The sequence below is a fragment of the Phyllobates terribilis genome, unplaced genomic scaffold, assembly GCF_046119375.1.
Source record: "Phyllobates terribilis strain yellow unplaced genomic scaffold, ASM4611937v1 Scaffold_11__3_contigs__length_659146591, whole genome shotgun sequence".
Taxonomy (NCBI): domain Eukaryota; kingdom Metazoa; phylum Chordata; class Amphibia; order Anura; family Dendrobatidae; genus Phyllobates; species Phyllobates terribilis.
Genome location: NW_027362771.1, coordinates 157,358,477 through 157,646,834, shown reverse-complemented (window position 1 = coordinate 157,646,834; position 288,358 = coordinate 157,358,477). Strand labels below are relative to the sequence as shown.

The 288,358-nt window shown below is 43.7% G+C and overlaps 1 protein-coding gene across 1 annotated transcript; it reads right to left on the bottom strand.

The window, feature by feature from the left end:
* Positions 1-119,674: 119,674 nt before the first annotated feature.
* On the bottom strand, positions 119,675-287,555 carry WIF1 (WNT inhibitory factor 1). The gene is made up of 10 exons (XM_073650692.1): positions 287,274-287,555; positions 286,973-287,112; positions 221,266-221,374; positions 183,170-183,310; positions 173,189-173,284; positions 158,765-158,860; positions 152,259-152,354; positions 138,938-139,033; positions 138,612-138,707; positions 119,675-120,075 (listed from the first exon to the last, which is right to left on the bottom strand). The coding sequence occupies exons 1-10, from the start codon at positions 287,413-287,415 to the stop codon at positions 119,954-119,956; spliced, it is 1,134 nt and encodes a 377-aa protein (XP_073506793.1). The 5' UTR covers positions 287,416-287,555; the 3' UTR covers positions 119,675-119,953.
* Positions 287,556-288,358: the final 803 nt, after the last annotated feature.

The following is a 288,358-nucleotide window of genomic DNA, read 5'->3' as shown; positions in this document are numbered from 1 at the left end:
ATGAACCTTGAACCATGTACCTATACCTGTACCATGAACTCCTTCCCGACAATGTATCTCCCTATCCCTGTGTGCTAGAATGGGTCGAGTCCTGGGGATCTCGGAAATATACGCTATGTATGGCTAGGACGTATTCCATAGTATAGTAGTAGTGTCAAGGTAAAATATATATTATAGAAAATCAATTAGTCTCTTTTAATAGATTACCTAATCAGTGTTAATCAATATAGAGATGATGGAATAATCTATGTGTATGTATGTATGCAAATGTGTACAGTATATGCACATGGATTATGTTAATAGTTAATGAATATATAACTAACAGCTTCTGTTCTAATTTGTAGACATGAACAACTAAATGATTTTCTGGAAATGACTTATGCATGTGCATGGCTGATAACAGAGAGATTCATGTCGAGTTGGCAAAGATGGCGCTGAGAGATGAACTCACCCCCTCCCATCGGAATTCCTAAGTCGTTACTCAGACGAAGAGATACATAGATGAACAAATTACAGTATGCCGAGTTATCAGAAAAGAGCAATAAATTTTACTAATCCTACCTAGAAGGAGAATACTATATAACTCCATGTCTACGTAATAAAGTATGCCATTTGCGTGGTTCAGTCTGAGTGAAGTTTTTAAACCAGATTTGGTTAATTAGCTTCTCTGCATGCACTCGGACATCTTTAATTTGGAGGAGAGCAGTTACCTGGTGTATCTTAAATTGGTGAAACCTCCACAAATGGTGCCGTGACTCGGATCACACTCGAGGGGAACTCTTTGTCTTGGGGTGCCCATCACCGGACCACCTACGGACGAGCCTGGACTGCTCAAAGCGAGAGCCTGATCAACTCTCATCACTGAATACGGTAAGTCTGCAGATTTAATTAGTACTTACTCGTATTTTGAGCGGTCTCTGGTGAGTTTGTGGTGTCTAGATTGGCCCTTAGGGACAGCCCGTGTGACTGGGCGGGTCCCCGCTGTGTGATTCCAAGAACTCTGGTGTGTAGTCGCTCCTCGCTAACTGCTGCTCAGTGGTGGTGTCCCGTCCTATTAGAACGATCTTTGTATGCAAATTTCTTTGTTTATAACGCGGGCACGCGGGGAGTGATGTTGTTGCAGATAAGTCGTGTATTAAGTCGTCATTAGGAAGCAGGCGCACGGGGCAGACCAATCCTCTATTAGGTCGTGTATTAAGTCGTGGGACACGCGGGGAGTGAAGTTACTAATAAGTCATGTATTAAGACGTCATTGGGACGCGGGCACGAGGGGTTAACCAATCCTCTATTAAGACATGGAATATGCGGGGAGTGAAGTTACTGATAAGTCGTGTATTAAGACGTCATTAGGACGCGGGCACGCGGGGTTAACCAATCCTCTATTAAGACGTGGAATACGCGGGGAGCCAACTGCATCGGTAAGTCGTATATTAAGACGTCACTAGGACGCGGGTGCGCGGGGTGTTCAGTGCTTCATTAAGTCGTAAAAGAATCAATTCAGTGCTTGGTAGGGAGTGTAGGGACCTGTTACAATTCTACTTGTGTATCAGCTGCCTGGTCTGATCATAAGTCTAAGGGGACGGAACGCCTGGAGCCAAAATCATGAAAAAACTAAAGACATTGTTTGTGTCGCAGGGGTCGCTCGATCAGGAGCAACAGGACCCCAAAGATATAGTTGCTAGAAGAGAAGGAAGGAAATATGTAGAGAAAACCAAAAAGTAATGTCATTGTGTGGGTTGTCCTCGGGGGGTAGATTACAGTACGAGATGTTGAATGATGCAATTTGTGAAAGCAGGGGAAAACTGGAAGATAATGGGTTGTTGCAAAGTGAAAACATGTGGAAAAAGGCTACATTGAGTTTATCAAAAGAAGGGAAAAAGTATGTGCAGAAACTTAAACAGTTAACTAAAATATGCAAGCTACCAGATAAGGGCCGGTTACAGCTGCTAGAATGGCAAAAGAAAAAGGGCAAGCTAGAAGATAAAGGATTGTTACAAACAGCCTTGACTTGGTATAGAACAGCAGAGAATTTGTCAAAAGAAGGGTGGGAGGAGGAAGAAAATACAGACAATAAGGGAAAGACGCCATGTTATGCCTATTACAAAGATACTGCTCTCCAGCCACAGCCCGATAATGGCGGATGGGAGGGATGGACCTGTACAAATTGCAAGCAGCAGAATCCTGATAATAGAGATACTTCTCTTGCAAGTGGGGCACCACGTCCCAGACCTCACACTGTTCCTGCCCTCCCCACCATGCCTCCGCCACCTCCCTGTAATGGCGGCGCAATGAATTGTTGGGGGTGTTCTAATTGTGGCCAGCAGAATCCATTGTCAGCAGATTATTGTGTTGCATGTTGCACACCCCGTCCAGGAGGCCCACCCCTTGCTACTACCCAAGCCACTCCTAGTGCCCCATCCTCATCTGTTATACCTATGTCCGCCCAAAGTTTCAACTCTTTCTGCAGCGGCCATGTTGCTACACCAATTGCATCACCTCCGTCCTCTGACCAGATGTCCCTTTCGGTGGCGGCCATCTTGGTACACCCTTCCTGTAGTGTGCTTCCTTCCAGTGGCGGCCATCTTGGTGCACCCGGAATACAGGCCACAATACACACTACACCCGGAACATCAACAGCAACATTTACTCCTATATCAGTGTGTCCGGTTGTCACTCCGAATGGTGCGTACTATGTCCCAAAAGACTATGTCCCTCTCTATCCTCATTTGCCCAGCGAAACTCAATTTAATAGTCTCGAGTTTCGGCAGGCCCTTAACCAAAGGAGAAATACTATTGAACCAGAGGAGCCGTGGGATGAAGAGACGGCAGCACCACCACCACCATCAGCGTCCACACCAGTAAGCGATCCAGAAGGTAAACCGGCTCATGTGACATTTCGTACACCAGTATCAGAATTCCCTCCGGAATAGGAGGATTCCTGTGCCACCCTTTCAGATGAAGAATACCCACAGGTGTGTAAACCATGGACAGAAAGAATGATTTGGAAGTCATCAACAATACTAACAGCAGGTCTGGAGGATCTGGTAACACAGCGGGTGGATGCAATAGTTAATGCAGCAAACCCTAGATTACAACATAGGGGAGGAGTGGCTAAGACTATTGTGCAAGCCAGAGGTAATGCTATTCAGGAAGACTGTAACAGAATTATACATTCTTGAGGACTGGTCGAGGAAACAGACCTGGTAGTCACCAGACCAGAAAGATTACCATGCAGGCTTATCATTTATGCAGTAGGTCTAGTGTATGATGAAGATCATCATGATCAGTGTGTGTCACAACTTAGAGCTACAATCAACAATATTCTGAACTATGTTGGAACAAGGAACCTTACTTCTATTGCTCTTCCTGCTATAAGTTCTGGAATGCATTGATCTCCTATGCAAGTCTGTGCCCAAGCAATATTCCAAGCTATACGGGAGTATAGAGGGCTAACTACGTTGGAGGAGATAAGTCTAATCAGCAATGACTATCATAAATCTCAAATTCTCACCTGAGCTGTGGAAAGTGCCACAGCTAGATCAGACTCAGAAGAAAACCCGAATGAACTATTTCCTGGACGAACAAGTCCACCTCCTGTTGCTGTGTTGACAGTATCTCCCTCAACATCTTCTCAGTCAGAATCTCCAGTGCCAGATTACCATAATAGATATGTGGCATTCACACCTTCGCAAGTTTATCGAGTGATTAGTCAACTACCTGACCCAGATAGACACCCTTATTCAGCCACTTGGAAAGATCTTCATGAAATCACTAGCATTAAAGCGGAAGATGCCTTCTGGCCAATAGTTCAAGTAGCTCTGAATGACAGCCAAGTGACAGACAAGGAGACTTACCAATCAGGAGGAGCTTTTTGTCAACAACTTCAGCAATGGGCCAAGGAGCAGCTCACAGACTCATCTACCAGTGTATCGGACTGTACTCAAGAATCAGGGGAGAATGTCAAAAATTTTTACAACAGAATCTATACTCTGTTCAAAGATCAAGGGTTCGATGAAGGTCAGAGGATCCAACAGAATCTGCTAGTCACTTCATTTGTTAGGGGACTCAGAGAGGAAATCTCAGCGAAGCTTACAGACTCCAGACCAGAATATGTGGACATGTCCTTGCGAAAGGTACTCCCCATTGCTAAGGCTATAGAGAAACAAATGTACAGAGGACCGAGTTTAAGACTAAGGGAACCAATCTGTTACCGTTGTAACCAACCGGGTCATTTCAGAACAGGATGTCCAGAGAAAAGAGGGAATCCTTTCTATGGCTCGATGCCACTCTCCTACAACCCGCAATTTAAAAGAAGAGATTCTCCCCGCTACCAAGGAAATCCACTGTACTCCCGCCAAGAGTATAGACAGCCATCACGGCAGCCACCACAGAGAGAGTATGAGACAATGCCAAGAGAACCTGTGCAGAATTACAGAGACCAGCCACCGCAACAGATGTACCAAAATAACAGAGACCCACTACGCCGGTTTGCGGGAGAAGACTAGAATTACCCGCATAGGACAGTGGAAAACCCGTGCTCACCTTGCCCTCAGTTTAAAATGTCCCCACTAAATCTGGACTGATTTCTACTGTCAAAATTTATGTAAAGGACAGAACTGTACCTTTTCTAGTAGACACGGGTTCAACCAGATCAGTAATACGATCAAGAGATTTACCCTATGAATCGCTTATATCTGATGACTTCCTTTCATGCGTGGGAGTGGATGGAAAACCACACTCATCCCGACTAACATTTCCATTGCCTATTGGGAAAGAACAGAAGCTGCTGGCCAGATTGCTCATTTCAGACACCTGCCCGCTTAATTTGTTGGGAGCAGATCTACTCCAGAAGTTAAATGTTCAGATATCATATGATGAGAATGGAATGCATCTAGATGTCTCTACTCCGTTATCATTAGAGGAACAAACAAAGGTACGTGCCCTCCCATTGTGTGTCATCCAATTTGCAACAACAACCGCCATACCACAGCATTATCTTGACTGGATACCATCTGAACTCTAGTCTCAGGATCCTGATGATATAGGCCGGCTGCCTGTCCCACCAGTCCAAGTTTTCCTGAAAGAAGGTGCACGGATTCCCAGACTCCCACAGCACCCACTGAAAGCAGCCCAAGAAGCGTCATTAGATGCCCAGATCCAAGAATTACTCAAGAAAGGAGTATTAATTCCCTGTGTTTCTCCTGCTAATACTCCGTTGTTTCCAGTTTCTGCAAGAGGAGAACCGGATAAATTCAGGATGGTGCAAGATCTAAGAGCTGTGAATGCAGTTACAATCCTGGAGACCCCAGTAGTGCCAAATCCACATACATTACTCAGTAAAATTCCCCCTGAGGCAACGCATTTTACAGTAATCGACTTGGCAAACTCCTTCTTCAGTGTGCCTCTGCATCCAGACTGTCAGTATCTTTTTGCTTTTACACACACAGGAGTACAGTACACCTGGACCGTTATGCCTCAAGGAGCTCAGAACTCCCCTCATCACTTCACACTGGCCTTAACTACCTGTCTCCAACCCTGGAAGAGTGAGAACCCTTAAGTCACATTGATACAATGTGTAGATGATCTACTCCTCTGTTGTCCCGACGACCAAACTTGCCACAGGTTCAGCTATTCTTTGCTCCAATTTCTGGCCACCATCGGATGCAAAGTTACTCTGCGAAAGCTACAATGGTGTTGTACCAAAGTTGTTTTTTTGGGTCAATGCATATCCCAAGGTACCAAGCATCTCACTGAAGAGCAAAAAGCTGCCATCTGTGACATCCAGTACCCGAGAACTAGTAACATAGTAACATAGTTTTTAAGGTTGAAGGAAGACTAAGTCCATCAAGTTCAACCCATAGCCTAACATGTTGATCCAGAGGAAGGCAAAAAAAAACCCATGTGGCAAACACTAAGCTCCACATTGGGGAAAAAAAATCCTTCCCGACTCCATACGACAATCAGACTAGTTCCCTGGATCAACGCCCTATCAAGGAATCTAGTATTTATAACCTGTAATATTATACTTTTCAAGAAAGGCATCCATGCCCTTCTTAAATTTTAACAGTGAATCACTCATTACATCATACGGCAGAGAGCTCCATAGTCTCACTGCTCTTACAGTAAAGAATCCCCGTCTGTGATTATGATTAAATCTTCTTTCCTCCAGATGTAGAAGATGCCCCCTTGTCCCCGTCACAGGGCTCAGAGTAAAAAGATCAGTAGAAAGGTCTTTGTACTGTCCCCTCATATACTTGTACATAGTAATAAGATCACCCCTAAGCCTTCTTTTTTCCACAGTAAATAACCCCAAGTGTAATAACCTGTCTTGGTATTGCAGACCCCCGAGTCCTCTAATAACCTTGGTCGCTCTTCTCTGCACCCGCTCTAGTTCAGCTATGTCTTTCTTATACACCGGAGACCAGAACTGTACACAGTATTCTAAATGTGGTCGCACTAGTGACTTGTATAGAGGTAAAATTATGTTCTCCTCATGAGCATCTATGCCTCTTTTTATGCATCCCATTATTTTATTTGCCTTTGCAGCAGCTGCCTGACACTGGCCACTAAACGTGAGCTTGTTGTCCACCAATACACCCAGGTCTTTTTCAGTTACAGTTTTGCCCAGTGTTTTACAATTAAGCATATAATTATACATTTTATTTCCTCTGCCCAAGTGCATTACCTTACATTTATCCCCATTAAAGCTCATTTGCCATTTATCAGCCCAAGCTTCTAGTTTACATAGATCCTCCTGTAATATAAAATTGTCCTCCTCTGTATTGATTACCCTGCAGAGTTTAGTGTCATCTGCAAATATTGAAATATTACTCTGTATGCTCCCTACAAGGTCATTAATAAATATGTTAAAAAGAAGGGGGCCCAATACTGACCTCTGTGGTACCCCACTGTTAACTGAGACCCAGTCTGAGTGTTTTCCATTAATAACCACCCTTTGTTTCCTATCACTGAGCCAATTCTTAACCCACATACATATATTTTCCCCTATCCCCATTGTTCTCATTTTATGTATCAACCTTTTGTGTGGAACCATATCAAAAGCTTTTGAAAAGTCCATATACACAACATCCACTGCATTTCTTTGGTCCAGTCCAGAACTTGCCTCCTCATAAAAACTGATCAGATTAGTTTGACAGGAACGGTCCCTCGTAAACCCATGTTGATATTGGGTCATGAGGTTATTCTTATTCAGATACTCTATTATAGCATCTCTTAGGAAACCCTCCAGGATTTTACCCACAGTAGAGGTTAAGCTTACCGGCCTATAATTTTCAAGTTCAGTTTTTGTCCCCTTTTTGAATATTGGCACCACATTTGCTATACGTCAGTTCTGTGGTACAGATCCTGTTATTATGGAATCTTTAAAGATTAAAAATAATGGTCTATCTATGACGTTACTTAATTCCTGCAGTACTCGCGGGTGTATCCCATCCGGGCCCGGGGATTTGTCAACTTTAGTGATTTTTAGACGCCGCAGTACTTCCGGCTGGGTTAAGCAAGTGACATTTAATGGAGAATTTTTGTTATCACTAATCATGTTTTCTGTCGTGCGATTTTCTTGTGTAAATATGGTTGAAAAAAAATAATTTAGCATATTGGCTTTTTCCTCATCCTCATCCATCATTTCACCCAGACTATTTTTAAGGGGGCCAACACTATCATTTTTTAGTTTTTTACTATTTATGTAGTTAAAGAATATTTTGGGGTTATTTTTACTTTCTCTGGCAATGATTCTCTCTGCCTCAATCTTTGCTGCCTTGATTTGTTTTTTACATAATTTATTTAATTTTCTATATTTATTTAATGCCTCATCACTACCTACTTGTTTTAGTTCTCTAAATGCTTTCTTTTTGTCACTTATTGCGCCCCTTACAGCTGTATTTAGCCATAGTGGTTTCCTCCTATTTCTAGCATGTTTATTCCCAAAGGGTATATATTGTGCACAGGTCCTATTCAGGATGTTAATAAATGTCTCCTATTTGCCTTGTGTAGCTTTATGTCTCAGGATATCGTCCCAGTTTATTGCACTAAGATCATCTCTCAACCGTTGGAAATTAGCCTTCCTGAAGTTGTAACCCCTCTACTACACATCTTATTAAAGGTTACATGAAAACGTATTATTTTGTGATCACTATTACCCAAGTGACCCCCAACTCATATATTTGATATGCGGTCTGGCTTATTGGTTAATATTAGGTCTAGCAGTGCCCCCCTTCTTGTTGGGTCCTGAACCAGTTGTGAAAGGTAATTGTCTCTCATAGTTGTCAAAAACCTATTACCTTTGCTTGAACTACATGTCTCTGTCCCCCAATGTATTTCAGGGTAGTTGAAGTCTCCCATAATAATGACTTCTCCTTGAGTCGCTGCTTCATCTATTTGCTTTACGAGGATATTCTCCACTACTTCCATTATTTTTGGAGACTTATAACAAACCCCTATCAATAATTTATTATTTTTTCCCCCTCCCCTTATCTCCACCCACAGGGACTCTACATTTTCATTAGATTCACATATATCCTCACGCAAGACAGGTTTAAGGATGATTTTACATATAAACACCCTCCCCCCCTCGCTTGTTTGTACGGTCATTTCTGAACAGACTATAGCCCTGTAAATTAACTGCCCAGTCATGGCTCTCGTCCAGCCACGTCTCAGATATCCCTACCATGTCATAATTATTTTCCAACAAAATTAATTCTAATTCCTCCATTTTGTTGGTGAGGCTTCTGGCATTAGTGTACATGCATTTTATGTATCTCTCTGTACCTCTATTCCTTCTTACTTTATTGACTGTTCTAACCCCACCCCCAATTTCTTTATTTGTGCCCAGGTCACTATCTGCACTATCTTCCCCACCTATAAAATGAATACCCTCCCCCCCAATCCCTAGTTTAAACACTCCTCCAACCTTCTAGCCATTTTCTCCCCCAGCACAGCTGCACCCTCCCCATTAAGGTGCAGCCGGTCCCTAGCGTAGAGTCTGTAGCCAACTGAGAAGTCGGCCCAGTTCTCCAGGAACCCAAATCCCTCCTTCCTACACCAGTTCTTGAGCCACTTATTTATCTCCCTAATCTCCCGTTGCCTCTCTGGCGGTACCGGTAGTATTTCAGAGAATACCACCTTGGAGGTCCTTGCTTTCAGCTTGCAGCCTAATTCCCTGAAATCATCTTTAAGGACCTTCCACCTACCTTTAACTTTGTCATTTGTGCCAATGTGCACCATGACCGCTGGGTCCTCACCAGCCCCTCCCAGTAATATGTCAACCCGATCAGTGATGTGCCGGACTCGAGCGCCAGGTAGGCAGCACACTGTTCGACGATCCCTGTCTTTGTGACAGATTGCCCTGTCTGTTCCCCTAATAATTGAGTCCCCCACTACCAGCACCTGCCTGGCCTGCCCTACTCTCCTATTCCCCTCTTTACTGGAGCTGACACTCCTCTGGCTTTCAGGGGACATGCCTTGCTGCAGCAGTGCTACCCCTGTACCGTCACTCCCCTCATCTGCCAACTTTGCAAACTTATTGGGGTGTGCCAGATCAGTACTAGCCTCCCTGGCACTCTTCCCTCTACCCCCCCCTTCTAACTGTCACCCAACTAGCGGCCTCACTGTCCTGCAGCTGCCGACTACCACCCTCCCCCACATCTACCCCAGTGAGCTGCTGCTCAGTGAGCAGCAGACTCCTTTCCATGTTGTCAATGGATCTCAGTGTTGCCAGCTGCTCATTTATATCCAGTATCTGGGCTTCCAAACGCACAACGTGCACACATCTCGCGCAGCAGTAAGCAACCCCGACCGGTTGTTCAAGGAATGCATACATGTGGCAAGATGTACACTGGATAGCATTTTCAATAATGGAGCTCATTTCCTAATGGGGATTGCAATAGACAGAATGTTAAGTAAAAAGAAAAGTAAAGAATTAATGAAATACAGACAGCAATTCAGTCAAAAGTCCTCCCTTCCAAACTCCCTGAATCCAAGTCACTGAAAAACAAGTCACACAGTTACTTTCGTTCGCACTTACGCTCCGGTCACACTCAGCTCGTTCACACTCGCAAATTAAGAGATTTAAAGACTTTTTTTTTTTCCCCTTTTTCCAGCAATGCACCCTTCACCTCAATGCACTTCCAAAGGACTGGATGCCCAACCAGCTGCCCCTTATAAACCCTTAATTATGACCCCTTCCCCTTAATTAACCCCTTGTGAGTAAAGCTACACCTCAGGATTTTAGTGCAATGTAGTTAACCCTTAAACACACAGGTAGTAAACTATGAAACTAAAACTGTAGTGAGAAAATAGGTTTTAAAAAGCCCAATAAAACTAAACAGGTAGAAAAGCACTCAGCAGGTCACAATGCAGCAACTCACCGCAATTCACACAGGTATTTTCTGCAGGATTCCCAAATACCTCTTCACTGAAAAACAAGTCACACACTTACTTTCGAACAAGTCACACACTTACTGTCAAACAACTCCAAGCTTTCCCGGGAATGGTCACATACTGCAGCCAGTGGATCCCTAATGCGTCAGCTCTCATGCAACCTCTATATGATCGGGTCCACTCTTCTGAGCTTGACCTGCATTTTGATCAAGAAGCTGAAGATGCAATGGACCAGTTGAAAGAACTCATCATTTCAGCCCCTGCACTGGGGATTCCCAACTATGAATTTCCATTCTTTCGATTTGTCTTTGAAGTGCGTGGCCATGCCTCAGGAGTTCTGGCACAGAAACATGGAGGCCACATGAGACCCATCAGATATTATTCCAGCAAATTGGATCCAGTGGCGCAAATGATGCGCCCCCTGGGCCGTAGGGTACCCGGTGCCGGGCCAGTAAATGCTGGGGGATGTCACAGTGGCGGTGACCCGGTCCATGACCCAGGGCGGTCAATAAAAAGGGGTTTTATTTACAGGGGAATTATGTACAAAGTTTGTGACGCCACCTGTGGTATGCGGATAAAGAGAGCCGCCGCTGCGGAGCAGGTCCTCTGGAGCTGATGTTACTGCAGCAGGGATGATGCGGCTCTCCACATGTAGAGCTTAGCTCCAGGGCAGTGTAGATGTTATGGGTTATGCTAGGCGTTATAGTGCAGGGGTTGATGGCGCAGCAATAATCACAGAGACAATGAAGTGCAGTCCTCAGGGTCTTTACTCACGGTTGTTGCAGTCCAAGTTACAGGTACCACAATAACTTCCCTCTTCGTGCTGCGCTTACTCAGGGAGGGGTTCAGTCCACCCTCAGATATCTCCGGAGTACTTATCAGGACCCCCTTCTGTGTCTTCTCTCTGGCTGTCTCCCTGCACCTCATACCAAGCGTCCCAATCCGGTACCTGCGGGCCGTGTCAGGCGACGTCTGTTCCGTCCCCTGGGTCCTCTATAGCTACCTTCTTGGTGAGACTGATATGGACTGTTGGCTGCAGAACTTTAAATATTGCAGCCTCCGGTTTCTAGTTGAGTCATAAAGTTCTCTGCTAGTTGAGGGACCGGTCCCCTTTGTGTGGCCTGACCCCTCCGGTAGATTCAGGCATACGGGTGGCTTCCAGCACTGCCCGTACCCCTGGGGTCCCTTCTTCCATTCCTGGAGCCCTTTCTGCTCCCTCTCTCTTCTCCTTCAGTCCTGGGCCTCTCCTCAGGCCCTCTGCCTGAGCAGAGCTCCTGCAGAGCCCTGCTCCACTCCTCTCACTGTAGACTGTTCTCTCTCTCTCTTCTGACTGACTCGCTTGTCTTTCTAAGATGGCTTCCCTTTTTATACCTTCCTCTCATGTGCTCCTCTAAGCTACTTCCTCCACCCACACCCACTACATAGTTCCTGTCCCCCAGCTAGAGACCTGGGACTGTGCTCTCCCTTAGGAGCAATCTCGCCCTACCCCCACTGCGGGTATGTGTTGGATGCAGGTGTTAGGGTCCTGAGCTGAACTCCTTCCTTACCTGAGAGTGAGATACCACACCTCTGGTTGAGATGCAGTACTTCTGTGGCGGTCGAACCCTCAGGGGCGCCACACAAACAGCTCCAACATGTCTCAAAGCAGTGCTGGCAGCTACAAAACTCTTCTGCAGAACAGCAGATGATGTACTTGGCCATCCTACAATTATATTAGCCCCTCATGAATTGAAAGCTATCCTTGCACAAACCCAGCACAACCATCTATCTATGCAATGTCGTGTCAGCGTCCAATGTGAGCTCCTTTTACCAGAAAATATAGCTCTTCGGCGATGTACTGTCTTGAACTAGTTCAGGAAATGATAAGCTTATGAATTTTGTTGTCGGACTTGCTAAAGAGTTAAAATTAACACATGCTTCAGTGTACTCTTCTATTCCAGACTCAGATCTTGAACCAGGTACTCACAGCATCCAGCCTGGAGATTTTGTCTGGATAAAGAATAACGTGCGAGGCACACTGGATGCCAGATTTGAAGGGCCCTACCAAGTGTTGCTTACATCACCTACGGCTGTGAAGGTCAAAGGCCGAACATCATGGGTCCACACATCCCATTGCAAGAAGGCAGTCTCAGACCCACAGAGAAGTATAGGCCACCATAGGAGAGAGCTGCAGCGGTGGTGGTGTCTGACTGCTGGATCCAGGTTTCGGTGAGAGCCAGAAGGTTGAGGGAATTAGAGAGGAAAAAGTAATGGATGTAAGAGAGTTTATTACATGCTGAGCGCGCATTCCAAAGGGCACAGTTGAATGAGACAGAAGATATGCAGGGAATATTAATGAGATTAGCAGAGTTTCTGAATGTAACAGGGAAAGAGTTAGTGTTATTATTACTGGAGGGTCCTAGATTAGGAGAAATATCACCTGCGACTAAGAGAGGGAAGATACAGAGACTGAGCAGATGGTTGAGTGATTTGTGAGAGCGTTTCCTGTGTTGTATGGTGGGAATGAATGGATATGTGTGGTATAACATTGTGAAGAGAGCATGACAGCTGTACATAGGAGAAGAGAGGAGAGAGGGGTTAATATGGATGAAGTGTGCCGAATTTGTGGGAGAACGGTGAATGTGGATGATTGTAGCAGCCAGAATATAAATGGCACAAATACAAATGGCGATAACTGTTTGCAAAACAGAAGACCTGGAAACAAGTTTGTTTAATTGTCTTGCATGTCTTACCTATCTCCTGCCCTGTCCAACTGCCATATCTAACTGCCGTGGCACTTTTATAAACTATGGCACTTCGATAAAGTATGTATAAATGCTATATGCATAAATGCCCCCGCATAAATGCTACCCCTTGACTATGTCTCCATATATAGGGACGTATCTGCTTAGATCTACACAGATTAAACTCGTTAATAGTGTTGAGCGATACCTTCCGATATCGGGAAATATCGGATCGGATTGGATCGGACCGATACCGAAAAAGTATCGGATATCGCCGATTCCGATACCGGAAACCAATGCAAGTCAATGGGACATAAATATCGGAATTAAAATAAACCCTTTCTTTCCTTGTAGGTTATTTCTACATGAAGGAAAACAACTAAGAATAATGTAGAATGTATTGGGGGAGGTGGGGGAGACAATAAAGGCATAGAGGTTTAGCCCAGTCAAATGGAATAGCAGGAATTAATATTTTTTTATTATGTTCTGAGTTACGGAAATATTAACTATGTTAAGTATTTTTATATTTTGTCAGATATTTATGTTTCACTACTTCCATGCTCTTCACCTTCTTTTTTACTTCTCCCACACTTTCTCCTTCATCATCCTCAGCATCTTTTTCATCCACTTCTTCTTCACCTTCTTCTTCTTCACCTTCTTCGTATTATTCTTTTTTTTACATTCTTCATATTCTACTTCTTCATCTTCTTCATATTCTTCTTCTTCATCATATTCTTATTTGTGACAGGCATTCCTGTAGTTGTTATCTATAAAAGGTTGGACATTACACCTTTCGTTCTGCCCGTCACAAAAGATTTACAACAGGATTTGTCCGCGTTCAGTTTGGCCTGCAGCAGCAGGTCTTTTCCAGGGGCACCACGAGGAGGAACGGACTCACCCCCATACACTGCTTAGTCATCTTCTGCTTATAATTTAGATATTATCTTTTGCTCTGATTTTTAGTCTTATGCTTAATGTTCTTCCGCTTTTTGTTCTGCAGCTTCTTGTATTTCTGCTTCTTGGTTTTCTGTCTCTTGTTTTTCTGTATCTTGGTGCTTGTCTTCTCTTCTTTGTCTTCTTGGTCAACTTCTTCAGGGTCATCTTCTTGGTCTTCTTCGGGGTGGTCTTCAGGGTCGTCGTCTTCGGGGGTCCTCGTCTTCGGGGTCCTCGTCTTCTTCGGGTTGGTCTTCTGGGTCCTCGTCTTCGGGGTCCTCGTCTTCTTCGGGGTGGTCTTCAGGGTCCTCGTCTTCTTCGGGGTGGTCTTCAGGGTCCTCGTCTTCTTCGGGGTGGTCTTCAGGGTCCTCGTCTTCAGGGTCATTGTCTTCGGGGTCCTCGTCTTCTTAGGGTTGGTCTTCAGGGTCCTCGTCTTCAGGGTCCTCGTCAGGGAGATCCAGAGTGATTACCAAGAACCATTTCAAAAAGCTTGAACTTGGAAATGTAGCAGAAGGTACAAGAAAGCTGAGGAACTACCGAGGACCAGCTGACGGTACTGGAACCCGGATGGATAGCAGAAGGTACAAGAGCCAATGGAACTACCGAGGACCAGCTGATGTTACTGGAACTCGGTTACTAAGCAGGAGGTACCTGTGCCAGAAAGCACTACCAAGGACCAGCAGACGTTGGTGGAACTTGGATACCGAGAAGGAGGCACCTAATCCAAAGGCACTGCCGAGAACCAGCTGACGGTACTGGAACCCGGATGGGTAGCAGAAGGTACAAGAGCCAATGGAACTACCGAGGACCAGCTGATGTTACTGGAACCCGGATGGGTAGCAGAAGGTACAAGAGCCAATGGAACTACCGAGGACCAGCTGATGTTACTGGAACTCGGTTACTAAGCAGGAGGTACCTGTGCCAGAAAGCACTACCAAGGACCAGCAGACGTTGGTGGAACTTGGATACCGAGAAGGAGGCACGTAATCCAAAGGCACTGCCGAGAACCAGCTGACGGTACTGGAACCCGGATGGGTAGCAGAAGGTACCCATGTAAAAAAAAAGTTCAAGGCCGCGAGCCGGCCGCAGTTACCAAAACCCACAGTCCTACAGAGGGTGCTTGTCCTATTGGCACTATGGAACCAGCCTTCATTGCCAGATCCCGCAGCCCACATAGGAGTCACCTAAACTGCAGGCACCATAGAGTCGGCTAACCCGACCGCAACACGACAGGACAACGCATTGGAGGCAAAGTGACGTTGACACTACCCGGAAACAGCTGGCGTGCTGGAACCAGGCTGGGCAGGAGGGAGTACCCGTGCCAAAGACACTGCCGAGAACCAGCTGACGGTACTGGAACCCGGATGGGTAGCAGAAGATACAAGAGCAAATGGAACTACCGAGGACCAGCTGATGTTACTGGAACCCGGATGGGTAGCAGAAGGTACAAGAGCCAATGGAACTACCGAGGACCAGCTGATGTTACTGGAACTCGGTTACTAAGCAGGAGGTACCTGTGCCAGAAAGCACTACCAAGGACCAGCAGACGTTGGTGGAACTTGGATACCGAGAAGGAGGCACCTAATCCAAAGGCACTGCCGAGAACCAGCTGACGGTACTGGAACCCGGATGGGTAGCAGAAGGTACCCATGTAAAAAAAAAGTTCAAGGCCGCGAGCCGGCCGCAGTTACCAAAACCCACAGTCCTACAGAGGGTGCTTGTCCTATTGGCACTATGGAACCAGCCTTCATTGCCAGATCCCGCAGCCCACATAGGAGTCACCTAAACTGCAGGCACCATAGAGTCGGCTAACCCGACCGCAACACGACAGGACAACGCATTGGAGGCAAAGTGACGTTGACACTACCCGGAAACAGCTGGCGTGCTGGAACCAGGCTGGGCAGGAGGGAGTACCCGTGCCAAAGACACTGCCGAGAACCAGCTGACGGTACTGGAACCCGGATGGGTAGCAGAAGATACAAGAGCAAATGGAACTACCGAGGACCAGCTGACGGTACTGGAACCCGGATGGGTAGCAGAAGGTACAAGAGCCAATGGAACTACCGAGGACCAGCTGATGTTACTGGAACTCGGTTACTAAGCAGGAGGTACCTGTGCCAGAAAGCACTACCAAGGACCAGCAGACGTTGGTGGAACTTGGATACCGAGAAGGAGGCACCTAATCCAAAGGCACTGCCGAGAACCAGCTGACGGTACTGGAACCCGGATGGGTAGCAGAAGGTACCCATGTAAAAAAAAAGTTCAAGGCCGCGAGCCGGCCGCAGTTACCAAAACCCACAGTCCTACAGAGGGTGCTTGTCCTATTGGCACTATGGAACCAGCCTTCATTGCCAGATCCCGCAGCCCACATAGGAGTCACCTAAACTGCAGGCACCATAGAGTCGGCTAACCCGACCGCAACACGACAGGACAACGCATTGGAGGCAAAGTGACGTTGACACTACCCGGAAACAGCTGGCGTGCTGGAACCAGGCTGGGCAGGAGGGAGTACCCGTGCCAAAGACACTGCCGAGAACCAGCTGACGGTACTGGAACCCGGATGGGTAGCAGAAGGTACAAGAGCCAATGGAACTGCCGAGAACCAGCTGGCGGTGCTGGAGCCCAGGGTAAATACTAAAAACAGAAGAGCCAGAGGTGTATTTGGAGGAGGTTTTAAATCCGTACTACAGTGGATGTGGACAAAGCAGGAGAATTTGCCGGACACACAGCTGGGGATCAGCTGACGTTACTGAATCCCAATAACACTGGAGCAAGCGTTGACTGTGCAGACGGCACTTCTGAGCAGCAACTAGCGGTATTGGAGCCCAGGGTAAATACTAAAAACGGAGGAGCCAGAGGTGTAATTGGAGCAAGTTTTAAATAAGTAGCACAGTGAATATGGACAGAGCAGGAGAAATTGCCGTGAACACAGCAGGGGAACAGCTGACGTTACCGAACCCCAATAACACCGCAGCAAGTGTTGACTGTGCAGACGGCACTTCCGAGCGCCAACTGGCGGTGCTGGAGCCCAGGGTAAATACTAAAAACGGAGGAGCCAGAGGTGTAATTGGAGCAAGTTTTAAATAAGTAGCACAGTGAATATGGACAGAGCAGGAGAAATTGCCGTGAACACAGCAGGGGAACAGCTGACGTTACTGAACCCCAATAACACGGCAGCAAGTGTTGACTGTGCAGACGGCACTTCCGAGCGCCAACTGGCGGTGCTGGAGCCCAGGGATAAGAATGAAAACAGAGGAGCCAGAGGTGTAATTCGAGCAACTTTAAAATGTGTAGTACAGTGGATGTGGACAAAGCAGGAGAAATTGCCGTCCGCACAGCAGGAGAACAGCTGACGTTACTGAACCCCAATAACACGGCAGCAAGTGTTGACTGTGCAGACAGCACTTCCGAGCGCCAACTGGCGGTGTTGGAGCCCAGGGTAAATACTAAAAACGGAGGAGCCAGAGGTGTAATTGGAGCAAGTTTTAAATAAGTAGCACAGTGAATATGGACAGAGCAGGAGAAATTGCCGTGAACACAGCAGGGGAACAGCTGACGTTACCGAACCCCAATAACACCGCAGCAAGTGTTGACTGTGCAGACGGCACTTCCGAGCGCCAACTGGCGGTGCTGGAGCCCAGGGATAAGAATGAAAACAGAGGAGCCAGAGGTGTAATTGGAGCAACTTTAAAATCTGTAGTAGTGAGAATGTGGACAGAGCAGGAGAAATTGCCGTCCGCACAGCAGGGGAACAGCTGACGTTACTGAACCCCAATAACATGGTAGCAAGTGTTGACTGTGCAGACAGCACTTCCGAGCGCCAACTGGCGGTGCTGGAGCCCAGGGATAAGAATGAAAACAGAGGAGCCAGAGGAGTAATTGGAGCAACTTTAAAATGTGTAGTACAGTGGATGTGGACAAATCAGGAGAAATTGCCGTCCGCACAGCAGGAGAACAGCTGACGTTACTGAACCCCAATAACACGGCAGCAAGTGTTGACTGTGCAGACGGCACTTCCGAGCGCCAACTGGCGGTGTTGGAGCTCAGGGATTACAGTTCAGGTGGTAGAAACATGAACAGAACAGGAGACCTGGATACTGTTGCCAACCAATTATTTATTCTGGAAGAGGACTGGCAAATTCATGAGAGATCCAGGCCTTGTTCATTTTGAGAAAAGTAAGCCGGTCAACGTTATCGGAGGATAGTCGCATGCGACGGTCTGTTAGTACACCACCTGCGGCACTAAAGACGCGTTCCGATAATACACTAGCAGCAGGGCAAGCTAGCACCTCCAGTGCATACTGACTAAGCTCTGGCCATGTATCCAGCTTACAGACCCAAAACTTGAAGGGAGAAGAGCCGTCTGGGAGTACACTAAGAGGGCAAGACATGTAGTCTGTCACCATCTGACGGAAACGTTGCCTCCTGCTGACTGGAGCTGTCTGTGATGGTGTAGACATTTGTGGCGGCGGGGACACAAAACTTTGCCACATTTCGGCCATACTGGTCTTGCCTTGTGCTGAGGCGCTGCTTCTGCTCCCTCTTTGTGCAGAGCTTCCTCCACTGCCTCGACGCACTGAGCTGCTTTGTAAAGCACTAGCAGCACTGCTCTCGGTTGGAATGGAGAACATGATGGAATGCACCAGTGCGTCTTGGTACTCCCGCATTTTACGCTCCCGGTTCAATGGTGTTATGAGGCTTTGTAAGTTGTCCCGGTAGCGAGGATCTAGGAGGGTGGACACCCAATAATCAGCCGTGTTGAGAATGTGGGCGATGCGGCAGTCGTTTCTGAGGCACTGCAGCATGAAATCAACCATGTGCTGCAGACTGCCAACTGGCCAAGAAACGCTGTCCCCTGCTTGAGGCGTGATCTCTGCCTGCTCTGCATCACCCCACCCTCGCTCTAGATACTGACTACTAGAGCATTGTGTACCTCCCTCCTCTGGACAGATGTCTTCCTCATCCATTGACTCCTCCTCATCCTCCTCACAAAGTGTCCCCTGCCTAGGCCTTTGTGAGGAACCACGTTGCGCAGACTGTAGAGAAGCAGATGGCATTTGTGACTCCTCATCCTCCACCTCTTCCAAAACCTCGTCCCTTAGTGCTTGCAGTGTTTTTTCAAGCAGGCAGATAAGGGGGATAGTCATGCTGACTAGTGCATCATCTGCACTCGCCATCCGCGTGGAATAATCGAAGGCACGCAAAACGTGGCAAATGTCCTTCATAGAGGCCCACTCAGTGGTGGTGAAGTGTGAACGGCGCGCACTGCGACTTGTTTGCGCCTGCTGCAGCTGGTACTCCATTACTGCTGCCTGCTGCTCACACAACCTCTCCAACATATGTAACGTTGAATTCCACCTGGTGGGTAGGTCACATATGATGCGATGTTCCGGAAGACATAATCGGCGCTGCAGAGCTGCAATGCGTGATCTTGCATTGCTGGAACGCCGCAAGTGAGCGCACTCTATGCGGACCTTGTGAAGCAGTGCATCAAGATCCAGATAGTCCCTCAAAAAACTCTGCACGACCAAGTTGAGCACATGTGCCAGACATGGGATGTGAGTGAGGTTGCCTAGGCCCAGAGCTGCCACCAGATTTCGGCCATTGTCACACACTACCATGCCTGGCTGGAGATTCGCTGGCACAAACCACACGTCACTCTGCTGCTTGATGGCATTCCAGAGCTCCTGCGCTGTGTGGCTTCGATTCCCCAAAGAAATTCATTTTAATACGGCCTGTTGACGTTTGGCCACGGCTGTGCTCATATCGGTCATCATAACAGGTAACCGTTCACGGGTCGATGTGGAGGTAGACCGTGACGGCTCCTGCAGCGCTGATTCAGAGGAACTGGAGTATGAGGAGGAGTCAATGTGTACAGACTGGATTCCTGCAATCCTTGGAGTTGGCAGAACACGTACAGCGCCACTCTCAAGATCTGTACCCGGCTCCACAACATTTACCCAATGGGCAGTGAGGGAAAGGTATCGTCCCTGTCCATGCTTACTGGTCCACGCATCAGTGGTCAGGTGGACCTTGCTACTGACGGCGTTTTGTAGCGCATGTTTAATTTTTCCCTCCACATGATGTTGCAGGGCAGGGACGGCTTGCCTGCTGAAATAAAAGCGGCTGGGCACGTTGTATTGTGGGACTGCCAATGCCATAAAGTTACGGAATGTGTCAGTCTCCACCAGCCTGAATGATAGCATTTCAAGGGCCAGTAGTTTAGCAATGCCAGCATTCAGAGCCTGTGCTCGGGGGTGGTTTGCCGAGTATGGGCGCCTTTTCTCCCATGCCTGTGCTAACGATGGCTGTAGACTGGCCTGGGAGTGTGAGGATGACTGGGAAAGTGGTGCTGTGGGTGGAATTACACTGTGTCTCTGTACAACAGTGCCAGAGATTCTTCCATGGCGATCCTGTGAGGAAGCCGAACCAGCTGTGTGTGAGCTGGAGGAAGAGGCTACAACACGAGCTGAAGAGGTGGTAGGTGGCGCTGTAGGTTGGCCTAGGTCTTCAGTGTGTTTGTGTAACTCCACCACGTGCTTGGTCCGCACATGTTTCCACATATTTGTGGTATTGAGGTTGCTGACACTTTTCCCTCTTTTCACCTTCTGATTACACAGCTTGCATTTGACAAAGCAAATGTCATCTGCAACTGTGTCAAAAAAGGACCAGGCACTGCAAGTCTTGGGAGCGCCCGCTTTGGATTTTGGAAGAGCCATGCTCCTAATGGGTGCCGAAGTGGAGGCTACAGGCAACCAAGTCTGCCCCCTCCCTCTCCCTCCTTTTTGGGCCGTTCGGGGAATCTCTTCCTCAGAGCTGCTCCCACCACCTTCCTGTCCCTCACGCCATGATGGGTCAAGGACCTCATCATCTACACCACCCTCTTCAAACAACTGCTTCTCCTGGGTAGTCTCGACAGCACAGTACGCACCAGAAAGTGGCACCTGAGTCTCATCATCAGATGCGTACTGAGGTGTGCTGCTGACCATAGGCACTGGCCCACCCGCCTCTTCAGATTCAGAGAGACAAAACGGTTGCGCATCACTGCATACTACCTCTTCTTCAAATTCTCGAATTCTGCTTGGCTGGCCCCCTCTTTCCAAGCCAAGAGATTCAGAGAACAGAAGTAGAGATGGCTCCTGTCCAGGGCTCTCTGACTGCCTGGGCAATTTGGCAGGTGGTGAAGAGACAGATGGGTGCTCTTCAGTGCTCAGGACCTGAGAGGATCTGGAACTAATTGAAGTCGATGCGTTAGCTGCCATCCATCCGACAACGGCTTCAATTTGGTCCTCGCGCAGCAGTGGGGTACGGCTAGCTCCTACAAAGCTGCGCATAAAGGACTGTTCCCTGGTAAAACTGGGGGATGCTGAGTCACTGGTGCCCGCAGCAGGCACAGAATCCCCACGTCCTCTCCCTGCAGGCACAGAATCCTCACGTCCTCTCCCTGCAGAAACTCCACGCCCACGCCCACGACCACGACCACATGCCTTACTCCCTGCCTTCTTCATCTTGGTAGACTGATAAAGATAGGCAGAAAAGTACTAAGGGCTTAGTGTGCTTATTCCTGAACAGCTGCTAACAGGTATAAGAAACACTAATTTTATAAAGTGTGGACTAGACTTTAATATGAGCTAATGTGGCCTACACAACTGTAAAGTGGAGTGTTTGGTGAACTTTATTTAGGTTTTTTTTGTCACAAAAAGACACTGGATGTGCCTAAAGATGTAATAACGATAGTATCACAAACTTTTTGTAGCTATTACAATGTAGGAAGGTAACCTACAATGCAATAGATGAGGCTGCAAAAAATAGGCTAATACTAATCTGGCTGGGGCTGCAGGGCCCAATGCTGTAGAAAGGCTCCTCTATCTACTCCTATATAGTGTGTTTGGAATCAATTTAGCTGAATATGGATGGAACCACCACACTAATAGGAGATATCAGGAAAAATTATGAATTGGCAATAAAGGACAATGTATGAGGCAGTGACACACACTGAGTGCACTACAACCAGACGGGGTTGAAGCACACACTACAGGGTGAGCTGCACTCACACACCAGACCTTGCAGACAGCGGTGAACAGTACAGATGCAGAGCACTGTGCACTAGTGCTGCAAGACGGAAAAAAATTCTCTATCTACTCCTATATAGTGTGTTTGGAACCAATTTAGCTGAATACAGATGGAACCACCACACTAATAGGAGATATCAGGAAAAATTATGAATTGGCAATAAAGGACAATGTATGAGGCAGTGACACACACTGAGTGCACTACAACCAGACGGGGTTGAAGCACACACTACAGGGTGAGCTGCACTCACACACCAGACCTTGCAGACAGCGGTGAACAGTACAGATGCAGAGCACTGTGCACTAGTGCTGCAAGACGGAAAAAAATTTCTCTATCTACTCCTATATAGTGTGTTTGGAACCAATTTAGCTGAATACAGATGGAACCACCACACTAATAGGAGATATCAGGAAAAATTATGAATTGGCAAAAAAGGACAATGTATGAGGCAGTGACACACACTGAGTGCACTACAACCAGACTTGGCTGAAGCACACACTACAGGGTGAGCTGCACTCACACACACAGACCTTGCAGATAGCGGTGAACAGCACAGGGAACTGTGCACTAGCACTGCAAGGCACAGTGATTTAGAAAGTAGCTTGGGTAAAGCAGTATAGAGCAAATAGGTAGCTAAAACTGTCCCTCAGAACAACAGCGTCCTATCCCTAACTGAATTCACAGCAGAGTGAGCTCAAAATGGCGGCGGTGGCTTTTATAGTGCATCATGACATCATTTCAGCAGCCAATCACAGCCATGCCATTAGTTAAGATGCCTACATGCCTAACAGGATGTGCCCACACTTCTTAGGATCCTCATTGGCTGAATAAAATGAAAATGTCTCATTGCATTATGGGAACTTCCGATTCCGGTATACGATATTGCAAAAGTATCGGAATTAAGTATCGGAATTCCGATACCGCGAATATCGGCCGATACCCGATATTTCAGTATCGGAATGCTCAACACTACTCGTTAACAATCAACCAACTAGCTTAAGACAACAGGAGACAATAAAACAGCAGAAAAAAAAACAGACTGGCAACTCAACACAGATCATAAACTGTTAAAGTAAGTGTGATGACCTTAAAGTATCATGGGTTAAACAACGTAGATGAATGAGATATATATACCAGTGATTAACTGCAGAGCATTGCAAGTAACATGGAGATACAATGCAGGTTTCAGAATAGATAACACGTAGTAGAGGAGTGAGATATACAGTACAGACCAAAAGTTTGGACACACCTTCTCATTTAAAGATTTTTCTGTAGTTTCATGACTTTGAAAATTGTACATTCACACTTAAGGCATCAAAACTATGAATTAACACATGTGGAATTATATAGCTAACAAAAAAGTGTGAAACAACTGAAAATATGTCTTATATTCTAGGTTCTTCAAAGTAGCCACCTTTTGCTTTGATGACTGCTTTGCACACTCTTGGCATTCTCTTGATGAGCTTCAAGAGGTAGTCACCGGAAATGGTTTTCACGTCACAGGTGTGCCCTGTCAGGTTTAATAAGTGGGATTTCTTGCCTTATAAATGGGGTTGGGAACATCAGTTGTGTTGTGCAGAAGTCAAGTGGATACACAGCTGATAGTCCTACTAAATAGACTGTTAGAATTTGTATTATGACAAGAAAAAAGCAGCTAAGTAAAGAAAAACGAGTGGCCATCATTACTTTAAGAAATGAGGTCAGTCAGTCTGAAAAATTGGGCAAACTTTGAAAGTGTCCCCAAGTGCAGTTGCAAAAAACCATCAAGTACTACAAAGAAACTGGCTCACATGAGGACCGCCCCAGGAAAGGAAGACCAAGAGTCACCTCTGCTTCTGAGAATAAGTTTATCCGAGTCACCAGCCTCAGAAACCACAGGTTAACAGCAGCTCAGATTAGAGACCAGGTCAATGCCACACAGAGTTCTAGCAGCAGACACATCTCTACAACAACTGCTAAGAAGAAACTTTGTGCAGCAAGCCTTCATTGTAAAATAGCTGGTAGGAAACCACTGCTAAGGACAGGCAACAAGCAGAAGAGACTTGATTGGGCTAAAGAACACAAGGAATGGACATTAGACCAGTGGAATTCTGTGCTTTAGTCTGATGAGTTCAAATTTGAGATCTTTGGTTCCAACAACCGAGTCTTAATGCGACGCAGAAAAGGTAAACGGATGGACTCTACATGCCTGGTTCCCACCGTGAAGCATGGAGGAGGAGGTGTGATGGTGTGGGGGTGCTTTGCAGGTGACACTGTTGGGGATTTATTCAAAATTGAAGGCATACTGGACCAGCATGGCTATCACAGCTTCTTGCAGCGGCATGCTATTCCATCCGGTTTGCGTTTAGTTGGACCATCATTTATTTTTCAACAGGACAATGACCCCAAACACACCTCCAGGCTGTGTAATGGCTATTTGACCAAGAAGGAGAGTGATGGGGTGCTACGCCAGATGACCTGGCCTCCACAGTCACCAGACCTGAACCCAATTGAGATGGTTTGGGGTGAGCTGCACCGCAGAGTGTAGGCAAAAGTGCCAACAAGTGCTCAGCATCCCTGGGAACTCCTTCAAGATTGTTGGAAGACCATTTCCGGTGACTACTTCTTGATGCCCATCAAGACAATGCCAAGTGTGTGTAAAGCAGTCATGAAAGCAAAAGGTGGCTACTTTGAAGAACCTAGAATATAAGACATATTTTCAGTTGTTTCACACTTTTTTGTTGAGTATATAATTCCACATGTGTTAATTCATAGTTTTGATGCCTTCAGTGTGAATGTACAATTTTCATAGTCATGGAAATACAGAAAAATCTTTAAATGAGAAGGTGTGTCCAAACTTTTGGTCTGTACTGTATATACCAGTGATTAGCTGCAGAGCATTGCAAGTAACATGCAGATACAATGCAGGTTTCAGAATAAGTATAAGTATATAAGTATAACACCCCTTTAAGCCGCCTCCGTGGGCAGGGTGTCCGGTTGTTCTCACCTCAATATGGCGCAGTGCCTCCAACCGAATCTTACTGGGAGCTCTAGGGGTATGCAGGCGGGTCTTCCTCTTCTGCCAGGTGTCGACTCGGGAAACTCCTTTCCTTGCTCCATGCACACTCACAAGAGATGAGAATAAAAGAACCCAACAAGTTTACTGTACTGGGGTTAAAAGGTGTAAAAGGCAAGGGGCATAACAAGGAACAGTGAACAAAGGATATCACACAAACACAGCAGATACGTGACCCTCTTAAAGGTAAAGGATGTGCTTTGCAGCCAGCCTAGGTGTTGTGATATTCAAACGAAACAACCACGATCCAAAGCCCAAATTTCATAATATAAAAATAATTTTATTAGATCCATGTATAAAAATTCAAATACAGATAATTGGTGCACAAGTGGTGCAAACGACATACAATATATAAAAATACATCACGATATGGGACATGCAAGACCCATTCTGTGAGACCCATATAAGGCTATGTAGCCGTATGTACTAGACACTGAGTATACAACAACAGGTGTACCCTGCGATCACTGATAAAGGGCTTAAAGTTTATGTGTCAAAGTTATGGCTGGTAATGCTGATACAAGGTATATGGTATTAGTCCTTAGATACCAAGGCACAAGAACACAGGATACCAGGGCTCACAGACAGGCCATGCATCCACCCCAACGCGCATTTTGGCGCTGCCTTTTTAGGGGGCGTGAATCATGCAGAGAGGTGTGTCTATTTAAATGATGTGTCATCCAATCACGATAAGTGGGAGAGGGCCAGTGATGACGCATGCAGCGTCACAGTTGCCGGGTCGACCCGTGACGTCGGTGTCATGCAATGGATCACGTGATGGTCACATGGGCCCATGTGACCACGCAGGTCCTAGCAGGGAGACGTCGAAAGTCACAGGACGCACATCAGGGCCATGGTGCGCATGCGTGCAGGTCCTATATGCCTCACAAATCACCAATGATTGAAATATGCTCCGTTTTTTAAAAATAGGCAATGTTAGCACTTACTGTTGGCATACTCATAAATCCAGTATAGCACATGATGATCATGAGTAACAATATAGAAAAATAGATAGGACAACAATAAATACATTATACATTATTATTATTATCTTCTCCCCTCACACACTGAGCGGCCGGACTATTAGCACTCATTCTGTGCCTCTGTACCCTGGATTCCAGGATCAGACTGTCACATGGATTGCACCCATCTGTCTGTCACCTGCTAGCTCCACCATTCTTCTTAACCTGCTCAGCCAATCAGTCCCTTCCTCTGCCGCTTCTCATCCCCTATGATGCAGCGAGGAGCAATGTCTGCTGGTAGGTGTAGTCCAGGGCAGTGCAGCAAGAGAATCATTAATATCTGCTGCTGTGGATGTCTGTATAATCCTAGCAGCAGCAGTAGTTTCTGTGCACATACAGTACAGACCAAAAGTTTGGACACACCTTCTCATTTAAAGATTTATTTTCATGACTTTGAAAATTGTACATTCACACTGAAGGCATCAAAACTATGAATTAACACATGTGGAATTATATACTTAGCAAAAAAGTGTGAAACTGAAAATATGTCTTATATTCTAGGTTCTTCAAAGTAGCCACCTTTTGCTTTGATGACTGCTTTGCACACTCTTGGCATTCTCTTGATGAGCTTCAAGAGGTAGTCACCGGAAATGGTTTTCACGTCACAGGTGTGCCCTGTCAGGTTTAATAAGTGGGATTTCTTGCCTTATAAATGGGGTTGGGAACATCAGTTGTGTTGTGCAGAAGTCAAGTGGATACACAGCTGATAGTCCTACTAAATAGACTGTTAGAATTTGTATTATGACAAGAAAAAAGCAGCTAAGTAAAGAAAAACGAGTGGCCATCATTACTTTAAGAAATGAGGTCAGTCAGTCTGAAAAATTGGGCAAACTTTGAAAGTGTCCCCAAGTGCAGTTGCAAAAAACCATCAAGTACTACAAAGAAACTGGCTCACATGAGGACCGCCCCAGGAAAGGAAGACCAAGAGTCACCTCTGCTTCTGAGAATAAGTTTATCCGAGTCACCAGCCTCAGAAACCGCAGGTTAACAGCAGCTCAGATTAGAGACCAGGTCAATGCCACACAGAGTTCTAGCAGCAGACACATCTCTACAACAACTGCTAAGAAGAAACTTTGTGCAGCAAGCCTTCATTGTAAAATAGCTGGTAGGAAACCACTGCTAAGGACAGGCAACAAGCAGAAGAGACTTGATTGGGCTAAAGAACACAAGGAATGGACATTAGACCAGTGGAATTCTGTGCTTTAGTCTGATGAGTTCAAATTTGAGATCTTTGGTTCCAACAACCGAGTCTTAATGCGACGCAGAAAAGGTGAACGGATGGACTCTACATGCCTGGTTCCCACCGTGAAGCATGGAGGAGGAGGTGTGATGGTGTGGGGGTGCTTTGCAGGTGACACTGTTGGGGATTTATTCAAAATTGAAGGCATACTGGACCAGCATGGCTATCACAGCTTCTTGCAGCGGCATGCTATTCCATCCGGTTTGCGTTTAGTTGGACCATCATTTATTTTTCAACAGGACAATGACCCCAAACACACCTCCAGGCTGTGTAATGGCTATTTGACCAAGAAGGAGAGTGATGGGGTGCTACGCCAGATGACCTGGCCTCCACAGTCACCAGACCTGAACCCAATTGAGATGGTTTGGGGTGAGCTGGACCGCAGAGTGTAGGCAAAAGTGCCAACAAGTGCTAAGCATCCCTGGGAACTCCTTCAAGATTGTTGGAAGACCATTTCCGGTGACTACTTCTTGATGCCCATCAAGACAATGCCAAGTGTGTGCAAAGCAGTCATGAAAGCAAAAGGTGGCTACTTTGAAGAACCTAGAATATAAGACATATTTTCAGTTGTTTCACACTTTTTTGTTGAGTATATAATTCCACATGTGTTAATTCATAGTTTTGATGCCTTCAGTGTGAATGTACAATTTTCATAGTCATGGAAATACAGAAAAATCTTTAAATGAGAAGGTGTGTCCAAACTTTTGGTCTGTACTGTATATACCAGTGATTAGCTGCAGAGCATTGCAAGTAACATGCAGATACAATGCAGGTTTCAGAATAAGTATAAGTATATAAGTATAACACCCCTTTAAGCCGCCTCCGTGGGCAGGGTGTCCGGTTGTTCTCACCTCAATATGGCGCAGTGCCTCCAACCGAATCTTACTGGGAGCTCTAGGGGTATGCAGGCGGGTCTTCCTCTTCTGCCAGGTGTCGACTCGGGAAACTCCTTTCCTTGCTCCATGCACACTCACAAGAGATGAGAATAAAAGAACCCAACAAGTTTACTGTACTGGGGTTAAAAGGTGTAAAAGGCAAGGGGCATAACAAGGAACAGTGAACAAAGGATATCACACAAACACAGCAGATACGTGACCCTCTTAAAGGTAAAGGATGTGCTTTGCAGCCAGCCTAGGTGTTGTGATATTCAAACGAAACAACCACGATCCAAAGCCCAAATTTCATAATATAAAAATAATTTTATTAGATCCATGTATAAAAATTCAAATACAGATAATTGGTGCACAAGTGGTGCAAACGACATACAATATATAAAAATACATCACGATATGGGACATGCAAGACCCATTCTGTGAGACCCATATAAGGCTATGTAGCCGTATGTACTAGACACTGAGTATACAACAACAGGTGTACCCTGCGATCACTGATAAAGGGCTTAAAGTTTATGTGTCAAAGTTATGGCTGGTAATGCTGATACAAGGTATATGGTATTAGTCCTTAGATACCAAGGCACAAGAACACAGGATACCAGGGCTCACAGACAGGCCATGCATCCACCCCAACGCGCATTTTGGCGCTGCCTTTTTAGGGGGCGTGAATCATGCAGAGAGGTGTGTCTATTTAAATGATGTGTCATCCAATCACGATAAGTGGGAGAGGGCCAGTGATGACGCATGCAGCGTCACAGTTGCCGGGTCGACCCGTGACGTCGGTGTCATGCAATGGATCACGTGATGGTCACATGGGCCCATGTGACCACGCAGGTCCTAGCAGGGAGACGTCGAAAGTCACAGGACGCACATCAGGGCCATGGTGCGCATGCGTGCAGGTCCTATATGCCTCACAAATCACCAATGATTGAAATATGCTCCGTTTTTTAAAAATAGGCAATGTTAGCACTTACTGTTGGCATACTCATAAATCCAGTATAGCACATGATGATCATGAGTAACAATATAGAAAAATAGATAGGACAACAATAAATACATTATACATTATTATTATTATCTTCTCCCCTCACACACTGAGCGGCCGGACTATTAGCACTCATTCTGTGCCTCTGTACCCTGGATTCCAGGATCAGACTGTCACATGGATTGCACCCATCTGTCTGTCACCTGCTAGCTCCACCATTCTTCTTAACCTGCTCAGCCAATCAGTCCCTTCCTCTGCCGCTTCTCATCCCCTATGATGCAGCGAGGAGCAATGTCTGCTGGTAGGTGTAGTCCAGGGCAGTGCAGCAAGAGAATCATTAATATCTGCTGCTGTGGATGTCTGTATAATCCTAGCAGCAGCAGTAGTTTCTGTGCACATACAGTACAGACCAAAAGTTTGGACACACCTTCTCATTTAAAGATTTATTTTCATGACTTTGAAAATTGTACATTCACACTGAAGGCATCAAAACTATGAATTAACACATGTGGAATTATATACTTAGCAAAAAAGTGTGAAACTGAAAATATGTCTTATATTCTAGGTTCTTCAAAGTAGCCACCTTTTGCTTTGATGACTGCTTTGCACACTCTTGGCATTCTCTTGATGAGCTTCAAGAGGTAGTCACCGGAAATGGTTTTCACGTCACAGGTGTGCCCTGTCAGGTTTAATAAGTGGGATTTCTTGCCTTATAAATGGGGTTGGGAACATCAGTTGTGTTGTGCAGAAGTCAAGTGGATACACAGCTGATAGTCCTACTAAATAGACTGTTAGAATTTGTATTATGACAAGAAAAAAGCAGCTAAGTAAAGAAAAACGAGTGGCCATCATTACTTTAAGAAATGAGGTCAGTCAGTCTGAAAAATTGGGCAAACTTTGAAAGTGTCCCCAAGTGCAGTTGCAAAAAACCATCAAGTACTACAAAGAAACTGGCTCACATGAGGACCGCCCCAGGAAAGGAAGACCAAGAGTCACCTCTGCTTCTGAGAATAAGTTTATCCGAGTCACCAGCCTCAGAAACCGCAGGTTAACAGCAGCTCAGATTAGAGACCAGGTCAATGCCACACAGAGTTCTAGCAGCAGGCACATCTCTACAACAACTGTTAAGAGGAAACTTCGTGCAGCAGGCCTTCATGGTAAAATAGCTGCTAGGAAACCACGGCTAAGGACAGGCAACAAGCAGAAGAGACTTGTTTGGGCTAAAGAACACAAGGAATGGACATTAGACCAGTGGAAATCTGTGCTTTGGTATGATGAGTCAAATTTGAGATCTTTGGTTCCAACCACAGTGTCTTTGTGTGACGCAGAAAAGGTGAATGGATGGACTCTACATGCCTGGTTCCCACCGTGAAGCATGGAGGAGGAGGTGTGATGGTGTGGGAGTGCTTTGCTGGTGACACTGTTGGGGATTTATTCAAAATTGAAGGCATACTGAACCAGCATGGCTACCACATCTTGCAGCGGCAGGCTATTCCATCCGGTTTGCGTTTAGTTCGACCATCATTTATTTTTCAACAGGACAATGACCCCAAACACACCTCCAGGCTGTGTAAGGGCTATTTGACCAAGTAGGAGAGTGATGGGGTGCTACGCCAGATGACCTGGCCTCCACAGTCACCAGAGCTGAACCCAATCGAGATGGTTTGGGGTGAGCTGGACCGCAGAGTGAATTCAAAAGGGCCAACAAGTGCTAAGCATCTCTGGGAACTCCTTCAAGATTGTTGGAAGACCATTTCCGGTGAACACCTCTTGAAGCTCATCAAGAGAATGCCAAGAGTGTGCAAAGCAGTCATCAAAGCAAAAGGTAGCTACTTTGAAGAACCTAGAATATAAGACATATTTTCAGTTGTTTCACACTTTTTTGTTAAGTATATAATTCCACATGTGTTAATTCATAGTTTTGATGCCTTCAGTGTGAATGTACAATTTTCATAGTCATGAAAATACAGAAAAATCTTTAAATGAGAAGGTGTGTCCAAACTTTTGGTCTGTACTGTAGGTCTCACTGCAGGTGTTACATAAGTGATATACCAGAGCTTTATTACGCTTACTTATATATTCTACTATATTCTGAAGTATGTTACAAAGATTGTAAGCACTGTCCCCATTGGGGCTCACAATCTGCATTCCCTATCACTATGTCTTTGGAGTGTGGGATGAAACTGGAGAACCCGGTGGAAATGCACACAAACATGGAGGGAACATACAAATTCCTTGGAGATGTTGTCCCAAGACCCTAGCGCTTTAAAATACTCTACAGATATATACTAAAAAAGAAAGGTCACTCCATTATTCAGTCAATAGAACCTTCTACAGATAATGAACAAGTGATGCTTATTGAACTAGCTAAGAATTTTTTGATGTCTGTAAAGACTGCGCGTAGACCTCCATCTGATTTGCTGCCAAGAAAGTCACTATCCCTTTTAATTAGAGCCCAGCAATGACATGTTTTCGTGACTCTCTTCAGCACAATTTTGGAAAGATTCTTTATCTGGTATCTTCCCATTGAATTTATGTCATTAGTAATACTCTGAGTTGGCAGCTGCAAGTGCAAGAGACCTATCATACATCTGTTATTATCATTGTGGAGCATGCATGAGAACAAAGTTGATATTTTTTCTACAAATGCCTATGATTAACAACCTCAATGATAAAAAATGGTTTTATGCTTGAATGTTGGTTTTTATCAAGGTTTCTATGGAGACAATTTTTTATGTGAAAGCAGCTATATAAATGAAAGATTTATTTCCAAGATTTCAAAATGATGAAATATAAGTAAGCCCTGTATGATATGCTGGAGAAGCTTCAACCTTTGTGGGATTAATAAATCCAAATTAAGAACATTTTTGTGTCGGGTCACATGCCGTCATCCCTCAGCATGTTTAAAAAGACCCCGCATTTACTTTTCAATGCACATACATGTAAATTGTCTTAAAGTTAAACATACTGAGCTGTTGAGCAACAATTCCAATCCAGCACATGAACATACAAGTGTACAAATATTGGTTTTGGAGACTTATTCTTTATCCTCCAAGTCAAAGTGGCTATAACTGAGCCATTTTCTCTCTTTATTTAATGTGTGGACATGCCAGAATATTTTACTTCTTCAAAGAACATTAATAATGTCTATTTTTATATAAAAATTCATTGGGAGTCTTGGATCTCCCTGAATCCATGCATACATATAGAAATGTTATATAGAAATGTTAATAATACAAACATAAAAATTGATGGCATACAGAGGTACAGCATCGACTCCTCTGAAATTCAGTGAGAGATACAGCACTGTGCAAAAGATTTAGGCAGGTGAGGAAAAATATTTTATTTTTATTACTTAACAAAACGAAAAGTGAATGCACAAATGAGAAATCTAAATTAAATTAATATTTGGTGTAATTACCCTTTGCCTTAAAAATGGCCTTAATTCACCAACCTAACTCTCCCTTGTTCCCTCTTTCTAAATTTTACTCAGAACTGTACCTAATAGCACTTGTCAACTGTAACTAGACAGATACTGGCTGGTGACTGGATCATGCAGCTTATTTAAAATGCCCATTTTATTATAATAATGGCTGGACCACACATGACAAGCACTTTCTACCTATTGTCTCCCCACTATTTCCTTATAGATTGTAAGCAGGACCCTCACTCCTCCTGTAACTATTGAACTATGTTGCTTTGTGATGTCTTTATTGTTTGTACATGTCTCTGCTTAATTGTAAAGTGCTGCAGAATTAGTTGGCGCTATATTAGTGAAATTATTATTATCATTACATAGCATCAATTCTTCTAGGTACACTTGCACGCAGTTGTGAAAGAACTTAGCAACGAGGTTGTTCCAAACATCTTGACGAAATAGTCACAGATCTTCTGAGAAGGCTTGCGCAAATCTTTCTGGATCTTCATGTATTTTTGGGGTTATTGCCCTGCTACAGAATAAATTGTGGAGGCAATCAGACACTAGCCTGATGGTATTTCATGATGGATAAGTATCTGCCTGTATTTCCCAGCCCAGAGGACACAATTAATGCTGACCAAATACTCAACTCCATTTGCTTAAATGCAGCCCCAAACATAAGGAACCTACACCATGCTTCACTGTTGCCCTCAGACACTTACCATTTTAATGGCACTGATTGGAACCTTCTGATTTTGAAGGGAAGTAAGCATAATGTGCCATTCAATTGTTGGGTTAAGTTTCCTTGGCCAGGCATCTATGATTTTCCAAGTTGCCCATTTCTTGGTGGTTCTTCAAAAGAGTTTGAACAGCACATATTGAAACCTTAGAAATCATTTCCTGGGAGAGACCTTTGAAATCATTTCCTGGGAGAGACCTTGCCTATGCAGTATAACAACATTGTGTCTTGCTGCTGTACTCAATCGTGTCATTGTGTATAATCTGTGATATGAGATTCTCTTGCACAACTTCACCTTTGTAATAGAGTTTGAGGCTGCGTGCCCACTATGAGTTTTTCAAGCGTTTTTGCCGCGGAATTTCCGCAGCGAAAACGCTTAAAAAACGCTTGGTAATACGTGCCCCATGGTCCCCAATGATAATCCGCATGTGCTGTGCACATGCTGCGGAAATTTCCGCTGCTGATTATCATTGCGAAAAAATCCGCAGCATGTCCATTAACTTTGCGGAAACGCCGCCATTGATTTGCATTGAATCACATAATATCCGCATGAGTACATGTACGCATGCAGATATTAAGCGATTCAATGCGCGGATGGTACCCGGGTCTGGAGAAGAGGAGACTCTCCTCCAGACCCGGGTACCATAGTACCTGTAAAAAAAGAATTAAAATAAAAAAAACATTATACTCACCTTCTGATGGCCCCGGTCTCCTGTACGGTGCGTCCGGTGTCTTCGGCGGCTCGCGGTGATGTAAAAGGACCTTCCATGACGTCATTTAGTCATGTGACAGGTCACACGACCGCCGACGTCAGCAGTCGCGTGACCTGTCACATGACAAATGACGTCATGGAAGGTCCTTTTACACCATCGCAAACCGCCGGGGAGCCAGGACGCATAGCTGAGGAGACCGGGGGCCATCGGAAGGTAAGTATAGTGGTTTTTTTTTTATTTTTTAACATTTTTATTCTTTTTTTAACTATTAACTTGGTCACACTTTATAAATCCATGCCGGTTGCATGGATTTATATACTGTGACCAAGTTGTCAAGCACTTTCCAAGTGATGCTAAAATTGCTTGGAAAAGCGCTTGATAACCCGCATGCAGAAATGCATGCAAAAACGCTTGACAAACGCTTCTACCTTGCAGGAAAAACGCATGTAAAATCTGCATGCATTTTTCCTGCCAGGGAGATTCAGAAAAAATCTGGAGCATTTCTGCTTCGTGGGCACTTAGCCTGACTGTTCCTCACCCAGATTTCGGCCTCATACAACACTGTTTGTTTCAGTTAATGACTGAAAATATTGATCATTGTCACCTGTTTGTTATTATTGGGTACTTATACACCTGACGGTAATCCTACAAAATCCAACTTTGTGCAAATATACCCTGAAGAATTAATGCTGTTATCAAGACAAAGAGTTGTCACATCAAATATTGATGTAATTTAGATTTCTCATTTCTTTATCAGTTTACATTTTATTAATTTATAAAAAATAAACTATTATCACTTCTATTTGTAAAATGATTGTTCTTTAATGAGTAAGAGATTTTTCCCATAAAGCTTAGCTTTAATAATAATAATAATAATAATAATAATAATAATAATAATAATAATAATAAAAAAGTACTCTATTGTAATGTCACGGGTGTATCAGGTTTGACAGACAGTCGTTCTGGATCCGGCTGTAGAAGGTCACTGCGCTTAGCTTTGCAGACGCCTTCTTTATCCTTTCATCTCTGTGGTGTAGTGGTATCCTTCTCTCACTAGGACCCAGCTGTGATCTCCACTTTCTGCTGCTAATTGACACACCATTGCTTGATAAATAAAAACCTTCAATGTCTCCAGAGAGTCACTGGTGATAGAACTATTTTCCTCTGCTCAGGACTGGATCTCTAGCAGGTGGCTAGTTTCGTCTTGGAGTTTCTTGGTGGATTGTTGTCATCTTCTCTCTGTTATCTTCTCAAAGCTAAGTGTATCCCCTTGTCTCTTTTACTTATTTGCCTTTAGTTGCACTGGTGGCTGACTAGTGCTCACCCCTTCCCCTCCCTACCAAGGGCCTAGCTCCAGGATCAGCTAGGGATTAGGTATCCTGCTCGGCGATAGGTGCGGAACCTATTTAGGGACGGTAGGGGAGTCAGGGTATTGTAAGATCTGCCCAGGGGGTCTCCAGCCCCCCTTCCCCTAGTTGTTGGGCTTCCCCCTTTTTCCCATTGTTGTACACTTGGTCCTCCCCTCACCTAGTGTGACATGTAATTGATCAGTTTTGAAGAATAATGAAAAAGTGGCACTCACCACAAGCTGCGGATGATGATCGTTTCATGCTACAACCAGCGCTTTTACGAGACGGCCGTCTTCCGTCTCTCCTCACTCTCACACCCCTTCCGCCAACTGCTCCTCCGGATATGTGTACTGGATTAAAGGACTGTTAAAATGCAGCTTATGGTCAGTACCACTTTTTCATTATTCTTCAAAGCTGTTTTGCTGATACCTTTTGTGAAGCACCACCGAAGACAGCTGCAGCTGACTGGTTTGTTCTATAGAAGAGGAAAGCTATTTTAGATGCAATATAGGACTGGTGCCAACGCAGCATTACTTTCACTATAATTCTATTGTAATTAAAGGGGTTGTCCACAACTTTTTCATTGATACCCTATCCATAGGATAGGGCATCAATGTATGATCGACCAGGGTCCCGCACGCGGCACCCCCGCCGATCAGCTGTTATCTGTGCCGACGGCGGAGGCCGACGGCCAGAAGTGCTCACCTGTGAGGCTCTGCCGTCAAGTGGTAGTGGCCGCTGCGGTGTACTGCAAATCCGCCCCCCATTCTATTGAATAGGAGGCGGATGTGCAGTACACCGCAACAGCCACTACCACTTGACAGCGGAGCCCAGCAGGTGAGCACTTCAGGCCGTGGCCGCTGCCGCCGGCACTGATGACAGCTGATCGGCGGGGGTGCCGCGTGCGGTACCCCGGCCGATCATACATTGATGCCTTATCCGTAGAATAGGGCATCAATGTAAAAGTAGTGGACAACTTCTTTAATGTCCTGAAACATTATCTTATATTCATCAGGATATCATTAATATGACACACTAAATAAAAAATTAGTCTTCTTAGTGTTATGGATCCGGATGGTGGAACCACTATGCTGTGGTACAAGGAGGGACCAGAGGGGCGTAACTAAGAGCCTACCTGGGCTGACCCTGGCTACACGGCGGCTTAGTTGACTCCTTGAACCAAGGAGGGACCGGGCAGGGGGTCCAGGTGCCATTCTGGAACAGACCTTGTGTGAGAGCAGGTGACTCCCATGGGACTGACGGCCGTAGCAGACAGACACGACAGTACGGTTGATAGACAGGCTGGTGGGCATGGCTGATAGGCTGGTGGGCACAGCTGATAGGCTGGCAGGCAGCACAGGTACCTGAGGGCTACAGAGAGTGTTTAGCACACCTTTAAGACATAGGGAGCGCGCGCCCTAAGCGCGGCACCCAGGGATCTGCACGCGGTGCTCGCACCCCGGCAGGCGCAGCTTGGGAGCTAGGTGGAGGAAAGGCAGACGCCGGACCGGGGCCGCGGCGGTAAGGTGATCGGTGTCTCTGCCTATGAGGAGGTAGAGACGCCGATGCTACAGTACCCCCCCTCCTTTACGCCCCTTCTTCAAGCCAGCAAGAAATTTTTCCAGAAGAAGAGGAGCATAAATATTCTCCCTGGGCTCCCATGACCTCTCCTCAGGACCAAACCCCTTCCAATCCACAAGAAAGAAAGCCTTTGCTCTTACCCTCTTGGTAGCCAGAATGTTCTTTACCTCAAAAACGTCCTCAGTGGAGACTGGAGCTGGAGTGGTACCTGGATCGTCAGAGAAGGAATTGAGGACAACAGGCTTGAGGAGAGACACATGAAAGGAATTGGGGATCCTTAACGAGGCAGGGAGTTTCAACTTGTATGTCACCGGATTGATTTGACTCAGAATCTCCAAAGGACCGATGAATCACGGACCCAACTTGTATGAATGTATCTTGAGATGAACATACTTAGAGGATAGCCAGACCTTGTCCCCCAAATGGAATAGAGCCGGGTCCAGATGTCTCTTCTCGGCGTGTCTCTTCATCCACTCAGAGGACTGCCGCAGCGCAGATTTAGTGTCTTCCCAAATCACAGCAAAGTCTTTGACGAGAGACTCCACAGCAGGATTGTCCACGGAAGTAGAAACAGGAAAGGGAATATTGGAATGCTGCCCGTACACCACAAAGAACGGAGATTTGGCTGAGGATTCACTCACATGATTATTGTAGGAAAATTCGGCCAAGGCTGAAGCTCCGCCCAGTCGCTATGGTGAGCGTTGACTAAGTGCCGAAGGAAACTAGTGAGGATCTGATTGATACGCTCAACCTGGCCATTGGACTGAGGATGATAAGCCGAAGAGAAATCCAATGTGACATTCAGCAGCTTGCACGTGGCCCTCCAGAAGTAAACTGAACTCCTCTATCCGAGACAATATGAAGAGGTAGGCCATGGAGACGGAAGATGTGAAGGATGAAGTCTTTAGCTAGCACTGGCGCAGAAGGAAGACTCGGCAAGGGAATGAAGTGGGCCATCTTGGAGAAGCTGTCAGCAACCACCAAAATGACAGTACAACCGGCCGATACAGAAAAATCCGTGATGAAATCAATCGCAATATGTTGCCACAGAGCGGAAGGCACGGGTAGAGGAAGAAGTCGACCTTTCGGATTTTGCCTTGGCGTCTTATTTTGGGCGCAGGAAGAGCAAGCAGAGACAAAATCTGCAACATCCTTGCGCAGGGTCGGCCACCAATAATGTCTGAAAATTAGCAGAAGTGTCTTCCTCTGACTGGCATGACCTGCCAATTTGGACAAATGACCCCAGAGTAAGACCCTCTTCCTATCCGGAGCCACCACTAAGGTCTTACCAGGAGGAAAATGAGACAGGTCAAACAAGGCAGCAGTCATTATTCTTCAGGGCTCGATGATGTATAGTGGCTGTTCTTCTTGATCGGTAGACAGGAATGATCGGGAGAGCGTGTCCGCCTTTATATTCTTGTCTGCTGGACGGAAGTAGAGAGTGAAATTGAACCGGGTAAAGAACTGAGACCACCTGGCCTGATGAGGATTAAGTCGTTAAGATCATGAGGTCGATAGGACAGTCATACAGTCTATGAGGAGGTAGTGTCTCAGCCTCCTTCTTGTCAAAGACGTCAGCGTATGACCAGTAGGGTGCCGGCAAGCCGGGTAAATTGGTTGGAGTGGTCAGAGGTTGAGCAGGACAGACAGGAACCAAGCAGGTCTTGTGACACTCCTGGCCCCAGCAGAGCACCTCTCCTGAACTCCAATTCAAAACCGGCTCATGTGTCTGAAGCCAGGGCAGTCCAAGCAGCAAGGAATGAGAGCGGCCGGACAGCACATAGAAGGAGATTTTCTCCAAGTGTAGCATTAATATCTGGAGAACTACTGGCTCGGTGACGAACAAGATGGACTCTGAAAGGGGCCTCCCATCCACCGAGGAAACCGCTAACAGATCTGAAAGACGTTGAATAGGGATTTGATACTGCTCCACAACGGCATGTTAGATGAGATTCCCTGCGGCACCGGAATCCAGATAAGCAGTAGTGAAAAAATGTATCTTACCACAGGTTGTTGATACAGACAGAGTCAGGGATGGAGAGAAAGAATTTTTGCCCAAGACGACCTCTCCAAGCGATCCTAGGTACTGGAGTTTCCCGGTCTCTCTGGACAAGAACGGACTAGATGCTCCGAACTGCCACTGTAAAAACATCTTCCCTCGGCGCGGCGGACATCCTGACAAGACTTGACCATCTCTACCTTGTCTACCTACATAGCTTCTGGGGTAGCCGCCAAGTCAGAGGCTTTTTGCGAGACTGGCCTTTGGAAGGTTGGTGCAAGGCGCAGAGATTTTTTATCACGGATCACCTCCTTAGAACGCTCCTGGAACCTGATGTCGATCCATGTGGCCAAAGACACTAGGTCGTCCAGAGAGTTGGGGATGTCACGAAGGGCTAGTTCATCCTTGATCCACCCAGAAAGGCCCTCCCAAAAGGTAGACACCAGGGCCTCGCTGTTCCAGGCAAGTTCTAACACGAGGGTGCGGAAACGCACAGCGTACTCGCTCATTGTGAGGTTCCCTTGGTGTAGACGAAGAAAGGAGGCAGTTGAGGATGCGCTGCTGGGCTCATCGAAAACCCTCCAGAAGGCCACAAGGAAAGCCTGGAGATTGGACACCAGAGGATCCCCTCTCTCCCATAGGGGATTGAGCCACGCCAATGCCTCTCGAGTGAGATGAGACTTAACGAATGCCACTATAGCCTGGTCAGAAGCAAACTAATGAGTCAGGAGTTCAAAGTGCAGCGTGCACTGGTTGATGAAGCCCTGACATAGAGCGGGATCACCGCCAAAGCGTGGTGGAGCCAATAGTCGGGGTCGCAAGCTAGGTGCCACACCGCCACTGGGTTGAGGTGCCGTCGGAGCGGATGCCACTTGGATTGAGGCGGACACAGCCGGGGTGGACAGTACATCCAAACGGGAGTTAACAGTCCGCAGATAGGACAGGATTGTACCCTGTTGAGATCTCTGGGGTGAGACCTCTTGGTACAGGTCTGAGAGCGAGGGAGCCTGGGAGCCACAGGATTCCATGGCCTGTGCAAACTGTTACGGATCCGGATGGTGGTACCGCTGTGCCCTGGTACAAGGAGGGACCAGAGTGGTGTAACTAAGAGCCTACCCGGGCTGACCTTGGCTACATGGCGGCTTAGTCGACTCCGTGAACCAAGGAGGGACCGGGCAGGGGGTCCAGGTGCCACTCTGGAACCGAACTTGTGTGAGAGCACGAGACTTCCACGGGACTGACGGCCGTAGCCGACAGACACGACAGACTGGCTGTCAGATGAGCACAGCAGACAGGCAGGCAGCGCTGGTAGACAGGCAGACTCGGCTGGCAAGCTGACAGGTGTGGCTGATAGACAGGCTGGCGGGCACAGCTAATAGACAGGCTGGCGGGCACGTCTGATAGACAGGCTAGCAGACAGCACAGGGACCTGAGGGTTGGAGACAGTGTTTAGCACACAAACAACAACTTTGCACAGGCTCCTCCATTTTGGGGGAGAGGCCTTAAATAGCAGAAGTCTTCCGGACTTTAATACATAGGGAGCGCGAGCCCTAAGCACAGTGCCCGGGAATCTGAGCGCGGTGCGTGCACCCTGGGCAGGCGCAGCATGGGAGCCAGGCGGAGGAGAGGCAGACGCCGGACCGGGGCCGCGTCGGTAAGGTGATTGGCACCTCTGCCGAGCAGAAGGCAGAGATGCCGACATTACACTTAGACCCAATTCCGAACATATTATTGTAACTCCTACTGTATTTCTATGCGTTTAATCGCCCACAACTCATCAGGAGACAAAAATCTTATATTATGGGTTCATAATTCAAAAACCCAGAGAATTATTGCAAGCAAAATTGCTGTTCTGTGTATATCATTAGCATACAATTTAAACTATGGATCTCTCTAAAACTACAAAACTTGTATTTAAGCCCCACTTTCTGTTAACTCATGCAGCATGCTGATGTTGCATACCACAGAACATTCATCCACCATCAGCTATTATCATTTAAGGGATTGATTCATTCAGACAATATAGGATTTGTTCAATACAAAATGTGAAGATATTGGGATTTACACAACATAACCCTTGAAAGCATTAGGTTATACAGAATGGTAATTTTGTGTGCACTAAGTAAGCCTCTGGGATTTTGTTTTATGAACCCACAATATAAGATTTTTATCTCCTGATGAGATGTAGGATATGGGGGCAATGAAAAGCAGAGATGCTGTGAAAGTTACAAAAATGTTTGCAGAATTGGATATAGAGAAGTCTCATTTTTTTTAGTGTGTGATTGTATACATTAGTCATATCATGATGAATATGAGATAATGTATCAGGACATGAATTACAACACTGCACTTAATGTAGTTTAGGTATGATATTGACAGCTTTCTTCTATTATTTTAAAGGCAAAGTTTTATGGGAAGAATCCCTTATTAAAGGGATATTCCCATCTTCAAGATGCTATCCCAATATGTACCTAATGTACCTAAGCTACTGTAATATCCTGCACATGGGGTAAGCAACATAGCGAATCAGAAGAACTATATTACATTTATAATTGGAGGTGTTTGCAAATATCATTATTATTACACCTACTACAAATTGGGATAGGATCTTGGAGATGGGAATACCCCTTTTAGTGAAATTATTTATATTGGGATTTTTCGCATTCATTCTTTTCAGCATTTTTTCCACACCTGATTAATATGCATAGTTCCATAATATGGCTATTTGTATGAGACCTCTGTAAAGTGCAACAACTGGGAGTTACTCATGAGTTAGTCACCAGTAGTAGGAATAGTATTTGTGGTAGACATTAGCAATATTCCCATGTGAGTAAACGCTGGGGCCAAAGTTATTTTAATTAATGAAAGCTTTTAACCATGCGTGTCTGTTCCCCTGTCGTTGGCAGGCGGAATAGAAGGGATTTCAACCTCTCAGTAAGACAGTCAGTCTATTAACATATCTTTACTTGTGCAATGAACTGTTATTCTTGAGTTCCTGATTTTACAGCATAAAACTCTACCAAAACAAACTTGATCATACGATAAATCTGAAGCCAACATAAACCAGTTTCTATATACTGAAACTGAAATAACTATTAATGCTAAATTCTGCCTCTCAATGTAGACAATTTAAAGAGCATTTACCCAATGTCTTCATCTTTATAGCCCACATTTGATTCACTGCCATTCGCAGTGTAAGTCATTTAACTGCCTACACTGATGCTTGAGAAACAAGTGAGCACATTTATTCCATACACGCTGGCAATAAATGCTCTCATTTTTCCATGTGCCAGCGTATGTTAACATTATTAATGTCTCTGTTGAGTTGATAGTTTCCTTTGATGCATTTTATTGTTTGCTTTTTGTTTGGTTATATATAATACTGATTTCAATAACGATATATGGGGAGGGATACATCTGTGCCAACTGCCCATGTTTTTCTTAAATTCATCCTAACTTGCCCTTCACTAGTGTCTCTGCACACTTGATGATACTTCTGTGTTATCTTTTTGGTTATCCGTGCAAATATAACAGATCTGCTGTAGAATTTATACGTGGCATATGAATAAGAAGGAATCAAGATATTTGCCTAAAACCACTAAATGCATGATCTAAAATTCTGTATGTAAGTTGTCTTTTCAAAGAGAAAGAGGATATGAACTCTAATGTCGCCTTTGCACTGACGAGGGGCAATACCCCGAACATGCAGAAAAAAATAAGATTTTTGTTGTGAAAAGTGATCTGGAAAATAACTGTCCAGTTCTTCAGTGTGGCATAAATATCTCTATTTGATTTCATTTCTATATTTTGTGCTTCGGTTCGACTTTATAAACTTACTTTATAATATCAATGATTGCTCTTTGAGATGATGGCCTTCAACGCTTTAATGAGAATTTTTTAATATATGTATATATATGCCTTTTTCAAGCAGTGTATACATGAACAGACCAAATATTTAGGGTATGTGCCCACGATGCAGAAATTTCCTGAGCGTTTTTGTCTCTCCTTGTCAGAAAAAACGGATGTGGTTTTTACATGCATTTTTTTACGTGTTTTTACATGCGTTTTTTGAAGCGTTTCTGAGCATCAATGAATGATTTTTGGAGCTAAATAAAGTTGGTAGGATATTGCTCAAGCCCTTGGATTACCATAGAACTGGGGTGAGTATATTGGTTCATTTAAATGATTAAAGAATTGGTCTGTTGTATTTAAAATAATGTGTTTACACTGTGTCTGTGTGTTTCTTTACTTTGTTTGGTCATGAAAAGGTCTGATTGACATCTTGACATCACCAAACAAAAGAGATGGGAGTCAGCTATTCCCATTCACCCAATCTTTATTAGCATTTCTTTTCACGTAATTTATGCGACTGCTGTGAGCTGTTTTTTTAGCCTGGGAATGTGCCAATAGGCAAACATTTTCCACTGCATATGATGACACTTCAATTGGTAAAAATCTGCAGCGGAGACTAGCGTGTCCGCTACAGAAATTGACATGCTGCGGGTGAGTTTGGGTACCTGGCCAGGGTCAGCTTCAGGAGCTGCTGCAGGTTTGACGCTGCGTGTTTATACAGCGTCAAATCCGCAGCGTGCAGATGTTACAGCATAGTGGATGGGATCTCTAGAAATCCCATGTCCTCTATGCATGCATCTGATGCTGCGAATCACCTGCGGACACTGACATGCGGTGCGTCTTTCAGGACCGCAGCATGTCGAATTCTGTTGTGGAGTCGCTAGTCTCCACAACAGAAATTTGACAACTAGAAAGTATAGAATGCGGTAAATCCGCATGGTTCAGTGAACACATGTGGATTTACCTGCATTCAATACAATGCAATGTTTTGGACCCAGCAAAAATTTGCGTCCAAAGAGCTGCTACGTCTGAATTATGGGCACAAAGCCTAAAATTAAAAAAAAATTGGCGTGGGCTCCCACATAATTTTTATAACCAGCAGAGGGAAAGCCAACCGCTGGGGGATGATATTATTAGCCGCGGAAGGGGCCATTAGCCAACAATGTTCCATGGCTATTAATATCATCCCATAGCTGTTTGTTTAGCCTTTACTGGCTAGATTACAGGGGGACACCAGAAAAAAATTTCCCTATAAAATCTAGCCAGCAAAGGCTAAACAGACATCTGCAGGCTGATTTTAATAGCCAGGGAAGGGGCCATGAATACTAGCCCCCTCCACAGCTATTAATATCACCTAATCTGGCGCTTAGCCTCGCTCTTCCACACTGCCCTGTAGCGGTGGCAGGGGGCAATGAGGTTGGGGTTCACGTCATGTATTGGCGGCTGACGTGAAGCCAAGGTTAGTAATGGAGACGCCTACAAGATGCCCCCATTACTAACCGCGTAGTAAAATGCTTGGAGCATTTTCAATAAAAGACACAGACAGAATAAAGTATTTTAATGAAATAAAACCCACATGGTTCTACAATTATTTTATTACACGCCTCCGTGAAGCCATCGATCTCCTGAAAAAAAAACTAAAAAAAACAAACAACAATATCCCTCACCTGTGCGTTGTCAACGGCGCAGTCCACGATCACGACTGTCCCACGACGATCCGGATCATTTCTACAGCTGTGAAGTTAGCCATCACTGATGTCACAGCTGTAGAATACAGCACTGTATACTGACAGGGCTCCGCGAGCCACCGAAGAGACAACATCGCAGAGGAGGACACCGGGGGCCGCCGGACAGATGTGTATGACTTTTTTAAAAAATTTTTACTTTTTTATTCTTTTTTAACTGCCGCTGGCACACGGGCTGGGAGGAGCAGGCTACTGCTTCTCCCATCTACGTTGCTCTCGCTGTTATCAGCCAGAGCAGTGGTCGGATGAGAAAAGTAGCAGCCTCCCATCCCGACCCGGGTACCAGCTGCGGCGCGATTACGGCGAGATTTTGCGCCTATTGATTTACATTGAAATGCAGCTAATCCGCATATATAGATATTATATATGCAGGTCTGCTGCAATTCAGTTCAAGTAAATGGGCGCGATTTTGCTGCGAAATCGCGCCTGAATTGGTTGTGCTGCGGTTTGTGCCGCAATGATAATCCGCAGCGGAAATTTCCTTATCATGTGCACAGCACATGCGGATTATCATTGGTATACATGGCAGACCTCTTACCAAATGATTTTAATGCGTTTCCACAGCAGAATAACCGCCGCGGAAGCGCATTAAAACCACATCGTGTGCACTCAGCCTTATAGGTACATTCATTTACAAAACAATTACATAAATAAAGTGCATAAGTGCTGTGCAAAAACAGTACAGTTGATACAATAAATATGTATCTATACAGTTGCAAAATTACTTCATAAGAAAGTGCAAATTGTATCTCAAACATGATTAGTGCATTCAAAGTACATTAAAAAGTTTAATTAATATTAGGTGACAAGTGTAATCGATTTAGTGGCAGGACTCACCCCATAAAAATAGCAATAGAAGCGCCACGTCTAGTGCCTCAAACTGCGCATATCAGAGTAATTAGCCAGGAAGTGTCCTGGCCGGGCAGGCGCTCTAGGTGCACATACGTCACCAGCGCCATCTTGGTTGTGGTCAGCGCTTCAGTTTCCATTGCGCAAGACACATTACGCGTCACGCAGAGCCCTGCAAAATGACCTCCAGCAGGCCACAAATGTTCGTGTGTCAGCACAAACGGTTAGAAACCGACTCCATGAGGGTAGTATGAGGGCCCAACGTCCACAGATGGGGGTTGTGCTCACAGCCCAACAACGTGCAGGACGCTTGGCATTTGCCACAGAACACCAGGATAGGCAAAGTCGCCACTGGCGCCATGTGCTCTTCACAGATGAAAGCAGGTTCACACTGAGCACATGTGACAGACGTGACAGAGTCTGGAGACGCCGTGGAGAGCGATCTGCTGCCTGCAACATCCTTCAGCATGACCGGTTTGGCAGTGGGTCAGTAATGGTGTGGGGTGGCATCTCCATGTGCTCGCCAGAGGTAGTCTGACTGCCATTAGGCACCGAGATGAGATCCTCAGACCCCTTGTGAGACCATATGCTGGTGCGGGTGGCCCTGGGTTCCTCCTAATGCAGGACAATGCCAGACCTCATGTGGCTGGAGTGTGTCAGCAGTTCCTGCAAGATGAAGGCATTGACGCTATGGACTGGCCCGCCCGTTCCCCAGACCTGAATCCGATTGAGCACATCTGGGACATCATGTCTCGCTCCATCCACCAACGTCACGTTGCACCACAGACTGTCCAGGAGTTGGCGGATGCTTTAGTCTAGGTCTGGGAGGAGATCCCACAGGAGACCATCCGCAACTTCATCAGAAGCATGCCCAGGCGTTGTAGGGAGGTCATACAGGCACGTGGAGGCCACGCACAATACTGAGCCTCATTTTGACTTGTTTTAAGGACATTACATCAAAGTTGGATCAGCCTGTAGTGTGTTTTTCCACTTTAATTTTGGGGGTGACTCCAAATCCAGGCCTCCATTGGTTAATACATTTGGTTTCCATTGATGATTTTTGTGTGATTTTGTTGTCAGCTCATTCACCTGTGTACACAGAACAAAGTATTCAATGAGAATATTTCATTCATTCAGATCTAGGATGTGTTATTTGAGTGTTCCCTTTATTTTTGAGCAGTTTCAGTGTCTTCTGTGTGATGTATAAAGCATTCTCAGTTTATTCTATGTGATGTATATACAGCAGAATCGATGTCTCCCATGTGATGTGTACAGCAGTCTCAGTGTCTTCTATGTGATGTATACACAGCAGTCTTGGTGTCTCCTATGTGATATGATAAGTGTATTCTATGTGATGTATATACAGGAGGATCTGTGTCTCCTATGTTATGTATACAGAAATCTCAGTGTTTTCTTTGTGATGCTTACAGTATTCTAAGTGTATTCTATGTGATGTATTTACAGTAGGATCTGTATCCTATGTGATGTATATAGCAGGGTCTCAGTGTATCCTATGTGATGATGTGATATATATAAAGCAGTTTCAGTGTCTCCAATATTATGTACAGTGGGTACGGAAAGTATTCAGACCCCTCTAAATTTTTCACTCTTTGTTTCATTGCAGCCATTTGGTAATTTCTAAAAAGTTCATTTTTTTCTCATTAATGTACACTCTGCACCCCATCTTGACTGAAAAAAAAACAGAAATGTAGAAATTTTTGCAAATTTATTAAAAAAGATGGGGTGCAGAGTATACTTTAATGAGAAAAAAAATGAACTTTTTCGAATTTACCAAATGGCTGAAATGAAACAGAGTGAAAAATTTAGAGGGGTCTGAATACTTTCCGTACCCACTGTATATGCTGCATTCCCAGTGTGTTCTATGTATTGTATATACAACAGGATTGGTGTCTCCTATGTGATGTATACAGGAGAGTCTCTCTGTACCTTATGTGATGCATACAGGAGAGTCTCAGTGATGATGTGATGTATATACAGCAGTCTCAGTGTGTCCTATCTGATGTATACAATTATGTCCAAAAGTGCTGGCACCCTTGAAACTGTTCCAAAATATGAAGTATTTCTCCCCGAAAATTATTGCAATTACACATGTTTTGTTATACACATTTTTATTTCTTTTGTGTGTATTAGAACAACACAAAAAAGGCAAATTGGACATAATTTCACACAAAACCACAAAAATGGGCAAGACAAAATTGTAAGCACCTTTCCAAAATTGTGGGTAAACAACTTTATTTCAATCATGTGATGCTCGTTCAAACTCACTTGTGGCAAGTAACAGGTATGGGCAATATGAAAATCACACCTGAACCCAGATAAAAAGGGGATAAGCTGATGCAATCTTTGCATTGTGTGTCTATGTGTGCCACACTAAGCATGGAGAACAGAACGAGAAGATGAGAACTGTCTGAGGAATTGAGAAACCAAAATTGTTGAAAAAGATCAACAATCTCAAGGTTACAAGTCCATCGCTAGAGATCTTGATGTTCCTTTGTCCACTGGGCACAACATAATCAAGAAGTTTACAACCCATGGCACTGTAGCTAATGTCCCTGGATGTGGACGACAGAGAAAAATTGATGAAAGGTTGCAACGCAAGATAGTTCGGATGGTGGATAAGCAACCCCAATCAAGTTCCAAAGAAATTCAAGCTGTCCTGCAGGCTCAGGGTGCATCAGTGTCAGCGCGAACTATTAGTCGACATTTGAATGAAATGAAACGCTAGGGCAGGAGACCCAGGAGGACCCCAATGCTGACATAGAGACATAAAAAAGCTAGACTGCAGTTTGGCAAAATGTACATTAGTAGGCCAAAATCCTTTTGGGAAAGCATCTTGTGGCAGATGAGACCAAGATAGAGCTTTTTGTTAAAGCATCTCATTCCACTGTTTACCAAAAACGGAATGAGGCCTTCAAAGAAAAGGACACAGTACCTACAGTCAAATATGGTGGAGCTTCAAAGATGTTTTGGGGTTGTTTTGTTCTGGGTGCCTTGAATGTGTGCAAGGCATCATGAAATCTGATGATTATCAAAGGATTTTGGGTCGCAATGTAGTGCCCACTGTCAGAAAGCTTGGTTTGCATCCTAGATCTTCCAGAAGGACAATGACCACAAACATACTTCAAGAAGAACCCAGAAATGGAGGGAAACAAAGCTCTGGAGAGTTTTGAAGTGGCCAGCAATGAGTCTGGATCTAAATTCCATTGAACACTAGTGGAGAGATCTTAAAATTGCTGTTGGGAGAAGGCACCCTTCAAATATGAGTCCTGGAGCAGTTTGCAAAAGAAGAGTGGTCCAAAATTCCAGTTGAGAGGTGTAAGAAAATTGTTGATGGGAATAGGAGGCGATTGATTGTAGTTATTTATTCCAAAAGGTCTGCAATTAAATATTAAGTTGAGGGTTCCAGCAATTTTGTCTGGCCCATTTTGGGGGTTTTGTGTGAAATTATGTCCAATTTTCCTTTTTTTTCAGTTTTTTTGTGTTGTTCCAATACACACAAAGGAAATAAACATGTGTATAACAAAACGTGTAATTTCAATAATTTTCTAGGAGAAATACTTCATCTTCTGGAACAATTTCAAGGATGCCAACACTTTCGGCCATGACTGTATACAGCAGTCTTGGGGTTTTCTATGTAATGTATACACAGCAGTTCCAGTGTCTCCTATGTGATGTATATACAGCAAGCCCACTGTATCCTTTGTGATGTATACATCAGCCTCAGTGTAGCATTTTATTCTACATTTTTTATATTAGTGATTACAATCTCATGACTTTTGTGTGCAGTGCAACACAATTTTTCTCCTTCCGATGTGGCCCTAAGACGACAAAAGGTTGGACACCCCTGCTCTATATAATGATCAGGATTGATAGTGCCTATCAATATGTGTAAGCTGTGTGGTAGATCGGCTCACTCGGCTGCTCACAGAGGTACACAGGAACGCTTCTTGTGTTAATCTTATGCTGGTTTATTAGAACACACCATAAACCAATGCAGGGTTCAACAAAATAAACATGACCTTTCTGGCATAATGGGATCCACCCACTCTGGGTAAAACAACAGAGTTTCCCATAAACACTTATCTGGAGCTCCCTAGCCTCCAGACATACAGACAGAAAAAAAACTCAGTGGCTGTATATTTAACCTGCGGAAAATCACCCTTGAGGTGGAGATTTGGTGACTAGCTGTCCCGCCCATCTCTTACAAAAATCCAACCCTGTCATGGCCAATTAACTCCTCAGCACATAACATGCTGGAGAGAAACTTCTGGGTTTCACATCCCGGAAGTTAGCAATCTTTGTGATGCATATCTCCCCTCACATACATTGCCATTGACTTTGTCACATATCCCCCCCTCTGCCCAAAGCCGAGGGTTTTGGCACCTCTAGTCACTAGACAGGGAAGTCTGGACAGGGCATCTGCATTGCCATGTAGTTTTCCTGACCTGTGCTCCACATGAAAACTAAAGTCCTGGAGCGCTAGAAATCACCTGGTCACCCAGGCAATCTTTCCCTTCCTTTCCCTCATCCATTGCAGGGGTGCATGATCAGATACCAGTCTGAACTTCCTGCCTAACGGGTAGTACCTCTGCGTGTCAATTGCCCATTTGATGGCCAAGCATTCTTTCTCTACAATGGCATAATTCTTTTCACAGGAGGAGAGTTTCCTACTCAGCTATAGAACTGGATGTTCGTCCCCAACTATTTCCTGAGACAACACAGCTCCAAGCCAACCTCGGAGGTGTCCGTCTGGACCACAAACTCCTTAGTGAAGTCAGGTGTGACCAAGACCAGCTGTTTGCATAGGGCGAGCTTCAACTCCTTGAATGCCATCTCCACTTCAGAAGACCTCTTGGCCATTGACATCTTCATGCCCTTAAGAAGATCAGTCAGTGAGTGGCCATGGCAAAATTTAGGATAAACCGATGATAGTATTCTACACTTCCCAGAAACGTCCTAACCTGTTTCTTGGGGACCAGTTGTGGCCAATTCTGGATTGCCTCTACTTTATTCACCTGCGGCTTGATTTCGCCCCTTCTGAAAATATAGCCCAAGTATTTAGCCTCTTCTTTCCCCATGTTGCCCTTCTTTAAGTTTATGGTAAACCCTGCCTTCCTCAGCGCATCTAATAATGCCTGGACCTTCTGTAGATGACTTCTCCAATCTGTGCTAAAGATCACAATATTGTGATAAGATAAGCTGCGGCGTACTTTTTGTGAGGGGCTAGAATCCGGTCCATGGCCCCCTGGATGGTAGCTTGGGCTCCTTGTAGCCAAAACAGCATCCTGGTATACTGTTAGCAACCATCAGGTGTCGAGAAGGCCGTCTTCTCCTTGGCACTTTGGAACAGGAGGATTTGCCAGTACCCTTTCATTAGGTTCAGGGTGGTGATGTATCTGGCTGATCCTAGCCTCTCAAAGAGTTCATCAACGCGTGGCATCGGATAGTCGTTAAATTTGGATACCTTCATTTAGATTCCTGCAATTGTTACAAAAGCGCCATTCTCCATCAGGCTTTGGCACCAGGACAATGGGGCTTGACCAGCTGTTCTTTGATTCCTCGATGACGCCCAGGCTCAAAATTCTCCTCACCTCCTTCGAAATCACCTCTCGGTAAGCTTTGGGAATTCAATACGGCTTTTGGTTCACCTGCACATGCTGTTCAGTCAGGATTTCATGCTCAACAACCTGTGTACATCCTGGCAACTCTGAAAACACTGAAGCAGTTCTCAGCACTGTTGCTTCAGGGTGGGTGACAGTGTCTCTGCCACCTTGACATCCTCTACCCTGACCCTGGCTTCAGGATTGGCTCCCAAGGCACGTAGCTTCCACTGGTTCCCTGTCTCGCCACGGTTTGAGCAGGTTGATGTGGTACACTTGGTATGGTTTCCTTCTTCCTGGTTGGTGCACCTTGTAGTTGACCATTTGTAGACCCTTGCCTGGGCCTCTTGTGCTTGAAGGAGGCTCTTCTTCACAAGCGGCATAACCCTTGTGATCCGGTGCTGCATTTGGGTCATATGCTCGATGATGCTCTGGTGGAATGTAACTTCTGCTTCCCACGTCTCCTTCGCAATATCCAGAAGTCCCCGAGGTGAGAACCCTGTAGAGGCCTGTGGGACTTCCCTAATAGAGAACAGCAGGTACAATCGTAGACAGTCCCAGTCTCGGCATCCTTCTCCATGACCGTCTTAAGCATGGATTTCAAGGTCTTATTGAACCTCTCCACCAGGCTGTCCATCTGCGGATGGTACACTGACGTCCTGAGTTGTGTAATCTGGAGAGCTTTACACAAATCCCTCATCACGTTGGACATGAAAGGAGTTCCTTGGTCAGTCAGGATCTCCTTTGGCAGGCCCGTCCGGGAGAAAATATGGACTAGATCTCAGGCTAATCTCCAGGTGGAGGAGTTTCTCAGTGGTACCGACTCCGGGTAGCGTATTTTATAGCCCATCACCACCAGGATATATTGGTGCCCCCTGGCGGACTTAACTAGGGGCCCGACAAAGTTCATAGCAATCCGGTCAAATTAAACCTCTATAATGGGCAACAACACTAGGGGACTGCGGAAGTGGGATACGGGAGCAGTTAGCTGGCAGGTAGGGCAGGACCAGCAGAAATGAACAATCTCTCGGTATCATCCAGGTCAGTAGAACCTCTAAAGGACCTGCTCTTGAGTTTTGTCTACTCCCAGATGCTCATCCAAGACATGAGATTGGGCTAGGTATAGTATCCTACGCCTTTAGGGAAACGCTACTAACAACTGCTCTATCACTTCCTCTCTCAGTTTAGTGACCTGATATAGCAGCTCCTCATTTAAAGCAAAATATGAAAACCTGGTGTCAGCTCCCGGCTCTTGAGCAACCCCATTTATCACAATCACATCGTCAAATGCACCTTTTAACGTAAGATCCTGCTTTTGAGCAGTGCCAAAATTCCCCCCAGAAATCCCCAACTCAGCCTCATTGGTCACTGTCTAGTACTCGTCACCAGCAAGGACATACAGGGGGAACTCATCCACCTCCAAATGCGATGGGAATTCATTACGGTTGAACCAGCTCCTGTCTGAGTCACTTGGCATCCCCAACTTTATCCATAAGTCCCAGAACAAGCTAAAGTTCCGCCCTACTGTCACCGGGTGTAGCAGGTCTTTAACCACTCCAACCTCATGGGACTCAGTGCCACAGTTCGTTTTTATAGTCACTCTGGAAACGGGGAAATCCTTGGCGTCCCCGTGAATACAGTGGACGCCTACGTGTTTTCCCGGGATCAACATGTGGGGGAGTGTGGCCCTTACCGGGGTCACCAAACTTCCCAAGTCCAAGAGTCCTGACACCAGTACCCCATTTATTGTCACAGGACATGCTTGTAGCCCCTCACCAGGCTGATAGTCCACACTGTAGGCTGGATAGGCATAATACGAACAGCGCCTCCCCATGCTGAAGTCCAACTGTTCATGTGTCCAGGACCGTGACATCTTCAACAGATCAAGTCTTTACCAACGACCTTTGGCAACCCCTCACTGACCTCTTGGGACCTCAGACTCCTGCCAATTGTGGCTCTATTACCCTTCTTTTGAGAGTCTGGTTTCTTCTTGGTGCCCCAGTATGGGGATGCAACATCGCCCAGATTCCTTAGGGACCCCTCGACCACCTGGTACCTTTCCACTAGGCCAACCAGGTCGTCCGCATTCGGGGGCCTCCCTGGGCAACCCAGGTCTGCACCAGCCTAGGAAGGGAGTGTATAAATATGTCTATAATAACTCACTCGATTATCTGGCTGGAGGACTCCAGCTGCAACCACTTCTGTGCCAGATGTAGTAGGTTGTACATTTGGGAGTGAGGGGGTTTGTCACCGCAATATGCCCAGTGGTGGACCCTTTGAGCTCTAACAGCCATAGTCACCCCTGAGTGTGCCAATATCTCAGTTTTTAATTTGGCCTACTCCTGTGCATCCTGCAAAGCAGGTCATAATAAGCTTTTTGGGGTTCACCAGTTAAATAGGGAGCCAGCACCTCCACCCACTGCTCCAGCGGCACCTTTTCCCACTCTGCTACCCTTTCGAGCACAGTCAAAAATGCCTCAACATCATCACCTGGGGTCATCTTTTGCATGGCTTGTCTTACCGCCTTTGGACATAGGAGTCATTACCTAGACTTGGGAGAGGGGCTGCTGGTCTACTACGAAAAGCCTCTGCGAGCAACTTAATCTGCGGCTGTTGTTCAAGCTGGTCTTGTTACTGCTGCTGTTGTTGTATCTGGTAGATCGGCTCACTCGGCTGCTCACAGAGGTAGACACAGGAACGCTTCTTGTGTTAATCTTATGCTGGTTTATTAGAACGCAGCATAAATCAATGCAGGGTTCAACAAAATAAACATGGCCTTTCTGGCATAACGGGAAAACAAAAGATAACGTATAGCACAGTCCGTATGCCAGCGTGGATCTGCCCACTCAGGGTACAACAACAGAGTGCACATAAACACTTGTCTAGAGCTCCCTTGCCTCCAGACACACAAACAGAAAAAAAATCAGTGACGGGATATTTAACTTGCCGAATCACACTCTTGAGGTGGAGATATGGCGAGTAGCCGTCACTCCCATCAACTCACAAAAAAATCAACCCTGTCATGCCATTCAAATAACACATCCTAGATCTGAATGACTTAAATATTCTCATTGAATACTTTGTTCTGTACAAAGTTGAAGGTGCTGACAGCAAAATCACACAAAAATCATCAATGGAAATCAAATTTATTAACCAATGGAGGCCTGGATTTGGAGTCACCCCCAAAATTAAAGTGGAAAAACACACTACAGGCTGATCCAAGTTTGATGTAATGTCCTTAAAACAAGTCAAAATGAGGTTCAATATTGTGTGTGGCCTCCACATGCCTGTATGACCTCCCTACAACGCCTGGGCATGTTCCTGATGAGGTTGCGGATGGTCTCCTGTGGGATCTCCTCCCAGACCTGGACTAAAGCATCCACCAACTCCTGAACAGTCTGTGACGTTGGTGGATGGAGCGAGACATAATGTCCCAGATGTGCTCAATGGGATTCAGGTCTGGGGAACGGGCAGGCCAGTCCATAGCTTCAATGCCTTCATCTTGCAGGACCTGCTGACACACTCCAGCCACATGAGGTATGGCATTGTCCTGCATTAGAAGGAACTCAGGGAACCGCACCAGCATATGGTCTCACAAGGGGTCTGAGGATCTCATCTCGGTAAATAATGGCAGTCGGGCTACCTCTGGCGAGCACATGGAGGGCTGTGCGGCCCTCCAAAGAAATGCCACCCCACACCATTACTGACCCACTGCCAAACCGGTCATGCTGAAGGATGTTGCTGGCAGCAGATCGCTCTCCACGGCGTCTCCAGACTCTGTCACGTCTGTCACATGAGCTCAGTGTGAATCTGCTTTCATCTGTGAAGAGCACAGGGCGCCAGTGGCGACTTTGCCAATCCTGGTGTTCTGTGGCAAACGTCAAGCATCCTGCACGGTGTTGGGCTGTAAGCACAACCACCATCTGTGGATGTCGGGTCCTCATACCACTCTCATGGAGTCGGTTTGTAACCGTTTGTGCAGACACATGCACATTTGTGGCCTGCAGGGCTCTGGCAGTGCTCCTCCTGTTCCTCCTTGCACAAAGGAGGAGGTAACGGTCCTGCTGCTGGGTTGTTGCCCTCCTATGGCTCCCTCCACATCTCCTGGTATCTGCTCCATGCTCTGGACACTGTGCTGACAGACACAGCTACCCTTCTTGCCACAGCTCGCACTGGTGTGCCATCCTGGATGAACTGCACTACCTGAGCAACTTCTGTGGCTTGTACTGTAGACACCGCCTCATGCTACTGTACCTCTAGGGGTGACAGCAATGGCAAAATGAAAAAGTGACCAAAATAACAGCCAAAAAGCATGAGAGCAGAGAAATGGTCTGTGGTCACCACCTGCAGAACCACTCCTTTATAGGGGTATCTTGCTAATTGCCTATCATTTCTACCAGTTGTCTGTTCCATTTGCACAACAGCAGGAGAAATTGATTCACAATCAGTGATGCTTCATAACTGGACAGGTAGATTTCACAGAAGTGTTATTGACTTGTAGTTACATTGTGTTGTTTAAGTGTTCCCTTTATTTTTTTGAGCAGCGTATATGTATTCATGATGGATTAATGCAGTTGTGTAATTTTAATATGTTATGTATAATTATTGCATCTTTGTGAGTGCCTCCATTGTCACCACATGCCCTATATTTTTTGCAATAAAGGCAATTTTTATTGATTCAGTGTCCCCTCATCTTTTCTTTGGTCTTTTATGACTCTATAGTGGCAGTGGCAGCAGCAGAAACTGCACAGTGGAGAATTAGGAAATGACGTGTCAATGAGATGTTTGGAAGTGTAGGGGCAGCAGCAGCACTGGCACCATTGGTTTTATAGTATAGATTCATAGTATTCATAGTTTTTAAGGTTGAAGGTAGACATAAGTCCATCGAATGCACTTATAGCCTAACATGTTGATCCAGAGGAAGGCAAAAACCCATTAGGCAGATGCTATTTGCCTGATATTTGGGGACAAATTTCTTTCTGACTCCATGACATGACATGATGAAAAGGGAGTAGATGCCCAGCTGAGTGGAGGCCTATAGCACTCGTGGCAGCAAAATAGTGTAGAAGACAAACAACAGATAGGTAGGCAGGCAGATGGTACAGCCTATTTCATTATTGGCATCTGCCGTAGGTGAATAAAAGTCTGCACTGATCCATGCCTGATACATTTTGACAAATGTTAGGTTTTCTGCATTTGCGATGGATAACCTAGTCCACTTGAGTGTGTCAAAGCCACTGACCAAGCTGAATACCCTCTCTGACATTACACTGTAGGCTGGACATTACAGTACACACATAGTAAACTGGGCCAATGGCCCAATCTGTTGACCTAGAAGTCCATGGAATTGGGGCTCAGTCTAGGTATGACTAAATCTATCTGTTCAGTCAGTGCGTCTGTTTGCTGAAGTGCATATAGTTGTCACAATTGCAGATAGGGGATTGCAGAGGGTTCTGCGTATCAGTCATGTGGGTGGCAGTCGTATGCACAGCGAGAACATCGCAGAGCAGGTAATACAACTTACCAATTTGGTGAAAGTGTGAGGGGTGCAGGGTGGTAGTTGTGGCGAGAGGCTGCTGCTGTGCTCCCACACCCTGACTCCCCACAAAGAGTAAATAGTGTCCAGTTTGTCTTGTAGCCTGTGTGTATGGAATAACACTCACGGTTTCCCTGGAGGTTCCCATCTGCTTCAGGATTCCAGACTCAGCTGTAGGCTGGTAATCAAGCACAGACTTCTGTTCATTTTTTTAACAGAACAACTTTACTCAACTCTTCTAGTTCAGTTTTGGCCACAGACACAGCACTTTGATACAACTGTCACAGTTTCATCCTCCTTATCTGTCCCCCTCTCTTCTGAGTCTTTGTCCACCAGGTATGAGCCACCCGGTACCGCAGCTTTCCTGCACGTGGTCCTGCTTTCTATAGGTGCATCCCCGCCGTTTCCCCTTCTTGGGAAGTAAGTAAGGCTGGATGCTCCATGCCTTCTCCAGGCCATAGGCCCCGGACATTTCGGGAAGCTTCCTTGCAGTTAGCAGCTTCTTTCTCCATCATGCTGCTCCTCTCTTTCTCTTCCTCTCGCTGCATGACTGCTGACCTTCAGCCCTAAGACCCTGAACTTCTCCGTTTTCTCAATTATCCCTCTTGTACAAGCTTAAACATCCCAACCACTTTAACTCTATTCCCCTATCTAACCGAAACAGGAAGTGCTCGTACTATTTATAAAGTTCTACTCCTCCTACTTAGGAAAGTCCCTGGACCTAGCAACTATGTTTTCGACCTATTCTTCACACTACAGTACCCCCTATACTGAACCCCAGTTCCTAGCTAACCTTATTTAATTCCTACACTTATACCCTATCCTTTCCCTATATTATCTTGTTACAGTATATGCAGCTCTAAACATTCCCTCTTTATGAGATCTATTTTGGTAATTTTGTGTCAGTTACTGCCAAAGGAAAATATAGTAGATACAACGTGAGCCCATCTAACAGCAGCACACTATACAGATTGTCCTGTCATTAAAGGACATGTATTCACTTATTAACTGAATGAGGCAAGGACTATGAATATTCATATTGGAGCATATTTATCAAGTTAAATTCTTTTGTAATTTCCACCAAATCTTCCAGGACTTGCCTTATATTTATAATGTGTTTTAGACACTTTTTACGACTTATCCAATGAAGTATCAATGAAAAGAAGTGTAGTTTATTGGGAAAGAAGTGGGGGTTAACATGCAACACACTTTTCCCCAAAAATGTGTCAAAATTGTGGCATACATTTCTGGCACAAAGTAAGCTAACTAATAGGTGGTGTTAACTTGAAGTAGACAGTCTTAAAATTAGACAGATTTATCAAAAAGCATAAGCTAGAATGATAAATTTTGCACATTTCAAGACTGTCTTGTATGAGTTTGCACTGTCTAAGAATAGGACAGCCTTTATAAATACAGTATACCCCATTGTGTCACAAAGGGATAAACAAATATACATATTCTCTTTAGTCATCTATTTGTCTGGCTAAATTATTTCAACAATGTGGAAAGAAATATTTTTTACATCCTTATGTTGTCTCAAGATGAGACAACATAGAGCCTCTAAATTAACCTGGCTATCTAGTCTGTCCTCTATAGATTCTCCCCATACAGTGTTGCTCACCATTATTGGTACCCCTTCATTTTTTTCATAGACTGTACAATATCTTCAGAAATAAATGGAAATGTACCAAAGTTATATCCTCAGGATTTTTTAATTAGTGGTCCAAAGTAACACAGCAATAAAACATTGTTTTTCAACTTCCATGTTGCAATTTCAAAGAAAAAAACAGAATAAGCAGCATGTGCAGCAATAAAGGCACCCCTAATTAATACTTGGTTGCACACCCTTTGACATTGCTGACAGCCTCCAAACGTTTCTTGTAGCCATCTATAAGCTTCTTGCACTTCTCAGCTGCAATTTTCTCCCCCTCTTCCTTTGCAGTTTCTTCAAGCTCTTGAATGTTTGCAGGGTTCTTTTTCCCAATGGCAGATTTCAGCTCACCCCAAATATTTTCAATGGGATTGAGGTCAGGACTCATTGCTGGCCATTTTAAAACAGTCTATTTTTTCATTTTCAACCATTCCTGTGTACTTTTGGATGTGTGCTTTGGGTCATTGTCTTGCTGGAGGACCCATGATGTTCGACGGGTAGGACATTTTATTCTAAAATATCTTGATAATTCTCTGATTTTATTATGCGCTTTGCAGAGGGACCCAGCAAGACTGGCGCCAAACCAGCAAAGGCGTAGCCACAGATGCACTTGGCGCAATCTGCCCATGTAAACGGAAGGGGGACTTTGGCAAAGCCCTTCCCAAGCCTACTGTCGCCAGACAGCTGGCGTCTGGTGATGCGGCTGGTGGTTAGTCAAGGACCAGGGTGAGTAACTTTGCAAGAACCCCAGGAAATGAAACCAGAAGAAAAAATAAGAAAATCCCTGTAAAGATAGCAAACCTAATTGTAGCACCACTTACCAGTACAACACATGGAACTGTAATATACAGCAAGGCACTGAGCAGGGAGCAGGATTATATAGCCCGCCTAATGATCAGGTTTTCAACATCTCCCAATCATCCCCAGACAGCCACTCCCTGCTAGCCTGCACAGTAGAATGAACACAATTCAACCATTGCTTAGAACCAAACAAAGCAACGTCTTGTGTTGCCTGGCATCCGGGGAAATCAGTGACAGACTCGCATCCTCACACATCCCACAACACCAGAACGTGACGCTCGAGAAGACTGGGACAGTCTCCGTGTATGCGTAGCAGCTACGTCTCCAGCATCAGGACAATGGTGGTGCCTGCGATCGGAATAGCACAGCACCGGACCTGCTCTATTCCCAGGTGGGAGCACAGAACCACGATTCCTAACATATTTCATGATTTCTGTGATATGGTCAAGGCCTCCAGTACCAGACGCAGCAAAGCAACCCAACAGCATTATGGATCCTCCACCATGCTTAACAGTTGGTAAAGTGTTTTTTTTCCCTATAAGCTTCATTGCACCGTCTGTAAACAAACTGTTGCTTTGCATTGCCAAAAAGCTCTATTATTGTTTCATCTGTCCACAGAACATTTTTCCAGAAGGATTGTGGTTTGTCAAGGTACTATTTGGCAAAGATCAGTCCTTTCTTTTTATGTCTTTCCTTTAGCAATGGTTTCTTCCTTGGCCTTCACCCATAAAGCTCTGCTTGGCTTAGTGTGTGGTGTATGGTACTTGTTGAAACCATGACCCCAGACTGTTCCAGGTTGGCCTTCAGGTTTTTGGATGCCTAATGTTTGACGTTGTGTTTTTTCCACCATTGGCACCAACTTTCGAAGACATCTCTTGTCAATTTTCCTCTTTCCCACACTTCAAGGGAGGTTCTTGATGGTTCAATGCTTGGAAAACTTCTAAATAACATTGCGCACTGTTGAAACTGACATACCAAGGTCTTTGGAGATGGCCTCATACGTTTTGGAAGTCTTGTGTTTGTTAATAATAGCAGACAGCTTCTTTGTCTTCACCATTGTGGCAAAGGAACAGGGCCTACCATGTGGCTTTTTAAAACACTGAAGTCATCAGTCACTGGCTAATTCATGTCACATTGGCACCAACAATTAATCACAGGTGAATCTCTTTTGTGATTTACCACAGGCGAGTCAAAATGTAATTGCATACTAAATTAATGTAAAGGGTGCCAATACCAGTGACACAGCAAGCTTTAGGTTTTTCTATTTTTCCCTCTCATTGTTTTTTTCCTTAAATTATTGTTTATCATTTTTTCTTTTGTATTTAATACGAGTGCTCTATACAAAAAAACTGTTTCGCTTGATTCATTTTTTTCAGGAGATATTGCACATTATATACTAAAATTTCATGGGTGACAATAACGATGAGCAGGACTGTAGGTGCTTCACCCCTTTCCTCTCAGTTTGTTTTTCATTTTCTTTACTTTGTTCTGGTACACTTAAACCTCCACTACACTATCACCCTATTTATTACTACCTCTTTTTCATTCCTTTCCATAACCTGCTTGGCGTTGTTCCATACTAACAAAACCCTCACCACCATATCATTGGTTTCTCATCTTCAGTTTCTTTCACCCTTTAATCCATCTACTTCTTGAAGTGAGCTATGCTTTAATTTGTATATTGATTGGATAAGCTATATGTGGAATTGACGGATCCTAAAAACAAGGGATGCAAGGCAGCAGGACACGAATGTGTTTGTATGAATGTTGATGTGCAGATGACTATGACAGATAAACGCGCTAAGATTCCAAAATGAGCTGGCTAAATTTTAGAAATACATACAATATTGTAGAGATCAAATACTAAAGAAATTGTACAATATACATCAATCAAATGTTAGTATCTGTATAGACTGTAACACAGATGCACTTTGCCTTTGGATATTAAGATTTCAAAGACTCAATAAGAACAATATAGTGAAAACTCATTACACAGTGAGTCAAGCTGGATAAAAGCTCCATGTCATCACTTCAGAAGCAGCAAGATAAGATGAAAGGAGCATGATGACAATAACATGGAAGCTAAAAAATCCTTTGCATTCCTAATTGGCCACATTCATTCTTACCATAAAGAACATGACTTTACAGAGTCATCTGATACTTTACCATCTCCTTCCAGAAATACAGATAATCGGTAATATTTAAGGTCCTTATAAAAGCACTAAGGATCAGTATCAGTTTTACTTCTCCAGTGCCAGTAGGTACAAAATTCTCCAAGATTCTGATCTGGCACTATACATTTAGCTGACCAAGCATGGAATCCAAAGTTTGTGATAAAGTGCTGTAATCTAAGTACTTTTATATCACTATATTGCACAATTACAATTATAGAGTGTTCTCCTGCGATAACACCTGCTGCATATAACTCTAACCTGTGGTCTGTATTAGATCACCTTAGACTCTTGTGATTATTGTTCTTGGTGCATAAGTAGGGCATCCAGCCCACACGTAGTACAAAAAAGTAACTTGGCACTCAATGTAGAATAAAGTTCCGTTTTTATCCATGCATTCATTAGTACGTTGAACGTTTTCGGTCCTAAGAATAGACCTTCATCAGAACTGGAAAAAGGGAAAGGATATCCTTCCTCTTGTGTTAGGGTCGTGACTGACCCGTTTTAGGTTTTAAATGCATACAAATTCTACATACATTTGTTTATTGCATCAAGACTTTTTGACTTTTTCAGGAATTTATTTTTAAACAAAATACAATAAATAAAACTATTTTACTAAATTGTAAAAATGCTCTTATTAAAATTATAACATTTGTGTTGTTGGGGTCAATTTCGACCCAGGTCTAATATAAGAGTAAAAAAACAATAATAAGTCCCAAAACTGAACTCATAAACACAATATAAACCAACAGCCCACAGCCAGCTCTACCTCCAACAACTTGAGTTAGGGACATGTCCAGGCATGTATGGCCAAATCAGCTTAGAGTTGGTACTTTGCAGAGTATACATCTCCAGTTTACACATGCAACAATGAGGAGAAGATTTGATGTAAGCCAAATTCTGGATTATATCTTAGATGATAATGAATCAGAGGACACACAGCAGCAAACTGATACAGATGAAAAGGTTTCTGAGGAGGAAGATGATGTGGAGTATCAACCGGAAGACACAGACAGTTCTGATCAGTCTGATGAGGAGGTGACTGGTGCTGAAGCTGCTCCCGCTGAAAGATTCAAATCCAAAAGTGGCAAGATCAATTGGAGCTCAGTACCTCCAGATGTACATGGCAGGGCAGATGCTGCAAATGTCATAAAAATGACCCCTGGGATCACAAGGTTTGCTGTGACAAGAGTAAGTGACATCAAGTCATGTTTTGATCTGTTTATGCCATTGTCAATAGAGATGAGCGTTGTTCTACTCGAACTGTTCGCCAATCTCAAATTCGAGCTGTTTTGGGCGGTGTTCGAGCCGGTCGGCGAACACGAACAATTTGAGAAAAATTCGGCTGTTCGAGGTTATGTTCGATAACTGTTCGTGCACCAAAATCATAACTGGATTTTTTCTCAGTAATGATGAAAATTAATGTTAATACGCAGTTTGAGTGTACAGCGGGGTGGGGGGAGGGGCAGGGGATGGATCTCTGCAGGAACAATGAAGATCTCCTTTTTTTTTTCTCTTTCCCGCATTTACAGTGGGGAGGTGCAATCTGTCAGCCTATCAGCAGCGCACACACGGAGCGAACTGCTTTTTTTCACACAAGCAAGGGCATGTGTGATTGGCAGTGTATGTCACATGTCCTTGCCCTATAAGACCAAGCCATTTTCCCCGTCGCCACCATTTTCTCACTGCTGCAGCTGCGTGTTAGACGGCACCGCTGTTGCTGTGTGCGCTATACCTTGTTAATTTCAAGCCAATTTTCGCACAAATATACAGATAGCTTGGGAGTAGGGAATAGTTGTGATTGCAGTCCTTTTAAGGACTAGGTTACAGCATTTCCTACGACTTTTATCAAGCAGGTCTGTGCTCTTAAATAGATAGATTGTGGGAGTAAAGACTAATTGTAATTGGAGTCCTTTTCAGGACTAGGTTACATCAGTTCCTATCAGTTTTTGCCAGGCAGGTCTGTGCCAGTGCTGTGCAAGTTTTTTTCACAGCATTTGGCTGAATCTAGCAAAGCTAATCCTTTTTGGCCTATTGCAGAGTGTGTTAGTCAGTGGAGTAGCCTATCTGTGTTGCAAGATATACCACCTGTGTATAGAATACCAATTTTTTTACTGCACCTAGTGAAGTAAAATCTTTTGGGCATAGCATCATTCTATTAGTCCATCTATACTGACCTCCATCAGGTTGCAAATTAAAAATAATTTTTTTCTGCATCTAGCTCTGAAAAAATATTTGGGCTTCTAGCAGTGTGTGGGACTTGGTCTATTAGTCCATCTATACTGACCTACATCAGGTTGCAAATTAAAAATAATTTTTTTCTTCATTTATCTCTGAAAAAATATTTGGGCTTCTAGCAGCGTGTGGGACTTGTTCTATTAGTCCATCTATACTGACCTCCATCAGGTTGCAAATTAAAAATAATTTTTTTCTGCATCTAGCTCTGAAAAAATATTTGGGCTTCTAGCAGTGTGTGGGACTTGGTCTATTAGTCCATCTATACTGACCTCCATCAGGTTGCAAATTAAAAATAATTTTTTTCTGCATCTAGCTCTGAAAAAATATTTGGGCTTCTAGCAGTGTGTGGGACTTGGTCTATTAGTCCATCTATACTGACCTCCATCAGGTTGCAAATTGAATAAAAAAAATTTCTGCATCTAGCTCTGAAAAAATATTTGGGCTTCTAGCGGTGTGTGGGACTTGGTCTATTAGTCCATCTATACTGACCTCCATCAGGTTGCAAATTAAAAATAATTTTTTTCTGCATCTAGCTCTGAAAAAATATTTGGGCTTCTAGCAGTGTGTGGGACTTGGTCTATTAGTCCATCTATACTGACCTCCATCAGGTTGCAAATTAAAAATAATTTTTTTCTTCATTTATCTCTGAAAAAATATTTGGGCTTCTAGCAGCGTGTGGGACTTGTTCTATTAGTCCATCTATACTGACCTCCATCAGGTTGCAAATTAAAAATAATTTTTTTCTGCATCTAGCTCTGAAAAAATATTTGGGCTTCTAGCAGTGTGTGGGACTTGGTCTATTAGTCCATCTATACTGACCTCCATCAGGTTGCAAATTAAAAATAATTTTTTTCTGCATCTAGCTCTGAAAAAATATTTGGGCTTCTAGCAGTGTGTGGGACTTGGTCTATTAGTCCATCTATACTGACCTCCATCAGGTTGCAAATTGAATAAAAAAAATTTCTGCATCTAGCTCTGAAAAAATATTTGGGCTTCTAGCGGTGTGTGGGACTTGGTCTATTAGTCCATCTATACTGACCTCCATCAGGTTGCAAATTTAAAATAATTTTTTTCTGCATCTAGCTCTGAAAAAATATTTGGGCTTCTAGCAGTGTGTGGGACTTGGTCTATTAGTCCATCTATACTGACCTCCATCAGGTTGCAAATTAAAAATAATTTTTTTCTTCATTTATCTCTGAAAAAATATTTGGGCTTCTAGCAGCGTGTGGGACTTGTTCTATTAGTCCATCTATACTGACCTCCATCAGGTTGCAAATTAAAAATAATTTTTTTCTGCATCTAGCTCTGAAAAAATATTTGGGCTTCTAGCAGTGTGTGGGACTTGGTCTATTAGTCCATCTATACTGACCTCCATCAGGTTGCAAATTAAAAATAATTTTTTTCTTCATTTATCTCTGAAAAAATATTTGGGCTTCTAGCAGCGTGTGGGACTTGTTCTATTAGTCCATCTATACTGACCTCCATCAGGTTGCAAATTAAAAATAATTTTTTTCTGCATCTAGCTCTGAAAAAATATTTGGGCTTCTAGCAGTGTGTGGGACTTGGTCTATTAGTCCATCTATACTGACCTCCATCAGGTTGCAAATTAAAAATAATTTTTTTCTTCATTTAGCTCTGAAAAAATATTTGGGCTTCTAGCAGTGTGTGGGACTTGTTCTATTAGTCCTTCTATACTGACCTCCAGCAGGTTGCAAATTGAACATAATTTTTTTCTGCATCTAGCTCTGAAAAAATATTTGGGCTTCTAGCGGTGTGTGGGACTTGGTCTATTAGTCCATCTATACTGACCTCCATCAGGTTGCAAATTAAAAATAATTTTTTTCTGCATCTAGCTCTGAAAAAATATTTGGGCTTCTAGCAGTGTGTGGGACTTGGTCTATTAGTCCATCTATACTGACCTCCATCAGGTTGCAAATTGAATAAAAAAATTTTCTGCATCTAGCTCTGAAAAAATATTTGGGCTTCTAGCGGTGTGTGGGACTTGGTCTATTAGTCCATCTATACTGACCTCCATCAGGTTGCAAATTAAAAATAATTTTTTTCTGCATCTAACCCAGCCAATAGTTTTGGCCTAATACCACAGTTTGGCCACTCAGCTCTGCTCGGTTACCATCCATTGTTTTTTTGTGCAAACAACTCCAGAGTTGTGAATTAGTTAACCACCAAAATGAGTGGAAAAAGGCCTGCTGCTGGTGGAAAGGGGAATAGGCGTGTTGGGAAGGGGAAAAAAGGTTGTGTCCGTGGGGTAGGTGCAGAAGAAAGACCATCTTCCAGCCAAACTAAAATGTCTACTTCTTTTAGCGGACAATGTGATAAGATCCCTTTCTTAACGGCCACGCCAATCGCTACAAATTCCAGATGAGGCACAAAAACAGCAGGTGCTTCAACGGATATCAAGTGCTCCTTTAAGTGGGCTCTCCTCCACATCAACTTCAACATCACAAATACTCCAGTCCTCAAAGGTGTCACCCAAATCGCACTTGCTTCCTCACAGCTCCCAAATCTCCAGCTGCCCGTCTGAGTATGAGGTAGAACAGATGGTTGAGTCTGCAGAGCTGTTTACTCATACTATAGCCTGGGAATCAGAGGTCGACTCCAGCGCTTCTGTGAATCCAGACGAGGAAATGATCTGCACTGATGCCCAGAATCTTTATGAGTCGGATCCAGGACCAGACGCAGAAGGTTCTGACCATAATGTAGACCCTCATTCCCAAACTGTAACTCCTGTTGGTGGAGACAATGAGGAAGACGATGATAAGACTCAAATACCTAATTGGAGCTACAACTTTAGTTTTTTGTCAGGGCAGGAACAGGTTGGCTCTGAGGACGACGGGTGTGATAACGCACAGGGTGATGATGATGAGGTCGGAGATCCCACTTACTGTCAACCCACAGTCAGCCAAGAGATGAGGTCAGCAGAGGAGGTGGAGGAAGATGCTAGTGACGACGAGGTCAGGTTGCGCCTTCCTGGACAGAGACGTAGTACTGGAAGCACGTCAACAACTGCATCCTCAAACACAACTCTGCCTCTCACCACAAGTCGTGGTGGCTCTTCAGGTCGCATGGGTGCTAAGCCTTGCATAGCCTGGGCATTTTTTCAGATCGATAAAGATGACCCAACTCGTGTTATCTGTAACATTTGTCAGCAAAAGCTAAGTAGAGGCCAAAAAATACATAGTTTGAGTACTTCATGCATGAACCGGCACATGGACATGAAGCATAAGTTGCAGTGGGAAGCTCAGTGTGCTACAATGCGGCCTAGCCGGCCGGGCCAACCACCGTCTGCCATATCTTGTGCATCCGCGGCCTCTTCATCCTCTGTGACTGGGGGGACAGCAGTCACACCTGTTTTGGGGCGCAGACCTGCCACCTCTTTACCCGCAACAGCCAGCGTGATTGGCAGGTCATCATTTTCTTTGGAGGTAGTAACACCAGCTGGTCTTGAGCGCTGTCCGACATCGATAGCACCATCTTTGGATCAAGGCAACCTAACATGTCCGCCTGCATCTTCCTCACAGACCGGCAGTTTGCCGGGGACACCCTTATCAACCCCGTCTAAGCACAATAGCCAGCCCTCGGTCCCTCAGATGTGGACAAGTAAAAGACCATTTCCTCCTAGCCATGAGAAAGCTAAGAGGTTGAATTTCACCATCTGCAAGCTCTTGGCTACAGAAATGCTGCCTTTCCGCCTGGTGGACACAGAGGATTTTCGAGACCTTATGTCCGTCGCAGTGCCCCAGTACCAGATGCCCAGTCGGCACTACTTCTCAAAGAAAGGTGTGCCTGCGCTCCACCAGCATGTCGCACACAACATCACCGCTTCTTTGAGAAACTCTGTGTGTGACAGGGTGCATTTCACCACAGACACTTGGACGAGTAGGCATGGACAGGGGCGTTACATGTCGCTGACTGGGCACTGGGTAACTATGGTGACAGCAGGACAAGGGGCTGCTGTCCAAGTCTTGACGTCCCCACGAGTTGTGCGTCAATCCTCTTTATGTCAAAGTTCCTCCACTGCTTCTGCCTCCTCAACCTCCTCTCGGTCTTCCACCTGCACCCAAAGCCTGTCTGGTCATGCCACAAGCTTTCTAACTGCGCAGAAGGGATCCTGCACACCTCCTTACTATGCTGGCAGTAGGGCTCAACGTCATCAGGCGGTTTTTACATTGAAATGTCTGGGAAATGTGAGTCACACAGCTGAGGAGTTGTGGTCAGCTCTGGAGAACCAATTTCATGAATGGTTGTCTCCACTGGACCTGAAACCAGGGAAGGCCGTGTGCGACAATGCTGCAAACCTGGGTGCGGCCCTTCGCCGGGGCAATGTCACACACGTGCCTTGTATGGCTCACGTGTTGAACCTGGTTGTCCAGCAATTTTTAGCCCACTACCCCAGACTAGATGGCCTTCTGCAGAGGGCACGGTCGCTGTGTGCTCACTTCCGCCGTTCGCATCCCGCAGCTCAGCGACTTACATCTCTACAGAAGTCGTTGGGCCTGCCACTTCACCGGCTAAAATGCGATGTGCCTACCCGGTGGAATTCAACTCTGCACATGTTGCAGCGACTGTGGCAGCACCGACAAGCCCTGGTGCAATACGTTCTGACGTATAGCCTGGGCCAACGAGATTCAGAGGTGGGGCAAATCACGCTGGAGGAGTGGTCTCAGATCAGGGACCTATGCACCCTTCTGCACAGTTTTGAAATGGCGACGAAGATGTTTAGTGCTGACGATGCCATTATCAGCATGACTATTCCGGTGATTTACATGCTGGAGCACATGTTAAACAGAATTCGGAGTCAGGTGGTGGCACAAGAGGAGGTGGAGGAAGTAGAGGAGGAGGAGTTGTATGCGGAAGGGCTAACATCTGCAAGGTCCAGACGGTCGGCAGCACCAAGGCGGCAGGCATGTGAGGGTGGGGGAGATGATTTTACCAGGGCGCATGGTAGCAGCCAAACTAGTGAGGAAGGTGCAGGAGCCCAGGAAGAAGTGGAGGACGAACTGATGGAAGACTCATCAGATGAGGGAGACCTTGATCACATTTCTGTTGTGCGAGGTTGGGGGGAGAGGACAGAGGAAGGAAGCATGATTGTTACCTCGCCACCAACACAACAGGGACTTGGTGCTCCTGGATGCGCAACACACATGAGTGCCTTCTTGCTGCACTACCTGCAACATGACCCTCGAATTGTGAGAATTAGAAATAATCCTGACTACTGGGTTGCCACACTGTTAGATCCCCGGTACAAAAGTAAATTTGCAGAAATTATTCCTGCCATAGAAAGGGATGCACGCATGCAGGAGTATCAGCAGAGACTGTTGCAGAATCTTACATGTGCTTTTCCACAAAATACCAGTGGTGCACGTAGTGAATCTCACAGTTCCAACTTGCCAACCGTGGGACCGTCAAGTGTTCAGCACTCAAACCGTAACAGAACCACAGTATCTGCTGGTAACATCAATTTTGCGGAATCATTTCACCACTTTTTTAGCCCATCCTTTGCAAGGCCACAGGAGACAAGAAGTCTGACACATAGTCAACGCCTAGAGACGATGGTACAGGAGTATCTCCAAGTAAACATTGAAGCCACGACTGTGTCACTGGACCCTTGCTCTTTTTGGGCTTCCAATCTGGATAAATGGCCGGAGCTAGCCACTTACGCCTTGGAGATCTTGTCATGCCCCGCAGCCAGCGTTCTGTCTGAACGTGTGTTCAGCGCTGCTGGTGGTGTGCTGACAGATAAGCGCACGCGGCTCTCCACTGATAATGTAGACAGACTCACGTTCATAAAGATGAACAAATCATGGATCCGAAACGACTTTTCTACCCCTGTGTCATCCTGGGGAGAGTAAAAGCTTGATGATTGGTTAAAATCACCCTACCAACCGTTTTAAGCTTTCAAATTACTAATCATGTTTATCTGTATCTTGACTGGAAAATAATTTGGGCTTTGTAGCAGTGTGCAGCACTGATCCTATTAGGCCATCTATAATAAGCTTCACCAGATTTAAAATTAAAAATAATTTTTAGCTGCATCTAGCCCGGAAAATAATTTTGGGGCTCCGAGATGCGCAAGACACATAAGTGCCTTCTTGCTGCACTACCTGCAGCATGACCCTCATATTGTCAGAATTTGAAGTAATCATGACTACTGGGTTGCCACACTCTTAGATCCCCCAAACTTTTCGATCAACCTTTTCATTTTAATAAAGACCAAAAAAATGGTCATTTTTGAAATTATAAGCATTAGCAGGTTGTTAGAAACTGAAATCAAACAGTTTTCAACTCAAAACTTTATTCTAGGTGATGTTACATTTTCACATAGGACCCCTTGTTCGAAAGGAGCTTCTGAACTCTCTCGTCCATTGAATTTGTCAGGTTTTGGATGGTTTCTGCTTCAATTGTTTTGCATGAGGACAGAATACCCTCCCAGAGCTGTTGCTTAGATGTGAACTGCCTCCCGCCATCATAGACACTCCTTTTAATGATGCTCCAAAGGTTCTGAATGGGGTAGAGGTCAGGGGAGCATGGGGGTCACACCATAAGTTTGTCCCCTTTTATGCCCATATCAGCCAGAGATGCAGATGTTTTATGTGCAGCATGAGATGGTGCATTATCATGCAGAAAAATGATCTTGCTGTGAAATACACGGTTCTTCTTCTTGAACCATGGCAGGAAGTGCTGTTTGAGAAAATCCACATACATTATGGAGTTCATCTTTAGCGCCTTCAGGGATCCTAAAGGGGCCGACAATCTCTCTCCCCATGATTCCAGCCCAAAACATTACTCCACCTCCTCCTTGTTGGCGCTGTAGCCGTGTTTGCGTGGGGTGTCCATCAACCAGCCATCCTCCACTCCATTCATCTGGACCATCGAGCGCTGCATGGCACTCATCCGTGAACAAAACAGTTTTGAAATCAGTCTTCATGTAATGTTTGGCCCACTGGAGCCATTTCTGCTTGTGTGAAGTGGATAGAGGAGGTCGACAGGATGGCGTATGCACAGCTGCAAACCTCTGAAGGACCCTGCATCTTGTTGTTCGGGGGACGTTGGAGGCACAAGCAGCTTCAAAAACTTGTCTGCTGCTATGACAAGGCTTTTTTGCCGCTGCTCTTTCAACCTGACGTAATTGCCTGTAGGAAAGAGTCCTCAATTTGCCCTTATCAGCACGCACACGTGTGTACTGTGAATCAGCTACATACTTCTTGATTGCCAAGACACTTCATCCTGATCATCGCACAATGTTGATTGTAGTCATGCCTTGACCTAAACACTCCACAATTTGTTGCTTCTCAGCAGCCGACACATCCTTTTTCTTTCCCATTTTGGCAGAAAATGTAGGCTGCTTAATAATGTGAGAGAGCCTTCTTAAGTAATCTTGCCTTTCATTGGACACACCTGCCAAACTAATTAGCACAGGTGTCTGAAATTGCTTACAGTGATATAAAGAGCCCTGACACACATCACCATCAATGAGTTTAACTGACAAACAAACAAATTCTTCCCTTATCACTCCTAAACACTTTTTGCATAATAATTTGGAACGCGGTGTACATGTGCTTTTCCACAAAACACCAGTGGTTCACGTAGTGAATCTTACAGTTCTAACTTGCCAACCGTGGTCTGTATGGAATTGTTCAATAAAGGGCCCAAAATTAAGATAACATAGATGGGAGAGGTCTCTATGAATAGGAATTCCTAAGTATTTGATACCCTGTGAGGGCCAGGCAAAGGGAAAGTTGGACTGGATGGAATCCTATATGGATTTAGGGAGGGAGACATCGAGGGCCTCAGACTTCGCTGCATTGATTTTAAAATTTTACCATGTAACAAAGTGATCTATTTCAGCCATAACAGCAGGGATGGATATATGTGATTGAGTGATATATACTAGGACATCATCAGCAAATAGAGAGCACTTGTACTCGGTGCCTCCCACCTCAATCCACCTAATATTGGGGTTATGGCGAATTGATGAGAGCAGGTGCTCCGTCACTAGGATGTATAAGAGAGGGGACAGAGGACATCCCTGCCTTGTCCCATTGGTGAATGTGAAAGGTGATGAAAATGTTCTGACGCACCCCCTGGGCCTTGGGACACCCGGAGCCGGACCCTTTTTGGTGGATGCTGGTGGTTGTAGTCTTCGTGGCGGCGATCCGGTTCCGTGGCTCAGGGCGGTCAAACCAGTGGCGGAACTATTTATGTGGTTTTGATGTTTAAATGTCCGACTACGCCACCCGTGGTGTTGTGGGTGCAGCAGAGCGTAGCATAACTCCCCACGGGAGGAGTATAGCCTCAGGGCAGTGTATGCGGAGGATGGGGGTGATGGTGCAGGGCAGCAGCAGTAACGACACGGAGTCAGTGATGCAGTTCAGGGCCTTTACTCACAGTTCTTATTATCCAGACCACGTCTGCAGGTAACGGCTGCCCACGTCGTACTGTGCTCACCAGGTGAGGGGCTCAGACAACTCCCAGATAACTTTGGAGCGCTTCACAGGACCCCCTTTGTGTGTCCTTTGTCTGGCCTTTCTTACCAACACTTCTGTCCGGCTGCCTCGGGCCTCCTCTTGGTAAACTTGGCGCCAGTTTCCCTGACCCTATGTGGTGCCTTCCTAGTGGGTGGAGCAAGGGGCTGCGCCACATAAAATGTCAGAGCCTCCGGTTTCTAGCTGAGGGTCATTTCCTGCCTCCACTAGTTCGGGGACCGGTCTCCCCCTTTGGCCTGACCCCTCCACGCAGGTGGATTCGGGCGTGCGGTGGCGACTCGCCCGTCCGCACCCCTGGGATCCCTTCATTCCTCGTTCCTGGAGCCTTCTCCGCTCCTCTTCCTTCCTTCTCCCTCTTGCAGGCCTGGGCCTCTGTTACTAGGCCCGCCTCCGGAGCAGAGCTCATGCAGAGCCCCTGCTCCCTGCCACTTCTGCTCAGACTTCTCTGCACTGAACTAAGATGGTGCCCACCTTTTATACTCCCTTCTCAATGCACCCAGGAACTGCTTCCTCCCTGCTCCTGCACTGCAGGGTTCCCCTTCCTCAGTGTTCCCTCCCCCCACTCCAGCCAGGGACAGGGACTGTCGTGCCCATCTCAGGGGCATATTGGTCGCCCTGCCCCACGGCAATGTGGTGTAATGCATGCAGGTGTCGGGTCCTGATCCACACTCCATCCTTATCTGAGAGTGAGATATCACACCTCTGGGTGAGGTGCAATACGTCTGTAGCAACCGAGCCCTCGGTGCTACAGTTCCATTTATCTTCAGCCTAGGTGACGTATTGTGATACAGGGCCGTGATTTTGGCTATAAAAGGGTCCCCTAGACCCCTACCCCAAGCTTTTTAAGAGAATCATATATGGCGTGCCAGGAGACTCTATGGAATGCTTTCTCAGCATCCAACGAGAGTATCTACTTACAAATTTTTAACTGCATCTAGCCCAGGAAATACTTTGTGCCTAGTAGCAGTGTCTGCTAGTCAGCGGATTATCCCGGCTGTTAAGCAAGCTACACCACCTGTAGTTTGGACACTTAATTTTTTCAAAGGAAATGCTTCGGGACCACGGGATACTCAGTGAAGAGCATCAGGAGGCACCCCAAGGCATAGGGGCTGGGACTGGCACTAGGATGCCTTGCGGTGGACAGCCGAGCTCGATCCTTATAAAAGCTTTTTAACTGCAGCAGCTTTAGTGGACGCTACTGGAGCTGGAATTACGCGGCTGCTGGCATGAGACTTGCCCTCCAATAGATCCTTGTAAATGGATTTAAAGTGTATTCATTCAAATTAGAGGGACAATTTAAATTAAAAAGCTTAGAGCTGCCTCCACCACAGGGGGGCTCTCTCGACCCACCAGCGGACAGGCACCAGTATTGGGAGAGGGGGGCTGGCCGTCAGGGTTCACCGCGGCTCTGGCACAAACCCGGCGACACGGAGGTGGCACGGGCAGGAGCGGACTGGCCGTCTCGGCTTCTCACTTTTTGGATTTTAGAAGGGCATGACATGCCTATATCTGTGTCTCCCCCTCCTTTTACTCCTCCACCTCTTTTCTTTTCGCATGACTATATGTACTTGTCACTTTTCCATGTGTTAGTTGTGTCTTCTGAGCAGTTTGTCAGCTTTTGGACACATTTGAAGGTGTTTTCTATGTGTTTCTATGTGTTTTTGTTTGCCTGCCATTGGTTTTAACGGTGTTCGAAGGTGTTCGACGAACAGTTCGACGAACAGTTCGGCGAACACACGGGTGTTCGACGAACCGAACCGAACTCGAACACTACGGGGGTGGCTCAACACTAATTGTCAATAAAAAAAGTCATTATTGCTATGACAAACCTTGAAGGAAAAAAAGTCCACGGCAACATGTGGAATGACCTTCATGATGATGTCCTGGATGCCTACATTGGTGTTCTTCTCCTTGCTGGAGTGTACAAATCCTGCAATGAGGCCACTGATAGTCTCTGGGACGCATCGACAGGCAGGAATATTTTCCGGGCAACAATGTCACTTCAAAATTTTCAAATGATATCAAGAGTCCTCAAATTTGACAACAGAGACACCAGAACAAAATCTGACAAACTTGCTCCCATCTGGGATGTTTGGGAGAAATGGGTGCAGCTCCTTCCACTGATGTTCAACCCAGGGCCAGAGGTGACAGTAGACGAACGTTTTCTCCCTTTCCGCGGAAAATGCCCCTTTCGGCAATACATGCCAAGTAAGCCAGGCAAATACGGCATAAAAATTTGGGCAGCCTGTGATGCAAAAACTAGCTATGCATGGAATCTACAGATTTACACAGGCAAGTCTGCAAGCGGCATCCCTGAAAAAAAAACAAGGAAAACGTGTAGTCCTCGATATGACTACTGGACTGCAGGGTCACAACATTACTTGTGATAATTTTTTTACCAGCTATGACCTTGGACAAGAACTTCTCAGGAGGAAAATCACCATGGTGGGCACAGTGAAAAAAAACAAACCTGAGCTGCCCGCTGAATTGTTGCAGATGAAGGACAGGGCTCCACTTTCCTCAAAGTTTGTTTTTACAGACACCACCACTGCTGTTTCATACTGCCCCAAAAAACGACGGAATGTGGTACTGATGTCCACACTTCACAAAGATGCAGCTGTGTCATCAGGAAGTGACAAAAAGCCCAGAATCATCCTGGACTACAACAAAAACAAAGGAGGAGTGGACAACCTGGACAAGCTGACTGCCACCTACACTTGCCAGCGAATGACTAGGAGATGGCCAATGGTTGTATTTTACAACATCCTTGATGTGTCAGCATGCAATTCATTTGTGTTGTGGACCCACATTCACCAAGGATGGAATTCAAAGAAAAAACACAAGCGGAGGATGTTTCTTGAGGAACTAGGAAGATCCCTTGTCAAGGCGCACATTGACCAAAGGGAACGAGTGCCCCGAGACCCAGCCGCTGCAGCCTTGGTCCGACAACTCCAGAGCTCAACAAGTGCTTCGTCCACACCCACAGCAACACAAAGAGCATCATCACCAGCATCCTCCTCAACCAGGCCTGCCTCAACATCAACCACAACAGCCACAACCCCAGTGAGACCACCTGATTCTAAAAGAAAGAGGTGTCAGGTCTGCCCTAGCAATAAGGACAGAAAGACAAACACATCGTGCTTCGGCTGCAAAAAATACCTCTGCAAAGAACACACAAAACGTGTCACTTTTTGCCACACATGCATCTAAATACTAATGCATCTAAAAACAAGTACTTGATTTCTGTTTATTTGCTTGATTGATTGTTGTTTGTTTGTTTGACCTAGAAAAGCTACTTTTTATTATTATTGCTATTAATGTTAATATAATTTTCATCTTTTATTTGTATTAAAGTTCTATAAAAAAAAAATCTGTTTTTTGCCTTTTTCATAAAGCAGTTAGATATGGGTCAAAATTGACCCGTAACACCATAGATGTTACTAGAGTTAATAATATAAAATATATATATGTATACTTTTTTTACATTTAAGAAATGTGTTCTAAAACCCTTCAGTAATAGTCAGGTAATATAACAAACTTTTTTAAGTTTATATTATTCTCTTGAGGTTCATTTGACAATATTTTTATATTGAAAATGAAGGGTATGCTCTCAAATGAAAGGCCCAGGGGGCCACAACAAAAATATTAAAATCAATCCTTCCATGGATGAGAAACCCTAACAAGGTAACTAAGAGGTAAGAAACAAATTGGATCATAAATAACTGTTTTTAGGGTATCCTAGGGGTGATTTAAAACACGGGTCAAAACCGACCCGTTAACATAAGAAAGAGTAACAGAAAGCTAACACAAGAGGAAAGATATACAGAACAAAAAGGGGTGAGAGATAGGGTTAACAATCAATATAGAAAAAACACTTCACCTAAGTCATAAGGCTAGATATAAAGTAATTATGGTAAACGTACTTCTAACAAATAGTCTCTATAGACATGTTAGGTAATAACAGCAAAAACATACAATTCAGTGTAAATACATATAGAAGGTATTGGCATACAAGCTAGCGCAACTGAGGTAGGAGAAGGATACAGGAGCTTTTCGGTTAGGAGGAATCCTGGTGATCGTTCCAAGTGGCACATAGAGAGAGTATATGATATCACAGAACCTGGGGAGGGGAGGTTAGAGATACAGCCAGAGAAGCAGTGACATGGATGAACTTAATATACCGGGAGAACAAGAGAAGGTTCACAAATGGTCCAATAAACAGAAGTACTAGTGACATCTTTCATTACCTGAATGCTGTCGTATAGGAAGCCCTAGGAAAATAGCGCCTGTGGGCATGACGTGCGTCGCTGTAGGGAGCGCTAAAAGCAGAGTGTGCCAGCGGAGAATAAAAGGACCTGTGAGACCGGAAGTAATAGGTCACGTGACCGCGGCGCGTCACGTACCACGTGATCACAAGGAGTACACGGTCTCGGGCAAAATGGGGCACGTCACGAGCACATGACCATGCCGCATCACATCATGTCTCCACATGTTTGCTGGGAATGGGTGGTCATAGAGTGTCCCGGCGGAGCGTGTCCTCCCAAAGGGCCATGATGGGGAGTGCTATAGGGCTGTGGAGAAGTACAAAAGGGGCGGGGCATAACTGGAGCTCTGTCCTCCCACAGGGGCCATAATAAAGAGTAGTGTTGAGCGAGTATGTTCTGTTCCGAGTATGCTCGGGCCGAGCTCCGAGTATTTATAGCTGCTCGGTGATATGGTTGAATCGCTCCAGTGTGCATGATTTGTGACTGTGTAAGAAATAGACATTCCTCATATGTAATAAAACTGTCAAACAGTTGCAAATCATGCACACGGAGCGATTCAACCTCATCACCGAGCAGCTGTAAATACTCGGCCCGAGCGTACTCGGCGAAAGGGTTAATAGAACATACTGGCTCAACACTAATAAAGAGTGCTAAGAGGCTGTGGAGAAGTATAAAAAGGGGGCGGCGCACAACCGGAGCTATATTAAAATAATGAGGAAGGTCCATTTGGTCCAAATGTGAACCGATGTTTTGTTGCTGCGCAATTAGGCCAAAAATACGCTTGTCTGCACCTGCCCTAATGTTGGCTTTTTATAACACTACTGTGTGCTATATTAAATATAGGATACTTGGAATCTTGAAAACACATTTGGAGTGTATAGTGAACTTCTACTGGATTTATATGGGGACTACCCCGGTCAAGTAAAACCTCCCATCTCTAAAAATTGCACTTCAATCCCCCCAAGTCTGCCAGTGTATAATGATGGCACACTACAAAGCCAGAAGTTTGTTGTATTCATTTGATTGTAATAATTGACAACCATATCACTTTTTTTGTATTTTTATTTCATAAGAAAACAAAGAATAGTATATAATCAAAAAACCCTACAATATATTTAAAATGTATCTTTCTAAAAAATATTTTTCTACGCAAATATCAGACACAGTATAGTGAGGTAGTCTACACACTGCAGCAAACTTTTGGGTTATGTGCAGATAGAGTTTGTTGTGGCTGTTTAAGACAATGAATTTTTGAAGTGGAAACTTTAAGAAACGTTCCTTCCTTAAGGAGTTTTTGTAGGTGATTTTTCTTTCCTACAGCAGTTTTGGAGAGTTTTCCCTTGAAGCATTTTCTTGCAGCCTTTTAATTAAACCATGCCTAGTTTGAAGCAGATTCCATCAAGAGTATCCAATTGTTTTTGATAATCTGAGTCTAAAGAAATGCTAAAACCTCAGAAAATATGAACAGCCAAGTGATTTTACAATAGAAATGAATAGGAAGAGTTTTTTAATGTGTTTTTAAGTGATTTTTCATGCTTTTTTTTTTACTGTAACCTCATTAAAAAACTAAAAAAAACAAAGTTTGCACATTGCCTAACAGCATACAGGTATATTAGTCTATAACAAAGGTCCCCAGACCTGTGATTTAGGAGCAGGCTTGGACTGGCCCACAGGAACAGGAGAATCCTCCGGTGGACCCCTCTGTGGCCCACCATCCTCTTATATGAGCAGTACTTGGCACAATATACTTTACTCATTACTTACAGACAAAGGCAGCATCTTATACATTTAACAATCTACCCAGTTCATTGTTGTATAAATTTGTGATTGAGGATAATGTCACTTTTGCATGTAGCTGAAAGGTGGGGCCCTGAAGTTGGTTACTGGTGGGCCCTTGACACCCCAGTCCAACGTAGTTTAGGAGTGACATGTGTGCTAAACCTTTCACAAATGTTGCGCCTCTGCAATAAATTTCGTGTTTCTTCGAAATGCCTAGACTAGGAATGGGCTTTGTACTACACAGTATTAGTCAATGTGGATCATTCAATCTAAATTACGGATATGAATTGATATATACATATTTGAAAGATTTCATTTTACAGTATTTCTGCACTACCACCTACCTAGATGAAATGTGTTTCATGAGATACAGCTGTTTATGAAAAAATGACAACAGGAATAGACTTTGATACATTGTGAACAAAATGTACTTATTCCATGCAGCCAGCCTAAATACGAAGCAAGTCAGGCACCTGTTGTAGATTGAGGTAAACTATTACAATTTACTACGCTGGAAAGCTTAGCAAAGCAATTTGGCAGAAATAAAAGAAATAAACATTTGGTCTTTGTAGTAATGATTCAGTTACTAATAAGAAAAGTGGGACCAGAAATCTTCCCAAATTTGAAACACATTGAAAAAGATAAAAAAATATTGAAACTTGTGTACATTCCTTGGCTGTTTATATGCACATGTTCAATGCTCAGAATTCCTTGCAGGTTATTGAAGTTGGACTTTTTTAAAGATTTTAGGGAGGACTAAAGGTTAATAAATAACTTTGCATATTTTGCTCACTATTTTAAGGTTTTAAGGTTTCTTAAATATTGTTTCATTATCCCTCAAAGATTTTCCCTTAGGGTTCGTGTAGACAACTGTATTTGCAGTCTGAGTGCAATCCGACAAAACATCTGATCACACTCAGACCAATGTTGTTCTATGAAGCTGTGCATATGTCAGATTTTCGGATCACACTAGGCCATGCAAGTCAATGAGTCCTTGGAAAAAATTGGACTGCGCTCGGATGACATTTGAGTGCAGTCTGATTTACAGATTTTTTTTTTATCTTCTGCACACCAAAGAAAATCAGATCACACTGTAATCAAACTGATCAGAGTGTGATTAGCATAATCAGCCAGATTCTCTCTGGTGAGAGAAAATACAGTGGTGTGACCCTAGCCTCATGAGAAGAAATAAGCAACGGAAATAAATATTTAAAGGGGTATTCCTATGTCCAAGATCCTATCCCACTATGTAGTAGGTGTAATATTAATAATATTAGCAAATACTTCAATGAAAAATGTAGTATAATTCTTCTGATTTGCTGATTTGCTAAGTGATTTACACGCATTACAGTATCTTATATAGTGACAGTTAGTTGTTAGTGGTCATAGCCACGGATACCTAAGCTATTGCAATGCCCTGCCCACGGGGTAAGCAACTACTTTTCTAATTGGAGGTATTTGCTAATATTATTATTGCACCAACTATATATTAGGATATGATCTTGGAAATCGGAATACCCATGTAATACTTTAACTTTTTTTTTTTAAATAAATTTGTACTCATCTAATGCTAATGTGATTGTCACAAGTGTGTCAGAAGAGACAGACAGTCGCCCTGCAGTTGGTTGCAGGAGATCTGTTCGTTTGGCATTACAGACACCTTCTTAGAAGCTGTCTCTCTATGACCCAGCAGCTACCTTCCTCTTGCTAATTAACACCCTGGCCTGGGTGCATAAATACCTGCTGTTTGCTAGAAGGAGGTGCCGGCAATACTCACATGACCCCTTGTGAAGGCTCGGAGCCAGTGCATTACTACTTCCTCTCTGGAGCTAAGAGGACGTGTGTTCATCTCTCTGTAGTCGACTAAAGCTAAACTATCTTCCCTTGTTTGTTCCCCCTTGTTATCTTTAGTTGTCAGTGGGGATTGACTAGGGCTCATCTCCTCCCTTCCCTAGCCAGGGCCAAACGTCAGGGAAAGACAGGGCGGGGTTCCTGTGCGGCGATTGGTGCGGAACCAATATAGGGACATTAGGGAAGACAGGGTGAAATAAGGTCAATCTAGGAGGTCTCCACTACCCCCTTTCCCTAGCATCTGGGCCCCCTTTTCCCTCTTCCCTTTGTGTTGCACTTAGTCTTTCCTACACCTTGCGTGACATTATCGTGCACATTTTGAAAAGAAAAAACAAAAAAAAACTTTTTTTGTGTGTGTGTTTTTTGGGCGTGGACTTTTTTTTCTTTTCTCCATTGGTATGGGTTCAGTTGCAGAGCTCGCAGAGCGGCTGTGCAGTCAGTCCTTGGAAGTGAATGACCTCCACTGTGAGGTTCAGCAACAGTATCAGTGGCTGCAGGTCGCTAATGTGGGGTTTTCTGCAGGTAGGCCTGTCCAGCCTGAACCCAAGGTTGCCTTCCCAAACAGGTTTTCAGGAGGTAGGGACAAGTTTTTTGTATTCAAGGAGGCCTGCAAATTGTATTTTAAACTTCATCCTTACTCCTCCGGAAATTAGGAGCAACGGGTTGGAATTGTGATCTCTCTACTGCAGGGAGATTCTCAATTGTGGGCATTTTCTTTACTGCAGGACTCAGTTTGTCTCCAGTCTGTGGATGGGGTTTTTCGGGGCTCTGGCCCTCATCTATGATGACCCTGACCGAGTCGCCTTAGCTGAGTCTAGGCTAAGTCTCCTTCAGCAGGGGAATCGGTCAGTGGAGACCTACAGTTCTGAATTCCGTAGATGGGCAACAAATTCTAAATGGAATGACTCGTCTCTTAGAAGCCAATTTTGTGAGGGTCTTTCTAAAAGGTTGAAAGATGCCTTAGCAGTATATGAAACCCCTCAGTCCCTGGAGGCTGCCATGTCGTTGACCATACGTCTTGATAGATGCCTTCCGGATAGACAGGTGAGACCACCTTTTCCGGGGCCTTCTTGTCGGGGTTATGTATCTCTGCCTGGGGAGCGGTCTGGCGGTGAATCAGTACGGAGGGAGGTGGAGGAACCTATGCAGTTAGGGGGGGGGGGGCCTTTACATCATACATTTCCGCGAAGATTCGCAAGACAAAAGGTGTATGTTTTTTTGTGAGAAAAAGGGACATTTTATTGGGACCTGTCCTTCAATTCCTAAACAAAAGGAGAATCGATTAACTCTTGGTAGTCTGGAGTTGGATAAGCAAGGGGTGCATTTGTTGCCAACCTGCAGTTCCCGGTTTGTCCTGACAGCAGAGGTGGTGCTAGAGAGCAAAACCGAGAAAATTTCTATGTTTTTTGACAGAGGAGCCGGAGTCAACATGATTGATGCTGAGTTTGTGAAAACTCATGGTCTTGCTTTAGCTAAACCTATTCCCATCTTCGCCATTGATTCAGCGCCACTTGCACAGAAAGCATTTACTCAGACTGTACATAATGTAAAACTGAGGGAGGGTTCGGTTCATTGTGAAATAATCCCTTGCTATGTTCTGGACAGTCTTCCCACCCCAATCGTTTTGGGTCTCCCCTGGCTGGTGAAACATAATCCGTTGATCAGGGGTGTACATAGAAACCATGGGGCCCATAGCAAAAGTCCTAATTGGGCCCCCCTTCCTTATTGTTGTAGTAGGAGGGGAGGAGTCACAGAATGGCATGCCTCATAAATGTAAAAACGGAGAGGGACATGTATTGCTGCACATACAGAACAATTTTGCTGCTATTGAAGCCCATCGAACACATTGCATGACACCCCCACGAGCAGTGAATTCCCCAACACGCACAATATGAACCTAGTGTCCCGAAAACAGTATGATGTCATCACAGTAAATATGTCCACACAGTATGAGACCCTCATATCACCTCATACAGTATAAACACTCCCACAATGGTCCCCACCACCACAGAGTATGATGGCTCCCTATAAGTACTGACTGATAAAAGAAAGGAAAATAATACTTTCCTAGACAGGTTCCCCTCTTGCTCTGCTCTGTGCAGCTTGCAGATGTCATGGGCGTGCTGATGGGAGCGTGGAATGAAGCGCTCCCTGCTGGCACATGTTAAATCCTGCTGTCAGAGATTAACAATTGGGATTTAACAGGTTAACACCCGTGACTGTTAACCCTAGAACGCATGACCATAAAAATCTACTTTTTCACATACCTGGGGCCTTTTAGGCCCGTGCGCAAATAACATGGAATAACTCAAACAAAAATGACAAACAACTATATACCTGAGGAATACCTAGAGTTTCAAAATTCTAACTAAAGTAATCTTGCAGAAAATAGAAAACAATTAACAGGGCGGGCCTGCGAGGCCCCAGGTATGCCTTCTAGGGTTAAGGCACATAATGGCTGATTACATCAGCTGTCATGTGCAGGTAGAGATGCGGGCTCAGCGTGCAAGAAGCATCAGAGGCAGGCGCACTACATATGACGTAAAAATACATAATTTCATGAAAGGGGTAAAGGGAAACTGACAGCTGGGCAGTGCGGTGGCTCAGTGGTTAGCTGCAGCGCTGGGGTCCTGGGTTCAAATCCCATCAAAGACAACATCTGCAAGGAGTTTGTATTTTCTCCCCGTGTTTGCGTGGGTTTCCTCTGTGTTCTTTGGTTTCCTCCTACACTTCAAAGACATACTGATGGGAATCTAGATAGTGAGCCCCAATGGGGACAGAGCCCATAATGTCTGTAAAGCGCTGTGGAATTAATGGCGCTTTATAAACGAGTAAAATAAATAAATAAGCTGATACCCATGATCCACAGGCTGGATATATCAGGCACTGACTGCAATATCTCAGCCAGGGATGTTGGACTCTAAAACGCTGCGGCATTTCAGAGAAAAACATACTTTAGAGACCGGGGAAAGATCCGCATGGGAGACTAGTCAGACACCCGTGTCCATTGTGGCTTTTCCTGCCTGCTACAAGTGTCTGGCAGGTCTCTGCCTATATGCGCACTCTGGGTTCTTTCACACGATAGTGTCTCCAGTACGTGGGGTGACTGTTTCCACCGATACCGGAGACACTGACACAAGCAAACCAATTCTAATGAATGGGTCTGTGCACATGTCAGTGTGTTTCCATGGACCATGTGTTTGTGTGCAAAACACGCTGACATGTCCGTTTTTTACCCGATGCACGGGCTGCAAAACATGCCACACTGATGACACACAGATGAGATCTGTATGACTTGTACCAGCACCCTTGTGCCGCATCAGAATCACATGTACAGGAGCCTGGGAATCAATGGTACAGTTAGTGCTGTTCCCAAGTGCCGGTTGCTGAAGGAATCACTCATCACTGTCCCCTGCTTGCGCTGCGATCAGCACCAACGGGGACAATGTTGAGAGTAGTATTCTCCTCCCGCTGTGTCCAACTGTAAAAATAAGAATAAAATAAAAAAAATCCTTATACTCACATGTCCGAAGATGAAATAAGTGTCCCGCGTTGTAACCCATCTGAACGCACACGCTGAGAAGCACAGAATGACTCACTGCAGCGGGTGGGCTCCTGCACTGTGCTGAGCTCATGGGCGGTGTCCTGTCACTCACCGAGCTCAGCACAGTACCAGAAATATCAAGACATGTGAAATCGGCCTTAGGCATAGCACGGCCAGTTACTGTTAGCAGCCGGTGAGAAGCCACCAGGGACCTGCCTGTACGACTAGTCTACAGTGCGGCTCCGTCCCTGGCTGCTAATAAAGTATATTTTTCTATGAAATTCCGCAGTGTTTCAGAGTCATACATTCATGGGTGGGACACTGCAGTCAGTACCGGATACATGGGGCCACAGTTTGGCAGTATGTATCAGGTTCACTTTAAATGTATTTATTTACCTATATTTTCATATGTGGCACTTCACATTGTAATGGAGCTGAAATGCTGCATATGACCATATGTGAATATATGTACAGTTGTGCTCAAAAGTTTACAAACCCCGGCAGAATTTTTCCTTTCTTGGCCTTGTTTCAGGGAATATGAATGATAACAAAAAAAACTTTTTCTCCACTCATGGTTATTGGTTGGGTGAAGTCATTTATTGTCAAACTACTGTGTTTTCTCTTTTTAAATCTTAATGACAACCAAAAACATCCAAATGACCCTCATCAAAAGTTCACATACCCTGGTGATTTTGGCCTGATAACATGAATAGAATTTGACATAAATGGGTTTGAATGGCTACTAAAGGTAACATCCTCACCTGTGACCTGTTTGCTTGTAATCAGTGTGTGTGCATAAAAGCTGAGTGAGTTTCTGGGATCCAGACAGATTATTGCATCTTTCATCCAGCTACTGACATTTCTGGATTGTGAGTCATGGGGAAAGCAAAAGAATTGTCAACGGATCAACGGGAAAAGGTAGTTGAACTGTATAACACAGGAAAGGGATACAAAAAAATATTCAAGGAATTGATAATGCCAGTCCGCAGCATTCAAACTGTGATTAACAAATGGAAAATCTGGAGCTCTGTAAAGACCAAACTACGGTCAGGTAGACCAACAAAAATTTCAGCCACAACTGCCAGGAAAATTGTTTGGGATGCAAAGGAAAACTCACAAATAACATCAGCTGAAATTCAGGACTCTCTGAAAACTAGCGGTGTGGCTGTTTCAAGATGCATAATAAGGAGGCACTTGAATAAAAATGGGCTACATGGTCGAGTCGCCAGAAGAAAGCCATTACTGCGCAAATGCCACAATGTATCTCACCTACAATAAGCCAAACAGCACAGAGACAAGCCTTAAAACTTCTGGAACAAGGTAATTTGGAGTGATGAGACCAAAATTGAACTTTTTGGTCACAACCATAAACGTTACATTTGGAGAGAGGTCAACAAGTCCTATGATGAAAGGAACACCATTCCTACAGTAAAGCACGGAGGTGGATCGCTGATGTTTTGGGGATGTGTGCGCTACAAAGGCACAGGAAACTTGGTAAAAGTTGAAGGAAAGATGAATGCAGCACGTTATCAGCAAATACTAGAGGCAAATTTGCACTCATCAGCCCAGTAGCTGCGCATGGGACGTACTTGGACGTTCCGACATGACAACGATCCAAAACACAAGGCTAAGTCGACCTGTCATTGGCTATAGCAGAACAAAGTGAAGGTTCTGGAGTGGCCATCTCAGTCTCCTGACCTTAATATTATTGAGCCACTCTGGGAAGTTCTCAAGCACGCCGTTCATGCTAGACAGCCCAAGAATTTACAGGAACTGGAGGCTTTTTGCCAAGAAGAATGGGCAGCTTTACCATCTGAGAAAATAAAGAACTTCATCCACAACTACCACAAAAGACTTCAAGCTGTCATTGATGTTAGAGGGGGCAATACAGGTATTAAGAACTGGGGTATGTGAACTTTTGATCAGGGTCATTTGGATGTTTTTGGTTGTCATTAAGATTTAAAAAGAGAAAACATAGTAGTTTGACAATAAATGGCTTCACCCAACCAATAACCATGAGTGGAGAAAAAGTTTTTTTTGTTATCATTCATGTTTTCTGAAAAAAGGCCAAGAAAGGAAAAATTCTGCCCGGGTATGTAAACTTTTGAGCACAACTGTATGTACTAAATACATGGGCATCACATACACATATGTACACAGATACATGGACATTCGCATACACATATGTACACAGATACATGGACATGACACACATAGTAACATATTAGACCTGCATACACATATATGCGCACACACACACAAACATATATACACATGTATACACATATAGTACAGACAAAAAGTTTGGACACACCTTCTCATTTAAAGATTTTTCTGTATTTTCATGACTATGAAAATTGTACATTCACACTGAAGGTATCAAAACTATGAATTAACACATGTGGAATTATATACTTAACAAAAAAGTGTGAAACAACTGAAAATATGTCTTATATTCTAGGTTCTTCAAAGTAGCCACCTTTTGCTTTAATGACTGCTTTGCACACTCTTGGCATTTTCTTGATGAGCTTCAAGTGGTAGTCACCGGAAATGGTCTTCCAACAATCTTGAAGGAGTTCCCAGAGATGCTTAGCACTTGTTGGCCCTTTTGCCTTCACTCTGCGGTCCAGCTCACCCCAAACCATCTCGATTGGGTTCAGGTCTGGTGACTGTGGAGGCCAGGTCATCTGGCGTAGCACCCCATCACTCTCCTTCTTGATCAAATAGCCCTTACACAGCCTGGAGGTGTGTTTGGGGTCATTGTCCTGTTGAAAAATAAATGATGGTCCAACTAAACGCAAACCGGATGGAATAGCATGCCGCTGCAAGATGCTGTGGTAGCCATGCTGGTTCAGTATGTCTTCAATTTTTAATAAATCCCCAACAGTGTCACCAGCAAAGCACCCCCACACCATCAAACCTCCTCCTCCATGCTTCACGGTGGGAACCAGGCATATAGAGTCCATCCGTTCACCTTTTCTGCATCGCACAAAGACACGGTGGTTGGAACCAAAGATCTCAAATTTGGACTCATCAGACCAAAGCACAGATTTCCACTGGTCTAATGTCCATTCCTTGTGTTCTTTAGCCCAAACAAGTCTCTTCTGCTTGTTACCTGTCCTTAGCAGTGGTTTCCTAGCAGCTATTTTACCATGAAGGCCTGCTGCACAAAGTCTCCTCTTAACAGTTGTTGTAGAGATGTGTCTGCTGCTAGAACTCTGTGTGGTATTGACCTGGTCTCTAATCTGAGCTGCTGTTAACCTGCGATTTCTGAGGCTGGTGACTTGGATAAACTTATCCTCAGAAGCAGAGGTGCCTCTTGGTCTTCATTTTCTGGGGCGGTCCTCATGTGAGCCAGTTTCTTTGTAGCGCTTGATGGTTTTCGCAACTGCACTTGGGGACACTTTCAAAGTTTTCCCAATTTTTCGCACTGACTGACCTTCATTTCTTAAAGTAATGATGGCCACTAGTTTTTCTTTACTTAGCTGCTTTTTTCTTGCCATAATACAAATTCTAACAGTATATTCAGTAGGACTATCAGCTGTGTATCCACCAGACTTCTGCACAACACAACTGATGGTCCCAACCCCATTTATAAGACAAGAAAGCCCACTTATTAAATCTGACAGAGCACACCTGTGAAGTGAAAACCATTTCCGGTGACTACCTCTTGAAGCTCATCAAGAGAATGCCAAGAGTTTGCAAAGCAGTCATCAAAGCAAAAGGTGGCTACTTTGAAGAACCTAGAAAATAAGACATATTTTCAGTTGTTTCACACTTTTTTGTTAAGTATATAATTCCACATGTGATAATTCATAGTCTTGATGCCTTCAGTGTGAATGTACAATTTTCATAGTCATGAAAATACAGAAAAATCTTTAAATGAGAAGGTGTGTCCAAACTTTTGGTCTGTACTGTATGCACACACACACACTGCTCAAAAAAATAAAGGGAACACTTAAACAACAGAATATAACTCCCAGTAAATCAAACTTCTGTGAAATCATACTGTCCACTTAGAAAGCAACACTGATTGACAATCAATTTCATATGCTGTTGTGCAAATGGAATAGACAATAGATGGAAATTATTGGCAATTATCAAGACACCCTCAATAAAGGAGTGGTTCTGCAGGTGGGGACCACAGACCACATCTCAGTACCAATGCTTTCTGGCTGATGTTTTGGTCACTTTTGAATGTTGGTTGTGCTTTCACACTCGTGGTAGCATGAGACGGACTCTACAACCCACAGAAGTTGCTCAGGTAGTGCAGCTCATCCAGGATGGCACATCAATGCGATCTGTGGCAAGAAGGTTTGATGTGTCTGTCAGCGTAGTGTCCAGAGCCCGGAAGCGCTCCCGGGAGACAGGCCAGTAGACGTGGAAGGGGCCGTAGGATGGCAACAACCCAGCAGCAGGACCGCTACCTCTGCCTTTGTGCAAAGAGGAACAGGAGGAGCACTGCCAGAGCCCTGCAAAATGACCTCCAGCTGGCCACAAATGTGCATGTGTCTGCACAAACGGTTAGAAATCGACTCCATGAGGGTGGTATGAGGGCCCGACGTCCACAGATGGGGGTTGTGCTCACAGCCCAACACCGTGCAGGATGCTTGGCATTTGCCACAGAACCAAGGATTGGCAAAGTCGCCACTGGCATCCTGTGCTCTTCACAGATGAAAGCAGGTTCACACTGAGCACATGTAACACACGTGACAGAGTCTGGAGACCCCGTGGAGAGCGATGTGCTGCCTGCAACATCCTTCAGCGTGACCGGTTTGGCAGTGGGTCAGTAATGGTGTGGGGTGGCATTTCTTTGGAGGGCTGCACAGCCCTCCATGTGCTCGCCAGAGGTAGCCTGACTGCCATTAGGTACCGAGGTGAGATCCTCAGACCCCTTGTGAGACCATATGCTGGTGCGGTTGGCCCTGGGTTCCTCCTAACGCATGACAATGCCAGACCTCATGTGGCTGGAGTTTGTCAGCAGTTCCTGCAAGATGAAGGCATTGAAGCTAAGGACGGCCCCGCCCGTTCCCCAGACCTGAATCCGATTGAGCACATCTGGGACATCATGTCTCGCTCCATACACCAACATCACGTTGAACCACAGACTGTCCAGGAGTTGGCGGATGCTTTAGTCCAGGTCTGGGAGGAGATCCCACAGGAGACCATCCGCAACCTCATCAGGAGCATGCCCAGGCGTTGTAGGGAGGTCATACAGCCACGTGGAGACCACACACAATACTGAGCCTCATTTTGACTTGTTTTAAGGACATTACATCAAAGTTGGATCAGGCTGTAGTGTGTTTTTCCACTTTAATTTTGGGTGTGACTCCAAATCCAGGCCTCCATTGGTTAATACATTTGATTTCCATTGATGATTTTTGTGTGATTTTGTTGTCAGCACATTCAACTTTGTACAGAACAAAGTTTTCAATGAGAATATTTCATTCATTCAGATCTAGGATGTGTTATTTGCGTGTTCTCTTTATTTTTTGAGCAGTGTATATACACTTGTATGCACACACATATATACACATGTATGCACACACACATATATACACATGTATGCACACGCACGTATGCACACACATATATACACTTGTATGCACACACACATGTACACGTATATGCAGTGTAATGCAGCGGCTTGCTGCATTGCTAGAATGTCCAGGGGGTGTGCTCTAGCTGACCATTTACCTCCCCCTCAGGTGACTGATCACGTGACAGCACGAAGTCAGACCTGACCGTAGATACAAGGGCAAGTAAGTCACACTGCTGTATTGACCGATTGGAGCAGGGGAGGTCTGACAAGGTTACGACTGACCGCTGGGAGCGGGGGAGGTCTGACAAGGTTACTACTCGGAAATGTGACTTGACGAAGTTAGTGACAATGACAGATGGTAGGTCCCTAAGGAATGGGATAATGTTGATGACTAATGTTTCAGGGGCTGAGCAGCGCAATTGTCAAGTACATGGTCTCTGTGTGAAATGTGGTTTATAATGTGATTGTGTATGCTATGTGTTCAACCCCACAAGTTTGAACAGAGGGGGGGATATGTAATGCAGTGGCTTGTTGCATTGCTAGAATGTCCAGGGGGTGTGCTCTAGCTGACCATTTACCTCCCCCTCAGGTGACTGATCACGTGACTGTGACATCATCACAGGTCCTGTGTGCACAAAACGATATATAAACCCTGCTACTTTTGAAACAGGGAGAGAAAGAGTGGCCTGGTGAGGCCTAGAGAGAGAGGCCTGGCGAAGCCTGGAAGGCAGCGGCTGGATCCCCGGTGTTTGAGATACCAGTAGAATTGGAGGGCGAGAGGCCTGGTCCCTGTGTGGGACTCGACTAGCCTGGAAGGCAGAGGCTGGATCCCCTGTGTTTGAGATACCAGTAGCCTTGGAAGGTACGTGGCCCGGAGGCCCCATCTGGGAAGCCTTAAAGCCACAGCTGTGGCAGAACCGAGCTGAATGAAGCAGCTACGACCCGGCAAAGGTAAAAACGCTGCTTGATGTGGACATTGATATTGTTACCTTGCTGAAGGCTGTATCTGGAGCCAAGTGGGCATGTCTGTCACTAGAAAGGCTCTGGGATATTATGTGTAACATGTTGGCGAGCAACTGAGATGGACTATGTTATGAGCGGTTTATGAGATGTAATAAACTGCTGGACTGTGAATTACCGAAAAACGTTGCATGTGTGCTTCAATTGACCCGGGGAAGCGAGTGCCCCCCAGCGTGATGAATAGCGCTACCTTACATGTGGTTGGAGAATGCGGGTAACTGCAGCCGGGTTGCTAGGGGTAGCGGCACAGGACGACGAGTGTGGATGCAAGCATCTTGCTGTGGCTCGGCGGGGTCACGAAGATTAAAGCATCTGGCTGTAACTCGGCGGGGTTACGAAAATTGTCGTCGCACTCAAACTTGGTTTGCTGTGGCTTGGTGGGGCCACAAAAATTTTCCAGGGAGAGCGGTGTGAAGTGTCTAGTGTGAACAGCGTACCGCGATGGCTATGAATGGAGCAGTATCCCCAGACAGAATGGAGAAGTGGTTAGATGACCGGCTGCAAACGCTCTTCAGCAAAATGGAGTTTTCTGAAGAAATGCAGGAGCAGATAAAGATGGTTGTGAAGGGAGCAGCAGATGAGACTGAAGCTGCTGAGCGGTTAAGGTACCTGTTAAAATTGCAGCAACAGGACCTGGTGCAGGAACGGCAGGAGCTGTTGGCACCGTATAGAATGGCGGCAGTGGACCATTCTCTGAGTTCTCCAGGGGCGCCAGTATTGTCCCAGAGTGCCCGGGGAGGTGGTAAGAGATGTTGTGAACTTGGTCCTAAGACTATCGCGTGTTTTTTTTTTAAAAACCCCTCTACAGGTGTGGATGTCCAAAAGGGGGCGGAGTCTCAAAAGAGCGTGGAGTATAGGAAACCAAAATTGGTTACTGGTTGTGGGTTGGTACCGCCTAAAAATGACAATTTGACCTTTGATAACGGAGTAGCTCCAGTAGAAGGGGTTGACGTCAAAGTGGGAGGTGACTTGTTGGTCCACAACACCATGGGGAGTGACACAGACCCAACAACTGATGGTGACACTACAAAAGTAGAAAGAGAGTTCAGTCAGGAGGAGCTAGACGAGGTGAGAAAGTCCCCCTCTCGTCGTCGACGGCGCAAGGGCCACAAAAAGTTGCTCCTGTAGCCTTTGCTGAAAGCGCAAATAAAGAAAATGTAATGCTGTGTGCTTTTATTCCGAGTGTGGATCCTCCTTTAGAAGCAGAAGAGGAGGTGAGATTGCCAGTAGCAAACTCCGGGACAGTACTGAGACAGAAGGATCAGGATCCGACAGCCCTGAAAGAGGAGGCGGCCAGTCATGACCAAGAGCTGGAGCCTATCAGGCAGCAGTATAAGAGTGACGTGCAGCAACTAAGGAAAAACCTGGAGAACGTGTCCTCAAACCGGCTGAGCCTGGAGTCTGAACGGCAGAAAATAAACCAGGTTGTGAGGAACTTACAGCGAGAACTGGAGGAAAGCAGCAAGGAAGTCAACAATTGGAAGGAAAAGTTCCAGAAAAATAAAGAGGAGGTTTTTCAGTTGGAGCTTCACAAAGCGGAGTTTGAAGATGAGCTGTGCGAGTTGACAGATCGGTTCTCTCTGGTACACTTAGAGCTGATGCAGGTGAAGCAAAAGGTGGATGAGGGACTACACCAGAGGGATAGGGAGCTGTCTGCCTTAAAAGAGGCGCTGCAGGATGAAGTTTCTGGACATGACCAAAACCTAGAACGACTGCGCGAACAGTTCAACCGGGAGCTGTGTGAGTCCAAGAAGGAGTATGGTGAACTTATGAGGGAGCTGCAGCAATTCCAGGACCAAGAAAAGCCTCTAATGCAGGAGAAGGAGCGGCTGGTGGACTCTCTGTACCAGCGAGACCGGGAGCTATCCGCCCTGAAAGAGGCAATAAAAGATGAAGTGTCTGGTCGCAACCGTGAGGCAGAAAAGAGGCATGGAAAGTTCAATAGGGAACTGCAACAAATCAAGAGAGACTATGAGCATCTCCTCAAGGTTAAGGAAAAACTAGAGGATGATAAAACTGATGCAGAGCACATGCGCCAAGTGATTGAGACTACTCTACAGGACACCCGTGCTGAGAATGATGATCTCCGCAGAAAGATCCCAGGTGTGGAAGCTCAGGTGAAGGAGCTGCAGACGTTCTTTGGTGGTCTCCAGAGGGCAGAGACGTGCCTTAAGGATAGAATCTGCAGGATAGAGGAGTCCATCGAAGAAGGGAGGTATGAAGCAAATGCTTCTTCAGATAATGCGAGCTTGGGTGATTCGGTGGATGTGAGAGCCGAGATCAAGGAGTCGCTACAGGCCCATTTGAAGCAAGAGAAGCTTGAAAGACTGGCTGTCGAGAGCCGAGGGGGCGCATTGGAGACAGAGAGCTCTGAGAAAATTCTGCTGATAAAGGAGCAGTTGAAGCCAGAAGAGCTTCAGAGATGGGCTGCTGAGAGGCGAATAGCTGAGCTAGAGAAAGAAATTGTCGAGCTCAAAGGTCGCCTGGCAAAGTACCAATCAGTGAACGAGGCCTCCTTGGAGAAGGGCAAACAAGTTGCACTCAGTCCTTTGAGCCATGAGAGGGTGGACCTGAGCAGAGCTGAGAGAGTGTTGAAAGAAAATAAGTATGAAATGGGAGTGGTTAAGACGAGAATTCTTGAGTTTATAGCTGTGAGTCAGCTCAGGGGAAGCATACAGGGTGAAGAAGCTGAAAGTCAGTTGTCCCTGAAACCTGAGCCAGATGATCATTTTGAGACCACTGGTGAGACAGAAACGTCTCGGTACAAGTGTCTCATAGATGTACCCGAAGATTTGAGAGAAGAATGCACCAGAGAGTCAGTGCATGAAGAGTTCAAGAAGGCCGTGGGAGCCTGTAAGGTGTACTCGACCTCAGAAGCTAAACAGCTGGTGGTCCTGTCCACAACCGAAGTCACAGTGAAGAGGGTGGCTATCCTAAGTGACATGCACTGGCGATGTATTCGCACGAAGAGGTTTGTCCGATTGAAGACGGAACAAGCCATTAGACAACTGGAGCTTATGAGAGAAGCTAAAAGTCTGTGGGAAGAAGTCATCCGGGTGCCTCATGCTCTGGTAAGAAAGCTCATTGGGAGAAATGGCCAAGCCATGCAAATGATGGTAAAGAAGTCTGGTGTGATGAAAGTAAACAGTCCACGTGATTATCAGGACTGGATACCAGATGAAGACGGCATGGTGTCATTCTCCGCTGTAGGAAAGGAAGAAAATCTTGCATATATACGCATGCTGATGGAGTACCGAGTGACCTACCTGCGAGAGGTAGAACAGTTGAATCTCGCCAGACTGCGAATGGAAAGAAAGCATCGTCTGAGCAGCAGAAGATGGCAGCCGTCTATAAATTGTGAGACCAGACAGAGAAAGGGCCCCTCAAATAATATGACAGCTACAGTAGAAGTTAGAGACCTTTCAAGATGCCCTGAGGATAGTGGGCGTGGGTTTAGAGGTAGTGAGACCTCCAGTAACTCAGGTCTGAGAGGCCCATACAAACGACCCACTAGAGTACGGGACAGCACGAAGTCAGACCTGACCGTAGATACAAGGGCAAGTAAGTCACACTGCTGTATTGACCGATTGGAGCAGGGGAGGTCTGACAAGGTTACGACTGACCGCTGGGAGCTGGGGAGGTCTGACAAGGTTACTACTCGGAAATGTGACTTGACGAAGTTAGTGACAATGACAGATGGTAGGTCCCTAAGGAATGGGATAATGTTGATGACTAATGTTTCAGGGGCTGAGCAGCGCAATTGTCAAGTACATGGTCTCTGTGTGAACTGTGGGTTATAATGTGATTGTGTATGCTATGTGTTCAACCCCACAAGTTTGAACAGAGGGGGGGATATGTAATGCAGCGGCTTGCTGCATTGCTAGAATGTCCAGGGGGTGTTCTCTAGCTGACCATTTACCTCCCCCTCAGGTGACTGATCACGTGACTGTGACATCATCACAGGTCCTGTGTGCACAAAACGATATATAAACCCTGCTAGTTTTGAAACAGGGAGAGAAAGAGTGGCCTGGTGAGGCCTAGAGAGAGAGGCCTGGTGAAGCCTGGAAGGCAGCGGCTGGATCCCCGGTGTTTGAGATACCAGTAGACTTGGAGGGCGAGAGGCCTGGTCCCTGTGTGGGACTCCACTAGTCTGAAAGGCAGAGGCTGGATCCCCTGTGTTTGAGATACCAGTAGCCTTGGAAGGTACGTGGCCCGGAGGCCCCATCTGGGAAGCCTTAAAGCCACAGCTGTGGCAGAACCGAGCTGACTGAAGCAGCTACGACCCGACAAAGGTAAAAACGCTGCTTGATGTGGACATTGATATTGTTACCTTGCTGAAGGCTGTATCTGGAGCCAAGTGGGCATGTCTGTCACTAGAAAGGCTCTGGGATATTATGTGTAACATGTCGGCGAGCCACTGAGATGGACTATGTTATGAGCGGTTTATGAGATGTAACAAACTGCTGGACTGTGAATTACCGAAAAACGTTGCATGTGTGCTTTAATTGACCCGGTGAAGCGAGTACCCTAGAGTGATGAATAGTGGTACCTTACAGCAGATACACATATATGCACACACACATATATACACACGTATGCACACACATATATACATGCGTATGCACACACATATATACACGCTTATGCACACACATATATATATACACGCGTATGCACACATGTATGCACACACGCATATATACACATGTATGCACACACACACATATATACTCATGCAGGGGCGGACACAGACTGCAGAGGGCCCCTGTGCAAGAAATCTTTCCGGCCCCCCCCCCCCCCCATACCACAACAAAGTTATGTAAACATATAGATTGTAATATTTATTACCAGGTTAGAACACAACTATGAAATCTAAACAATAAATGTAACTTCCACATTTAACAACTCAATATAACACAAAGCAGTAATGCATTTAGAAGTCATATTTGGATGTGCTTATCGTGGCCTATGACTTATCATGCAGTACAGACTGTCATTACTTTATATATTGGAGGAAATAATACTGTAGTGAAGAGAATTGGATTTTTTTTCAAAACTCTGATCGTTTGTGCTAGTATATACAGCGATGCCACAGCATTGCTGTATATAGTGAAAATCATGGTCTCCTTTGAAGCCCGGCTACAGACAGGGTTTCAAAAGAGCTCCTTAATGACAAATACGGAGGTCTTCAGCAGACCCCCTGCTATCATAGCAATCCATTGGTGACTCGCAATCACGTCACGGGTGTGCCGATGGGCGCTTAGAAGGACGCGCCCCCCTGCTGGTACTTGTTAAATGCGGCTGTCAGAGTTTGACATTGGCGTTTAACAGGTTAACAATCGTAGATGGAGCAGCAGGTCCTGGCTGTAACATGGAGCCATCACCTGCCAGGGATGGGGTATGCTCACTCTGTGAGCCCGCTCCACACACCAACGTCCGACTTGCGCCGTACATTCACAGCGCATGTTGTGAAGAGGTTAAGGGTTGTAACGTGGTGATTTCCGCCCCTGTACACATGTATGCACACACACATATATACACATGTATACACACACACATATATACACATGTATACACACACATATATACACATGTATGCACACACACATATATACACATGTATGCACACGCACATATATACACATGTATGCACACACACATATATACACATACACATGTATTCACACACATATATACACATGTATACACACACATATATACACATGTATGCACACGCACATATATACACATGTATGCACACACACATATATACACATACACATGTATACACACACATATATACACATGTATACACACACATATATACACATGTATGCACACACACATACATGCACTCACATTACACATGGACTTACCGTCTCTGCAGATGATTGCACATGATGCATTTCTCTCTGGTGCAGCCTCCCATCCACCAGACTGCAGAGCTCTGTTGCTTTAATTGCAGGGTTGAAGGCAGGAGGGGGAGAACGGAGAAGTAAGCTGCAGGGGATGCATCCAGGAGAGCAGGGGCCATGCTGTAAGCAGCAACTCTGTTGGAGCCCAGGGCTGGTGGGAGGAGCCTCCTCTCCTGCACGTCCAGAGCAATGAGTTATCCTCTGCACACTGGACACAGTGCAGCCAGAGGAGCAGAGGTAGATCTTTCACCGACTTCGGGCCACTGATTCCTCTGGAGGTCCTGACCGAGCCTGTTTGTTTTCAACTATATCTGCATCCCAAAGATGCAGATACTGTTGAAATTGTCATGGGGGGATGGAGGGGTCTGATACTGTTTAATGTCAGGCCCCCCTGTCTCAAGGACCCCATAGCAGCTGCGTGGGCTGTTGCTATTGACGGTACGCCCCTGCCGTTGGTGGATTGGCAAACCGGGGAGATTATTGAATGTGGAGATCTCTGCCATGAGAACTGTTTAGATATTTCCCTTGCTACTGTCTCTACGGAAATATTAACTGCTTTTCTTTCTGGTTTTGAGAAAGTTTTTTCTGAGAGTGAGTGTCAAGAATTGCCTCCTCATTTATGACTGTCCTATTAACCTGACCCCTGGAGCTAAACTACCGAAGTCCAGACTGTATAATCTTTCTGTCCCTGAGAGACAAGCCATGAAGGATTTAATTGCGGAAAGTCTGGAGAAGGGACACACCAGGCCCTCATCTTTGCCTGTGGTGGCAGGGTTCTTCTTTGTGAAGAAAAAAGATGGCGGCCTACATCCCTGTTTAGATTTCCGGGAATTAAATCAAATCACCATCCGAGATCCATACCCTCTTCTTCTGATTCCTGATTTGTTCAGCCAGATTGTAGGAGCTAAGGTATTCTCCAAGTTGGATTTAAGGGGAGCCTACAATCTGGTTAGAATCAGAAAAGGGTGACGAATGGAAAACAGCGTTCAATACCACTGAAGGGCATTTCGAGAGTCTGGTTATGCCTTTCGGTTTGACCAACTCACCTGCAGTATTCCAGCATTTCATAAATGATATTTTCCATCATTTAGTGGGGAGGTTCATGGTGGTCTATCTGGACGATATTTTGGTTTACTCACCTGATTTTGAGACACATCGGGGGCATGTTAAACAGGTGCTCCAGATATTAAGGGATAACAAATTCTATGCCAAACTGGAAAATGTGTTTTCACCGTTCATGAGGTGCAGTCTTTGGAGCACGTTCTAAGGTTTCGCATACCCATCCATCTGGTACTCTTCTTCCGCTACCTATCCCTAGTAGGCCATGGACACACTTGTCCATGGACTTTATTACTGACCTACCGATTTCTGCAGACAAAACGGTGGTCTTGGTGGTTGTAGATAGGTTCAGTAAAATGGTTCACTTCGTCGCATTACCTGCACTTCCAAATGCCAAGACACTTGCTCAGGTGTTCATAAATGAGATTGTGAAGCGTCACGGGGTTCCCTCCGATGTGGTGTCAGATCCCCAATTTGTTTCCAATTTCTGGAAGGCATTCTATTCTCGACTGGGGGAGCAGCTGTCCTTTTCCTCTGCCTTCCACCCTCAGTCGAATGGACAGACCGAGAGTGCCAATCAGAATTTGGAGACCTACCTCAGGTGTTTTGTCTCTGAAAATAAAGAGGATTGGGCATCCTACTTACCACTGGCAGAATTTGTCATTAATAATCAATGACAAGAATCCACTGGCAGGTCACCGTTCTTCGGTGCATATGGTTACCACCCACAGTTTGGTACCTTTAGTGGGGGAGATGCTTCGGGAGTTTCTGAGGAGGAATGGTTTGCTTTGTTGCTCTCCTCGGTATGGCGGGGTGTTCTGAGTAATTTAAAGATCATGGGAGACAGGTATAAACGTATGGCTGACAGAAAACGCTTGCCAGGTCCGCACCTGAATGTAAATGACTTTGTGTTGTTGTCTACCAAGAATATAAGATTGAAAGTTCCTTCTTGGAAGCTGGGACCTAGGTTTATTGGTCCCTATAAAATAACCACCGTCATTAACCCAGCAGCGTTCCGTCTTGAACTTCCTCAGGCCCTTAAGGTCCACAACGTGTTCCACAGGTCCTTGCTAAAGAAGTATGTGGAACCTCTTGAGCCCTTACCTCTACCCTCGCCCCCTGTAATGGGTAATGGTTGATGGTAATCTGGAGTTCCAGATTTCGAGGATTGTAGATTCTTGCCTCCAATGTCGTTCTCTACAATACTTGGTGCACTGGAAGGGTTATGGTCCAGAGGAGAGGATGTGGGTTTCAGCATCAGAGGTGAATGCTCTCAGGTTGGTTCATTCATTCCACACCTCTTATCCTGAGAAAGCCGGTCCTGAGTGTCCGGAGGCCACTCATAGAGGGGGAAGATACTGTCACGGGTGTGTCAGAAATGACAGACAGTCAACCTGCAGTTGGTTGCAGGAGATCTCTTCATTTGGCATTACAGACACCTTTTTAGAAGCTGTCTCTCTAAGGACCCAGCGGCGACCTTCCTCTTGCTAATTAACACCCCGGCCTGGGTGCATAAATACCTGCTGTTTGCTAGAGGGAGGTGCTGGCGATACTCATATGACCCCTTGTGAAGGCTTGAGCAAGAGCTGTACTTCTTCCTCTCTGGAGCTAAGAGGACGTGTGTTCATCTCTCTAAAGTCGACTAAAGCTAAACTATCTTCCCTTGTTTGTTCCCCCTTGTTGTCTTTAGTTGTCAGTGGGGATCGACTAGTTCTCATCCCCTCCCTTCCCTAGCCAGGGCCAAATGCCAGGGAAAGACAGGGCGAGGTTCTTGTGCGGCGATTGGTGCTGAACCAATATATGGACGCTAGGGGAGACAGGGTGATATAAGGTCAGCCTAGGAGGTTTTCACTACCCACTTTCCCTAGAGTCTGGGCCCCCTTTTCCCTCTTCCCTTCATGTTGCACTTAGTCTTTCCTACACCTTGCGTGACAGTGATTTGGAGTTCCCACAATCAGTTTTTCCTGAGTTTGTGATGCTATGTATTATGATGTAGTGTCTTACAGTTCCAACAAAGTTGATAAAATTTGTAGAAATCTCATGCCCACAGTAGTTTTTTCACTGCTTTTTCACATGCCTTTTTACCGCGTTTTTTAAACTGCGGTTCTTGTCTCTTTTTGGTATGTCATGTTTTAAATAAAGCTGCTTTGTTTTTGATACTTCCTGGAATTTGACTTTGACAAAACTTTATTGATACAGTCATTTGTGGATAACATGCGTTTTTTAATTGTGGATTTTTCGCATGTAATGCGATTCTATGGGCAAAATCCACGCAGAAAACTCAGCAATATCTGTAAGAGAAATTGACATGTTGCGGATTTCAAACACGCACCGCAGGTCAATTTACACTGATTAAAAAAGCACAGAGGGCATGAGATTTCTATAAATCCCATCCACTTTGCTGGAAATGTAATACGCTGCAGTTTTGATCAGTGGAGATGCAAATCTCAAATGCTCACCAAAAACTCATTGTGGGAACTTAATCATAGATATAGTGGAGAATTAATATTGTAATTATTAAGCTCCATGCACACAAAATCTTCTCCATTACATTTTTAATGTTATCCAAATGATGTTTCCGTATGTCTATAGTCCGTGAGCTGCCATATTCTCCATTTCAAGCCATATGGATGAGGCTGAATTTACCTATGGATATAGCGGTCCTATGCTTATAGACAGTCTTGGCTGGAAAGGTCCGCACTGAAAGGAATATGCTTTACTATATTTTGTAAGAGCAGACAAATATGTTAGTCATAAATGACTTAAAGTATGGAAATCACAACTTAACGATCTGTGCTTAGATATTATGCAATAATAGCAGCTCTTACCTTATCACTTGATTGTTCATGCAGCCAGGATGATAAAAGTTATCAAGGATATAATGAGGCTTCTCTGTAAATGTACATTCCCACTAGTCCTGTGTTTCATTGTCACTTAGGCTTGGCTACATGGCAGCATGTTTCGTGACACTGAAATCATAGTGGCACATTGCAACTTTGGATGCAATGATCTCCCATGGTGTTGCAATGTGACCTGCGACATAATGCCACACAGAGTCGCAAATGTTTTCAAATGTGTTGAGTTTTCTGTCGTTGGTTGCAAGTCGCAAGCAAAACACTTGCCATAGACTTCAATGCAAGTCGCATGGGACTTATCTACAACTTGGCAGTTTTATCTACAGCTAAATGACAATTCTAAAATAGCCGCACAATGTTTTTGCCGCACTACTTTTCAGAGAATTGCTGTTGTGAGACACGTCGCCGCAGAGCCCCAGCCTGAAGGGGGTTATTCATGGTTTTCACGAAAGTCTGCAGTCTTGCTATGTGACTGCAGACTTGTGAATCTTCATATTGTGCACAGCACACACTGTGAGCATTCTCCGGTGCTGGCGGTATGGCCAAGCGGTCATGTGACGGCAAGTAAATGATATGCATACTTCTGGCCACATTCCGGCCTCACTCAATTTACTTGCATTGAGCAAGGCTGCACATATATAGTCATAATGTTGTGGAGGTTTCACCAATTTAAGATACACCAGGTAACTTCTCTCCTCCAAATTAAAGATGTCCGAGTGCATGCAGAGAAGCTAATTAACCAAATCTGCTAATCTGGTTAAAAAACTTCACTCAGAGACTGAACCACGGAAATGGCATAATTTATTACGTAGACATGGGGTTAAATAGTATTCTCCTTCTAGGTGGGATTAGTAAAATTCCTTGCTTTTTCTGATAACTCGGCACACTGCAATTTGTTCATCCATGTATCTTTTGGCCTTAGTAACGCCTTAGGAATTCCGATGGGAGGGGGTGAGTTTGTCTCTCATCGCCATCTTTGCCAACTCGACATGAATCTCTCTGTAATCAGCCATGCACATGCATACGTCATTCTCAGGAAATCATTTCTACAATAAGAATAGAAACTGTTAGTTATATATTCATTAACTATTAACATAATTCATTTGCATATACACATTTGCATACATACATACACATAGATTATTCCATCATCCCTATATTAATTCACACTGATTAGGTAATCAATTAAAAGAAACTAATTGATTTTCTATAATATATATATTTTACCTTGACAATGTCACCGATAGTATGCATATTCACAGTCACATGACCGCTCCTTCTCGTCGCAGGCACCGGTGGGTCTTCTTGAAGATTCTCAAGTCTGCAATCAAATAGAGTGACTGCAGACTATTATGAAAAACCTGGACAACCCCTTTAACTTGTACCAGCAATTGCTAAATTGGTTTGTAGTTAAAAGGTCAAATGAATGATATAAGTGGGCAATGACCAAAACAGATTTTTACAGCTAAAGTGCCTTACCACTGAATGCATTGCAGATGTCTTTTTATCCACCTTGGCATGATGTTTTTCCTGAACACATAGTAATTTTGATAGACTGACAGATTTCCATCCCTTGCCATACTTTTGCCAACGACAATGAAAAATTATGTTTTTGGAATATTTCATTTTCTTATTCCATGAGTCCTTTAGTTTTTCTTTTTCAAGTCTGGCAGCTATATTCTTGATGGGTTTTCTTTCACTCACAAATTATTTCCATGATCCCACTTGAATTTTTTTTATGCCAATTTATGTTAGATTTGCTGGTGAACAGCTAGCTGAGAAAATACTACAGGCCAGAAAATGTCATATTCTTTCCATATTCCAATATATTCTTATAACATTTTACAGTACACACAGATACAGCATTTAGCCAGCCATACCATCATACAGGCCAATATTTACTTTTAATGGTACTGTAAAATAAAGATAAATGTTTAGCACACGGTTTGTAGAGCTTGTATGTAAAACTAGATTTTTCTATTTATGTGTAATAAATTCACCATAGTAGGAAAAAAGCTCAAAAATCTGAAAAAAATATTTGTGTTTTCTATATTGTTTCCATGGCTCTTGTGTTTGGCTCCTATCAAGCAGCTTTTACATCACATGCATCAAAGTCTCTGTAGCGTGGTTGGCAGTGGTAGTCGTGGGTAAGGTACTCATCTTCCACGCTCCACCATGCGACATGAAAATGGGGGTTCTGGCTAGGTGTGTGTACTGACTGATGTTACCTTGGTGATATACCTCTGCAGATCGCATAATGCCTTTGGACTTTGCAGGCCAGGACAAGATGGTATAGAGATGAAGGAAATCAAAGTACATAAATAAACTTTTTACTTAACAATCATTTAATGAGAAGTATGATGAAAAGTATGTATGGTACATTGGATAGCAGGCACAACACTTCATGATTGCATCTTCTGCATGATACAGAGGCAAGAACTTTCTAGTTACACGTGGCAATACATTACTTTCATTACATGTCACAACAGTCCAGCAAACTATTATGGTAAAGTCCATTTTAATCTGTGAGGACCACATGGGTAAAGGTGTAACGCTACTGTTCCTCACAGCCAGGGCTGTGGAGTCGGAGTCGTGGAGTCAGAGTCTGTGTCCATTTTGGTGGAGTTGGAATCGGAGTCGGTATAAAATGGACCGACTCCAACTCCTAAAATAAATAATAATTTGGGTATAGTAGTTCAATGCAGTTTGTGGGGAATATTTTTTCATAAGAATTTGGGAAAGTTCTGAAATGTTCTATGTTCTGTTCTATGTCTATCCTATTCCTGATCTAAGGGTCTAGACTTTTAGCTGAGATGAATCTGTGCTATAGTAAATTTATCTCTTAAACATGAGCCATGTATGAGGGAGTCGGAGTCATGGCGTCGGAGTTGGAGTTGGTGTCATGGAAATTGAGGAGTCGGAGGTTTGGCTTACCGACTCCACAGCCCTGCTCACAGCCACTCTCAGTTCCCACCTGGCTAAGGTGTGTTGGTATTACTCTTCACTAGTAGACATGGGAGAACCCAAATGGTAAAGTTCTGGGTCCGTACCGGACACCTAGTGTCCGTGCATGAGCCCCGAACAAGGACTTCTCATGGAAGTCCATGTTACTGTGCGGGTTCGGCAGCCCGAACAAAGCTTGTTGAAAGGCTATTCTCAGGTTGGGAAGGCCCATGGATATTTAGTCCTCCCCAGCCTAAAAATAGCAACCTACAGTCGCCCCAGAAATGGCGCATCCATTAGATGCGCCAATTCTTGTGCTTTGCCTGGCTCATCTCGCTTGCTCTGGTGTTTTAGCAAATGGGGTAATATTTTGGGGTTGATGTCAGCTGTGTAATGTCCGCTGAGCTCAAACCCAGAGGTTAGTAATGAGGCAGCATGTATCAGACACCCCCATTACTAACCCTGTAAGTAAAAAGAGAAAAAACACATAAAAAAATCTTTATTTGAAAAAAAAGTCCCCAACAATTTCCCTCTTTCCCCCATTTATTTAAAAAATAAATAAAATACACACCAGTCCGCCGTACTCCAAATGGAGGTCCCATGACGATCCCAGTCTTACTCATCCAGTACATGAGCTCCATGCCACACCCAGCTGCTGTGAATCAAGTTGTCGTAAGTAAGGTTATCTCAGTTCACAGGCACCGGTTTTCACGAGGGCAGCGTGAGTACCAGACTGATGGGCGGTCGCTCATCAATCCGGTACTCGCGCTGCCCTCGTGAGAACTGGCCGATGTAAACTGAGGGGAACTCAGTAAGGATATTTCAGTTCACAATTGCCGGTTCTCATGAGGGCAGTGCGAGTGTCAGACTGAGCGACTGCGAGTTCTTCACTCGGCGCTCCGGCACTCATCAGTCTGGCACTTGCACTGCCCTCGTGAGAATTGGTGCTGTGAAATGAGGTAACCTTAATGACATCACCTCAGTTCACAGCAGCCAGATTCTCGTGGAGCACAGCCGGAGACTCAGCAGTTACTGTTGCTCCAGTCTATGGAGCTGTGTTCTCTGAACGGAGCTCCATAAACTGGATGAAGAAGACTAGGATCGTCATGGTACCTCCATTTGGACTGCGGCGGACTGGTGTGTATTTTATTTATTCATTTTTTTTTTTTTAAATTGGGGAAAAAGAGAAATTGTTGGAGTTTTTTTTTCAATATTTTTTTCAAATAAAGATTTTTTTCCTGTGTGTGTTTTTTTCTCTTTTTACTTACTGGGTTAGTAATGGGGTTGTCTGATAGATGCTGCCCCACTATTAACCTCTGGGCTTGATGTCAGCAGACATTACACAGCTGACACCAACCCCAAAATATTACCCCACTTGCCAACGCACCAGGGCAAGCGGAAAGAGCCAAGGCTAATGGATGCGCCATTTCTGGGGCAGCTGAGGGCTGGTGTTATTAGTCTGGGAGGGGGCCAATATCCATGGCTCCTTCCCAGCCTATTAATATCAGCCTTTGCTGGTTATTAAAAATAGGGGGAACCCCATGTAATTTTTTTTGGGGTCCCCCTTTTTAATAACCAGTAGTAAAGGCTACACAGACAGCTGTGAGCTGATATTAATGGCCTGGGAAGCTCCATGGCTATTTCCCCCTTCCCAGAATAATAACACCAACCCCCAGCTGTCTGCTTTCCCTCAGCCGGTTATTAAAAATAAGGGGGACCCCACGCCATTTTTTTCTTTTATTTCTTTATTTATTAGCTAAATACATGTACAGTAAGCTACACATGCACTGCACTAATTATATCTCACTGACATCTTTCTTACTATGCACAGACACCGGCTGGTGAATACTCTCATCAGTGTCGCCTGCTCTCGCTGATATCAGCGAGACCAGGCATACGATGTTGATAGTAGTAGTCATCAGCCGACACCTGACAGGTGGTAACCTTTTCACCGCCAGTCACAGCTGCTGTCCTCTGTGTGACAGCATAGGAACTGCGATACCCAGGGGTCTGGTTACCGCCAATTTGAGCTGGTGTTTCCCACTCTGCCACCCAGATGACAGCATGGGAACCATTGGATGTTCGGGCCCCCCATTCACTTGAATGGGGTCCGGGTTCAGAATCAAATTTGGGTACTATTCTGGTACCCAAACAGAACTTATTTATAAAGTTCGACTGAACCCAACGGACCCGAATATCCACGGGTCCACCCATCCCTATTCACTAGAACTCTCAAAATCAATTTGATCAGGGCCACATGTTCCTTGCTGTGCCATTGCATCTTCAGCTCTCCGTAGGAGAACTTGTGTTCCAGTATGGCGACACTCTAGCTTTTTCTCTATTACACACAATATGGGGAGAGGGGAATGGGGGAGCAGACAGTATGGGGAGGGGGTAATGTGTGAGGAGACAGCATGTGAAAAGGTGAAATGTGTGAGAATACAGTATGGGGAGGGGAAAATGTGTGAGGAGACAGTATGAGAAATGAGGAAATATGTGAGGAGACAGTATGGGGAGAGAGGGGAATGTATGAGGAGACAGTATGGGGAGAGAGGGGAATGGATGAGGGAGAGAGGGGAATGGATGAGGAGACCGTATGGGGAGGGAGAAGTGTGTGAGGAGATAGAATGGGGATGGGGAGAATGTGGGAAGAGACAGTATGGGGAATGGTAAAGTGTGTGAGGACACAGTATGTGGAGGGGAAATGTGTGAGGAGACAGTATGAGGAATGGAGAATGTGGGAGGAGACAGTATGGGGAGATGTATGAGGAGACAGTATGTGGAGGTGTCAGGATTACAGTTGTCCTTCTACAGTTTGACCACTAGTGGCTGCTATTGTTTACCTTAATAATTGTGCTGCAATCCCACTCCTTACAACTGGAGGCTGCTGTTGTGTTCTGCAATTGTCCTTTACTAAGATGACAGAACCTGTGGGATCCATCTTGTTTATTGTTTGGGCCTACTTAAAGCCGCATGGATCTCTCACTCATTGCTTGAGCATTGTGTCTAGCTGTTAGCCTAGTTTCCAGTCTCCAAGCTCCTGAACATTCTTACCTAGATTGTTCTCACCTATCTATGGATTGTTTCCTACAACTTAATTTGCTAACTACAAGAACTTCTATTGCTTGCTGTCCCTGCTTGTGCTCCTTCGGCCACTGGTTTCCAGCAGTACTATGCCAGGAGGAGAGATGTGTGAGAGGAGACAATATGGGAGGGAATATGTGGGAGGAAACAGTATGAGGAGGGAGGATGTGTGAGGAGACAGTATGGAGAGGGGCATGTGTGAGGAGACAGTATGGGGAGAGGGGAATATGTGAGGAGACAGTATGGTGGGGGATGTGTGAGGAGATAGTATGGGGATTGTGGGAATGTTCGGAGAGACAGTATGGGAGGGGAGATGTGTGAGGAGACAGTATAGGGAGAGGGGTGAAATGTATGAGAAGACAGTATAAGGAGTGGTATATGCATGAGGAAACAATATGGGAAGGGTTAATGTGGAAGGAGACAGTATGAGGAGGGGGAATGTATGAAGAGACAGTATGGAGAAGGGGGAAATATGTTGGGCTACAGTATGGGGAGGGGGATATTTGTGAGGAGTCAGTATGGGGAGAGGAGGAAAATGTGTGAGGAGATAGTATGAAAAGAGGGGGACTGTGATGAGACAATATGGGGTAAAGGAGATGTGTGAGGAGTCAGCATGAGGAGAGGGGGAATGTATTAAGAGGGGGAGAATTGTATGAAGAGAAAGTATTGGAAGCAGAAAATGTATGAGGAGATAGTATGTGGAGGGGGAATGTGTGAGGAAACAGTATGGGGAGGGAGAAACGTGTGAGGGACAGTATGGGGAGGGGTAAATGTATGAGGAGACTTTATGGTGAGGGGGAGGAGGAAATGTGTGAGGAGACAGTATGGGGTGGGCTACAGGGAAATGTGTGGGGAAACAATATGTGGGATATGTGAGGAGGCAGTATGCGGGAGAAATGGGAAAAGTGTGGAGGAAAGTTTAGAGAGTGGGTATCGGGGGAGGCAGTATAGAAAGAGGGCAGAATGAGGGGACAGTGTGGGGAGTGAAATGTGTGATGGGACAGTATGGGGAGAAAAGTGAGAGGACAGTATTGAGGGAAATAGTGTAAGGAGACATTATGGTGGAGAAAAGTGTGAGTGGACACAGTATAGAGGCTGGGTAGAGTCAGGAGCAGCATTGAGTGAGTGTGATGGCACAGTATGGAAGAGACAGTATGCAGATAGTAAGGAAGGGGCACAGTATAAATACGGTTGTGTGAGGAAGGTGCAGTATAGGGAGGGGGCAGCATGGGCGGACCATGAGATTTCACAGTATGGAGGCGACAGTATGCATAGGGGGGAGTGTAAGTATGGGGGCACAATATTGAGACTGGGCAGTATAAGGAGGACACATTGAAAATGGGGGCCCAATATGTAAAGGAGAAGACAGTGTGGAGGGAGAACAGTGAGTGAGTGGCAATAATTCAAGGGCATACAATAGGGCAGATATTTTTTATTCCGTAGCATTATAATGACAAAGTTATTTTTAAGGGCACCCTGTTGGGATGTGCAACTGAAGACTGGACAAGAGGGAAGTCTGCAGAGATGAGCTGTGGATGTGAAAAGTCATCATGGCATCTGGAAAAGATGGAGAAGAAAAGAAAGAGAATAATTCCAAACAGAGAACATGTCACATATAAAGTACTTGGATGTAAATGTGTATTTGTTATACTGACTATGTATCATCAGTACCGTGGTTCCTGTATGATCCGCAGTCTGATGAAGGTAAAGGCTGGTAACAACTCCTAATATCTCCTTGCCATTGATAACAGCTTATTGGAACTTGTAGGTTCATGCGATACAATTGTGTATTCGGCTAACCAGACACTACAGTTGATTGTTGCACTAAGATTGATATGTATTCATTTACTGATGGTGGTTCTAGTAATGTATTCATGTACTGTTGGTGGTTCTGGAGATGTATTCCTATGCTGTTCTTGGTTCTGAACCTTTATACATGTAACAAGCCAAAACTAGGGATGAGTGAACCCGAACTGTACAGTTTGGCGGACTTTACCGGACACCCAGTGTCCCAGAAAATGGAGTTTTCACATGATATCCAATTTCTGTTCAGGTTCAGATGCCTAATAAAGTTTGTTCAAAGGCTGCAGCGCAGCCAATCAACAAGCTGTTAGGCTGTGGGCACTTCCGGAGCCATCAGAGCCATGCTAAGTATTGGCATGGCTGTGGTTGGCCGGCGCACCACATGACCCGGACTGTATGAATGCCGGACCATGAGTGCCGCCGCCATTCTGCTCTGATTAGTGTAAGGAGAGGACACAGCAGGAGTGAGGGACAGTGTTAGGTTCTGCACTCTGCTAACAAGCCCTGTGTGTGCTCTGCACGTGTCTCCGTGGAAGAACTGTGCCAAAATGCCGCTGTGTGTACTCTGCATTAACCACAAAATGTCCTCAAAATACTAGAGGCACTTCCAATCACAATTACACTCAGCTAAAGTGTAAAGACTGAATCCGGGCGTCCTCGGAAGAAGCTGACGGTGAAACGTGCATCGGGGTGAGGGGACGAGAACCCCAGGATTACTACCTCATCGTTTGGATTCCTCTATCAGTAGGTGTTTGTTTTTCTTATATATTTGATTTATGATACCAGTCAATACACTGGTCCAAAATTACGGTCACACAGGATATATTTTAGCTTGGTATGGCATGGTACACAAGACTTATTATACTCATAGGTCACTCCATTATACTACCTGCAACTTAAGGGATTAATTTTGTTGGAGTTACAGTGATTTTGTATAAGTTCACCTTTTAATATTATTACTGATCCTATATATAATATATGCTGGACCCTCTTTTGGGATTTGATATTATTGCATCAGCTATGTAAATTGAATATTTATATTCTGTATTGAGTAGAGATACAATATCATATTATTTGAATCCATTTTTTATTTATTTCTCTATAGGGTTTAGCGTCCCCTTATACGGTATTCTGCTTTTTTAATTATGTTATTTTTAATTATGTAGATAATACAAATTTATTGATTTTAATTGATGGATCGCTTCATGTGTGTACTCTGCACCCATATCTGTGGGAGTACTGTGCCAAAAAGCCGCTGCGGCGTGTATTCTGCAACTCCACCTGTGGAAGTACTGTTCCAAAAAGCCTCTGTGTACTTTGCAGCCGTGTCTATACGAGTAGTGTGCCTAAAAAATAAATCTACTCTGCAGCTGTCTCTTTGCCATTTGTAGGCCAAGCAAATAATTTTACTGTATGGCTGTGTATATAAGAGTAGTGTTGCAAAAAAAAAATAAATCTACTCTGCAGCTGTCTCTTTGCCATTTTTGGTCCCAAAAAGTTATTGTACTCTGCTGCCATCTCTTTGCCATTTATAGGCCAATAAAAATTATTTTACTGTACCGCTGTGTCTATACGAGTAGTGTGGCCAAAAAGTAATTCTACTCTGTTGTGTCTTTGCTATTTTTGATCCAAAAAAGCTATTGTACTCTGCAGCTATCTCTTTTTGCCATTTGTAGGCCAAACAAATAATTTTACGGTAGAGCTGTGTCTATACAAGTAGTGTGGCAAAAAAATAATTGTAGTCTGTTGTCGTGTCTTTGCCATTTTTGGTACAAACAAGTTATTATACTCTGCAGCCGTCTCTTTGCATTTTGAAGCCAAACAAATAATTTTACTGTACCACAGTGTCCATAGGAGTAGTGTTTCTGAAAACAATTTCTACTATGTAGTCATCTTTTTCCATTAGTGGGCCGAAAAAAATATTTAATTCTGATGGTGTGTCGATACGATTAGTGTGTCTAAAAAAAATGTTTTACTATGCAGCAATCTCATTCCCATTCGTGGGCCGAAAAAAATATTTTATTCTACCACAGGGTCTTTATGAGTAGTGTTTCTACAACAATTTTCTACTATGCAGCTGTCTCTTTCCCATTTGTGTGCCAGAAAGTCTCTGTTTGTACTGTACCAAAAAGCCACTAGGAGTACTGTGCCAAAAAGCCTCTGTTTGTACTGTACCAAAAAGCCTCTGGGAGTACTGTGCCAAAAAAAACTTTGTTTCTACTTTACCAAAAAGCTTCTGGGAGTACTGTGCAAAAAAGCCTCTGTTTTTACTGAACCAAAAAGCCTCTGGGAGTACTGTGCCAAAAAGCCTCAGTTTATACTGTACCAAAAAAAACCATGTGTTTGTACTGCACCAAAAAGCCTCTGGGAGTACTGTGTAAAAAAGCCTCTGTTTCTACTTTAACAAAAAGCCTCTGGAAGTACTGTGCCAAAAGGCCTCAGTTTATACTGTACCAAAAAAACATCTGTTTGTACTGTACCAAAAATCCTCTTGGATTACTGTGCCAAAAAGCCTGTGTTTGTACTGTACCAAAAAACATCTGTTTGTACTGTACCAAAAAGCCCCTGTGATTACTGCGCCAAAAAGCCTGTGTTTGTACTGTACCAAAAAGCCTCTCGGAGTATTGTGCCAAAAAGCCTCTGTTTGTTCTGTACACAAAAATATCTGTTTGCACTTTACCAAAATAGGGACCATATCAGATGGTGGTGCTGGATTTTGCGACGTGCTGAGTGAGGTTTTCCATATTTCTGCCATGCTAACCATCACTTCCGAGGTCATGCCAGTGCCCCAGCTGCATTGGCAACTTCATCCTCCTCTTCCTTATGCTTCCACTGAGCCACTGCTGTCAGGTGAGGACGCAGTCAATAGTGCATCTACCAGCGTGTGCTTGTATTCCCGCATTTTCTAATCTCGCTCTAGTAATGGAAGACTGGCACGTTGTGCTTGTAGCGTGGATCCAGCAAAGTGGCCACCCAGAAATCAGCACTTGAAACAATCGGGGCAACTTGGTGGTCGTTGCTCAGGCACAGCAGCATGTATTGCCTCATGTGTGCCAGGCTGACCAGAGGCAACGACAAGTTGTCCTCGGTGGGAGGTGTATCGTCTGGGTCCTCTGTTTTGTCTATATCCCTCCAACCATGCTCCAGTGATGCCTGTAAGCTGCTTTGAGTGACACCCTGCTGTGAACATAGTTGTTCCTCATCCTCCTCCTCCTCCTCCAAAACTGTCCTCTGGCTGGAAATTTGTGTACCTGGCCACTGTTGGTACAGGAACCCATCTTCCAAGACATGTGTGGAAGCCTGGCCTGTTAATGGTGTGAATGTTCCCTATTCCTCCTACTCTTCCTCCTGTGCCACCACCTCATCCATTATCGCCTGAAGCTTTTTTTTCTAGGAGTCATACAAGTGGGATAGTAATGCTTATGATGGCATCATCAGCGCTGGCCATGTTCGTGGAATACTCGAAGCAGTGCAACACGGGACACACATCCCGCAAGTTCGGGTTTCCATTGACTTGTATTGGGTTCGGGGTTAAGTTCGTATAACGAACCAAATTTTTAACTCTTGTTCGGCCGAACCCGATGAACCCAAATATCCAGAGGTCCGCTCATCCCTATCCATAACCTGTCGGATAATGTGATAAATGGCTGTGTTCATAAAGTATTGTGCTGTTTGACAAATTAAAGAGTCCTGCATCTGTATTTATGTTAGGAGCATTAAATATAATATTAAGCAGTATATCATGTCAAATCCTAACAGTGTGTAATATACTCACGGTTCGGATTCAGCTCTGCGTGCTTCTTCCAGCAGTTATCCGAAGACCATTCATGCGATTTTCATACTTACGGTTACGTGCTGACTAGCTTCTCTTCTTGCTTATCTCAAGGAAGCAGGAGATGTAGTTTTTCACTCAACATTGAGAGAATTAGGAAGAGTAACTATGCAAATCGCATATGAGAGGTCACGTGACGACTACTCAAGCCACTTATGCTGTGTGCAGGAGGGGTGCCAAACTGAATTTTTGCCCCGGCTGCTTGAAAACCTAGATGCACCAAGTGTGAACATGTGCAAGCTGCTATGACTACATAATATACAAATATATATATATATATTGGACTGCATTATTGCTATATAGAATATACTGTACCTATAAAAATGAAGGTACTTTTCATAAGTATATTATATATAGTAGTAATGCATTATAAATGTAATATATTCACTGTTTCCACACATCTTAGCGCTGCACAGACCCTTGCTGACTCTCTGATATAGTATTCTAGCTTCTCAAAAGTCCTGGATCTGCTTTGCCAGATTTTTCATTTCATAATATTTTCTATTAGAGAAAGGTCTGGACTATAAGCAGGGAAGTTCATTACCTGAATTCTTCTTCTGTGAAGCCATGCTGTTGTGATGGATGTAATATGTGCCTAAAATACCCACTGTTTGGATAGGAGAATATGTTGTTCTAAAACCTCTACATAGTGCGTTTCAAGATGTGTAAGCTACCTATGCCCTATACTATAGGTTGTAATGCATCCCTATACCATCAGAAATTCAGGATTTTGAATTTTGGGAGCTGATAATAAACAGGATTAGTGCCGAATTACCAATTAGGCATACTAGGCAGCGGTCTATGCGCAAAGTTAGATCTAGCTCACCGTAAAAGACATCTTGGAAGTGTTCTGAGCCCGGAAATGCCGCGTCAAGGCGTGGAACAATTGTAAAATGAAGATGATCCAGCTCAACGAACTGTGAATAGTCTTTTATTCCCACAAAGTGCATGGCAAAGGACATGTTCTCTGCCCTGCACTTTGTGGGAATAAAAGCCTATTTACAGTTCGTTGAGCTGGATCATCTTCATTTTACGACCGGTCTATGGGCCCCTCTTCTTTCAGGAGCCCCGTGCAGTGGATGAAAAATAATAATTTGGTATTTAAAAAAAATGTACAATATGCCTACTGGTCAGCTAACATTCGAGGCCAGTGGAGCAACGGAGGTTAAATGTAAACATTACCGAAAGCGGTAGTAAAATAATGTTTTGGCTGTTGACGGGTATATTCGAGAACTCAAGAAACTCAAGAGTAGTAAACGAAAGGCATCTGTGATCGGGTGTGGCAACTGTGTGATTGGGAGTGGAGGAGAAATAAGTGACTGTGAGAGGTCACCAACTCTAGATCATAATAGAACATTTATGTACCGAAGCTTTGGGAAAACAGACGAGCATGTGTAGGCCTACACCAGAGGATGACATTAGTTAATTACCTTATCTGGGTTATAATGAATTTTGATTAACTTATTTTTTTGTTCTGTTTCTTAAAATGTAATTAATGCATTAAAATTGTTAGTAAATTTAAAAACACATTATGAAATTATTTGCTGAAGGGGCCCCAACATTTTGACTGCCAGTGGGGACTCCACATGGTTTAATCCGGCACTGATGAGCTGGATGGTCCCTCTCCTCGTGAGACAACAGGACATGGTGTTCTTGGTCTCCATAAAGAATTCCATATTTTGACTCATCTGACCACAGAACAGTTTTCAATTTTGCCTCAGTCCATTTTAATCGAGCTTTGGTTCAAAGAAGACGTCAGTATTTCTGGATTGTGCTGATATATGGCTTCTTCTTTGCATGATAGAGCATTAAATTGCATTTGTATATGTGGCACCCCAGGTGTCTGGTTGCCACAGTGGTAGAAATACTATGTCTGAGAGCGAGCATGAGTTTTCCTGGTCAGGAGCATTATTGCATGCCACACCTCCTGCCCCAGTCCAGGGAGGGGAGGAACCTGCCCTTTATAAACTGGATCTGGGGCGGGGTTAGAGAAGTTAGTTCCAGAGGAAGGGACAGAGCAGCAGCAAGGAGCTCTGTAGGAGCCAGGAGCTGAAGACCAGGGACTGGAAGCTAGCAGAGCTCGTCCTGGCAGAAGACGCAGAGAACCGGACAACGGAGTCCGAGGCTGTGGGGATATCTACATCCAGCAGCAGAAACCACCTGGCAGGGGATTTCAGGTCCTCTGGCCATAGAAAGCCCGGAGGCTCAGTCACATGCAAGGGACCGGCACCGCCATCGAGGAGCGGAAGGAACCAAAGGCCCCGAGTCACCAGCCATACGGGTGAGCACCACACGGTACACTCAGGGACGTGGGCTACTACACGGCTACAGCAGGGTAGCCAAGAAGAGTGCAGTCAGACGGGAAGGCCTATACCTCCACCTGGCCAGGGGGACTCTTGTTCGCTCACAGACTGACCGAGCCTCTAATGTTAGCCATTACTCCCGGCAGGGCCTTCTTAATTACCAACAGTAAAGACCCTGAACTGCACTGCACGGACTTTGAGTAATTTCTGCTGTGCCTATGCACCACAACCCTCACCATCTATAGACGCTGCCCTGAGGCTATACTCCTCCCGTGGGGAGTTATACTACCCTCTGCTGCGCACACGACATCAGCCTCAGTGGTCTGCCACGCAGCGGCGATTCTCAGTGACCGCAATCCACGGGTGGCGTAGTCGGACATTTAAACATTACAAAACCAAAGAAACAGGTCTGCCACTGGTTTGACCACCCTGAGCCACGGGACCGGGTCGCCGCCACGGAGACTACAACCCCCAGCATTACACAGAGACCTGGCTCCGGGTATTCCCTTACACACACGGCCCAGGGAGCGCGTCATATATTGAACAGCTAACGGTTTTCACAGACAATGATTTCTGGAAGTATTCCTGAGCCCATGCAGTGATTTGTACAGCTGAATCTTGCTTGTTTTTAACCCTCTGTCACATACAATAGGCCTGACAGGCACATCTCTTTTACTTTCATTTCTCCTTCCTCACCAGATTGTGAGGAAATCCCCTCCCTCAAGGTAGTCTGCTGTCTCTAGCAGCTCTGTGAAACCTCATACCACAGTTGGATTGCAGAGCTTCAGGAGGACAGATATAACTGCGCTAATCTCTCAGGCTCATTGTATGTGAACACGTCACACTCAATAAGGTTGGTATTTTATGTTTTTATTCATCACAATTGTTTACTTAGCTTGTTTTATGAATGTATAGCACAAAGTGTGAGGATATTTCATAGAAATAAGGCAGATTAAAAAAGAAAGTGTGCTGCTCAGGCATATACAGTATTTCCCTAACACATATTCCTTCTCTTGCTTCAGATTATCTGCTGAAATGGAGAGAAAAATGTACAATTTATCAAAAAACCTTGAGGTTGAGGAAGTAACAAACATGCTGTTAGATGATGCAGACCCCACACTGAATGAGGATTTAGGAGAGGAAAGTGAGATTGATTCTCATGATGAGGTGGAAGTATGTGAAGTGGATTCTAAAACAGAGCAAGATGGTGACAGTGATGAGGATGAAGATGAAGAATCTTATTATATGGGAAAAGATAAAAAAAAACAATGGAGCAAGAAGCCACTCCAGAAAAAACGTAGGGAACCTCCAAACATTATTACTCACCTTCCTGCAGTTATAGGAACTGCAAGTAATGCAAAAACTGCAGTTGAATGCTGGAATAGTTTATTCACAGATGACATTCTGGACTCTATTGTCACATATACCAACCAATATATAGACATTATAAAGGACAAGTTCATCTGCAACAGAACCATCAAGGCCACAGATGAAATAGAACTGCGTGCTTTTTTTGGATTATTATACCTTGCAGGAGCTTATAGGGAAAATAGACAAAGTTTGGAGGAACTTTGGAGTAAAGATGGGGATGGAGTTGAAAAATTTGGCCTTGTTATGTCCATAAACAGATTCAAGCTTCTAATTCGTTGCCTTCGGTTTGACGACAGAACTACCCGAACCGAACGTAAAACACATGACCGACTTGCTTCAATTCGTGATATATTCCAAAAATTTGTTGAAAACTGTAAAAAAAGCTATTGCCCTGGGGAGAATCTCACTATTGACGAAATGCTCCCTGGTTTTCGTGGTAAATGCGCCTTTCGTCAATATATTCCATCAAAGCCTAACAAATATGGAATAAAAATGTATGCCCTTGTTGATGCCAGTAAGACCTACACTTACAACCTGGAAGTTTATGCAGGAAAACAACCAGAAGGTCCTTACTGTGTCAGCAACAAACCCAGTGATGTTGTAAAAAGACTGGCTGAGCCCTTATTTGAATCAGGTCGCAATATAACAGCTGACAATTGGTTTTCAAATTCAAAAGAATTGCCTACACAGTTTGTAAGTGTGAAAGGGAGACAACAGTACAGTAATGGAAAGGTTTTGGTTTCCTATGTACCACAAGCAAAAAAAATTGTACTTCTTCTATCAACACTTCATGATGATGATGCCATCGATCCTGGGACTGAGGCACAAAAAAAAACGGAGATAATTACATTTTATAATGCAACAAAAGCGGGTGTTGATACAGCTGATCAGATGTGCTCAACTTTCAACGTCAGCAGAAACACCAAACGCTGGCCAATGGTCATATTTTTTGCTATGTTGAATTTGGGTGGTAAGCGGAATCAGAAGCCTTTCTAATTATGAATGTCACAAATGTCATAATGCAATCTGCCTGACACATGCAAAAATGATGTGTAATTCTTGCTCTTTGCTCTGCAAGTGTAATTTTTCTGGGGAAACTTCAGAATCTAATTCTGATTGAATATGTTTTTAATAGTACTTAAGGTACCTTAAAATTAAGTTTGTTTCCATAAATTTTCTTTGTAGAGTTTTTTGACAGATTCGAACTGGGGACTATTTGGCGGGAGTTTTGAAATGTTTGTATTTCAGAGTTATTAGTTTTATGTTAAGTAAATGGGTTTTTTTTGCACCTGATTATGTGTAGTCTATTTTATTACATCCCTATGAAGGTCACTGATCACTTTTAGAGCACTGAAATTGCAAATATTAGATATTATAGGTATTTTTCTAGCCTGCGCCTGACAGTCACATTGTATGTGAACTCGTTAGAACCGATATTGTATGTGACGGAGAGTTAATATAGTGCAACCTGAGGGCCCGTAGATCACAAGCATCCAATATTGACTGTCAGTCTTGTCTTTTGTAGACATGAATTTCTCCAGAATCTCTGAATATTTTGATGCTATAATGTACTTTAGGTTGTGAGATATTAAATCTTTGCAATTTTACGTTGAACAGTTTTCTGAAATTGTTCCACAATTTTTAGACACAATTATTCACAGGCTGTTTTAACCTCTGACCATCTTTGCTTCTGAGAGACTCTGCCTCTCTTACACACTTTTATTATACACAGTCATGTGAATTAGACAAAAATTTACCATCCAGCTAGTTTTCATTTGTCCCACTTACGTTTCCAGCCTTTTGATAACACTTTCCCAAATTTTTTGAGATGTGTTGCTGACATAAATTTTTAAATTAGTTAATTTTTTTCAAATGAAATGAAAAATGTGTAACTTTCAACTTCAATATATGTTCTATTGTGAATAAAATATGGTTATAATAGATTTCCAAATTATTGCATTCTTGTTTTCTTTACATTTTATACAGTGTTCCAACTTTTTTGGAATTTAAATTGTATTTATTCACTGTAATTAATATAATTTTGGGATGCATGCAGATTTCATACAGATTCTCGTACAGCTTAGTGTGCACTGTATTTCCCAATAAAGCACATAACAATAAAGCACATAATGATTCTAATAGTGTCACAACTTATCATAATCAATTATAGTTTTGGAGGTTGTTCTTCAAGATGTTTGGAACAACTGTCTTGCCAAGTTCATTCCAAACTGTGTGCAAGGAATTGAAATTTGGAGCTGTTTTGAAGGTATAATGTGGTCACACAAAATTTTGATTTAATTTAGATTTACTTTGCATTTTGTTAATTAATAAGCATAAACTATTAATACTTTTATTTTTTAAAGCATTCATGCCCTGCAGCATTTTTCCCACACTTGCCTAAAACTTTTGCACTGTACTATATACTTTAACCCCTTCCCGACATATGACATACAGTTATGTCATATGCCGGATCCCTGACTTTGCTGTCGGCTCAAAAGCCAAGCCAGCATCTATCCCGGCAGATGATGGCTGTGTTATTCAGCCATCATCAGCCTGTAACAGCCCCAAGCTGAGCGCTTTTTTATGGGTTGCCATGCTGGCTGGTGGTCTGCTGAAGACCCCCGCCTAACTGTCATTACGGTACTGCTGTGAAACCCAGCTTGTAGCTGGCATTCATAGGAGACTGTGATTTTCACTACACATAATAATACTGTAGTAGTGCTATGTATAGCACAAGCGATCAGACAATCGCAGGTTCAAGTCTCCTAGGGGAACTAACAAATACAGTAGGTAGTGAAAATAAAATGTTAAAAATATGAAAAAAAATAAAAACAATCACAAGGTCAAATCACCTCCATTTTCCCCCATTAAAAATGAAATAAAAAAATTTAAAACATACACATACAGTATTTAGCATCGCTTTGCTCATATAAATTAATTGGCATAATGATAAAAAAAAATATAAATGCCAGAATTACGTTTTTTCAGCCGCCGCAACAGTGCAATAAAATGCAATAATAGGTGATCAAAACATCTTATCTACCCCAAAATAGTATGAAAAAAGTCAGCTCAATGCGCAAAACATAAGCCCTTATAGACCCTCAGAGATCAAAATTGAAAACGTTACAAGTCTTGAAAAATGGCGACGGAAGCAAAATTTTTTTTAAAATTTACACATTTCAGAATTGTTCTTATCCAATTGTATAAAAAAAAACTATGCATGTTTGGTATCTGCGTTATCATACTGACCTGGAAAATCATTGGCAAGTAATTTTTACCATACAGTGAACATGGTAAATAAAAAAATAAAAAAAACAACAACTGTGGAATTGCACTATTTTGCAATTTCGACAGACTTGGAATTTTTTTCCCGCTTTCCAGTGCGTCACATGATAAAATGAATGGTGTCATTCAAAGTACAATTCATCCCTTAATAAACAAGCCCTAATACACCTATGTGGACAGAAAAATAAAAAAGTTAGGACTTTTGGGAGAAGGGGACGGAATAACAAAAAAAAATGGAAATTGTTTGCGGCGGGAAGGAGTAAAATGGATTATCCAGGACTATTTTTTTTTACTATGGGCCTAAGAACTAACAGGCAGGTAGTTGCTAACTACCTGCCTGTTATGACCGGCACCAATCTCTGTTGGCACAGAGCAGTCATGCACCGCTCCTGCCAATTCATTGGCTTCTACTGACATCATTTTGGTAGAGCAGAGGCTTCTCTTCCATTTAACTCTATTGAAGGGGCATGATTGATGATGTCATGCTGATTGATTGCCAGCTCCCTGCTACCTACCTGCAGGGAGCCAGCGTCTGGCTTATATTCATCTTCACCCCTCTAGCCATCTTGATGTCAGACAGTGGAGCGAGATGGTTGCACTCATCACTCTTTACACTGTGACCACCTCCCCAGCACATTGATTGACAACTTGCTCTGCAGCATGTGTGTACAGCAGGCTGTCAATGGAAGTGCTGGGGAGTGATACGAGCAGCTCCAGCCGATGACGGAAATAAAAAAAACTTTTTTTTATTTCCTTGTAGCCGCTGCTCAAATAGGTTTTTGAGCTTAAAACCTATTGGGAACAGTTAATCACATAAAGCATTAACGACATAAAAGTATTGCATACAATTTATGTAACATTTTTATTTTGTTTAGAATATTGGAAGATTCATTTATTGATATGAATAATGTCTTTACATAATCTGCATTTCCTATACTAGTTCTTTATATGCCACATTCTAGAAACAGAAAACAATTTTGACCGCCCTTTAGAATGAATTATAAATACCTTAATTTAGCTTTAAATCATTTTCCTTAATATTTAGAGTATGGAAATGTGTGAGGATGAAAAGATGATATAGAGAGTTAAAAACCTACAAAAGTAATACAAATGGGTAAAACAAAATACTACTGCTTTATTACTCCTTAAAGGTAGGTTTTATTATTAGAATACTGAAGAGTGGACATATATTACATAGATGAAGAACCACTGGGACAATAGAACAAACAGAAACCTACTGGTTAACAGCCCATACAACAATCACTTGTCAATGTTATCTCAGTGGTTCAAAATGATGAAGCTAGTGAAGTTAAGACCAGTAAACTGCGATGAACATGATACCATCCAACACAAGGAAAGGTAATGGAAGCTGTGAGCTTTGTGCACTGTAAAAGTTTTCAGATGTGCTGGTATTCACCAGATATAATTAGACTCAGGAGGAACATGCCTGTCTTCAGTCCTTTTAGGTGAAGGTGTGTGCTGCCTGTTTTTGGTGCCGGTTGGCCGCATGGAATTCATAACATTGGCTCCATACCCTGAAAAATAGGAGTTCAGGAGAAGATAAATTAGAAAAAAAAAACTTCTGATATTATTCACATTTTATATTTTCTTATTGAGTTTGTGAAAATAATGTTATATACATAATAAAAGGACTATCTGATGATATACTGTAAATAAAGCTTCATAGTTATACAGTATATTAAAAGGTCTGAAAATTTCTAATACACAGTGCTTTTGTTTCAGTCTCTCACATTTTTCAATATCTCTGTTTGTTGTCAGTAAATAGGGACACTTATCATTTCCATTCAAAAAAACTTGATGCAACTAAAAGCTGGTCCTGATTAAGTCATTTTGAAAAAGCTGCGTTTCTTGTTTCATAGCTTTCACATAATAAACCCTGATATGACATAGTAGGACATGGCTAGGAAAGTGTTTTTCAGCCTTAAATTGTAATCTGACAGCAACATGATGTAGGGACAGAGACCCTGATTCCAGAGATGTATCACTTAGCTTACTGGGTACAGAAGTTATAATAGAATCACAGTTTTCTCTGCTGCAGATCTAGCAGAGGTCCCTATATATAACCCCAATCACACCACTGATTAGCAGCTCTCTGTGTACAATGAATGTAATATGACAGAAAGCTGCCAATCAGTGGTGGGGGCATGATTGGACTAGGACACCAGAAGCAGCTTGTCCTGTAATGATAATCTTCTGCTTATAAAACACTGATTTTATTGAAACAGCAAAACACCACTTAGTAAGTGACACTGCTATAATCAGGGTCTCAGCCCCTACATCATGCTGCTCTCTTACATAGCAAAAAACCTGCTGACAGATTCCCTTTAATGGGAATATGTCTCCAGGTGTATGCTTCTCAATCTGAGAGAAGCATAAAGTAGGGGCAGAGACTCTGATTCCACTGATGTATCACCTATGGTTTGGTTGCTGCAGTTTTAATAAAAACACTGTTTTATGTGCTGCAGCTCTACTAGTTTTTTCAATAACAAGTTCTGTCTAAACACACCAGTGCCACTAATTTCTGTCTAAACTGTACATAAGCAAAATACTGCCAATCAATGGTGCTCATGAATATCAAGGACTACATACCAGGAGTATATCATTGAGAAGACTAGTAAATCTGCAGCAGATAAAACAGCAAAAAGCCCAGTAAGTAACCCAGCATTGGAATAAGGTTATCTGTCCACAGTTTATGCTGCTTTAAATTGGGACAGCAAAAATCTGGTGACAGATTCTCTTTAACCAGTTCCAGATCACCCATAGATTTTAAATGTCCAGGTGGTCTGCAGCTTACTCTGCACTGACGTTTAAAAAGTCAATGTAGGTTAAGTAGTTTGCAGGAGACTGTGCAGTTGGGGGAATAGGCAGCCTGCTGTCAAATATGGCCAACTTGCCACAGAGAAGGCAGGGATAATTCATTATCAAATCTGCCTCTCTGATTGTTGTATACACAGAGCTGAACAAGCACTGTGTATACAAATTAGGAAGCACTGACTGTGCTTCCTTCTCTGGACCCAGTGATCATGTGATAGCTGCATGTAGGGAAAGAGCAGGAGCAGCTGAGTCCTAGGAAACCCAGTCAGTTCTGGTCTCAGCCAGAAAGTTAAATTTTCCCTGTAACTGGGCTAATATTCCATCCCTAATTACTAAGGAAATCAGCAATAAAACGATTGTACTAATATGTTAAAATGCCACACAAAGGTCTTTTAAGAAGTTTGTGAAATAAAATGAAAGATAAAAAACAAGAAAAAAAAGAAAAGTAAAACACAAACAAAAAAAAAAAGACACCCCCAGTCAGACTCACTGGATCTGGCCCTGGCTATAATAAAAAAAATTATGTTCAGTATATAAAAGTTATTTATAGGGAAAGGAGGCCACAATTTAAAATGTTTTTAGCAGTCCTTTGTAATCGTAAAAAAAATACATTCTCTTTCATTTTATTCTCACCCGAGAATAGAGCGAAAAAGAAAAAAGAAATAAAAAAGGCCATAAAAATTAGACCTATGTATCATGAAAAGAAAGAGGCAAAATTATTTAACTATCTGAAAGAGAATTTTTTTTTAGGGTCATTAAATGCGAAAGTATTCTAAAACCCAAAAATGTGTCTGTTCAGCAAAATGGCCTCAATTCTGAACTGGTAAATGACCTGTGGTGCAATAGTACAACCCCTGGCAAAAATTATGGACTCAACAGGCTCAGAGGATATTCATTCAGTTGTTTAATGTTGTTGATAAAAAACAGATCACAGACATGGCACAAAACTAAAGTCATTTCAAATGGCAACTTCAGGGCTTTAAGAAACACTAAAAGAAATCAAGATAAAAAATGTGGTACTCAGTAAGGGTAATTTTTTTCAAACCAATCAGAGGAAAAAGATTATGGAATCACTCAATTCTGAGGAAAAAAATATGGAATCATGAAAAACAAACACACAAAAGAACACTCCAATACATCACTAGTATTTTGTTGCACCACCTCTGGCTTTGATAACAGCTTGCAGTCTCTGAGGCATGGACTTAATGAGTGACAAACAGTACTCTTCATCAATCTGGCTCCAACTTTCTCTGATTGCTGTTGCCAGATCAGCTTTGCAGGTTGGAGCCTTGTCATGGACCATTTTCTTCAACTTCCACCAAAGATTTTCAATGGGATTGAGATCCGGACTATTTGCAGGCCATGACATTGACCTTATGTGTCTTCTTTCAAGGAATGTTTTCACAGTTTTTGCTCTATGGCAGGATGCATTATCATCTTGAAAAATGATGTCATCATCCCCAAACATCCTTTCAATTGATGGGATAAGAAATATGTCCAAAATATCAATGTAAACTTGGGCATTTATTGAAGATGTAATGACAGCCATCTCCCCAGTGCCTTTACCTGACATGCAGCCCCATATCATCAATGACTGTGGAAATGTGCATGTTCTCTTCATGCAGTCATCTTTATAAATCTCATTGGAACGGCACCAAACAAAAGTTCCAGCATCATCACCTTGCCCAATGCAGATTCGCGATTCATCACTGAATATGCCTTTCATCCAGTCATCCACAGTCCACGATTGTTTTTCCTTAGCCCATTGTAACCTTTTTTATTTCTGTTTAGGTGTTAATGATGGCTTTTGTTTAGCTTTTCTGTATGTAAATCCCATTTCCTTTAGGCGGTTTCTTATAGTTCGGTCACAGACATTGACTCCAGTTTCCTCCCATTCGTTCCTCATTTGTTTTGTTGTACATTTCCTGTTTTGGAGACATATTGCTTTAAGTTTCCGGTCTTGACGCTTTGATGTTTTCCTTGGTCTACCAGTATGTTTGCCTTTAACAACCTTCCCATGTTGTTTGCATTTGGTCCAGATTTTAGACACAGCTGACTGTGAACAACCAACATCTTTTGCAACATTGCGAGATGATTTACCTTCTTTTAAGAGTTTGATAATCCTCTCCTTTGTTTCAATTGACATCTCTCGTGTTGGAGCCATGATCCATGTCAGTCCACTTGGTGCAACAGCTCTCCAAGGTGTGATCACTCCTTTTTAGATGCAGGCTAACGAGCAGATCTAATTTGATGCAGGTGTTAGTTTTGGAAATGAAAATTTACAGGGTAATTCTATAATTTTTTCCTCAGAATTGAGTGATTCCATAATTTTTTCCCTCTGCTTGGTCTGAAAAAAATAACCCTTACTGAGTACCACATTTTTAATCTTGATTTCTTTTAGTGTTTCTTAAAGCCCTAAAGTTGCCATTTGAAATGACTTTAGTTTTGTGCCATGTCTGTGATCTGCTTTTTTTCAACAACATTAAACAACTGAATGAACATCCTCCGAGCCCGGTGATTCCATAATTTTTGCCAGGGGTTGTAGAAACTAGGCAGAAATCCTCAGAGGATCTGTTCCATACTACAGTACTATGACCCTCCGATAGCATGGCCAATGTCCGTAATAAAAACAATTCAATAAATGATATGTTTAGCAACCGGTCTTAATCAGGAATACTAGAAAGGTGTCTGAAATATTTTTTGCGCCTTATGGAGGATAAAATGTATTTATTTTGAGCACAATACAAAGGTTTATGGAATATGGAGATCTGGGCTACACTAAGGACGATTGATAAAAGGTGTTTCTATTCCCTGTTACTATCAGAAGGAAACTTATATTTTAGAATTTCTGATGTAAAATTAATCGGAAAATGTAGACACAGCACTGGCTTTTGGGCTGATGCCTTTGAACTAATACACAATCCTTTATTTAATGATTTTCTGGTTTATATGAACAGAAGAGTCTGCCAGCAATGGAACTCAAACTTTTTTTTCCCCCAGCAAAGTTCCATTTCTGGCACTTTTAAAGTAGCACCCTTGTTATGCTATTGCTCCGTCTATGTTATGACTCTTATGCGATGTCACTGTTTGCTCAGCATACTTACAGATTTGGTAAACAGTTCTGCACAGGGCATGAATACATAAGCACCGGCTTGTTTTAAGTCCTGTCACTCTCCATAATAGTACCTATCATTATCTGCCAGCATATCTGATTAAAAGCTTGCATTGGAAGGAAGCCAAAACTTCCCAGCCAGTCTAAACTTCTGTGGTGGTCTGGCCCCTCTTATGGAGGTAAAAAGAACCCTAACTCTATGTTATTTTTCCTAACACTGGGAAATGGCAATTCACAGTCTGGGGTGTTTATGACAGATCTACGTGGTAGAAGAAGGCTTTTACATAGTTCACCCTCGCTAAGCATGTGGTTGTTTAATTGTCTGTATTATGGAATAAGTCATTTAACTACAGGGACCTGTCATGACTTGATGACTTTGTTTTGCTGAAATCAAAATAAAAACATGACCTGAATACAGTCTGAGGCTACATTCACAAGGCTTTATTTGCGGTATGTGTGAGGTCTGTCTGTTTGGTGCCAAAATGGGATTGGATCACTTTAGATGGAAGCAGGAAAATCTTTCTCAAAGAGGTGGTTTTCTTGCTCCCCTCTTAAGTTTTTGGATCTGACTCTATATTGGAACACGACACAAAGGGGGAAATTTCCAAAGGTTGGCATTTCATACGTTAGTCTTAAACAGGAACACACTCAAGTAAGATGCGTCAAATTTGGTAAAAGATTAGCGCTTAATAAATTTGGAATATCCTAAGCTGTGCAAATACCACTAACTGCACTCTTCCATCAGGCTTGGACTGGCCCACAGGAGAACAGGAGAATCCTCCGGTGGACCCCTGTAATAGAGTGGGCCATCACCCTCTTATATGAGCAGGACTTGGCACTATATACTTGACTAACGATGTACAAAGGCAGCATCTTACTCATTTAACAATCTACCCAGTTCATTGTTATATACATTTGTGATTGAGGATAATGTCACATTTGCATGAAGCTGAAAAGTGGGGTCACTGTTGGCCCTATTGTTGGCTTCACTCCGGCTCACCAAGCCCCATAGAAAATTGTTTGGAGAAGAATAAAAAGTTGCACAGCAAAACAAATGTACTCTGAAATACCCAACTTTTTTATGCAAAAAGCAACAGATGGTTAACTTTTGGTTAACATTGCTGGTGTATAATGTAAAATCAAGCATCTTTGCAAGATATGGTGATTATTATTTGCTGTTTTCATACATTTTGAAACATTTAGATGATATTGCTATCTGGAGACTCTTAAAAAGGAGGCCACTTTCTCCTGTTAGTGCAGTTTTCTTCACCTCACAAACTGCACTAGCTAGCACTTCTGTCCATAATATGGCTGCTGGTTGAGGAGCATGTGACCAGACCTGTCCATCAGCCTCCTCCAATAGAAATAACAGCTTTCCCATGTGAGGTGCTTTACAATTGTAAGAGACTGCGGGACAGGTCTGGTCACATGCTGTCAGTTTGTGAGGAAGGGGCTATAACAAGAGAAAGTGGAGAACTCCTTTAACAAGTTGCTGTTGATAAATACCATATTTTTCGGACTACAAGACGCACTTTTTTGCTCCAAAATTTTGGAGGAAAGTAGGGGGCGTGTCTTAGTCCGAATATGATATATATACATATATACACTGTGTTCCAAATTATTATGCAAATAATATTTTCTCAGATTTTCCCAAATTACCTATATGAATTGCAGTCATTGTAATTTTCCAGTCAAATAACTATTAGAGTACAATTGAAAGGTTTTTGTACAAACTGCCTATGATAACAGTATATTTTTAAAAAAAATAAAAAACTCAAACTGCACTCAAACTGCATGTTCCAAATTATTATGCACAGCAGAGTTTTCAACCTTTTCATTTTAATAAAGAACAAAAAATGGTCATTTTTGAAATTATAAGCATTAGCAGGCTATTACAAACTGAAATCAAACAGTTTTCAACTCAAAACTTTATTCTAGGTGATGTAACATTTGCACATAGGACCCCTTGTTCGAAAAGAGCTTCTGAACTCTCTCATTCATTGAATTTGTCAGGTTTTGGATGGTTTCTGCTTCAATTGTTTTACATGAGGACAGAATACCCTCCCAGAGCTGTTGCTTAGATGTGAACTGCCTCCCGCCATCATAGACACTCCTTTTGATGATGCTCCAGAGGTTCTCAATAGGGTTGAGGTCAGGGGAGCATGGGGGCCACACCATAGGTTTGTCCCCTTTTATGCCCACAGCAGCCAGAGATGCAGATGTGTTATGTGCAGCATGAGACGGGGCATTATCATGCATGAAAATGATCTTGCTGCAGAATGCACGGTTCTTCTTCTTGAACCATGGCAGGAAGTACCCCTAGGTGTCCCCCCAGAACATGTGAATGGGCCATATCTAGCACCCGCCGTCTGTATGGCCCCGGCACTAACAGCTGTTCCACTATCTCACCGCCCCTCAGCTTGGCCACCTGATATAGCAACTCGCCCTGCACTGCAAAGTGGGGAATCTGGTGTCGGTCCCCGGCTTTTGGGCAACCCCATTACATACAGTAACCTGTTCGAACGCCCCTTTTAAGGTCAGGTCTCGAACTTGAGCAGTCCAAAAGTTCTCTCCGGACATATCTAACGCAGGGAGGTCAGCCTCCTCGGTCACCGTCTCACCCTCGTCACTGACAAGGACGCACAGTGGGAACTCCTCCATCTGAGATTACGTCGGGGGTTCTTCTTCCCCATGCTACTTAGTCCAGTTCCCTTCCCCCACAAGTCCCAAAATAAGGAAAAATCATGGCCCAATATGATGGGGTGTATCAGGTCCTTCACTACCCCGACTTCATGGGACTGGGCACCACAGTCTGTCCCCACTGTCACTGTGGCCACAGGATAGTCCTTGGCGTCACCATGGATGCACCAAACGCCCACGGTTTTGGAAGGGATCAACTGGTGGGGAAGGGTTGCTCTGATCAAGTTCACCAGACTCCCAGAGTCCAACAGCCCAAGCACTTTTACTCCATTAATGGACACTGCACACGCCTGCGGCCCCTCGCCGGGTCGATAGTCCACGCTACAGGCTGGATAGGCATAATAGGAGACCCGTCTGCCTAGGCTGCAGTCCATGGGCTCAAGGGAGATTTGACACCTGGCGGCTACATGTCCAGGGTTGTGACACTGCCAACAAACTATATCTTTACTAACAGTTCTAACGTCACCTTCAGTGGGAGTAGGACGTCCCCCAGTGGTGGCTCTAGACCCCTTCCGTGCTGAACCCGCCCCCTTTTGGGTATCCCAGTAGGGAGAAGTGACTGCATCCGGTTTCCCAAGGGATCTCTCAACTACCTGGTACCTCTCTACCAGGCCGATGAAGTCATCTGCGTTCTGGGGATCACCCTGGGCAACCCAGGTCTGTACTGGCTTGGGAAGGGAATGCATGAATCTGTCAATCACCACCCGCTCAACCATCTGGGCCGGAGTGGAGGACTCCGGTTGTAGCCACTTCTGAACAAGATGCAGAAGGTCAAACAACTGCAAGCGAGGGGGTTTGTCGCTAGCATACGCCCAGTGATGAACTCGTTGGGCTCTCACCGCCATATTTACTCCTAGACGTGCTAAGATCTCTGTCTTTAGTTTGGGATACTCCTTAGCATCTTGCAGCGCCAAGTCAAAATACGCCTTTTGGGGTTCACCCATTAAATATGGTGCCAGAACCTCTGCCCACTGTGCTGGTGGAAGTCTCTCCTGATCAGCCACCCTCTCAAAAACAGTCAGAAATGCTTCTACATCATCCCCAGGGGTCATCTTCTGCATGGCCCGCCTAAGGCTTAGTGCCCACGATGCAGAAATGAAACAGAAATTTTCCTGAGCATTTCTGCATCTCCTTGGCAGAAAAACGCATGCGGTTTTTACATGCGTATTTGCCATGCGTTTTTCCAATGCATTGTATAGGCAAATACGCATGCAGAAACGCACAAGAATTGGTCATGTCCGTATTTTTTGTGCGAGCAAAATATGCGCAGAAAAAATACGGACCATGTGCACAGAACTTGCAGGAAGTCATGGGATAAGGTATGCAATGCGGTTCTGGAGCGTTTACGCGCTGCAAATACGCACCAAAATACGCACCAAAAACGCATCGCGGGCACACAGCCTTACCGCCTTCCTGACGTGAGAATCATCAGTCGGCCCTGGGGGTGGGGCGGCCGCCCTGCTCTGGATGGCGTCCGCCAAAAGCTGTATCTGCTGTTGCGCCTCCTGCTGGTGCTGCTGCTGAGACTTTTGCTGCAACTGGATTTGCTGAAGCAACAGTTGGGTTGTCTCCTGGTGCTGCTGCATACTCTGCTGGGCCTGCTGCATACTCTGCTGGCTCTGTAGGTGCTGCTGCTGCATGCTCTGCTGGCTCTGGACCAGGTACTTAATGAGCTCCTCCATGCTGCTGGACTTCACTGGCTGGCTGGCAGCCTTCACCCAGGACATCCATCGGTCTTTGTGGCAGGTACACGTGTTCCTGGAATCCTGCACGCACTCTCACACCAACTGTGGCAAGACGACTCGCTCGGCTCTCCCGGAGGCAGACTCGGGACACACGTTCTCAGGTTACCTTTCTGCTGGTTTATTATCTGGCATAAACTCATGCAGGGTTCCGCAGGAAAAAATAAACAAGACCCCTCTGGGTTAAACAGGAAAACAAAACAAAGTATAGCTCAGTCCATAGGTGAGCGGGTTCCGCCCGCTCTCGGTAGCATAAACTGCACAGGTAAAGTCCAGGTAACAAGCTCTGCAGCTTCCACAACACTGTCTGGAGACTTCCCTCTCCAGACCACACTCCACAGGGAAAAAAAAAAGGACTGAGCTTTTACACATTGCTCAGCCACACCCTGAGGGGAGGTAGGGGAATGGCGTCCCGCCCTCTTTGCCATTCCCATAAAACCGCACACCCTTTAACAGAGTAAACCTATCAGCATATAACACGCTGGCAGAAAATAAAGTAGGTCTTAGTTCACACAGGAGAGCATCCTGAGTGACACATACCTCCCCTCATATATAAAACCAGTGACACTGTCACAATATATATATATATATATATATATATATATATATATATATATATATACACTGCTCAAAAAAATAAAGGGAACACTTAAACAACACAATGTAACTGCAAGTCAATAACACTTCTGTGAAATCTACCTGTCCAGTTATGAAGCAACACTGATTGTGAATCAATTTCTCCTGCTATTGTGCAAATGGAACAGACAACTGGTAGAAATGATAGGCAATTAGCAAGATACCCCCTATAAAGGAGTGATTCTGCAGGTGGTGACCACAGACCATTTCTCTGTTCTCATCTTTTTGGCTGTTGTTTTGGTCACTTTTTCATTTTGCCATTGCTGTCACCCCTAGAGGTACAGTAGCATGAGGCAGTGTCTACAGTACAACCCACAGAAGTTGCTCAGGTAGTGCAGTTCATCCAGGATGGCACATCAATGCGAGCTGTAGCAAGAAGGGTAGCTGTGTCTGTCAGCACAGTGTCCAGAGCATAGAGCAGATACCAGGGAGGGAGTTATAGGAGGGCAACAACCCAGCAGCAGGACCATTACCTCCTCTTTTTGTGCAAGGAGGAGCACTGCCAAAGCCCTGCAAAATGACCTCCAGCAGGCCACAAATATGCATGTGTCTGCACAAACGGTTAGAAACCGACTCCATGAGGGTGGTATGAGGGCCCGACGTCCACAGATGGGGGCTGTGCTCACAGCCCAACACCGTGCAGGACGCTTTGCATTTGCCACTGAACACCAGGATTGGCAAAGTCGCCACTTGCGCCCTGTGCTCTTCACAGATGAAAGCAGGTTCACACTGAGCACATGTGACAGACGTGACAGAGTCTGGAGACGCCGTGGAGAGCGATCTGCTGCCTGAAACATCCTTCAGCATGACCGGTTTGGCAGTGGGTCAGTAATGGTGTGGGGTGGCATTTCTTTGGAGGGCCACACTGCCCTCCATGTGCTCACCAGAGGTATCTTGACTGCCATTAGGTACCGAGATGAGATCCTCAGACCCCTTGTGAGACCATATGCTGGTGCGGTTGGCCCTGGGTTCCTCCTAATGCAGGACAATGCCAGAGCTCATGTGGCTGGAGTGTGTCAGCAGTTCCTGCAAGATGAAGGCATTGAAGCTATGGACTTGCCCGCTCGTTCCCCAGACCTGAATCCGATTGAGCACATCTGGGACATCATGTTTTGCTCCATCCACCAACATCACATTGCACCACAGACTGTCCAGGAGTTGGCGGATGCTTTAGTCCAGGTCTGGGAGGTGATCCCACAGGAGTCCATCCGCAACCTCATCAGGAGCATGCCCAGGCATTGTAGGGAGGTCAAACAGGCACGTGGAGGCCACACAAAATACTGAGCCTCATTTTGACTTGTTTTAAGGACATTCCATCAAAGTTGGATCGGCCTGTAGTGTGTTTTTCCACTTGAATTTTGGGGGTGACTCCAAATCCAGGCCTCCGTTGGTTAATAAATTTGATTTCCATTGATGATTTTTCTGTGAATTTGTTGTCAGCACAATCAACTTTGTACAGAGCAAAGTATTCAATGAGAATATTTCATTCATTCAGATCTAGGATGTGTTATTTGAGTGTTCCCTTTATTTTTTGGAGCAGTGTATATATATATATATATATATATATATATAGTGTGTGGATGTTGGGGGTTGTAGGGGGAGCGGCAGCGAAGTGGGACACAGGAGGCAGCAGCTTCCGTCTGCAGCCTATACTGTGCCCGCTGCTAAAGAAAATGAATATTCACTGCTTTCCACGCCCTTGGCCGTGGAGAGTAGTGAATATCCATGCTCTTTAATAGCGGGTACACGTGACCGCTGAGCCCAGCAGGAGCCGCGCTGCGGGTACAGTGTGCGCGCTATTAAGGAGAGTGAATAATCACTGCTCCCCACGTCCATAGTCCCGGCGTAGGGAGCAGTGACTATTCCGGAACAGCATCTCACTGTGTGAGGGCGCATGGCAGTGACGTCATGTGTGGCTCACACTGTGAGATCAGTGCTGGCAGCAGAATGGGACGCAGCGCTGGAGCAGAGGGGAGGAAGGTGAGTAGAATAGTTTATTTTTTTGTGTGCAGCATGATGGGGATGGAGGTGCCATGTATACCAGGATGGGGGGGGGTGCCAAGCATACCAGGATCAGGCATGCCAAGCATACCAGAAAGAGTGATGAGGGTTGCCATGCATACCAGGAAGAGGAATGAGAGGTGCCATGCATACCAGGAAGAGGGATGAGGGGTGCCATGCATATAAGGAAGAGGGGTGAGGGGTGCCATGCATACCATGAAGAGGGATGAGGGGGGCCATGCATACCAGGATGGGGGGTCAAGCATACCAGGATGAGGGATAAGATGTGCCATGCATACCAGGATGAGGGGGGCCATGCATACGAGGATAAGGGGGGCCATGTATGCCAGGATGAGGGATGAGGGGTACCATGCATACCAGGATGAGGAGTGCCATGCATACCAGGAAAAGGGATGAGAGGTGCCATGCATACCAGGAAGAGAGATGAGGGGTACCATGCATACCAGGATGAGGGATGAGGGGTGCCATGCATACCAGGAAGAGGGATGAGGGGGGCCATGCATACCAGGATGGGGGGCCAAGCATACCAGGATGAGGGATAAGATGTGCCATGCATACCAGGATGAGGGGGGCATGCATACCAGGATAAGGGGGTCCATGCATGCCAGGATGAGTGATGAGGGGTGCCATGCATACCAGGATGAGGAGTGCCATGCATACCAGGATGAGGGATGAGGGGGACCATGCATACCAGGAATGAGGGGTGCCATGCATACTAGGATGCGAATTAGGAGTGCCATGCATACCAGGATGAGGGGGGCCAAGCATACCAGGAAGAGGGATGAGGGGGGCCATGCATATCAGGATGAGGGGTGCCATCCATACTAGGATGAGGGGTGCCATACATACCAGGATGAGGGGTGCCATGCATACCAGGATAAGGGGTGCCATGCATACCAGAATGGGGATCAGGGGTGCCATGCATACCAGGATGGGGATCAGGGGTGCCATGCATACCAGGATGGGGATCAGGGGGTGCCATGCATACCAGGATGGAGGGGTGCCATGCATACCAGGACGGGGATGAGGGGTGCCATGCATATCAGGATAGGGAAGAGGGGTGCCATGCATACCAGGATGGGGGATTGGGGTGGCATGCATACCAGGATGGGGGATTGGGGTGCCATGCATATCAGGATGAGGGGTGCCATCCATACTAGGATGAGGGGTGCCATGCATACCAGGATGAGGGGGTCATGCATACCAGGATGAGGGGTGCCATGCATACCAGGATAAGGGGTGCCATGCATACCAGAATGGGGATCAGGGGTGCCATGCATACCAGGACTGGGATCAGGGGTGCCATGCATACCAGGATGGGGATCAGGGGGTGCCATGCATACCAGGATGGAGGGGTGCCATGCATACCAGGATGGGGATGAGGGGTGCCATGCATATCAGGATGGGGAAGAGGGGAGCCATGCATTCCAGGATGGGGGATTGGGGTGCCATGCATACCAGGATGGGGGATTGGGGTGCCATGCATACCAGGATGGGGATGGGGGCCACATATAACAGAAAGGAGGGGGCCATATGTACCAGGATGGGGAATATTAACAGAATTGGGGGACATTACCCCTATAACAGTCTCAGCAGCAGATCCCCTGCCCCTTAATCATCATCATCATGACCACATTTTTTGCTTAAATTTTTTTTCTATTTTCCTCCTCTAAAACCTAGGTGCGTCTTATGGTCCAGGGCGTCTTATAGTACGAAAAATATGGTACAGGTTATTCTTGTAGTGCTTCTATTTAATACATTAATCATACAAAACGTTGCAGTTGTGCACAAGCTGTGAGTTTTAGGGCTCATTCAGATGTTAGTTTTCCATGTACAATTTCTATCCATACCTATTACAGTCTATGGGCTGTTCACATGTCTGTGATTTTTAGCGGACCAAGTTCTCCAAACCAAAAAACTGAGAAATTGTTTGATTTTGATAAGAGTCATGGATCAAACTTGCCAAAGCAAGTCTATGGGTCTGTGCAAAAAATCGGCAGCACTCGAATGCCATCCATGTGCTGTCCATTTCTTACTGGCCTATTTGATAGCATTAACTTGAAAAACCTCCATCAGGTTTTATTTTTGTGACTCGCCCCCTGGGCCTGTGCTGTGCTGCAGGGGATACCCGGAGCCGGATCGCTGGGATGCTGGGGGTTGTAGTCTCCGTGTGGCGGTGACCCGGTCCGTGCCCAGGGTGGTCAAACCAGTGGCAGTCTAAATGTTGTAATAAGTGTCCGACTACGCCACCCGTGGATTGCGGTCAGTGGGGACCGCCGCTGCGCTGCAGACTGCTGAGGCTGATGTTGTTTGCGCAGCTGAGTATGGGATGACTCCCCACGGGAGAAGTATTACCTCAGGGCAGCTAATGTGGAAAATGATGGGAGTGATGGTGTGAGTGTCCCAATACTGATGGTGCTGGTGCGGCGATGAAACACAGAGACTTGTAATTGCAGTTTCCAAAGCTTTATTCACGGTTGTTATTCTGGTCACTTGTGCACATGAGGGACCGCCTGAGCCGTGCTACGTTCACCAGGCAAGGGACTCGGTCAACTCCCAGGCAATTCCAGAGTGTGGTTCAGAGCTCCCCTCTCTTCCTTTCTACTGGCCGTCCCCACCAGTGACCCACCTTTGTCCAGCTTCCTCGGGCCTTCTGTTGGCGAAACCTCTCTCCGGTTTCCCTGACCCTATACGGTATGCCTTTCTGGTGGATGTAGTGAGGGGTCGCACCAAGATGTGGTCACAACCTCCGGTTTTGGCTGAGGATTAGTCGCCTCCACCAATTCGGGTTCCGGTACCCTGCTCTGCCAACCCTTCACCCTGTATCTCCTGGGCATATGGGGTTCCTTCTGCCTTCGTGTCTCTGGGCCTTTCTCTGTGTTCTTTGCTTCCTTTCTCCTCTGTTCCAGTTCCTTTCTTACTTTCCTCTCCGTTCCTCCTCCTCTCTCTTTCTGCTGTTCCTGGCCTCCACTCCAGGCCTGGCTCTGGAGCTGGGCCCAGACTGAGCCACAGCTCCCTGTCAGCCCTCTCTGGCTGAGCTCCTCTCCTCTTCTCCTCCTGCCTGAACTGAACTGGACTGGACTGAACACTGTTCTAAGATGGTGCCCACCTTTTATACCTCCTTCTAACACCCGAGCCCAGGTGACTAGCAACCAATGGGCTCCTACCTATGCCCAGAAACCCACCCCTATCTGGTCCTACACCACTGGGTTTTCCACCCCCCTCCCCACTCCAGCCAGGAACAGAAGCTGTCGTGCCTGCACTCTGTCTAGTGGGAGCACCTTTGGTCTGTTCCTCGGAAATGGGGTGTGTGTGGTGCATGCAGCTTACTGAGTCCTGGTCCACACTCCATCCTTACCCGGGAGTGGAATATCACACCTCTGGACTGAGGTGCAATACCCCTGTAGCAGCCGAGCCCTCGGGGTGCTACATTTGCATAGGAGAAAAACTGATGAAACTCTAAGGCCACGGCCCCACTATCAGTATTTGATCAGTATTTTTTCTCAGGAGTGGGAGCCAAAACCAGGAGTGGGTGATAAATGCAGAATTGGTGACTTGTTTCTATCATACCTTTTCTCTGATTGTTCCTCACCTGGTTTTGGCTCCCACACCTGAGAAAAAATACTGACTGAATACTGACCAAATACTGACCAAATAGTGATAATGAGGCCTTGGCTAACAGTAAAAACTGACATACTGACCAAACACTAATGAAAATTGATTCGTTTTTTTTGCATTCGAGAAAAATCACAGATGTCTGAATAATGCCTTAGGGCAAGGTAAGACAGCGCAGCTGTGATATGGTGTCAAAAAACATATATACCGCCGACTGCATGTGATTTTGACATAAACAGGCATTGTTTTGAAAGTGCTTTTTTCACTGCATGATCCAAATTTATTAGGTAATTTTACATAACGTGAAACACATGTGGTAATGTTCCTTCTAAACAACTTATTGTCGGAAAACTCACTATCAACCCATGTTCTTATGCAAAAAACACATCCAGTCAAGCACTTAAGAACAGATCCTAAGGGAACATGGTTCAGGACTAGGGATGAGCGAGTATACTCATTACTATTCGGTACTCGCCGAATAGTACGGTACTCGGGCTACTCGTTACTCCCCATGTTTGCTTGTGATTACTCGCTAGGAGTAACGAGTACAATGTAAGCCAATGGGAAATGCGAGTAAGCCGAGTAAGTGTCTGCTAGAGCCTATAAAGCGGTCTGGGGGCTGAGGAAAAGGCTGAAATGGGTGCATGATTGTTTAAAAGCCGGCGGTAAAAAGCCGCCGATTTTAAACAATCACTCAGCCCCATACTTGCTTCCCCGCAGCCTCCCATCCCGATCCTCCGCTCTCCCCGCCGCCTCCCATCCCGATCCTAAGTTAGGACCGGGCAGGGAGCGAAGCACCAGGAAGCGGGGAGCGCAGCACCAGTGAGCGGGGAGTGAAGGACCCGGGCGGGGAAGGCGGCAGTGAAAAGACTTCACCGCCGGCTTTCCTGTTCGGTGCGGCGCTCCCCGCTCCCTGATGTATGTCCCCGCTCCCTGGTGCTTCGCTCCCTGCCCGGTCCTAACTTAGGATAGGGATGGGAGGCGGCGGTGGAGCAGGGAGTGTACATCAGGGAGCGGGGAGCGCAGCACCGAACGGGAAAGCCGGCGGTGAAGACTTTTCACTGCCTGCTTTCCCGCTGGTTATTTCAAATGAACAGCTGAGGTATCAGCTGATGCTGATCAGCTGTTCATTTGAAGAAGCCGCGGTGCCCTCAGAGGGTTCATGTGAGTTCATGCTTGACTGCATGAACTCACATCAACTTTCCCACGGCCGCACAACTCAGCTACATCTCTGGTAGAGAATCTCTACTAGAGATGTAGCTGAGCTAAAGAAGAAGACTCCATTGAACTACGTCGGACGGAAGATAATTTTTTTAATAAATATGGAGTCTCTAATTTTTTTTTTTGTTTTATTTCTAATAAAAAATTTATTTCTCTGTGTTGTGTTTTTTTAAAATATTTCACTTAGAAATTCATGGCGGTCATGTCTAATATTGGCGTGACCCCATGAATTTCAGGCTTAGGGCCAGCTGATAATACAAATGAGTTGGGTACAGCGCCAGAAGATGGCGCTTCTATGAACGCGCCATTTTCTGGGGTGGCTGCGGACTGCGATTCGCTGCGGGGGGGGGCAGAAAGCTTGGGCAGAAAGCTTGGGCCTCCCTGCGCTGTGGATTCCAGCCCCCAGCTACTTAGTTGTACCTGGCTGGACACAAAAATAGGGCGAAGTCCCACGTCAAATTTTTTTAAATTATTTCATGAAATTCATGAAATAATTAAAAAAAGGACTTCCCTATTTTTGTTTCCAGCCAGGTACAAATAGGCATCTGGGGGTTGGGGGCAGCCCGTTCCTGCCTGCTGTACCTGGCTGGACACAAAAATATGGCGAAGGCCATGTCAAATTTTTGGTGAAAAATTCATTAAAAATTTAAAAAAAAAGCACATTTAGGGACTGCATCTTTATTAACCCCTCCACTTGAGGGGTTAATAAAGATGCAGTCCCTAAATTGCTAATTTTTTTACAATTTTTAAATTAATTTTTCCCAAAAATTTTGACGTGGGCTTCGCCATATTTTTGTATGCCTGCCAGGTACAGCATCCAGGAACGGGCTGCCCCCAACCCACAGCTGCCTATTTGTACCTGGCCGGACACAACAATATAGGGAAGCCCTTTTTTTTTATTATTTCATGAATTTCATGAAAAAAAATACGTGGGGCTTCGCCCTGTTTTCGTGTCCAGCCGGGTACAACTAGGCAGCTGTGGGCTGGAATCCGCAGCGCAGGGAGGCCCAAGCTTTCTGGGCCCCCCTGTTGTGAATTGCAGTCCGCAGCCACCCCAGAAAATGGCACGTTCATAGAAGAGCCATCTTCTTGCGCTGTATCCAGCTCATCCAGGGCCCTGGTGCGGTGGCTCACTGGGTAAAAAAGGGGTTAGGACCAGCTTTGTATTATCCGCTGGCCCTAAGCCCGAAATTCATGGGGTCACGCCAATATTAGACATGACCGCCATGAATTTCTAGTAAAGTATTTAAAAAAAACACAACACATAGAAAAAAATATTTTATTAGAAATAAAACAAAAAAACACTTAGAGACTCCATCTTTATTAAAAAAAATTATCTTCTGTCCAACGTAGTCCAATGGAGTCTTCTTCTTTAGCTCAACTACATCTCTGGTAAAGATTCTCTACCAGAGATGCAGCTGAGTTGTGCGGCCGTGGGAAAGTTGATGTGAGTTCATGCAGTCAAGCATGAACTCACATGAACCCTCTGAGGGCTCCACGGCTACTTCAAATGAACAGCTGATCAGCATCAGCTGATACCTCAGCTGTTCATTTGAAGTAACCAGCGGGAAAGCTGACAGTGAAAAGACTTCACCGCCGGCTTTCCCGTTTGGTGCTGCGCTCCCCGCTCCCTGATGTACGCTCCCCGCTCCCCCGCCACCTCCCAACCCGATCCTAACTTAGGACCGGGCGGGGAGCGAAGCACCAGGGAGCGGGGAGCGCAGCACCGAACGGGAAAGCCGGCGGTGAAGTCTTTTCACTGCCGGCTTCCTCGCCTGGGTCCTTCGCTCCCCGGTGTTGCGCTCCCCACCCGGTCCTAACTTAGGATCGGGATAGGAGGCGGCGGGGGAGCGGAAGATCGGGATGGGAGGCTGCGGGGAAGCGAGTATGGGGCTGATTGATTGTTTAAAAGCTGGCGGATTTCTACCGCCGGCTTTTAAACAATCATGCACCCATTTAAGCCTTTTCCTCAGCCCCCAGACCGCTTTATAGGCTCCAGCAGACAATTACTCGGCTTACTCGCTTTTCCCATTGACTTACATTGGACTCGCTACTCGTAACCCGAGTATTGGGACCTACTCTTTACGAGTATAGCGAGTCCGATTATTTCACTACTCGCTCATCCCTATTCAGGACTAGCAATAACCATCAGTCCAGGGAATAAATAGAATACGGAGCTCTTACTTACTTTTGTTACAGTATCTACCATTCCAGCCTTCCTTGCATTGGCATTTGTTGGGTTCAACGCAGGTTCCATGTGAACCACATGAGGGTTCACAAACAGCTGCATAAAAACAAAGCAAGGTAAATGCCAGCTATTCTATCCTCCATAGTATGGCTGTCTAATCTAACAGAATTACTTCCATGGACTGTTATTAAATGAAAACATATATGAAAATATTCAGTAAATGTATAACAAGTGAATATAATTAAACAATTTGCATTATTATACAACCAGTTATGTTTTAGTTATTATATTGTGAATAAACTCCATGATTAAAATGTATGACTTACGTTTTGAGCACAGATCTCCTTGGTAGCCCTTGGAACATTTGCACTTGTTCTTGCCACTACATTTTCCTCCATTTCGGCATGGCTGTTGGCATTTACCTTAAAAAAAAACACAAATCATTCATAAAACTTGGTTTATATTTAAAGGGAATCTGTCAACCCCTGGGACTTTTCAGACCTCTAATATGGGCATACAGGTGATAGAAAAGTAAATCTATACATACCTGTATGGCCCATATTAGAGGTCTGGTTGCTTTGAAATATCTTTTTATAAAATCCGTTTTCCTAGGTTTGGCGACCGGGGGATGCCAAGAAATGCCGGCCTACCTACTTAATTCAAATCTCCTCCTCCTCTGCACGTCACAGGGCGCTGAGATGTGCACTCTAGATCTGTGCTCTAGATCTGCGCAACCCGCGCATGCACAATGCGCCTATAACTTAAGGCTTTTTATTTTTCTCCTTGCCCTATCTTACTGTTGTGCTCTAGTGCGCAGGCGCCGGGGAGTCGCTGTGACTTCCGCTCCAGTAACCTCCGACGTGCGCAACAATAAGGTTTGGTCCCCACTTCCTCTCGGATAGTTGCTAGCTATCAGGATGTGGGGACCAAACCTTATTTTTGTGCACGCCGGAGGTCACTGGAGCGGAAGTCACAGTGACTCCCCGGCTCCTGCGCACTAGAACCCCGCAGTGTAAAATAGGGCGAGGAGAAAAAAAAAAGCCTTAGGTTATAGGAGCATTGTGCATGCGCTGGACGTGCAGATCTAGAGTGCACATCACAGGGCTCTGTGACGTGCAGGGGAGGAGGGGGGGGGGGGGGATTTAAATCAAGTAGGTAGGCCAGCATTTCTTGGCATCTCTCAGTCGCCAAGCCTAGGACAACAGATTTTATAAAAAGATATATCAAAGCAAGCAGACCTCTAATATGGGACATACAGCTAAGTATAGATTTATATTTCTATCACCTGTATGCCCATAAAATTCCACTATCAGAGATTGACAATGCTACCTAAATGGTTAAACAGCAGCGATCAGCATAGTCTCTGGTCGCTGCTGTTATAGACACATGCTGGCATCTGCCACATATGGAGCAGGCTCAGCTCTTGAGCTGCCTCCATACATGAAGATCACAGTGTGGACGTACTGGTAAATCTACATGCTCTAAGTGGTTAAAGGGGTTTTCCCACAAACAAAAGTTCACTTTAATCAATAGATTTTGGAATAATAATAATTTCCACAATTGAATGTGTTTAAATAAAATGTTCCTGTGCTGAGATAATCTTATAAATCTGCCCCTGTGTAATAGCTGTGTCTGATCGTGCAGAAACATGATCTGATCACATCAATCACACTCCTGGATGGGGGAAAGCAAAAGAGTATACAGACATCATAGCACGGGATCACAGTTGATTCTTCTTGTGGGGTAAAACAGCTCCCTACTAGAGATGAGCGTTGTTCTACTCGAACTGTTCGCCAATCTCAAATTCGAGCTGTTTTGAGTGGTGTTCGAGCCGGTCGGCGAACACGAACAATTTGAGAAAAATTCGGCTGTTCGAGGTTATGTTCGATAACTGTTCGTGCACCAAAATCATAACTGGATTTTTTCTCAGTAATGATGAAAATTAATGTTAATACGCAGTTTGAGTGTACAGCGGGGTGGGGGGAGGGGCAGGGGATGGATCTCTGCAGGAACAATGAAGATCTCCATTTTTTTTTCTCTTTCCCGCATTTGCAGTGGGGAGGTGCAATCTGTCAGCCTATCAGCAGCGCCCACACGGAGCGAAGTGCTTTTTTTCACACAAGCAAGGGCATGTGTGATTGGCAGTGTATGTCACATGTCCTTGCCCTATAAGACCAAGCCATTTTCCCCGTCGCCACCATTTTCTCACTGCTGCAGCTGCGTGTTAGACGGCACCGCTGTTGCTGTGTGCGCTATACCTTGTTAATTTCAAGCCAATTTTCGCACAAATATACAGATAGCTTGGGAGTAGGGAATAGTTGTGATTGCAGTCCTTTTAAGGACTAGGTTACAGCATTTCCTACGACTTTTATCAGGCAGGTCTGTGCTCTTAAATAGATAGATTGTGGGAGTAAAGACTAATTGTAATTGGAGTCCTTTTCAGGACTAGGTTACATCAGTTCCTATCAGTTTTTGCCAGGCAGGTCTGTGCCAGTGCTGTGCAAGTTTTTTTTCACAGCATTTGGCTGAATCTAGCAAAGCTAATCCTTTTTGGCCTATTGCAGAGTGTGTTAGTCAGTGGAGTAGCCTATCTGTGTTGCAAGATATACCACCTGTGTATAGAATACCAATTTTTTTACTGCACCTAGTGAAGTAAAATCTTTTGGGCATAGCATCATTCTATTAGTCCATCTATACTGACCTCCATCAGGTTGCAAACTGAATATAATTTTTTTCTGCATCTAGCTCTGAAAAAATATTTGGGCTTCTAGCAGTGTGTGGGACTTGGTCTATTAGTCCATCTATACTGACCTCCATCAGGTTGCAAATTAAAAATAATTTTTTTCTTCATTTAGCTCTGAAAAAATATTTGGGCTTCTAGCAGTGTGTGGGACTTGTTCTATTAGTCCTTCTATACTGACCTCCAGCAGGTTGCAAATTGAATATAATTTTTTTCTGCATCTAGCTCTGAAAAAATATTTGGGCTTCTAGCAGTGTGTGGGACTTGGTCTATTAGTCCATCTATACTGACCTCCATCAGGTTGCAAATTAAAAATAATTTTTTTCTTCATTTATCTCTGAAAAAATATTTGGGCTTCTAGCAGCGTGTGGGACTTGTTCTATTAGTCCATCTATACTGACCTCCATCAGGTTGCAAATTAAAAATAATTTTTTTCTGCATCTAGCTCTGAAAAAATATTTGGGCTTCTAGCAGTGTGTGGGACTTGGTCTATTAGTCCATCTATACTGACCTCCATCAGGTTGCAAATTAAAAATAATTTTTTTCTGCATCTAGCTCTGAAAAAATATTTGGGCTTCTAGCAGTGTGTGGGACTTGGTCTATTAGTCCATCTATACTGACCTCCATCAGGTTGCAAATTGAATAAAAAAATTTTCTGCATCTAGCTCTGAAAAAATATTTGGGCTTCTAGCGGTGTGTGGGACTTGGTCTATTAGTCCATCTATACTGACCTCCATCAGGTTGCAAATTAAAAATAATTTTTTTCTGCATCTAGCTCTGAAAAAATATTTGGGCTTCTAGCAGTGTGTGGGACTTGGTCTATTATTCTATCTATACTGACCTCCATCAGGTTGCAAATTAAAAATAATTTTTTTCTTCATTTAGCTCTGAAAAAATATTTGGGCTTCTAGCAGTGTGTGGGACTTGTTCTATTAGTCCTTCTATACTGACCTCCAGCAGGTTGCAAATTGAATATAATTTTTTTCTGCATCTAGCTCTGAAAAAATATTTGGGCTTCTAGCGGTGTGTGGGACTTGGTCTATTAGTCCATCTATACTGACCTCCATCAGGTTGCAAATTAAAAATAATTTTTTTCTGCATCTAGCTCTGAAAAAATATTTGGGCTTCTAGCGGTGTGTGGGACTTGGTCTATTAGTCCATCTATACTGACCTCCATCAGGTTGCAAATTAAAAATAATTTTTTTCTGCATCTAGCTCTGAAAAAATATTTGGGCTTCTAGCAGTGTGTGGGACTTGGTCTATTAGTCCATCTATACTGACCTCCATCAGGTTGCAAACTGAATAAAAAAAATTTCTGCATCTAGCTCTGAAAAAATATTTGGGCTTCTAGCGGTGTGTGGGACTTGGTCTATTAGTCCATCTATACTGACCTCCATCAGGTTGCAAATTCAAAATAATTTTTTTCTGCATCTAACCCAGCCAATAGTTTTGGCCTAATACCACAGTTTGGCCACTCAGCTCTGCTCGGTTACCATCCATTGTTTTTTTGTGCAAACAACTCCAGAGTTGTGAATTAGTTAACCACCAAAATGAGTGGAAAAAGGCCTGCTGCTGGTGGAAAGGGGAATAGGCGTGTTGGGAAGGGGAAAAAAGGTTGTGTCCGTGGGGTAGGTGCAGAAGAAAGACCATCTTCCAGCCAAACTAAAATGTCTACTTCTTTTAGCGGACAATGTGATAAGATCCCTTTCTTACGGCCACGCCAATCGCTACAAATTCCAGATGAGGCACAAAAACAGCAGGTGCTTCAACGGATATCAAGTGCTCCTTTAAGTGGGCTCTCCTCCACATCAACTTCAACATCACAAATACTCCAGTCCTCAAAGGTGTCACCCAAATCGCACTTGCTTCCTCACAGCTCCCAAATCTCCAGCTGCCCGTCTGAGTATGAGGTAGAACAGATGGTTGAGTCTGCAGAGCTGTTTACTCATACTATAGCCTGGGAATCAGAGGTCGACTCCAGCGCTTCTGTGAATCCAGACGAGGAAATGATCTGCACTGATGCCCAGAATCTTTATGAGTCGGATCCAGGACCAGACGCAGAAGGTTCTGACCATAATGTAGACCCTCATTCCTAAACTGTAACTCCTGTTGGTGGAGACAATGAGGAAGACGATGATAAGACTCAAATACCTGATTGGAGCGACAACTTTAGTTTTTTGTCAGGGCAGGAACAGGTTGGCTCTGAGGACGACGGGTGTGATAACGCACAGGGTGATGATGATGAGGTCGGAGATCCCACTTACTGTCAACCCACAGTCAGCCAAGAGATGAGGTCAGCAGAGGAGGTGGAGGAAGATGCTAGTGACGACGAGGTCAGGTTGCGCCTTCCTGGACAGAGACGTAGTACTGGAAGCACGTCAACAACTGCATCCTCAAACACAACTCTGCCTCTCACCACAAGTCGTGGTGGCTCTTCAGGTCGCATGGGTGCTAAGCCTTGCATAGCCTGGGCATTTTTTCAGATCGATAAAGATGACCCAACTCGTGTTATCTGTAACATTTGTCAGCAAAAGCTAAGTAGAGGCCAAAAAATACATAGTTTGAGTACTTCATGCATGAACCGGCACATGGACATGAAGCATAAGTTGCAGTGGGAAGCTCAGTGTGCTACAATGCGGTCTAGCCGGCCGGGCCAACCACCGTCTGCCATATCTTGTGCATCCGCGGCCTCTTCATCCTCTGTGACTGGGGGGACAGCAGTCACACCTGTTTTGGGGCGCAGACCTGCCACCTCTTTACCCGCAACAGCCAGCGTGATTGGCAGGTCATCATTTTCTTTGGAGGTGGTAACACCAGCTGGTCTTGAGCGCTGTCCGACATCGATAGCACCACCTTTGGATCAAGGCAACCTAACATGTCCGCCTGCATCTTCCTCACAGACCGGCAGTTTGCCGGGGACACCCTTATCAACCCTGTCTAAGCACAATAGCCAGCCCTCGGTCCCTCAGATGTGGACAAGTAAAAGACCATTTCCTCCTAGCCATGAGAAAGCTAAGAGGTTGAATTTCACCATCTGCAAGCTCTTGGCTACAGAAATGCTGCCTTTCCGCCTGGTGGACACAGAGGATTTTCGAGACCTTATGTCCGTCGCAGTGCCCCAGTACCAGATGCCCAGTCGGCACTACTTCTCAAAGAAAGGTGTGCCTGCGCTCCACCAGCATGTCGCACACAACATCACCGCTTCTTTGAGAAACTCTGTGTGTGACAGGGTGCATTTCACCACAGACACTTGGACGAGTAGGCATGGACAGGGGCGTTACATGTCGCTGACTGGGCACTGGGTAACTATGGTGACAGCAGGACAAGGGGCTGCTGTCCAAGTCTTGCCGTCCCCACGAGTTGTGCGTCAATCCTCTTTATGTCATTTTTCCTCCACTGCTTCTGCCTCCTCAACCTCCTCTCGGTCTTCCACCTGCACCCAAAGCCTGTCTGGTCATGCCACAAGCTTTCTAACTGCGCAGAAGGGATCCTGCACACCTCCTTACTATGCTGGCAGTAGGGCTCAACGTCATCAGGCGGTTTTTACATTGAAATGTCTGGGAAATGTGAGTCACACAGCTGAGGAGTTGTGGTCAGCTCTGGAGAACCAATTTCATGAATGGTTGTCTCCACTGGACCTGAAACCAGGGAAGGCCGTGTGCGACAATGCTGCAAACCTGGGTGCGGCCCTTCGCCGGGGCAATGTCACACACGTGCCTTGTATGGCTCACGTGTTGAACCTGGTTGTCCAGCAATTTTTAGCCCACTATCCCAGACTAGATGGCCTTCTGCAGAGGACACGGTCGCTGTGTGCTCACTTCCGCCGTTCGCATCCCGCAGCTCAGCGACTTACATCTCTACAGAAGTCGTTGGGCCTGCCACTTCACCGGCTAAAATGCGATGTGCCTACCCGGTGGAATTCAACTCTGCACATGTTGCAGCGACTGTGGCAGCACCGACAAGCCCTGGTGCAATACGTTCTGACGTATAGCCTGGGCCAACGAGATTCAGAGGTGGGGCAAATCACGCTGGAGGAGTGGTCTCAGATCAGGGACCTATGCACCCTTCTGCACAGTTTTGAAATGGCGACGAAGATGTTTAGTGCTGACGATGCCATTATCAGCATGACTATTCCGGTGATTTACATGCTGGAGCACATGTTAAACAGAATTCGGAGTCAGGTGGTGGCACAAGAGGAGGTGGAGGAAGTAGAGGAGGAGGAGTTGTATGCGGAAGGGCTAACATCTGCAAGGTCCAGACGGTCGGCAGCACCAGGGCGGCAGGCATGTGAGGGTGGGGGAGATGATTTTACCAGGGCGCATGGTAGCAGCCAAACTAGTGAGGAAGGTGCAGGAGCCCAGGAAGAAGTGGAGGACGAACTGATGGAAGACTCATCAGATGAGGGAGACCTTGATCACATTTCTGTTGTGCGAGGTTGGGGGGAGAGGACAGAGGAAGGAAGCATGATTGTTACCTCGCCACCAACACAACAGGGACTTGGTGCTCCTGGATGCGCAACACACATGAGTGCCTTCTTGCTGCACTACCTGCAACATGACCCTCGAATTGTGAGAATTAGAAATAATCCTGACTACTGGGTTGCCACACTGTTAGATCCCCGGTACAAAAGTAAATTTGCAGAAATTATTCCTGCCATAGAAAGGGATGCACGCATGCAGGAGTATCAGCAGAGACTGTTGCAGAATCTTACATGTGCTTTTCCACAAAATACCAGTGGTGCACGTAGTGAATCTCACAGTTCCAACTTGCCAACCGTGGGACCGTCAAGTGTTCAGCACTCAAACCGTAACAGAACCACAGTATCTGCTGGTAACATCAATTTTGCGGAATCATTTCACCACTTTTTTAGCCCATCCTTTGCAAGGCCACAGGAGACAAGAAGTCTGACACATAGTCAACGCCTAGAGACGATGGTACAGGAGTATCTCCAAGTAAACATTGAAGCCACGACTGTGTCACTGGACCCTTGCTCTTTTTGGGCTTCCAATCTGGATAAATGGCCGGAGCTAGCCACTTACGCCTTGGAGATCTTGTCATGCCCCGCAGCCAGCGTTCTGTCTGAACGTGTGTTCAGCGCTGCTGGTGGTGTGCTGACAGATAAGCGCACGCGGCTCTCCACTGATAATGTAGACAGACTCACGTTCATAAAGATGAACAAATCATGGATCCAAAACGACTTTTCTACCCCTGTGTCATCCTGGGGAGAGTAAAAGCTTGATGATTGGTTAAAATCACCCTACCAACCGTTTTAAGCTTTCAAATTACTAATCATGTTTATCTGTATCTTGACTGGAAAATAATTTGGGCTTTGTAGCAGTGTGCAGCACTGATCCTATTAGGCCATCTATAATAAGCTTCACCAGATTTAAAATTAAAAATAATTTTTAGCTGCATCTAGCCCGGAAAATAATTTTGGGGCTCCGAGATGCGCAAGACACATAAGTGCCTTCTTGCTGCACTACCTGCAGCATGACCCTCATATTGTCAGAATTCGAAGTAATCATGACTACTGGGTTGCCACACTCTTAGATCCCCCAAACTTTTCGATCAACCTTTTCATTTTAATAAAGACCAAAAAAATGGTCATTTTTGAAATTATAAGCATTAGCAGGTTGTTAGAAACTGAAATCAAACAGTTTTCAACTCAAAACTTTATTCTAGGTGATGTTACATTTTCACATAGGACCCCTTGTTCGAAAGGAGCTTCTGAACTCTCTCGTCCATTGAATTTGTCAGGTTTTGGATGGTTTCTGCTTCAATTGTTTTGCATGAGGACAGAATACCCTCCCAGAGCTGTTGCTTAGATGTGAACTGCCTCCCGCCATCATAGACACTCCTTTTAATGATGCTCCAAAGGTTCTGAATGGGGTAGAGGTCAGGGGAGCATGGGGGTCACACCATAAGTTTGTCCCCTTTTATGCCCATATCAGCCAGAGATGCAGATGTTTTATGTGCAGCATGAGATGGTGCATTATCATGCAGAAAAATGATCTTGCTGTGAAATACACGGTTCTTCTTCTTGAACCATGGCAGGAAGTGCTGTTTGAGAAAATCCACATACATTATGGAGTTCATCTTTAGCGCCTTCAGGGATCCTAAAGGGGCCGACAATCTCTCTCCCCATGATTCCAGCCCAAAACATTACTCCACCTCCTCCTTGTTGGCGCTGTAGCCGTGTTTGCGTGGGGTGTCCATCAACCAGCCATCCTCCACTCCATTCATCTGGACCATCGAGCGCTGCACGGCACTCATCCGTGAACAAAACAGTTTTGAAATCAGTCTTCATGTAATGTTTGGCCCACTGGAGCCGTTTCTGCTTGTGTGAAGTGGATAGAGGAGGTCGACAGGATGGCGTATGCACAGCTGCAAACCTCTGAAGGACCCTGCATCTTGTTGTTCGGGGGACGTTGGAGGCACAAGCAGCTTCAAAAACTTGTCTGCTGCTATGACAAGGCTTTTTTGCCGCTGCTCTTTCAACCTGACGTAATTGCCTGTAGGAAAGAGTCCTCAATTTGCCCTTATCAGCACGCACACGTGTGTACTGTGAATCAGCTACATACTTCTTGATTGCCAAGACACTTCATCCTGATCATCGCACAATGTTGATTGTAGTCATGCCTTGACCTAAACACTCCACAATTTGTTGCTTCTCAGCAGCCGACACATCCTTTTTCTTTCCCATTTTGGCAGAAAATGTAGGCTGCTTAATAATGTGAGAGAGCCTTCTTAAGTAGTCTTGCCTTTCATTGGACACACCTGCCAAACTAATTAGCACAGGTGTCTGCAATTGCTTACAGTGATATAAAGAGCCCTGACACAAATCACCATCAATGAGTTTAACTGACAAACAAACAAATTCTTCCCTTATCACTCCTAAACACTTTTTGCATAATAATTTGGAACGCGGTGTACATGTGCTTTTCCACAAAACACCAGTGGTTCACGTAGTGAATCTTACAGTTCTAACTTGCCAACCGTGGTCTGTATGGAATTGTTCAATAAAGGGCCCAAAATTAAGATAACATAGATGGGAGAGGTCTCTATGAATAGGAATTCCTAAGTATTTGATACCCTGTGAGGGCCAGGCAAAGGGAAAGTTGGACTGGATGGAATCCTATATGGATTTAGGGAGGGAGACATCGAGGGCCTCAGACTTCGCTGCATTGATTTTAAAATTTTACCATGTAACAAAGTGATCTATTTCAGCCATAACAGCAGGGATGGATATATGTGATTGAGTGATATATACTAGGACATCATCAGCAAATAGAGAGCACTTGTACTCGGTGCCTCCCACCTCAATCCACCTAATATTGGGGTTATGGCGAATTGATGAGAGCAGGTGCTCCGTCACTAGGATGTATAAGAGAGGGGACAGAGGACATCCCTGCCTTGTCCCATTGGTGATTGTGAAAGGTGATGAAAATGTTCTGACGCACCCCCTGGGCCTTGGGACACCCGGAGCCGGACCCTTTTTGGTGGATGCTGGTGGTTGTAGTCTTCGTGGCGGCGATCCGGTTCCGTGGCTCAGGGCGGTCAAACCAGTGGCGGAACTATTTATGTGGTTTTGATGTTTAAATGTCCGACTACGCCACCCGTGGATTGCGGTCAGAGTGAACCGCCGCTACAGGGCAGACCGCTAAGGCTGGTGTTGTGGGTGCAGCAGAGCGTAGCATAACTCCCCACGGGAGGAGTATAGCCTCAGGGCAGTGTATGCGGAGGATGGGGGTGATGGTGCAGGGCAGCAGCAGTAACGACACGGAGTCAGTGATGCAGTTCAGGGCCTTTACTCACAGTTCTTATTATCCAGACCACGTCTGCAGGTAACGGCTGCCCACGTCGTACTGTGCTCACCAGGTGAGGGGCTCAGACAACTCCCAGATAACTTTGGAGCGCTTCACAGGACCCCCTTTGTGTGTCCTTTGTCTGGCCTTTCTTACCAACACTTCTGTCCGGCTGCCTCGGGCCTCCTCTTGGTAAACTTGGCGCCAGTTTCCCTGACCCTATGTGGTGCCTTCCTAGCGGGTGGAGCAAGGGGCTGCACCACATAAAATGTCAGAGCCTCCGGTTTCTAGCTGAGGGTCGTTTCCTGCCTCCACTAGTTCGGGGACCGGTCTCCCCCTTTGGCCTGACCCCTCCACGCAGGTGGATTCGGGCGTGCGGTGGCGACTCGCCCGTCCGCACCCCTGGGATCCCTTCATTCCTCGTTCCTGGAGCCTTCTCCGCTCCTCTTCCTTCCTTCTCCCTCTTGCAGGCCTGGGCCTCTGTTACTAGGCCCGCCTCCGGAGCAGAGCTCATGCAGAGCCCCTGCTCCCTGCCACTTCTGCTCAGACTTCTCTGCACTGAACTAAGATGGTGCCCACCTTTTATACTCCCTTCTCAATGCACCCAGGAACTGCTTCCTCCCTGCTCCTGCACTGCAGGGTTCCCCTTCCTCAGTGTTCCCTCCCCCCACTCCAGCCAGGGACAGGGACTGTCGTGCCCATCTCAGGGGCATATTGGTCGCCCTGCCCCACAGCAATGTGGTGTAATGCATGCAGGTGTCGGGTCCTGATCCACACTCCATCCTTATCTGAGAGTGAGATATCACACCTCTGGGTGAGGTGCAATACGTCTGTAACAACCGAGCCCTCGGTGCTACAGTTCCATTTATCTTCAGCCTAGGTGACGTATTGTGATACAGGGCCGTGATTTTGGCTATAAAAGGGTCCCCTAGACCCCTACCCCAAGCTTTTTAAGAGAATCATATATGGCGTGCCAGGAGACTCTATGGAATGCTTTCTCAGCATCCAACGAGAGTATCTACTTACAAATTTTTAACTGCATCTAGCCCAGGAAATACTTTGTGCCTAGTAGCAGTGTCTGCTAGTCAGCGGATTATCCCGGCTGTTAAGCAAGCTACACCACCTGTAGTTTGGACACTTAATTTTTTCAAAGGAAATGCTTCGGGACCACGGGATACTTAGTGAAGAGCATCAGGAGGCACCCCAAGGCATAGGGGCTGGGACTGGCACTAGGATGCCTTGCGGTGGACAGCCGAGCTCGATCCTTATAAAAGCTTTTTAACTGCAGCAGCTTTAGTGGACGCTACTGGAGCTGGAATTACGCGGCTGCTGGCATGAGACTTGCCCTCCAATAGATCCTTGTAAATGGATTTAAAGTGTATTCATTCAAATTAGAGGGACAATTTAAATTAAAAAGCTTAGAGCTGCCTCCACCACAGGGGGGCTCTCTCGACCCACCAGCGGACAGGCACCAGTATTGGGAGAGGGGGGCTGGCCGTCAGGGTTCACCGCGGCTCTGGCACAAACCCGGCGACACGGAGGTGGCACGGGCAGGAGCGGACTGGCCGTCTCGGCTTCTCACTTTTTGGATTTTAGAAGGGCATGACATGCCTATATCTGTGTCTCCCCCTCCTTTTACTCCTCCACCTCTTTTCTTTTCGCATGACTATATGTACTTGTCACTTTTCCATGTGTTAGTTGTGTCTTCTGAGCAGTTTGTCAGCTTTTGGACACCTTTGAAGGTGTTTTCTATGTGTTTCTATGTGTTTTTGTTTGCCTGCCATTGGTTTTAACGGTGTTCGAAGGTGTTCGACGAACAGTTCGACGAACAGTTCGGCGAACACACGGGTGTTCGACGAACCGAACCGAACTCGAACACTACGGGGGTGGCTCAACACTACTCCCTACCTGGTTTCAAACAATATTTTACCTCGAGGAAAGAATCATTTGTGATCCCCTGTTGTAATATCTGTATACCCCCCGCCCACTGCCCAGGAGATGTGGTATGATCAGACCATGTTCCTGTACGGTCAGACACAGCCATTACACAGTACACAGCAGGGGAACATTTATAAGATTATCTTAGCACAGGAACATTTTATTTAAACACATCCAATTGTGGAAGTTATTATTATTCCAATATCTATTGATTAAAATGAACTTTTGTTCGTGGGAAAACCCCTTTAAAAACATGTATGCACAACTCCATCAGGTGATCAAGTTCCCGGTTTTTGATTTTAATCTCTCTTTTTTTTAACTTACTACGCTCAGAAAGAGCCATCTTCTCTCCTATTTCCCTTAAGGGAATTCCATTATCTGTACATTGTAAGAATAGTGCATTTTTTTTTTTATACTCCAGTGCTTATGTGACAATACAGTGATACACTGACATGTACACACTTGGTGTGACTAGTTTATTCGATATTTATCCGTAAAACGATGAAGAAGTGGCTGGAAGCTAAAACACACATGAAAAAGCTTTAACTTGGTACCGTACGCACCAGGCTGCGAGGCTGAGATGTGAAATGGGCGGGTTACACCTTGATCCACCATTAAAGTCAAATATGCAGGAAGGGTCCAAGGCACCTCAGCTACATTTTGTAATACTTTATTGTGGAGCAAAAATGCACTTAACAGCTGTTGTGTGATTTTGTGCTTTACAATAAAGCATTGAATGAGGTAGGTGGTGGCGCCTTGGACCTTTTTTGCATATTTCACTTTAATATTTCTATGTATTTGTTTATAAAACTTTCTGTAATTGTTGTTCAATATGGCAAATTAATTTGAGAAGTGTCTACCCTTCTAAATGCTAAATACTGTATTACTATACAAAGATGTTACTACAGCGGAGGCTAAATGTAAGCTTATTGGCGTAGAAGCTGATAGGAAAATGTGAATACATTTGTGCTTCAAACATCACCCAGTTACAGTGGCATGTGTGAAAGGCTTTGATGCCAAACCTCTGAAAATTCTTTCATCTTGACATAAATAAAAGCAGCTTGAAAGCTGCAGTGGGGGTTACAATTTATTACATTTTAACCTAACACAGACAAAGGAGACATGAATTGCAGAATTTCGGCATAGTGGGTTCTGGTCACATACTTGTCTCACACTGATCTCCTTCGTAACCTGATGGGCAGATACACTTCCCCGGATAGAAGCACGTTCCTCCATTCAGGCAACTTGTAGTACAGTTTGCTGTGTACAGAAATGAAGAAAAATACATGAATGGTATCTTAAATGTACTGTATCTTCTTATTATCCTGATATGAAAGATAATTTGCATGTGGTATCCTACCTACCCTGCTGCAGTGATTATATGCCAACTAGCTATTGAACCACCCGTTCTACGCCCAGGTGGCGAGCATTTTTATTGGTATATGGTCTTACATGTTGGTATGTGCTCCCCCCTCCTGGTATTTGTGCTGCCCCCACCATCCTATCCCGGTATGCGTGGCACCCCTCAGCCCCAATCCCGGTATGCGTGGCACCCCTCATCCCCAATCCCGGTATGCGTGGCTCCCCTCATCCCCAATCCTGGTATGCGTGGCACCCCTCATCACTATTCTGGTATGCGTGGCACCCCTCATCCCCAATTCCGGTATGCGTGGCACCCCTCATCCCCAATCCTGGTATGCGTGGCACCCCTCATCCCTATTCTGGTATGCGTGGCACCCCTCATCCCCAATCCTGGTATGCGTGGCACCCCTCATCCCCAATCCCGGTATGCGTGGCACCCCTCATCCCTATTCTGGTATGCGTGGCACCCCTCATCCCTATTCTGGTATGCGTGGCACCTTTCATCCCAAATCCTGGTATGCGTGGCACCTTTCATCCCCAATCCTGGTATGCGTGGCTCCCCTCATCCCCAATGCCATTATGCGTGGCTCCTCTCATCCCCAATGCCATTATGCGTGGCACCCCTCATCCCCAATCCTGGTATGCGTGTCACCCCTCATCCCCAATCCTGGTATGCGTGTCACCCCTCATCCCCAATCCTGGTATGCGTGTCACCCCTCATCCCCAATCCCGGTATGCATGGCACCCCTCATCCCCAATCCCGGTATGCGTGGCACCCCTCATCCCCAATCCCGGTATGCGTGGCACCCCTCATCCCCAATCCCGGTATGCGTGGCACCCCTCATCCCTATTCTGGTATGCGTGGCACCCCTCATCCCTATTCTGGTATGCGTGGCACCCCTCATCCCCAATCCTGGTATGCGTGGCACTCCTCATCCCCAATCCCGGTATGCGTGGCACCCCTCATCCCTATTCTGGTATGTGTTGCACCCCTCATCCCTATTCTGGTATGCGTGGCACCTTTCATCCCAAATCCTGGTATGCGTGGCACCTTTCATCCCCAATCCTGGTATGCGTGGCTCCCCTCATCCCCAATGCCATTATGCGTAGCTCCCCTCATCCCCAATGCCATTATGCGTGGCACCCCTCATCCCCAATCCTGGTATGCGTGTCACCCCTCATCCCCAATCCTGGTATGCGTGTCAGCCCTCATCCTCAATCCTGGTATGCGTGTCACCCCTCATCCCCAATTCTGGTATGCGTGTCACCCCTCATCCCCAATCCCGGTATGCATGGCACCTCTCATCCCCATATGCGTGGCACCCCTCATCCCCAATCCCGGTATGCGTGGCACCCCTCATCCCCAATCCCGGTATGCGTGGCACCCCTCATCCCTATGCTGGTATGCGTGGCACCCCTCATCCCAATCCTGGTATGCGTGGCACCCCTCATCCCTTTTCTGGTATGCGTGGCACCCCTCATCCCTATTCTGGTATGCGTGGCACCTCTCATCCCTATTCTGGTATGCGTGACACCTTTCATCCCCAATCCTGGTATGCATGGCACCCCTCATCCCTAGTCTGGTATGCGTGGCACCTTTCATCCCCAATCCTGGTATGCGTGGCACCCCTCATCCCCAATCCCGGTATGCGTGGCTCCCCTCATCCACAATGCCATTATGCGTGGCTCCCCTCATCCCCAATGCCATTATGCGTGGCACCCCTCATCCCCAATCCTGGTATGCGTGTCACCCCTCATCCCCAATCCTGGTATGCGTGTCACCCCTCATCCCCAATCCCGGTATGCGTGGCTCCCCTCATCCCCAATCCTATTATGCGTGGCACCCCTCATCCCCATCCCGGTATGCGTGGCACCCCTCATCCCCAATCCCGGTATGCGTGGCACCCCTCATCCCCAATCCCGGTATGCGTGGCACCCCTCATCCCCAATCCTGGTATGCGTGTCACCCCTCATCCCCAATCCCGGTATGCGTGTCACCCCTCATCCCCAATCCCGGTATGCGTGTCACCCCTCATCCCCAATCCCGGTATGCGTGGCACCCCTCATCCCTATTCTGGTATGCATGGCTCCCCTCATCCCTATTCTGGTATGCGTGGCATCCCTAATCCCGGTATGCGTGGCACCCCTCACCCCCCCACTATACACACATCCCCCAAAAAATAAACAGTTATACTCACCTTTCTTCTCTGTACTCCAGCGCTGCAGCATCCTGTTCTGCTGGAGGCTGGGGGAGGAGTGCGGCGACAGAGCACCGCGCTGTCTGGCGCCAGAGCACCGCGCTGTCCGGCGCCATTTTGCTGAAGACACATTGTAAATGTGTCTTAAGTAAAATGGCGCCGGATAGCGCTATGCGCACGCGCCGATCCGATGTCTCACTCCGCCCCGGTCTCCACTGAAGAGAGGCGCCGCGACAACGCTCTTCCCAGTCAGGTAAGTATGTAAGTATGGCGCCGGAGATCGCAGTGTGCGTTCAGTGCCTACGCATACCGCGCCATCTCCGACGCCATACACCTCCTCTTACCTGTAACGGCTGGATGCGGTCTTCTGTCTGGAGCCAGACTGCGCGTCACGCATGCGCAGTCTATCGAGGCTTCGGACAGAGACCCGCATCCCCGGTTATATTATAGATATTAATAACATCAAAATAATATGCAAATTGCCTCTTCAGAGGAAAAGAGGACTTGTGCTCTATAGCGCCACCTATTGGAAGCAGCAATCCTACAAGTCACAATCAACCCTTTAACGAGTCATGCAATATGACTTAGGATAAAAGCCAAATCAGAATCTCAATTTACAGACACGGTGTTTCGGGCTGTTGGCCCTCATCAGTGCAAAGTATGAGAACTGATTTGGCTAGGTGAGAGGCTCTGGACTGAGGTCTAAGGGGTAGCGTTTCTCCTTATGGAGAGTGACACACCAGCTCTGGCACGTCAAGGTAAGGAGGCTTATTCACCATGCAGTGCTCCTCTGGGAATATCCTAAGTCATATTGCACGACTCGTTAAAGTGTTGATTGTGACTTGTAGGATTGCTGCTTCCAACAGGTGGCGCTATAGAGTTCAAGTGCTCTTTTTCTCTGAAGAGGCAATTTGCATATAAAATTTTCCCTCTGAAGAGGCAATTATCAAAATAATATAATTTGTCTGCTGTTTATAAGATTGTATTCTATCTTCCTGATCTTGAATGCTAAACTACACGCTAAGTATATGCTACCCTTAGAAGCTTAAAGTATACGACAAAGAGCAAACCATGGGCCCAATTCATCATTGCATTTTCAAGATTTTTATGCATGAATAACTCTCGATTAGTGACTCTTTTATTTGCGACAAAATGATCAAAGGATTTGGCCCTTTTTTCAAGTTGTCTTTTGTTGTTTTATTAGTTTTCTGATCCTTACGTCAGTGCGGCTTTTCTAGATTTTTTAGACTGATTCATTAAAGGGATATTCCCATCTACAAGATCCTATCCCAATATGTAGTAGGTGTAATAATAATAATATTAGCAAATACCTCCAATTAGAAATGTAGTATAGTATTTTTGATTCGCTGTCTCTTTCCTCATGTGAAGGCATTGCAGGACCTCAGGTATCCATGGTTACGTCCACTAATAAAGTGACTGTTAGTTAGCTAGCTGCTAGTGGTCGTAACGATGGATACCTAAGGTCCTGCAATGCCTGCACATGAGGTAAGTGGAATAGTGAATCAAAAATACTATACTATATTTCTAATTGTAGGTATTTGCTAATACACTGCTCAAAAAAATAAAGGGAACACTCAAATAACACATCCTAGATCTGAATGAATGAAATATTCTCATTGAATACTTTGTTCTGTACAAAGTTGAATGTGCTGACAACAAAATCACACAAAAATCATCAATGGAAATCAGATGTATTAACCAATGGAGGCCTGGATTTGGAGTCACCCCCAAAATTAAAGTGGAAAAACACACTACAGGCTGATCCAACTTTGATGTAATGTCCTTAAAACAAGTCAAAATGAGGCTCAGTATTGTTTGTGGCCTCCATGTGCCTGTATGACCCCCCTACAATGCCTGGGCATGCTCCTGATGAGTTGGCGGATGGTCTCCTGTGGGATCTCCTCCCAGACCTGGACTAAAGCATCCGCCAACTCCTGGACAGTCTGTGGTGCAACGTGACGTTGGTGGATGGAGGGAGACATGATGTACCAGATGTGCTCAATCGGATTCACGTCTGTGGAACGGACGGGCCAGTCCATAGCTTCAATGCCTTCATCTTGCAGGAACTGCTGACACACTCCAGCCACATGAGGTCTCGCATTGTCCTGCATTAGGATGAACCCAGGGCCAACCGCACCAGCATATGGTCTCACAAGGGGTCTGAGGATTTCATCTCGGTAGCTACTGGCAGTCAGGCTACCTCTGGCGAGCACATGGAGGGCTGTGCGGCCCTCCAAAGAAATGCCACCCACACCATTACTGACCCACTGCCAAACCGGTCATGCTGAAGGATGTTGCAGGCAGCAGATCACTCTCCATGGCATCTCCAGACTCTGTCACGTCTGTCACATGTGCTCAGTGTGAACCTGCTTTCATCTGTGAAGAGCACAGGGCGCCAGTGGCGACTTTGCCAATCCTGGTGTTCTGTGGCAAATGCCAAGCGTCCTGCACGATGTTGGGCTGTGAGCACAACTCCCATCTGTGGACGTCGAGCCCTCATACCACCCTCATGGAGTCAGTTTCTAACCGTTTGTGCAAACACATGCACATTTGTGGCCTGCTGGAGGTAATTTTGCAGGGCTCTGGCAGTGCTCCTCCTGTTCCTCCTTGCAAAAAGCGGAGGTAGTGGTCCTGCTGCTGGGTTGCTGCCCTCCTACGGCCCCTTCCACATCTCCTGGTGTACTGGCCTGTCTCCTGGTAGCGCCTCCAGCCTCTTGACACTACACTGACAGACACCACAAACCTTGCCACAGCTCGCATTGATGTGCCATCCTGGATGAGCTGCACTACCTGAGCAACTTCTGTGGGTTGTAGAGTCTGTCTCATGCTACCATGAGTGTGAAAGCACAACTAACATTCAAAAGTGACCAAAACATCAGCCAGAAAGCATTGGTACTGAGATGTGGTCTGTGGTCCCCACCTGCAGAACCACTCCTTTATTGAGGGTGTCTTGATAATTGCCAATAATTTCCATCTATTGTCTATTCCATTTGCACAACAGCATGTGAAATTGATTGTCAATCAGTGTTGCTTCCTAAATGGACAGTTTGATTTCACAGAAGTTTGATTTATTTGGAGTTATATTCTGTTGTTTAAGTGTTCCCTTTATTTTTTTGAGCAGTGTATTATTACTATTACACCTACTACATATTGGGATAGGATCTTGGAGATGGGAATACCCCTTTAAGTTTAACTTTTTTAAAAAGTTGCAAAATTTGGCCCAAATCTACTCCATAGTCCCTCTGTTAGTTTTATGTATAGCTGTTGTTTTCATGAAAGTTTTACATTTCCTAAGAATTTAGGAGAAGTAGGAGATAGACGTTCTGGTAGACAGTGCTGCTGTGATAAAGGAGTAATTCCACGTGTGGTAATACTTCAGGTAGCTTTTATTAACGCTTTTCAGGTTCGTACTGAACCCTTTCTCAAAACTTAACTACATAATGTAGTTATGTTCTTAAATTATGATATATAGTTCAGTTTTGAGAAAGGGTTCGGTATGAACCTGAAACGCGTTAATAACACGTGGAAATATTCCTCTTTCACAGCAGCACGATCTACCAGAACATCTATCTCCTGAATGTACATGCAGAAGAAGATCCTCTTTTATCTGCGGACATAACTGCAGGAGCTGAATAATATACCGGCATTTATTGGAGTTGTGACATACACAACCGAATCAAGTGAGCAACCACCTCACCCCCTGAATTCACTTTTAAAATACATCATTACCCTATGTGCTCTTGTCTCCTTTTTTCTTTTAATTTTGAAGAATTTGATGCAAAGAACAGCAATGAATACCACAAGACATTAAAGAAAATTTACTTAAAAATACCCCCGCAAATAATGAATCAGGCCCTATGGGTTTAGTCGTCTCTTTCTTACCTTACACAATATCCTATGCTACACACATCTTCAGTACAATGTATGCTTATTATTCACTACATAATACTATGCTCGAATTATTGGAAGAGATGACATCTTGTGAATAGCGATGAGCATAAATAAGACATATAAATATATTTGAAATGAAAGATAATTATATGAAAAATATATTTTATACATAATGTTTCTGTATGGTGTGCAATGTACCTTTATCACAGTTGGTGCCATAGTATCCTGGAGGACAGATGCACAATCCTGGAGTTACACAAAGCCCACCATTTAAACAACGTGGCAGGCAAAGTGCTGCAATAGAAAATGAAATAACAGATGCACTGCATTTTAACATTGACACCACATATAAGGCACCCCGTAAATTAAGGTATTTTGTACATTAAATATGATTTTGTTATAAGATCATTGTGTTAGTATATTTACTCAAAAAAATAAAAACACAACATTTGTTTTTGCTCCTATTTTTCATGAGTTGAACTCAAAGATGTAAGACTTTTTCTATGTACACAAAAGCCCTTTTTCTCTCAAATATTATTCACAAATTTGTCTCAATCTGTGTTAGTGAGCATTTCTCCGTTGCTGAGATAATCATCCACCTGACAGGTGTGGCATAGCAAGATGTTGATTAGACGGCACGATTATTGCACAGGTGTGCCTTAGGGTGGCCACAATAAAAGGCCACTGTAAAATGTGAGGTTTTACAGTATTGGGAGATCCGGGGGGGGGGGGGGGGGGGTAAAGCAGTCAGTATCTGGTGTGACCACCATTTGCCTCACGAAGTGCAACACATCTCCTTCGCATAGAGTTGATCAGGTTGTGGATTGTGGCCTGAGGAATGTTGGCAGGGCTGCCACCAGGAACTTCAGGGCCCCATACTGGCAATTTTCGGGCCCACTTGAGACTCCGCCCAGGCTCCACTCCAGATCCGCCTCCACCCATTGAACCTTCTACAGTCCCACTGCTCACTCGTGGAAAAACTCCACTTCTGCACCACGTCCCACTAATCACACATTAACAGTTCCTATCGAACACCATATCACATATATAGCCAGCAGCTTTTGTTTTGGCCAAAAGATTTTTCAAGCCGCCACCACGACAAGGTAGGACAGGGCTCTACTGTACTCTAACCTATTAAACATTTATTAAAATATCCAATACTCTCTTTAGGTATATTTTTATTTATTTTTCTTTAAGGTAATGTGTCACATACATTTCTTAAAATGACAAATAATACCACATACAAGGGACAAATACCGCCACACAATGACCAGACCACATATTACCACCACATAGTGACCAAATACCATATACAAGGGACAAATACCGCCACACCATGACCACACCACATATTACCATCTCATAGTATCCGAATAATAGCACATAGAAGGAACAAATACCACCACACCATGAGATGATCACATATTACCACCATATAGTGACCGAATAATACCACATACAAGGAACAAATACTGCCACACTGTTACCTGACCACATATTACCACCACATAGTGACCGAATAATACCACATACAAGGAACAAATACTGCCACACCATGACCAGACCACATAATACCACCGCATAATGACTGAATATTACCACATACAGGGGACAAATACTGCCACACCATGACCAGACCACATACTTTAATAAAAAAAACTACAATACCAATATTACCATAAGTGCCATTATACACAGGAGCTCTGTATATAGTATCAGTGTACAGGTAATACAGGGATAAACTGTGACATTATACACTGGAGTTCTGTATACAGTGTCAGTGTACAGGTAATACAGTGATCACCGGTGACATTATACACAGGAGCTCTGTATATAGTGTCAGTATACAGATAATACAGTGATAACCAATGATATTATAAACAGGAGCTCTGTATATAGTATCAGTGTACAGGTAATACAGGGATCAACAGTGACATTAAACACAGGAGCTCTGTATATAGTGTATAGTGTACAGGTAATACAGTGATCACCAGTGACATTATACACAGGAGCTCTGTATATAGTGTCTGTGTACAGGTAATACAGTGATCACCAGTGAAATTATACACAGTAGCTCGGTATATAGTGTCAGTGTACAGGTAATACAGTGATCACGGGTGACATTATACACAGGAGCTCTGTACATAATGTCTGTGTACAGGTAATACAGGGATAACCAGTGACATTATACAAAGGAGCTCGGTATAAAGTGTATAGTGTACATGTAATACAGTGATCACCAGTGACATTATACACAGAAGCTCTGTATATAGAGTACAGGTAATACAGTGATCACCAGTGACATTAGACACAGGAGATCTGAATATAGTGTCAGTGTACAGGTAATACAGTGATCATCAGTGATATTACACACAGGAGCTCTGTATATAGTGTCAGTGTACAGGTAATACAGGGATCACTGGTGACATTACGCACAGGAGCTCTGTATATAGTGTAAGTGTACAGGTAACACACTCACTCACCAGTGTAGTCTCCAGTTGAAGTCCTTCAACTTCTTTCTTCTTCATCCAGTGCAGACCGCCATCACTTCTTCCAGCCAGGTCTCCTCTCTGCAGAAAATAACACACAGTTATCTAGAGCACCGCTTCCAAAGCACTTTCCCCACCTTTTCCCCAACTTCTACACTATGCAGCTGAATACAGATGTGCACCCACCATTAATATATAATTAGTTATTATGCAACCCACCATTCCAAATTTAGATTGATAATCCACCACTGTGTCTCCCACTAACTATAAACAGACATTTTCCCCACCCAATAAATACATAAATTAATTAGCATCTGTACTCTTTCCCCCATTTCAATACCGGTTACACTCCTGCATCCTCAACATTCCCCACTCTGTACCTCCGACTCCCCCGATTCATTATATTTACATGCCCCCCTCCGCCCCAATTCATTATCTCATGTCCTCTTTCTCCCACCTCCACCCTCTATTCATTATCAACTGCTCTCCCCCACCCTCAATTCATCATTATTTGCTCTCCCCCACCCTCAATTTATAAATATTTGCTCTCCCCCACCCTCAATACAGAATAATTTACTTTCTCCCACTCTCAATTTACCTTTATTTGCTACCCTCCACCACCAATTCATCATCATTTTCTCTCACCCACCCTCAATACAGCATAATTTGATCTCTCCCACCCTCAATCTTTCAATATTTGCTTCTCCCCACCCCCAATTCATCATTTGCTCTCCCCCACCCACCACCCTCAACTCATCAACATTTGCTCAACTCCACATTCAATTCATCATCGTTTACTGTCCCCCATCCCCGCCTCAATACATCACCATTTACTCCCCCACACTCAAGTCATCATCATTTGCTGTTCCCCACCTTCAATTCATAATTTGCTCTCCCCACCTGTAATGACCGGAGGTCCGAGAGAGATCCAGTGAGTCACAAACTGAGACAGAGACAGAAATAAACAACACTTTCTTTACTAAAACAGGGATTAGACTAAAATTCAGTATTGAATGAATCAGTCTCAGGTTCTGCCTGGGACACTGTCTCTACTAAATACACACAATCAGCAAAAGCTGAAATCAATGTGCCAATCTCAAGGTTTCCAGCTTATGTGAATTATTCTAGTGATCTGGAACAATTTTACCTAAACACAGTGTCAGACTAGTGAGGGCGGTATATGGGGACCCCCTGAGATGGCACACTGAATACAATCCTACCACTATGAACAATAATAATGCATGAAACTATATCAATTGCTCTTATACCCTTATTATCAGGATACCCGGGTATCTTAAAGTTATGGTACCGTTAACCTCAGATGCAGTCTATCACAGGCCTGTGAATTGCGGTGGCTGCAGCTAGTCCCGAAAAACTTTGGCACCAAAACAAAAACAAAGTTCACAAAAACAGCAAAAATTCCTTGTCTCGTCGGCCGATGCCGAGCCCACACGCCGGGGACTTTAGTCCTGTAGCCTCAGATTAAGGTCTGGGAAGATCTCTTCACAAAGTCTTGTCAATATCCTCTCAGTGGAAATGGCACCAGAAACCTTCTTTCCTCCCGAAGTCTCTCACTCTTATCCAGTACACCAACCACATGCTTCATCACAGAAATGGATTCCTGAGTCCCTTCGTTTATCACTCGACACGTGACTCCTTCAGCACAAAGTCTCTAATCCACTCAGAATAGACTTCCACAAAACTCCACAGAGCCACACAGCTTTCCCAGCTCAGCACTTGTTCTTAAACAGAGAAAGGAGTAAACAAACTCCACAGGGAAGAGTGTAAAGACAGTGTCTTATTGCAGCTCCTTCTCACAGACTTCCTGTCTAGACTCTCACACATGAGACGCTCTTAGAACACACATAGTTTCTTGCACTGCCCCTCTTCTGAGCTCAGCCAGGCAAAAGTCACAGGGTCCTAGTGCTCTCCTGCTGTTACCACATTTCACACTCTCACATTCCACCCCACTAGCGGTTGGCGTCCTCGACACACCTCCCCACTCAAAATCGTCTCATGCATAGCGTTGTGGAAGTATACCCACCGTAGCTCGAGTAGTTCTCCTGAGACCCACCCCAACAGGCTCGGCTCCTGAGGGAGCAGAAGTCTCTTCAATGGGAGCCAATGAGGCTGCTCCCTCCTGAGGTGTGGCGCCCTGTGCCACATTATACGGATCAGGTAACTGACCTGATTCCCCGTTCTCTGAAGGACATACCACATTCTCAATACTCTCTCCACACGGGGACAGATCGATCGCAGGGGGCAAGTAAGCAGGGGCGGAGGCAGACCCACCATCAAATTCAAGAGCATTAGGGATGCCCCCCCCTCGGTACACGGCTTGTGGATCCGGGGAAACGGGGACGGCATCTTTAAACCAGCACCGTTGTAGCATGTTACGATGAAGATTACGGGATGGTCCCCCTGTCCCCACCGGTTCGACCTCGTAGACTGGAATCTCAGAGCTCAGCCATTTTTCCACCAGTTATGGAGTCGCCTCCCACCGTTCACTCAGCTTTCCGAACTGTCGTTTTATTCTCACCAACACTCTATCCCCCAGGGAGAAAGGCTCGGTTTGCACGGGGCATGTGTCCCTATGGGTCACCTGACTGAGTCGATCACCCACCACTTGATACACCATCCTCAATCGCCGCCGGTGTTCCCGAACCCATTCTGATGCGGTCCGAGGGGGATAGGAGGAGGGATCTGGCATGCTCAAATCCTCAATGTCCTGCCCTGGCCTCCCGAACATCAACATGTGTGGTGAGTAGCCAGTAGTGCTGTGCACTCTATTATTGTAGGCCCACATCAATTCGGGAAGATACTCAGGCTAGCGTACCTGTTGTTTACCCTCCAATGTCCTCAACATCTGCAACAGAGTCCGATTAAAGCGCTCACAAGCTCCGTTACCTTGGGGATGGTAAGGTGTCGTTCTCGACTGTGCAACACCATACAGCTGGTACAGCTCCTTCATCAATGCCCCCTGAAAACATGTCCCTTGATCCGAGTGTATTCTTTGAGGACACCTAAACACCTGAATGAAATATCGACACACAGCTTCAGCCGCCGACTCCGCCGTCTGATCTCTTGTCGGCACTGCTACAGCATACTTGATGAAGTGGCCTGTCATTACCAAGCAATAGGAATACCCAGACGTTGAGTATCCTATCAGGACATTGTCAATCATGAGCAGCTCTAAGGGAGCGGAAGTCTTAATAGATTGCGTGGGCGCCCGCTGCTCAGGGCTCTTGCTGAGCCCACAGACCCGACACTGCCGACACGCCTCTGTCACCATCTCCCCCAATTCAGGACAATAGAGGACTCGCTGTAGCCACTGGAGTGTCTTTTCACTCCCAAAGTGGGCCCCCTTCTCATGCGCCTCGCGAGCGACCACCGGACCCATCCCCATAGGAATTACTAGCTGGTACCGGTGCTGCAGCTCAGATGGCAGGTACACCTTACGGTACAAGAGGCCCTGTTCCAAGCACAACTTATCCCAATGTCGCAGTAGTTTCACTCCTTCCACGGACAGCTGGGCCTTTTCCTCTGCATGCGGCCAGACCCCTTTTTGTACCCAACTGCGCACTAGTGCAATGTCAGAGCAATCGTTCTGATCCTTCGCCCAATCCGAGGGTGTTTTTCCCAGAACACACGGCATCCTTGACACCACCCTACTTGAATGTACCACACTTCGGAAGATAGGTACCTGCCCCAAGTCAGGGGTTTCAGTGTCCTCAAGCTGGTCATCAACATTTTCCCCCGAGGACCCAAGGGGCACCCTTGAGAGTGCATCCGCATTTCCGTTTTCCCGCCCAGATCGAAACTTAATTCGATAGTTAAACTTAGCAAGGCGAGCGACCCACCGCTGCTCCAAAGCTCCCAGCTTTGCATTTTCTAGGTGAGCCAGAGGGTTATTATCAGTCATGACCAACACCTCAGCTCCCGTTAAATACTCGGCAAAGTGTTCCGTCATCGCCCACACCAGGGCCAGTAGCTCTAGGCGAAACGAACTGTAGTTAGCTGGGTTGCGTTCAGTGTCTCTTAAAGACCTGCTGCCATAGGCGATTACTCGCTCCTGACCATCCTGCACTTGTGCTAGTACCGCCCCCAGCCCATGCAGACTGCCATCGGTATATAACAGGAAAGAAGAATCGAACCGGGCATACACTAACAACGGAGCACTCGCTAGGGCGGCCTTCACCTCCTCAAATGCCTTTCGCTGCTGGGGTCCTCATGGGATGGGGCGATTTTGGGGACCTTGTGCCATCCCTCTTAAGAGCTCATTCAGGGGACTCACTACTTGTGAAAACTTAGGTACAAATCGCCGATAGTACCCCGCTAAACTTAAGAAGGCCCGAACCTCTCGCAGGGTACGGGGGGGTGGCCACTCCTGCACAACCATGACCTTACTGGTCACGGGCATAACCCCGTCTGGAGTCACCTGACCTAGATACTCAATCTGACTCTGTAACAGTTGGCACTTCTTTGGTTTTATTTTTAGGCCATAACAACTGAGCCGCCGGAGGACTTGACGTAACTTCTCAAGATGGTCTTCAAATGAGGCCCGAACACCACAATGTCATCTAGGTATATCAGGACTGATTCAAAATTCAGATCGCCTAAGCAATGTTCCATCAGGCGCTGAAAAGTTCCCGGGGCGTTAGTGAGCCCGAAGGGCATCCGGTTGAATTCAAAGAGCCCCATTGCTAGGACAAACGCAGTCTTGGCTCGATCTTTTTCGGCCATTGGTACCTGCCAATAGCCACTTGCTAAATCCAACGTCGAGAAATATTTGGCCCGACCCAATGCCGACAGAGACTCTTCTATGCGAGGTAATGGATATGCGTCCCTCACCGTGTGAGCATTCAATTTGCGATAGTCCACACAAAACCGAAGGGTCCCATCCTTCTTCCGCACCAAGACCACAGGGGCCGCCCAGGGGCTCTGGCTTTCTCGGATCACTAGGTTATCAAGCATACTGGCCACCATGCGCTTCACCTCTTGATAGAGCGTTGGGGGGATTTGACGATAACGTTCCCTAATAGGAGGAGTATCCCCTGTGGGAATCTCATGCTCAATCGTCCGAGAATAACCGAAATCCTCCGCATGTCGCAAAAAGGTCTCTTGATGTTCCCACAAGACCTTCTCCAGCTGCTCCAATTGCACGGGGGTCAGTTTCTCCCGATCCACTCCCATCTGGTCCATGATCACACGACCATTCCATTCTTCGGTAGGAGATTCGGTCTGGCCTACTTCGACCGCGAATGTCCAAGAAGACTGTTCATCTGGGCGAAGTTCAAACACTGTCTTATCAGGCACCTTCCCTGCTGGAACTAACAATTCAGCCAGAATGGTCCCAGCAGGAATTGTAACAGCCTCATCTAAAACATTGATACATCTGACTAGCACCCGTCCATTCTTCACAATCGCCAGAGACCGGGCCACATGCGCCTTGGCGAACGAGGACTTCTCTGGGGCTGGCTCAATGAGTACTTCAAGCCCATTTAGTCTCTGCGCAGCCCCCACCGGTAGCATTAAGAGTTCTTCATGCCTGGCGCTAGCGAAATCGTGGTCCGCGATGGCACTCGGACCAGGCCCACCCGACCCCAGGGACCACACTCTTCAGGAGATCGCAACTCAGCACTAGACAGTGTAACATTCTCTGGGTGGGTCGATGGTGGGTAGCACGCATCCAGTATCGGGGTCCCTCACTGGTATACATCTGATGATTTAAATCTCGCAGAACGTTCATTCCGAGCATCACCTCCATCCCTCTTCTGGGAGGGTGGTCCACCAGCACTATCCCTTTCTGACCCATCTCTTGACCAAACATTTTCAGTTGCATCCACACGATCCCCTTCACCGTCAGTTGGCTATTGTTAGCGGCTGTAAGCCTTATCACTCGGCCGTCCTCGGGAACCACAAGTTGACTGAAGTGCCTTTCGTACACCTCTAAGGGCATTATGGTACATTCGGATCCTGTGTCGACCAAGCATCTCATCTTTCACCCTTCAAACTCTGCTTCCAGCACTGGACTGCATGCGAACAAATCTTGTTCTTCCCATCGAGGGCTTTGTGGGGGGTGGGCCGCTGCTGCTCGCCCTCTCATGGCAGCGGCTGGGAGTTTAACGCCGGCGAAGGAGGCTCCGGGGCTGCAGACATCCGGCAGTACGGGGAGATGTGTCCCTGACGCCCACACCTCCAGCAGGTGACTGCTCCTCGTGGATGAGAACTTGGATCATTTGAGGGGGGCGACCTGGCAGACTGTGGAACCACCATTCCAGAGGACGGGGCGTGTGGCCCTTCCGTAGGAGTAGGGACCGGCCCAGCTCTGAGTTTAGACACCTCCAGCTTTAGCTCCTTCAGTTCGGCACGCAGAGCCTGTACAACGTTTACCAGTCCGCCCCCTCCTGAAACTGGCGCCAGACCTCCTTCCCGCTGTGCACTGTCCACTGCCCCCTCGCCCACCAGAGTAGACTCCTCCTCCCTTTCCACCGCGGCCCGATAAATCAGCCAGAAGGATAATTCCGGGGTAGCTCGGGACATCTCCATCAGTTTGTCTCGAAGGAGTCTATTGGCTAACCCCGTTATGAATTGATCCCGAAGTAAGCGGTCTACCTCTCGGAATGCCCCCATGGCCCCTGGGTCTAGTCGCTGCACCTCATTCAACGTTTCCTGTAAAGTGTTCGAGTACTGCATCAAAGTCTCACATTCCCTTTGGGGCCAATTGAAAAACAAGGAAAGAAGCTGGGCCACACGAGCCCGGCCTCCTGAACCCCCTTCTAACAGCTCCAAGATTTTCTCTAATGTGCTCCTCTCTGACTCTGGACGTACCATCACCATCCGCCTAGCGTCGCCCTCTAGTGCATTTAATGCCAACTCTGCCCATAATGCAGGCGCCAGATTACACATCCGCAGCACACTCCGAACCCTCTCAGCCCAATCCTGCAACGGCATGTTACGCCCGTCGTATTTCGGCATGTGCTGGAGTAAAGCTCCTACCGGCACATATCCTCCCACAGTCGTCGCGGCTGCCAGGGGTTCCGCTACCAGCGGGGGGGCTGCTGGTGCAGCAGAGTAATTTCTTCCCTCGCCTCCGTCCATGACAAGCACTGGATCCTGCCGACTACGCCAAAAATGTAATGACCGGAGGTCCGAGAGAGATCCAGTGAGTCACAAACTGAGACAGAGACAGAAATAAACAACACTTTCCTTACTAAAACAGGGATTAGACTAAAATTCAGTATTGAATGAATCAGTCTCAGGTTCTGCCTGGGACACTGTCTCTACTAAATACACGCAATCAGCAAAAGCTGAAATCAATGTGCCAATCTCAAGGTTTCCAGCTTATGTGAATTATTCTAGTGATCTGGAACAATTTTACCAAAACACAGTGTCAGACTAGTGAGGGCGGTATATGGGGACCCCCTGAGATGGCACACTGAATACAATCCTACCACTATGAACAATAATAATGCATGAAACTATATCAATTGCTCTTATACCCTTATTCTCAGGATACCCGGGTATCTTAAAGTTATGGTACCGTTAAACTCAGATACAGTCTATCACAGGCCTGTGAATCGCGGTGGCTGCAGCTAGTCCCGAAAAACTTTGGCGCCAAAACAAAAACAAAGTTCACAAAAACAGCAAAAATTCCTTGTCTTGTTGGCCGATGCCGAGCCCACACGCCGGGGACTTTAGTCCTGTAGCCTCAGATTAAGGTCTGGGAAGATCTCTTCACAAAGTCTTGTCAATATCCTCTCAGTGGAAATGGCACCAGAAACCTTCTTTCCTCCCGAAGTCTCTCACTCTTATCCAGTACACCAACCACGTGCTCCGTCACAGAAATGGATTCCTGAGTCCCCTCGTTTATCACTCGACACATGACTCCTTCAGCACAAAGTCTCTAATCCACTCAGAATAGACTTCCACAAAACTCCACAGAGCCACACAGCTTTCCCAGCTCAGCACTTGTTCTTAAACAGAGAAAGGGGTAAACAAACTCCACAGGGAAGAGTGTAAAGACAGCGTCTTGTTGCAGCTCCTTCTCACAGACTTCCTGTGTAGACTCTCACACATGAGACGCTCTTAGAACACACAGTTTCTTGCACTGCCCCTCCTCTGAGCTCAGCCAGGCAAAAGTCACAGGGTCCTAGTGCTCTCCTGCTGTTACCACATTTCACACTCTCACACCACCCACCACCTTCAATACATCATTTGCTGTCCCCCATATCCCACCTTCAATACATTATTTGCTCTCCCCACCCCCCACCTTCAATACATCATTTGCTGTCCCCCATATTCCACCTTCAATACATCATTTGCTATCCCCGTCCCACACCCTAAAATCATCATTTGCTGTACCCCACCCTCAATCCGTCATTTGCTCTAGCCAATCCCCATCATTTGTTGTCCCCCGTCCCCCAATTCATCATTATTTTTGCTCCTCCACCTCAATACATAATCATTTTCTGTCCCCCGACCCCCACCATCAATACATCATCATTTGTTCCCTCCACACCCATTTAATTCATTTTATTAAAAAAAAAAAGTTTTTCAAACTTACCCCCCGCAGCTCCACTTTTGGACTGGCATCCTGGCGTGCATACATGCCATCGCCTACGCGATTACAACATTGCGTAGGAGCAGTCACCAGTGCGTCACAGAATTGGTGGAAGGATCTCCTCTGGAGCTGTGCGGCCGCTCTGTTTTGATGGCCGTGGAGCTTCAGGAAAGCTCCCAGCCTAGAGATGTGCGCTGCCGGTGGCAATGCGCCGGCGCATAATGCATTATTATACTCTGGGAGCTGGTGAGCAGAAGAAAAAGAGGGGAACCCCCTCTTTGCTTCTGCTCATCGGACCCCATACACCATTAAGGTCATTACCGCCTTGATGGTGGCCCTGAATGTTCATCCACTCCTCTACAATGGCTGTGCGAAGTTGCTGTACATTGGCAGGAACTTGAACAGCTGTCGTATATGTCGATTCAGAGCATCCATAATATGCTCAATAGGTGACAAATCTGGTTAGCATGCTGGCAATGCAAGAACTTCACACAGCCATCTAAGAGGAGTGGACTAACATTCCACAGGCCACAATCGACAACCTCATCAACTCTATAGAGTTACTTTTAGCTAAAGGTGCTTTCACACTGCATTAAGGCGCTTGTTCAGTGGCTTTGTCGGGGCTTACGTTCGAACACCCCCGCAAAAGGGATTCAGACGTATGTGCTGACGGGGCCATAGACTATAATGGTGCCGACTGAGCGAATATGTGCTCTGCTGTGCATCATTTTTGGGTGTTCTAGTTTGTTACTAGTTTGGGTGTTCTAGTTCTAGTTTGTTACTATCCTGATATGTTGCTTTGTGTGTCCCTTGTATCCCTTATCTCAGAGTTCCCCAACTCCAGTCCTCAAGGCCCACGAACAGGTCATGTTTTCCGGATTTCCTTAGCATTACACAGGTGATAACTACATCACCTGGACAGGCAATAATTCCATCACCTGAACAATACTAAAGAAATCCTGAAAACATGACCTGTTGGTGGGCCTTGAGGACAGGAGTTGGGGAACTCTGATTTATCTCATTGTGTTTAATTTTTTACATTGGCTCAAATTTCTGTTTAATTGACTGCATCACAATTCTGTCTCTGACTTTGACCTACTGGTAATGTTGTGGCTTGATGAACCTTTTCTTAACCATAAGACTCCACCGGCCAACAGCCACTCTGTAGATCTAACCCAGGAGGCCGTATGTAAGTCCATATCCATGATTAGGAGTTAAAAGAGTGAAGGCTAGGGTTCCCCTGGAACTTGCTAAACAGAGTGGCTTTTGCAAAGCCTGCCTGTAGAATCCTTATATAGAGGCTACACTACACCTATGTGTCCAACAGACTACAAACAATCACTGTGTATAGTCGGATCTTGCAGTCACATGTTACAATTTTCAATGTTCCCACTCTGGATAAACTACATACAGAAGGAAAGAAGTCAGATGGAAAAGTGTAACAGATGACAGTAGGGTCAGACTGTACACATCTGTATGCCACGTTTGAGTATAAAGAGCATGGTTGATCAAGTCTGAACCAAGGTTGATGCCACAAAACTGCTAGCAAGTGCCTAGTTCATTTATAAGTAAGGAACATACAGCACTGACCTATGACATTTATGTCATGGCCACAATAAAACACAGGACTGACATTTAAATTTCCACTGCGTTGTAATAAGGCTATTTGCACACGGTGCGTTTTTTATGTGTCTTTGATGCGGTAAATCCGTGTGGAATTGGCCCCAAAAACGCATTGCAAACCTTATCCCAGCATTTTCTAAGAGAATTTGCAAGATCTGTGCACATGATCAGGAATTTTCCTTACAGAATTTCATGTGTGTTTAAATAAGCAGCATGTCCATTTTTTGTGCATTTTTGCCTGCGTTTTTCCTTTAGGCTATGTGCCCACGTTGCATTTATGAAGCAGAAAATTTCTGCTTCATTTCTGCAAGTCCTCTCCCGGAAAAACGCATGCGGAATTCCGCACGCGTTTATCGCGCATTTTTCGTGCGTTTATCACGCGTTTTCCACATGCGGAATTGCCTTGCGTTTTTTATGCATTGGACAAAGGCAATTCTGCTTGCGGAAACGCAAAATTAATTGACATGCTGCGGATTTTTGAACGCAGCATGGGCATAGAACTTGCGGATTCTCATTGGGGACCATGGGGTGCGGGTTACCAAGCGTTTTACAAGCGTTTCCGCTGCGGAAATTCCGCATCAAAAACGCTTGAAAAACGCTACGTGGGCACACAGCCTTACAATGCATTGGAAAAAACACATCAAAAACGCATCAAAAACACTGTGGAATTTTCGCAGCGTTTTTTCCTACCAAGAGGTGCAGAACCTTGCAGAAACGCTGCAGAAATTTCTGATTGTGCGCACATACCTTAGAGTCCCTGATCTTCAATCTGTTATGACTTATTTTTGTTTGTGCCAATCTTTAAAGAGTTAAGTAGTGCCATCTGGGCATAACTGCTGAGCCATTTTTTAATCTAATCCAGTTTATTTCCTCATGAGGAATTTGAATCAGAGCTTGCCATTATTTCTGTAATCTATCCTGTAATCCCTTCTGTAATCTATCCTGTAGTATTGTGGAAGGTACATTATTATGTATGGAGTCATCAGACATAGTTTTATCACATGCCATTGTCCCTGTCCGACTCTGTCAGCTGAACTGCCATATGCATGGGCACGGAGCTGTAAAGTTATTTTTACAAATGTTGGCAGCATTATAAAAGACGGCTTCAGGCTGCAGGCACTCCGTGTGCATATTTGTCTGCAAACACCAAATACAAAACAGGAGTGAGCACTGAAGAGCACACAGACATAGATATCAGAGGCAAGAATGCTGGAAGAACAGAACACACTACACAGGCAATCATAATAAACTGTAACATATTCTAATCCCAGCTATGGAAACAACACTGCTGGCAGAAAGCTCAAAACAATATCACATCTAATATTTAATTGCAGATATGATTATGTGATTATTATTAAGAGCATTCAATGACCCAGTCGCCTTCATCAAGTGAATTAATGCTCTGAGCCAGTAAGGAGCCCTGTAATTTACAGGAATAAACATGGTCTTCCATACAACCCAGGATTATAGAGATATTCTGCTAGAACACATACGTACATATGGCATCCAACAGAACATGGCTCGCTTATTCTCTGTATTTATAATGAATCTGACTTGATTTTTGGTACTATGGTTAATTTACACCAGCCTTCGATGGAGTTTTTTTTTTTTTCTTTTTTTTTTTTTTGTTTGTAACTGCTTGTTTACCACGATAAATGGTATGTTGCGTTAGGTTATGAAAAAAAAATGAATCTTGACTTAATTGAGATAAATTAATGAAAAGATGTTCAAAGGACCCCCTTGTTTACAGCATCTTGTTTTTTCACGTGTCCAATTCTAGTATAAACCTATAACGCAACAGCAGGCCTTCAGAACAGCGGAACGTCATCCACAGCTATTATAAGAACTGTGGGATGAAGCTACATAAATCAATGCTATTTTCTTCCTGCAGTATATGGTTTAGATTACATATGTTCCCTTTTATATTCTGATCAGTGAAAGTCTTACCTTTTTCACAGTGCGGCCCGTAAAACCCATCTGGACACTCGCAAACATGTCTCTCATTACAAAAGCCTCCATTTCTACATCCTCCAGGACATTTTGCTTGGTAAACAAAAAACAGAAATATATTACAATTTAAAGGGAATTTGCCACCAGATTTTGCCACATAATTTGAGCGCAGCATAATGTGGAGGTAGAGATTCTGATTCCAGCGATTTGTCACTTACTGGGCTGCTTGTTGTAGTTTTGATAAAATCAATATTTTATCAGCAGGAGATTATCACAGGAGGACTAGTAAACCAGCTGCCAGGTAGTCTTCCATGTTCATGAGCTGTGTATAACTCCAGCCCCAACACTGAATGGCAGCTTTCTACCTATGCATAATGTACACAGTTGCCAATCATTGGTCTGGCCGGGGTTATACAGAGCACAGCATTCACAGAACAGATAGATCTGCAGCAGATAAAACAGTGATTTTATTAGAACTGCAGAAAGCAGCCCAGTAAATGATACATTACTGGAATCAGTGTCTCTGCCCTTACATTATGCTGCTCTCAGATAGTGTAGCAAAAACCACATTCCCTATAAAAAGTGACAAGGAATTAAAACAATGGTTAGTGCTGTTAGACTTCTGTTAATTTAGGAAAATGAGTTAATTTCTATTAAGCCTCTATCACACATTTTTTCTGTGCATTTCACAATTATTTTAACCCCTTACCGACATCCGCTGTACATGTACAGTGCAAGTCAGTAGCGGATGTATGGAGCAGGCTCACGGGGTTACAGCCAGGACCTGCCTCTAATAACCGCGGGTGGATTGGAGCTCCGTCTGTGACTGTAAACCTGTGCAATCTCTGACAGAGACATTAACAGCCCAGGGTGTGCTATGTGCCTGTCATTACAGAGCTGTGTTGAAACTTAGCCTGTGGCCGGGCTTCAAAAGGAGACTGTGGTTTTTACTATATTCAGCAATACTGTGGTTTTCTGTATAAGGTACAAGCGATGAGATGATCGCAAGTACAAGTCCCCTAAAGGGACTAATAAATACAGTAAAAAGTAACAAAAAAAAGTTTAAAAACATGAAAAAAAAGAAAAGAAAAACATAAAAGTTGAAATCACCCCACTTTTCCCACATTAAAGGGGTTACCACTACTAGAACAAGCCCTTCTCAATCTGAATGTTTTCCCCTGGTAAAATAAAAACACTTATACTCACCTCTGGTGCCAGCGCCGTTCCAGCGGTGTCGGCATTCACATTCCCGGAGCTCACATGAGGTTGTTACATCACATGAGCCCTGCGCCCAATCATTGCCCCCGCCTTCAGACGTATATGTCATCAACAGGAAGTGAGAGCTGCGGCTGGCCGCTCACTTCCTCTTGATTATAGATCCAAAGGCAGGAACTGTGACGCCAGCGCTGATTGGGCGCAGGGCTCACATGACGTCACAACCGCACATGAGCCCTGGGAATTCGAGTGCTGACACTGCTGGAACGACGCCAGCACGGGAGGTAAGGATAAGTACTTTTATTTTAATTGGGGGCAACCATTCAGCTTGAGAAGGGGTTGTCCTAATAGTGGACAACCCCTTTAAAAATAAAGATAATAAAACAAAAAAATGTGATACATCCAAAAACATCCAATCTATCAAACTATAAAAATAATTAACCCAATCGGTAAACAAAGTAAACAGAAAAAAATTCAAAACGACAAAATTGATATATATTACATCATAAAAAATTCTGTAACAAGCAGACAAAATGTAATACCTATCCCAAAATGGTATCAGAAAAAAACATTGTATGGCCCTGCAAAAAATAAGCCCTCACACAGCTCCATCTACCCCAAAAATTAAAACAATATGGATCTTGGAAAATGGCGATACAAACCAAAAAAAATATTTTTTTTCTCAAAAGTTCAGATTTATTTTTAACACTAAAATAATAAAAAAAACTGGGCAAGATTGCTATTGACGCAATCGTATTGATGAGGAGAATCATATTTGCCAGTCATTTTTACCACACATTGTATGACGTAAAAACAATTCCTAAAAAAGACGTCAGAATTCTGTTTTTTCACAATTTTACAGCACTTGGAATTTTTTTCCAATTTGGTGTCATTCTAAAGTACAACTCATCCTCCAAAAAATAAGCTCCCATACATCTATAAGAGGGGTTCCCAACCTGTAGCTTGAGAGCCACATGTATCTCGTGGGCCCGTGATGTGTGGCTGGTGGCTATCTGTCAGCTTGGTCCATTAGCACCAGGTGTAGCAAAGTGCTATTAAGAGTAGAGCTCTAGATGGTGACTTAAATGTAGCCTCTCACAGAAGAGCAGATCTGAATGGAGGTAAGATAGGAAACCCTGGAGCTTGCCATACTGCCTTGGTGTCATTTCAGTGGAAAAGCTTTGGCTGTCATTATACCAATTAGGCCACGGCCCCATTATCATTATTTGGTCAGTATTCGGTCAGTATTTTTTCTCAGGAGTGGGAGCCTAAATCAGAGGAACAATCAGAGAAAAGGTATAATAGAAACAAGTCACCAATTCTGCATTTATCACCCACTCCTGGTTTTGGCTCCCACTCCTGAGAAAAATACTAACTGAATACTGACCAAATACTGATAGTGGGGCCGTGGCCTAATAGGGGGCTCTGAGTGCCACTACTGTGAATTGGGCAGGAGCTGGATGTAGCTCGCGACCCTCTCTCAGAGAGGAATGTGGCTTGTGACCCTCTCTCAGAGCTGAATTTGGCTAGCGACCCTTTCTCAGAGCTGAATGTGGGTCGTGACCCTCTCTCAGAGCTGAATGTGGCTCGCGACTCTTTCTCAGAGCGGGATGTGGCTCGTGATCCTCTCTCAGAGCTGAATGTGGCTCGCAACCCTCTCTCAGAGCTGGATGTGGCTCGTGACCCTCTCTCAGAGCTGAATGTGGCTTGCGACCCTCTCTCAGATCTGAATGTGGCTCGCGGCCCTTTTTCAGAGCTGGATGTGGCTCGTGACCCTCTCTCAGAACTGAATGTGGCTCGTGACCCTCTCTCAGAGCTGAATGTGGCTCACAACTGTGGCGCCCCTGCGGGTCCAGCCGCCACAGAGGTACTGCATCTCAGCCAGAGATGTGGTACCCGAATCTCGGGTAAGGAGAGAGCACTACACGGGACCCACGCACCCACATCCAACACCACATCACTCCAGTAGGTAAGGGCGAGATTGCTCCTGAGGGAGAGCACAGTCCCTATCCCTGTCTGAAGGAGGGAACTAGGTAGAGGAGGTGGGTGGAGGAAGTAGTTTAAGGGAGCACACAAGGAAGGACTGAAGGTAGAGGGGACCACGTAGAGTGACAGTTAGTGCCGTGGGTCACATGACAGACAGTATAAAAACACAGGTAGAAACATCTAGAAGCGCCCAGTGAGTGAGGACCGTTGAGGAGTAGGGTCCAGACAGAGTGAGGGCCCAGTCAGAGGGGCCCAGTAGGAGAGAGAACGAGAGGAGCGAGGGAGTCAGAAAAGGGCTCCAGAGACAGAGAAGGGATCCTAGGGGCACAGGAAGTGCGGAGTCCACCCATGCGCCCGAACTCACGCCGACCGTAGTTGGGAGAAGGGATCAGGTCGCCGTAGGGGACCGGCCCCAGACTAGTGGAGGACTGCAAGACTCAGCCAGCAAACCGGAGGCTGCAGTATCTCTAAGTGCCGTAGCCAAAACCACACACATTCGCTGAAAAGGTGGCCATATAGAACCAAGGGGACAGAGAGGACGTCGCCCGACAAGGCCCGCGGCCACTGGCTCGGGACACTGTGTGTGAGGCGCAGGGCAGGAGGGCGAGAGCCTGCGCAGAGAGAGACGACCCGGGAAAGGTACACAAGAAGGGGGTCCTGACCAAGTGTCACGGGTGTGTTGCCACGAAGATCGTCACGAGTACACAGCCTGACTTCTCGCAGCTGACTTGTTGGTGCTTTGTGTTTCTCGGCAGTGAGGGAGTTAATTCTCTCTCTCTCTCTGGGCTAGATGAGGTCCAGCCTCGCCCAGCTGCAATCAATACTTCTGTAGTGAGATTCCTTCATATACCTGCTGGTCTGTTTGGGAGGTGTCGGTGAAAGCATTTCATTCAGACTGACAGAGCGGATCGTGGTGTTTGGAGTTGCTGAGATAAGTGTATTTGGAAGTGTTTTTTCCCTTTCCTCGCTTTATCATTTATCTCCTTTCCCGTTGGTTTTCCCTCTGTTGTAGTTGAGAAGTTGTTTGTATGCAAGGTGGTTTTGGTTTTTCCCTTGTACTGTCTCGTTCGTCTAAATACTGTGTTTGGGCATATTATTTCTTGTTCCCTTTGGTTGTGATCGGGGTCCTTCTCAGGACTAGATTACTGAGGTGCAGGGATCTTCAGGAGGTAGGGGTTACGCTGGTGGCCTGGACCTCTGTACCTTTAACAGTACCTCCAGGTTGAGGGATTAGTCAGGGCCCCAGCTTAGGGTCAGCTTAGGCCCCCTACCTCCAGTATACAGAGACAGCGTGACACCAAGTGCACCCAAGTTATCTGAGAGTTGGCTGGATCCCTTCACCGGAGGACACAGGACTCGGTGGGCTGTTATAACCTGCTAGCACTTATAACCTGGAACATCATAAGAACTGTGAGTAAAAACTTGAAGACTGCACCCCGCTGTATCCTTGACTTAATTGCTGCGTCACCTGCCTTTCACTACACCAACAACAAAGCTACCTCTTTAACTGCCCTGGGGCCTAGTTCTACCTGTGGAGAGCTGAACTATCTCTGCTTCATCACCAACAGCCCCAGTGGATCTGAACAGCAGCGGCGGTCACCTATAGCCGCATACCACGGGTGGTGTCACGAAACTTTATCCCCAAAACTTTATTCCCCTCCGTTATTGACCGCCCGGGGCCACGGACCGGGTCACGCCACCGTCACTATCCCAAAAGAACCGACCGGCCCGGCGCCGAGTACTCCACGGCCCCAGGGGGCGCGTCACAACCCTCTTTCATAGCTGAATGTGGCTCTCAAGGTCAGAAAGGTTGGGGACCTGTGGTCTATATGGACAGAAAAATAAAAAAATTATGGTTATTCAAAGAAGGCGAGAAAAAAAAAAAAAATTGGCCACAGCAGGAAGGGGTTAAAAATGGCATGTTTGAAACATTTTTATTGCGCTTTTTGCTGGCATTTTTAATTTAATGCTATTAAGCACATGCCTTTATGCTGATATATTTTTTTAAAATTACAGTCAAGAAAAGCCTATGGAGAGAAAAGCCATTGATAGAAAATGTTACATTTTCACAAAAAACACAATTGAGTATGCATAGGAGGACCAGCAATGTCTATCAAGAATACAAGAAGAATAAACGCAGATGAGGGAGGCAATCCATAATGGTTAGGCATTTGCTGCCTCCTGCAGTGTATTACTGGTTATAACTTTGTGCTGATTGCATGCAGCTCTGACTAATGACTCAAAGACAGTTCAAACCATCAGTTAGGTAAAGCAGCTAAATAGAGAAAAATATCCCAAAAACATCAAACTGATGTGTAGGATTGATCATCAAGTAGACGCAATGTTTAGTTTAAGTTACTGTGCTAAAGTAACTGCCAAGACCTACTAAATGTAAAGGTCCACATGTTTATTCTATAAAGGATGATGAACGTTGGATTATAGTGATCATTAAACACACGGAGAGCTGCATATCTGAGTGCTACTTGGCTAATCAAAAAATACTTCTATTATAAGGACTTGAAGGAAGAAAAGAATACATCATCAATTTCAAGTACAGAAAAACGAAAAGTATTCTACATCAATCTAAATCCCTTATTCAAAGATTTCATTTGTTTTCCATAAAAAGAGGAAACAAAATAAATGTGTGAAGGCACAGAAATATACTCAGTTAAGGCCATGTTCACACGTTCAGTATTTGTTCAGTATTTTACCTCAATATTTGTAAGCCAAAACCAGGAGTGGGTGATAAATACAGAAGTGGTGACGGGTTTCTATTATACTTTTCTTCTGTTCCACTCCTGGTTTTGTCTTACAAATACTGAGGAAAAATACTGAACAAATACTGAACGTCTAACACTACCATACAGATTACTTGCAAAAACATGAGCAGATCCCTGAAAAGTAGAAAAACCTGTCATTCAGGAAATTTTTAAAGTTTCCCTTCTTTCCTCTGATGATATTTGCTCCTATTGTTGGCAAAACATCTAAATCTATGCATTTAAAGGCAGTCTGACATCAGGGTGCACCCCCAAACGACTTACATGGTCAAGTAGCTCTTGTTAAGATAAGTCAAGTTGTGTACAACCCTTTTAATGCCATGAGTCCACATAGCGTTTTTGCAGCATTTTTACGGCTGCAAAAACGCTTGTAAAACCGTCTGCCATGCAAAGCAATGTGAATTCGGATGTGCTGTGCACATGATGCGCTAATTAGCGCACCAAATTCCCATTGCGTTGCAAAACGCAGCATGACCATTTCTACCGCGATTACGCTGCAAATTCGAGGCCATTGAAACGCAGCAAACCCGCAGGTATACAGTATGTGGATTTGCTGCATTTCAATTAAAATCAATGGCCACGAATTTGCGGCGTAATCGCGGTGCGTGTGGTACCCGGGATGAAGAGGAGACTACAACTCCTCTTCACCAGCTACCACGCTGTGAAAAAAAGAAATAAAAAAAGTTAAAAATAAAAAAAAACTGTATACTCACCTCTCTGGTCTTCTTCCGGCCACGTCCTCTCTCCTCGGCATCCCGCGGTGTACTTGCAGGACCTGCGGTGACATCATTTAGTCAGCTGATGGTCACGCGACCGCTGACGTCAGCAGTCAGGTGCTGGTCGCGTGACCATCAGCTGACTAAATGACGTCACCGCAGGTCCTGCCAATACACCGCGGGAAGTCGAGGAGAGTGGACGCCGCCGGGAGCAGACCGGAGAGTTGAGTATACAGGGTTTTTTTATTTTGAACTTTTTAATTCTTTTTTTTTTTACTATCGATGCAGCATTTGAAGCATCTAAGTTGGTCACACAATATAAATCCATGCCGGTTGCATGGATTTATATTGTGTGACCAACTTGTCAAGCACTTTTCCAAGTGATGCTCAAAATCGCTTGGAAAAGTGCTTGAAAAAACGCATGCGAAAACGCTTCTCTCTGGCAGAAAAGACGCATGTAAGTCTGAATGTGTTTTTTTCTGCCAGAGAGAAGCAAAAACGCTCTGCATCAAATCTGCTATGTGGGCACATAGCCTAATATAGCTCTGAATAATAGAAGAGTCTCCTAAACTTAGCCACTCATTAGGAAGTAATTTTAATACATGTTAAAGAGAATCTGTTATCAGGGTCCATCCACCCCCCAAACGGCTTACATGGTCAGGTAGCTCTTGTAAACATAAGTCAATCCATACTTTTCTTTATAGAGTCCTAGACTTCATAATCAATAGATCCACGTTTTTATTTTTATTAATACACAAATGATACCAAAAGTGCTCTGGGCGTGATAGAGCACTTTCCCATCCTTTGCCATCCTAGTTCTAGCTCAAGTCACCGCCTTGCGCCTCCCAGTGCTGCTTGACCACAAGATTTCCTTTGCCGGTGCTTTACATCACACAGCTACCAGCAGTACGAGATGCCAGCCTGCCAGGGAAGTACTTGGGTTTGGAAGGCAGAAGCCTGGCAAGGGCTCTGTCACGCCCAGAGCACCTGGAACCTAATTTGCATATTTATAACAATGTGGATTTTGCGATTATAGCGTTGTGGACTTTATAAAGAAAAGTATGGATTGGTTTAAATTTACAAGGACTACTTGACAAGCTAAGTGGTTTGGGGAGATGGATTGCACCTTGATAACAGATTCCCTTTAACATGGATTACTATTACTTCCTAATGAGTGGCTACAGTTTAGGGGTCTCTTCTATTATTCAGACCTATATTAAAGGGGAAGTACACTACTTGACATCTTTTACAAGAGCTACTAGATCATGTAAGCCGTTTGGGGGTGCACTCCAATATAGTATAGTAATAGTATAGCTATATTAAAGGGCTCATACACAAGAAAACGTTGAATAACGAGTCCATCCATAAAATGTAATATTATTTATTAAGAATATTAAAAAATGACATACAACAAAATATACACACATAAAGACAAAGTCAAAGACAAGATACAAAAATGTACTAACCACTAATATATACTTTGGTTGGGAAGAGTTAAATGTATAATGGGATTCTCTAAAGTGCAAGTACTGCTGGTGTACTTACTCCATATGGGTGACAGAAGGGTAAGAGTGATTAGGGACTGTGGTCCTGTTCTTTGGGTTCATCAGGAGCTTAATGTTTATTAACTGATCTATAATGAACTGCCTTATTGTTAGGTTGGTATAGTATTTATTTGTATTAACACACAGAGAATCTAGACTCATGATGTAGATACATCTGACAGGTATACAGACCCTGTATGACTTGAGCACTTGCACTTTAAGGAATCCCATTATACATTTAACTCTTCCCAACCCAAATGTATATTAGTGGTTAGCACATTTTTGATATCCTGTATCTTGCCTTTGACTTTGTCTGTATGCATGTATATTGTGTTGTATGCCAATGTTTAATATTCTTAATAAATAATATTACATTTTAAGGATCGACTGGTTACCCCATGTTTTCTTGTGCATGAATTTCAGTATAGGAGTGTCCACAGCATACTTATGCAGGCTCTTTTTTGTACTTGGTATAGGGCCTTAAATGTTACTCTTTGACTATGAAATCTGTTTTGTGGATATTGTTTCAAGCTATATTAAAGGGGTTGTACACTACTTTTATATTGATGAAATATCTTTAGGCTAGGCCATCAATATCTGATCAGCTGTACCTGGAGTCTGTGGCGACCGGACATGATCAGTTGTACACAGCACAGCTTCATAAACCTTATAGTGGTCGCAGTGGTATACTGCAGATCCTCTCCTATTTGAATAGTTGTGGATGTGCAGCACCCAGCTGTGGCCACAATATAGTTGATGGAGTTGAATGAGAGTCAACTTTTTAGGTATATGGGTGCGCAAAAAAAAATCGGATTCCATACGGATCAAATGTATAGCATCTGATTTTAACAGATAAATTGCAATTTTTAACACAGGAAACTGTATTTGGGTTTTGTACATTTTATCAACTGCTGATGTATAAAATAGGATGCCATTTGGATGCCATAAAGATGTAAAAAACTGAAATATGGATTGCAAATAGATGACAATACAGATGAAAAATCACCGGGGTTTTTTTCTGTCGGAAAATCAGAGAATTTGTTTATAAGCTTGTGTGAACTGGGTTTGTCCTCTTTCAGACAATGTTCTTCCCTGGCTACAGTCTGTTAAAAAAAAATAACAAACTGCATTGTACTCATCTTCCCCAGGTCCACTGGCGAGTCTCCACTGCCACTCATTGTGTTTGGAACTGGCTGCAGTGTTGATGTCATGTCAACAGCACAGGAGACAATCAGTGAGCCCAACGGCTCCGAAGGGTGCATTCTGTCTACATGGGCATAGCCACCGAGCTCACTGATTGGGCTGTTGACATAGCGCCGGTGGACTCGGGGAAGGTGAGTATAACTCGCTTTGTTATTTTTTAACAAATTGCAGCTGGGGCAGAACATTGTCTGAAAGAGACCCCTTTGAAAAAAGAAATGAATAATGCCTGCACATGCAGTAATTACAAGACATCAGAACTTGAAAATCACTGGCAATCCATTACATGCCATGCATTATTTTTTTTTGCCTTTTTTCCTACTTTTGGTGTGTTTTGTGTGTCATTGTGTCACGCTTTAGGGATGGTGTTTTTTCTTTTTCATGCCTGCATACAAAAACCCTTGTCAGAAATGCAGACATGCAAAAGAAAAGGCATAAAACTGTAGATGAAGAGAGACTTGTCTGGAGCCGGACAACCCTTTTAGGCTGATATTTCAATATGGTTTGCTTTTAGGTAAATCACATAGATTTCCCACTCACCTTGCTGACATGTTTTGAAAAAGATGGCATTTTGCGGTGTTTGTAGAATCACATTTCCTTCTGAATTCATAACAATTATATTGACTTCAAATGCTGCCACTCCATCTTGATTGCCAAGGCAAGGAAATCCAACCTGAACAACTGAAGAACAATAACATGAATGTCCAAAATCACTATGTGCTAAATAAAAAACAAGTTATTCTAATGGGCTCTGATCAGTAGAATATGACAGCGGTGTACCATCAAGCATCGACATATGAGAGTGATAATACCTGGTACCTAAAGGGGGGGGCCCATGAGAAACAATTATTACACCACCCACAAGATAGATGATAAATGTATTACTGCTGGGGCTCCCACGCAGACCATGAGATTCTGTTCTTGGCTACCTTAGTTCCATAGATATTGACTTAAGTACTAGCGTACATGTTTGACCAATTCTCCATTCAAGATTGGAACATGGGTCATTATTTCTCCTGATGGGTGCTATCAATGTTTAAGTTCCAATTCTAAAACTGTTATACATAGGGCTCGTTCAGACAAGCATATTAAATGTCTGTGTGCTGTCAGTATGCAAAACAGGTACCATACGGACAGCAAATGGACCAATGAAAGACAATGTGGTAGTTCACATGAACGTTTTTACACACAGACCGATGGTCTGTCTGCATGTAAAACACTGCAGCATTCACTACTTAGATCCGTTTTTCATAACTACGGTAAGTAACCAATAAGTAAATTAGATCTCAAAAACAGAACACAGATGAGTACCGATCTATGTGTCATGCGTTTTTCATGGATCCGTATCAAATAACATCCTGTTTTTACAAACTGGAAGTTCAGACCTTTTAGGCTACAGAGCGCTGATGAGCTGTTCTAAGCTCTGCCATCAGCAATGTCTTGTACTATGGATGTTGAGAGGATCACTGTTCTTGGGCAGGAGAGGCCTGAGCTTTGTGGTAATAGACTTCCCTCCTACAGTGACAGAATCACGAAGAAAGTTGTGTTGAAGGAGATATGCAAATATGCTCATCCCTCATTTATGTATGTAGCCCCCATGTTTAATGCCCACATCATTAATGCAGCTGTATGTGCCCTAAATAGATGTTTATGATGTTTAATGCTAACATCATTAAAGCCACCATATGTGCATAAATTGATGTTTATGATGTGTTATGCCCACCATCATTCTTGCCATTGTTGCCCTAAATATATATATATATTTTTACAGTACAGACCAAAAGTTTGGACACACCTTCTCATTTAAAGATTTTTCTGTATTTTCATGACTATGAAAATTGTACATTCACACTGAAGGCATCAAAACTATGAATTAACACATGTGGAATTAAATACTTAACAAAAAAGTGTGAAACAACTGAAAATATGTCTTATATTCTAGGTTCTTCAAAGTAGCCACCTTTTGCTTGGATGACTGCTTTGCACACTCTTGGCATTCTCTTGATGAGCTTCAAGAGGTAGTCACCGGAAATGGTCTTCACTTCACAGGTGTGCCCTGTAAGGTTTAATAAGTGGGATTTCTTGCCTTATAAATGGGGTTGGGACCATCAGTTGTGTTGTGCAGAAGTCTGGTGGATACACAGCTGATAGTCCTACTGAATAGACTGTTAGAATTTGTATTATGGCAAGAAAAAAGCAGCTAAGTAAAGAAAAACGAGTGGCCATCATTACTTTAAGAAATGAAGGTCTGTCAGTGCGAAAAATTGGGCAAACTTTGAAAGTGTCCCCAAGTGCAGTTGCAAAAACCATCAAGCGCTACAAAGAAACTGACTCACTTGAGGACCGCCCCAGGAAAAGAAGACCAAGAGTCACCTCTGCTTCTGAGGATAAGTTTATCCGAGTCACCAGCCTCAGAAATCGCAGGATAACAGCAGCTCAGATTAGAGACCAGGTCAATGCCACACAGAGTTCTAGCAGCAGACACATCTCTACAACAACTGTTAAGAGGAGACTTTGTGCAGCAGGCCTTCATGGTAAAATAGCTGCTAGGAAACCACTGCTAAGGACAGGAAACAAGCAGAAGAGACTTGTTTGGGCTAAAGAACACAAGGAATGGACATTAGACCAGTGGAAATCTGTGCTTTGGTCTGATGAGTCCAAATTTGACATCTTTGGTTCCAACCACCGTGTCTTTGTGCGACGCAGAAAAGGTGAACGGATGGACTCTACATGCCTGGTTCCCAACGTGAAGCATGGAGGAGGAGGTGTGATGGTGTGGGGGGGCTTTGCTGGTGACACTGTTGGGGATTTATTCAAAATTGAAGGCATACTGAACCAGCATGGCTACCACAGCATCTTGCAGTGGCATGCTATTCCATCCGGTTTGCGTTTAGTTGGACCATCATTTATTTTTCAACAGGACAATGACCCCAAACACACCTCCAGGCTGTGTAAGGGCTATTTAACCAAGAAGGAGAGTGATGGGGGCTACGCTAGATGACCTGGCCTCCACAGTCACCAGACCTGAACCCAATCGAGATAGTTTGGGGTGAGCTGGACCGCAGAGTGAAGGCAAAAGGGCCAACAAGTGCTAAGCATCTCTGGGAACTCCTTCAAGATTGTTGGAAGACCATTTCCGGTGACTACCTCTTGAAGCTCATCAAGAGGATGCCAAGAGTGTGCAAAGCAGTCATCAAAGCAAAAGGTGGCTACTTTGAAGAACCTAGAATATAAGACATATTTTCAGCTATTTCACACTTTTTTGTTAAGTATATAATTCCACTTGTGTTAATTCATAGTTTTGATGCCTTCAGTGTGAATGTACAATCTTCATAGTCATGAAAATACAGAAAAATCTTTAAATGAGAAGGTGTGTCCAAACTTTTGGTCTGTACTGTACATAAATATTTTTTCTATATTTATAAGATGATAATGTTACTAAGAGGTGGTGGAGCTGCCATGAGCAATATAGGAGGGAAATGCAGTAGAGGCTTAAGAATGGGTTCACAGCACTGTGCAAATGGCCCTCTATGTACCTGCAACAATTTAATTTTCTGTCAGCAGTCATATATTTGTGTGTTTAAGTAGAAATTCTTTTGATTGCATAATATATCAAATGTAAGCTAGTCATTCATCTATGTTTTTAATACTCATGATTGGACGCCATGTGCTTACAATCCAGAGCAGGCATCCAATATGTCTTGCCCGACTACCATTTCTGAGTACATTGGCAATGCAGGAGTAGAAAGAAGTAGTGAAGCTACCGCTATGGCTGAACAGATTTATGAACATATTGGGGAGAATTCATGGCTAAGTAAAGAAATATCCAGCTCACCGTTTGGTTTATATTTAGTTTATTCAGAGCCCGGAAACGCTATGTCAAAGCGTGAAGGTAATCCATTGAAGAGGAAAAGGATCCAGCACACAAACAGTGAACAATCTTTTATTCAAAAAAGTGCATGGGAGAGGATTAAAACAAGATTTTCATGGTGATGGTTACACGAAAGAAGAAGGCAACAACGCGTTTCGGATGACCTGGCACCCTTATTCATGATGCTGACATTGGTAACTTTTTAAATATGTAATTTACTGTTTGTGAGCTAGATCCTTTTCCTCTTCAAAGAATTCATGGATACCACAAGTGCTAGAACAGGAACCACTAATAACACCACAGTATGTCAACAACTGTGCAGACCACAGCTACAATGTCAACCACAGATCGGGCTACAGCTCTGTGCTCAGCAAGTGATCCTAAGAGAAGATAAAAGTAAGGACACTCTGCTGCAGCCCTGATAGACAGTCAGGTTCAGCAATAACTCAGGAGATGATGATATGGTTGCTCGCAGTCTGGGTCATTGTCTTTAGCATGTTCCTGAAAATGTATATACTCACATGCAGTCAGGCACTTTAACAGGAATAGATTCTGGATCACCACCGAATGATCCAACAGAATGTTTCACAGCAATTAAAAGATGGTGATTAATTGGTCACACCAGTATTCAACCTCCAATTCCTCAGCCTCCTCTATTTCCAGCTATGCCTATGTCTATTATGCCCCCCCTCTTCCCAGGCTGAGGCAGTCCTTCATATGACAGTAGTTAATCCCTTTTTCACAGAGCCAGGATTGGCCTACTTACTCCACACTTCAAAATCAATCATGCCAACCACCCCATGGCCATTAATATTTGGCTACAGTACAGGCAAACATCAAGGGCAGCATACATTGGAGCGTTAGTCCTTAGTAAGTAGGTGTCCAGGTCCTCCATCCACTCATGATGGTTTTTATAAATTGTAAAATTAAATTATAAAACATTTAATTTTCATATTATTTTTAAATGCTTTGTCTATATTGGAAAGTTGTCAATAATTTCAGGAATTGTTGCTTTTTGTGGTTGAAATTCCAATATTGTTTCTAACATTATTCTGAGATTTGTGACAATTGTTTCATAATTAAAAAAGTTATGATTTAGTATAAAAATATATTTCGATAAATTTCAAAATCTGGTTCTCATTTTTTGGGAAGTTTAAAAAAATTCTTTAAAGGTAACCTGTCACATGAAAAAAACACTATTAACCTGCAGATGTAGGGTTAATCTGCAGGTTAAAAACTTTCTAAACCTGCCTGATTCCCGTATTTAGAGCCTCACTGCCAGTAGGTCATAAACTTTATTCCTGCGATGCCGGCAGGAGTTCAGTCACTGATCTGTATATAGAGAGCGGCGGCTGTAACGGCACTGACTGATAGACTGCCCTAATCTTGAGCGAGCTGTCAGTCAGTGCTGGGGACGCAGTTACAGCCATCACTCTCTATACACAGAGCGGTGAATGAACCCACGCCGGTGCCACCCCTATGACTGAATCCCAAACGCTGCCAAGGGGGGAATAAAGTTAATTTTCTCCTGGCAGCAGGGCTCTAAGTGCAGACGCCGGGCAGCATAATAACGCTATTAACTTGCAGATTAACCTCATAGCTGCAGGTTGATAGCATTTTTCATGTGAAAGATTCCCTTTGAACCTATTTTATGTTTCTTTGTCTTTTTCATAATTTTCTGCACATTCATTATCTTCTTTTATATTGTTATAAAAGCTTTGTACTAAGTTATAAAGTTAAAACTCTCTGTATAAAAATTAATATGAGCACTACTACCATATGATGACACAGCAGCAGGGTAAGGTGAATCTCTAAACACCCTAAATAAAATCACAAAGAAAAGGTCTAGTGTATAGTAGCATATACCTACTGTGCTAATGTGGAAATAACATAAAAAAATGATAAAATATTGGCACATAGCCCTAATAGTTAAGCATATGAAGACTCTGACTGTGTACGGAATGATGGGGTATAACATGCTGTAAATTCTGTAAAGAGAAGTCATCATTAAGCTCTATTTGTACGGCAATGGCGTGTGGATACTTTCCACATCAACCAGTCAGTTCAACTATCATTTCCCAGGTTTGTAATCCTTAATTGGAGGACTTCCTGATCCTGATATGAGCCCAATGTGTTTAGAGCCAGTGGTGATTCTTTGGAGTCCACAGATTTCAAAGATAACACTATTAGGTGAAGTCACTTGAGACCACAGATGTCTGGATAGACCAATCTACCAAACCACGCGTTTCAAAAAGTAATGATTTCCTTCTTCAGGGATTATGACAGCTACCCCCTATAGATATGATAATTTATAGATTGTTGGGTGTCTGACTGCTGAGACCACAAGTGATCATTAAATTATCCCACATTCTACAATAGAGGAAAATGTGAAATAACTTGGTGATTAAATAATATTTAAAAAAAATGTAATTCTAAAATATTGAACGTAAGTAAATCTTAGCCACAAAATTTGAGGGGGAGATGCATTTCTGCAAACATTGTTTAGACTTGCAAGTTTTATTGACATTTAAAATACAGCAGATGAAATAAGTATTGAATACGTTACCAATTTTCTAAATGAATGTATTTCTATTAGGTGCTATTGGCATGAAGTTCTCACCAGATGTCGGAAACAACCCATCCAAACCACACAGGAAAAGAAATCAAATCATAGATTTCCATAAATTAAGTTATGTGTAGTAATGAGAAATGACACAGGGAAAAAGTACTGAACACATGAAGAACAAGAGGTGCAAAAAGCCATGGAAAGTCATGACACCAGCTGAAATCTATCAGTAATTAGAAAGCATTCCTGAAAAATAATATCAGCTGGTTCCACTGTTGGACTATAATAAGAGGTCTCATTACCAAGGTGCCACACAAGAAACATCTCATGATAGGTAAAACCAGTGAGCTGTCTCAAAACCTTCGCAACCTTATTGTTGCAAAACATTCTGATGGCATTGGTTACAAGAGAATTTCTAAACTACTGAAAGCTCCAGTGAGCACTGTTGGGGACATAATCTGGAAGTGAAAAAAACATCACATCAACATAAACCGGGTACGACCAAGTGCTCCCCACAAGATTTCAGACAGAGGAGTGAAAAGAATTATCAAAAGAGTTGTCCAAGAGCCAAGGCCAACCTATGGAGAGCTACAGAAAGACCTGGAATTAGCAGGTACAATTGTTTCAAAGAAAACTATAAGTAATGCATTCAACCTCCATGGCCTGTATGCATGCTCACCACGAAAGACTCCATTGCTGAATAAAAAGAATGTTCAAGCGTGTTTAAAGTTTGCTCAACAACATTTAGACAAGCCTGTGAAATACTGGGAGAATATAGTCTGGTCATATGAGACCAAAATTGAACTCTTTGGATGATCTAATACACACCATGTTTGGAGGCCGAAAGCACTGCATATTACCCCAAAAACACCATACCATGACAGAAGTTTGGAAGTGGGAACATCGTGTTGTGGGGCTGTTTTTCAGCATACGGCACTGGCAAACATCATGTGATTGAAGGAAGGATAAATGAACAAATGTACAGAGAAATTCTTGACAAAAATCTTCTGCCATCTACCAGGGTGATGAAGATGAAACGAGGGTGGACATTTCAGTAAGACAATGATCCCAAACACTCAGCCAATGAAACGCTCGATTGTTTTCAGAGAAAGAAAATAAAGTTGCTAGAATGACCCAGCCAATCACCTGATCAAAGTCCAATAGAAAATTTATAGAAGGAACTAAAGCTCAGAGTTAATAGAATGAGTCCACAAAACCTTCAGGATTTAAAGAATGTTTGTGTGGAAGAATGGGACAAAATCACACCTGAGCAATGCATGCGACTAGTTTCTCCATACAGGAGGAGTCTCGAAGCAAATTTCAGTAAGAGTGTTCAATACTTTGTCCCTGTGTCATCTCTCATTATTACACATAATTTAATTTATAGACATCTATGGTTTGATTTCTTTGCCTGTGTCTATTGGATTGGTTGTTACTGACATCTGGTGAGAATTTCATGTTAATAGGAGCTTTAGAAATATATTTACTTACATAATTGGTGATGTGTTCAATTCTTATTTCACTCGCTGTACATTTTAAAATAAATGTAACAAATCTGGTAAGTCAGTATCTGAAATCAATGACATTTATGAAATATACACATAATATTTCATAGATGTCATTGAAACTTTGGAAACATATTTTAAATGTCTAAATAAAATAAACACAAACAGCAATAAATGAAATGGTTTAACAAAATGTTTATCCAAAATATACGTATAACAAAACATAACATCACTTTTAATGAAACATTAACAACATAAATTATCTATGGCCAGGGACTGCAACTTGCTTCATGAAGTAGTCCTTGGTTTTCAGTCCTGAAGATCCAGGCCTGGGTTATGGATCATTTTGCAGATTTCCAGATGTTATTGGCATATGCTCTAGAAGATCATCCACCGTTGCTGTGTCATACATTCGTTTAATTGTGGAGAATAACATACCAATTAATTATGGAGATCACATTTGCTTCATTTATCTTGTATAGAACTGAAAAACACCCAAAGACACATTCAACATACATTTGGTCTTGGCTAGACGCAGGGCCGGCTCCAGGTTTTTGTGGGCCCTGGGCGAAAGAGTCTCAGTGGGCCCCTTTAACACATACCATGATTCATGATGCACAGATACGGCGGAGAAATATATATATAGTACAATGCAAAGATTTCACTTCTTACATTACATGAGTGATATCTATTGTAAATTCCACAATAGCTCAGAAACCGGTGAATCGCTCCACACATAATAGTGGCCACCATATAAAGCTCCATACAGAATACTGGCCCCCATATAACGCTTCATACGGAATACTGGCCCCCATATAAGGCCCCATAAGGAATACTGGCCCCCATATAAGGCCCCATAAGGAATACTGGCCCCCATATAAGGCCCCATACGGAATACTGGCCCCCATATAAGGCTCCATGCGGAATACTGACCCCCATATAAGGCTCTATGCGGAATACTGACCCCCATATAAGGCTCCATGCGGAATACTGGCCCCCATATAAGGCCCCATAAGGAATACTGGCCCCCATACGGAATACTGGCCCCCATATAAGGCCCCATATGGAATACTGGCCCCCATATAAGGCTCCATACGGAATACTGGCCCCCATATAAGGCTCCATACGGAATACTGGCCTCCATATAAGGCTCCATACGGAATACTGGCCCCCATATAAGGTTCCATACAGAATACTGGCCCCCATATAACGCTCCATACTGAATACTGGTCCCCTTATAAAGCTCCATACAGGATACTGGCCCCCATATAACGCTCCATACAGGATACTGGTCCCCTTATAAAACTCCATACAGGATACTGGCCCCCATATAATGCTGCATGCAAGCTGTGCCCCCTTATAATGCTCCATGCAGGCTGTTACCCCCCACATAATGCCCCATACAGGCCCCCCCTTTATAATGCCCCATGCAGGCTGTTCCCCACCTTATAATGCCCCATGCAGGATGTCACCCCCCCCTCTTTATAATGCCCCATGCAGGATGCCCCCCCCCCTTTATAATGCCCCATAAAGGATGTACTCCCCCCTCTTTATAATGCCCCATGCAGGATGTACCCCCCCTCTCTTTATAATGCCCCATGCAGGATGCCCCCCCCCCTTCTCTTTATACTGCTCCATGCCTCCATACATTAAAAAAAAAAAAATCAAATACTCACCTTCCTTCTCCTCACCTGCTACCTGCTACCTGCTGCCTGCTGCCCGCTGCTCGGGTCCGGACTCCAGCGTTGTCGGCGTCTTCCCGCTCAGCGCTCCCTGTGACGGCTCAGGGGAGGGCGCGGTGTAAAGACGTCACCGCGCCCTTTGACCTGAGACGTCACAGGGAGCGGAGAGCAGGAAGACAGCTGATCTGCGGAGGCACGGGGAGAGGTAAGTATCCGGCTGCCGGGGCCCTGAGCAAGCGGCGGAGAAGGGCGGGCGCTGACACCGCTCTCCTCCGCCCATAGCCCAGCGGGGTGCGCGACCGCCAGTGGGCCCCTCTGTGTGCTCAGGGCCCCGGCATTTGCCCGGGTGCGCCGGGTGCTGACGCCGGCCCTGGCTAGACGATTGCTAAAAATGTGTCTGTGATCCTTGAAAGCGAGAAGTGGGTGCAGTAAATTGATAGAAAGTACAAAGGCCTCATCACCATTAATTACAAATGGGCTTGTGGCCCAGAAGAACCAGGTCGTGAATGAGGTTCTGGGATGTAAAGTTGGTTAGCGATAAGTCGCTGGCACCTTCTTGAAGCACAGAAGGTTTTAGAGTTAGCAGTGCTTCAATTGGCCCCAGTGTCTAAAATCATAAACTGGTAGTGAGTAGTGACTGTCTGCCAAAGTCAGCAGCACTACCGAAAAATACTGTTAATAATTGTAGTATCTAGACCCTGATTTTTGTGACTTCTTCACCCTTATGGGTTTCCCATCAAAAGCACCAAGGTAGATAGGAAAATGTGTAGCAGCATGGTACCCTTCAGCTAGCTCTAGCTGTTGCAGAACATGTTGATGAAGTTGCTCCTAGATAAGGTCACATGCTGCTCGGACAATCATAGATATTGTAGATTTGTCCAGCAAAAATTTTAAATTTAGGGATATAAAAGCTTTTCCTGTTGCAATGAACCTAAAGAAGAAAAAAAAAAAAATGTAAAATATATTCCAATAATAAAAAATAAAATAAATAAATATATACCGTAAGTAAAAAAAGGTGTTTTCCAACACATTGATATGAATGACCTATATTTATGAAAGGGCATCAATGTTCTGAAGGTCATAACTGTACTGGAAAAAAAACATTTAAAAGGATTACGAAAACAATAACGTGAGTAACAAATGTGCTTGTTGCCAGCACTATTCTGTTACTGCATTGCCAGGGTCAGACCGAAAGAAGATAAGGGGCATTATTTTTGAAGTTTGAACAAGTGAGAAGTATTCAACAAAAATTGATACCCCCCCCCCCCAAAAAAAAACAACAATATAAATAAAATAGCAAACAAAATATTAGAATTTTTGAAGATAAAACAAACATACAGTAGCAATTATAAACAGAAAAAAGGGTCCTTACCTCAGAGTGACGACAACCCATTAGTCGGGGTAAATACAGCACCACGTATTAGTCGTCTGAAAGGATAATAAAGGATGAAGGACCGGCAACTGATCAAATGAGTGCACAGACATGCAACAAAACTTATTGGACTTGTCCGAGTGTTGCCGTGGGTCACTGTAGAGGTACTGGAAATGGCCTAAACTTGCAACACAATGGGATGACCCTGTAATCTTCATTTCCTTCTTTGTTCCTATTGCCTTCTGCACCACTTTCCAGGGCTCCGAGATTCCATCAAACGCAAAAGGGCATGTTTGTTATGGCTCAATTGCACATTTGACACATTGCTTGATAGCAAAAAAAATAAAATTTACAAAAAAAAACACTTTCAAATATTTTATTGTAAAAGAAAATGGTGTTTGTGTGGTCAGGTGAAATTGTTTTAGGGTCAAAGTTGGAAATTTTAACTTTCATATGTAAAATTCATATGCCAATCTTCAGAAGAGACAGGCCTTCATTACCATGAGAATTGTTAATCTGTGGAACAGTCTACCTCAGAAGCTGGTCACAATGGTCACAAACTATTCATCTGTGGAACATCTATCTCAGAAACAGGTCACAATGGTATCCATTGATGGATTCAGAAAAGGCTTTGATACGTTTTTAGAAAAAAACAAAACATAAATACTTCTGTATATGTGAAACATCTTGTTCTGAATGTTGATCAAGTCGATCAACATTTGGAATCAGGAGGAAATAACCTGCTCTTTAGGGCAGACTGGATCATACACTATGGATGTACCCAGGGCCGGGATGAGGAGTAGGCAGGGTAGGCACCCACCTAGAGCGTTTCCTCCTGCTTCCCTGAGGGGGCTGCACTATGGGGAAAAGAAATGACATTGCTGAATGCCTATAGCCACCCGGCATCTTCCTTTGGCCGCAGGCATTCAGCACAGTGACGGCCGGGATGCAGGAACACAGGGTAGCGGTGTCAGTCACTGACACCGCTCACCCCTCTCCCTGCCTGCGCTCCAGCCGTCGCACCCTCCCCTGCACTCAATCGTATTCACATTTTTCAGACGTGAATACAATTGCTATGAGTTGCGCTACCAGCACAGGAGCAGAGGAGCAGTAATCAGCTCTCTGCTCCTCCGGGAACTCCAGTAGAATGTAGGCCACTTCCGGTCTGTGCCCTGTTGTAGACGGTGCACCCAGGGGATGTCGGATGGTACAATGCAGTGGCATCATTGCAACATCGAGCACCCTTTGCTGTACATGAAAGAAGAAGATAAGGAGCTGTGTTGGTCAGGAACCTGAATTAGGTGAGTATACGTTTTTTTAAATTTATTTTATATTAATTTGCCAATAAATGGGGGCATTTGGGGACATAGACAGGTGGGGCTGGCTGTGGGGACATATACATGTGGGGCTTGCTGCGGGGACATACGTGGGGCTGGCTGTGGGGAGATATACATATGAGGCTAGCTGTGGGGACATATATATGTGGGGCTGGTAGTGGGGACATATATATGTGGGTCTGGCTGTGGGGACACATATACTGTAAGTGAGGCTGGCTGTGGGGACATGTACGTGGGGGTGGCTGTGGGGAAATACGTGGGGCTGGCTGTTTGGATATACATAGTGCTGGCTGTGAAGACATATACGTGGGGCTGAAGAGCGGCTGGTTGTGGGGACATATGTAAGGCTGGCTGTAGGTCTGGCAGTGGGGACATAAAAGGGGTTGGATTTGGGGACCTAACAGGGGCTGGCTGTGGGGCTAGCTGTGGGGACATTACAAGAGGGGTTGGCTGTGGGGATATAACAAGAGGGGCCGTGGGGGACATCACATTATATGGGAGACTGGGGAACATTATATGGGGAGCTGTGGGTTTTGGGGACATCATACTATATATGATTTATGGAGGGCATCATATTGTATAGGGGGCTGTGGAGGGCAACATACTAAAGAGGTGGCTGTGGGGGACATCATAATGTATAGGGGATTTTGAGGGACATTATAATGAAGGCTGTGGAGACCTCATACTGTAAGGCTATGTGCACACGTTCAGTATTTGATTGCAGAAATTTCTGCATCTCTTGGCAGCAAAAATGCTGGGCAAAAACACACATTTTGCCATGATTTTGATGAGTTTTTGATGTTTTTTTTATGCATTTTTTGATATGTGTTTTTGTACAGCAATCAATGCTTTTTAGAGCTAAATAAAGATATTTGAAAAAAAGAAACATGGGACATCGCTTTAACCCTTGGATTACCGTCGGACCTGGAGTGAGCATATTGGTTAATTTAAATGATTAAAGAATGTGTCTCCTCATTATTATAGATAGGGTTAGGTGTCAGCGACACCTAATCCCATTAACCCTAATCCCATTACCACTAGAATGTATTGAATTCGGTAAATCCGCATGGTTCAGAGAACACATGCGGATTTACCTGCATTCAATAGAACGCAGAGTTTTGGACGCAGCAAAAATCTGCTGATTTTTATTTGCATTATGCAATTCATGCAGCTGGCACCAGTTCACACTTAGGAGGTGCTGGTCAGGTTTTTTTTTACTATTTATCTCTATAGGAGGTTGAATTGCCTTCTACCTGACACTGCACTCCTCCCCTTGACCAGCAGGTGATTTATAATCAGTTTTACCTGCCCATTTAAATTGTAGGTGTTTTAGCCCAGAAGTGACGTGTGTTGTCCAAAGATGTAGGCTTGTAGCCCAGAAGTGGCATGGTACGTAGAACAGGGACCCATCAGACGGGAGGTCACCTTGCCGCGGTTGATGGGCACACATGAATTGGTCAATTTATGCGCTAAGAACCTTCGCTTTTTGTAAGTACAGCTTTCTGAGCAATAATATAGTCTAAATTCAATGTTCACACTGACTTTGTGTATCTTGGCCATAGTGAAGTGCTGCTCTACTTTTTTATTTGTATTATACAATTCATGCAGCTGGCACCAGTTCACACTTAGGAGGTGCTGGTCAGGTTATTTTTACTATTTATTTGAAAAAAAGAAATGTGGGACATCGCTTTATCCCTTGGATTACTGTCGGACCTGGGATGAGTATATTGGTTAATTTAAATTATTAAAGAATGTGTCTGTTTTATTTCAAATAAAGTGTTCTATTCTCAGTGTGAATGTTTATTTTACTCTTTACGTAGTAATGAGGGTGTCTGGTTCACACTTCTTCATTACGAAAGCTAGGGTTAGGCGTCAGCGACATCTAATTCTATTAACCCTAATAGAACGCAGCGTTTTGGATGCAGCAAAAATCTGCTGCGTCCAAAGAGCTGCTATGTACGGATTGTGGGCACATACTCTTACATTTAAAAAATGGTGCGGGCTCCCGCATCATTTTCACAACCAGCAGCGGGAAAGCCAAACACTAAGGGCTGATAATTCTAGCCGAGGAAGGGGCCATTAGCCAAAAATGTTCCCTGGCTATTATTAACATCTCAAAACTGTTTGCTTAGCCTTTACAGGCTAGGTTACAGGGGGACCCCTGAAAAAAATTGACGTACAGTCCCCCTATAAAATCTAACCAGCAAAGGTTAGGCAGACAGCTGCGGGCTGATATTAATAGCTAGGGAAGAGACCATGGATCCTGGCCCCCTCTGAGGCTAATATTAGCTCTCAGACGCCCGAGAAATGGAGCATCCATAAGATACGCCAAATCTGGCACTTAGCCTCCGCTCCTCGCACTTGCCCTGGTGCGGTGGCAAGTGAGGTAATAGGGTTGGGGTTCATGTCAGCCTTGTATTGGCAGCTGACATGAAGCCCAGGTTAGTAATGGAGGGCAGCTATAAAACACCCCCATTATTAACCCCATAGTAAAGTTTTTAAAATAAAGACATGGTCAGAATAAAGTGTTTTATTTTAAATAAAATTCCACATGGTTTTAATCATTTATTTAAAAATAAAAAACACAATATACTCATCTAACGCCTAATTCGCTGAAGCCAATGTCCTCTGTAAAAAAACAAAAATAAAAAAAACATATCCCTCACTTGTCCGAAGTGATGACATATTCCAGAGTGTCCCATGAAGATCTGGGTCACTTCTAGAGCAGTCATATCAGCAATCACTGGTGTGACTGTACTAGAGGACAGCACTCTATACACTGACAGGAGAGTAATCACCCCTGTCAGTATATAGCGCTGAGCTGCCGGGAGTGAGTTCAATGGAGTTCAATCAGCTGATGATCAGCTGATAAGCTCCAGTGACCTCACTTACTGCACCAGTGCTGCATGAGAAAATTCTCACGCCGCGCTGGTGCCGTAAATGAGGTCACCGGAGCTCTCAGCTGATCATCAGCTGATTGAACTCCAGTGACCTCACTCCCAGCAGCTCAGCGCTATACACTGTCGGGAGGGATCCCGCTCCTGTCATTGTATAGCATGGCGCCGGATGATCAAATCACCGTAGTAGATTGGGATTAGGTGAGTATGAAGTGCTGTTTATTTTAATAGCAATTTATTTAAACTTTTTTTTTCTTTTTTACATGGAGCACAGGCACCGGCTGAGGAGACCACAACTCACACTGTGATATATTTATCTTTTGTCCTCAGCCCAATTCTTTCCACCTGTTGTTTACATTCCTGATTCTCCTATTATAACCAATAAAATTCATTTTAATTGAGTATACCGTTGTTGTGTAGTCTTCTGTAGGTATTTACATGTATTAAAGCTGTCAAAACAGTCGCAAATCATGCACACAGAGTGAATCAAACATAACATTCGAGCACGCCGAAGATACTCAGAAAACACCCGAGCATGCTCGTAAATTTCGAGTAACGAGCATGCTCGCTCATCACTAATTGTTACCCTTTTGCTCGTCACTGTAAGTGTTTACTTGTTGATATGATACTGACTATGTCTCATCAGTACTGTGGTTCCTGTATGGTCCGCAGTCTGATAAAGGCTGATAACAACAACTTCCAGCATCTCCTTACAATTGTTAAGGACATACTGGGAGTCGTAGGCTCATGAGATACAAATGTGTGTGGGCCTATTACAATTGATTTCTGTACTAAGTTTGGTGATGTATTCATGTAGTGACGGTGGTTTCAGTGACGTATACATATACTGGTGTTGTATTTATTTACTGACAGTGGTTCTGGTGATGTATTCATGTACTGATGGTGGATCTGGTGAGGTATTCATGTACTGATGGTGGTTCTGGTGACATATACATGTGCTGGTGTTGTATTTATTTACTGACGTTGGTTCTCGTGATGTATTCAAGTACTGATTGATGTTCTGGTGACTCATTAATGTACTGATGGTGGTTCTGGTAATGTATTCATGTACTGATGGTGGTTCTGGTGCTGTATTCATGTACTGATGATGGTTCTAGTGACCTATTTATTTACTTATTATAGTTCTGGTGCCGTATTTATGTACTATCAATGGCTCTCATGTTCTGTTTACATACTAATGATGATTTTGGCTTCAAATTCATGTACTGATGATGTTTCTGGTGAAGAATACAGCACCAGAACAATCATTACATATATACATCATGAGAGCCATCAGTAGTATATGAATACAGCACAAAGACAACCATCACTATATGAATACATCACCAGAATCACCATCAGAACAGGAATACGACACAAGAATCACCATCAGTTTATGATCCATGGCCCCAGAACCACCATCAGTACAGGAATATGGCACCAGAACCATCATCAGTTTTGCTGCAAACTGTATTTGCCGCATGAAGGACATAAAAATAATCATGAGTATATTTTTATCTATAATGGGGTCTGTTTAGTTTCCATTAGGGTATCTGCCAAATGCTTGACACCTTAATTTAAACCAATTGGCCACAATTATAGATAAGCTATATTAGTTTCCATGACTGTCCTTGAGCCTGACATTTACATATAGGAATATAGGATGTCAGGGATGAATATTACTATTTGTCCCAGATATTGTGTAAATGTTTCCCAAAGATTCTATATATAACTTTAAAAATGCACACTTTTTTTACCTTTGATGGTGTTATTTGGTGAAAAAAGTAACAATTCTAGTGGAAGTGGTCATCAGAGCTTGTTACCTGACCCATCATTGAGGAAGGGGGGGGCATTATGGCTCCTTTTACTTTAGTCTCCGACCCATTCCTTTACTTGGGGGATGAAGGTTCATTGGGTTGGAGAGGCACCATCGGCTTTGTCTGCCTAGGGCACCAAAATACCTGGTCCCGGCCCTTTAGGTACCTCAGTCCCTTTATCCTTTCCTACCCTTGGTTGAATTTTATGGACATGTGTCTATTGTAAACCGTCTTACAGTGACAAAATTATTCACTCCCGTTGGCATTTTTCATGTTTTTCTACCTCACAACCTGGAATTTGACTGTATTTTAAGAGTTTGCATCAGTTCATGTAAAGAACATGCCTACAACTGTGAACATTTGGTTTTCTTTTTATTGTGAAGCAAACAACTAACAGGACAAAATAACTGAAAACTTCAGTGTGCATAACTATTCACCCCCCTAAAGTCAGTACTTTGTAGAGCCTCCTTTTGCGGCAATTACAGCTGCAAGCCGCTTTGGATAAGGTTCTATGAGCTTTCCACATTGCCACTGGGATTTTTTCCCATTCCTCAAGGCAAAACTGGTCCAGCTACTTCAAATTAGATGGTTTCCTCTGGTGAACAGCAATCTTGAAGTCTGACCACAGATTCTCAATTGGATTACGGTCTTGGCTTTGACTAGGTCACAACCATCTTCCCCTCAGCTTAGACCATTTTTCCTGTCCCTGTTGCCGAAAAACACCCCAACAGCATGATACTGCTTCCATCATGTTTCACTGTGAGGATGATGTTCTTGGGGTGATGAGCTGGGTTGGTTTGGCGCCAGACATAGCGTTTACCTTGGTGGCCAGAAAGTTTAAGTTTTCATTTCATCTGACCACAGCACCTTCCTCCATACATTTAAGGATCTCCCACATGTATTTTGGCAAAATCACAATGAGCCTTACACTTTTTGTGTGTGAGTAAAGGTTTTTTTCTACCCACTCTTCCATGAAAGCCACTTTTATGGATTGTACGGTTTATTGTGGTAGTATGGACAGATATCCAATCTCTGCTTGGGAACTCTGCATTTTTTTCAAGGTTACCTTTGGTCTCTGATCTGCCTCTCTAATTAATGCCCTCTTTGCCCAGGCTAGTTTTGGAGGGCAACCCTCTCTTGGCAGGTTTGTTGTGGTGCCATGTTCTTTCCATTTTATTATAATGAATTTGATAGAGCTCCGGGGGGTTATCAGAGATTAAGATATTTTTTTATAACCCAACCCTGACTTGTACTTCTCAACAACTTTGTCCCTGACTTGTTTGGAGATCTCCTTGGTCTTCATGGGGTTGTCTGGTTAGTGGTGCATCTTGCTTAATGGAGTTGCAGCCTCTTTGGAGTTTCAGAAAAGGTGTGTATACACTGACAGACCATGTGACACTTAGGCCACGGCCCCATTATCAGTATTTGGTCTGTGGCGCCCCTGCGGGTTCAGTCACCACAGAAGTACTGCATCTCACCCAGAGGTGTGGTATCCGACTCTCACGTAAGGATGGAGTACTGCCCGGGACCCACCCACCTGCATCCAACACTACACCATTCCAGACCAGCAGGCGGGGCAAGATGCACTGGCTTATGCTGAGCCCTGACCCTGGTTGGAAGTGGGGGGAACCATGTAGTGGGTGTGGGTGGAGGAAGCAGTACAGGGGAGCACTTTGAGTAGGAGTACAAAAGGGAACCATCTTGGGAGTGTTCAGGACAGTCTGAGAGGAGAAGTAGTGGGAGCAGGAGCTCTGTAGGAGCGCTGCTCAGAGAAGAGGGCCTAGATTGAGAGGCCCGGAGGACAGGTTGGAAGAGGAAGGGAGCAGAGGGAAGGCTCCAGAAGTGAGTGGATCCCAGGGGCACGGCGAGTGCAGAAGCCACCCGTGCGCCCGAATCTACCAGAACATGGAGGGATCAGGCCGCAAAGGGGACCGGCCACTAACTAGTGGAGAACTACAAGGCTCAGCTAGAAACCGGAGGCTTCTGTACTTTCAGGGTGCAGCTGCTCACAACCGCAACTAAATCGCTAAAAAGGTAGCCACATAGGATTCAGGGGACTGCAGGTTGCCAGCTAAAATCCGAGGTTACCGGCTTGGGACACTGGTTGCGAGGCGCAGGGCAGGAGGGTGAGAGTCAGCGCAGGAAGACGACCGAGGAGGGCATACAGAATGGGGTCCCGTTACGTACTCCTGAAACACCTGGGAGTTTGCTGAAGCCCTGCCTTGGTGAACACAGGACGGTGTGGGAGGTTACCCTGGTACTGGGAACCTGGAGTCCAACAACTGTGAGCAAATCTGAAGACTGCACCACACTGTGTCCTAGAATTATTATCTGCGCCATCACCTGCACTACACTGCACAGCAACATCTACCTCATTAATCATCACTACTCTGCCCTGGAGCTTTGCTCTGCCATGTGGACAGCTGAACCAGCTCTGCTGCGTCACCATGAGCTCCGGAGGATCTACACTGCAGCGGCGGCTCCATATAGCCGCATACCACAGGTGGAGTCACAAACATTATATATAAAAACTTTATTCCCCTTTTATTGACAGCCCTGGGTCATGGACCGGGTCACCGCCACTGTGACACCCCCAGCATCGACCGGCCCGGCTACCGAGTACCCCACGGCCCAGGGGGGCGCGTCAGGTCAGTATTCGGTCAGTATTTTTTCTCAGGAGTCAGAGCCAAAACCAGGTGACTAACAATCAGAGAAAAGGTATAATAGAAACAAGTGCACCAATTCTGCGTTTATCACCCACTCCTGGTTTTGGCTCCCACTCCTGAGAAAAAATACTGACCGATTACTGACCAAATACTGATAGTGGGGCCGTGGCCTTAGATTGCACATAGGTGAACTTCCTTTCACTAAGTGTAAAGGGAAGTGCCCCCAATATATATATATATATATATATATACAGTGTATATATATATATATGTATATATATATATATATATATATATATATATATATATATATACAGTTGTGCTCAAAAGTTTACATACCCCGGCATAATTTCTCCTTTCTTGGCCTTGTTTCAGAGAATATGAATGCTAACTAAAAAACGTTTTCTCCACTCATGGTTATTGGTTGGGTGATTTCTATATAGGGACAGTTAGCAGTGTTAGGTGGGTGGGCTGATATATTGTGTGTATTTAGGTACTTTCGTATGGTGGATTCCATCTTTCTTACACCCCCCGCCCCAATGGCAAGCATGGTGGAGGAGTAGGTTTTCTCCTGTCAGACAACTACTCCTTCATCCATATCCCACTGCCACCCTCCATTATTCTCCCCTCTTTTGAGGTGCACTGTGTGCGCATCTACTCCCCTTCCAACCTCCAACTGGCCATCATTTACCGCCCCCAGTACCAGCCACCACCTTCTTTGACCACTTCACCACCTCGCTGCTTCATTTCCTTTCTGCTGACATCCCCACTATCATCATGGGTGACTTCAACATCCCCATCGACACTTCCCTCTCAACTTCTATCCCTCACTTCCTCCTTCAGCCTTGCTCAATGATCTTCTGCCCCTACTCACAAAGATGGCCACAGTCTGGAACTCATCTTCATCTGCCGCTGTTCCCTGTCTAACTTCTCTAACTCTCCTCTCCCCCTGTCTGACCACAACCTACTTACATTCTCTTCCCTCTCCTTTCCAGGTGCACAAGCCCCACTCCACAAACTTGCACACCCTCACAGAAATCTCAAACACCTTGACCTACACTCACTCTCTGAATCTCTTCTCCCTCTCACAGGCATAAGTTCATTACACGATGCAGATGCTGCTCTCAATTCGGTCGATCCCCCTCACACATACCACAGCTCGCCCACTCAACAGGCAACTCTGGCACACCAACCTGACTAAAGGACTGCGAAGGGCCTCCAGGGTTGCTGAGCGGAAATGGAAAAGGTACCACTCCAACGAGCATTTCATCGCATTCAAACAGTCCCTAACTTCTTTCAAGTCCACACTTACTGCAACAAAACAAACCTACTTCTCATCTCTCATATCCTCCCTGTCTCACAACCCTAAACAGTTATTCAACACTTTCATTTCTCTCCTCCATCCCCCAGCGCCTCCTCCCTCTCCTCTCATCTCAGCCGATGACTTTGCCTCATTCTTCAAGCAGAAGATTGACACCATCAGAAAAAGCATTTGCCTAAAGTCCCCACAGCCCCTCCTCATAACTACTCAATTGTCCTCCTCCAAATCCAGCTTCTCCACCATTACGTACAATCAAGTTTCCTCTTTATTCTCCAAATCACACCTCACCACCTGCGATCTTGACCAAATCCCTTACCACTTCATTCCTAACCTCACCACACTCTTCATCCCAAACCTAACACACCTTTTCAACCTGTCACTAACAACTGGTGTCTTCCCCTCATGCTTCAGACATGCCTTGATCACACCCATCCTCAAAAAGCCATCCCTTGACCCATCCTCTCTGTCTAGCTAGAGCCCCATATCACATCTCCCTTATGCCTCAAAACTACTGAAACAACACGTCCATTCTGAACTGTCCTCCCACCTCTCCTCCTGCTACCTCTTTGACCACTGACAATATGGCTTCAGACCGCACCACTCCACTGAAACTGCCCTGACTAAAGTCACCAATGACCTACTAACTGCCAATTCCAAGCCACACTACTCTGTCCTCCTCCTCATGGACCTGTCATCTGCCTTTGACACAGTGGACCATTCCCTCTTACTACAGACTCTCTCATCTCTTGGCATCAAAGACTTGGCCCTATCTTGAATCTCCTCATATTTAACAGACCGGACATTCAGTATCTCCCACTCACACACCACCTCCTCATCTCACCCCCTATCTGTCAGTGTCCCCCAAGGTTCAGTCCTAGGACCCCTGCTCTTCTCCATCTACACCTTCGGCCTTGGGACAGCTCATAGAGTCCCATGGCTTTCAGTATCACCTCTGTGCTGATGACACACAGATCTACCTCCCCGGACCCGATATCTCCTCCTTACTAACCAAAATCCCACAATGTCTGTCTGCTATATCATCCTTCTTTTCTGACAGCTTTCTAAAATTTAACATGGATAAAACTGAATTCATCATCTTTCCACCGTCTCACTCAACCCCCCCATCTGACCTATCTAACATAGCTAATGGCTGCTCACTCTCCCCAGTCCTGCAAGCTCGCTGCCTCTGGGTAACCCTGGACTCTAATCTCTCCTTCAAACCACATATCCAAGCCCTTTCCATTTCCTGCTGACTCCAACTCAAAAACATCTCCCGGATCCGCACATTCCTCAACCACGAATCTGCAAAAACACTAGTGCACGCTCTTATCATCTTCTGCCTCGTCTACTGCAACCTCCTGCTCTGTGGCCTCTGTTCTATCACTCTCGCACCCCTCCAATCTATTCTAAACTCTGTTGCCCGACTAATCCACCTGTCCCCCCGCTATTCCCCGGCCTCTCCTCTCTGTCAATCCCTTCACTGGCTCCCCATTCCCCAGAGACTCCAGTTCAAAACCCTAACCATCAGGGCCGTAACTACAACCGGGGCAGCCGGGGCCCCAACCACCCAAGGGGCCCCAAACTGATGGTAAAAAATTGTATTTTAATACTTTAATTTCTCATAAAATACCCAGCTCCTACATTCCTGTCAGACAATGTCACCCGGAGGACAGGAGAGACTATCATTTCAATAATTTCCAGGAGCTCTGCCAGCTGTCAATGAATGGAAACCTGCACTGGCCTGGAGAGTCTCATAGCACAAGATTTGTAACAATATGTTAGTCTGGAGATCACAGAGAGTTGGCAAGGCCGGCAAAGTGCACACTGACTGTAACAAACTCTCAGCATCATTGAGAGGAGACAGTCTCAGCAGACACAAATATCTCTGTGATAAAAGCAACTGGAAAAAATGAAAAGTGTTAAGGAATTTGCTGATTTCCTAATAGTCGAGCATTCTTCACTTTCATCAAGCTATCCAGACGTTTGCACAGCGTGCATCATGTATTTGACTGTTCCTGTGACTGTGTCTAAGGCTGAACGATCCTTCTCTAAGCTTAAACTCATAAAAAACTACTTGAGAAGTACTATGGCTCAAGAAAGACTCAGCAGCTTAGCTTTAATTTCAACTGAGAATGATCGAGATCAACTTTGACAAAGTGATGAATTCGCTTCTCTGAAAGTTAGGAAACAAATATTTAAGTAGCTGTTTAAAACTGAACAAATTGGTAATGTTTAAGTAGTGTTATGTTTAAGTGAACAAAGTTTAAATATATACTGTTTAAAACTACTTAATATTTAATAAACATATACAGTTATTTGAAAATTGTGCAATATTTGCAATTATTCACCTTATTAATTTTCCAAACATATTCACTGAATATTTAACTTCTAAAACTAGCATCATAAACAACAAAATCTATTAAAGGTCTTGCGGAACGTGGTGAAGCCTGTGTATACAACAATGCGTAGCAGGCTTCACCACGTTCCGCACAACCTCTAGTGATTGACATGTTGAGGGGCCCCACTATGAAGTTTTGCCCCGGGGCCCCCGAAGTTTATAGTTACGGCACTGCTAACCATGGCATACAAAGCCATCCACAGCCTGTCTCCTCCATATATCTGTGACCTAGTCTCCCGATACTTACCTACACGCAATCTCCGATCCTCACAAAATCTCTTTTTCTACTTCCCTCTTATCTCCTCTTCCCACAATCGTATAAAAGATTTCTCCCGTGCATCCCCCCTACTCTGTAACTCTCTACCCCAACACATCAAACTCTCGCCTGCGATGGAAGCCTTCAAAAGAAACCTGAAGACCTACCTCTGCCGACAAGCCTATAACCTGCATTAACCCTCGCTCCACCATACCGCTGCACGACCAGCTCTATCCTCACCTACTGTATCCTCACCCATCCCTTGTAGACTGTGAGCCCTCGTGGGCAGGGTCTTCTCTCCTCCTGTACTAGTCGCTGACTTGTATAGTTCAAAATTTATTGTAATTGTTTGTGCTATGTATATCCCTTTCACATGTAAAGCGCCATGGAATAAATGGCGCTATAATAATAAATAATATCGTTATTATTATTGTGTGCTATTACTGCATTTTGGATTAGTTAGTAGAATAATAACTGTAGACTTTTAGTGTGTAATAAATATTCTTTATTAGTTCATGGTTTTGTCTCAGTTAGTCACCGTTCTTACATATATAACATATAAGGAGCAGAAAGCATTAAGGTGTCAGTTAATTAGTTGTATATCAATTATTAATAGTCAAGTTTGACTATTAATAATTGATATTGGACCTAGAGGTGTAGTCTCGTCCCTTTAACATTGTGGTGGGATACACCCCTGTAACACTAAGCATGTGACTTATGAACACCAGAAACTTTTAGGGATTTCATAGCAGAAGGGGTGAATACATATGCACATGCCAATTTTTAGTTATTGGAGCGCATAAATTTAAATTATGCCTATATTTTTCTCACTTCACCAACTTAGACTATTTAATGCTGATGCATCACACACAAATCGGATTACAAAAATATTTAAATACAGGTTGTAATGTGACAAAATAGGTAAAAAGCCAAGGGGTGAATACTTTCACAAGCCACTGTATGTACCTATTGATATAAAACACAGACATGAAGATGCAGTACAAATCTGAAATACGGACATATAAAATACAGTACAGATCCAAAAACGTTTGTTTTTTGTTGGGTGAAAAACAGATGAATTTGCATAAAATCTTGTGAATTAGGCCTAGAACTGAAAATACATCACATCATATACTGTAGGTGTGCAGCAATTGGATCATATTTTCCTATTAACTAACCAATAATCAGTTACTAGTATAACAAAAAAGCAAGAAAAAGCTTCTACAAAAATACCTTTTGTGAATCCAGCCTGAAAGCTATATGTCCAAAAATGTGTCAATTAATCACACTTAACATAATTGCAAAAAATCCCCCTATTCTTGTACTGAATTTCCCGTAGCTCCCCGTGCTTTTCTTCGTGTCTAATTAAAATACAGAATGGTTGAAACCTCATCCTGTTTGTTAAAATATAAATAGCGCCGCTGTTATTTTCTGATTACAGAGTATTGGGCCCCAACATCAGCTTAAAAACATGACACTGTATATTGTAGATTGTGAGCACATTGCAGACATTTGCCATGCTGCCATCTTCAGACCCAAATGCTAATTGCATGTTATATTTACTGATACAATGAATCTACTGTAAACAAATAGCATTTGTAAATTACATAGATAAATGCTATTTACACAATGTAACAGATCTTCTAGCAACTAGTTATGTTTCATTTACAGCTAATATGGAAAATAATAGGTCATGCAAGTAAGCATCAATAACAAAACAATAATGCAATTAGAGTATGTGATATTGTATGACCGACCATTATTAAAGGGAATCTGTCAGTAAGTTCAACCTCTCCGAATCATATAGATGGGCATGAAGGTCATTGAAAGATAAATCCATAAACACCTTTATATTGTCTATCTGTTGCTGCATTTTAGAGAGATTAGTGTTTTAATCCTTATGCAAATGAAGCGTAAAGTGCTCTGAATGTGATAGAGAACTTCCCGAGCTCAGCCTCCCAAGGTCGTTTTCTCACGTAGCACCAGCCTCTTTAGCTTGATTGACAGCTCACTGTCTGATTTCCTTACCTGGCCTTTTACATCACACAGAAAGTGAGCCATCAATCAAGTTAATGAGGTTGGTGCTGAGCTGAGAAACAACCTCGTGAGACAGCGGCTTGGGAAGTGCTCTGTCACATCCAGAGCACTTAATGCCTCACTTGCATGTGTATTAAAACACTAATTTCTCTGGAATGCAGCACATCCAGAGCACTTAACTCCTCTTTTACAATGAACTAAAATGCTGCTTTCTCAGGAAAGCATTAACAGATAGAAGATATAAAAGGTGTCAATGGATTTACCTTTCAAACACCTGCATGTCCATATATGCGGTTAAGGAGTTGATCTTACTGACAGTTTCTTTTTAAAACACCATTGGTTGTTTGTTTTTTTTATTTCAATGCTGGAGTGGTGCCACTAATATAAGTTCCCTGACCCCAGTAATATACTTAACATCCTCTGTCTTCAGCTGTTCCCGGTGCCACTCCGGTCCCGTGGCGCCATCTTGTGACCACAGCTTCTGACTGACCGGAAGTCAGAGCTAATGTTCACAAGCTCTCAGTGAAAGTCTATGAGATCCTTGTTCTGGCTCTTATTGACTTACATTGAAAAGTGACTTCCAGTTCGCCAACCTGCAGAAGACTGATTAGAGTGGTGCTGAGAAGAGATGAAGAGGACGACTGGTGAGTATAATACTATGGGCAGGGAACTTACATTAGTGTCACCACTCCAGCAGTAAATTGAAAAAAAACTGCTGGAATGGTGCTTTTAAGACAACCTCAAAATTATTGGGGACATTTGAAAAATGTTTCCGTTTCAAAAGAACTTCACTTACTTCACTTTCTTACTTTAATGTAGCTGGTTATAAGGAACAAAGGTTGAGTAACATTGGGGGCGATTTAATCCTGTGTAAAACTGGGTAAACTTACACTAAACAGAGTTAAAGGGCACCAATTTTTTCTCAGTGACTAATGCTAAATAAAACTAGTGCATTTTTTAGACTAATTTAAAGCAAAAAAAACAAACTGGAGCACTCCTTTAATTTTTTACAAGCACACTTAGCCGCAAAAATTTGGATTTTTTACCTGGAGCTGGAAACCTTCTTACGTCTGATATTTTACAAGGTGTACTTAATATTCAGAGGTGCCAATAATATCTGCCACAACTGTAGCCCATAAAATGGGGTAGATTTACTAACTGAAATACGCAGAATTCTGTAAAAAATGGAGCTAGATTTGTCATGTACATGCCATGTGGCATATTACCAGTTTTACACAATTTGCATTGCCGTACAAGACTCTAGAAGAGTAAGACGTAAGAAGGTTTCCAGCTCCAGGTAAAAAATCCAAATTTTATTAGAAAACTTTTTTAAAAGAGTAATAACATGACAATAGTCACCAACCTCTCCCAGAATACAATTAAACGCAGACGCGTTTCGAACTGCTGTTCTTATTCATTGCACCTTGTAAAATATCTCCTGAAATAAAGGGGCCGCTTCATCAAGACTGAAGTAGCACATGCTCGCGCTATGGCAGTCTTGACAGTGTAGAAGAGGTGCCAAATTCACTAAGAGGCACACCCTAAAAGGGATGTATGCTTAATCACGCATATTGTTCTCTGACATTAACTCTTCCCGACATCCGCCATATATGTACGGTGCAAATTCGGATGTTCGATGGTATGGATGATGTTGCTACTCATGACTGCTTTTCCATGTTTCCATTAGTCAGTCTGGAGCACAGGCGACTCTTTGCGATGATAAGTTTTGTAAAAAAACTTGCAGCAGTAAATTGTACCGAACACAGATGTATATTACACTGTAGGCCTCGTCACAGTGAGACATTCATGACTGCTCATATAACATTTATAGAACTCAAACAATGGGAGATCTGCAGTATACATAATATAGGAGACAAAAAGATTGCTGTATATACATAACATAGGAGACACCGAGACTACTGTATATACATCACATAGAAAACACAGAGACTGCTGAATATATGTCACATAGGAGACATCAAGACTACTGTATATACATCACATAGGAGACATTGAGACTGCTGTATATACAACACATAGGAGACACAGACACTGCTGTGTATACTTCACATAGGAGACACCGAGACTGTTGTGTATACATCACATAGGAGACACCGGGGCTTGAGTATATGCATCACACAGGATACACTGAAGTATACACATGACAGGAGACATGAGGGATGCAGTATATACATCACAAAAGACATGGAACTGTGGCATATATATCACGGAGACATGGGGCTGTGGGATATACACCACAGGAGACATTGGGTTGCAGTATTGACATCACAGGAGACATCAGGTTGCAGTACAGACATCACAGGAGACACGAGGCTGCACTGGCATTGGCCAGCGTCAGAATGTAATCTTTCATTGCATGTGTAGTGAACTTGCGTGCCTAAGCTCGCAAAGCAAGAAGAAATTAAAGGGCCGGCAGCCATGAAAAAGCAGCAGTCAGCCCGAGTAATGCAGTCCCCGGGAAGTCATCATGGGTCGTAATAGGCCCGCTGGCCTGAGGTTCCCCACGCCTGATATACAGCAATACTGTATAGCTGTGTATAGTACAAGCGATAGGATGATTGCAGATTTAAGTCCCCTCAGGGGAATAACAAATACACTGAAAAAAACGTTTAAAAAATATGAAAAAAATTAAAAAACAAATAAAAATTTAAATTGGGCAGCACAATAACCAATGTAACTCAAAAGGGATCAGTTGGGCAGGACTTCCTGACTTTGGATGTATGGATACATCCTGGCTATTTTGCGAGCATGATCGCCGGCGGAGCTGTGCACGCGCGATCGCTGCCGGGTGTTCAGCGTACATATATCAATCGATATTGATCAGAGCATCTAGAAGGCGGTTAGAGTGAGGGGGCTTCTTCTCCCGTCCGAAAAGCGCCTGCATGTCGTCATCACAAGGTGCCGATCATTGCCAAGGTGACCCGACGTCATCAGGGCTAGCAAGCTTGCTAGATCATGCACAGTGCATGGTCTAATAAATTTGTGTCAGTGCAGCACTGACAGTTATAAACCACTGCAATGCTTGTGTTTTGCAATGCTTTATAACAGTGATCAGACTGGTAAAAGTGAAAGTTCCAAAGAGGGACTAAGTAAAAAAATTGTAAAAATATTTTATTTAAAAAAATCACAAAATTATATATATATATATATATATATATATATATATATATATATATATATATATATATATATACAGTACAGACCAAAAGTTTGGACACACCTTCTCATTTAAAGATTTTTCTGTATTTTCATGACTATGAAAATTGTACATTCACACTGAAGGCATCAAAACTATGAATTAACACATGTGGAATTATATACTTAACAAAAAAGTGTGAAACAACTGAAAATATGTCTTATATTTTAGGTTCTTCAAAGTAGCCACCTTTTGCTTTGATGACTGCTTTGCACACTCTTGGCATTCTCTTGATGAGCTTCAAGAGGTAGTCACCGGAAACAGTCTTCCAACAATCTTGAAGGAGTTCCCAGAGATGCTTAGCACTTGTTGGCCCTTTTGCCTTCACTCTGCGGTCCAGCTCACCCCAAACCATCTCGATTGGGTTCAGGTCTGGTGACTGTGGAGGCCAGGTCATCTGGCGTAGCACCCCATCACTCTCCTTCTTGGTCAAATAGCCCTTACACAGCCTGGAGGTGTGTTTGGGGTCATTGTCCTGTTGAAAAATAAATGATGGTCCAACTAAACGCAAACTGGATGGAATAGTATGCCGCTGCAAGATGCTATGGTAGCCATGCAGGTTCAGTATGCCTTCAATTTTGAATAAATCCCCAACAGTGTCACCAGCAAAGCACCCCCACACCATCACACCTCCTCCTCCATGCTTCACGGTGGGAACCAGGCATGTAGAGTCCATCCGTTCACCTTTTCTGTGTCGCACAAAGACACGGTGGTTGGAACCAAAGATCTCAAATTTGGACTCATCAGACCAAAGCACAGATTTCCACTGGTCTAATGTCCATTCCTTGTGTTCTTTAGCCCAAACAAGTCTCTTCTGCTTGTTTCCTGTCCTTAGCAGTGGTTTCCTAGCAGCTATTTTACCATGAAGGCCTGCTGCACAAAGTCTCCTCTTAACAGTTGTTGAAGAGATGTGTCTGCTGCTAGAACTCTGTGTGGCATTGACCTGGTCTCTAATCTGAGCTGCTGTTAACCTGCGATTTCTGAGGCTGGTGACTCGGATAAACTTATCCTCAGAAGCAGAGGTGACTCTTGGTCTTCCTTTCTTGGGGCAGTCCTCATGTGAGCCAGTTTCTTTGTAGCGCTTGATGGCTTTTGCAACTGCACTTGGGGACACTTTCAAAGTTTTCCCAATTTTTCGGACTGACTGACCTTCATTTCTTAAAGTAATGATGGCCACTACATAGCTGCTTTTTTCTTGCCATAATACAAATTCTAATAGTCTATTCAGTAGGACTATCAGCTGTGTATCCACCTGACTTCTGCACAACACAACTGATGGTCCCAACCCCATTTATAAGGCAAGAAATCCCACTTATTAAACCTGACAGGTCACACCTGTGAAGTGAAAACCATTTTCGGTGACTACCTCTTGAAGCTCATCAAGAGAATGCCAAGAGTTGGCAAAGCAGTCATCAAAGCAAAAGGTGGCTGCTTTGAAGAACCTAGAATATAAGACATATTTTCAGTTGTTTCACACTTTTTTGTTAAGTATATAATTCCACATGTGTTAATTCATAGTTTTGATGCCTTCAGTGTGAATGTATAATTTTCATAGTCAGGAAAATACGGAAAAATCTTTAAATGAGAAGGTGTGTCCAAACTTTTGGTCTGTACTGTATATATATATATATATATATATATATATATATATATATATATATATGTGTATTGCACCCATGAATAAATACTTTTATGGGAAAAAGTACACATATTTAAAATTGCTGTGTCCGCAACAACCCGAACTTTAAAATGTCCTACTAGTTAATCTCTTCAGTGAACACCGTAAAAAATAAAAAAAGAGGCAAAAAACTATGCTTTTTCATAATACCGCTGAACAAAAAGTGGAATAAAGTGCGATCAAAAAAACTAATGTAAATAAAAATGGTATTGCTGAAAATGTCATCTTGAATCGCAAAAAAAAAAGTTCCAATACAGCTCCATGAGTGGAAAAATATTAAAGTTATAGCTCTCAGAATAAAGCGATTATATTTATTCTATTAAATAGTTTTTATTGTGTAAAAGCGGCAAAACATAAAAAATGTATATAAATGTGGTATTGCTGTAATCGTACTGAGCCGAAGAATAAAGCTGCCTTATCAATTTTATCACACGCAGAACGGCATAAAAAAAAGAAAAAGCACAATTCCGGAATTGCTGTTTTTTGTTCATTCTGCCTCCCAAAAATCAGAACAGAAAGTGATTAAGTATGTCATGTGCCCAAAAATGATATCAATAAAAACATCAACTTGTCCTACAAAAAACAAGCCCTCACATGACTCTGTTGGCAGAAATATGGAAAAAATATAGCTCTCAAAATATGGTGATGCAAAAACTAGTTTTTGCAAAAAAAAAGAGTCTTTTAGTGTGTGACAATAATAAAACATAAAAAAACTATATAAATCTGGATTGCTGTAATCGCACCGACCAACAGAATAAAGTCGTCTAATCACTTATACTGCACGAGGAACGGCGTAAAAAATAAATAAAATCAATTCTTCACCTGCTGTTGATTTGTTCATTCTGCCTCTCAAAGATTGCAGTAAGGTTCAAAACATAATATGGCGGTAATATGGCTCTCAAACTTATTATTAATTTGATGCAGCTGATTCTAGCGGTATATATAGAAGCCCACACCCCATCAACACACCACTCCCTGATGAAGCAGGAGCGAAACGGCGTTTGAGTTGTGTGAAGGGGTCATCGTATGTTTCTATTATATTCTTCTCCTGTGACTTTTTTCTAATATAGGATCATGGTATATATTGGCTTTAATCATGTTATATATGTGCCCTAATCATGTTATACATTAGTTCTATTTTATGAAATTTATACTAATGATGTGTACTTTTAATTGATTTTTTTAAGTCAACTTAATTATGTTAAGAAACTTTTTTGTTGCACTTGCACCTTATATAGGACATTACCTGTCCCAGTATACTACATCATTGTCAGGTATACTTGTAAATTAAATTCTATTTATTCCAGTGGATTAACTACTCTACTTATTATCATTTTGTTCTGGGCTATATGACATTTTTTAGCTATATAATTTATAACTTTCTAATAGCAACAGTATTTATGAGAAGGTCCTTATATTAAAAATGCATTTTTTCAACGGCATATCCTTCCCCCTCTTGAGCTGTTTTTTATTCCATTTTTAATGTGTCTTTTTGTCTCGTGTTTATTTTATGTTTAATTGATTAATAATAAAATGTATATGATTCATGAAGTATTGTCTTTGTAGTTGCTATTTATACCTTTTATTGGTTTTGGAACATATTTATCCTGTGCTCTACGCTGAGCGTAAATCTCTGAAATACGTGATACAGAAGGAACTCCCGATGGAAAATTCCCTATAATGAGGTAGATGGAGTCACTGTGAACACCTGCTGGCCTATGATCTGGAAGTGTCCGTCTTTTTAGGCGTGTATAAAAGTGCCGTTGGCCACAGTTTTATGCACCTCTGAAAAGAAGGACACCACTGAAGAGAGGCCAGGCAGAGTCCAGAGTAACTCTGCTGCCTCATTATAGTGAATGGATTCCTTGGGGGTTTCATCTGAATCACGCCATTTGGAGATTTAGATGGAAATCCCGAAATCCCGATGTAAGTGCTCAGCATAGAGCACCAGATAAATGTGATCCCAAACATTATGTAAAATGCTCCCATTATAAGGAAACCCCAATGTAAGTGCTCAGCGTAGAGCACATGATAAACGTGATCCAAAATGTCATGCAAAATGTTCCCAACACAACTTTTAACTCAATCCAAAAAAAAGTAAGTCCCCACTCAGGTCCGTCATCTGTTAATGAAAATATAGGGGGCTTCCACGTTACTGGTAGTACAAAGGCTCTGGAAAAGCGCTATGGCTTCTCATCCCCTCAAAAGAAATCCAGCGAATTCTGCACTCCCAAATCCAAATGCCCTCCTCCTTTATAAGCCCCCAAGTGTGCCTAAACCACATTTAGTGTCCACATGCTTGTTATTTCTGTAGCGATTAGAGCCCGCCTAATTTACACGAGCTGGGCATAATGAGCTGGGCATAACGTACTGGGCACTACAATGTACAGGTACTACAATAGCAGATTTCCAATTTTCACTTAGCAACATCCCCTGCTGCTTGTCTCTGGAAAACACCCATGGAGTCACACCATCACTACACCTGTGGATAAATTCCCAAAGGGGTATAATTTCCAAAATTGGGTTACTTGAGGGGGGTATTCTGCTCTTCTAGAACTTAGGGGCTCTGTATATGGAGTCTGCAAACTATTCTAGGAAAATCTGTGCTCCAGGAGGCAAATAGCGCTCCGTACCTCCCGAGTCTCACCTTGTGGCTAAGCAGTACTATACAGCCACATATGGCATATGGGGTATTTTCATGTTCAGCAAGAATTTGTATGACAAATTTTGGTGCCATTTTTACCCATTTCCCCTTGTGAAAATGTAAAATCTGGGGCTAAAACAAAATTTTTGTGGTAAAATGTAATTATTATTTTTTCATTACCCAATGGTATAAAATTCAGTGACACACCCGTGGTGTCAATATGATCACTGCACCCCTAGATTAATTCAATGAAAGGTATAGTTTGTAAAATGGGGTCACTTTTTGGGGATTCAGCTGTTCTGGCACCTCAGGGGCTTTCCCAGTGGGTCATGGTACCCTCAAACCATAACAGTAAAATCTCCACTATATTATGGCGCTCTTTCCCTTCTGAGTTTTGCACTGTGCCTCAAAAGTAGGTCCCAATTACATGTAGGGTATTGATGTACTCATGAGAAGTTGCACAAAAAACTGAGAGGTCCATTTTTCCTAGAAAAATTAAAAATTTGGGGCTAAAACAACATTTTAGCAGTAAAAATGTAATTATTCTTTCTTTACCGCCCTATGGTATAAAAATAATGTGAGGCACATGTGGTGTCAACATGCTCACTGCACCACTAGATGAATTCATTGAACCTGGGGGTTCAAGGAGCTCACCACACATCTAGGTATATTCCTTGAGAAGTCTAGTTTCAAAAGTGGAATCATTTGTGTGTGTGTGTGGGGGGGGGGTTCTACTGTTTAGGCACATCAGGGGCTCTGCAAGCATGACATGGTCTGCGCTATCTATTCAAGCCAATTTTGCGCTCCAAAAGGCAAATGGTGCTCCTTCCGTTCCGAGTCCTGCTGTGCCCCCAAACAGTTGTTTTCCCCCACATATGGGGTATTGGCTTACTCAGGAGAAATTACACAACAAATTTTGGGGTCCACTTCCTCCTGTTACGCTTGTGAAAACAAAACATTTGGGACCAAAGTAAAATTTTTGTAAAAAAAAGAAAATGTAAATTTTTTTCCTTTCACATTGCATTAATTACAGTGAAGCACCTGAAGGGTTAACAAACTCCTTGAATGTGGTTTGCACTTTGAGGGGTGCTGTTTTTAGAATAATGTCACTTTTGGGTATTTTCTGTCATATAGGCCCCCGAAAGTCACTTCAAATGTGATGTGGTTAAAAAAAAATGGTTTTGTAAATTTTGTTGGAAAAATTAGAAATCACTGGTCAACTTTTAACCCTTCTAACTTCCTAACAAAAAATAAATTATTTTTCAAAAATTATGCTGATGTAAAGTAGATATGTGTGAAGTGTTATTTATTAACTATTTTGTGTGACATAACTCTATGACATAACTCTATGGGCATATAAATTAAAAGTTTGAAAATTGTGAAATGTTCAAAATTTCGCCAAATTTCCATTTTTTTCACAAATAAACGCAAGTCATATCAAACAAATTTTACCACTATCATGAAGTACAATACGTCACAAAGAATAAATTCTGAATCAGTGGGATCCGTTCAAGCGTTTCAGAGTTAGTACCACATAAAGTGACACTGGTCAGAATTGTAAAATTTGGCCTGGTCATGAAGGTGAAAACTGGCTTGGGGGTGTGAAGGGGCTAAAAAATATCGGATCCCACACAGGGCATCCTTGTGACATCTGATTTTTACGGAAACAGCAAATGTGTTTGTAAGGGGACTAAAGTTCAGTGAAGAGTAAGTTTATTCAAGCAATCTAATATAAATTTAATTCAAACAAAGTTGACATATCAGCCAACATTCGGACCTTCATCAGAACAATTCGAATTGCTGCATTTTTTTCCATGCAAAAAAACACAAGGGATGTATCAAAATACAAGCTCTAAAAGACTAAGAAAGGCTGCATCCTACCTGTACCTATGAATGTTGAGAATCCTAACATCAAAATTAAATGTGAGACATAAAATTGATTTATATTCATAATTGTATTTTTATCAGTCCAAAAACATCTAAGGGTATGTGAAAACAAAGTCTTTTTCAGGCTCATTCCACCTGGAACCCACCTGAATATCATTCAGACACCAAACTAAATGAACATATGCACAGCAATGTCAAAACTACTTGCTGTGCATATGTCTCATCTTTTGTAACAGCTTCAAGCTTTAAAAGTGACAAGTCTCTGGTGACTTTGGCTTCTAAGCTGCCACTATGTTAAATATGGAATCTAAAAAAAAACGTCGGTAAAGCCGACAAAAGACATAATACATCCAAAAAGAAATCAATAAAGATGCTTAAAGGAAAACGCTGTCAGCATTTTCCTGAAGTGTATTCTGCTTCAAAAATGAAGTGTGACATACTAGTGTATAAAAGATACCATACCTAAGGCTGCCTCCACACGCAGCAGTCATGCTGTGACTTTTAACTTCAGCAGCACCGTGCCCCTGCAATCTTTACACTGTTTCCTTGCACAATCACTTAATCTTGCAGAAAACAGCTGTGTTATCTTTTTGACCACAAAGCCGATCATAATGGCAGTTTTCCTTCAAGATTAAGTGACTGTACAGGGAAACAGTGAAAAAACGGCAGTGGCACAGGACTGCTGTGGTTAAAAGCCACAGCACGACTGCTGAATGTGAACGCAACCTAAAAAGTATTCAAGGTACAGTAGTGTTCAAAATAATAGCAGTGTGTTCAAAAACATGAGTTAAGCACAAAATCTTTATACTAGTTCTTATTTCCATGCATTGGGGACATTGCACCCCGTTTTCTAATTCAAAACATGAAGAGAAATGTATATAATTTTTAACTACTTTATAGAAAATAACAAAAAATGAACATTGACCAAAAAAATAGCAGTGTCTGCATTTGTCTGTACAAACTCACAATATGTACTCTATTTTTGAGGATTTAGCATTCCTGTGAATCACTAACCTAATATTTTGTTGTAAACCCACAGTTTTTTCGAACTGCTTCACATATACGTTGCATAGAGTCAACCAACTTCTGGCACCTGTCAACTGCTATTCCAGCCCAGGAAGTTTTGACTACATCCCACAATTTTTTGGCATTTGTTGGCTTTGCCTCAGAAATGACATTTTATATGTCACCTCACAACTGTTCTATCGCAGTGTTCCCCGACTCCAGTCCTCAAGGCTCACCAACAGGTAATTTTTTCAGGATTTCCTTAGTATTGCACAGGTGATGGAATCATTGCCTGTGCAGGTGATGTAATTATCACCTGTGCAATACTAAGGAAATCCTGAAAACATGACCTGTTGGTGGGCCTTGAGGACTGGAGTTGGGGAACCCTGTTCTATCGGATCAAGGTCCAGGGATAAGGCTGGCTACTCCATAATCTCAATCTTTGTTGGACTGGAACCAAGATTTTCCTCGTTTACTGGTGTGTTTAGGGTCGTTGTCTTGTTGAAACACGCATTTCAAGGGCATATCCTCTTCAGCGTAAGGCAACATGACCTCTTCAAGTATTTTAATATATGCAAACTGGTCCATGATCCCTGGTATGCAGTAAATAGGTTCGGCACCATAGTAAGAGAAACATGCCCATATCATGATGCTTGCACCACCATGCTTCACTGTCTTCAGAGTGTACTGTGGCTTGAATGCAGAGTTTGGGGGTCATCTGACGAACTGTCTGCGGCCCTTGGACCCAAAAATAACAATTTTACTTTCATCAGTCCTCAAAGTGTTTCTCCAGTTCTCTTTAGGCCAGTTGATGTGTTATTTGGCAAATTATATCCGCTTCAGTACATGTCTTTTTTTAACAGTGGGACTTTGCGGGGACTTGCTAAGACATTAGCTTCACACAGGCGTCTTCTAACTATCACAGTACTCACAGGTAACTTGAGACTGTCTTTGATCATCCTGGAGCTGATCATTGGCTGAGCCTTTGCCATTCTGGCTATTCTTCTATCCATTTGAATGATAGTCTTCCGTTTTCTTCCACGTCTCTCTGGTTTTGCTTTCCATTTTAAAGCATTGGAGATCATTTTAGCTGAACAGCCTATCATTGTCTGCACTTCTTTATAAGTTTTACCCTCTCCCATCAACTTTTTAATCAAAGTACGCTGTTCTTCTGAACAATGTCTCCAACGACTTATAGTTCTCAGGCTTTCAAGGAGAAATGCATGTACAGCATGTGCTGGCTTCACCCTAAAATAAGGGCCACCTGATTCACACCTATTTCTTCACAGATTGATTAACCTCACTAATTGAACTCCACACTGCTATTATTTTGAACACATCCCCTTTCAATTAATTATTCAAATACACAAACTCAAAAACATGCAGATCATGAATGCGGAGTCTGTTGGTTTTCTTATAATCTACTGCACCAACTGGTAAATTGTTTGACATGCGGTAATATAATTAATCTGGTTAGTCATATTGGACTGCTATTATTTTGAACAATACTGTATGAAGTTATCACTCCAGATGTTGGTCATCTAAAATATTCGCAAATACTAAATACTATTGTCAAAGCATGTCAGAGTAATCGTTTTACAATATGATGGCAACATATCAATGATACCTCATTTATTTACTTTCTGGCTGTGTTGCTTTTTTTCGATATTTGCTGTGTGTAAGGCTACAATGTGACATATACCCTTTTAAACTGACAACACACTGCCACTCAGAGAGGACTAGTTTGCTTTAATTCCTCCCAGCTAAAATATAGATCTATGATTAGAAGTCAGGTTAACTTTTTCATTGCTGAATTCAACAAATGAAAGAGCGCACGTCAAGGCGGCAGCATAACTAGTATTTGTTCAGCACTGTAGTGAGTAGAGATGAGTGGATTGATCCAGGAAGGATTGAGTTCAAGTCGAATTTCCTGAAGTTCGCATTTCCATGTGAACTCTAACACTTTCTAATTCGATTCATGATTCGCAAAAAGAAAATCAAACATGCACGCCTGCCATTTTGATGAACCATTTAGGGCCACCAAATGCCTTTTCTGCCCCAATGGTCTGGTTGCTGCTCACAATCTGATCTGCTCTTCTTTCTGCCGGCACACCGCATCTCCAGTCTTTTTACTATAGGCCAGGACTTGGAAGTTACTGCGCATTGTAAGGTTGTAACGTCCTGAATTCACAACATGCAGTGACCAGGCCGTAAGCCCTAGCCCATAGTTAAAAGGACAGAGATGCAGCATACGACAGCAGAAAGAAGACGACAGGACAGCTGGCACCGAGCAGCGGGGGGGCCTGAAAGGTGAGCGGTGAGGTGAGTATTATTCAGTAAAGCCAGCGAATTTGAATCCCAATCAGCTCAACACTTGTAGTAAGAAATACCGTAATATTGCAATGTTGAAGAGTTAGCATTATGTTACTTTAAAATACAGTTCTGGAAAACGAGAAGACAAAATACAGCATTATACTAACCTGAAGCCTTGTGTGGAACAGTGCCCAGTAATGGTATATTTACTGTGGGATCTGACATAATTGCTTTATCCAAAGAGCGAAGTGACAGGAATTCATAGAAATATTCTGCCTGTAACAAAAAGCATAATTGTTATGATAGATTGAAATAAAACCTTTAACCCGTTAGTGACTGAGCTAATTTTGACCTTAAAGGGGTATTCCCATCTCCAAGATCCTATCCCAATATGTAGTAGGTGTAATAATAATAATATTAGCAAATACCTCCAATTAAAATTGTGATATAGTTTTTCTGATTCGCTATGTCACATTCCCCATGTGCAGGCATTGCAGGACCTTAGGTACGACCACTGATATAGTGACAGTTAGCTAGTTGCTAGTGGTCATAACCATGGATACCTAAGGTCCTGCAATGCCTGCACATGAGGAAAGAGACATAGCAAATCAGAAAAACTATGCTACATTTCTAATTGGAGGTATTTACTAATATAATTATTACACCTACTACACATTGGGACTCTGCATTAGTCTTGTGTCATGTTCTGTCTTCTAAGCTTCCATATCAGTACAGGAGCCAGTGCTGTAGAATTACATTACATTCTACAGTGTTGGGTTCTGTACTGGAAATTGGAATCTAAGACAGCTATAAGCAGCATGGACTCTGGTGATCTATGATTATACATGCAAGTCTTGTGATATAATAGTTTAGGTAAATGACACTTCACTTTAATAAGCTTTGCACATTAAAGCGTCACATAATTATGACAAATTGCAATACTTTCAGAAATCAGTTTATTTCATCACCGGAGTGATATCAGCACTGTATCAGCGGTATAGGACATGTTGATAGTGCAGTATAAGGATAAGGTCAATTGGCTTAGCATATGTTGATATAGGATAAGATATAGTTAATGTTTGGGACTAGCCCACGGTGGGAGGAGGTTAGTGAGGTTAGAAAAGGGACTCACTTCCTGGTAGTTGTTAAGATAGGGAAGTACAGTTATAAGGGCAAGTTCAAGTTCAGTGGGCTGCTAGGGCCAGCATGTTCCTATCCTGGCATGGGTGCTAAAAGGCACATCATTTCCTTTGACGCAGAGGGGAAGATGGACGCGGAACCGTGTGAAGGGAAGGTAGCGAATCCCAGGTGCACTGCGGAAATGGACAGGAAATCCCTGGAGCTGACAGAGGCAATGGGCATAGGGATAGTCCAGGAGGAACAAAAGGTGGGGCTGAATATGTGTTGTGCTGAGGAAGTAAGGAACAAGAAGTGTTGTGCCCTATCGCACATGTTACAACTGTCCAGTAAACTTCTGTTGGTTGAAATGAACTTGGTGTCCCCTGAGTTGTGTGTGGCGGCTCCTGAAGACAGTGGCTTGGAGACAGCGGAGGCTTGCGGCCTAAAAGTGAATGTGATGCCCCCCCCCTCCCCCGACAGCACACTGGGACACGGTTTTCCTGTAAAGTGCCAGAGCATAACAGGACAGCAGCTCGGTCATGACTACCGCTCTCGGTCACTTTACAGATGCGTCCCGTGTGGTGTAGTATATAGAGGATGTGTCCTGTGTGGTGTAGTATATAGAGAATGTGTCCTGTATGGTGTAGTATATAGAGGATAAGTTCTGTGTGGTGTATTATATAAAGGATGTGTCCTGTGTGGTGTAGTATATAAAGGATGTGTTCTGTGTGGTGTAGTATATAGAGGATCTGTAAGCCCTCCTGTGTGGTTTAGTATATAGAGGATGTGTCCCATGCGGTGTAGTATATAGAAGATGTGTCCTGTGTGGTGTAGTATATAGAGGATCTGTCCTGTGTGGTGTAGTATATAGAGGATGTGTCCTGTGTGGTGTAGTATATAGAGGATCTGTCCTGTGTGGTGTAGTATATAGAGGATCTGTCATCTCTCCTGTGTAGTGTAGTATATAGAGGATCTGTCAGCTCTCCTGTGTGGTGTAGTATATAGAGGATCTGTCATCTCTCCTGTGTAGTGTAGTATATAGAGGATATGTCAGCTCTCCTGTGTGGTGTAGTATATAGAGGATCTGTCAGCTCTCCTGTGTGGTGTAGTATATAGAGGATCTGTCATCTCTCCTGTGTGGTGTAGTATATAGAGGATCTGTCACCTCTCCTGTGTGGTGTATTATATAGAGGATCTGTCAGCTCTCCTGTGTGGTGTAGTATATAGAGGATCTGTCAGCTCTACTGTGTGGTGTAGTATATAGAGGATCTGTCATCTCTCCTGTGTGGTGTATTATATAGAGGATCTGTCAGCTCTACTGTGTGGTGAAGTATGTAGAGGATCTGTCATCTTTCCTGTGTGGTGTAGTATATAGAGGATCTGTCATCTCTCCTGTGTGGTGTAGTATATAGAGGATCTGTCAGCTCTCCTGTGTGGTGTAGTATATAGAGGATCTGTCAGCTCTCCTATGTGGTGTAGTATATAGAGGATCTGTCGGCTCTCCTGTGTGGTGTAGTATATAGAGGATCTGTCAGCTCTCCTGTGTGGTGTAGTATATAGAGGATCTGTCAGCTCTCCTGTGTGGTGTAGTATATAGAGGATCTGTCGGCTCTCCTGTGTAGTGTAGTTTATAGAGGATCTGTCAGCTCTCCTGTGTGGTGTAGTATATAGAGGATCTGTCAGCTCTCCTGTGTGGTGTAGTATATAGAGGATCTGTCAGCTCTCCAGTGTAGTGTAGTATATAGAGGATCTGTTCTGTGTGGTGTAGTATATATAGGATCTGTCAGCTCATCTGTGTGGTGTAGTATATACAGGATCTGTCAGCTTTCCTGTGTGGTGTAGTATATAGAGGATCTGTTCTGTGTGGTGTAGTATATATAGGATCTGTCAGCTCACCTGTGTGGTGTACTATATATAGGATCTGTCAGCTCACCTGTGTGGTGTAGTACATAGAGGATCTGTCAGCTCACCTGTGTGGTGTAGTATATAGAGGATCCGTCAGCTCTCCTGAGTGGTGTAGTATATAGAGGATCTATCTGCTCTCCTGTGTGGTGTAGTATATAGAGGATCTGTCAGCTCTCCTGTATGGTGTAGTATATAGAGGATCTGTCAGCTCTCCTGTATGGTGTAGTATATGGAGGATCTGTTCTGTGTGGTGTAGTATATAGAGGATCTGTTCTGTGTGGTGTAGTATATATAGGATCTGTCAGCTCACCTGTGTGGTGTAGTATATATAGGATCTGTCAGCTCACCTGTGTGATGTATTATATAGAGGATCTGTCGGCTCTTCTGTGTGGTGTAGTATATAGAGGATCTGTCATCTCTCCTGTGTAGTGTAGTATATAGAGGATCTGTCAGCTCTCCTGTGTGGTGTATTATATAGAGAACCTGTCAGCTCTCCTGTGTGGTGTAGTATATAGAGGATCTGTCAGCTCTCCTGTGTGGTGTAGTATATAGAGGATCTGTCATCTCTCCTGTGTGGTGTAGTATATAGAGGATCTCTCAGCTCTACTGTGTGGTGTAGTGTATAGAGGATCTGTCAGCTCTCTCCTGTGTGGTGTAGTATATAGAGGATCTCTCAGCTCTACTGTGTGGTGTAGTATATAGAGGATCTCTCAGCTCTCCTGTGTGGTGTAGTATATAGAGGATCTGTTATGTGTGGTGTAGTATATAAAGGATGTGTCCTGTGTGGTGTAGTATATAAAGGATGTGTTCTGTGTGGTGTAGTATATAGAGGATCTGTAAGCCCTCCTGTGAGGTGTAGTATATAGAGGATGTGTCCCATGCGGTGTAGTATATAGAGGATGTGTCCTGTGTGGTGTAGTATATAGAGGATGTGTCCTGTGTGGTGTAGTATATAGAGGATCTGTCCTGTGTGGTGTAGTATATAGAGGATCTGTCATCTCTCCTGTGTAGTGTAGTATATAGAGGATCTGTCAGCTCTCCTGTGTGGTGTAGTATATAGAGGATCTGTCATCTCTCCTGTGTAGTGTAGTATATAGAGGATATGTCAGCTCTCCTGTGTGGTGTAGTATATAGAGGATCTGTCAGCTCTCCTGTGTGGTGTAGTATATAGAGGATCTGTCATCTCTCCTGTGTGGTGTAGTATATAGAGGATCTGTTATGTGTGGTGTAGTATATAAAGGATGTGTCCTGTGTGGTGTAGTATATAGAGGATCTGTAAGCCCTCCTGTGAGGTGTAGTATATAGAGGATGTGTCCCATGCGGTGTAGTATATAGAGGATGTGTCCTGTGTGGTGTAGTATATAGAGGATCTGTCCTGTGTGGTGTAGTATATAGAGGATCTGTCATGGATCCCATTTAGTGTAGTATATAGAGGATCTGTCAGCTCTCCTGTGTGGTGTAGTATATAGAGGATCTGTCATCTCTCCTGTGTAGTGTAGTATATAGAGGATATGTCAGCTCTCCTGTGTGGTGTAGTATATAGAGGATCTGTCAGCTCTCCTGTGTGGTGTAGTATATAGAGGATCTGTCATCTCTCCTGTGTGGTGTAGTATATAGAGGATCTGTCATCTCTCCTGTGTGGTGTAGTATATAGAGGATCTGTCAGCTCTCCTGTGTGGTGTAGTATATAGAGGATCTGTCAGCTCTCTCCTGTGTGGTGTAGTATATAGAGGATCTCTCAGCTCTACTGTGTGGTGTAGTATATAGAGGATCTCTCAGCTCTCCTGTGTGGTGTAGTATATAGAGGATCTGTTATGTGTGGTGTAGTATATAAAGGATGTGTCCTGTGTGGTGTAGTATATAAAGGATTTGTTCTGTGTGGTGTAGTATATAGAGGATCTGTAAGCCCTCCTGTGTGGTGTAGTATATAGAGGATGTGTCCCATGCGGTGTAGTATATATAGGATCTGTCAGCTCACCTGTGTGGTGTACTATATATAGGATCTGTCAGCTCACCTGTGTGGTGTAGTATATAGAGGATCTGTCAGCTCACCTGTGTGGTGTAGTATATAGAGGATCCGTCAGCTCTCCTGTGTGGTGTAGTATATAGAGGATCTATCTGCTCTCCTGTGTAGTGTAGTATATAGAGGATCTGTCAGCTCTCCTGTATGGTGTAGTATATAGAGGATCTGTCAGCTCTCCTGTATGGTGTAGTATATGGAGGATCTGTTCTGTGTGGTGTAGTATATAGAGGATCTGTTCTGTGTGGTGTAGTATATACAGGATCTGTCAGCTCACCTGTGTGGTGTGGTATATATAGGATCTGTCAGCTCACCTGTGTGATGTATTATATAGAGGATCTGTCAGCTCTCCTGTGTGGTGTAGTATATAGAGGATCTGTCAGCACTCCTGTGTGGTGTAGTATATAGAGGATCTCTCAGCTCTACTGTGTGGTGTAGTATATAGAGGATTTGTCAGATCTCCTGTGTGGTGTAGTATATAGAGGATCTGTCGGCTCTTCTCTGTGGTGTAGTATATAGAGGATCTGTCATCTCTCCTGTGTAGTGTAGTATATAGAGGATCTGTCAGCTCTACTGTGTGGTGTAGTATATAGAGGGTCTGTCAGCTCTCCTGTGTGGTGTAGTATATAGAGGATCTGTCAGCTCTCCTGTGTGGTGTAGTATATAGAGGATCTGTCAGCTCTCCTGTGTGGTGTAGTATATAGAGGATCTGTCATCTCTCCTGTGTGGTGTAGTATATAGAGGATCTCTCAGCTCTACTGTGTGGTGTAGTGTATAGAGGATCTGTCAGCTCTCTCCTGTGTGGTGTAGTATATAGAGGATCTCTCAGCTCTACTGTGTGGTGTAGTATATAGAGGATCTCTCAGCTCTCCTGTGTGGTGTAGTATATAGAGGATCTGTTATGTGTGGTGTAGTATATAAAGGATGTGTCCTGTGTGGTGTAGTATATAAAGGATGTGTTCTGTGTGGTGCAGTATATAGAGGATCTGTAAGCCCTCCTGTGAGGTGTAGTATATAGAGGATGTGTCCCATGCGGTGTAGTATATAGAGGATGTGTCCTGTGTGGTGTAGTATATAGAGGATGTGTCCTGTGTGGTGTAGTATATAGAGGATCTGTCCTGTGTGGTGTAGTATATAGAGGATCTGTCATCTCTCCTGTGTAGTGTAGTATATAGAGGATCTGTCAGCTCTCCTGTGTGGTGTAGTATATAGAGGATCTGTCATCTCTCCTGTGTAGTGTAGTATATAGAGGATCTGTCAGCTCTCCTGTGTGGTGTAGTATATAGAGGATATGTCAGCTCTCCTGTGTGGTGTAGTATATAGAGGATCTGTCAGCTCTCCTGTGTGGTGTAGTATATAGAGGATCTGTCATCTCTCCTGTGTGGTGTAGTATATAGAGGATCTGTCAGCTCTCCTGTGTGGTGTAGTATATAGAGGATCTGTCAGCTCTCCAGTGTGGTGTAGTATATAGAGGATCTGTCAGCTCTCCTGTGTGGTGTAGTATATAGAGGATCTGTCGGCTCTACTGTGTGGTGTAGTATATAGAGGATCTGTCGGCTCTACTGTGTGGTGTAGTATATAGAGGGTCTGTCAGCTCTCCTGTGTGGTGTAGTATATAGAGGATGTGTCAGCTCTCCTGTGTGGTGTATTATATAGAGGATCTGTCAGCTCTCCTGTGTGGTGTAGTATATAGAGGATCTGTCATCTCTCCTGTGTAGTGTAGTATATAGAGGATCTGTCAGCTCTCCTGTGTGGTGTAGTATATAGAGGATCTGTCATCTCTCCTGTGTGGTGTAGTATATAGAGGATCTCTCAGCTCTACTGTGTGGTGTAGTGTATAGAGGATCTTTCAGCTCTCTCCTGTGTGGTGTAGTATATAGAGGATCTCTCAGCTCTACTGTGTGGTGTAGTATATAGAGGATCTCTCAGCTCTCCTGTGTGGTGTAGTATATAGAGGATCTGTTATGTGTGGTGTAGTATATAAAGGATGTGTCCTGTGTGGTGTAGTATATAAAGGATGTGTTCTGTGTGGTGCAGTATATAGAGGATCTGTAAGCCCTCCTGTGAGGTGTAGTATATAGAGGATGTGTCCCATGCGGTGTAGTATATAGAGGATGTGTCCTGTGTGGTGTAGTATATAGAGGATGTGTCCTGTGTGGTGTAGTATATAGAGGATCTGTCCTGTGTGGTGTAGTATATAGAGGATCTGTCATCTCTCCTGTGTAGTGTAGTATATAGAGGATCTGTCAGCTCTCCTGTGTGGTGTAGTATATAGAGGATCTGTCATCTCTCCTGTGTAGTGTAGTATATAGAGGATATGTCAGCTCTCCTGTGTGGTGTAGTATATAGAGGATCTGTCAGCTCTCCTGTGTGGTGTAGTATATAGAGGATCTGTCATCTCTCCTGTGTGGTGTAGTATATAGAGGATCTGTTATGTGTGGTGTAGTATATAAAGGATGTGTCCTGTGTGGTGTAGTATATAGAGGATCTGTAAGCCCTCCTGTGAGGTGTAGTATATAGAGGATGTGTCCCATGCGGTGTAGTATATAGAGGATGTGTCCTGTGTGGTGTAGTATATAGAGGATGTGTCCTGTGTGGTGTAGTATATAGAGGATCTGTCCTGTGTGGTGTAGTATATAGAGGATCTGTCATGGATCCCATTTAGTGTAGTATATAGAGGATCTGTCAGCTCTCCTGTGTGGTGTAGTATATAGAGGATCTGTCATCTCTCCTGTGTAGTGTAGTATATAGAGGATATGTCAGCTCTCCTGTGTGGTGTAGTATATAGAGGATCTGTCAGCTCTCCTGTGTGGTGTAGTATATAGAGGATCTGTCATCTCTCCTGTGTGGTGTAGTATATAGAGGATCTGTCATCTCTCCTGTGTGGTGTAGTATATAGAGGATCTGTCAGCTCTCCTGTGTGGTGTAGTATATAGAGGATCTGTCAGCTCTCTCCTGTGTGGTGTAGTATATAGAGGATCTCTCAGCTCTACTGTGTGGTGTAGTATATAGAGGATCTCTCAGCTCTCCTGTGTGGTGTAGTATATAGAGGATCTGTTATGTGTGGTGTAGTATATAAAGGATGTGTCCTGTGTGGTGTAGTATATAAAGGATTTGTTCTGTGTGGTGTAGTATATAGAGGATCTGTAAGCCCTCCTGTGTGGTGTAGTATATAGAGGATGTGTCCCATGCGGTGTAGTATATATAGGATCTGTCAGCTCACCTGTGTGGTGTACTATATATAGGATCTGTCAGCTCACCTGTGTGGTGTAGTATATAGAGGATCTGTCAGCTCACCTGTGTGGTGTAGTATATAGAGGATCCGTCAGCTCTCCTGTGTGGTGTAGTATATAGAGGATCTATCTGCTCTCCTGTGTAGTGTAGTATATAGAGGATCTGTCAGCTCTCCTGTATGGTGTAGTATATAGAGGATCTGTCAGCTCTCCTGTATGGTGTAGTATATGGAGGATCTGTTCTGTGTGGTGTAGTATATAGAGGATCTGTTCTGTGTGGTGTAGTATATACAGGATCTGTCAGCTCACCTGTGTGGTGTGGTATATATAGGATCTGTCAGCTCACCTGTGTGATGTATTATATAGAGGATCTGTCAGCTCTCCTGTGTGGTGTAGTATATAGAGGATCTGTCAGCACTCCTGTGTGGTGTAGTATATAGAGGATCTCTCAGCTCTACTGTGTGGTGTAGTATATAGAGGATTTGTCAGATCTCCTGTGTGGTGTAGTATATAGAGGATCTGTCGGCTCTTCTCTGTGGTGTAGTATATAGAGGATCTGTCATCTCTCCTGTGTAGTGTAGTATATAGAGGATCTGTCAGCTCTACTGTGTGGTGTAGTATATAGAGGGTCTGTCAGCTCTCCTGTGTGGTGTAGTATATAGAGGATCTGTCAGCTCTCCTGTGTGGTGTAGTATATAGAGGATCTGTCAGCTCTCCTGTGTGGTGTAGTATATAGAGGATCTGTCATCTCTCCTGTGTGGTGTAGTATATAGAGGATCTCTCAGCTCTACTGTGTGGTGTAGTGTATAGAGGATCTGTCAGCTCTCTCCTGTGTGGTGTAGTATATAGAGGATCTCTCAGCTCTACTGTGTGGTGTAGTATATAGAGGATCTCTCAGCTCTCCTGTGTGGTGTAGTATATAGAGGATCTGTTATGTGTGGTGTAGTATATAAAGGATGTGTCCTGTGTGGTGTAGTATATAAAGGATGTGTTCTGTGTGGTGCAGTATATAGAGGATCTGTAAGCCCTCCTGTGAGGTGTAGTATATAGAGGATGTGTCCCATGCGGTGTAGTATATAGAGGATGTGTCCTGTGTGGTGTAGTATATAGAGGATGTGTCCTGTGTGGTGTAGTATATAGAGGATCTGTCCTGTGTGGTGTAGTATATAGAGGATCTGTCATCTCTCCTGTGTAGTGTAGTATATAGAGGATCTGTCAGCTCTCCTGTGTGGTGTAGTATATAGAGGATCTGTCATCTCTCCTGTGTAGTGTAGTATATAGAGGATCTGTCAGCTCTCCTGTGTGGTGTAGTATATAGAGGATATGTCAGCTCTCCTGTGTGGTGTAGTATATAGAGGATCTGTCAGCTCTCCTGTGTGGTGTAGTATATAGAGGATCTGTCATCTCTCCTGTGTGGTGTAGTATATAGAGGATCTGTCATCTCTCCTGTGTAGTGTAGTATATAGAGGATCTGTCAGCTCTCCTGTGTGGTGTAGTATATAGAGGATATGTCAGCTCTCCTGTGTGGTGTAGTATATAGAGGATCTGTCAGCTCTCCTGTGTGGTGTAGTATATAGAGGATCTGTCATCTCTCCTGTGTGGTGTAGTATATAGAGGATCTGTCAGCTCTCCTGTGTGGTGTAGTATATAGAGGATCTGTCAGCTCTCCTGTGTGGTGTAGTATATAGAGGATCTGTCGGCTCTACTGTGTGGTGTAGTATATAGAGGATCTGTCGGCTCTACTGTGTGGTGTAGTATATAGAGGGTCTGTCAGCTCTCCTGTGTGGTGTAGTATATAGAGGATGTGTCAGCTCTCCTGTGTGGTGTATTATATAGAGGATCTGTCAGCTCTCCTGTGTGGTGTAGTATATAGAGGATCTGTCATCTCTCCTGTGTAGTGTAGTATATAGAGGATCTGTCAGCTCTCCTGTGTGGTGTAGTATATAGAGGATCTGTCATCTCTCCTGTGTGGTGTAGTATATAGAGGATCTCTCAGCTCTACTGTGTGGTGTAGTGTATAGAGGATCTTTCAGCTCTCTCCTGTGTGGTGTAGTATATAGAGGATCTCTCAGCTCTACTGTGTGGTGTAGTATATAGAGGATCTCTCAGCTCTCCTGTGTGGTGTAGTATATAGAGGATCTGTTATGTGTGGTGTAGTATATAAAGGATGTGTCCTGTGTGGTGTAGTATATAAAGGATGTGTTCTGTGTGGTGCAGTATATAGAGGATCTGTAAGCCCTCCTGTGAGGTGTAGTATATAGAGGATGTGTCCCATGCGGTGTAGTATATAGAGGATGTGTCCTGTGTGGTGTAGTATATAGAGGATGTGTCCTGTGTGGTGTAGTATATAGAGGATCTGTCCTGTGTGGTGTAGTATATAGAGGATCTGTCATCTCTCCTGTGTAGTGTAGTATATAGAGGATCTGTCAGCTCTCCTGTGTGGTGTAGTATATAGAGGATCTGTCATCTCTCCTGTGTAGTGTAGTATATAGAGGATATGTCAGCTCTCCTGTGTGGTGTAGTATATAGAGGATCTGTCAGCTCTCCTGTGTGGTGTAGTATATAGAGGATCTGTCATCTCTCCTGTGTGGTGTAGTATATAGAGGATCTGTCAGCTCTCCTGTGTGGTGTAGTATATAGAGGATCTGTCAGCTCTCCTGTGTGGTGTAGTATATAGAGGATCTGTCAGCTCTCCTGTGTGGTGTAGTATATAGAGGATCTGTCGGCTCTACTGTGTGGTGTAGTATATAGAGGATCTGTCGGCTCTACTGTGTGGTGTAGTATATAGAGGGTCTGTCAGCTCTCCTGTGTGGTGTAGTATATAGAGGATGTGTCAGCTCTCCTGTGTGGTGTATTATATAGAGGATCTGTCAGCTCTCCTGTGTGGTGTAGTATATAGAGGATCTGTCAGCTCTCCTGTGTGGTGTGGTATATAGAGGATCTGTCATCTCTCCTGTGTGGTGTAGTATATAGAGGATCTCTCAGCTCTACTGTGTGGTGTAGTGTATAGAGGATCTTTCAGCTCTCTCCTGTGTGGTGTAGTATATAGAGGATCTCTCAGCTCTACTGTGTGGTGTAGTATATAGAGGATCTCTCAGCTCTCCTGTGTGGTGTAGTATATAGAGGATCTGTTATGTGTGGTGTAGCATATAAAGGATGTGTCCTGTGTGGTGTAGTATATAAAGGATGTGTTCTGTGTGGTGTAGTATATAGAGGATCTGTAAGCCCTCCTGTGTGGTGTAGTATATAGAGGATCTGTCAGCTCTCCTGTGTGGTGTAGTATATAGAGGATCTGTCGGCTCTACTGTGTGGTGTAGTATATAGAGGATCTGTCGGCTCTACTGTGTGGTGTAGTATATAGAGGATCTGTCAGCTCTCCTGTGTGGTGTAGTATATAGAGGATCTGTCAGCTCTCCTGTGTGGTGTAGTATATAGAGGATCTGTCAGCTCTCCTGTGTGGTGTAGTATATAGAGGATCTGTCAGCTCTCCTGTGTGGTGTAGTATATAGAGGATCTGTCGGCTCTACTGTGTGGTGTAGTATATAGAGGATCTGTCGGCTCTACTGTGTGGTGTAGTATATAGAGGGTCTGTCAGCTCTCTCCTGTGTGGTGTAGTATATAGAGGATCTCTCAGCTCTACTGTGTGGTGTAGTATATAGAGGATCTCTCAGCTCTCCTGTGTGGTGTAGTATATAGAGGATCTGTTATGTGTGGTGTAGCATATAAAGGATGTGTCCTGTGTGGTGTAGTATATAAAGGATGTGTTCTGTGTGGTGTAGTATATAGAGGATGTGTCCCATGCGGTGTAGTATATAGAGGATGTGTCCTGTGTGGTGTAGTATATAGAGGATCTGTCCTGTGTGGTGTAGTATATAGAGGATCTGTCATCTCTCCTGTGTAGTGTAGTATATAGAGGATCTGTCAGCTCTCCTGTGTGGTGTAGTATATAGAGGATCTGTCATCTCTCCTGTGTAGTGTAGTATATAGAGGATATGTCAGCTCTCCTGTGTGGTGTAGTATATAGAGGATCTGTCAGCTCTCCTGTGTGGTGTAGTATATAGAGGATCTGTCAGCTCTCCTGTGTGGTGTAGTATATAGAGGATCTGTCGGCTCTCCTGTGTAGTGTAGTTTATAGAGGATCTGTCAGCTCTCCTGTGTGGTGTAGTATATAGAGGATCTGTCAGCTCTCCTGTGTGGTGTAGTATATAGAGGATCTGTCAGCTCTCCAGTGTAGTGTAGTATATAGAGGATCTGTCGGCTCTACTGTGTGATGTAGTATATAGAGGATCTGTCAGCTCTCCTGAGTAGTGTAGTATATAGAGGATCTGTCAGCTCTCCTGTGTAGTGTAGTATGTAGAGGATCTGTCGGCTCTCCTGTGTGGTGTAGTATATAGAGGATCTGTCATCTCTCCTGTGTAGTGTAGTATATAGAGGATCTGTCAGCTCTCCTGTGTAGTGTAGTATATAGAGGATCTGTCGGCTCTCCTGTGTGGTGTAGTATATAGAGGATCTGTCATCTCTCCTGTGTAGTGTAGTATATAGAGGATCTGTCAGCTCTCCTGTATGGTGTAGTATATAGAGGATCTGTCAGCTCTCCTGTATGGTGTAGTATATGGAGGATCTGTTCTGTGTGGTGTAGTATATAGAGGATCTGTTCTGTGTGGTGTAGTATATATAGGATCTGTCAGCTCACCTGTGTGGTGTAGTATATACAGGATCTATCAGCTTTCCTGTGTGGTGTAGTATATAGAGGATCTGTTCTGTGTGGTGTAGTATATATAGGATCTGTCAGCTCACCTGTGTGGTTTAGTACATATAGGATCTGTCAGCTCACCTGTGTGGTGTAGTATATAGAGGATCTGTCAGCTCACCTGTGTGGTGTAGTATATAGAGGATCCGTCAGCTCTCCTGTGTGGTGTAGTATATAGAGGATCTATCTGCTCTCCTGTGTTGGTGTAGTATATAGAGGATCTGTCAGCTCTCCTGTATGGTGTAGTATATAGAGGATCTGTCAGCTCTCCTGTATGGTGTAGTATATGGAGGATCTGTTCTGTGTGGTGTAGTATATAGAGGATCTGTTCTGTGTGGTGTAGTATATATAGGATCTGTCAGCTCACCTGTGTGGTGTAGTATATATAGGATCTGTCAGCTCACCTGTGTGATGTATTATATAGAGGATCTGTCAGCTCTCCTGTGTGGTGTAGTATATAGAGGATCTGTCAGCACTCCTGTGTGGTGTAGTATATAGAGGATCTCTCAGCTCTACTGTGTGGTGTAGTATATAGAGGATTTGTCAGATCTCCTGTGTGGTGTAGTATATAGAGGATCTGTCGGCTCTTCTGTGTGGTGTAGTATATAGAGGATCTGTCATCTCTCCTGTGTAGTGTAGTATATAGAGGATCTGTCAGCTCTCCTGTGTGGTGTATTATATAGAGAACCTGTCAGCTCTCCTGTGTGGTGTAGTATATAGAGGATCTGTCAGCTCTCCTGTGTGGTGTAGTATATAGAGGATCTGTCATCTCTCCTGTGTGGTGTAGTATATAGAGGATCTCTCAGCTCTACTGTGTGGTGTAGTGTATAGAGGATCTGTCAGCTCTCTCCTGTGTGGTGTAGTATATAGAGGATCTCTCAGCTCTACTGTGTGGTGTAGTATATAGAGGATTTGTCAGCTCTCCTGTGTCGTGTAGTATATAGAGGATCTCTCAGCTCTACTGTGTGGTGTAGTGTATAGAGGATCTCTCAGCTCTCCTGTGTGGTATAGTATATAGAGGATCTGTCAGCTCTCCTGTGTGGTGTAGTATATAGAGGATCTGTCAGCTTTCCTGTGTGGTGTAGTATATAGAGGATCTGTCAGCTCTCTCCTGTGTGGTGTAGTATATAGAGGATCTGTCAGCTCTCCTGTGTGGTGTAGTATATAGAGGATCTGTCTGCTCTCCTGTGTCGTGTAGTATATAGAGGATCTCTCAGCTCTACTGTGTGGTGTAGTGTATAGAGGATCTGTCAGCTCTCTCCTGTGTGGTGTAGTATATAGAGGATCTCTCAGCCTTCCTGTGTGGTGTAGTATATAGAGGATTTGTCAGATCTCCTTTGTGGTGTAGTATATAGATGATCTGTCAGCTCTCCTGTATGGTGTATTATATAGAGGATCTGTCAGCTCTCCTGTATGGTGTATTATATAGAGGATCTGTCAGCTCTCCTGTGTGGTGTAGTATATAGATGATCTGTCAGCTCTCCTGTGTGGTGTATTATATAGAGGATCTGTCAGCTCTCCTGTGTGGTGTAGTATATAGAGGATTTGTCAGCTTTCCTGTGTGGTGTAGTATATAGAGGATCTGTCAGCACTCCTGTGTGGTGTAGTATATAGAGGATCTGTCAGCTCTCCTGTGTGGTGTAGTATATAGAGGATCTCTCAGCTCTACTGTGTGGTGTAGTATATAGAGGATCTGTTCTGTGTGGTGTATTATATAGAAGATCTGTCAGCTCTCCTGTGTGGTGTAGTATATAGAGGATTTGTCAGCTTTCCTGTGTGGTGTAGTATATAGAGGATCTGTCAGCTCTCCTGTGTGGTGTAGTATATATAGGATCTGTCTGCTCTCCTGTGTGGTGTAGTATATAGAGGATCTGTCAGCTCACCTGTGTGGTGTAGAATATAGAGGATCTGTCAGCTCACCTGTGTGGTGTAGTATATAGAGGATCTGTCTGCTCTCCTGTGTGGTGTAGTATATAGAGGATCTGTCAGCTCTCCTGTGTGATGTATTATATAGAGGATCTGTCAGCTCTCCTGTGTGGTGTAGTATATAGAGGATCTGTCAGCACTCCTGTGTGGTGTAGTATATAGAGGATCTCTCAGCTCTACTGTGTGGTGTAATATATAGAGGATTTGTCAGATCTCCTGTGTGGTGTAGTATATAGAGGATCTGTCGGCTCTTCTGTGTGGTGTAGTATATAGAGGATCTGTCATCTCTCCTGTGTAGTGTAGTATATAGAGGATCTGTCAGCTCTCCTGTGTGGTGTATTATATAGAGAACCTGTCAGCTCTCCTGTGTGGTGTAGTATATAGAGGATCTGTCAGCTCTCCTGTGTGGTGTAGTATATAGAGGATCTGTCATCTCTCCTGTGTGGTGTAGTATATAGAGGATCTCTCAGCTCTACTGTGTGGTGTAGTATATAGAGGATTTGTCAGCTCTCCTGTGTGGTGTAGTATATAGAGGATGTGTCGGCTCTCCTGTGTGGTGTAGTATATAGAGGATCTGTCAGCTCTACTGTGTGGTGTAGTATATAGAGGATTTGTCAGCTCTCCTGTGTGGTGTAGTATATAGAGGATCTCTCAGCTCTACTGTGTGGTGTAGTATATAGAGGATCTCTCAGCTCTGCTGTGTGGTGTAGTATATAGAGGATCTGTCAGCTCTCCTGTGTAGTGTAGTATATAGAGGATGTGTCGGCTCTCCTGTGTGGTGTAGTATATAGAGGATCTGTCAGCTCTACTGTGTGGTGTAGTATATAGAGGATTTGTCAGCTCTCCTGTGTGGTGTAGTATATAGAGGATCTGTCAGCTCTCCTGTGTGGTGTAGTATATAGAGGATCTGTCAGCTCTCCTGTGTCGTGTAGTATATAGAGGATCTCTCAGCTCTACTGTGTGGTGTAGTATATAGAGGATCTCTCAGCTCTACTGTGTGGTGTAGTATATAGAGGATCTGTCATCTCTCCTGTGTGGTGTAGTATATAGAGGATCTGTCCGCTCTCCTGTGTGGTGTAGTATATAGAGGATCTGTCAGCTGTCCTGTGTGGTGTAGTATATAGAGGATCTGTCAGCTCTCCTGTGTGGTGTAGTATATAGAGGATTTGTCAGCTCTCCTGTGTCGTGTAGTATATAGAGGATCTCTCAGCTCTACTGTGTGGTGTAGTATATAGAGGATCTCTCAGCTCTACTGTGTGGTGTAGTATATAGAGGATTTGTCAGCTCTCCTGTGTGGTGTAGTATATAGAGGATGTGTCGGCTCTCCTGTGTGGTGTAGTATATAGAGGATCTGTCAGCTCTACTGTGTGGTGTAGTATATAGAGGATGTGTCGGCTCTCCTGTGTGGTGTAGTATATAGAGGATCTGTCTGCTCTCCTGTGTCGTGTAGTATATAGAGGATCTCTCAGCTCTACTGTGTGGTGTAGTGTATAGAGGATCTGTCAGCTCTCCTGTGTAGTGTAGTATATAGAGGATCTGTTCTGTGTGGTGTAGTATATAGAGGATCTGTTCTGTGTGGTGTAGTATATATAGGATCTGTCAGCTCACCTGTGTGGTGTAGTATACAGAGGATCTGTCAGCACTCCTGTGTGGTGTAGTATATAGAGGATCTGTCAGCTTTCCTGTGTGGTGTAGTATATAGAGGATCTGTTCTGTGTGGTGTTGTATATATAGGATCTGTCAGCTCACCTGTGTGGTGTAGTGTATAGAGGATCTGTCAGTTCTCCTGTGTGGTGTAGTATATAGAGGATCTGTCAGCCCTCCTGTGTGGTGTAGTATATAGAGGATGTGTCAGCTCTCCTGTGAGATGTAGTATATAGAGGATCTGTCAGCTCTCCTTTGTGGTGTAGTATATAGAGGATCTGTCTGCTCTCCTGTGTGGTGTAGTATATAGAGGATCTGTCAGCTCTCCTGTGTGGTGTAGTATATAGAGGATCTGTCAGCTCTCCTGTGTGGTGTAGTATATAGAGGATCTGTCAGCTCTCCTGTGTGGTATAGTATATAGAGGATCTGTCAGCTCTCCTGTGTGGTGTAGTTTATAGAGGATCTGTCAGCTCTCCTGTGTGGTGTAGTATATAGAGGATCTGTCAGCTCTCCTGTGTGGTGTAGTATATAGAGGATCTGTCAGCTCTCCTGTGTGGTGTAGTATATAGAGGATCTGTCCTGTGTGGTGTAGTATATAGAGGATCTGTCAGCTCTCCTGTGTAGTGTAGTATATAGAGGATCTGTCAGCTCTCCTGTGTGGTGTAGTATATAGAGGATCTGTCAGCTCTCCTGTGTGGTGTGTAAGAGTGGTGGACTGTGTTGTGTTCCTACCCCTGAAGACATCAATCGTGTCAATATTGTGTAATGTGAATAATGTCATGCGTTTCTGTGCATCTAGTGTTTAATGTGACAAGGGGTAATATAAGTACTGTGTGACAAAGTCACTGGTAAACTGCTGGATGGTAGATATGTTTCCCTGAGGCTATTAGCCTCAGTGAATTAAAACCATTAAGGTTCCTCCAACATGTTATGTGCAAGGAGGGGTTAAGTCACCATTTGTAAAGGGCGTGATTTTATGAGAACAGCCATAGAGCGGGCGGGAGGTTGTTCTTCATATCTGCACCCCAGGGTGTGGTCTGGGGTTTAAATACTCGGCCTGCTGAGGCATTGTGTGTTCAATGTCTGGAGAAGCTAGCTCCAGAGAGGAGCTTGTGTGTTCTGTGCCAATCTGAACCCTGTGTTTGCTGGACTCTGAGCAGGTGGATCCCCGCTAACACAAGGACTGTGTTTGACATCAACTCTTTGTTTTGCTGTTTTTGCCCAAAGGGCCATGTTTGTTTTACTTCCCATGGTTTATGCTGCCTAATAAATATGGGAAGAATTTAAAGAGACAGTGTTCCTGTATACCTCTATGTTCAACCATGTGAGCCGATCTACCACAACTGTTAATATAGCAATGTAAAGTATAATATGCATAGTGTGTGTACAGTATAAGGACAATACTGTTATAGGATAGTAACTGTAGTTATCTGAAGGTACAAGATAAGATACAGTTAATGGTTGGGGCTAGCCCACAGTGGGAGGGGGACTAGTGATATTGAAAAGCAGGCATTTCCTAGTAGTGAGTTAGATAGGGAAGTACAGTCACAAGTTCAAGTGCAGTGGGCTGCTAGGGCTGGCATGTACCTATCGTTCAAGGCAGTGGCAGGCCATACTAGAATCCAGTGCGGACATTCCGGCAATGTCAGGAACTCAAGACCCAGCAGAGGCGCTAAAGGGCGCATCGTGTCCTCTGGAGCACAGGGGAAGATGGACGCGGAACCGTGTGAAGGGAAGATAGCGGATCACAGTTGCACTGTGGGACTCGACAGGAAATCTCTGAGGCTGATGGAGCCACTGGGCATAGGGATAGTCCAGGAGGAACAAAGGGGTGGGCTGATGATGTGTTGTGCTAAGGGAGTAAGAAATAGGAAGTGTTGTGCCCTATCGCACATGTTACAATCTGATGACCTTGAACTGTCCAGTAAACTTCTGTTGGATGAAATGAACTTGGTGTCCCCTGAGATGTGTGCAGTGTCTCATGATGATGGAGGTCTGAAGACCACGGAGGCCTGCGGCCTACAAGTGAATGTGATGCACCCCACATCTGACAACACACAATGAGACTGGTACACGGTTTTCCTGTAAAGTGCCAGAGCATTAAGGGAACAGTAGCTCGGTTATGATTACCTCTCTCGGTCACTTTACAGGTGTAGTATATAGAGGATGTGTCCTGTGTGGTGTAGTATATAGAGGATGCGTCCTGTGTGGTGTAGTATATAGAGAATCTGTCAGCTCTCCTGTGTGGTGTAGTATATAGAGAATCTGTCAGCACTCCTGTGTGGTGTAGTATATAGACGATTTGTACTGACTGTGTGGTGTAGTATATAGAGGGTCTGTCAGCTCTCTTGTGTGGTGTAGTATATAGGATCTATCCTGTGTGATATTTCTACATAACTGTATTGTGGGCCCCAAGAATGATTTTTCTCTGGTGGGCCCAAGGTTCTCCAGTCCAACACTGAATATATCTATTTGTGGCACTAATAAAGCAAACCTTGGAAAAATAAATTATAATGACATATTCTGTATGCAAATTACTATATGTTACTGCTAGACTGGTGCTTCTAACCTAAGGTCCCTGCCCCTACTCTCATACTTACCTGCTGCCGTCTTCCCCTTCTATCGCTGCTGCTCCCATCGGTCTTCGGCAGTTTGTGACCAGCCGGATCGCTCCAGTGTTTGCTGGATCGAGTTGGAGGTTACAACTCAATACAAGTTTAGGAGAGCCACGTTCTGGCGCTCATTGACTTGCATTGAGAGCAGTCAGAATTTGTGGTCACAAGATGATGCCGCGGGACCAGAACAGCGCCAAAAAAAGGTGAAGATGCAGCAGGATGAGTATAAGACCAGGGGCAGGGATCTTACAGTGGAAGTATCACACGAGCGCTGAAAAAAAAACAATGTTGGAGTGGTGCTTTAACAGTTAAATGAATTCACTTTGAATTTCAACAAAAATTCATGTTCGCTATAATCCAAATTTTTTGCTAATCGAAAAACTCAGATTCAGCAAAATGCAACCATTTTGCTTGATTTGTTTTAGGGCCAGGAAGGAGTAAAAAAAAAGTATATATAATCTTCACTTCAACCCGGCCTTCACCTGTCCCTCTGCGCTGCTCCCTCTGTATCTAGTCACTTTTTCAGAGCTCTTTGGCATGTGACTTAGCCTCACACGACATCATGGTATACGTTGCCCTGCAACTTCATGACAGAGACAAGAGCTATAAAGAGTTGTATGGTAGGACATAAGTGGAGGTACTGAAGAGTGACCAGAGCCGTAGGGAGTTGTGTGGTAGGACAAAGGTGGAGGTACCAAAGAGTGACCAGAACTGGAGAAAGCTGGGAAAGGTGAAGGCCCGGGAGAGATGAGAATTTTTTTAACCTTACATTCATTATGCTCTTGGGGCTGGTGAGACATTAGAGCATAATAAGTCTTTAAAGCCTTCATTCCCCTGCCTGTTTTCACCCTCGTGACCAGGCCAATTTTTTCAATTCTGACCAGTGTCACTTTATGAGGTAATAACTCTGGAATGCTTCAACATATCCCAGTGATTTTGAAATTCTTTTTTCGTGGCATGTTGTACTTCATATTAGTGGTAAATTTAGGTCGATATGATTTGCGATTATTTATGAAAATATCAAAAATTTGACAAAAAAATTGAAACTTTTGCAATTTTCAAACTTTAAATTTTTATGCCCTTAAACCAGATAGTTAGTGAACACAAAATAGATAATAAATAACATTTACCATATGTCTATTTCAAATCAGCATCATTTTTGAAACATAATTTTTTGTTAGGAAGTTAGAAGGGTTAAAAGTTTATCAGCAATTTCTAACTTTTCCAACAAAATTTACAAAACTTATTTTTTTTAACGACAACATCCCTCTTGAAGTGACTTTGAGAAACTTATGTGAGAAAAAATACCCAAAAGTGAGACTATTTTAAAAACTGCACCCTGAAAGTGCTCAAAACCACATTCAAAAAGTTTATTAATCCTTTAGAGGCCTCACCAGAATTAAAGCAATATGGAAGAAAATTTTTCTTTTTCCCACCAAAATATTGATTTAGCCCCAAATTTTGCATTTTCAAAAGGGTAACAGGAGAAAATGGTCCAAATAATTTGTTGTGCAGTTTCTCCTGAATACGCCAATACCCCATATGTGGTGTAAAACTACTGATTAGGTACACGGCAGGGCTCAGAAGTGAAGAGGCATCCTTCAACTTTTTAAGCGCAAAACTGTCTGGAATAGATAGCAGACGCCATGTCGCATTTGTAGAGCCCCTGATGTGCCTAAACATTGGAAACCCCTGACAAGTGAGCCCATTTTGGAAACTACACCCCTCAAGGAACTTATCTAGAAGTGTGGTGAGCACCTTGAACCCATAGGTGCTTCACAGAATTTTATAACATTGAGCAGTGAAAAGAAAAAATAAATTTTCCCGCAAAAACTGTGGTTTAGCCCCAGATTTTTCCTTGTCACAAGGGTAACAGGAGAAAATGGACTCCAAAATATGTTGTGCAATTTCTCCTTGGTACGCAGATACCCTAGAAGTGATGGAAAACTACTGTTTGGGAACACAGCAGGGCTCAGAAGGGAAAGAGCACCAACTGAATTCTGGAGTGAAATTTTGGCTGAAATAGATTGTGGATGCCATGTCATATTTAAAGAGCCCCTGACATGAGAAAAAAACAGCTGAAACCCCCACAAGTAAAGCCATTTTGGAAACTACACCTCTTGAGGAATTCATCTATGGGTATAGTGAATATTTTTAACCCTCAGGCGATTCACAGAATTGTATAACATTGGGCTGAATCTCCTCTCAACACCTACACTACACCTCTCAATAAATTAATCTATGAGTGCAATGATCATATTGACACCTCAGGTGGGTCACATCATTTTACACTATTGGGCAGTGAAGGAAAAATGATTACATTTTTACCAGCAAAATTTAGTTTTAGCCCTAGCTCTTACATTTTCACATGGAGAAATGGGTAATACTGGCTAAAAAATCTGTTACACAATTACTGTTGAACGTGGCAATACCCCATATGTGTCTGCACAGTACTGATTAGCTAGATGGTGAGACTCGGGAGAAAGGAGTGCTATTTGACTCTTGGAGAACAAATTATTGTACAATAGTTTGCGGACTCCATATATAGAGCCCCTAAATGCCAAAAGAGCAGAATCCTTTCTCAAGCAACCCCATTTTGGAAATTACACCCCTCTAGGAATTTATCTACAGGTGTAGTGACGATTTTGGCTCCATGGGTGTTTTCCAGAAACAAGCAGTAGTGAATGTTGCTAAGTGAAAATTGCATATCTGCCATTGTAGTGCAAATACACTGAAGTGCCAAGTACACTGTAGTGCCCAGTATATTGCAGTGCCCAATACATTGGGCCCAGCTCATGCTTCTGGAGATATGGACCTTGTGGTTTAGGCACACTGTGGGGCTCAGGAGGGAGAGGTTAATTTGGATTTGGGAGAGCAGAATTCGCTGGATTTCTTTTGGGGACAAGGAGCAGTAGAACTTTTCCAAAGCTTTTGTGCTATCAGTAATGTGGAAGCCCCTACATTTTCATTAAAAGATGATGGACCTGAGTGGGGACTTACTTTTTTTTGGATTGAGTTAAAAGTTGTGTTGGGAACATTTTACATGACATGTTGGATCACGTTTATCCTGTGCTCTACGCTGAGCACTTACATTGGGGTTTCCATATAAATCTCCGAATGACGCGATTTAGATGAAACCCCCGAGGGATCCATTCACTACAATGAGGCAGCAGAGTTACTCTGGACTTTGTCTGGCCTCTGTTCAGCGTTGTCCTTTATTTCAGAGGTGCAGAAAACTGTGGCCGACTGCGCTTTTATTTACGCTTAAAAAAACGGACACCACCAGATCATAGGTGAATAGGCATACACAGTGTCTCCATCTGCCTCATTATAGCGAATCTTCCATCCTGGGTTCCATCTAAATCACTTATTTCAGAAATTTACATGGAAACCCCGGTGTAAGTGCTCAGCGCAGAGCGCAGGATACATGTGAGACGAGCCTTACTACGATCTTTGGGAGGTAGAATGAACAAATCAACAGCAGGTCAAGAATTAGTTATATCTACTTTTAAACCGTTCTCTTGCTTTATAAGTGATTAGACGACTTTATTATTCTCATCGGTACAATTATAGCAATACCAGATTTATATATTTTTTTATGTTTGGCTGCTGTCACACACTAAATGACGCTTTTTATGGCAAAAACAAGCTTTTCCATCGCCATGTTTTGAGAGTTATCATGTTTCTATATATCTGCCAACAGTCACGTGAGGGCTTGTTTTTTTACTTTTTTATTGATACTATTTTCGGGCACATAACATTTTTTTGATCAGGGATTGTTTTTTTCTGTTTTTTTTATGCCGTTCACCGTTTGGTAAAAGTGATAAGACAACTTTATTCTTTGGGTCAGTACGATTACAGCGATAACACATTTTTATAATTTTTTTAATGTTCTGCTGCTTTTACACAATAAAAACTATTTTAAAGAAAAAGAATTGTTTTTGCATCGCTATATTCTGAGCCCTATAACTTTTTTATTTCTCCTCTGAAGGAGCTGTATTGCGGCGCGTTTTTTGCGGGACAAAATGGCGTTTTCAGTTATACCATTTTTATTTTCATTGGACTTTTTGATTGCGTTTTACTCCACTTTTTTTTTTTTTTTACGGTGTTAACTGAAGGGGTTAACTAGTCTGACAGTTTTGTAGGTCAGGTCGTTCCGGACGTGGCGATTCCAAGGATGTGTACTTTTTGTTCATTTTTTTTTTACATAAATATGTGTATTTATTGGTATAATATTTTCTCATTTATTTTGTTCAGTATCTTGTGATTTTTTTAAAATATTTTTCCAAATTTGTTTTACTTTTTAACTTAGTCCCTCTATGGGACTTTAACTTTTTTACTCTGATCGCTGGTTTAATGCACTGCAATGCAAGAGCATTAGGGGGGCGCAACCATGGCCGACGACCAGCAAGACGCCGGAGCACCGGTTAACGCTCTCGATGCTCAACTCGCGCCCGGCGCTGCTCAGGCCTGAGCGGCCGCCCCACCAGCAGGGGTCGTGACTCCAGTGATACCCATGGCCCAGCCGTATTTCCCCGGAGCGAAATGGCTTCCCCAGTATGACGGCAAACCAGACACCCTGTCTGGATTCAAGAGAAAAATATGCGGTGTATTGGACATGTACTCAATGACTGGTAAACAGAGAGCCGCTGTTGTGCTGGGACAATTGACTGGTGCCGCAGAGCGGGAAGTTGAAACCTGGCCAGCCGCAGACCAGGAATCAGTATCTATTATATTTAAGAGACTGCAAACTGTCTTTGAAAACCACACTGTCTTTGAAGACAGATCTTCGGATGAGGTTCCACCACTGTACCCAGAAACCTGAGGACAGTATCCGGGACTATGCCTGGCGTTTACAAGAGGCCCTTCGGGACCAGAAACAGGTTAGTCCAGCCAGCATACGTGATGAGGACAAAATGCTGATAGAAAAATTCATCCGGGGGTTAAGGTCCCAGGAGGAGAGCAGGACTGTACGGTGGTGGGCCTTAGATCATCCAAATGCCACCTTTGACGCCCTGAAGGACATGGCTATTAAGGGCCTTCAGCCCCTGGAAACATCAGATACTGCTATCCAGCGTTATCAGGGTGGGGCCACCCCAATGCCCACGGCAGTCACTGCCCCTTCATAAGCGGCTGAGGCAAAAGCGCAAGCAGCGTCCCCTAGCGAGCTGGACAGCCTGCGCTCCGAAGATAAGTAAAACCCTGGCCACTGTCCTGAGCGCCCTGCAGCTACAGACAGAGCCCGAGCCGGAAGGAAGGATCCTACTCGCCGACAGCCCTGAGGATGTCCCCTGGATGAGGAGGAGAAGGAGGACAACGCCACCCCGTGGGAGGACCAACGACCGCCCTCGCCCTCCAGGTGAACTCGTTTGCTACTGTTGCCACAAGGCAGGCCACACCACATGGACCTGTCCTTTAAACGGGCGAAACCCTGGGGCCGAGGGCCAACACCCAGGAGTAGAACAACAAGGCCCATCAGGCTGGTACGACCGGCTTGTAGGAGGAAAGCCTTTCCTGTCCATCGTGCTGGATGGCATAGCAACACCTGCACTACTGGACACTGGGTCACAGGTGACCATCATACCTGATGTCCTCTACAAAAGGTACTGGTCCATAGATGAACTCCGCCCGCCGGACCCAAACCTCACTGTGTATGCCTCCAATGGCCTTCCTCTTCCTAGTCGGGGTTAAGGACGTGACAGTGAAGGTGGGGAGAGTGGAGTTAAAGGACCAAGGACTGATTGTAATAGAGTTTAACCCTGGTGATACAAACCCATATATGATATTTGGTACAAATGTTGTTGGTAACTGTTTGGGAGAAGTGTTGTTTTTACTCCAACAGATTGCTGACACTGCCAAAGCGGGGCAGAGGAAGGTGCTAGAGAGAGAGATTCGAGCCCTCCTGTACCAGCAACAGGTAAAACTAACAGGTGGTGAAATTGGTAATGTACGGGTGACAGACCCGATACCCATTGTGATTCCCCCAATGAGTGAAATGCTGATTTGGTGTAGGGCAGCAATAGGTCTCAAGGGACAGAACTACCAGGCGGTAGTAGAGCCCGTTAACTCAGAGCACAGACCTACACTTCTAACTGCTAGAGGGGTAGTTGATGTGCGCTATGGGAGGGTACCCGTACGCCTCCTAAATTGTGGGGAGGAGGAAGTCAAATTGCCAAGATACGCCACTGTTGCCAGACAGTATACTGTGAATAATAATGCCATACACACCGTGGAATCCTTGACCCCACCAGATACAGTGGAGGACAATGACTCCGAAACCCAGCTGGAGGAATGGTGTCAACAGCTCCATGTTGGAACTGACGCCACTCCTGTCCATCAAAAACACGGTGTTTACAGAGTGGTTCAGGAATATGAACAGGTGTTTAGTAAACACCCGCTTGATTTTGGAAGGGTCAAAGGGGTACAACACCACATACCCACAGGTAACCATCCACCCATTAAGGAGCGTTACAGACCCATACCACCAGCACATTACCAAAAAGCAAAAGAAATGTTGCATGACATGAAAAAGGCAGGGGTAGTAAGGGATAGCTGTAGCCCCTGGGCAGCTCCCCTGGTCCTGGTCAGAAAGAAGGACGGTAGCATGAGGATGTGTGTAGATTATAGACAAATTAATCGAATAACACATAAAGATGAATACCCTTTGCCCCGTATAGAGGAATCCCTGGCTGCACTAAAATCTGTCAATTATTTCTCCACATTGGATCTCACTAGCGGGTACTGGCAAGTCTCTGTTGCTGAGGAAGACCGGGAGAAGACAGCCTTCACCACCCCGATGGGATTATGCGAATTCAACAGCATGCCATTTGGACTCTGCAACGCACCCGGAACGTTCCAGAGGTTGATGGAGTGTTTCTTGGGACACCGGAACTTTGACACAGTGCTGCTATACCTGGATGATGTTATCGTGTACTCGAGGAGGTACGAAGACCATCTAAAGCACCTGGCGGAGGTATTTGAGGCATTGTCCCGGTATGGGATAAAACTAAAACCTTCCAAGTGCCACCTGCTCAAACGGAAGGTTCAGTACCTGGGACACATAGCCAGCTCAGAGGGGGTAGCATCAGACCAGAAGAAGGTCACTGCCATCCAGAAGTGGCCTGAACCAAGGAACATCAAGGAAGTACGTCAATTTCTGGGACTGGTTGGGTACTACAGGAGGTTCATTAAGGACTACACCAAAAAGGCAGCACCTTTACAAGATCTCCTAGGAGGAGATCTCCAAAAGAGGTAAAAGTCCCCCCTTCCAGTGGGGCAAAGAACAGACTGAGTCCTTTGCATTGATGAAGGAAGCTCTAACTGGTGAAGAAATCCTGGCTTACCCCAACTACAGCCAACCTTTCCTGCTATACACAGATGCCAGCAATGAGGGACTGTGAGCTGTGTTGTCCCAGAAGCAAAATGGCAGAGAAAAGGTAATTGCCTATGCCAGTAGGAAGCTTCGCCCTACTGAGAGGAACCCGGAGAATTACAGTTCCTTCAAGCTGGAGTTCCTGGCCTTGGCCTGGGCTATCACTGAAAGATTCAAGCATTACCTAGCCTCAACTAAATTTACAGCCTTTACCGATAATAACCCCTTGACACACCTGGAGACAGCCAGGTTGGGAGCCATGGAACAGAGTTGGGTGGCCAGATTGTCGAATTACCAGTTCACAATCAAGTACCGGGCAGGTCACAAGAACACCAATGCTGATGCCTTGTCAAGAATGCCCCACCAGTCTGACACCGAGGATGAAGTGGAAGACCTAGGAGAAATTTAATTACCCGCTTTCCACAGAAATGGAATGGTCCACGAGCAACACGCCTCCAGAAGACGTCATGGTAAGACGATAAACCCTTTACCTCATCACAGCTGGAAGGAGACCCAGGACAGTGACCCGGTTGTCAGCCTCATCAAAGGACTGATAACCCAAGAAGGTTCTCACCTGGAGAAGGATGCTCCTCCACAAGCCAAACACCTGTGGAATGAGAGAAGCCGGCTGTTCATCTACAGAGAAAAGCTGTGCAGGAGGTATGTCAACCCTAGAACCCATGAATTGGTGTGGCAGATTGTAGTGCCCAGGACGGATATCCAGATGGTGCTAGAGGCCTACCATGACTAAGCAGGTCATTTTGGCTGGAAGAAGCTGGAAACCCTTCTGAAGGACCGGTTCTATTGGGTTGGAATGCGGAGTTCCATAGAAAGGTGGTGCTGGAATTGTGGGCCCTGTAGCCTCAGAAGGAAAGACTACGGGAGTCAAAAAGCACCCTTGCAGTCCATCAAAACAACCCAACTCCTGGAGATTGTCGCTCTGGATCACGTCAAACTGTCGCCCAGCAGGTCAGGCTATTCCTATGCCCTGACCATGGTGGATCACTATTCTCGGTTCCTTGTGGTAGCCCCTGTCAAGGATCTGACAGCAGAAACTGCAGCAAGAACGTTCCAAGCCTACTTCTGCAGGCCCCATGGATACCCGGACAAGGTGCTAACAGATCAAGGCCCTGCCTTTGAAGCTGAGCTGTTTAAAGAATTCTGTCACCTGTACGGATGCAAGAAGATCCGGACTACACCGTATCATCCTCAAACCAACAGTATGTGCGAGAAAATGAATAACATCGTCATTGACCTGTTAAAAACCCTACCTTTGGAAGAGAGGAACCAGTGGCCAAAAAAGCTACCTGACCTAGTGGACCTGTATAACCACATACCTGTGAGTTCTACTAATTGTACCCCAGCGTACCTCATGAGAGCAAGACCTGGAAAATTGCCCATGGACGTGGAACTCGGTGTGGTAGAACCTGCTGCAGATATGTCCACTGAAGACTGGGACACCAATCGGCAAGAGCAATACAGGAGAGTACAGGCCTGTGTTGAAGACAGCCTAAACAAAGTCAGGGAAAGACAAGAAGGCCAGTATAACAAGTATGCACCAGCAGAACCCTTGGCACCAGGAGAAACAGTGCTAAAGCGGAAAAGAAGAGGTCACAAGCTTGATGATCAGTGGGAAAGAGAGCCCTACACAGTGTTAAATTCCAGATTTGACAACACCAAAACCTGCCTGATCAGCAAGGATGGAGGTAGGACAACTAAGACAGTCTCAAGAGACCACATGAAATTGTGCCCAGGTCTACTGAAGACACAGGAGCAAGAAGTACCTCTTATAACACCGGAAAAACCCAAGGAAGATGTAGTTCATACAGTTCTAGGAGACTTCCCCGCGGACTGGCCTCAACTTGATGGAGCAGTTATCATACCAGTGATACACTTCTGTCAGCCTCCAGAAGAATCTCCACCACAAGAAGAGCCTGTGAGCACCCCAGAAGAACCTGCTCAGGAACAGGAAGAGTCCCCAGTAAGAGGATCGCCAGTTGAAGCAGAACCTGAGGGTCCAGTAAACAGTGCACTTGCCAGTCCTATAGAAATGTTGAGGCAGTTCTATAACTTACCCACACGTACACCTGCTAGGTTAGCGGATAGTGCATGCACAGACACCTGTAACACCCTAGTGCTACGTAGATCCACACGCAACACACAAGGCCAAATCCCTACCAGGTATAGGGAATAAAGTACAAAATGCCTACAGTGTAAATAGTTACCCAGTTGGGTATTGCCTACTGTTATTTATTGTGTGAACTGAAAAAGTTATATGTGTTCATTTAGTTACCCGTGAGGGTATAAAGACTTGTAGGCTGAGGACTGTGAGCAGCCAGAAACTGTCCATTGTAAATAGTTGCACTTATTAAAGTGCCCCCTATTGGTTTTATATTGAAAGACCACTGAACAAAAACCCGTTTGGCGTGGCTGAAGACGTGGTCCAACACCTGGATCACTTATGCCCTGTAGCCACGCCCAGGGCCTACGTTGAGGGTTTTCAGACGGGTCCCTCATGTTGCTCATGTTGTACCTTTACCAGTGAGACGGACACCTGGTTATGGGACTCACTGTAACTTTGAAAAGCTGTTTGAAAATCTTCTATGTATTATTGTTATTATAATTGTAATTACTGTTGTTGTTACTTGTTTTACAAAAATGATTCAGTCCAGGAGTAATGAATTGTACTAGGGGGGAATGTGGAACCCTGCTACCACAGGTACCACAGGACCCAAAAGGGTGCATGGACGGACTTCTCCACAAGAGGACCCCACTACACACAAACACCTCCACCCTTCCACCTCATACCACCAGAGGGAGCCCTGTTAGGCATATATAAACTGGAGGGTGGAGTTAGGTAGGGAGAGTGTGCTGACACTGTAGATCAGCGAAGAAGCAGCACGTCTGCTGCTGTGTTGAGGGCCCCGAGTGTGGCCGAGGCAAGGAGAAAGGAGAGAGGAGTTAAGGGGGCAGAGGAGCATCTGAAGCTCACCCCAGGACACAAGCCGGACACCGGGTTCGCGCCTACAGGGTCCTTTACACCCAGTAGGGACAACCGGCATACCAGGAGGATTTCAGATCCCTGGTCAACCTGAAGCTACCATCATTTTACAAAACTAGGAACCACGAAGGCCCCAGCGTCCAGGGATAGTGGTAGCCAAAGAAAAGTTCTACTACAAGCAGACAGATGAGGGAGTGAAACAGCATAGAAGCTAGGCCTAGTTCCAGGCTGGCCAGAAGCTTTAGAGAGAGGAAGAAACGAATCAGGAGGCCTTATACCCGCTCACTGGGGAGAGTCCAGAAGTGCACCCTTCCTATCAAGTACCCTGGACCATACCTGCCGTTACACCAGTAAAGGTACTGAAGCGAATCCCCTGTGTGCGTGTCCGTCATTCCCCTGGCCCGACCAGGCCACCTCTCACCTGCATCCCTTCCATCAACCCTGCCCCGGGGGCCCACTCCACCTGTGGGGAGCAGAAACATCCCAGCTGCCATCCCATCACCCCCGGAGGTCTGCAGCAGCGCCGGTACTCATTACCGGGAACCACAGGTGGCGTCACGAGACAAAACTGTTAACAAAACCCCTTTTAAAGAGTGACTCCAGGGTACGGGCCCGGGAGCCGACTGCCATGACATCCCACAGAAGGTCAAGGCCCGGGTACCGAGTTTCCCCCATATCCCTCCTGGGCGAGTCACCAGTATTTTGGACACAGTCACATATACTACTTTATAACTTTACTATAATAGAATACTAGTTCTGGCCATGGTTTTTAGATAACACAGTTATCTGTAGACTGGAGTGAAATGGAGTAAAACCTTAAAGGTTTGCTCAAACTTATGTATAAAAAAATCGGTTCCATTCTCATCCAGGAGAGTGGGAAGATTTTTTTTTCACTTGTCATCCGTGTGCAGTCCGTATACAATCCGTTTTTTTACTCAGCAGCTATTAATCTTTTAAATGACCATTTACAGTTTCCTATGCTACAGAACTGTAATGTATCTGTAAAAATCAGATACAACGCTGATAATCCGTATGGCATCCGATTTTTTTCTCGCACCAATCCGATTTCAGAGTGAAATTGCAGTGTGCAGCGAATTTTTTATCATGCTGAATACAGCTGAGAAATATTTGCAGATCAGGTCTGCCTCATTGAATAACATTGGTGCGAGTGCAATACGATTTTTTTAACACATTGCACTTGGCGTATTTATGTGCAGATGTAAGAGAACCCTAAAGCTAAGTTCCCACAATGAGCATTTGGTGCGCTGCGAAGCTACATATTTTCGTTGCGCAAAAAGCACAGCATATTACATTTTCAGCAAAGTGTATGGGATTTCTCTAAATCTCATGCCCACTGTGCTTTATTTTAACACTGCGGAGACTGACCTGCGGTGTGTGTTTGAAAGCCGCATCATGACAATGTCTCTTGCTATAATTATCCGTTTTATTTGCAGATTTTCCCCAAAGACTTGAATGAGATGAGTAAAATCTTCAGATAAAAAACACATATGAATTCTTAGTGCATTTCCGCAACAAAACGTTATCAAAATGTTATCAAAGCTAAGTAAGGGCTCATTCAGATGTTTGTCTTTTGCTTATAAGCTCTATCCACATTTTTCATAAATAGAACTCATATTGAATATAGTCTCACATGTCCGTTTTTTGTTTTTTTTTGTGGACCGGGTGGTCCTTGCAAAATCACGGACATATATTAGATATTAATACGAGTGTAGTATCAAAATCGACAATGCAAGTCTATGGATCCATGAAAAAAGCAGACCGCACTCTGATTCCATCCAAGTTTTGTCCCATTTTTCATGGACTGCTAGATAGGAGAAAGTAGAGAAACTTTTTTTTTCTTTTTCTCATCCGAGAAAAATCAATGAAACTCCGACCAAACTTGAGTGAAACTCAGATGACATTGATGAAACGATGAACAAAATCACTGACAAAACTAGGATAGTTTTTCTTGTAAGTGAAAAAAAGGAATGTCTGAATGAGCCCTCACAGGTAGTTTCTGAAACAAAGTACGGTATTTTTATTTAAAACATGACATGTAAAAAAATGCACTCAAAAACACAATGAAAAACACAGGTAACCTAATTTAGATAATTGGTGCAGAAATGCGGCAGAAAATCTGCAACATCAAAAACTCCCCAAATACTCATCGTGAGGACTTAGCCTAAATGTGCTAATGCTTTACATAACACTATTTGAAAAAAAAAAAGACATCCAATTTGCTGACTATTTTATTTATTTCAAGTACTTGCCAAGTACTGCGATTATATATCAAGTTTTTCCCAGAAAGCTAAACCATTGATGCCAATACATGTGTAGCTAAAAATTTTTACTACCTTTTTACTTTGGCAAGAAAAATCAAACCACCTGCTGTTTGACAACATTACTTGATCTTGATCCATATGCAAAGATAACATAATAATCTTTATTCTCCCATGAATCTAAAGGTAAAAGGTTCAAAGCTTTAGTCTGCCATAGAGTTGTCTATTAACCCCATCAAACCACTTTAAAGGGGTTCATTGGCTCAAAATATGCTGTACTATGTATGGAAGTTTATATAATTGCACTCAATATACTTTCTTATTTAAATGTGCCCTGATTACCTGGTGAAATTACTGATCACTGAGAATCCTAAAATCGGTATACTTTGATTATGGTGGAGATCATGTTAAAGAAAGATCGTCAAAAACAGATAGCCCCTTTTAAATACCTTCGCTGCCTGATGTCTTCACCTCATTCTATAAAGACAGCAAAAACATTATTTATTTGTATCTCACAGAAATTCCAAGATTTTCATGTTGAAAGATAACAGGTGGTGGTGGTGTTTTGCAAATTCAAATCATTATTAAATCTATTAAAAATGTACTGCCAATAAAGAATAAAAAAAATAATAAAAGACCAGACAGTGATATGGTGTTGGTCCACTGTCTAGTTTGTGAGAGCTGGCTGTATTTCCAAGTGCCTCTTATATGATCCTGACCTAAGAGCCAAGCGTCAGTAGTGTAGTTCGAAGATTGGTATGAACAGTCAGTATTTTTTTTCTGATTTTGATGCCAATTTTTAGATTATTATTGCATCCATGTTATTAGTGCATAACAATTGCCAAGAGCTGGATAACCACGAGCAAATGGCCATTGAATGGAGAACACTGATCTAGAGCATGGTGGATCTTAAAAGGGTTGTCCACTACTTGGACTATGTGACTGCAGACTTCCAAGAGATGTCAGGATTCTCTGGTGTCTGCGGTGAGAGCGGGCGGTCATGTGACTGCAAGTATGTGATGCATAGTTCCAGCCACATTCTGACTAGACGTGCGAAGGCTTATTCAATTGACTTATATAAAGTGAGGCGGCACACATCTAGTCGGAATGTGACCGGAAGTTTGCATATTGCATATACAGTGGAGGAAATAAGTATTTGATCCCTTGCTGTTTTTGTAAGTTTACCCACTGACAAAGACATGTACAGTCTATAATTTTAAGGGTATGTTAATTTTAACATTGAGATATAGAATATCCCCAAAAAAATCAAGAAAATCACATTGTATGAATTAGATACATTTTTTTGTATTTTGCAGTGAGAAATAAGTATTTGATCCCTCTGGCAAACAACACTTAATACTTGGTGGCAAAACCCTTGTTGGCAAGCACAGCAGTCAGACATTTTTTGTAGTTGATGAGGAGGGTTGCGCACATGTCAGGAGGACTTTTGGTCCACTCCTCTTTGCAGATCACCCCTAAATCATTAAGATTTTGAGGCTGTTGCTTGGCAACCCAGAGCTTCAACTCTCTCCATAAGTTTTCTATGGGATTAAGTTCTGGAGACTGGCTAGGCCACTCCATCACCTTACTGTGCATCTTTTTGAGCCACTCCTTTGTTGCCTTGGCTGTATGTTTTGGGTCATTGTCTTGCTGGAAGACCCAGCCACGACCTATTTTTAATGCTCTTACTGAGGGAAGGAGGTTGTTGGCCAAAATCTGCGATACATGACCCCATCCATCTTCCCTTCAGTACGGTGCAGTCGTCATGTCCCTTTTGTATAAAAGCACCCCCAAAGTATAATGTTTCCCCCACCATGCTTCACGGATGGGACGATATTCTTAGGGTTGTACTCATCCTTCTTCTTCCTCCAAACACGGCGACTTGAGTTAATGCCAAAGAGCTCAATTTTTGTCTCATCTGACCACAGCACCTTCTCCCGATAACTCACAGAATCATCCAGGTGTTCATTGGCAAACTTCAGATGGGTCTGCATATGTGCCTTCATGAGCAGGAGGACCTTGGGGCACTGCAGGATTTTAAACCTTTAAGACATTATGTGTTACCAATGGTTTTCTTGGTGACTGTGGTCCCAGCTGCCTTGAGATCATTAACAAGTTCCTCCTGTGTAGTTTTAGGCTGATCTCTCACCTTCCTCATGATTAAGGATACTCCACGAGGTGAGATTTTGCATGGTGCCCCAGATCGATGTCAATTGACAGTCATTTTGTATTTCTTCCATTTTCTTACTATTGCACCAACAGTTGTCTCCTTCTCACCCAGCGTCTTACTTGGTTTTGTAGCCCATTCCAGCTTTGTGCAGGTCTATGATCTTGTCCCTGACATCCTTAGAAAGCTCTTTGGTCTTGCCCATGTTGTAGAGGTTAGAGTCTGACTGATTAATTGAGTCTGTGGGCAGGAGTCTTTTATACAGGTGACTATGTAAGACAGCTGTCTTTAATGCAGGTAACGAGTTGATTAGGAGCGTCTAACTGGTCTGGAGGAGGCAGAACTCATAATGGTTTGTAGGGGATCAAATACTTATTTCTCACTGCAAAATGCAAAAAAATTATCTAATTTATATAATGTGATTTTCTTGATTTTTTTTGAATATTCTATCTCTCAATGTTAAAATTAACCTACCTTTAAAATTCTAGACTGTTCATGACTGTGTCAGTGCGCAAATTTACAAAAACAGCAAGGGATCAAATACTTATTTCCCCTACTGTATACGGTCACATGAACACCGTGGCTCTTGCCACAGACCGAAGAATTCTGACAGAGTGCAGTTCTGTGAGGATTCAGAGGCGTAGAGTGACTGCAGATTTTTAGCAAAAGACCAGAGAACCACTTTAAATACTATATTCTCCAGTGTAAAAAATAACAGATACCACTGTTAGGCCCCTATCAGTATTTGGTCAGTATTCGATAAGTATTTTTTCTCAGGAGTGGGAGACAAAACCAGGAGTGGGTGATAAATGCAGAATTGGTGACTTGTTTCTATTATACCTTTTCTCTGATTGTTCCTCACCTGGTTTTGGCTCTGACACCTGAGAAAAAATACTGACAAAATAGTGACCAAAGACTGATAGTGGGGCTGTGGACTTATAGCGATTTCAGCGTTCAGGGCTCAGACATCGTTATGCATCATGAACACTGCAGCCAATCAGCGACCACTAATTGGCTGAAGTGCTCCACACTTCTTTCAGACATCAGAGGTTCATCCAAAGGTAATGTGAGTGAAGCAGTAATGTAAGCCCGGCACAAACATTGCTAGATTGTCACTGGTGGGATATAGTATTTAAAAGGTCTGTAGCATTAGGGTAGAAGCAAGAGGAAAATATAATTTTAATAGGAAAAATCATAATTTGGTTTAAACAAGATTCTAAAAATGAACATTAGTTGTAAAACCTAATTACATGGTAATTAGGTCCGATGAGTCTACAAAGACAACCCACGAGTCAATAGACATCCTGATTTACAGATATTCTTTATTTCATAGTAGGCACTTGATATAAGTGGCAAATATTCATGTTAAAATGAAATTGTCCAATCCTTTGCTTTCTTCAAAGCCTTAACTTGGACAATCAAAGAGCGAAAAAAATTGTCCTATAATTGCATATATAGTTGCTGAACCAGCATAGGCATAAACATCACATAATTCGGTCCAAGATCTGATAAATTAGTCAGAGACCAAATAAATTCAGCAAACATTAAATTTTTATTAATAAAATACACAAACATAAATTAGAGAGAAGATAAAAAGTACCTCCATACTGTGAGGGATCAGTAACTGCATATATGTGCCTAATTAGAAATATATATGTTGTGAGAATAGTACTATGTTTCTGACGCGCCCCTGGGCCTGCTGTGTCGCGCAGCGTCTCGCGCACGGGGGCTTACCCGGAACCGGATCAGATGAGGGTTGTAGTCTCCGAGTGGCGGGGACCCGGTCCGTGCCCAGGGAGTCAAACTCAGTGTGTGGCAGTCTTGATAGGTGTTATTTGAGTGTCGACTACGCCACCCGTTGATTTGCAGCTATGGAGCTGCCGCTGCAGGGCAGACCGCTGAGGCCGGTGTAGAATTGTGCAGCGTGATAGTATAACCCCCAACGGGAGGGGTATGGCCTCAGGGCAGCCGACGTGGAAGATGGGGGTAGCAGGAACCACTCAGAGACGGTGCGGTGTAATTCAGGGTCTTTACTGGTAACAACGATAGACCCTCCCGGAGTACTTGCTAGCGAACGGGGCCTGGTCAGTCCTTGAGCAGATGGGATCTCCCCTGGCCAGGCGGAGTTGTATGCCTCCCAAACTGACTGTACTCTTCTGGCTACCTTGCTAGAAGCGGATATAAGTAGCCCACGTCCCTGAGTGTGCCGTGTGGTGCTCACCCGTATGGCCGGTGACTCGGGGCCTTCTAATGGCTTCCGCTCCACGATGGCGGTGCTGGTCCCACGCGTGTGACCTTGCCTTCGGGTTTCTGGGCCTGAGGACCTGAAATCCCCTGCCGGTCGGCTTCTGCTGCTGGGTAAGAGTTAGTCCCCACAGCCTCGGACGCCGGGTCCGGTAAGAAAGCTTCTCAGTCAGGGCGAGCTCTGCAGCTGCCAGCCCCTGACTCGTAGTAGTATTGCTCCCACTGAGCTTCTGCTGTTTCTTCCTATGACTGTTTCTCGTCTCTACTCTCCTTGACTCCTAACCCTGCCTCAGCCCCGGGTTTATATAGGGGAAGTTCTTCCCCTCCCAAGACTGGGCAGGAGGTGTGGCATGCACAGGATCCCTGACCAAAGGACCTCCCACCTGCTCTCAGACATAACATTACATTACTGTGGAAACCAGACCCCTGGGGTGCCACATTTCCATAAGGTGCTACAGTGCAGACTGTGAGTAGAACATACCCTAACAGTGCAGAGTGCAAAAAATAGTATAACAGGTTGATAAACGTACCACAAAACAGCTATGTTGCAGGCACCGAGAAAATGCAGCGTCCCTCAGACCCCTACGCACGTTTCATCATAATGACTTCCTCAGGGGGCGTGGACACACTGATAGCAACATCGCAGCAAGGTCTCCCATTCTGACCCCCTTAGACTTTTATCTTTGGGGTCATCTGAAGGCAATTTTCTATGCTGTGAAGATACGAGATGTGCAGCATCTGAAACAACGGATACTGGAAGCCTGTGCTAGCATTTCTTCTGCGGTTTTGCTATCAGTGTGTCAAGAGTGGGAGAAGAGGGATGCATTGACAATCCAACACAATGGGCAGCACTTTGAATACATTTTATAAGTGATCATAAACTTGTAAAAAACTCATGAAAGAATAAAGTTATGTTAAAACCAAGCACACCATTGCTTTTCTTATGAAATTCTCAATAAGTTTGATGTGTCACATGACCCTCTTCCCATTGAAAAAAATAAAGTTGGATCCAAAATGGCCGACTTCAAAATGGCCACCATGGTCACCACCCATCTGGAAAAGTTTTCCCCCTCCAATATACTAATGTGCCACAAACAGGAAGTTGATATCACCAACCATTCCCATTTAATTTAAGTGTAACCATATAAATGGCCCATCCTGTAGTTACGCCCCTCCACCCTAATAAATAGGGTGTCTATGCACCCTCTGTACATATTTGATCTAATGTGGTGAAACAATACAGGCTATGCTAGATAAGTTTCCTATGTATCACTTTTTCACCTTGTATTCCATTAAACTTCAGTTTCAGTTCAAGTGCTCCAAGCTTCAATCATTGAGCTTCTGCTTGAGTTTTTATTTCCTATAAATACCTTACGCTAAGTTTCTATTACTTTAGTAAGTGACTAGTTATATCCATGACCATACATAGGCAGTGCTATGTGTCTCTGTAACTTGTTTTTGTAATGTCTGATTCGTGGCCAACTCCCAAGTGGTGTCAGTGATTGCAATTCTGTCCCAACATTTTTTTGTATAAATAAAGAGGGCTGGCTTTTCCAGATCAGACTTTTGTCTGTGTGCCTTCTCGTCTATGCTGGCTTGTCTCTTCAGGAACATGAAACTGTTTAGTGTGAACTGAGGAACCAGGTATGGGTTCTTGCTTGTATAATTCAAAGTGAGACGCATTACCCTAAAAGCTGAAATGGAAGATGTATCCAAGATAATAAGGCTCTAAAATGGACTGGGCTACTTGCTTGATAAGCAAAAAGATGATAAATTCCACATTTCTGCTTTCAAAATTTACTATAAATACACATTATACAAGGAGTTCGTTTTTTTATGACAATGTGATACAGTGGCATGTAAAAGTTTGGTCACCCCTGGTCAAAATTACTGTTATTGTGAACAGTTAAGCAAGTTGAAAATTTAATGATCTCTAAAAGGGCTAAAGTTAAAGATGACACATCTACTTTGTATTTTAGGCAAACAAAAAAAAATATTGTCATTTTTTTACATTTTAAAGATTACAAAAAGTAAAATGGGCCGATGCAAAAGTTTAGGCACCCTTGGAGATTTGTGTGCTCAGATAACTTTGACCAAGGTTTCAGACCTTAATTAGCCTGTTAGCGTTATGGCTTGTTCACTATAATCGTTAGGAAAGGCCAGCTGATGCAAATTTCCTAGCTTTATAAAACCCAGCCTCCTCATAACTTTTGCCAAAAAACAGCAGACATGGGTTCTTCTATGCAGCTGCCTAGGTACTCCGAAAATGAAAATGGTGGAGGCCCACAAAGCAGAAGAAGGCTATAAATAGATAAAGCGTTTTCAATTTGCCCTTTCCTCAGTTCAAAATATAATTAAGAAATGGCAGTTAACAGGAGCAGTGGAGGTCAAGATAAGGCCTGGAAGACCAAGCTAAATTTCAGTGAGAGCTGCTCGTAAGATTGCTAGAGAGGCAAATCAGAACCCCGGCTTGACTGCAAAAGACCTTCAAAATGATTTAGCAGACTCTGGAGTTGTGGTACATTGTTCAGAAACACAAATAAGGCCTTCATGGAACAAGCACCAGAAGAAAACCTCTCCTGCTTCCTCACCATAAAATTCTGAGTCAGAAGTATGCAAAAGAACTTCTACTCAAGCCTGATGCATTTTAGAAACAAGTCCTGTGGACCAATGAGGTTAAAATAGAACTCTTTGGCCACAGTGATCAAAGGATTCTGTAGAGAAAAAAGGGCAGAGAATTTCTGGAAAAGAACATCTCACCAACCATTAAGAATGAGGGTGGAGCACAATCATGCTTTGGGGTTGTGTTGCAGCCAATGGCATGGGGAACATTTCACGAGGAGAGGGAAAAATGAATTCAATGAAATTTCAGTAAATTCTTGATACAAACATAACACCATCTGTAAAAAAGCTGAAATTGAAAAGAGGATGGTTTTTACACATGGATTATGATCCTAAACATAAGTCAAAATCCACAAAAGACTACCTAGAAAGGTGCAAGCTGAAGATTTTACAATGGCCCTCACAGTCCCCTGATCTGAACAGCATTAAAAATCTGAGGCTAGACCTCAAAATAGCAGTACAGGCAAGATGACCCAGGAGTCTCACAGAACTGGAAGAATTTTCCAAGGAAGAATGGATGAAAATCCCTCAAACAAGAATTGAAGACACTTAGCTGGCTACAAAAAGTGTTTACAAGCTGTGATACTTGCAAAAGGGGGTGCTACTAGATACTAACCATGCAGAGTGCCCAAACTTTTGAATCAGCCCATTTTCCTTTTTGTAATTTTTAATATGTAAAAGATGAAAATACATATACAGTACAGACCAAAAGTTTGGACACACCTTCCCATTTAAAGATTTTCTGTATTTTCATGACTATGAAAATTGTACATTCACACTGAAGGCATCAAAACTATGAATTAACACATGTGGAATTATATACTTAACAAAAAAGTGTGAAACAACTGAAAATATGTCTTATATTCTAGGTTCTTCAAAGTAGCCACCTTTTGCTTTGATGCCTGCTTTGCACACTCTTGGCATTTTCTTGATGAGCTTCAAGAGGTAGTCACCGGAAATGGTTTTCACTTCACAGGTGTGCCCTGCCAGGTTTAATAAGTGGGATTTCTTGCCTTATAAATGAGGTTGGGACCATCAGTTGTCTTGTGCAGAAGTCTGGTGGATACACAGCTGATAGTCCTACTGAATAGACTGTTAGAATTTGTATTATGGCAAGAAAAAAGCAGCTAAGTAAAGAAAAACGAGTGGCCATCATTACTTTAAGAAATGAAGGTCAGTCAGTCCGAAAAATTGGGCAAACTTTGAAAGTGTCCCCAAGTGCAGTTGCAAAAACCATCAAGCGCTACAAAGAAACTGGCTCACATGAGGACCGCCCCAGGAAAGGAAGACCAAGAGTCACCTCTGCTTCTGAGGATAAGTTTATCCGAGTCACCAACCTCAGAAATCGCAGGTTAACAGCAGCTCAGATTAGAGACCAGGTCAATGTCACACAGAGTTCTTGCAGCAGACACATCTCTTCAACAACTGTTAAGAGGAGACTTTGTGGAGCAGGTCTTCATGGTAAAAGAGCTGCTAGGAAACCACTGCTAAGGACAGGCAACAAGCAGAAGAGACTTGTTTGGGCTAAAGAACACAAGGAATGGACATTAGACCAGTGGAAATCTGTGCTTTGGTCCGATGAGTCCAAATTTGAGATCTTTGGTTCCACCCACCGTGTCTTTGTGCGACGCAGAAAAGGTGACCGGATGGACTCTACATGCCTGGTTCCCACCGTGAAGCATTGAGGAGGAGGTGTGATGGTGTGGGGGGGCTTTGCTGGTGACACTGTTGGGGATTTATTCAAAATTGAAGGCATACTGAACCAGCATGGCTACCACAGCATGTTGCCGCGGCATGCTATTCCATCCGGTTTGCGTTTAGTTGGACCATCATTTATTTTTCAACAGGACAATGACCCCAAACACACCTCCAGGCTGTGTAAGGGCTATTTGGCCAAGAGGGAGAGTGATGGGGGGCTATGCCAGATGACCTGGCCTCCACAGTCACCAGACCTGAACCCAATCGAGATGGTTTGGGGTGAGCTGGACCGCAGAGTGAAGGTAAAAGGGCCAACAAGTGCTGAGCATCTCTGGGAACTCCTTGAAGATTGTTGGAAGACCATTTCCGGTGACTACCTCTTGAAGCTCATCAAGAGAATGCCAAGAGTGTGCAAAGCAGTCATCAAAGCAAAAGGTGGCTACTTTGAAGAACCTAGAATATAAGACATATTTTCAGTTGTTTCACACTTTTTTGTTAAGTATATAATTCCACATGTGTTAATTCATAGTTTTGATGCCTTCAGTGTGAATGTACAATTTTCTTAGTCATGAAAATACAGAAAAATCTTTAAATGAGAAGGTGTGTCCAAACTTTTGGTCTGTACTGTACATATTTAGATATATTTTTTTGCCTAAAATACAATCAGGGCAATCAGTCTGCACCTAAAAAAGGACATGTCAAAAAGCACATTCATTATAATAGGTTTATGATCTACCCATAAAATTAACAGATCGCGCACTTGCCAAAAAATCTGAAGCGTGAAACTTTTAAAATAGTTGACTCAGCTGAGTAGAACTGGTATAAAAATGCTAAAAGGCACAAAAATGTTACATTTCAAACAGTTTTATGATGAAATTCTGGCGAAAATCTCGAAAATTCGGGAATTCTGGATATATAGGGGCTTTAGTTTTTTTTTTTCATTTTTCTTTTTGGATCCACAATTGGCTGTGACTTAAAAAAATCATCTCAAACACTGTAGTGTGAATCCACCTTTACTGTTGCAGTGTTCTGGTGGTTAAAATAATATCAACTATGGCTTGACCTTGCGGGATTTTGCACCCAGCGTTTTTTAGAGGAATTATTTCCTTTCACCACATAATACAGTGTACTTGTGACGCTGAGTCATTACTCACAGGCAACCTGTGAGACAGGATAGTCAAGAGGTCCAAAGTCAGATACCAGGAGGGCTTGTAGTACATAGGGCAAGATGTGGTCAGGTAACAGTCCAGGGTCAGATGACAGAAGAGTACGTCAAAACCAGGGAGTACAACAAACGGATAGTCAATGGCCAAGTCCAGGGTCAAATACCTGAAGTTTGGAGGCAAACAGGAAGCATGTTCCTTTAAAAGTCTATGTCGGTTTATTACTTCATAAACCGAAAAGCAAAAAGGAAACAAACCACCTTTAGTTCAGGCAAACAAAGTAAAGTGTCCTTTAAGCCAGTCTCTGCTTAACCAGTCCTGTGGGCACACAAGCTGGGTAGCGTCCAGTATCCAGGCTCGTCTGGAGACAACAACACACAGGAGGCCTTCTCCCTCCAAACACACAGACCATGTGCCAAACAAATGGCCTCCATTCTATAGGTTAACCACACCCAGAGGTGAGGCATGTGGGTAGCTGGATCCGCCCAACTCTCCAAACTACCCATAACCCAGTCCCAGGTGCACCAATCAGTCCTCTTAGTGCTTGCATGCACTAGAGTAACACTCCGGGTTACATCACAGAGGACAGCCATCTCTGTGATACATACCTCCCATCATCTATGCGACTATTAGCCACCTTACACAGGTATAAAATCAGCACAATACATTACACCAAGAGAACTAGACAGGTGACAGAGTGTTTGTTTTTAACTTTATTAGTGGGTCTTTTGAGCATTAATCAGACCTTTTTGTCAATAACTTGTTATACTGTGATATCATTTTAACTGAAACATAATAAAAGCTATATTTTACTATTATTATGGTTTAACATGTCTTCTCTTTTAACCCATCCTTCCTTACTGATCGTTTGATATTTAGTTGCTGGTGCACTCCTGTATAACTGTGATACATATTACATCATGTATAGAGCGTTTTGAATTTGGATAACAATTTACTTTAAACTCTGAATAATACTATAATTTTGTATTTCCCCCAATTACAACCACAATGAACTCCTTTCATCTTCCTGGCTGAGAGAACCACTGTGTCTTGGTCCTGGAAAATAGTCACCATTCTTCTTGATCTGATTAAAAATAAGCTGAATTTGATAATGATAAATGATAAGCTTGCAAGATAAGGAATAATTGTTTAATAAAATGCAGGAGCTCTGGATTATTTATTCATTACATTCTGATATTAAAGGTATACTATGATCTTTACCCTCTTCTTTTTCCTTGCCTCTATGTACGAGAAGCCTTGGAATAAGCCCTTTTATATTGAGCTTTGATATTGATGGCAAATCACTACTCAGTACAAAATTTTGCCATCTGGAATCTCCTTGCTTGTTTTTTTATGATTGATAAATACCAATTAAAAAAAACAACAAAAGTGCAGACATTGCCCTTTTTTTCTTGTTGTATTATTTTAAGTAGATTTTTTAATGAAAAGTGCATTCATAGCAACCTCCACCCACAAGGTTCAGTGTTTGGTGAAAGCATTCATTTTGAGCTGACAGACTCCCTTTAAAAAAAAAACGGAAAAAAAAAATAAGATTGGATTGTTTGATGGATCATGGGTTAATCATCAAGTGGGAAGGAAAGGCAATTTCAAAATCAATGTAGGAAAGGTATCGATACAGTTAGAGTGGTCAAACTATATAATGCCAGTAGTAGTAATGGTAGATACTGCGTCAGCATTTAAACAGGGCTGAAAAAATATTTAAAAAGAAATAGTAATAAAGGTTTTAATTAGGCTGCAGCTAGATGGCAACTTTGGCCTCAACAATGGTCACACAACTAAAAATGCGATGCTACATCGCAGTGCATTCCTGGTGAATGGTGTTACAGTGCAACCACCCAGGTAACACGACACAAATGGGACCAATGTTTTGTCACTTGCTTCTTATAGGACGCCTTATAATGCATTCACTTGCATTATGTTGTGATGTAGCAGCGGCACAGAGTGATCTTTGACCACAAGACCTGGGCCGAGGCCAAAGTCGCCGTCTAGCTCCAGCCTTTCATCAAGAAATTAATATTGTATGATTAATTGAAACAAGTTAAACTTGATGGGCCTGTCTCTTTTTCAACCTATATAAATATGGTTAAACTCTCAAAATTACCTGAAAGAAAGGGATTTTTTCTAAAAGACTATCAATCTACTGTTGCTATGAAAACCAAGAGAACTGAAGACTATTTCATGGGATTGGTTATCCCTGACGAAAGAGAGCGAGCTTCTCAGAAATGCTTTGGATTATTTGTTGCATGCTACATACTGTAGTAGTTTTGACATAATATAGGAACCTACAGCTCCATTTTTATAAAGGATGTATAAAGTGCCACCAGCCTGGGCACCATCCACATACATTCCGTGGATTTATATGATGGATTACAAAATTTGGATACCATCACCAAACATAGTATATTTGGACACTTACAGGCCGTGAACAGGTTTGCAAATCCTTGGTTTCAGGCATTTATTAACTTTATATTAGCCTCCATTGACAGTCTGTGTGAATAGTTTTTAACTATATATTCCATGTTACAAACTGCCAATAAATGGAAGATTACTTAGAAATACATGTACTTCACCTGTAACAAAACAGCTCAAACTGTGCTGCCAGATAGCCAGGTCCTCATCGAGCTGGTGTGAAAAATACCTTCTTAGGTGAGGAGGGTAGCCTTTAGCAGATATTAGATATTTGAAACTATTTTTAACAAAAACTCATATCTGAAGATGGTCAATAAAATTCAAATAATAAAGAGGTTGTCCAAAAGAAACACTTTTCTAAGTTCCTGTCTGTGTTTTGTTTTTTCACTTCAGATGACGATTTGTTTGAGTTTTCCATTATGCACTGGTATTCTCAAACACATAGCCATCAGGAGGCTTGGGGATGCTGTCACTCCCAATGCTTCCTTTTCTGCACTAAAACGAAGCATCATCAGGGGGTGGCACTGCGGTCACTTAGCACAGCTTCTTTCACCGTCATCTCCTGATGATGTCTTGTTTCAGTAGCAGTGATTGAGAACTGACCACAGCTTCTATCATCACCAGACTTCTTCTGTCCCGCCGCCCACCATCTTCAGTCCCCACTACCACACAGCCTCTGTCCTCCCTGCCCCATTCACTGAATTGAGACGTAATCAGGGGGTGGTGATAGAAGCAGAGTGAGTGACAGCAACACCACTCCCTGATGACGATTCGCTTTAGAGCAGTGACAGAACATATAGGGCGGCGCTGCTGTCACTCACCCTGCTTCTATCCCTTCCACCATATAAAGAAGGGAGACATCATCAAGGGGCGGTGATAGAAACAGGGTCAGTGACACCAACATGGCCTCACATCTTCTATCATAGCCCTGGAATGAATAGTTATCATGGGAGGTGGCTACTATCATTCACCCTGCTTCTATCACAGATGCCTGATGATGTCTCATATCAGAGAACGAGGCGGTGGAGAGAGAAGCAGTGTGGACAGAACCTTTGGTCCCTTCTCCATCACCGCTACTGAAACAGGACATCATCAAGGGATGACAGTGAAAGAAGCTGTGGTAAGAGACTACAGTACCACCTCCTGATGATGCTGTGACTCAAAACATTCATCATTGAAGGTAAGCAAAAAAAACACAGACAGGAAGGTAAAGTAGAGAGAGAATGGTAGAGAATTTTATTGAAGTACATTATAAAAGTGAAGGCGTATCCAGCTCACCATTAGTGTATTCTTGTGGCTCCGAGCACGGAAAACATTCTGTCTAGGCGTGAATACAGTCAATAGAAGAAAATCCAGCTCACAGGCTCTTAACATTTCTTTATTCACATGAATACACTACGTGAAAAGAAACATTTCTGTAATATATCTTTAATCCATTTCTTTCTCTACCTGATCTGAACTAAATCTGTATTCAGTGAAGACAGACTTTCCTATTACTGAGAAAGGAGATGACAGCTGCTACTGATGAGATTCTATGTACAGTATAAGGGAGGGTGGAATACAAGTGAGAAGCTAGAAGAAGAGCTCCTTTTACTTTCTCCTCTGCCTTCCATCTACATAGAATCTTATCAACAGCTGCCATCTCCTATCTCAGTAATGGAAAAGTCTGTCTTCGCTGAATACGGATTTTACCCGTGAATTAAGAATTTTCAAAATGAAAGATCAGTCCTGGTAGAGACAAAAGCAAATTTCTCTGATAAGATATATCACAAAGTTTCTTATTTTCATGTGTATTATTGATTTATGATATACAAATTGAAACAACGTTTAGCACTTTCAATAAGAGATACTATTCAATAAAGTAAAAGACAATCAAGAAATGCCTTTATTACTATAAAGCCAGAGGGTTTATACCAAAAGGAATCCACTGGTAACATTCAAGAAGAGGTCATATGTGCTGTACACATCGATACAATTAAGAGCTGGGGCTCATCATACTGTACATAGGGGAGCTGTGGACCCATCATTTCGTGTATATGTGAACTGTGGACACATCAGGACCCATTATTCTGTTTGTAGGGGAGCAGTGAGACCATTACACTGTGTGTAGGTGAGCTATGGACCCTTCATGCTGTGTGTAGGGGAGATATGGGTCCAACATACTGTATAGAAGGAAGATGTTGGCCCATCATACTGTGTATAGGGGAGCGGTTAGGACATCTTACTGTGTATAAGGGAGATGTACATGGTGGAAATTTTTTACTGTACAGGGGTGGGATTTAGGGGACATTATTAGAGTACATGGGGGACACAGGAGGCATTATAACTGTACATGGGGGGACTCAGGGGATGTTAATAAATGTTAAGTGGGCACTTAAGAAACATTATTGTTCTAGGGGAATTCTGGGTATGGTGACTGTCAAAGGGGCACAAAGGGGGCATTATTACTTTCTTGTGAGTGGGGAAAAATACAGGCATTGCTTTCTAGGGCACGTTCAGAGGGCTTTAATATTTTCTATGGGGAAATTTTACCATCTAGACAGCAAAAAGGAGTCATTATACCTTGGAAGGGGCACGGTGGTGGGCATAATTATGTGGGGTTACAGTGGTGGGCATTATTTTTAGGAGCAATAAGAGGAGCACTCTTTTTGTGCCACACAGGAGGTGCAGTAATAGGAACACATACAGCAGCAGCAGCAGCTCAGCATTGAGGTATCAGTAGGATGAGGAGTTTTTGAAGCTGGGAAAAGTTGGGGACAGTGCAGGAAATGTGAGAAGTCAAATGTGTCTTTGTTGTAAACTCCGCAGACGATTCATGGCTGGAAGAAGTCGTTATGTCTGTCTGGTCAAATTGGAAATATGAACGATTGCACCATAAAGAACGTCACCTGTAAGTTATTATCTATAATATATATGCACTGTAATCTTTTAATACTGTATGTTATGGTATCTACTACTATACAGTCACTGTATGGTGGTAATATCGGTGTTGGTCTTTGTATAGAGATTTATTTTCAGTAACAGCTCTGTCATCTGCTTAGGTTCCTCTTATCTCCTCCATTATGGTGTGCCATTGTAGTTATAAACATGGTTACCTAGTTAGGGGCCCAATCAAATGTATTTCATCCCCCCCCCCTGTTCGGAACCCTGCTGATCCCTGTCTCCACACCTGCAAGATGTGCTTCTGCAGGCATTGACACCAAAAAGAAATGTTGCTCATTAGTGGACGCTTACTATAAATTATATCAATGATATTAATATATGCAAAGTTTTAAAATAAAGATAAAATATTTCATAAAATACTAGTACCATTACTGAGGGCTGAACAGATATTTTGAATGAATGAATGAATGAATAAATAAATAAATAAATATCACTATTTTACCTTGATGTGGTTATTTGGTCAAGTGATGCAGTCCTGAGAAGGCACTTTCATCATACTACAGTGTAATACATCTAAAATAGTGTTGTCAAAATATCTTAAAATATTTGCGTAAGGATGGAAGAATCTGACCACTATGCACCACAACTAATTCCCTGGAATATCACTGAAATGTATTTAGCACCTTCACATTAAGATGAAAGACTCTTCAAAAAATGTAAAAGTTTACTTTTTCTCTTGTCTCATCTTGCAGTGATAACTACTGAGCTTATTTGACCATAAAGAGTTCTCAGCTTTTAAGAAAATTAATCCATGCCTTGAAAGGTAAGACACATGGCTAACTGGTACAGACTGATGTTGGACAGGCTTCAAACTATTAAGCCTTTGTTCTTAGGACTTACAGAGTGGCTTTGATGTCTTGGATAAAACACCCCGGGCACACTAAAGACCAAATGCCTGATTATGTTCTAACGAAAGTATAATCAATAGCGGACGTAAGTTAAAAGGGAGCAGAATTAAAATGCTTTTGTAATTAAAACTTTATTGACTGTTTATGCCTCATTTAACCCAGTCTGCAAAATTGGTTTGTCTATGGCATAACGCTGTGATTGTAATTACCTATGTTACAGTTATTTAAAGAATCAAGTTCCAGATATTGACAACTATTTCAAAGTCATGGAGATGTTGTAAGATACATTGGTGGGGAAAGTACAGGCCTCTCGTTGGTACTGAAAATAATTACCTACACACTGTCAGATGGAGTTTCTGTTTGCTCCTGGAAGAAGTAGTAGCTCTATTTCCCTAGTGACGTCGGCTGTATCCTATGGAACATGCCAAGGGTACTAGTTTAGTGGTTTTTAACAGCGTTCTGCAGGCACTTCCTTATAAATGCATCTAAACAACAATAGGAATCTCTTTGGCGATACTGACTACCTTCTTTTCAGCAGAAAATGCCAATTCTTGATGTTGTTAATGCACCTTTATAATGATTTTTTGGTACACTAATAAAGTTTAGCGATTTTTAAAGGGAATCTGTCACCAGGTTTTTGTTACTAATCTGAAAGCAGCAATGTAGGAAAGAGACTCTGATTCCAGCGATGTGTCACTGGGTTGCAAACTATAATTTTTTTATAAAATCATTGTTTTATCTGTAGGAGTGTTATGATAGTGTAACAACTCACTCGACAAAATAGGAAACTAAAACTTCAAATGACCCTGCCAGTTCCTGTACAGACTAGAGATCCTGATCCCACAGTCCCTAGTGATTCCTGCATGAGTTAAGATAGCCCTATCCACAGACTAGACGATGGCAACTCGGACCTATGCTGCCTGAAAGGTCGTCGATGAACTTCACGTTCTTCCTAAAGAACCGGAGGTCAGAGCAGAGTACAAATTACCTACAGAAGGGAAGTGTGCTGAAATAGAAAGAGATCCCAGAGTGAGCAAAACAAACAACGAAATACAAAATAAAGGATTAAGTACGTACTGTTAGAGAATATGCTGCCTACTTCCTAAAAAGAAACAAAAGATAGGTGCAGGGTAAAGACCAAAAACAGCAGAGAGATAACCCCTAGCTGGCCTTTCACTAACTGGTTTAAACTACAGCAGTATGGATGGATATCAAATTGAGACTATCATCAGCACGAAATGCCAGCAGGTGGAAAGTATATATAGCTGCACCCGAAAGATGATCAAGTAGAAAAATGAGTAAATGAAAACACCTGTTACCCTAAAAAGGCTGAAGCAACAGAAACTAAACACCCAGAGAAAAGGTGTATCTGCTGTGGCTCGGTGGACAGAGAAGTCGACTACAAAGCACAAGCTCAAGGGTTTGAACCCAGATGCATGACAAGGAGATTATCATTAGTAAACCTGCTGCCATATAGTCCTCAATATGCCAGATAGTGCCAGACAATCGACTTTGGACCAGTGAGGGTGAGTATCTGCTCTTTTCAAGTTACCAGAGGCGTAACACTAATAGCAGTAGAACACGTGACCGCTAGTGATGAGCGAGCATGCTCGCCACTGCTCAGTACTCGCCCGAGCATCTCAGTACTCGAGATGCTCGGAGCTCACCGAGTACTTTCGAGATGCTCAGGCGGGAGCTCGGTCCCCGTCCTGCATGTTTGGCGCTCTTTAGAGCACCAATCATGCAGGGATTGTCTGCCACTCACTGTAATGTCGCAGCCATGGTGGTTGTGGCATTACAGTGGTTGCCCACTGTAATGCCACAACAGTGGGCAACAGTGCTCACAGTGAAACATGAAAAGCCGGCAATTCAGCAGCGGCATATACCGGTACCCGACAATTTAGAACAGAAAGAATAGAGCATCACACATAGATTAGATAGATAGAAACATGTCAGTCACATATATAATAAGTACAGTGACAGTGTTGGTTACTGTACCTGTTATTTAGTGTTAAAATAAAGGATTTATTAAAAAAATAATAATAGTGTTTTCATGCACCCGTCTCTTTAAAAAAGCCGGCCGGCAATTCATCAGCAGCATACATCGGTCCCTGGCAATTTAGAACAGAAAAAATAGAGCATCACACATGGATTAGATAGATAGAAACATGTCAGTCACATATATAATAAGTACAGTTATAGTGTTGATTACTGTACTTGTCATTTAGTGTTAAAATAAAGGATTTATTAAAAAAAAAAAAAATTGGCGTGGGGTTCCCCGTACTTTTAGTCTCTAGCGGAGGTTAAGCAGATGGCTGGAGCAGATGTTTGAAGCGTGGGAAGGGGGTAATACCCACGGAGCTTCCCAGGCTACTAATATCAGCCCCCAGCTGAATACCTAGCCTTTACTAGCTATTAAAATGGGGGACCCAAAAAAAAATGACATGGGGTCCCCCCCTATTATAATAGCTAGCAAAGGCTAGGCAGACAGCTGGGGGCTGATATTAATAGCCCAGGAAGGGTGCCATGAATATTGGCCCCCTCCCAGGCTAGAAACAACAGCCGTCAGCCGCCCCAGAAATGGCGCATCCATAGGATGCGCCAATTCTGGCACTTAGCCTCGCTCTTCCACGCTGCCCTGGTGCGGTGGCAGGGGGTAATAGTGGTGGGGTTCATGTCAGCTTATAATGCCAGCTGACATCAAGCCCAGGTTAGTAATGGAGAGGCGTCTATAAGACACCCCCATTACTAACCCCATAGTCAAAGTAAAAAAAAAACACAAACACCCAGAATAAAGTCCTTTAATTGAAATAAACACACAATTCTTTAATGTTCTAAATTACCCATACTTACCATCACGCCCAATTCCAGCTGAAGCCAACGATCTCCTGCAATAAAAATAAAATAATAAAGCAACCTCATCCTTACCTCTCCATGGTTCAAGGGATAGCTTCAGCTCTGCTACATTCACATGACAGGCTAGATCGCAGCCGAGAGCTCAGGATTTAAAAAAACCATACAATGTGATTTTCTGGATTTTTTTTAAGATTCTGTCTCTCACAGTTAAAGTGTACCTACGATAAAAATGACACACCTCTCCATTCTTTGTAGGTGGGAAAACTTACAAAATTAGCAGTGTATCAAATACTTATTTTCCCCACTGTAGGTTGCTTAGGAAAGTATGAAGCTTATGCCGGCTGTGTTACATAGCTGCCATCTGCCTGTAACTGCAGTGAGGAAACATTGCTCCAAACTGAGGTAGATTAACCATTTAAATGACGCTGTCAAATGTTAGTCCTCCTGTGAAGCTTAGCCATAGGTCATATTCAGTATCTGGTCAGTATTTTATATCAGTATTTGTATACCAGAACCAGGAGTGGGTGAAAAAGGCAGAAGTAGTGCACATGCTTCTATTATACTTGTACTCTGAATATTACATTCCTGATTTTGGCTTACAAATACTGATGTAAAATACTGACCAAATACTGAACGTGTGCACTGTGTTTCATAGCAGAACTGTGATTTTGTTATATACAGTCATGGCCGAAAGTATTGGCATCCTTGAAAGTGTTCCAGAAAATTAAAGGGGTAACGTTTCTCCTTGCGGAGAGTGACATACCAAGATGAGAAGACTTTTAAGCCTTAAACGGTCGATACTGACTTTTAGGATTGCTACTTCCAATAGGTGGCACTAGAGTTCTAGTCCTCTTCCTCTCTGAAAAGACAATTTACATATTTATCTTCCCAGAGGAGCATTGCAAGGTTTAAAAGTCTCCTCACCTTGGCATGCCAGGCTTCATATGTCACTATCCGCAAGGAGAAACATTACCCCTTGGATTCCGATCTGACGCCTCTCACCCAGCCAAACCAGATCTCACACTTTGCACTGACGAGAAGCAGTACCCCTAAACACGGTTTCTGCAAATTGAGATTCTGGTTTGGCTTTTATCCTAAGTAATGTGGCAAGGCTCGTTAAACTGTTGATATTGACTTTTAGGATTGCTACTTCCAATAGCTTTTTATGTCTCTGTGTCAGCAGTGGCATCCTCCTGGGTCTCCTGCCATAGCATTTAATTTCATTCAAATGTTGATGAAAAGTTTGCGCTGACATTGATGCAACCTGAGCCTGCAGGACAGGTTGAATTTCTTTGGAACTTGATTGTGGCTGCTTATTTACCATCCAGACTATCCTGCATTGCAATCTTTCATCAATTTTGCTCTGCCATCCAAGTCCAGGAAGATTAGCAACAGTGCCATGGGTTGTAAGCTTCTTGATTATGTTGCACACTGTGAACATCAAGATCTCTGGAGTTGGACTTTTACCTTGAGATTGTTGATATTTGTTCAACAATTTTGGTCAAGTCCTCAGACAGTTCTCTTCTCCTCTTTCTGTTCTCCATGCTTAGTGTGACACACACAGACACACAATGCAAAGATTGAGTCAACTTCTCCCCCTTTTATCTGGATAGATGTGGGATTTTCATATTGCCCACACCTGTTACTTGCCACAAGTGAGTGTGAACGAGTATCACATGCTTGAAACAAAGTTGCTTACCCACAATTTTGGAAAGGTGCCAACAATTTTTTCTGACTCATTTTCGGGTTTTGTGTGAAAATATGTCATATTTGCCCTTTTTTTTCACTGTTCTTTTATGTTTTTTCAATACACACAAAGTAAATAAACATGTGTATAACAAAACAGGTGTAATTGCAATAATTTTCTGGGAGAAATACTTAATTTTCTGGAACAATTTCAAGGGTGCCAACAAAAAAATCAAAAAGCCAAAATTACAGGGCTTTTTTGCAGCCTCAACACTGCAATAAACTGCAATAATAGGGAATTAGAAAATTGTATCTACTACAAGATTATATCAGTAAAAACGTCAGCTCAGGGTACAAAAAATAAGCCCTCACACAGCCCCATATCACAAAAAATGAAAACGTTACGAGTCTCGGAAAATGGCAACAAAAGCAAAATTTTGTTTTACAAATTTCTGAATTTTTTTCACCACCTAAATAAAAAAAAACATACATGTTTGGTATCTGAGTAATTGTACTGACCTGGAGAATCATTTTGCCGGGTCAATTTTACCATTATAGTGAACATAGTAAATAAAAAAATAAAAACTATTGTAGAATTTCTTTTTTTTTGCAATTTCAACTCACTTGGAATTTTTTTCCTGTTTTCCAGTACACTATGTGGTAGAATGAATGGAGTCATTCAAAAGTACAACTCGTCTAGCAAAAAAGCTATACAGGCTATATTGACAGAAAATAAAAAAGTTATGGCTCTTAGAAGAAGGGGAAGAAAAAACAAAAAGGAAAATTGCCATGTCATGAAGGGGTTAAAATATATAAAAAGAAAACATATAAAAGTTTAAATCACCTCCATTTTACCTCTTCAAAATGTAAGACATAAAAATGAATAAAGAAACATATTTTGAATCGTGGTGTCCAAAAAAGTTCAATCTATCAACATATTAAATTATTTAAACCATATGTTAAATGTTGAAAAGAAAAAAAAAATTGGAAAGAAAAACCTGAAAATTTTTGGTTGCTGCACTTACCAAAAAAAATGCAAAAAAAAGTCATCCAAATGTCAAAATGGTATCAATAAACATCAGTTAAAAAAACAAACCCTCACACATCTTTATCAGAAAAAAAAAAAAAAGTTCTGGATCTCAGAAAGTGGCGACATTTTTATTTTCTACAAATTCATTTTTCACAAATTTCATAATTTTTTTTCACCACTGAAATAATAATAAAAAAACTAGACACGTTTGGCATCATCGTAATCATAATGACCTGGAGAATAATTTTGACAAGTCATTTTTACCACACAATGAATGCCCTAAAATAAAACTCAAAACAAAGTACAGGAATTGTGGTTTTTTTTGCAATTTCATCACACTTGGAGTTTTTTTCCCCATTCCGGTACATTGTATAGTAAAATGAATGGCATCATTCAATTCATCCTGCAAAACAACAAACTCTCATATGAATATGTATGTAATGACTCTTGAAAAATAGGGGGAAATAACAAAATTGCTAAAAAGAAAATTTCCTGGGTCCACAAAAAGGTGGTCCAATACTTATAAAGCCCTATATAAATATCTATTTTAAAGTCTTAAGCATTTTTTTAGCTTGATTATTAAATTCCCTACAGTTCTCCCTATCTTGCTATTTCCTATATATGTTTTGTTACTTTACTTCCTGCGATGTTTCGTTTGAGAGGAGTCTCAAACGGGAAGACACAGGAAGATGGGGCTGCACTCACTTCTCTGCAGCATCTACTACCCCTCGTGAAACAAGACTTCATTACAGGGCGGTGCTGCAGTCACTTATCACAGTTTCTGTCACCACCATGGGTTGTAAATGAGATAACAAATGAGGTAACAAATTATGACAGCCTGAAAAAAAAGAGGTATGATGTTTAATAGAAACAGTCTGTGCCTATGGACGTAAGCTAATTAAACAATTAATGACCATAATAGGTAAAGGTAGTAAATTGTACAATGACAGTCTGATGGAGAGTAACTAGTTAGAGCAATAGCCATGTTGCATAATGCAAAAGGTAACAAAAGACATGATTGCTATAAAACCTATACTAGATGCATAGTGCAAAAAGAATGTATTATCTTAAGTGTGCAACGTATGTTTCGCCATGGCTTCTTCCAAGGGGCATTGATATTTTTTCTATAACAAAGTCATTATTTTAATACAGCTGCTGTCATACATGTAGGTTTTGTATTTTGAATTCACTGGCAAATCCCTTTGAAATGGTTTTCCTGTTTACAGAAAACAATGTCATGGCTTTAGAAATTTCTGATAGGCTAATAGATATCATTTCAGCTAATTGGAGGTGTAGGCAGTATTTTAAGGTCTACATTCAAGGTCTACTTGTTCCTTCATTAGACATTATGGAAAAATCAGAACAAATCAGCCAAGACTTCATATAGAAGAATATAATTATGAACCCCCACAAGTCTGGTACACCTTTGAGAGCATTTACCAAGCAGCTGAAGGTATCACATTCATCTGTACAAAAGATAATCTGAAAAATTTAGTCACCGTCGAACCACACAGCCATCAAACCTTTCAGATAGGTGTAGTGTTCTGTCTCCAAGAGATGAATGTAGTTTGGTATGAAAAATAGAAATCAATCCAAGAACAACAAAAGTCCTTGTGAAGGTGATGAGGGAAACAATATCAATATCACAAGTGTCCTATATTGACAGAACTTTAAAGGCCACTCAGCATAGAAAAGCCACTGCCAGTTTTCAACTTCATATGGGGACAAGCCCTAATCTCAATACATAGAGAATTTATGGGCAGAACTGAAAAATGTGTATGAGCAAGGAGGCCGTCAAATCTGACTCAGTTACATCAGTTTTGGCAGGAAGAGTGAGCAAAAATTCCTGCAATTTGAAGCTTGTGGAAGGCTAATCAAATTGTGAGACCCAAGTCAGACAGTTTAAAAGCAATACTAGCAAATATTAACCACGCGTATGTAAACTTCTGAGCCACTGGAAATGTGATGAAAGATATAAAAGCTGAAATAAGTCATTATCTCTAGTATTATTCTGACATTTCACATTCTTGTAGTATAAGTAGTGATGTCAAATAGTCTAAGAAAGGGAATGTGCATTAGGATTAAATGTCAGAAATTGTGAAAATCTGAGTTTTAATGAATGTGACTAAGATTTATATAAACGTATGACTTTGATTGTATGAGCTGTCTTGACAGATAATGTTTATGTACGTGTTAAACCTGCCGCTTGTGTGCAGTCATCTACAGTTATATGAAAAAGTTTGGGCACCCCTATTAATCTTAAGCTTAATGTTTTATAAAAATTGGTGTTTTTGCAACAGCTATTTTAGTTTGATATATGTAATAACTGTTGGACACAGTAATGTTTCTGCCTTGAAATGAGGTTTATTGTACTAACAGAAAATGTGCAATCTGCATTCAAACAAAATTTGACAGGTGCATAAGTATGGGCACCTCACCAGAAAAGTGACATTAATATTTAGTAGATCCTCCTTTTGCAAAAATAACAGCCTCTAGTTGCTTCCTGTAGCTTTTCATGAGTTCCTGGATCCTGGATGAAGGTATTTTTGACCATTCCTCTTTACAAAACAATTCCAGTTCAGTTAAGTTTGATGGTCGCCGAGCATGGACAGCCCTCTTCAAATGATCCCACAGATGTTCAATGATATTCAGGTCTGGGGACTGGGATGGCCATTCCAGAACATTGTAATTGTTCCTCTGCATGAATGCCTGAGTAGATTTGGAGCGGTGTTTTGGATCATTGTCTTGCTGAAAGATCCATCCCCTGTGTAACTTCAACTTTGTCACTGATTCTTGAACATTATTGTCAAGAATCTGCCGATACTGAGTGGAATCCATGCGTCCCTCAACTTTAACAAGATTCCCGGTGCCGGCATTGGCCACACAGCCCCAAAGCATGATGGAACCTCCACCAAATTTTACTGTGGGTAGCAAGTGTTTTTCTTGGAATGCTGTGTTTTTTTGCCGCCATGCATAACGCCTTTTTGTATGACCAAACAACTCAATCTTGGTTTCATCAGTCCACAGGACCTTCTTCCAAAAAGAAATTGGCTTCGCCAAATGTGCTTTTGCATACCTCAGCCGACTCTGTTTGTGGCGTGCTTGCAGAAACGGCTTCTTTCGCATCACTCTCCCATACAGCTTCTCCTTGTGCAAAGTGCGTTGTATAGTTGACCGATGCACAGTGACACCATCTGCAGCAAGTTGATGCTGCAGCTCTCTGGAGGTGGTCTGAGGATTGTCCTTGACTGATCTCACCATTCTTCTTCTCTGCCTTTCTGATGTTTTTCTTGGCCTGCCACTTCTGGCCTTAACAAGAACTGTCCATGTGTTCTTCCATTTCCTTACTATGTTCCTCACAGTGGAAACTGACAGGTTAAATCGCTGAGACAGCTTTTTGTATCCTTCCCCTGAACAACTATGTTGAATAATCTTTGTTTTCAGATCATTTGACAGTTGTTTTGAGGAGCCCATGATGCCACTCTTCAGAGGAGATTCAAACAGGAGAACAACTTGCAAGTGGCCACTTTAAGTAGCTTTTCTCATGATTGCATACACCTGGCTATGAAGTTCAAAGCTCAATGAGGTTACAAAACCAAAAAAAGTGCTTTAGTAAGTCAGTAAAAAGTAGGTAGGCGTATTTAAAACAAGAAAATGATAAGGGTACCCATACTTATGCACCTGTTAAATTTAGTTTGAATGCAGATTGCACATTTTCTGTTAGTACAATAAACCTCATTTCAAGGCAGAAACATTACTGTGTCCAACAGTTATTACACATATCAAACTGAAATAGCTGTTGCAAAAACACCAATTTTTATAAAACATTAAGCTTAAGATTAATAGGGGTGCCCAAACTTTTTCATATAACTGTATATTCATAATTATGTATGATACATTTGGGTACAAGTCCTATGGCATGTGTCATCATATGGAGCTTGGAGCCCAAATGAAAAGGTGAGTTAAGATTTTATTTATGTGTTTATCTCTTTGCATTGAAAGTTGCATTGAGATTGTGATTAATAGTTTTCCCACATTAACATTGACAATAGCATATGGATTAGGAATGAAGCCAATGTCCGATCACCATGAAGAAATGAAGGGGCTCTGGCCCTTTTGGTTATTTGAAAACTGCTCAGCCCTCTGCCAGTTAATAAAAATCAGTCATTGTATTCTCCCATTGTCTAGTGATGTCACAGCCATCTTCATGTCCATAATACTCTTTAGTCACTGGCTGTTTAGTTCCTTACTATAAAGGGAATGTGTCACCAGGATATTCCAACCTAATCTGAGAGCAGTATAATGTAGAGACAGATGCCCTGATTTCAGTAATGTGTCCCTTACTGGGCTGTGTGCTGTAGTTTTGATAAAATCACTGTTTTATGAGCAGGTGATCATTATTAGAGGACTAGTACACCTATAGACAGGTAGACAAGCATATTAAAGATCTCTGTTTAATTCCTTCCCTATCACTGATTGACAGTTTTCTGTGTACACTGTGCATATGCAGAAAGCTGCCAATCAGTGGTGTGTGCGGAGTTATGCAGAGCTCAGCATTCAGAGAACTGCTAGATCTGCAGTAGATAAAAGTGATTTTAGCAAAATGACAGTAAGCAGCTCAGTAAATGATACCTGGCTGGAATCAGGGTCTTTCTGCACCTACATTATGCTGCTCTAAGCTAACAAAAACCTGGTGACAGATCCACATTAAATGCAATCATTAGCAGATTGTTAGACATTGTAATTTCTTTCCTTCTGTAGTAATCCAAATGTCAAAAGTAGTCCAACACTCCAAAGGTTAAAATTCATAATAAATTATATTTCATGCCATTAAATGTTCCATGTGATCCAAAGAACTGCTGATTCGCTTGAAGCCCTAGTGGGCTTTTAATCATAGATTGAAAAAATGGTCAAGAAGACGTAGATTGTTTTCACAGTACAGCCATTTAGCCGAACACAACACCTTGTAGGGACCACTACTTAATACTTTGGCACCGTAATAACAGGAGAAATAAGAGCCCAAGTAAGGCTCCGGTCAGATGGCCGTAGACTCTCTCATGCGAGAGAATCGCTCCGGTTATGCTAACTCTGTCAGAGTATGAGCCGAGTGTCACCATAGTGTGACCATATTCTGTCACATTTAAAGAATCGCAGCACAGGTGAGGAGAAGATGGAAAACTTAACTTCACCATCTTCTCTATTGTCTGAGTCCACAGATGTCGGACTGCACTCCGCTGACATCTGAGTGCAGTCCGATGTTTCATACGCACCCATAGACTTGTATGGGTGCGCGTGATCCAAATTCCAGAGCCACTCGCAGCATGAGAAAAAAAATAGCAGATAAGAGCTGCCCCATAGAATAACATTGGTCTGTATGCTATCCGATAAATCATCAGATAGCACTCATCTGAGATATATGCTCATGTGAACGAGCCCTAATAGTTACAACCACATACAAAGTCTATAGAATAGTTTGCGTAAGGCCACGTTCACATGTTCAGAATTTGGTCAGTATTTTACCTCAGTATTTGTAAGACAAAACCAGGAGTGGGACAATCAGAGGAAAAGTATAACAGAAACACATCACCACTTCTGTATTTATCCCCCACCCTGTTTTTGGCTTACAAATACTGATATGAAATACTGACCAAATACTAATTGGGTGAACGTGGCATTGATGTAGGAGTATATAATAAGGGCAGCAAAGGGAACGTTTTAAAAAGTACAGGTCCCAGTAGTGCTCATGTCATTGAGAAAGCCACTCAATTAATGATAACAGCCACTGCACTGCACCAGTTAACAGCATTTAGAATAGCTTGACCGAATATTAGTATCAGCTACAGAAGTCCTTATCAATAATTATATCCTTATCATGATAATTTGTAACAGTGCAATCTTCAATGTTATGACTATAGGCCGGTGAGTCTGACTTCTATACCAGGAAAGATCTTTGAACAAATTATTAAACAACATGTATGTAAGTACCTGGATAAGAATGAAGTGATTAACCAGAGTCAGCATGGGTTTGTAACTAACAAGTCATGTCAGACTAACTTAATTTCCTTCTATGACAGAATCACTGACTGGGTGGATCAGGGAAATGCTGTAGATATAGTATATCTTGACTTTAGCAAAGCATTTGACAAAGTATCTCACACCATCCTTATTGAAAAAATGACCAAGTATGGAATGGACAAGGCAACTGTTAGGTGGATTCATAACTGGCTTAGTGATCGGACTCAAAGAGTGGTCGTAAATGGCTTCACATCCAGTTGGATGAATGTCTCAAGTGGGGTACCACAGGGCTCTGTCCTGGGACCTGTATTGTTCAACATCTTTATCAATGATTTAGATGAAGGAATTGAGGGTAAACTGATTAAATTTGCTGATGACACAAAGCAAGGAGGGATAGCTAATACTAGAGAAGAGAGAGAGAGGATTCAAAAAGACCTAAATAAACTGGAGCAGTGGGCAGCAACTAACAGAATGGTTTTTAACAGGGAAAAATGCAAAGTACTACATCTGGGCAATAAAAATGAAAAACGCATATACAAAATGGGAGGAATAGAGCTAAGCAACAGTACATGTGAAAAAGACTTAGGTATATTAATAGATCATAGACTGAACATGAGTCAACAGTGTGATGCAGCAGCAAAAAAGGCAAATACAATTCTGGGATGTATTAACAGAAGCATACAGTCTAGATCACGTGAAGTCATTATCGCACTTTACTCCTCTTTGGTCAGACCTCATCTGGAATACTGCGTCCAGTTTTGGGCACCACATTTTAAAAAAGACATTGACATACTGGAGCAAGCTCAGAGAAGAGTGACCAGAATGGTGACCGGTCTGCAAACCATGTCCTATGAGGAACGGTTACAGGATTTTGGAATGTTTAGCTTGCAAAAAAGAAGACTGAGAGGAGACTTAAGAGCCATCTACAAATATCTCAAGGGCTGTCACATTGAAGAAGGATCATCTTTATTCTCATTTGTACAAGGAAAGACTAGAAGCAATGGGATGAAACTGAATGGGAGGAGATACAGATTAGATATTAGAAAAAACTTTTTGACAGTTAGGGTGATCAATGAGTGGAACAGGCTGCCACGAGAGGTGGTGAGTTCCCCTTCAATGGAAGTCTTCAAACAGAGGCTGGACAGATATCTGTCTGAGATGATTTAGTGAATCCTGCTTTGAGCAGGGGGTTGGACCAAATGACCCAGGAGGTCCCTTCCAACTCTACCATTCTATGATTCTAATTAATAGACAGAGACTCTAGTGACCATAATTCATTTTTACCATTGTGGTGTCCATTATAAGTGAAAGTCTCCTAGAAGTATCCATTACTAGTGTCAGAATGAATAGGGTTAGCTCTATGAAGTATGCTCGAGTTTAGAACTTCAAAGAGTTCCTGTTATGCACATACCGTACACATACAAAATGACCTTTGAATAGACCAGTTTAGGGTAACAATCATTTCTTAGACTTGTTGCATAAGTATTTTCAGAATGTATGTCATTTTTAGTGTTCTGGTAAAAACAATACTTTCCACATTGGCAGAACAACAAGCTAATCAACAAAGCCAGCTGCTTGACTTTAAACTGATTGCAATACATGTCTTGGCATGAATGCATTAAGATACTTTTCTCCTGATTCAAGTAAACTTGTGAGGAACAGAAGATTACTGTGCATTCTAGCGAATGTGTGGCTCTAGGGCAGACCTGGGCACACTGCAACCCATGGGCCCGATCCAGCCCTTTGCTTGTTCTTGTCCGGCAGACAGTCCAAGGTAGCCAGAGGGCTGAAAACATTGACGTACTACATATGAGTTGGTGGAGCCAAGTGCCAAATGGCAACGAGATCCTCCGGCTTAGCATCTCTAGCTCAACGGTAATTGAATTCTTTGCAATTTTACACATTTAAGAAAATAAGACATTAAAACTTCTGCACAAGGAAAAAATCTTTCAGAAATGAACATTGAAGGAGTACTACAGTAGTTTTTTTATTGCCCCTTCCATTACCCATCATTAGTGTGTACAGTTTGTGCATAAATATACCTATCAGTCGCAGTCTATTGTCGTTTCCAGTGCTGCTCCATTGGTCTCCCGCATCATGTTAACACAATGGTGAGCAGTCGACTCACACAGCATCTTCTGTGTGGACTGTAAGTCACTTTCTCAATATACGTCTTTAAGACTCAGAGCGAGGCTTTTATAAACTTACATTAAGAAAGGAGTTAATAGTTGGGTATGTGAGCCAGCTAGAAAGAGCTGTGGTTCCATAATTCAGTAGTGGACCGGCGCAGTGCTGGAAACGGCAGAAGACAGTGATGGGTAAGTATTATAATGCACACAATGTAACACATTATTAATGACTAATGGAGGAAGCAAAAAAAAATTGCTGGAGTGCTCCTTTAACTGTTATATTTTTGGTTTTGGCTATTTTGTTTGGTACAATCCTTAACATTGAAATTGCAAAACCAAGAAGGAAAAATCGTAGAATTATGGAAATTAAAGGATCGATATACATATTAATCCAAATCAATCTACTGCTATAAATGTGTCAAAGACAAAAACTGGATTCATCACTGAAGAGGAGATACCTCCATTACAGCCTCCATTGCTCCATTTCAGCCTTTAAATGGGCAATGCCATGAAAACGCTTTCACTCACAGAGTAATGTTAGACTGGTCCTACTTCCAGGATTATGGTTTGGAGTGGCATAATGTACAGTAGCCGAATCCCTCTAGTCTTCATTCTAGGTACACTCAGCGTTACATTGATTTGGTTGTGAAACCAAATGGTGTTGCCATTACTCCGAAGTGTCCCAGGATCCATTTTTTAACACGACAATGCCAGGCCACATGTTGCTCGTTCTACTGTGAGTAGTCTGAATGGCTTAAACATGCTACCATGGTCTGCAGCATATAGAGACTTGTCTCCCATTGAGCACATCTGGGACGTCATTGGTCGGAAATTGGAAAGGGAGCTGCCAGCAGTGGATCTTGATGATTTGTGTGCCCAAGTGCATTCAGTGTGGCAGAACATTTCTCAAACAACCATTAATAACATCACTGATAGCATGCCAAGCCATTATTGTGCGTAGCTGAACAGTTAGAGATGTTTTAAAAAAGTTGTTTCCATTTTTTTCATCATTTGCATATCATTAACATGTTAATCTCCTGTGATTTCACTAATTCCACAATTTATCCTTTTTGGTGTTGCAATTTCAATGTTGGGGAGTATATATAGGGTTAGCCTCTTTTGACAAACATTTTTCTTGCTGAGTCCCCCAGTGACTAGCTAAAAAAGCACTCCTCCCATCAAAATTTTTATCTTCTTAACATATTGCAGTCATCATATTATATAGCACTGTGTACTTACAATTGCTCATTTTGCCTTTCTACCCAGTTAATTCTTCTCTTTTCCATTAGGTCTATGACATCACATGATTAAAACCAGACTAGATGAATCCTTCTAAGCTCTATGTAGAAACAGGAAGTCTCTTTTGCTGCATGAGTCATCCACCTCTTCAACTCCTGACCCAGCTGTTCCACTCCTCTCCCCTGACAAGGAGTGATGTAGAATTGTAGTTCTAATGCAGACTCATGCAGGAAAAGAGACTTCCTGTTTCTACATAGAGCTTAGAGGGATTCAACTAATCTTGTTTTAATCACGTGATGTCATAGACCTAATGGAAAAGAGAAGAATTAGCTGGGTAGAAGGGCAAAATGAGCAATTGTAAGTACGCAGTGCTATATAATATAACTGCAATATATTAAGAGGATAAAAATTTTGATGGGAGTGCTTCTTTAATTTTGCTGGTTTGTCTCCCCATTGGGATTCTCTGCAACAAGCTGTTGTACTCAGAAAAAATAGAAATGCATGACCACAGCAATAGCAATAAGCTATTGACTTGGCTGAATGGATGCAACAGGTAGATATTCTCTACTCTTCTTTAGAGAGGGGCTGGTGGATACCAACTAGACAGACAACCCATCCCGGAGTATCAATAAAAGTTATATAAGACATTTTTTAATTGATACACTTTTCAATTTTAATACGGCATATAAGAAATTATATGTGCTGTTGTGTCAAATACATGATTGTTATAATTATACAGTTGTGAACCAACAGTTTAACACAAGAATAAGAATTTTACATAAAAGCACTTCCTTAAAAGATATAATATGCAGTAAAAGAAGTATCTTAAAACATTTGCAAAAACATCATGTAATAATTTATATAATCACAGCAAATATAAAGCTTTGCTACTGGTACTTGAAAGATAGGACTACCTAGTGCAATCTAGAATGTTACTAGGCAAGGGTAAATATAGTTATTACATCAGTATATTAATGAGATAATATTGACTGCATATGGCAGACATGTAACATCACATTATTTCTGTTTCTGCATGTCTCAGATATTTCACTGACTGATCTGCATGACATTAATGATATCTTGTGCACTGTGAAGAACCGAGGTTGTGTACTGATCATTTATACTATGTAAACTACTATGGAAAGCAGATGTAGCTTACAAGGTGCCTCGCATCTCATCTCTAAGCACTAAAGCCTTTTTTGGCCAAAGTTTGAGTGGTTTACCGCTGTTTTCTATCAGATACAACAGATGGCATGCACATGCTTGCTGGGCTAAATGAAGTGGGATTTCAGCAGCATTGTGCTTTGATCCCTGGTGGCATGTCTACAACACCAAGATGCAAAATACCACAGAAGAACAGGATCTCAATATTAAAGGCTGGGAGACACATTCTTGATATGTGAACCCCTTTAAGTAAAAACAAGTCATGCCCACAAAATGTAAACATATTGACATTCCATTTTGGAAATTCTGCCCCAGAGGTCAGGAAATAAGGTATTTCCTCTGTTCGGTGACATGCAGCACTGTAAAGGTATATGTCTCTTGAGTGCAGTATATTTTCCCTGGTCGGAATCACTGGTAATTCTTACTAGGAAAGAATTTGAACTACTGATATTAGGAAATAAAGTAAATATTAATAAAAAAAATATTAATTATGCTTGGTGAATGAACTACTGATCTACATTCACAGAGATTCCTCAAGTATTTACACAGACATGGATCATATTTTCCTTTAGACTATGACATGGGGGCTTATTTCTGGGGCAGATTTATAGAAGCAGTTAATGAAGGACTTGGAATGGGCAGCCTGCAGTTCTTCTCACATCACAATGCCACATGACCACTCTTACTGCAATGCTCTGGGGATAGTTTACCCACTATGTCGCCTTGTCGCTTTGATGAAGCCCTTGTTTTGGATGAACTTGAAAGAAAGGTTAAACACACATTTTTGTTTCTCTTTCAAGTTACTATGTGTGACATATTTACAGTCAGTTTTGTGTTTGAGCAGCTGGGAGTCTGGGGCAGCTGCATGGGGACTCGCATTGCCTCCTGAAATATTAAATGGCACAACGAGATCAGAAGATTGCCAGAACTCTGCCAACCACATGACCTATCTGAACACATGAACACATCCTGCCAAACGTTGTTCACTTGCTAAGAAATACTGTTATATAAACTTCCCATTAAGATAAACTCTTTTTAGATGTTACTGCATGTTGACAATAATAATATTAAAAATAATAATTCATAATATGAATAAACAGACCTTGGGCATGAAATAGCGAGTAGTTATGTTAGTATTCTTGGTATGGTTTGTTAATATTATTACATACTTGATCAAGAATAACACATGTATATTGTATGATATGTTTTATAACCTATATTTATTTATTTTACTCCCTTTATATAGCGCCATTAATTCCACAGCGCTTTACAGACATTACATACACTGTCCATTGGGGCTAACAGTCGAGATTCTCTATCAGCATGTCTTTTTCCCTATATGTTTTAATATTAACATCGATATATATTTAGATATTAGTGTTAATCTTAAAACATATAGGTTATAACGCATATTATCATACATTATACATATATTATAATCTTTTTATTTATATAGCGCCAACATATTCCACAGCGCTTCACAATTCAGACAATTTACAGACATTATTGGCACTGTCCCCATTGGGGCTCACAATCAACATATTATTCTTGATCAGGTATGTAATAATACTAACATGCCATACCAATAACTTAACTCACTATTTCACATCCAAGTACAGTACTGCTCCATACAAGTTAACCCTTGATGACAGAAGGGAGTTACATACTTCGATATAACCACACGCCAGTTCACACACCATCATCATCATTAGCTCACATCCAAACACTTGTAGATTCTAGCAGTCAGCCTACTCAATATTGTTCTTCTAGACATACCTGGCCAGTGGCTTTCCAAGTAAAGTTCATTGCCTGGATATTGACAGGAATAGCCGGCATCCTCTGCTGGGCTTTCCTAAAATCATGAGTGAATGGTGCCATTTTCCCCTCAGAAACAATCAAAATATCTTCTTCAAAGCCTGGGAATAAATGTTATGGTGATGAGAAGCCAGGTACATATACATTGTGTGCTTTATCACAATGCATTCAGTGCACCACATTATTGACCAGCGCACATCAGAAACTTGGAAAATACCCTTAAAATGTGATTTCTTTTGAACCCCCAGCTAAAGGTTTGTACCTATTAACACTCTTGCTTGGTGAGCATCAATCCACATGTACAAGCTGTCTTCTTGCTGCTGAGCAGCCTCTGCTTGTGCCAATACACAGAAGAGAATGCTCCATAGCTGGAGTGTGAGGCAGCAGAGTGCTGGTAGGGCCATGCTGCTTAGTGAGATGCTAGTGTTTGGCTCTCCACTTTTCACCTCCCTCTGTCCTGGGCTCTTATACTGATTGTATTGACTTTTCCCCCTGTGCTCGGCTGCTCTGATCTCACTCAGGGGGCTGGCTTCTGGCAGCTTGGAGTCAATGAAGTAGTAAAGGAGGGAGCACTGAGGGTGACTTGGGGGAGGTGTCCCATTACAATTTTACAGAACACCACAAGGGAGCGACACACAACAGCATAGAAATCTGGTTAGAAGTTTATTCATGAATTCAAATCGCAGAAGTCGCAGAAAAAGGAAACTAACTTGTTAGAGAGCTCTCATGGATTTATTTAGTAATGCGTGCATACATTCTATTTTTCAGGAAAAAATACTTCTCTTTAAACACTAGTACACATCGAATATTTATTTAAAAGCCCTCAATGCAAGCCAAGAACGAGGCTCTCATAGACTTGTAGACCTCCGCACAGCTCCATGAAACGCTGCCGACAGGTCACTTTTCTCCGGAGACCGACGTAAGCAACTCTGGAAAACGATGAAGATGGCGGCAGATGATTATGAGACAAGGGGCAGGGAACTTACATTTAAAGCACCACTCCAGCGGTGCTTTAGGATTAGACTGACAGAGAAATGACCCTCTACATATCATATCCATAAAAGTAGCCCCATCCCTTTGTAGTAAGGTGATGAACATTTCTACAGGGTGACTGTTTTTGGGAGGAAGGAAAGTGCTAGAAGATCTCAAACCCAAGTTAGATATGTTTACTGGCACACCTTCTTCTTTAGGGTAGCACACATTGGCTATATATTCCCTTAGTATTATTATTAGTAGGATCATTCTTATATGACTGTCTATGAGACAAATGCAGGTATTATATCTATGATTTTGGCATTTGTGTTCTTTCTAGCCTTATTCTGATGAAGGTCTTGTCTGACTGAAACG

Excerpts from the sequence above, each read along its gene's own strand:
- WIF1 (XM_073650692.1), bottom strand. The coding sequence starts at position 287,415 with ATGGCCCTACCAGCACTCTGCTGCCTCACACTCCAGCTATGGAGCATT. Across the intron at positions 173,285-183,169 it reads TTTCAAAACATGTCAGCAAG|CAAAATGTCCTGGAGGATGT; the intron begins GTGAGTGGGAAA and ends TTGTTTACCAAG. Across the intron at positions 138,708-138,937 it reads AGGAGATCTGTGCTCAAAAC|CTGTTTGTGAACCCTCATGT; the intron begins GTAAGTCATACA and ends GTTTTTATGCAG.